Below are 288,358 nucleotides of genomic sequence, written 5' to 3' on the forward strand. Positions count from 1 at the left end.
CAAGAGATTTCAATACATTTTTAGGAAAGTCCTTGATTTGATGGTTGGACTAGATAATTTTAGTGGTCTTTTCCAATCTTAATGATTCTAAAATTCTATGAAATCCCAGCTCCAGATGAGGCAGAAAAAGGACATTTCAGTCACATCCTCCAGCTAAAGCCTAGCAAGCAGCCCCTCTTGCGTGGTTGGTGCTAAGAGGTTGGATGACCTTTCAATACCTGCACTGGTTCCCTCTACTACTGGAGAGAATTCATCAGTACATTGTCTGGGCACCCCTCTGCTGGCAAAGATAAGATAATCTAATACCTAAATCCAATAGAGGTGGAGAATTACAGGTATGAAAGAGTTATGCTGGCAGGAACAGATGTCTTGGTCAATGTACTCCAGCATCACAAGTTTCTCTGATGGGCACAGACCATTACCAGGACCGTGGCTAACTGCATTGAGTAATCTCCTACTGCTAGGCAACGTCATTGTGCAGTAACATGGCCATGCTTGATTTTCTGCCTGGCTTCCAACAACCAAACTCTCTCAACCATCATAGGCAGAGACATCTCTGCACAGTATTTCACACAGTATTTCACTGCTCTCTGGAGAGGTGCCTTGAATTCCACTTAAGTCTCAGCTGCAGATACCTGACTGATATATCATGGAGTTGACCTTGTATCTTTAGATAGTCCCTAGATACTAGGGCAGACAGAAAGTAATGATTTAATAACCTTTTTCCTACATTAATAAGAATGCCTTCAAAGACTGCTTAGTTTTGTTGTTTTGTTGAGATTAAACTAAATTTGCTGCTCCAGAATAAGGTTTGTTTAAACTAAAGAGCTGTGGTTTTTCATGTTTGTGATTATTTGCTTCTCAAATGCAACTCACTTGAGTATTAAATGGGACCAGTGTGGGAAGAACAGGAAAAAAGAAGGCAAATATAATTTCTTTAAAGAGTGAATGCTTCACATAAGGTTCATAAAAGCAAAGCATATTATGAGAAGTGAATTAAAACCCAATTACTTCCAGGTTCAATTAGTCTTATGAGCTAATTAAGCAATGCTTTCTCAAATCCAATTCCTGAGGTCTTTGGAGATGATCAGAGAGCCAAGGGATACACTTTCAGAATAACTGCTCTCTATTTCATTCTCCCTCACAGCTTAGCTCTGTGCACCACACAGGAGCAATAGCACCCACCTTCACCAAATCCCACTGAGCTCCCCTCAAGGGCAGGTAGGTGGTCTCGCACCACCTGCAGTGTCTCACAGTAATCTGTTGTGTGCCATTGCTGTCTGCAAGATGAGGTCAGAACTGCTCAGCTTTGCATCATAGGCATTCCCATTCCCCTTCGTGGTTTGAGGGGGCACCATTGCAGAAGGAGGATGTGGGATTGATTTTTGTCACTCCTGGCGACCGGGCAATACATTGGTCAGGGAGATCAGATAACTAGGGAGTGGTTGCAACATTACGACAGAGCAAGCACTTAGCTGCAGCAGATCAAATAACTTTCAGTGTCTTATGTACAATCTGTAAATTTCTGCTGAATAATATTTGGTGTCTACTTACTGAAAACATTGCTCAAAATTCCTGCTGATTTCCAGCAATGCTACTATGAGGGCAAGGTCCTCTGGCAGCACAAGTTGGTTTAATTTCCAGACAAACATGATACTAGAACCTGGAAGGGACAAGTTTTGGACACTATGTTATCTGAGACTGCCCCTATCCGTAGCCAGTACTGTAAATTTCTTGTTAATATGTCTACATCCAGCCTCATGTTTTTCCTAATCCACATGTCAGGTCCTGAGCTACTTAAATTTCTTTGCTTAAGTCTCACACTCCATCAATCGCAACCACGTGGCATGAAATGCTCTGGGTTTACCAAAATAGTACCTTCAATTTAGTCCTCCTTCACCTTTTTTTTCCCCAAGTACTTTATTATAACCTTTCCATTTTGGTGGTTAAAATAACCGAGATACTAACTTCATAATTTCTTTCAAATATTGGTCTGGTTTCATAAGTTCTTTCCATGAATGAATGCACTGTATTTCTGTATTTTTGGCAAAATCAAACCTAAGTTCCAAACTCCACAGAAATAAATAAATAAATAATTTAAAACATAAATGATAAGAAAACACTGTGTTTATCGAAGATAAGGGCTGAATTGGATGGATAGAAGATTTCAGAACTTGGTCCATTTTTAAGTGGTCTTCGGCAATACTTCAGGAAATGATTACACATAAATTGCGGTTGTTTTTATCTTTTATAGAAAAGTAATTTTGAGACTTCTAATGTACAAAACAGAGTCATAATCATTATACAATACCACGCAGACATAGCTTTACTCTGCAAGCACTGGAAGACCATGGTTTGCTCTTGAGCAGAGTATCCACCAGTCAGACAGGAGTTTGTGAACTGACAGCATCTTCTGAATCAAAACTAAGCACACTGGCTCCATCACAATCAGAAATGCTTATAAAGGTCAAGAGACTCTGACCTTTGTCGCTGCGCCTTCCTAAGGCTACTGTCAAGGCTAGTTAAATTGTTGTTTCAAAGCTCCATAATTCTTATTTGTACTTTAAAATCAAGAAACACTCCTTAAACATTAGGGGCAATATAACAGTAATTTTCAAAGCTCATATAACACACGGCAACTTATTGGTATTTTTATGAATCATGGGCCAAGCATGCTTCCAAACAGAATAATTTTCTGTTCCAACGGGTACACTATTCATTCCGCAACATGTCAAAAGTAATTGCTCTCTGAGCCCCGAAGAACTCTAACGTACTCTCTCAAACCACATGCAAAATGGAATCTCAAAAATGTTTGTGAGATTAACTGTTTTGAGAAAAATTAGTCTCCAGGTACCCAAGCTCTTTGTACGGCAAAATCCAGCCTCTTCTAATACAATTAAATTGATTTCCTCTCACTCAGATTTCTAGGGAAGTAGTTGGTATGTTGGTGGTTGAATATATTCAATTCAATAAATGTAAACAAGAGAAGAATTCTTTCACACAGCTTGTTTTGGCTTCCTGCACCCACTGGTGGATTGAAAATTGGCAGTTGTGAACATTTCCTCTTTCATAAACTGAGATATTCTTTCAACATAGATGTGATTTTACAATGGTGTAAAACTTTGGAAAGTAAAAGGAAATACTGCATCATTTTCTATCATGACATGAAACTCTGAAAAGCAATTTCTCCTGCCTATATGTGGGCATTAAAAAATAAAATAGGAAGATAACTAGGCTGAGTTTAAACATGAAAAAGAAAAAAAATTGCAAATCTCCTAAACCCTTCTAGCTTTATTCATTTTCAGTGCTATCTCAGAGGCCTTACCAATAGCTTGTCCCATGAACTTACTTGTAATTTGTGCTCTTATTTTGACTGAAAATACAGGAGACAAAAACCTGTTCTAACTCATCGTACAAAACTGAACTTCAAGTCTGTCTTTATATTATGCCACAGTGAAAAAAAAATAAGGAGGGGAGGAAGCCTTTTTTATCTAACAGCACTCAGGAAATGAACAGAAATGTGGAAATTAAAGCCCACCTCCTTACTTCTCATGGAGAACTTATCTGTCCTCTGAGTTTTGAGAGATAATTTGAATGTTTTTAATTATCTCTGTTATATAGAATCTAGGGGATGTGCATTAGAAAAGTTTCAACTTTCTTCAAAGGAAAACACAGACAGTTTTTACCTTTTCAATGGTTGAGGAATTGTGGAAACATAAGCCTGGAACATAACAGATAAATCTTGCCCGACAGAGTTCTGTTACCTCTTACTGTCTCTTAATGACAAGGGAGAGATCCAGAAACATCCAGTGGAGATTCAGAGCTTCCCACTCTTGGGCTCCTAGGCTGATTTTGGTGTCTCTGTGAGTTCTGGTCTGGAATAGTTCCCATTCACACTGTTTGGGATTATTTCCCTCTCAACTGACCTTCCTCTATCTACATCCCACAGCACTCGCAGGGAGCACTAAACAGGTCTGCATCTCAGCAACAGGAAACATTGCCTCCATCTATACCTTCTACAGGTAAGCTTGCTCAGTGGAAAAGGAGAACAATAGATGTTGTTTTTCTTGATTTAAGCAAGGTATTCAGTGCTGTCTCCTATAATATGCTTTTCTACAAGTGGATACATTATGAACAACACAAATGGACTGTGAAATAGATTGAAATCTGGCTGGACTCCTGGACTCAAATAAGCAGCATGAAGTCCATCTGGAGGCCAAAAAGTAGCAGTTTTCCCCAGGGACTGATATGAGGGCCAACATCTACATTGCTTGTCTTTGTTAATGACCTGGATGATGTTGAGGGTGCACCCTTAGCAAGTCTGCAGATTATACGAAACTGAGAGAAGAGTTTCATATACCAGATGTGCATGCTACAATTCAGAGGGACCTTGATGGGCTGGAGAAATGGACAAGCAGGGATCTCATGATGTTCAACAAACAGGTGCAAAGTTCTTCACCATAGAGCAGTAACTCCAGCTCCAGTAACTCCACTGAAGGTGTTCACATAGACCAACTTACACTCCTACTTTTCCCCTGTCAGTCTCAAGTGACTGCTGGCTGCACAGTTACTAAATGCTAAATTCTCTATTTATCTGCAGACAGAGATTCTCTCCTCAACTGTCAAATAAATGTGTTTTTCAGATGGCAGAAAACAGCATTTTGGTATCTGAGAGATAAGAGAAAGAGAGCATTTCATCCAAAGCATTCCTTTCCAATATATGCTTTAAGATGTTGTGATGCATTAAACACTTGCTCTGGTTAATGAAATCAATGTCATGAGACATATTTGCATGTACTGCAAATACATATTTTAAATGTATGTTACCTTACTTAAATGCTGGATAAATACCATAGTAAATCACAAACTAAAGCTAAATTTTACTCTACTGTTTTGTTTTTGTTTTATAAAACACTACATTTTAGAATGATTTTCCTGGTAGCAGATAATAAAGTATCTCTAGATTCCATAATAAAGCAGTTCAGTAATCTGTATCTATATTTTATTTCTGATCTGGTCTGAAGAACCTCCTCAGATCCTCCTTTCTCATTTCATGGTACAACCAGCATCTGCACCCTGGACAACACAGAAGACATCATCTAGAATGTCCCCTCCTGAGGAAGTTTGGTTATTTTTCATGTACTCAGAGTTGAAGATTACATGCTAAGATGCAGAGTTTTCCCAACAGCCACAATCTTTGAAATATCTCCATTCGGCAACACTTCTGCTTGGCTTTGCATTTTTGAGGAGAGACTGCATGAAATCACATTTCATACTGAGACTGGCAAATGACAGTCCCTCCCATATTCCTGTCAACAAGGAATAAATTGGATTAGTCTCAGACAACGTATGGGGTTCTGAAGATGTATACTCATGCCAATAAGAAGTAATATAACTCTCCAACTTAAACAAAGTAATGCACGAAGGAAGCCAGTGAGAGCCATACCAAACTGGAGTTAGTCATAATAGGCAGCTGCAGAACATGGGATGCCAGGGGACTTACCACATCCCTGAAGACCATTAGAAATGTTATAAATCAGAAGGGAAAACTTGTTTTGCTGAAATTATAGGTGTTGTGTAAGACCAAGTGCTAGATGTTGGGAGGAAAATACTGGGGAGGAAAGCACGGTTTCCAGTCACCACTCTGAATCTGACCTGCCACAACTGCAACCCACTGTGATGCAAAACCAGGTAGCAATACATTATAAATGTCATGGCTTGGCTTTGTTTTTCAGCTGCTACCATTGTGCAGCAGAGAAGCTGCCATCCTGGTCACTGGCAGCTGTTACTGTGAACTGGGAAAAGAGGAAGAAACTGGAAAAAGAGTGGGAAAACTGAGCCATGCTCTCACATATCACAGACATTAAAACTGGGTTACATAGAGTAGGAGGGGAGGAATGAGGTAACCTATTCCTGCTGCTCAAGGTGAACTAAGGATCCTGTATTTCAAGTTTCACATCCAGTGTTAGACACACCATTCTTTTTGCCATCCCCAAATAGGAGTTAGGATAAAATAGATGCTATGGAAGTCAACAATTTCTTCAGTTCACACTAGTGTAACTGAGGTTACTAGCTAGCAACTGCTTCTATGATACGCTACAGAGGTTTTTTTTTAGATTTTGCTGTCTACTGCTGTGTCTTTTACAGTCAGGTTTTTCAATCCTGTATGGGTGAACATTATGACAAATAGCCTCTGAAGAGATCAAATGATCCCTGGGAACAGTGCTATAAGATACAACAGCTGGGAGGTGTTACCTGCTGCAGGCTCGGACCATCTGCTGAGCAGTACGTGAACAAACGCATGGCCACCGTCACAACAGCAGCTGGGAAGAAACTGAGTTGTATAGAAATGAATCAAGCCTTCATAAAACTGCACTAAATCCACATTATTCGTGTGCCTACGTGACATACAAAGGGGAATTATTATGTACAAAGGGAAGTAAACCTGCAGAGGATAAATGCCCAGAACAGGAAATTTCAATTCCACTCTCACTTGTTGCAAACAGAATTCTGACCAAAGACTGTCTGCAATGATAATGCAGGAGTATCTAACACATTTGAGTGTAATCTCCATTACCTATTAAGCTTTCAAGATCATTTCAGCGGTAGTGCTATGCCTGTGTGAGCCAGCATGACAGCTATTATGAGCTCTGGAATAGCGTGTACCCAACCTTTTACATTAGAGAAATTTCCTTTGAGGCAGAGAAAATGCTGCCCAGGACATCAACAGCATCCTTAGGCCTTGTGAACACAAAGCTCAGTGGATTTCAGATGAAAGCTGCTAAATAAAAGAGCCTCTGTTTTCGTTTAACAAACACTAAGCTGAAAAATACATTTAGTGAGACAGCAGTATCACCAGGTAGGAGTCTGTCTACAGCACTGCAGTCAATACCCCAGGCTTGCTTTTCTATTTCCTAGCCTTTCTTCTCCATCTGTCCTAGTGTGTATTTTGAACTAAGAAGCTTAGCATAAAATGGCTGTAGATTGATGGCTTCTGCAGATCTCAGTCAGATGTTGCAATTCACTCTTCTTTTGCAAACATGCTCTTTGTGAGCTGGCATTCCCATGTCAGTCCAGCTGTATCTTAGAATGCTGGATGCCATTCTGCTAGGGGTGGCAAGCAGTAATCCAATCAATTTGAGCACCTGGGAATTATAGCATACATGTAGACACCTTCTTGTAGATTCCAACGTTCAGTGATCTTGAGCTGTGACAGAATGTAAGAATGACATTGTTTCCTATGTGTGAACCCAAATCTGTACTTGCTGGTAGCCTGAGGAGCTGAGCAAGCATGTTAGTGCAGTAAGAACATCAACCATGTCTACGTGCCTAAGGCCTTGAGGGTTAATGATGGTAGATGCTCGAGGCTCACTTGTGGTGAGTGTCTTCAGGAGCTGTCTCATACCCCAATTCCATGGCTTTGCTGTACTGAGATGAAATGGTCACATATAGAATCCTGCAGATGGACAGGTAAATAATATTACTCCACAACAAAAAAGGCAACAACAAAAAAAGTAAAACAAGAGCCTTCTTATTCTTACTTTACTAGGTATTCTCCAGCCCATGTTTCTACATATCTACCTTCAAGCATTCTACGGAGTTTTAATGTTAAGAGTCCCATTAGAAAGCACCTCTCTTAAAGCCTTATGTTTCACACACAGAAGAGATAAATAACCAACAAGGCATTTTTACTTCTGCTTTACATGTAGTTACATTTATATGGTAAATAGGAAAATGCAAATGTACTTTCATGTAAATGTAACCTTTCTACTTGCTGAATGAAAAAGGTGTCAGAATCAGCTGGCTTTATAACACATTTTATGGCATCTAGAAGTTGTGTAGCTGGAAAGATGAAGAGGGTTGTTCCAAAATCACCAAAAAAGCAGAAAAATACAAGATCAGTTTCTAACATCATGCAAGTTCACAATAAATGCTGCAAGGCTTCATAGTGGTGGTGCAGATACATTTTTTGGGAGCACATCTGTAAGTAATGGACCTCAGAAAGATAATATTTCTTCTGTTCCACTCAGATAAGAAAAAGATGGGCAATTAGCACCTTCTTAATGTTGTTTAGAAAGCCAATAGTTAAATAATAGCCTATATTCCTTCAAAAACCTTATTTTCAAAGCTCCCTGGAACCAGACCAAGAACATAAATGTGCCAAAATGAGTAGGCGAGATAGGAGGCTGAATTGAAATTCAGCATGATTAAAGCATTGCAATCTCAACTGCAACTAAAAATAAATAGTATTTATGCAGTGCTTTACACACAATGGACTGTCCTCACTGTCCTCTGAGAATCTTTTCTGTCAGATTTCACATACGCAGAATCCCATGTTTTTTTCAGAGTAAGAACCTAGCTTTGGCCAGGCTGTAGCTGGGAGGAGACAGCACTAGGCTCATAGCATCTGGTAAACTTAAGGGAGGAACAATGAAGAGAGAGACAAACATGCAAGCAGAAGAAAAAAAAAGTAGCCTTCATGTGGCGAGATCATGCAGACCCTTGAGTTGGTAAGTCCTGTGCAATCCTATGAGGTGCTTAGCTCATGAAAAATATGTATGCATATTCACTTGAGTGTCTTGGCTGATTTGGTGCCCCATTACATGGTATGAGTGAAGATGTCTGAGAGAGAGCCACAGGAATTCAATTTTAAGACTACATTTGTTAGGAGAATCCAAAATAATTCAGTGGTGCAACTGTTACAACAACTGAAGGAGAGGAAAGGTCAGCAGTACCCAATGAAAGGATGAGATCCCAGCTACACACATGAGATACTTCACTGATTTTCAGGCCAGGAATAAATTTTTCAAAAGAATTTCAGCAAGCAACTCCTTCAGCAAACAGTTATTTACAGAAAATGCATAGAATTCAATTTATGTAGCTATAGAAGGGCTGTTGTGCATCACCAAAACAGAGATAATAACTCAGTCTGTGTGTGTAAATTAGGTAATCTGAGCATACATTGAATGTAGAAAAGAATAGGCTGAAGGTGCAGACCAGAGGGGATTGACAAAAAGCATAAATAAATTTTAAAATAATTTAGCAACCTCTTAATCATGGATCCATTTTAGCTGAAATTGTAACAAAGACAGAGTTGATAGCATTTCTGCTTATATACTTTTGCAGAAAAATACCCTTTCATCTAAATACAGAAAGAAACACACAATGAATAGCAATTGATTTTATTTACTAGGGAGCCCTAAAGAGATAATGCATTGTTTTTCAAATTACAAGCTTTCATGGAAATTGCTGTGCCAAAAAAAAGACCAGGGGTTCATCTGCTTCAGCTGCCAGCTTCTGCCATTCAGTGGAGTCATAAGCACACCATGTAATGCACCTGGACTGCTGTGCAGAGCTGCATCGCAGGGAGAAAATCCCAGCCCATCCCCAGCTGGCAGACGTGCTCTGCCTTTGAGCAGGAGTCCCATTCGATTTCTCCAGCTCTCTTTATTCCACTTGATGCCTTACATTTTACTGAAGTCCAGATTGGAATCTTTTCAAATAGCTCTTCTTATTTAATTTCTGTGCCAGTCTGGCATGGGCTTGAATTTTCCTCAGGGACAGAGCAGAACAAAGAAGATGGATTTCAGGTGCACGTGTCAGGAAGTGGGTCTGAGCACAAAATCCTTGTAACCAGACCCTGGCTCCTCGCAGGGCCCCAGGGGAGGTGCGGGCTCCTTGGGGATGGCTGCAGCCTGGACCTGCCCCACCCCACCAACCAAGGATCCCAGCAGGCTGAGGAGCATCTGAGGCAGCCTCCACACCAAGCATTGGCACTACTGAGGACAGGGATGTGCCAAGGCTGTGCCCAAAGCCCATAACAGTGGGCATGAATGAGGGCTGCAACATTATATCACTGGCCTGCCTCTCATTATCATTGTGTGAGCATGACCTGCTGGAATCACCAGCATATCCCTGTATGCACACAGGATTTGCAGACATCATGATGAGAAAACTACCTGTTTGAGTATGAACTCATTCTTTACCACTGTGCACCGTGCTTTGTTGGTATTTCATTGACTGACTCAAGAAGACCATCTCCTATATCAGGACTTGACAAAGTCATCACTGTTAGAACGTTGTTTGTGGTCTCTTATCTCTGCACAAGGCTTGACCTTTTCAGTGAGGGGAGTACCTCTCTTCTAACCTAGGATGCTACTGCACGTGTCAATGAGTTCTAACATTTCATACAGAGCTGCTCAGAACATTCCTAATTGCTTTTAGATTGCTTTCTGCTGAAAGCTACACCTGGAATTGGGGCATTCCAATGAAGTATGTCCACCCCCATGAAGACTTACCAGAAAAGTAGCTGTAGTTTTTATTTAGGCAAAAGCAAGAGCTCCTCTGTGACCATATGTCAGAATTCTTTCTTCCAAGTTGCTTTGATGCATTTCAGTTTGCTTATTTACTGTAATAAAACAATGACCTAATAATGGGTTATACTGTACATAGCGTGTAACGATAAATAAGCTGCACAGTGTTTAATATTGAATGGCAATATTAAAGGCAAACTAAAATGAATCAAAGTGATACTACTGAAATAAAATATTTTTATAGTCCCTGATCAGAAATTCTGGCAAAATTTTGTTTCAGAGGAGGTGATATATGAGATGATATTGCAAGTAACAGCAGCCAAAATAGTAATCATTACTTCATTCTATGGCCTTGGAACACTATTTATGTAGTGCACTGGGCTCTGTTGAAAACAACATACAAAGACAAATAGACATGTAGAAAAGCCGAAAATATTAGAATTCAAGTAGAAGAAATACAAACATTAAAAAAAATGGTATACAAAAATAATTAGGTAGACTCATTCAGCATGATGGGAGAGTTGCTTTTTGCTCACTATCAACCTAACAGTTGTCATAGCTATTCTTCGGAATGCACTGGGTTTGCATTATTTTTTGTACCAAAGTTACAGCATAGATTTCCATCACATCTTAAGTATTCAGGATAAATAATTTTCAAAGAACAAAAATACTTCACTGAAAAGTATGCACATTTCTCTTTCCCATAACACTGCCTGGTCTGGCTTATGTTCCTACCACAAGACACAATGGCAAAGCACAGCTGCTGAGCACTCTCAAATGAGACATAACTGTGCCCACCTTCAAGTATTACTTATAGAGATGAGAAATATCTAGGTGTTGAGTTTGAAGTAAGGGCTAAATCAGCCAGAGAATTAAGGGTCTTTGTCAGCCAGATCTATAGTCTCCCTCTGGACACTACACTGAACTGCAGCCAGGTTTTGAGCTCCAATTCCAAAATGCTTTCTGCTACTAATCATCGAATCATAAGAACACGGAATCATTACGGTTGAAAAGGACCACAAAATCATCTAGTCCCACTGTCAACCTATCCCAACCATGTTCACTACCTACATCCCTCAGCACCACATCTCCACTTTCTGTGACAATTCCAGGGACGGCGATTCCAACACGTCCCTGGGCAGCCTGTTCCAATGCCTCACCACTGTTCCTGAGAAGAACTCTCTCCTAATGTCTAATCTGAACCTCCCCTGGTGCAGCTGAAAGTCATTGCCTCTTATCCTATATGCGCAGCTTCTTCTTCCTTTAGCCCTGTGAGCATGCTGATTTCAGGCTGTAGCATTACTGATCCTTGGCAGAAAACTAGACTTTGAAAAACTATTTGCCAATCCTCCACTGCTCCTCTCTCGCAGATACCTGTATATATATACTGTTAAGGCACGTATTAGTCAAGATGTGAGAAAAGTGGTGTTTCATATTTTTAAAAAATTCAGAAAAAGACATTGATGAGCTTTTCCAGAAAGTGAATTTCAAGCTCCCGTGTTTCTTCACATTTTACCAAAAAAAAGTGTATATGTTCCTTGCAGAGTGAAAACCTTAAAGGTCAAATCTCCTTCCTTAGGCTTCCTACAGACATGAATACAGGAAGTGATGACAAAGAGGAAAATTGCTTTCCCAGCCAAAGGGTGGTCAGATGGGAAGGTTAATGAAGGAAGCAGTTAGACAAGTGCACAAGAGCATTGCCCTGGCTGCATGTCCCTTGACAATCTGCAGAACAAGAGTAGCTACAGGCAGCCACAGTTAGGATGTGTTCATGAATTCGTCACAGCAGATTTTCATGATTGCTCTTCATCTGGGTCATGTCTCAGTGCTTCCCTAATGTGATGGTCAGCATATTTAGAAATGCAGGATCAGCGTTACTTCATATGAAAAGTTTGACTTCCTCTCACTAACCATGATGTAAACCAGGAATAAACCTCAACAGGTCACTGCATCTTTGCAGGGGAAGAGCTGAGATGTTTACAGAGAATCAGGCCTCCAGGCAATAAACAATGCTTAAGTCCATACAATACCTCAAACACATGTTTTTTTTTCTTGCTGAAAACAGTGGCTTTAGTCACTTACTTAAAGTTAGAGATGATCTCAAAATCTTCTTAGCTAAGAACGCTCTTTTCTCTCTAAGTCTGAGCAGAAGAACAGCTGCCCCTAATGACATCTGGTCTTACTCCATGTTGCTTCCATTATGATTCCAGTTGGGAACTTGTCTTTTACAGGAAGATACCTTCAGTGCACACTGACCATAGTCCCTGAAGTCCCACACAAACCTCCTGAATCTCAGGCAGTTGTCCTGCTCCAGTGTGGGCAGACTGCATATGGCATGGTAACATCTCATAGAGATGGGCTGAATGCACCCTCTCCTCATACGGAAGGTGCTGCAGCCTCCATCATCTCAGAGGCCTACTCTGAACTTTACTCTGAACTCTTCTTATCCCACAGACAGGACCTGGCTTTTTTTTTTTTTTTTTCTGAATTTCATGATGTTTCTGTCCATCCATTCCTTCAGCTTGGCTAGGTTCCTCTGAATTACATCTATAGCTTCCAGCATATCAACAGGTCCCCCAGGTTGCTGTCATTTGATCACTGGACAAAAGCACACGACACCAGCACCTGAGTCCAACCATGTGAGCAATACATCTCATTGCCTACTCACAGGACAGCAGTAAGGTCCATTTGGCTCTGGGGATGAGTCTTTCTTGGACTCAGCCTCCATAGCAGTGGTTGTCTGCCTTCTCAGTCTACGCGTCAGGTATGTTTTCTATTTGGGTGCCTCTTTTTCACTACTTCCAAAATCTTCTTTCACACTGTAGTATGGCTGTACTCCCACATTTCTTTCCTGTCTGTTTTGTCCCAAGTGTGGTTATTTTAATGTTCTTGACACATGATATTCTCTTCCATATCATGCAGCAATATGAGAGCTGTGCTTCCTCTGTGTGGGTGCCAGTGGGTACCAGGGCACAGCTCCATGTTCTACTCAAGGAGAAGCTCACATGCTAAATGTATCAGAGGCAGCTGCCCATAAAAAAACATAGGATGCTCCTGAAACCTATACTGCTGGAAGCACAATGCAGGCTGAAACCCACTCCACTATTTCCTTCTCTTGCCATTGTGAGTGCAGTAGCAGAACTCAGAGCACATGGCCAGCCAGTGAGCAGAGTCTCAGTGGTACACATGGGGAGTGATGGGATGAGAGATCTTCTGGTGTTTCCCAGCAGGCTCTCTTCCAACATCTGTTTTGGAGGAGTAGAATTGTTTCAAGCACATGTGGCAGCAGCAACCATGTTTGTGCCCTCTTTAGGAAGCAAACCTCTACACCTGTGCAGGGCTGTTGAATCACAGCCATCCCCACCATGTTCAAGGCTAAAATAAATCTTTTACAGAACAGGACTCCTCCCAGTTTTTATATTACTCCTTATTGTGTGCCAAGTAGGTTAAATTCCAGAAGCTTGGGCCTGTTTTGTTGCTACATCTTCTAGAGGAACAGGAGGACTGCTCATGGGGCTTCAGGGTAGGACTAGGCTCCTCCAACTCCAGCCATGCAAATGTGTGGGCCTGCAGCAGGATCCTGCTGTGATAATGCAATAAGAAGCACCAGGCTGACCAGAGAATGATCCTGATCTCATCCTTCCTCCTAAAACAGTTTGGGATAAGATGACACATCCTCTGGAAATGCCCATCTCTCTCTGATAGAGGAAGAAACCAAACAACATGCTTACGTTGACCTTGAAGCTGAATCCTTAAAAACTAGTCAAACATTTGGAAAAGGTCTGCTGTCACCCTGGCAATTCTGGAGAGGCACAGATCACTGATGGGGCCTGGCCCATGTCTACCAAGCCCTGTCTTTTGCCTGTGACAGGTCTTGTAGTTCAACCAGAGTACACGCCAGTGCCAGTATTCATCATCTCTATATAGAAAACAACAACAAAAAAAACCTCTGTGAATGTCCACTCACATAGCATGGTTAGAAACTCCTATTAAGAAGAATAGGGTGAGAACCAAGCTGGGTCATCACAGGAATGGCTGGAGGAAGACACAGAACTCATAAAGGAGACAATATCCCTCCAACCCTCAGGCATGGGTGAGCTGAGAAATATGTGAAAAGACTTCGGCCTCCATCCAGGTGAGTACATCATCACCTGGCTGTTCCAATGCAGAATGGAAAATGTTCCAATGGAGAATAGGGTCAGCAGCCCCATTCTCTGTGGTCAGTGAAGATAGGCATCTGGGACCCCTTTCTAGGGAAGGGGCCATTGTCAAAGCAATTGGCAAAGGGATATGAGCCTTTACCTTACAGGTAAAGGCTCATATCCCTTTGCCAATTGCTTTGCTCATGTCTCTTGTCAGCCATGAAGGAAATGTATCCATTTAAGGGAGACCTGTATTTGGATAAGGATACTTCAGGCATTTTTTAGTCTGTGTACAGACAGTATATTCAATGACATTTTTCACTATCACTGCAAAAATCAGAGATTGGATGGGTTCACAGGAAGCTCTGTATAAACAGCACTGCTGTTTTTCATCCCCCTTTATCCCCTTTGGTCTTCTGAATTTGCAGACTTCTTGGAACCTGGATCTGGCTCCTCTCTGCTGGCAAAGCATCTGGCACACCGTTAGCCCTTTGCAAACAAGCAGCAGTAATGCTTTCTAAAGCAGATGTTTGGAACCTGTTCTCCACTGAAAATAGTTCAGTCTAATTTAATGAAATACAAATAATGCGTTACACACAATTATCTCCATATGAATGTTGGACTCCTCATTAATTAAAATGAGACTTAGGGAATTAATAACACATCACATCAGTCTGGCCTCACAGGTAGATGTTTTCTGTGCAAATGAGTGCTAATCCTGATGTTACTGACATCTGTGGCTGAAGTAAAGCCACCGAATGTGTTTGGAGGCAGATTTGGTTCTCTTCTCAAAGCAATGGCTGTGCATATTCCCTTCTCCCTCTAATAGGAACATAACTACAGGAGTATTATTAGGTCAGTGAGGAGACCTCTGGAGAAAGATGATTTTATTTGCAATCTACAATTGCTTAGTATTATGCATTAGTATTTGAACTAATTCTAATCTAATGATGCTAATTCTCTCACTTTTCAGGTGGTTTACACAGCTCCTGAACTACTGCACTGGGTAGGTATCTTGCAGACAGTAGAAAGCAGAGATGAGAGATAGGTGGTATTCATTCTGTTCAGCACACATTCCATCTTGGATTATAAAATGCTGACTAATATGTTAGCTGCTGAACTGGAAATTATTCTCCCTTCGATCACCCATCTGGATTAAACAGGTTTTATTGCAGGCAGGCAATGAAGGGACAGTCTTAGCAAAATATTTAACCTACTGCTATTTACTATAAGGGGATGAACTGTCCTCTTTCATTATGACGTAAGATATCTGAAAAGAGAAAATCATGCATTTATATACACATTCTAGAATATATAAACTATAGGAATTAAGTGTATTGGGATTTTCAGTTCAGGTGGGGTGACTCTTGCACACTTCTATCACCTCCAGCAACCTTCAGATGATATCAGAGCTGTGTCCTTTGTCACTCCAAGCCACCATCTGCCTTTTTCACTAATTCATTACTCAGAACATTATGGCATACTTGAAGTGAATTTTGATTCCAGTGTTAGGGACCCAGACCTCCATTCAGCACAATTGTAACTGCACTGATTTCAGTGAAGCTGTCTCTAATCGGCAGCAGTGTAAGTCAGAGGGGAGTTGGAACTATCACACAGTTGTGTGCTCTGATTAGCTACAGATTGAGAGCTGCAGATAGTAAACCATGATTCTGAAGTGCCTTTAGATTGGCTATTTGAGATGAAGAATTCTGGACAGCATTTAACTAGCTGACCAGCTTTATTTGCTTTGCTTCTTGGAGAGATCTGAACCCTAACTCTGGTGAGGACAAGTCCTGATCAGAGCCTTCTCCCAGAAAACATTGTTCTGAAGAAACATGAAATTTCATTCATTTAGTAGTGTATCCCATGCTAGGATCATGTGCTTTCAATACAGAGGAAATGCTCCAAGGCTGTCACAGCAGTACTGAAACCAATCACACTCTTCAGTAGTATGCAGTGATTACACTTTGACACAGAGCATGACTGTGTTCATCAAAACATGAAGGGTAAGCCATCTGATGTTTAGATAAAAAATAAGGTGTTTCAGTACAACATACAATTAGTTTTATATTTCATTTTGTGTTAAATACAATGAGGCACGTTCAGAATCCCCACAGTTCCAAGCTCAGAACAAAGACAAATGCTGCAGCAAGAACAAGTTTCACAGATGGGTTTTCTGTGGTTTGACCAACTCTACTAATAGCCCCAACATTCTGAGTAAACTTGGGCTGTAACCTATAGAGTTATGAGTATCACCATTTCTATTTGGAAAGAAAAATGGAGCCTGAATATTAGCAAGTATTAACTAATTGGAAAGCTCATGACACTAGAATAGCATGTCAGGAAACTTACTGAAGATCTTCTTGAAGCACTGACTTTATGATTGGTCAAAGCAGTCAGAAGACCCTGTTGCAGGACAAGAAGACAATCGGTCAGATTAAATCTTCGTAGCAAAACATTTCTATTTCTGCTCTCTATCCTTCTGAGTGAAAATTAAATGCTGCTTTTTATCAAAAAGATTGAATTTGATCCAACAGCTGCAGAGCCCTCTGTTGTTTCATTATTTCAGTTTTCAGAACTTCTGAAGGTAATAACCTTCAGATACTGAATATTTCATTTCATCTGTCAGAAGGGACGAACCCAAGCACAGTGTGAGCAATGTTTTCAGCTCTGTGGTTTGAAACTCATTGAAGTAATTGGAGAGGTGAAGTCTTCGAAAAGAACTTAAATGTGCTGCTTGACACCACTCTGCAACATTTTCACATATGCTCTTCCAGAAGCTATGTCAAGCTCTTCAGCCCTACCATGCACTGCAAATGTGTATTTGTAAACAATAAATTTTACAAATAAATGTGTAAAATATCCATTGTACTGGGAAAGAATGGCAAGGCTGCAATTCTGGATTTGTGGTTTCTGCTAACACTTCTCTTAAGTAGTTGTTTACCTCTATCCAAGTAGCAAAGTTATTTGACACATGTGAAATATTACTGAGATGAAATATAAAAAAATTGTTCATTTCTTGTTCCATCCAGTCACATTTTTCTAGTTTCTATGGTGAAAACCATGTGATATCAATAGCAAATTCCTTGCTATAGTTAAATTATATTCCACTCCCAGTTTTCCAGAAACTCAATATGGTCATATAATGCTGTCAAAAATGAAAACTTGATTTCCTGAAAACAAGAAAACTCTAGAGGCCCCAAGCCACTTAAGTTACTGAGCTCAGTTAGAAGAATCCATTCTCACAAATTGTGTTCTGGCCACTGGCTTCAACAGCTTTGTTACCTCCTTCTAGGATTACAATATACTTTTGTAACAATATTAACAATGTTCTAGATGAGCTGTGTTAAATAAGCAATACTTTGGGCATGAGTCTTCCAGGACTCGGAAGGTACACAGTCCTCACATCTGAGCTATCCTCAGGCACACTAAGGCTAAGAAGAAAATCAAAACATCCTTACCCTCTTACACCTCCTCCTAGGCTTCCCCTGAGTAATAAATCTGAAATGAGATCCAAGATAGTTCCCTAAGGGACACTGCAGCCTGCACCTACTTCTAGATGAAGTCTCAGGCTGAGACTTCATTTCTATAGCCCAATAAACTTTACCAAAGTAAGAAGAAAAGCTTCTTTGCACAGGAAGAAATAACTTCCTCAGGAGATTATTAAGTACACTCACACTGTAATTCAAGCCCTCTCTGCCTGCAGCTTTGAGGGCAGAGAACATTTCTTTGGCCATCCCTCCTCCAAAAAGAGCCACAGCCATGTAAATCTACGTATCTTCTCAAATATCCAAAATTAAATCACTATCTGAAAGGACAGATAAACCATATTGTATATTGTTCAACAAGGAATTCACTCTTGATGCTACAGTACTCCTAAGAGCTATGTCTACCTTACCTAGTGAAGAGGAAGAGGAAGAGGAAGAGGAAGAGGAAGAGGAAGAGGAAGAGGAAGAGGAAGAGGAAGAGGAAGAGGAAGAGGAAGAGGAAGAGGAAGAGGAAGAGGAAGAGGAAGAGGAAGAGGAAGAGGAAGAGGAAGAGGAAGAGGAAGAGGGGAGGAGATCTGCCTGATTTCAAGCTCAAATCAGTGTAATATCCAGCTGCTTGCCTACAGATACCTGTAATATCCTTACTTTCACTTCCTGTCTTAAACTTTGGTGATTTTGTTCTATCCCAGAAATATGAAATAATTTATTTTCTTTCTATGCCTTACCTATGTCTGTAGCATTAGCATGAGTTGTAATGTTATTTTTCCGAAATACTGTCAAATTTTTGAAATCAGAGTACTGATAAAATACAAATACACCTGCATTAATCATAAGATCCTTGTTTATATGAAAAGAAGTTATCAATCTATTTGTCCAGCTGCATCGGTTTTGAATTGTATGAATATGAAGGCTTTCAGCTGTAACATTACCACAGTTATGGCTGCAGCTATTACCTTTGTTAAATGCCATTTTGTGCAGACCAGGTTAGTTTCATACCAGCTGAGATATTGTTTTAAACAACCATACTCTCAAAAAAATCACAGCACTAAAAATTTCTCTCTGTGTGGGCTGGTGTAAGAAGCCTGTTATCATAGACAGCTCTGTGGTGTTCCTTACATTTTTCGATAGCTGCTAAGAATAGGATTTCTAAAGCCATTTCCTTCAGTTCCCCTTTTGGGAAAGCAGGGAGGTGATGACAGTGATCCAGAAAGCCACAAGAAGTCACTTTCAACTCTGTTTTTATTGGACTCCAAAGCAGTACAGGAAATAATAAAGGTAGTAAAAATCTCAATACTTATGGTAATGCAAAAGAAAAGGTAAAAAGTCTACTCAGGTTGCCAAATAAATAAAGAATATGCACCATAAGGGAGCATAATGTGAGCAGGATGTTCGGCTGAGACCCCAGAGATGTGGGTTTCCTTATTGGGTGGCTCAGCAGAAGTCACTTCACTTCCCAGTGTCTTCGAAATATTTTTTCTGTGTAAATGGATTTAAGCGACCACTTCTGTAAGGAATTTCAGTGCACAGAAAAGCCGAAGAAGAGGTAGACCTTAGTAGGTTATTACTCCAAGGAGGAAGGAATGCATCCTTCACAGAAATTTGTGATTTAATCTTCATAGCTTTCTCGAGACAATACTAGCAGTTGCTGCCAAACTGACAATGGAAGCAGGCAAAGGCAACTTTTCTTCAGCAATAGAATGGCTAGATTGGCCACACAAGGCTGGTTTCAGGAACACCACAATTATTAATTTCTGTCCATCATGCATCTCTCTGCAGTACAACCCAGCTGGAAGGAGCAAGCAGAGATGAAGGCTTTGCTCTCCAGCTCCTCCTGCGTGATGTGGTGCCTCACTTTTCCTTAGGGTATACACTGAGCTGCCAAGGACAATGTTTACGTGCTGGGTCCAGCTTTACAAGGTAAGTGCTCACACACCACAGCTCTCCCAGGCCTATTAGCATTCAGGATGTTCCCACTCCTCTCCTTACATGGGGCACAATGAGGCAGTATCTGACTGATCATCCAGCCAAGGCTCTATCTTCAAAATTCAACTAACAGGTCAAGAAGCTGGAGAGAAGGAAACAGAAATAAGGAAACAATGATTAGCAGGGTATGAGGAACACAATGCACGGATCTAGACTGAGGGAAGTCAGCAGGGAATGGAAATGAGAAACATGGCAGAGGAGTGAGGAGAAATTTAGTCCAGAGGAGGCAAAATTTCTCAAATGCAAAGCCATCACACCCTGCCAAGGGAAGGAAATGTTCCTCCAGTCAACAGCCCTACTGATTTCAGTGGGACTGGAAAAGTGAGCATAGCTGTTTTACCCTGAGCACTCCTTGAATTATTTATTATCTCAAATGCTCCTTAAGGAACTGGCTGTGCCATCTCACAGTGCTGCTCCACAATGATCAAAGCCTTTAGAAAGAATACACCTACAGGACTGTGGATTTTGGAAGGCAAGCGTAACCCATTTACCACTCTGAATGCTACATATAAGTTCTCTTTGTCAATGTAGGTGAAAGGAACAAGGGTATTTCATTGTCTAATAGCTGTAGATATGGGAAACATAAATATAAATACTAATGGTAGTTTTGTTTTCTGTAACAATTAACAGCAGGGCATTTTCTCAGGAGTTGTGTGCCTTGAAGAGCAAAACACTGCAGATAATCACATAATGCATTGAAAAGCACCACGCACAAAAGGATTAGGGAAAGAAAATGCCCTTTGAGCAAAAAGAAAGCTGGAGTGACTCAGGAAGTAAAATCACAGCCTTGTGCCTCCAGACAGCAAATCTGAGCAGGAAAGCAATAAGTGTAATGGGAATGAAAACAACCTCAGTTTATAACTGCACCAAATGATGCTTTGTGTAATAGTACTATGCGCCTCTGTACAGAATTAGTGGATTTACTCAGATAAAGAGAAGAGAACCTCACTCAAAAGGTCTTAATAACAACAAGCTAAGATGCAGATTTTGGACTCAGATCAAACAGCACTGTACAAGCTGCTGACTATAAAGTCCTGGAAATTAGCTATGGCTTATCTGTTAGCCAGAATGAAGAGTAAGGGTTTAGGATTTGCCTCCATGATGGTAGATTGCCTTCATTAATTAACATCTTCTAAAGCAAAAGCTCACCTTACTAGCGTGATGACATAGCCTAAATATTTAGTAACTGATACTCCAAGACCAGGACATGATGAAGTTAGTGCTCACATAGCTACAGTAGGAAGATGCCTGGAATTTAACGTGTACCCAAGTACATGTGGTTCCACTAGGTTGTTAAGGTTAAAGCAGCACAAGTCTGTTCTGATATGACTCATCTATTGTGGCATAATTTACACAGTAGGCACTTGCCTACCATATACAAAAAAAACGGTCCATATGGGGAGGACCAAACTCTCCAAGCATGGAACAACAACCTGGATGAGATTCTGGGTGAGATTCCTTAGTGCCAGCTCAGCTGCATTTATAGGCACGGACCCTCTGACTCACTTCAGGTTTAGGATGAAAAGACTGACCTGAGTGTCCCTGTCTGCTACCTGCAAAGGGAGGCAAGGTAACCATCATTGGAGCAGATGCAGACATCTACAAGATCACTATTATATTTGGTCACATAAATTCCACTCTGTGTGCCAAAAAATGGCACTCGTTTTCCCTGTAGCTCTGTATCTTTCAATTAGAAATTCATATTCTTCTACAGAAAGTCATATGTAAGAGGACAGTAGTTGATATCTGCTACATACCAGCTCCAAAAATAGTATTGTAATTCATAGTGAGAATAAAAGTATTCAGATAGTGCCTCTGATTTGAGAGACATATGCTCAATTTTTTAAGCTACCAGTACTAAGCAATGCCTAAGGTTTCTAAAAATATGTGGTTCAGTTTCCTAACTCATGGAAAATATGGAAAAATTCTATATTAGGTTTTGTCTTGGCACAGAAAATAAAGCTGATTATAGAAAGGATTGCTCCAATTGGAGTGGCTGCTCCAGAAAATGTGCTTCTACATTGACTGCAAATCTTTCAGTCTTTACCACCAGACTTAGCATCTTGAAACACCTGGTTTCACAGAGACAAAGACTGTAACACACTAAGGTGGTTAAAAAAAGCAAATTATGTAGAAAGATGCTAATGAGAACTGAAAGGAGTTCAGAACACTTCCTTAAATGCCCAGCTGGCCACAGCACAGTAAGTAAGAGTGGGGTTTGGCTGGTGAGCACATCAGGCTAGCTTATAGAAATTAAACTGGGATAATAGTAGTGATGCAAATAAACATATTCACATTTTAAGCTAGGAATATAAGAAAATTAAAAAAGAAAGCAAATCCACAAAGACATTTCCTTGAATTTCAGACTTATGGATAATCTGCTGAGTTTTATGTATCTTAGGAAAAAGAGAAATTTTAAAAATAATTCCTATACTGATTATAAATGTTAATCCTGGGTAATTATAAAAATTAGGCAGAAGAGTTTGGTAAATATCCTTCTTCATTGGGAAAAACAAAATAACTATTGATATCAAATGATGACAATGCAATTTAATTTCAAGAGCAAAAGGGGACAATGTCAATCATCATTTCTATAAGTATATACCTGCATAAATGCCACATAAGAGTTTGAAGAAGCCAGCCTATGAGTTTCCTGGCTCATTCACACTGAAATATTTAATTCAGTTCTTAAGCAATGTGGGCGTTAAAAGGCCCAGGGCCTTCTTTTTATGACGTCTCAACATTCAGAGTAGAGTTGTGCCGATATAACCTGTGCACTGACAAGCTTATCAGCTTGGTGTTGATCCCCAGAAAAATATGAGAAGCACGTGACGTATACTCAGTCTATATAGAATGACAGAAGTTCATGCAATCTCTGAATATCAGTATTGATTCAAACAGATTTGGTGAAACAGCCAAAGGATTGTTTTTTTCACTGGATTATATATTTGGTTGATAAAATGAATAGCAATGTTGTAATAACAGCAGACTTATGTAAGCGAGTTGACTTGAGACTCTATGACAGTTTAAACAAAATAGAACCATACAATATCAACATGGCATGTATAAAGTCTGCCAAACAGATAGAAAGCATAATCTCTTGATTTATCAAAATGGACATCTTAGATTTGATTATCATTTTTTAATTCTACCAGAAATTTTGTAAAAGGATTCTTTGGCAGTTTCTTCTACTTTTTTTCATTATTCTGGAAAAAAAATCACATGTAGGGAGACCCAGAAAGTGGAAGCTAAAGTAAAATCCAAGAGCAATTAGCCATTGGAAGGGCTCTCTAGGCATTACAGCAGAGTCCTCTCTTGTATATACTTGAAAATTGGGATTGATTACTTTTCCAGAAACAGTTTTGTAGATTATTAGTACACAAAGTCAGCAAAATTCTATGACTAGCAGTATGAAAAGGTGAGAAAAGAAGATGGCCCCTTCGGGCTCTACAGTTTCTGAATTGCACTTGTCAGAGCATTTGCCTGGCTAAACCCAGGCAATCTGCATGGGTTCACAGGCTGAAACAAAGACAAAGGAAGAACTGCTGATATTAAAAGGAGTTTTGGTTCTGGCTTCAGTGGAGACAAGACGAAGCACGTGATAGTGCTAGTACTGTTACTACTACTACTATCTACTACAATTAGAAATGCATGCATCTAGTGCTGAATAAAATCCAGAATAAATAATTGTTTTGTTCAAAAAAAGGTCTCAGAAGTATTTCATCTTGCAGCTGGCTGCATTTTATTGTGAAAATGAGGATACATCATCACTTGGTGGCAAAGTGCACCTTGGGCTGCGTGCTGTATGACTAAAAGCCCCCATCACTGAAGGGAAATTACTTACAGGAAACAAAAGCACAGGTTTTTTTTTCTAAATAGGAATTATGCACTTACTGAAATTTAAGGGAATAACAGTTCCACAAACTTTGCTTGAAAGAGGGCTAATCTTTCCTTTTTCACAGATAGAGCAAAGTCAGAATGAATCCATACTATTAATACAGTTAATTATTCCAGTGCAAAATGGTGGAAGAAAGCAGTGAGACCCACACATGAGAAGATAGAATTACCCAATTTTAGTGAAATCATTATATACAAAGCAAGGGAGATATGAAATTGTTCATAGTAATTATTATCTCCAAGGCATGGTGTTAACACTGGCAACAGCTCTTACAGTTAGAGGTTATGTTTAATGGGTTTACACCGTAGCACCAGAAATCCATCTCTAATAGGGCTCTTCACAACCTGACTGTGAGCAGTTACTATTAACTACTAATAAATAATTAGACTTCATCTCTTCTGCATGTCCCATTTAGTTTGTTATTGAGCCTTAGCCTAGGATAAAATTTCCAAAACAACTTCTTTCAGTTCCTGAAGAGTACTGCTACGGTTGTTACCAAACAAAAAAGAAGGCTGGCAGATACATCAGGATTCTTATGCTTGGATTTAGTTAAAACACCCAGAGGTGAACATAACAACCATGTAATAATGCTTGAATATATTTTTTCTACAGTATTTATGGTGACTGTGTTGCTCATAATGGCAGAATCACAGAACAGCTGAGGCTGGAAGTGACCTCTGGAGATCATTAGGTCCAACCCCCTTCCTGCAGAGCCACCTACAGTAGGTTGCATAGAGCTCCAGTTGGGTTTTGAATAGCTTCAGGATGGTGACTCCACAGCCTCTCTGAGCAACCTCTTTCAATGCTTGAATACCTTCATGCTCATGGTTAAGGCTGCCCTGGGCCTCCTCTTCTCTAGGCTGAACCATCTCAGCTCCCTCAGCCTCTCCTCACATGAGGGCCACTCAATCACTCCTTAGTCCCTGTTTGGTAGACTCACCTCCAGTATGTCCTCTCAAGGGGAGAGATGTAGTGTGAGGAGCCCAGCACTGGGCACAGAAGTCCACACATGTCTCATCAGGGCTGAGCAGAAGGGAAGGGTGGGGAAAGTTCACCTCCCTCAATTTCCTGCCAGCACTGCATAACATAGTTGAGGTTGTTGGGGTCCAAGGGCACGCTGCTGGCTAATGGTCAGCTTGGTGTCCACCAGGACCCCAACATCCTTCTCTGCCAAGCTGCTTACCACGCAGTTTGACCACCAGGACAACTCTTAGAGTGCAGCTAATACATGCAGTTCCGCTTAATCTCACTCACACCTACTGACATATGTGGTGTTAGGGTTTTGTTGATGCTAAATCACCTCTTGTAATTGCCTCATAACTTGCATCACACTTGAAAGAATCTTAGCTCACTGAACAATAATCACTGCTAGGAAAGCAAGCCTCTAGCACTAAAGACTTATAGCATCATTAAGTAAATCATTAAAAATAGATTATTAATTGAATTACACTGAAAGTTTATTTAAATGAGTACTTGATTAGGGATGTGAAATGTGTTTATCAGCTCTGCATAATATATGACACAACATAACAGCAGACTGCCTTATAAGTGAATAGTATCACTGTTTTTTACTGTGATGGCACCCTACTCATGAGAGCACAGCAGACTGCAGAGTCACCAGACCCTGTATGACAACATGCAAAAAGTAAAAAGATCATGAAACACAGAATCACAGAATATCACTAGCTGGCCTAACTCTCAAAGCCACAAAGCTGAACTGAATCAACCCTGAATCTCAAATCCATTCAAGTCCATTCATAGCTCATTAAGAAGAGCCTGATGGAAACAACTTCCAGATTGTCAGTTTGCCAAGTAACAAAATGCAAATGCTATTTCCTTTCCCAGATCAGCTTAAATCAATGTCTACTACAAAGGCAATTCAGTCTTCACTAGAAACACCATATCCTCTCCACCATAACTTTGCTCCAAATGCAGCTTCTGATTTAGGCATCTCTTAGGAAACCAGACCACCCTGGATCCTCTGCAGCCATTTGTGTTTGATGTAGAACTCTCCAAGTCCGAAAAACCTTGCTGAAGTGCCATTGTCTTTTCTAGCAAACTAAAGTGAACATGGCTAGGTCAAATCAAACGCATCTTACAGTGGGATGTTTCATGTCTTGGAGATGTCTATCTCTCTCCAGAAGAGAGAATGAGAAAGCTTTGATTACTACCTTAGACCAGATCCATGTCTTTCAGACAGCTCAGTGACAGCTGAAATGAACCCAGCAGTGTATGTGCAATAGAGAGGTGTATTCTCCTCATAATAAATGCCAGCAATCTTTCTAATTAACAACTAGATTTGAGTGCATATATCAGTTGGAGAACAGCCTACAAAAAAACTTAATATGGCAGATCAAAAGCATAAGGAAGAGGAGGAACAGTCCTCATTGTTTTCTCATGTCCATTTAAAGCAATTAAAAGGAATGCTTTGATCTTTTCCTTTTCAAAATAACTGTCCTGCAGTTTGAGAGAGATCTTTTCCCAGATCAAGAAGGCAACAGAAAAATTACCCTGGGTGAATGCTTATAAACTTCACGGGAGCAGTTAAATAAAGCCTAGTTTTTCATTAAAGTTTAAGAAGTTACTGTAATTAGAAAAGTCTTTTTAACAGTACTTTGCTCATCTATGGCACAGCAGTCTGATAATGAAGAAGCAAATTAAATACCAGTTCCCAGAAAGCTGACCACTGCTGTAAGTCTAGTCATGTCCTAGTCTCTGGATATCATCAGGAGAACTCAAATCTTTCACCACAACATCATGATAAACTCCTTTCTAACATCTTATGACCTTGGGAATTTTTGCTCAGTGTTGGCAATTTGAATGAGTGTGTGATCTGTACAATCATGGAATCATGAAATCATAGAATGGTGCAATACAGTACATATGTTGAGTTTGGGATATATATGAATTCAAATCTTTTAGCACCTTATTTAACTGACCAATATTATTGCCTTCCTTGATTATCACAAGAGGACTTCAGTGCACTTCTTCATATTTGCTCAGAGGAGCTCTTGCTCAGGCTCTGCCATCCATCAGTTCTTAAAATAAGGACACAGCTAAGCACACATATATAGCTAACAGCAAGAGACCTGTCAGGTCATGGTCCCTTGTAGTTATGATGTGAACCATTTTCAGAAGGATCAAACAGACAAATGTCAAAGTCATAGACGTTTAGAGAACTAGACCTTTACTAACCTTGCAGAATACTGTTATATGCTTCTAAATCATCTTTGAAAATTCAAGCTCTTGGTGGTGGTGTTTTTTTAAGCCTTCTGTAATTCTATTTTTCATGGAAAAAACATTGATCTTATTCTATGGATTGCACATAGTGAATTTTTGACAACAGGAGGGAAAAGAATGCAGAGAAGAATCTGTCAGTATGCAGTTCCTCATTGAGACTAGCCACAATTTAGAGGATTTATGAATGAAAACATTTTGTTGTACCAGAAGCACTGTTGATCCTCTCACACCAAACCAGCGCGCTCTAAGAGGTAAAGTGATGCCAGGAGAAGGGGCATTACAGCTGGAACTTTTCCTCTGGCGGGAGAGGATATCCCTGAGAGGACAAAAGGGCATGGATCTGCATCTTCCCCTCACACTATTGGGTTAATTCAGCTTTCAGCCCAAGGAATACCTATGGTGAAAAGAGAAACTAATTGTGACTATCCTCAAAAACCAAAGTAATTGAAATCAGACTTCTTCATTGTTGTAAACAGAACAAAAGTAGCAATGCCCCTGTCAGTGGGCATGCAAAAAGATGTCATCAAGGATTTGGTGGGATAAGAGTTAGGACACGTATAAGAGTATGTTGGGTAGATGGGAAAAGCAGACTGCAAAATGTACAGGGTCAGACAGCACAGCCTGAGCCATGCTTTGCACATTCTAGCCACTGTTCTCTGAACGTCAAAATCCACTATGAGGAGTAGGAAACAGACAGTAATTCTGCCTTGTTAAGATATGTCATAAGAAAAGGTCAGAAACCCAAAGCTAGATTCACTGGCTGATCTGCAGCCTCTCTCCTGAGACACTGCACATCCCACGGTGACCTTAGCCATGGCACCAGAGCAGCAGGAAGGGCTGGGACACCAAGAGAACCTTGGGGCACTGGTAGTATGGTATTCAATGAGTGGAAAAAAAAAAAAAAAGGAAGGTGAAAACAATTTTTTTCAAATCCTCAAGTTGATTTTTAAATGCATGATTTGTGATGCACAATCTTTATCTGTCACATGAGCATTAAGTTTGATACAATGGAACAAATCAGTCCAATTAAATTAATTAGCTGATGCTTCAGAGGAAAATATGTTATGAAATTGTCATCTTAGCCCCTGTGACTGGCCTATGCATTGAAACATAAGGATAATAGTTGTGTGGTTTTTTTTAACTTCCAGTCTGTTTCCTTGTGGGTGCCCTCATTTTCCATATTATTCTTGCCCTAGTACCCTCTTGACTCAAAACAATTTTACAAAAATAAACAAAATTTACTCTATTAAAAAATGCAGTCTATACTTTGCCTTTCACTTCAGTGGAAAGACACTTCTTGCCACTAGTTTGCTCACTCTAGTGAGTAAGAAAATGAAGCAAAGAGTGTTAAGATATCAGCAAGGGTCGCCTGGCCTTACCTGAGATTTACAGATAATGACTTGATTTTTCTAGTGATTGCAACCCAAACTCAGGAAAAATCTCTCAATAATCTTCATACGACATATAAAAGGTTTCCAAATGTTGTGTCACTGTGTATGTTTGTCTAGATATTTTAAGTGATTAGTGAGTCTGAATGCCTCATTTTGGACATAGCTTGTTTAATGCCTCTTAAAGAAATCTCCCTTCCACATAATAATGAACTCTCCCTTCTGTATACAGGTTTATTTATGCATTTTTTAATAAATAAATAAACCAATTTGCTGGTAGTTAGAAATATATATAACTAGAAGTTACAGCTACAGTTCTTACGTGGTGAAGTAAAATTTCCCTTCTGTGAATATTTATAAGATGATTGTTTTCTGGGATTTGCTTGCAGCAGAGCTGAGGACCACTTCTGAGGGCCTTGAAGGCTCCATGTAAAAAATGTTTTTTCCATCTGTCTTTCAATAAACTACCTAGCAAGTCCACTTGCCATCAATTTCCAGTCTGGAATATCATAGAATCCTAGAATCATTTTAATTAGAAGAGATGCTTAAAGGCTGTCTAGTCCAACTCCCCTACAATGAGCTCCCCTTGTCCTATCACTACAGGCCTCACTAAAGAATCTGTCCCCTTCTTCCTTATAGCCCCTCTTTAAGAAATGCTTGAGATCAAGAGTTGTGTTGGATGCTTCAACACCAACCTGCTCCCACGTCCCTCTGACAGCGAACACTCCCAAGACCGCTTGCTGCTGGGTCTGGTTTTCTGCCACAGCTCATCTGTTTGCTGAGGACTGAAAGTTTAATTCATAGCCTATTTAAATAAACAATAATTACACTTATTCCTACAGGCTCTGTCTTGGGATACTTAGCAAACAGCTTTTAGCTATTAGCTTGGCTTGTAGCTAAATCACTTACCTACAGGATCACTGCATGCCAAATTCTTCCACCGTCTGCATCCCTTCCAGCAGACACTGGCCTTGCTGGGCATCATCTGCATGCCATAGGAATGGAAATAATGCCCAGAGTGCTTTGAATAAATTAACTTGTCATTGGAAATCTGGCACCCCTTTGCTCTTGTCAGACTTCCTGATACCATATTAAAAGATCAGTCGCTGATATCATTGACAGCTTTATTACTGCTAAGTGACAGCCTGTGTCAGCAAATCAAGAGGAAGCATAGCAAGAATGTGAAAAGGTTGAAAGCAATAAAGACAACACAACCGTTGCCATGGCAAAGAGCAGCAGCCAGCAACCAGCAGCCAGCAGGACCTTGGCATGACAGCCACTCTCAAGCACTTCCTTCTCTCCGGTCATACTTGTAAAGCACCAGGAGCAGGCAGAAAATGACCCACGCTGATATGACTGGATTTTCAGCTTCAAAGCCCACAAGGGAGCTGGCTCCCACTCCTCCAAAGCCATGTCATTTTCCTTTGTCTCCATGTTTCACTGCTCTCTCTGCTGCTTTCTAGTCAGCTATGTGGACAAAGAAAAACAAATCACTCTCTGCATGTTGTTCAGTTCCAAAGCTTTCCAAATCTCCTAATTTCAATTCTGAAAGTTTTGCCTACCTCAAAAAATGTGTTTGAAAACAAAAGAAATGTCTCATTTGACATAGGAGTGAAGTTAAAACTGGAAAAATGTCTCCCTAATTACCAATACTTAATATTAATTTTATCTTTTGTCTATTTTGGATAGAAGTATTTCTTTCTGTTGAAGGACATAGCACAGACATTCATCTGCAATGACCTCAATAGCTAAAAAGGAAAGAAGGATTACAGAAGAAGAAAAATCCTTTTTATGTGTATGACTGAGCCTGATCTTTAATATCTTTAATGATGATCTGGATAAGGGAACATAGTACAGCTTACCCTCAGTGAGTTTGCAGATGACACCAAGTTGGGAGGAAGTGGTCCATCTGGCAGTGTGCCCAGGTGGCCAAGAGGGCCAACAGCATCCTGGCTTGTACCAGCAGCAGTGCAGACAGAGGGAGTAGGGAGGGATCGCTCCTCTGTACTCAGCACTGGTGAGGCAGCACCTCAAGTACCGTGTTCAGTTTTGGGCCCCTCCCTCCAAGAAAGACACTGAAGCATGTCCAGAGAAGAGTTGTGAAGGGTCTGGAGCACAAGGCTTATGAGGAGTGGCTGAGAGAGCTGGGGTAGTTCAGTCTGGAGAAGAGGAGGCTCAGGGAAAATCTTATTGCTCTCTACAACAGTCTGAAAGGAGGCTGTGGTGAGGCAGGGGTCAGCCACTTCTCCCAGATAACAGCAACAGCTGATGGCCTTGAGTTGTGAATTTATTCTCTGAAAGAGTGGTAATTTATTGGAACAGGCTGCCCAGGGAGGTGGTTAAGTCATCATCCCTGGAGGTGTTCAAGTAATGTGGAGATGTGACACTTAGGGGCATGGTTTAGTGGGCAATATTGAGGCTAGTTGGTAGGACAACCAGACTAGATGATCTTAGAGGTCTTTTCCAGCCTCTATGATTCTGTGATTCTCCTCACACTCTGGCAGAATCCCTACCTTGCCACAAACAACACACTAATAGAGGTAATAGTGACATCTTAGCAGTACAGAGGGTGCTAGTTCGGTATACTTAGCTCCAAATTAACAACATTGTCTTTAAATGAATTCCTTTTTTGGTTAAGATATATCAGTGTTTTATGTATCCTAATTATAATTTTAAATAAAGCTTTTACCAGAACAAATATATCAGGTCATTGGCAGAAACTGCATTAGCAACTTCCCAATGTCTTATGAAGGCAAGGACAGCAAATCTGGACAATTTAACACAGGTTGACAACAGTTAGCCATTTATGCATCTCCTCTTACTCTCCTCCTAATATGACTAATATTGAGCCAAAAGATAATCTATCTTTCAAGTAATGTCCCTGCAATGCTAAATAAAATTACACATTGTAAAATAACAGAGAAAATTATAATTTGTGCACATAATCTGTTATAATTTGTCCCTATGTGAAAGTCTCTTTGAGTATTGAGTACCCACACTTGGAAGGGGTAGGCAAAATAAGAGCAAGCATGTCCAGCATTTTTAATGAAGGAACATTTTTGCCAATGAAGACAAGATAGGCAGCTCTAGTTTAATTGAAAATAGGGAAAGCAAAGCACTCCCAGAAGGCCTGCCACATCTTACAGCCCTTGAGCTTCACAGTCAATGGCTTCTGGCTCCCTAAAGAAACTTATCACAAGTACACGGTAAAGCAGAGGCTGAAATGTTATTTAACTGTCTTGCTCTGGTCCAGTAAAATTCAATGCATTGTCCTCTGCATGTTCTGCCATGGTGGTTCTGTGAACCCAAGGAATGCACAGTGCTATGTTGTACAAGAGCAGAGAAGTCATTAATCAGAAAGGCAGGACAGCTTATAAAAGTGAACTCTTCTCAACCCCATCCTCAAAATATCCCATGTAATATTTTAAGAGAGAATAATCAAGAACAAATTGCCCATTTAAAGGAAGGTTTTGATTATTTAAATGTTTTGCTATTACTTTTTCTGAAATCATATATTTATTGCTGTGAAGTCACTTGTACCTTCTTGTTTCACATTGCTGTGTAAAGGCTAAAAATCCTCCTAGCAAGTCTAAGTGAGGGCATGTCTTGCAAGTCATGAGTATGGTAACTTTGAAAATATCAAGGGTTCTGTTGGGACTTTGAGTGGAACACCATCACCAGATTCAGTCACCACACATGAGGAGTCATCATGGGGGATATGGAAGAGAGCAGATTGTAGGAAACTTGGTACAAATGGAGACAGATGTATACTGGAAGAATACAACAGAGATACTGTGGGATGTCCATAACTTCAGCTTTTAGAAAAATGTCAGACAATTCGCTAACATAATTATACAGGTCCTAGGAAGATAGATGAGCAAAATGGTCTCTCGGTGTTCTTTCCTATTGCTTTTCTGAAGCACTAGGGTTTTCTGATGGTTCTTGTACATATTAAGAGGAAGTTCTTCAGTTATTTAGTTGGATAGGCTGCACAGTGTAGGAAAGAAAAGTTGTTTAAATATGCTTAACTCTTCTGAGTAAACTAAGTAAGAAAATGACAGAATCCATCCAACATCACCAGAGTTCCCAAAGCAGCTTGTAACCTGCAGCTATAAGGAGCTATGTGAACATTGTCTGGGCTTCATAAGAACAGCCAGCCTCACTCAGCTCAGTCTCTAAAACAGATTCTCCTGCTGAGAATTAGGAGGAAAGAGGACATTTTCATCTTCAGATCTGACAGTCTCTTTGAAGCTTTTTACCATGTTAGCTGAAGCAGGGCTAACTCATACAGCTCAGCAGTGGGTCATCACTTGCTTCCAGCTTCCTTTATGTCTATGAATTCTAATGCTACACAAAGTTCACAGTTTAATTTCCTTTTCCCTCAGTAAATAAAAGCTATCTTTTCTGCCTTAAACTGTTTCATTAATAGATTGCTGGATATCAATATCTACTTCATTTCTATTAGCCATGCCATCACTACACCATCTGATTGCAATCCCAGGGAATTACAGGACTGCTGGGAGGAAACACAACTGGAGGTAACTGACTGGCCCAGGAGCAGACAGATTTCAAGCCACCAAGGAAATTAGAAATTGCTTAGAAATGCCATACACTCATCTGTCCTATTACAGACCAAGGACTAGGTTCCCAGACACTGTTCTTCTAGAAACTCTCTCAAAAATGCAGCCCAGAAATTAATGATGTTTGAGAGCAGGCAAGCAAGCAACACACAGATGAACCAGCTCTTATATTCAGTAATGACTCAACTCAAAACCATTAATGCCAAATACATATAACATTGGCATATCCTTGGGAAAACCAAAGCCCCATAAATCTGGGAAAAAAAAATTCCAGGCAGTTTTGTAATACAAGGTATTCACTAATACCAGAGGGCAAAAATAAACAAGCCTACTCAGAATATTGCTTTTATTACAGAGTCATAGAGATACTCTAGAACAGGTGGATTGCATTTGCAGTCTCAACCACTGATTTCACAGATTACAAAATTACACCTGCAAACAAAGTTCTTTTTGCTGGCCTGAAACCTTTCCTTCCTGATCCAGAAGACTGGGAGATCCAGGAAGGCTCTGAGGAGACCTGAAAGCAGCCTTCCAATATCTAAAAGGGGGTTGTAAGAAAGAAGGGACAGTCTCTTTGAATGAATCTGTTTGACAGGACAAGGGAAAGTGGTTTATAACTAAAAGAGGGGATATTTAGATTGGATTAGAAGGAAGTCTTCTACAATAAGGGTGGTGAGGCGCTAGCACAGGATGCCCTGTCTCTGGAGACTCAAGGTCAGGCTGGATGGGGCTGTGAGCAACCTGACTGAGCTGTTCATGGTGGGGGAGCTGGGCTAGATGATATTTAAGAGTTCCTTCCAACTCAAACGATTCTATGATTCTACAATCCTTTTCACTTCGGGAGGGGCCATCAGCTTTGGTTCTTTCTGCAAGAAGCTTCATCCCTCTTGGGGACATACATTGCAATGGTCTCTAAGCCCTCAAGGCCTTCCCAACACTTTCCTCTTGATGAAGAGTCCACTTAGCTGTAACTAATAATGACAGAATATTGTATCCTATCTCTTGAGCCACTCAACATACATGACTTCTGCATGGCAAAATGGTAACTTGGACTTGTAACCCTCTTAACCTTCTTAAACAGTACCTATTTACTATACATTTAGTTGTTGCTTAGCTGATTTAACTTCAGTATTGATTTGGTTTCCAGCAGACTGATGCCTTCTCTGACTTGGATCTGTGTCTTGTTATGGGGGCAATCATCAGCACACATTATCAGTTCTGATATGCTTGTAGCTCTTACCACAGATGTACATGTGGGACATCTTTTCGCACAGTGCACAACTCCATTTTGGACACCCAATGAATGTAATTCCAGTGCTGGCTGAGGAGCTCCTGGCAAAAATTTCTGCTGCAGGCTGGGTCCATCATACAGACATCAGGTCCTCTGATTCCTCTTGAAACCCTCCCTAGGTATCGCTTGGGCATCAGTCCCTCTTCTGCAATAGTTTTCAATCTGCCTATCCAAGGAAAGTGCCTTTTTCTCTCTACTCCCTAACTTGCCTCCAAGTACTTACACAGTGGTGTTTCAGGGCATACATGTTGGCATCACTTGTTGTCTTGCCAATAGAAGAAGTGAGGCTAACAGTTTAACCAAACCAGATTTTAAAACAGTATCTCTGCCTCTATTTGTGATGTGTTTTGTGTCTCTGCCCTTGCATTCATGCCTGAAAAAAAAACATCATTTTAACACGAAATTAGGAGAATGAAGCATACACTCAGGCTAGCTGTAGAGGACGGCCTTCTCCATGTTTCCATCTGAGGCATTTCCAACAGAACTGAGGGACACTTACAATACAGTTAAGCCATGCTTGCGTAACAGCAGATATAATAAATAGCAGGCGTGGTAGCAGAAGCAATAATATTTTATACTGCTGTCTGGAAAAGCTTATTAGTATATTTTCCATTTTGCAATTTTCCCCATAGCAGCATTAAAGAATGACACATACTCTACCTGTAGGTTTATTAGAAAGGCACCACATGCTTTCTACATGAGAAGATATTCACAACATTTTCACCACCGAATCAGCAGTTTCCTAACTCCATGCAGCATGTTTACCCAGCAAATATGTGTTCTGGACACAGCACTTGCCAAATGCCGGTCACTGAGCTGTTGGTGCCCATTGTTTCCTGCCAAACAAAACTGAAGCATGTGCTTTTTTAATGAAATTGCACAGAAAGATACATTCAAGCTTTCTATTAAAAAAACATGGAGACTGTATATGAAATCACAGCTCTTTATTCAAGCCGTATCACAATAAACTTGATAATATTTCAGCTTTTCTATTACTACCAGCTGTGGATGCAAAGCAAGTCCAAACTTCTTGTGATACAGCCTTATTTTGCCCAGTATTATATATATAAACTGTGACCGAAATGTTTTTACAGAAGTAAATACACAGCTACAGGAAAAAATAGTCTGAGAGAAACAAAACAAAACAAAACAAACAAAAAAAAACAACAGCAGGGTCTTGTAGATTAAAGATGCAGAGAACCACAGGTATTCATACAGGCAGATGCTGAAGAGGATCACAGCCAGAGGGATGCAGAGGGAAGAACCTCTGCACAAAGCCAGGGAAAGGTTTGTATCTGTTCAGCAGAACACCAAACCCATGACTGCACCTTCTGACACACCAAACTCTCCTTGCAAGGTATTTTCTGGGAATGAGGGCAGCTCTGGAGCATTCAGCAGACCGAGCTGAGTGGCCATACCTGAGGATGAGGTTCCAGATGAAACAGTAAAATTAAAAGGAATTTCCAAATAATTCATCTGACATAAAGAGGCAGACAAACCAGATGTACGTTTTTCTGCAGTAAATTAAATTAAGCATGCAGCTCTGAATCCAGAAGTGCCTTCTGAATCTACTGCTATCTGTGGATATTGTTCTCTGCCACATGCTTAAACAAATTAGATGAGATAGTGATGGAACATAACAGCCTAAATTCACTATGACTGTCCTATTAGACATGCATGACGAACTGCTAGTAAATAGGTATTTCAAAAACAGCAGAGCAGCACTAAATCAGATTTGTGCAATGTCACATTACATATTGTGTAAGCATAAAAGGAAAATTTCTGTTATCTGTATGATTTACAAGATACTGGTACATTAGGCAAAATACTGATAATCATTAATTGTTGCACATTTGCATAGAATTCATTCCTGAAACCCCATCTTCTTTTTCACATGGAAGAAATTGGAGAAATTTACCATAAACATTTAAATACACCTTTCTTTGTAACATAAAAGGTGGTAAAGAAAATGCCAAATTTAGAAGAAGGGACTGATACAAGTTATTTAAACAAGATGAAGAAACCTATTTTACTGCAAAGCAAATACTCCAGAAAGAGACTTCCCATAATTGTCCAGACCATGGGATAGGCATTGCAGTAACAACATAGATGCTATGGGGCTTTGGCCCTACATTTTTAGATTCCTGAATCTTAAAAAGAATACCTTTTGAGTAATCATGATTTAATTACTTAAGCCAGGCTACTTGATTAAAATAGCATGTTAATATAAGAATCTTGTCATTTTGATTTTGTTCTTATCTATCTTCCATTTTTCTCTGGGTCATCATCATTACACTGATGACGACAATAAAAGCCCAAAAGTTTCTTTGTCTTGTGTGCTGCTGATTAACAGAGTGTAGTGCAAGCTAATGCAAAATGAGCATCGGGACGATTTGCCCCAGATAAAGAGCCCACAGAGAATGATGTAAGAACAACTTCTGCTCGTGTAATATAAATTTAAATTCTAATGTTTAGCAGAAAATTCCTGTACAGGACTGGCATTTGTTGTGTGTTGTACACGTGTTATCCTGACACCTTAAAACACCTGCAGAAGTTATATCTCCTACACAGTACATCTCCTGCTAATACAAAAAATGACCCACATGGAAATACCCCTGTGTTCACATATCCATCACAGGACTGATTGGTTAAAGAAAGAACCAGCTACACTCCTACCTAGACCATCTAAATTGTTTCTGGCATTTCAGATACTTAAATTAGCTTCAATCTGCATATGGGAAAATCACTGGCATACAGTTTTCATAAACTTTACTCAGATTGGTGCTCGGTTTAAAGTTACTTGGATTTGCTTTTTTCAGAGAGGCTGAGCATTGTAGTTCCAGAATAACATAATCTGGTATATGGATGTTTCACCCTTTTTCAAACCAGCCCCATACTGGCAACTAAACATCTCTGTTTGCATCTGAATATGTGTTCTGTGATATGTGGCACATAATCACATTGTTTTTCTCCAGTGTTCAAAGAATGAAAGGTAAAAAGTGTCACTGGAGTTCAAAGCACTCGTGGGTTTGATTCCCATCACAGTTGTTGATCACACAGAGACTTTCTCTCCCAGAGAACCTTGGCCTCATTAATGTTGACATTAATACTTGACAGCAGACGGGAAAGACTGGCTCCTTAATTTAAAGCAGACCTATTGATTGCATTCATAAACAAGAATGAAGAGCTGGAATTCTTGTACGACCTTTATCCTCCCCGTTCATTTTAAAAAACCAAAATAAAATAAATCTTTTGACCCCATCTGGATGAGGTTTGTGGACTGGGGTACTGCAATGTAACCACCAGCCCATCTCCCTGCCTGAAAACCTACTATTGATGGATCACAGTCTTGATGGATTGACCTTGATTTTCTCTTTCCAAGTGAAACTGTATATGCTGCCTGGAAAAGTGTCCAACAGCTTGTTTAACTGTGCAAGGAATAGCTTTGGGGTGGAGGCTGCACTTCTTGCCAACACCAATTGCCTTGCAGAAAGCTTTCTGGCTTAGGAAGTACTGAAAGCTTCAACACCCATTGCAGCTTTTGCTCTTCTGTCTTCAAAGATATGTAATCTACACTTGGGCAGGTACTCAAAATGAGGTGGGAGATCTTCCTTGGGGACAGAAGAAGGCCTCCTTATGAAAATAGCCTGAAAGTCTCTTTCAAAGAATCTTTTCCAAAGGCTGCAGATGATAAACCTCTATTTCTGGCATGGCAGAAGGAAGTCAAGTCCACCGTCTGCACGGTTTGCTATTTCATATCACAGCTGACCCCTCACCATAGTATGTACTCAAAGTATATATTCAAAGCACATTTGTTGTTTCTGGAAGAATTAGATCTGACAGAATAAAAGTGTTGCCTACTGAAAATTCAGAGTAGCCATTTGTCAGAATAGTTTTCAAAAGCTTTAATCATAGCCACTCAACCAAAGCTGCTTTGCTGACCAAAATAAAAATAATAATAATAAATTAATGATGTAGATAAAGACAACATACTTGACTGATAATTGTTGTTCATGCATGCAGTTAGTATTTACCTTCGTTGACAAAATCATCCTGCATTTTCTACGCATCGTAATTAGGGAGTAATTAAGATTACAAGAATCAGAAGTTAATGGATTTTTTTATATCTCTTTACATGAAAAGGAATATAAACCATAGAAATATTTTGGAGTGAATTGGTGAAGAGTAAAAGAGGATTGGTATGGAGCCAGTCCTTCATTACTTTGTTGTTCTCTGAAGGGGAAACCTAGCTCAAGGTGGCATCATTTTATTCAACTTTGTTGCTCTATTCTTGCTCAGATTTACATAGAAAGGGTCAAGGATGCCTTAAGTCAGATCTGTAGTAAACCAAGACAGAAGACCACAGGGATGGTCAGATCTTCTCAGAAAAGTGCTTTAGTTTCCATGGCACCTCTTAGGCTGCCTATGCTTGGTGATTTCTCTGTAGAAAGAACTGATACGTATTGACATAAGCAGTGTTTTCACTGTCTTGATTTTATTTGTTTGTTTGTTGTTGTTGTTGTTTTGTTTGTTTTTGTTTTGAGCATAAGACTTCTATTTAAGGCAGAAAGTGACAGAACTCAATACTATATTCTGTAGAAATATGAAACTAGAAAAGACGTCCAAGATCACTGAGTCTTGCCTCACTGTACCTAAAATGTTTCATAAAGACTCCCATGAAGTAAAGAAGTTTTAACTCTAAATTTGTTAGGTATTTTGTCTTCACTGACATTGTTCCAAAGTCTCCTTTCTATGATGGCAAATAATGTTCTCTTCATTTCTCACTTAAATTTACTCTCACAGCATGGAACGGAGCAGTTAGGTGGCTGAAGAGAGAGGGGCAGGCCTGTGAATGCTTGTGAGTGAGATGGGCTAAGGTCTTCCTTTCTCCTGGAGAGCACAGACCAGTGAAAAACTCCCAACCAACGTGCAAAGCTTTCCAGGTCTTACAGAAATCAATTACTCCATCACCTTATCTACATCCAAAGTTCACTGTCAAGCCATAATTATCCTTCCTAGTCTCTTAACTTAATCAGTGCCCTATAGAGAACAGTAACATCCACTTGCTAAATTCAGCTCTCTAAGACAAATCAAGCTATTTTTATTTTCTCTCAGAAGATATCTCTTCTGATTCCTCCATCATGAAAGCCCTGCCTTCTGCCCACTCCTCTGTGACTGAATTCCTTCAACATTTGCGCAACACTCCAAGGGAGCACTTGTTGATGATATTATATCCAATGGAAACATCTTGCCTTGTTCATCATGGGAACATGTTTGTGTACTTCATTGCCATAACACAGTTGTGGCTCATAGTGAACCCATGATTGCAGCTAATTACATCCAGCTCTTAAAAACATGGGTTTTTTAGTCAGATCTCTTTTAGTGATGAATTCTTACGTTACTGCAGATGTTTTTCTATTACTTCTTAATTGCATTGTTGTCTTTTTTTTTTTTTTTTTTGCCTCATTTCTACTTCTGTGGTTCTGAAGATGATCCTGTTCTTCCAAGGAAATCCACGCCCCAGTTTGCTCTTCCATTGCCCCACTGCCTGCAGCCATCACACCTTGCCATTACTTGGGCACCCACATCTCACGCACTGTGGCTGTTGCAGACCTGGAGGTGAGGGAAATGAACAGATCTCTCCTGCACTTTCTTGCATAGCACTTTCCCATTTCAGATTGAACTTCTGTCATCTGTTCTCTTTTCCGTTAAGCGAGAAATGTGATTGCACAGTCCACCTGTGTACCCTAAGATGTAAGAAGAAAGACTTACTTCTTCTGTCATTAACAATAGTCCAGAGGAGATGTGTTTTAGGTATCAAAGTTACATTTAGTTTGGGACAGGAATGCATTTGGAGTTTCTGTTGTTTCACAAAAGTCTTCATCAGTTTTCTCTATTAACACTTTGCAGCTGCATTTTTTAAAAGGCTTTTAGAGTACTTATTTTAATCCTAACAATAAATATACTGAAAATGTTTTTTCAGCTTACAAATATCCCCTCTCTGAAATTACTGAAAGCCCTTTGCTGACATCAGCTCTGAGCAATTCCTGTTGCTGGTTACTTAGACTTACATCAGTCACTCACATGCAAGTTGGGGAATTGAGTTAGAATTACACCAGTGTAATGCCTCAAAAACTTGTAAGGGATTATTTGCAAACTCAGTGCCATATATTCAGCTCCAAGAACTGGCATTTACTGAATGTATTTATTTGCATTCCAATTGATCTTCTCATATTTACTTGAAGACTTCAGCTTTTTGAGGTGAATAAAAAAGAAAATACAATTGATATGAGCAATGTTTTATTTAAATGACCTGAAAAGTTTATTTTGAGAAAGATAATAGGATAAGATGACTATAGAAGTAGAATGATGACATTTAATGTGGTGTAGAGATAGAAGTGATTGAAAGATGGAATGAACAACAAGTGAGTACTGAGAGAGAAATAAAGAATATGATACAGATAGAGGTTGAAGAATCTGAGGAGAATCTGGAGAGCAGCTTCTGTACTCTTATTCCAGGAACTCCACTTCAGTGCTACAAAAACCCCAGTGCTCACCCTTTGCAGCAGATGAAACACCAGCACTGTTGGCATGGAAAGGGATTTGGGTGGGTACCAATAATAATATCTGCAGCACTTCTTATTATGAAAGGCACTTCTTATTATTATTTTCTAACACACCCATATAAAGCTTCCCTGCATGTAAGCTTTGTGAAGGGATAAGCTCTCTGATATAATGGCATAACTCCAAAGCAATCCATGTGCTCCTGTAAGTGCTGAACCTCACCTGCATACCTTTTAGAAGCAATCTGCTTGATTCTCCCAAAGTAATTCATTTTATTATTTAAACTCTGTGAAAGTAAATTAATTCAATACAAAGTGAATAAAAAACATGAAGGAGTGTAAAATACGTGCGCTATGACCATTACTAAGTTGGTTGGCTTCATAATGGTGAAGTCTAGAGGAATGAAGTAAAACTGCTTCCTGCAGCTCTTCAACAGTAGACATTGTGTTAAGTCCCTGTAGTACCTTCACACCAGCTGCTACTCACACCAGCACCACTACTCACTGGTAATTTGACTAAGTTTCTCTTCATATCCCCAAAACGTTAGCAGCACTTGGGTAAGGCTTCTCATACCGTAAATGGAGAGGTTGAGACATATTTTATGAGTGATTGTAGGCAGTAATGAGAGGCATTTCATTTTATCATTCATAAAATAATACATTCATAAAATAGTAGAATAACTGAGGGAAATATAAAATTAACAAAATGCAGAAGTGTTCACACTGGGATCATGGAGGAAGCTTATGTTTTCAAGCCCGAGAGAGAAGTCAGAAAGCTCTAGTCTATCACTGTCCAAACTCTCTAGTTGAACAGGCTGAACACCAAGCTCTCTTGACACCCTGTGTTTGGGTGCGTGCTCAGAGTTAGCATAGTCTAAGAGCTCGGTATTTTCCTAAAATCCATTGCAGTCCAGATATTGGGCACCTAATGCTCTGCTTTTACGTCAGTAGACAGAGTTGCAACTCTGCAAGGCATCAGATGTGGAACTTTGTCTCAGGCATACCACAGTTTCTTGCCCCGTATTCTAAGCAAGATCCTCAAAATGGACAAAGTCTTTTACACAGATGTAAAAACTGTACAGCATCTTGTTTAAACCAAAGCTAGAGAAGGCTCAGCAGAAAGCCCTATAAAGTTAATAAAAAGTCACTTGCTGATTTCTATGAAATTTAGATCAGGTTTTAACTGCATTACTTACAGTTCTAATATCCACAGGTGTAGAGAAGCTCTGCATACAAATCCTTAAAAATGGAAATAGAAAGGGAACATCCTGTGATTTCTCATTTTAGTATCAAATTTTGAAGTAAAGGCAAATAGTCAAAATAAATACATGTTTTCACAGCTGCTCATAATAGCTTAATATATATAAAGCTTGAGTTCTAAGTGATTTTTCTACTTTAAAACTGCATCATAACTTTTGCCCCCATACGCATTTGCTCAGAGAGCCTGATAAAATGATTTGCCAGGAAAGGAAGAGCTTTCCCATCTGTTAATGGTCAAATAGGATTGGAAATAGCTTTACCCATTTTTTTAAATAAAAATGTTGTCCCCATATTGCCATCAATTTCTTCTCATAGTCCATTTTGTTGTGACTTATTTTCAGTTTCTGAGCCAATGCTTACGTAATGAATAACAACTTAGGCAAGAATCGCTGAAGTCAGAGGGGAAGAACACTAAATGGACAAAAAATCTGCCTCCTTACAAATAAACAATTGTATTAATATGTATTTTTTACAGTTTCAGAATGTTTTATAGCATACCAGTTGTCAATGTTGCAGGTTTTCATGTTCCTCCTTGTTCTTAGAAGTGACTCTAATATAACGATGCTCATTACCACAAAGCACTTCTTTGTATCACAGGCATTTAGGGTGAGCACTGTTGTACGCATCCATCCCGGTTTTGGCTCCAGCTCTTCTCTCTTTGCCAATGGTGGTAAGATACTGTGGTTATTCAGTTACATCTCTGGCTTTTCTAAACAAGGTTCTGGTGTGGAGCTACAAGAAAAATGGAATGTCTTTTCTCCATAGCAAGAACCTACTAACCTGTCAGGAACAGTATCCCAACCATTCCTGAGCAATTATGATTTAAGCAGTTCTTCTCATTAGTGAGAAAATGTAATGGGACTTCTGCTGTGTAAAGAATAAGGCCACACCAACCTACACAGTTCCAGGTAACAAACAGATTCTTTTTGCAAAGGAGGTAATTCCATATTTGTTCAATAGATAACAGAAGTAGGAGAAGTCTCATTCACATTTTGGTGAAGAAGAAGCAAAGATGCAAAACTCTCAGGTACATAGCTGAGATAATGCATCTCCAAAACACACATGCAAAAAGGCAAAGATGCAGCCATTTCCTTGTGAAAAGAAATACATCATTTTCTGCATCTTTCACAGTTAGGTGGTTATGAAGAATTTAATGAAAAGCAGTATATCTTACAAGCAGATACAGCACTAGTACAATTATTTATGACAATCATCCCTACAAAATTGATGTTACATCATATTTTAATAAATTCATATTGTGAATATCCTCGGCTTATCTCTCATTTACACCTAATTCCTATAACATGCAGGCAGATTTTTTTCCATATTAGCTTAAAAATAAAATAATGGCTGGGATGGGGAAGATTTCTTTTGATTTCTCACTGTAGCTCAAATATCAATGCTCACTCATCATCACTGTCACTCATTCAAGACAATCTGGGAAACCAGTCTGTTCAAGAGCAGACTGCTTTCATTCTTAGTCAAAGAGAGAATTTTCCTCATTTTAACTCATTAGTTGTAAATTTTGCAAGTGATAAGTAAGATTTTGAGAAATTTCATAAATTCGATTTCTGAAGTCTGTTTATATTCACACAGCATATATTATCACTTCTTCCTCATTTAAATGGTTTCATCTGTGATCCAAAATAGATGGAATAGTGACTGAGATATGAAACGTGAGACAGAGAGCAAAAAGGTTTGATATCATGTACCTCAAATCCTTGAGTTCTGTTATTTTAAATGTAACGCAATTGCAAGGCTTGCAATAAAAGCATATAAGCGAAGGACAGGTGCCTCACACTTTCAAACTAGGTTAGCCAGATCACCATTATGTTCACAGACAAGCCATGAAAAATGAATGCCTGAAATGCTAGCACTGACTGAAGAAGAGAAGGCATGTTGCTTTCAGCAACACTACTCTCTTTCAGTATTCTTCTAGCTGAAAGCAAGAATTAGAAGTCTAAATTTTCAAGTGTTCCACATAATTTTCTATCTCACATTTTGGAAATCATCTGGACAGCCTTAGTGAAAAACAAGAACCTCAAAATCTAAAAATTACTAAGGGAATTTTTTTTTCCTAAAACTGTGTGTCTGGAAGAACAGACATGGCCAAAGTCCATTTAGGACAAGTGGGTATTTGGATCAGAGACTCTGCGAAGTGTGCATGGTCTCCCATCTTGGCTTCATGAGGCTCAAGTAAGCATTTGGGTATAAAACTTGAGAGACTCAAGACTTACACTATAGCCTTGAATACATGTTAGGCATTTATTATGCTCTGATAGGGATCAAAAAGCGCATTAAGCAGAGTTTTTATATATTTACATTATTTCTTTATCGCAAACTGATATAGGACTATGTCCTGGTGTTGCTAGGCCAACAGATGTTGGGTTTTCTGATTTAGAGTTCGCAGAATTGCTTTGTCAAGTTCTTCTCCTTCGGAAGTATTGCTAACTCCAGTGATCCTAATGTTCTTAGCTTGACATGTTATAAAGAAAAAAAGAATCAAACCTAGATATCTACAGATATCATTCAAGAACTGTTAGCTGCCAAACTTCATCAGAGTTCAGGTAAGCAGAGAGAAGAATACAAATATCTAGATCTGAAATGGGGTAGTGAATAAAAACATCATAAATTTTCAAACAGTGTAAGAGCAAGAAATAGATCAGAGACAAACAGAGATGATAGATGATGAAGCTACAACAGAAAGGCTCACAAAGAAAAAGGGTTTGAAGCAATAGCAAAAAAACTAAGTGTCTTTTCTAACTGCATTTGCTTTGGAAAAAAAAAGAGAGAGAGAGAGACATTGGTACCCACTCAAGACACTTGGTAAGAGCAAGATCTGTCTCAATTCAAAGTGGTTATAGATTTGGTTATGGGGTGAAATAAGAAAGAACAGGAACAACTGGACAAGAGGGTAGGATGTCATGATGGCATGTAGAAAGCTAAAATTACTAGTGGGAAAATATCAATACAGCCTTCAGAATGAGTCTCACAAATCTACTTGAATTTTCTGATTATCATTTCAATAAAGATACTGAAAAGGACATGTATTTGATGTAATCTATTTTGTACTCCAAAATGCTGTTAAAGAAATAAACTAACTGACAAAAGGAAAGATCCTCACATAGCTAATGACTTGAAAACAAAGAGTAAGAAAGTTTACTTAATTTAAATGTTGTGGGAAGTTGCCATAAATCTTTGTCTCAGGCCACACTGTTCCCCATGTCTATAAACAGGTAGACAATGTACATAAAGGTTGTCAATGTTTTTTAACAAAACCCAGAACACACAAGGTGGAAGATATGCCAGCTGACTGCAGAAATTCAGGCGGGCATTACCACTGAGAAACAGAGAGGAAATGGAAGATCAAGTTCAGAGCAGGTAAATCTTAAATGACACAGAGAAGGAAAACCTTTATTATAATTTTATGATGCCAGTCTCTGAGACAGTAGCTGCTACTCAGGAACAAGGCCATTAAGCAATTCCTTGAAGTAATTCAATAACCTCATAAAAATACTAACTACTGTTTTAAAAGTACTGAAAAACGAAGTATCACAGGTTACAGTACAGTCAACCACATCTTCATTACTGAAGGAAGTTCTTATGCCTCCGTATCAAAATAATAGAAAAAAAGCATAACTAAATGCTGCATTTTTCTTACTTCTTACCCAGTACTGGCCTTTCTTATGAGCTGGGTTTCATGGGCCTCCTATAATCTAATGAATGTAATTTTTATTATTTTATATCTCACAGTTTATCCATCTAAGAAAAATTGTTCTCTCTGTTACTGTAATATAATGCTTCAAATCCAGTGTGTAGTGTACCAGGAACACTTCCAGTCCTAGCAAGTGGTGAGGCAGTGATTTTAGTCTTACCACAAGTCCTTTTAATCTATCAAAACTTTATGTGCATGTAAGAGCTTGAAAAAACAAAATTGTAGAATTCAGAATGGAAGATTCATGACACTTTGTGCTTATGCCAGTTCACATTCATTTCTGTCTGTACGGTTTCTCAATGCTTTTCTCTATTTCCTAAGATAAGTTTTTCCAAGGCTGATATACTTGGTCATTTCCCAGAGTTTGTGCTACTGTAATTTCAGTCTCTGTACATGGTAAAGACATTTATGAGAATTTTAAACACCCACTCTGAAATTGCAATCTTAACTTAGGTAAAATTTCCTTCTGAATAAATGAGAATGGCAACTCCTGAAAAAAAGCCAGAGGCCTGTAGCTGTAAGCACAGGAAGAACTCAATTTGCTTCAGAAATAATGAACTAAGAGCAAGCGTTTTTCAGCACACTTTGTACTAGGACTGTGATCTGATCATTACATCCATCCAGACCTCTTCCAGAACAGAATATTCTATTATTTCACAAATAATCAGGTGCTCTCATTCTGAACAGCATGATTTCTCTTAAATAATGTTGGACTGTTTCAGAATGAATGGTATGATTTTTTCTTTTCTCCCTACAGCAAAGTAGCATCTAAATTTGATACTTAGGAATGGCTCAAGTAAAACTAAACCAAAAGATGTAAGGTGGTAAATAAATATATCTCCCCTTTATTACCAAATAAGCCCACAAAAATCTGACTCATATAGGTACACTGTACAGGCTTCTAGGACATTAACAACAACAGAAAAAAGATGCTCCCAATAGATGCTCCCAATACCATATCTCAGTGTTTCAAACAAGCATAGGGACAGATATGTAAGCACTGCAAGAGAAGCTGTAGAGGGCTTTCAGGTGAAGTTGACAGCAATTGACCTTCCTCAGGGAGAGCCTTCCAGCTTGAATTTCTCTGAACAATTCACAAAATGTATTAGTTCTCTTGTAAGAGACACCAAAGAACCAGCGAGTGCTACATACGTGTCAGGAGACATCTCTGAAAAATGCTGTAATCTGAAAGTAGCACTGGAGAACACACTGCTGTATCATACGCAACCTATTGTCCAGGAGGACACCCAGGTCCTTCTCCACAGAGCTCCTCTCTAGTAGGTCAGCCCCTAACCTGTGCTGATGCATGCAGTTATTCCTCCCCAGGTGCAATAATCTACATTTGCCCTTGTTGAACCTTACAAGGCTCCTCTCCACTCAACCCTCCAGCCTGTCCAGCTCTCAGTGAATGGTAGCGCTTCACATCATCAGCAAATTTGCTGAGCATGGACTCTATCCCATCATCCAGATCATTTATGAAGATGTTGAACAAGATTAAACCCAGTACCATTCCCTGGTAAATATTGCTAGTTGCAGGCTTCTGAGCAGACTCTGCATCATTCATCTCAACCTCCTCAGCTCTGCCAGTCAGCCAGTTCACCTCATCTATTCCACACTTCCTAAGCACTTTACCAGGGCACCCTCCTCATTCATCAGTGGACCCACATTTTTCCTAAGTTTTCCTTTTCCTAATAACATTCTTAAAGAAGCCTTTCTTGTTGTTGACCTCTCTTGTCAGATTTAATTCCAAGTGGGCTTTAGCCTTTCTCGTTTCATCCCTGCATGCCATGACAATGCTTCTACATTCTCCCCAGGAGGAGAGACCTTTTTTCCACATTCTGTAGGATTTCTTCTTCCTTTTGAGTTTTTCCATGAGCTCTGTGCATCCATGCAATCTCCTGCCATCTTTGTGCAATTTCTTACTCTTAGGGATGCATTGATCTCGAACTTGGAAGAAATGGTACTCTTGGGTCCCCTTACCTTCTGGGGTTTCACGTAAAATAGGTCAGGTATCACACATGCAGCCCAGTCTGCAATGTTGCCTGATCAGGAGGAGGAAGTTGATGAGTCTTTCTACAGACAGCTGAAAGGAGCCTCAGGATCACAGGCACTGGTTCCCCCATAGGTCCTTCGATCACCCTAATATTTGCTAGTAAAGCAACATTGCCAGGCATATACAGACCAGCAGGTTTCTCTGAGTAAAGGATAATCTGACACAAGTGGTGGAGGAGCTGACAGGGAGAAGCGTACTGTTGAACCTTGTTCTTACAAACAAACAAGGACTGGTTGGGAATATGAAGACCGGGGGTAGCCTTGGATTCAGTGACCATGAGATGTGGAATTCAAGATCTAATGTGAAACAGGGCCGTAAGTAGGATTGCAACCTTGAACTTCAGGGAAGCCAACTTTAACCTCATCATGGACCTATCTGTGGGTATCTTATGGGTTAGACATTAGCAAGATATCACTGCTGACTGCGCAGTGGTCAAACACTACACTGGATATGCAGTTGTGCTATTCAGAATGAGAGATGGAGGTAGGATGGATATCTTAAAAATGGTAAGAGAGGACAACAATGTGAAAAATACAGTAATGAGGAAATAATGAAGGAAATAATTTTCCTTGTACAGAGTTATTCTCTTCATTATTTAAAATGTTCAAAATACTGTGCTTGGAACACAGTATATATTCCTGTCTCTTTTTACTAACAGATGAAGAAGCAGTTTCTGAGGAGGATGCTAGAAGTGCATGAGGTTACATACATACCAGGGTTATAAATGCTTCAACAAACAGCTGCTATGTTAGGAAGAGATTTATTAACACATTTTTATAAATATTATGCTTTGCATTACTATTTCTCTGTTCATCGCTTTATATTGAATTGCAGATTTCAGTAACTACCTTATGAAAGAAAGTCATTTTTAGGTCAAAGATTGTGATATTATACCTGATAAAGAACAGGTGATGCTTAAATCTTGATATTATGGTACTATAAAGTATAATTTATCAGAACAATAGTTTCACACAGAACAGATTAGGCTCATTGTACAAGAGAAAGGAAGCAAGGAGAAGCTACTTCTTCCCACAGTTCTTGCTTTTCTGATTGTTAAAACTCAGTGACTGCAATGTGATATCTGTATCCTGTAGGTGAAGCAGTTCAATCAGAAAAGAATTAACTTGGTTGTTGTTACTTCCTCTCTTTATTTGTTCATTTGCCTCATCTGTGAATGACCATCTTCTCACTTGTTTTCTACATGTAGGGCAATTTCTTCAATTCTTCTACTGGTGGATAACATCAATAGAGAAATCACAATTGAACAGTAGCATATGGTATATCCACCTGCCATTTGTGATGTTCTTTAAATGATGTCGAGTAGAAGTGAAACTGTCCAAATATGTTCTAGGTCAATGCATTTATTCATAATACTTTTATTTTGAAATTTCTTGCAATAAATACTGTGTCTTGTAATTTCTGTTAGTTATGACATTTATGGTTCAGATATGCCCTGAATTAAAGAAAATAGTTATTCATGACAAATCATTATTATTCACTATACTCTGTGTTAGCTGTTAATTGATGTGTTAACAGCCTTTAGAATTGCATCTAGCTTTGCTTTAAAGATGGTAAATTATAGAAAAACCTCTCATATTTCTAAGCAAGTTGTTAAATTTGCTGTTAGCTCTTTCCACCTATTTTTAAGACAAAATATACGGTATCTACATGTTGAATCTCATAATGTCTCTCATCTGCTAACTTAAAGATACATATACTTTTTAGAAATTTCTCTGCTGTGTAGAAATCTACAGATCAACCAAGTTCTGTTCACCTTGCATTAGATAAACTGTGTAGTTCAAGCTTTTAATTCTTTGATATCAAAGCTCTTTCTGGATATGCTACCAATGTTTGAACTGTTTTCTAATCCTTTGTCAAAGTGATGTGTGGACTGAACAAAAGAACATGTACAGGATAGTTCCCACTTCACCACTATTTATCAATAGTGCCTGCTAATGAACTGCAGGGTTACATTTCAGCTCTCACCTAGAACTGAATCTCTCTCAGCTCCTGTTTAGTTCATTATGTTATCACACCCTTGTCATTTTTTCTACTTTCAGCAGTAGTTTCTCACTTGACAAATTATATAAATATATTTTAAATCAAGTTTGCAGACACATGAGTTATCAGTGGTATATGTATGTATTTATTTAATTATACCTTTGAAAATGAACTTAGAGGAAAATTTTCATTATGAGAGTATGAACATCATTATGAGATTATGCGATGCACGAGTGGAGATTTAAAAATTAAGTGCTCCTTTACTGTCCCTTCCTTTAGTACTAGAAGTTCTGGTTATAATGATTTGCCAGACAAATAAAGAGACAGATTATTTTAGGTTCATTAAGATGTTTTGCATATATGCATCAAAAAGAGATATGGTGGATTAGGGTAGTATTATCAATATAGCTCCTCTATTTGATCATGTGCCCTTATCTGTTTCATATTTTTCTGCCAAGCATTTTGACCAAAAAGGCTATGGTTTCTGGGGTGATGACTGTGCTGACGAACACACAACAATGTTTTTCGGTTTGATTATTTCTTTCCTGATTGCACTTACCAGTTCTCAACCATCTTTCTTCAAGTCTAGTTCAAATTTTCAGGATCACTTACAGTGGTACCAATCACCAGAGCAAATGTCACCTTTGCTTTAGATCTGAGAAAAGTCTCTGCTATTGTCATGACTAAAAAATGAGAGAGTGTCTGAATTCATTTTGTCCTAAAAGATAATCACGTTTACAGCTCTTACGATACATAAGATTTATTATGTAGGGAAATGTTTCTCACAGAAATTCAGAAATCATTATTGGGTCCAATCCTCTGCTGCATTCCTTTTCCTTTTTGTTTTGTTTTACAGTTTCATTAATGTAAGTGAATTCAAACTGATATAAAATTGGCGCAAGGGAATGGAACAGAAGATCCCCTCTGAGTGCCCTGACTATTTTGCAATAATGTGTTGCGACTGGAGTACCCTGTTCTGACATTTAGAGAAGATAATGTAGCTGTGAAAATGTCATGTTCATTATCAAGATCTGAATGTCAACATCCTTTGACCTCTGTAGGGATTGATAACTCCAAAAAAGTTGTTGTGTTTTCCTCCCCCATTTGTCTTCTAAACAGAGTTACTGCTGCTTCAGGAACCACTCTGACATTTATTTGAGAATATAGTGACAGCCACAAAATTGTATCCTGGAAACAAACATATAGAAACTTGGTGAAACATGCTGGCACTAGATGCTTCAACCTATTCTGCTGTTCTGAAGGTCTTCATAGTCAGATGTTTTGTAGAAAATAGGTATCTTGGAGGACATCTAAGCAAAACTGATAATATTGTCTTCTTGGTTCTTATGAAGTTCTTGACTTCTGATAGATCATGCTCTGAGCCTAGACCAAAGTGCATGTGTGTGAGATTATAGGCTCTTCATACAGTTGCTTTTCTGGCATGTGACTGATTAGCACAAGGGCTCGAAAAACTGCTGTACTGCAAATGCTAATGCAATCTGTGACCTTTGCATAATAAGAACATTGATCGTGGATTTTCCAATGGTGCATTCATTAATAAAGCATAAGGAACAGGAATGGTACAAAGAGTGTGAAGCAGATATAATTAGTCAGTACCCTTAATCATCTCTTCTGGATTACTGAACTGCTACACATATATTTATCTTGGAGGTATGGGCTGGAATAATGCATCAGAACTTCACAATGTCATTGATATCCAAGAAAATATATGTTTTTCAAGTATATTATGCTTTTCAAAATGATGCTAGACACTTTTCTACATGGTCTAATGACTGCGAGTCAACAGGTGCTGAAGACGAATGCAGATGGGATATGCTTAGTAGGTTACTGAGTTTTCTGTGAGAATGAAGGGTTATGCTACACTGAATGCCCTCTAGAGTTTTCTCCTATTAGAGCTGGGCCACCAAGAATGAATTTTCGTTGAAATATCTGGCTAATGATCTGCTAATTCGTACTGCATTTTACTGAAAGAGAATATGGACTCAGTCCTAACCTAGCAAGGAAGCCACTCTTCTTCTGGAAACAGTGCTTTCCAGAAAATGAAAGGTAAAATGTGGAAGTTTCCATAGGAATGTGGGAGACAACACATATTTCATGGACTTAGAAGAAATAGCAGTAGTACTGTATATATTGTACACAAAAGAATTCTCCTTGGGCTGCATCAAACATGCCATTGGGCCATGCAAGGTTTGAGAAGGATCCAAAATGTAAGGTAATAAACTAAGAAAACACACTCTGGCATAATCATACATAATTATCCTAGCATTAAAGGCATCATAAATACAATTGGTATAATACGAATAGGTGAATAAAGAAAATATTAATCTGTTAAGCACTGAATAGGAGGGCATTTATTCCAAATGTATGAACATGTGAGAAGGTTGAACTCAACCACACTGCCTTTGTTAAAAGACATTTGATATTATTTTTGAAATGGGAATCTGAGATTCTTGGTAGAGATTTCTCTGGTCTCATAGTCATTTAATCTCTTACTTCTCTACAGAGTTGTTTTGGTAGCTCTTTAGCAATACTCATAGTCACACAGACCTTTCCTGTAAGAGGTTAGTTTTAGGTAGAAATTAGGCTCAGGAGTAGACTGAGTAATTATTTCAGGCTGGAGATATTGCCAGTGATCTCTTTGTGAGTAGTGACATCAGTGTTCACAGTGTGGAAAGGTGTAATTATTATTTTTCAAATTAGTTTTGATACTCTGAATTTGTTGCTAGTGTGGCATGTGCATTATGTTTTAATTAAATAAATGTTGCTATGGACACACACTGAAAATATGAATTACTTGTCAACCCCCTATTGACAGAACTGCAGTCTCTAACGGAAAAAAAAATTCAAAGTAAAGAAAAAAGAACTACACAAACAATTTCAAATGATGTGGAATCTGCTCTGAATTTCCTCTAACAACTATTGCTGCAGCTTTATGTTTCAGTTATCTATTTTGAGAGGAGTAGGATTACTGAAGATACATTCTTTTTTTTTAATGAAACTGGCAAAGAGTAAAAAACCTAAAATGATGACAAAGAGGTCTGTTGTCTACTAACCATGTTGGTTATGTGCTTCCATGGCCTCGTTCCACAAGCATCCATATCGCCTTGCTTTAGGACTACACTTAACAACATCTAGATGTTTACTTGGAACATGAGATCCAAAATGCTCAATCTGACCCTTCAGTATGTATAAATATATATGTGGCATATGCTCCTGCTCTAGTATCACTAGCACAATATTTGGGATGGACCTGCTGGTCTAAATATGCCTAGTGACCAGCAAAGTCAGAGCCCAGAGGGATGCTATCACGTTTGAATAGTCTTTGCAAGTACTTTCAGTATTTAGATGAAGCAATTTGGTGTTTTGGCTTTTACTACACATAGTAACCAATGTGTGCTGAAGTCTTTTGCTGCTTTCTTATGAGCCAGAAGAAGTTATGCCAACCAGCTATCACTACACAAAGAGGCACCAACATCAGCCTCATCCCATGAAAACATGCAGATACAGGTAACATGCCAGGAAGAAGAGCCAGCACAGCTGAATTTCTCCGGACGCAAAGCATTCTCATGCTTCCTCATCACTGCTCATTGCCAACCAAGGGCTAAGCAGACAAAAGCAATCACTGAATATTAATTGTAGAAAACCTTTTTGGTGACAACCTTTCCCATCCTCCTCTTCTCCTGTCTTCTGCTTTCTTAAGAGCCAATCCACCTTCTCTTGTCACTGACAATGACAGAAAACTCAAAATGCCCTTTCCTGGATCTATTTGTTTTCACACTTGGGTTTTGATGCAGAAGGAAAAGTCCAGTGCAGATATTCTTCAGATCAGTACCTTAGGAAGATAGGAACTCACATTACTTGTGTAATTGTGTTCTCAAGGGGAAGAAAACCAGAGTAAGATTTTTTGGGCCAACTGGTCAGATGTACAGTTTGAAGAAAAAAATACCCCAAGCCAAAGACTCTCTACCTCCATTGTTGCAGTCCTGTGAGGGTTTTGGGACTAGCATCCTCAACTAGAGTCTTGTCAGTGGTGGTAGCCAGGAACAGTCCCAAGCTCCTCAGGGGAGATGTGAGAATGCTGTTTCAAGGTGGAATTTTGTATTTATAGGGTGCTGCTGGCCTTTGTTTTCCTTTCTCAGTTGGCTAAGTTGCTGGGGTTCCTCTGTCTAGATCTTCTATCTGATTTTGGTCGTAACAGTGAGTCATGAAGCAGAATTATTTATCAGAGGATCCTGTAGGGCCTGAAATGTAAGGCAAAAGCCCTTGATTGGAAACTGACAGAGAAAGATACAGTTTCATATAGAGCAAACAGGCCTGTTCCACTAAGGGCTGTGAGAGCTGTGGCTATAAAACTGTATCCAAGCTATAGGCCCAATGAGTAGCTTTAACTTCCACAGCCAGCCATGCACCTTACACATAATGAATGACTTATTCAGAATTCAAACTTTCCAGCATCACATCACTGTCTTGTTCCATTTCACACCTTTGTTTCTTACTTTTCTAAGAACTATATGAAATTTGAGCGGGAAAACAAAACATAATAGTACCTAGGAAATATTTTCCCAAAATGTTCTTTGAGAAATGATATAAGATTTGTGTATTTTAAGTAACCTAACACTATATTGCTCTGTTCTAGGGAAGAGAAAACAAGAAATTAAGTTCATAATAGTAACTCATTTCAGAAAACCATATGGATGACATCCAACATAACTCAAGTTAATCCTCAGCCAGGTTTTCTCTTTCACACGAAAGCAGTCTTTACTTCAGCTGGATCAGGTCCAGTCACAAAGCTTTGCTATTTTTTGTAATGATAAGAGTAACCATAGAAGTGAAAAAAAATAGCCTTTGTATTTTAAATGGTATTTCAACCATTTTTAAAAGCACATTATTTTCTACATTATTGAAAGTTTGTCATTCATTTTGTACAGTTTGCACTGCAAGTGCACAATGCCAGCTCATGTTGAGTCTTTCATCATCACCCCCAAATCCTTCTCCTCAGGGTTGCTCTCAAGACATTCTCCACTCAATCTGTAACTGTACTTGGGATTGCCCCAACTCAGGTGGACAACCTCACACTTGGCCTTATTGAGCTTCATAACATTGGCATGGGCTCACCTCTCACACCTGTCCAGGTCCCTCTGGATGGCATCTCATTCCTGTAGCATGTTAACTACACCACTCAGCTTGGTGTCATCTGCAAACTTACTGAGGGTGCACTCAATCCCACTGTCCATGTCACCTTCAAATATGTTAAGTAACACTGGTCAAAGCACTGATCCCTGAGGAATGCCACTCATCACCAGTCTCCACTTAGACAGTGAGCCACTGACCGCAATTCTCTGAATGTGACCATCCAACCAGTACCTTATACAGTGACAGGTCCATCCATAACATCCATTTTTCTCCAGTTTGGCAACCAGGATGTCATGCAGGACAGCATCAAACACTCTGCAAAAGTTTAGGTAGATGACTTAGGTAGATGTAGCTCTTCCTTTATCCACTGATGCTACAGCTCCATCATAAAAGCCACCATTTGTTAGGGATTATTTGCCTTTGATGAAGCCGTGTTGGTTACCTGTGGGAATACAAGAAAAGATACTCAGAGTAGAAGCTGTGGAGCAAGATAAACAGCAAGATAAAAGGAAAGTTAAGAAGCAATGACACTCAAAAAGAAAAGAAAAACAAATTGAAGTAAGCTGCATGAGGGCCAAGTAATGATGACTCTGATTGGAGGAAGAGCACATAGCTTGGAAGGACTCATGACCTTGACTGGATGTTGCCCCTTGCAACCATGAGACAATGCATCAAATTGATGCCTACCGCAGTAAACTGTCATAAATTCCCTTTTGTTGGAGTACCTGCTTTAAAGAACATAAAAGTCATCTGGAATCAAAGCTATCTAATCAGGAATGAACTGTGTTACTGGCTTAGGTAGGGTAGACACTCCAGTGAAAATATGAGGGCTTCTCTGAAAGTAATTCCTCCTATTTTATTATGTTGGCCCATGATGTTAGAGGCAGATGTTAGCAGTATGGCACTAAAAGTTGAATCTTTCTACCAATTTTTGATTACATTTTGTTGCCGTGTGACAGATGTCAGAGGAGGGAAAGTCTGACAAACTGGCATCTGACATGGAAGTGCATATGAAGCAAAGGTGTGTCATTGAATTTCTCCATACAGGAAAAAAATGGCACCCATTCACATGCATAATCACTTGCTGAATGCTTATGGAGACCAAAACAGTTCATGTGAGCACAGTGAAGCAGTGGGAGGTGTGTTTCAGCAGTGGCGACAGCAGCAGCAGGTCATTTCTAATGGTGCAGACTTTTATGAGCGACATGTAGGTTGTTGTTCAACAGTGGCAAAAATGCATTGCTCATGTTGGTGGCTATGTTGAAAAACAGTGTTTTGTAGATGAGAATTTTCTCAGTCAATCAGTGCTATTATGCTCTTTCTATCTGTTGCCATGTCCATGGAAATGGAGCCATTACTTTTGGAGCAACCAACATAACTGTATTAGGGCTTGAGAGTTGGATCATGAAGGAAAATGTTATAAATAATAATAAGAAGAAGAGAAAGAAGCCTTTCAAGAAAAGGAAAAGAAGGAGCATAGAGGCAAAAGTGAACAAAATACAATACAGTCTAAAGCAGACCAGTCTTTCTTAGTGAATTGCAAATGTAAACAATAGACACAGGACAAATGTATCATAAGCACTGAAGTGTTCAGTTAACATAGAAAGTCACATTCAGCCTCTGAACCCTGTGCAATCTTTCTACTGATATCAATGGCTAAGAGCCTTTTGCTTTGGGAAATTCTGTGTTATAATTTTAATTAATTAAACCTTACTGACTCCAGAAAATAGGACAAACCTGGAGAAGGAGCAATCTGTACCTGTACTATTTCTTTCTCCATCCACTGTTTATCACAGATTCCTTGAGGTTGAAACGAACCTCTGGAGATAATCTACTCTAACAGCTTTGCTCAAAGCAGGATCATCTGGTATAGGTTTTTCACAGCCATGTTCAGTCAGGTTTTGAATATCTTCAGGGAGAGAGATTCAACAACCTCTCTGGGTTAACTGTTCCAGTGTTTGACCACTTCTACAGTAAGAAAGATTTTTACTATGTTCAAAAGGAATTCCCTGTTACTCTAGTTGTGCCCATTGCCTCTTGTCATGCCACTGGATAACACTGAGAAGTCTCTGTTTCCATCTTCTTTACACACTCCTATCACACTGGAAAAAACCCATGAGTCTAATAGTTTTAACACAAAACCTTGTCACCCAACAGGTTCTGAAAAAGATTGCCACTACAAACAACAGGCAGACATTGAGTGAGGAAGTACTGTTTCTGTGCAGCAATGCATTTTTTCTTTCCCAGAAGTGTGTAACACAATTAAGTGTCCCACACCAAAGACTTCTTGCCCTTATTTGAAGTGAATTTAACTGTATCACCTTGCACAAAAATAGTGCAAGATAATAACCTATTTTCTTCAATGTTTTGTTGAAGACAACATCTATAGAAGAAATCCCTGTTAAATAAAATCTTTCTGTTTGTTTCAAATTACTGCAAACACTTTCTCATTATTGATAAGTTACTTCTTGCATGACTCTTTAGTAATGAGGCACAGGGATTCCTGAAGGACAAAATGTTTTCAGTGTCACTCTGCTTTCTCCATCTCAAACATTCTGTGATTCAGGCTAAGATCAACGTGAATCACAGATCTTGTATCACTTATTCAATTACATACAATGATCACATAGCTTCCCAAATGGGAGAAGCCAAAGGATTGTCTTTGAAGCAACAGCAAGTTTGTGCTAGAAAAAGATCCACACTTCTTATGTCAAAGTTTTCAAGCTCAGGAGCTGACAGAAACCAAGGCTGTAACAACTTATCTTGAACTTTGTTTCTAAAGTTCTTCAAGTTGGTTTGTTTGTTGAGTAGATCCAGCTTCCGAGATCACAGAGTAAGTTAAAAGCACTGAAACAAGTAAACTTCTGTATGACCTGTCAGAAGTTTATGTTCCCATGTATGTATGAGAGCTGCTTTGTGAAAGTGCTAGGGCCACTGTTTTCTGCCAGCCTTGTGGAAGCGTAGCACTTCTGAAAATCAGAAATGTCTAAGCCATTCTTAACATTGTTGATTAATCACATGAAATGAGGTCATGCTGAAGTTTAATGATTATTTTCACTTCCTTCTTTGATGCCACGTACAACTCAACCACTATTAGCACTGTAGCCAGAGCAAGGATAAAATAAAGAAATAAAGTGACAACAAAAGCTTCATCTGAATTTTGATGGGAATTACGTATATTACACAAAGACATCATATGATTGAAGCCTGGAACAAAGTTGCTCTCCTCCTCTTAGTGATTACGTAGGTGTCCAAGGTACCATGTTTACAAATACAGGTGATCTTGGAAATCCTTCTACTAAACTAGGAGCCCTATTCCCTCTAGATTACTCTTTCCAATAACATCTACTACGGATTGCCAAAGTCTTATTATTTATTATTAGCCATCTGCAGATTTCTCCATTGTGAAAAAAAAAAAGAAGAAGAAAACTTAATTTTAAAGTATTACCGTTGATAGTTTATCCTAGGGAAAAGACAGACAGCAATATCCATCAGTCTTTAAATCCTTCTGTTTACTGTACCACTAGACTTTACGTAATGTTGTTTTTCTTCCTGAAATACATCTGCCAGTGATACGAAATGATTGCACTGTAATACCCTAAATGTTTTCATCGTGTGTAATTATTTATTTTCTTGCCATTTTGAAATCCTAGGCAGATTGGTGACTTGATGATCATGTTTTCCTCTACAAAATACTTAATAGTCAAAGAAAAAAGCCTTAAAAGGATCAGAAACAGAAATGTTTATGTAACCTGCCACTTGAATAATCAGAAAAATACCAAGTCTTATTAGAAAAATACAAACAAGTTTTTCTTATCACCAGCTTTTTATTGCTATTGTTTGTCTGAAACCTTTATCGACTAATTGTAGCATTAATTACCAACTGAAAATGAAATGAAATAAAACAAAGCAAAACAAATAAAATCCCTTTTGTTTGTGGGGGGAAAAAGCCCAAATCAAAACAAAATAAAAAAGACTGCAATATGATGTGAACATTTCAGAAGAAGGTATTCAGTACATTTTCATACCAGACAACAATTCTGAAACCTGCCATCAGAGCAAGCAAAAACATATGCTTTCAGGAGCATGGGGATGATCAACACAGTAGCATGAAAAAGCACTCTTAGCCATTCTGCTGAAACACACTCTATCAAGCATGTTCCCTGTGGTCAGGCTTTTTTGTCACTTGCTTTGAATTAAATTGATTTTGAAAAGTCAGCTGCTGGTTGAACATAAAATGAAACCATTGTTTTTTCCTGAGGATGGAGATTTTGGGCATCACAGGCACCTCTGGACACTTGTTCAAACTTTCACTCATAGTGAATTATTACATTTCAGTCTTCTCTCAAGTCACGCTTACAAGCATTAGCAAGTCCCAAATCTAGTACATGACATGGCTGATATGAATGGGACAGAACTCCTGACAGTTTCTGCAGGCTGGACGTAAGAGAACAATTTTCCACACCCATTTGAGTGGTATTCTTCTCAGCTAAAGTTTGTAACATATCTCAGCCAGTCTCCAACTTCCTGTTACGGTTAGCAGAGAAGAATAGGCAGTGTCATTAATCAGTTTTGCTTTAAACATCTTGAGAATCATAGAATCACAAAGGTTGGAAAAGACCTACAAGATCATCCAGTCCTATCATCCTGTCCACCTATCACCAACAGGTCTCAATAAATCATGTTCCTCAACACAGCATCTAAACATTCCTTGATCACCTCCAGGGTCTGTGACTCCACCCTGGGCAGCCCATTCCAGCACATGACCACTCTTTCGGAGAAGAAGTATTTTCTAACTTCCAGTCTGAATCTCCTCTGGTGCAACCTGAAGCCATTCCCCTCTAGTCCTATCACTATACTTAGACGAGAGAAGAGGCTGACCCCCAGCTCACTACAAGCTCCCTTCAGGTAGTTATAGAGAGTAATAGTGTCACCCCTAGCCTCCTCTTCTACAGATTGAACAATCCCAGCTCCCTCAGCCAGTTGGGACCAGTGGTCTTTAACATCTTTATCAGTGACATCAATGACGGAATCAAGTGCACCCTTAGCAAGCTTGCTGATGATACCAAACTGAGTGGTGTGGTTGAAACAGTGGAAGGAAGGGATGCCATTCAGAGGGACCTCAACAGATTTGAAAGGTGGGCCTGGGTGAATCTAATGAGATTCAGCACAGCAAAGTGCAAAGTTTTGTACTTGAGCCGGAGGAATTTCAGACATCTATACAGACCGGAAGAAGCACTTCTTGAGAGCAGTCCTGCAGAGAAGGACCTGGGGGTCCTGTTGGATGAAAAACTAACATGAGCCAGCAGTGTGCTCTTGCAGCTTGAAAGGCAAATGGTATCCTGGGCTTCATCAGGAGAAGGGTGGCCAGCAGGGACAGGGAGGTGACTGTCCCTCTCTACTCTGCTCAGTGTCATCACTGCTAAAGTTAACCTCAGCCAAAATTTTAATTGGAATACTTTCACTCAAAATGCATTTTATTTATGTTACTAAATAAACAATGTTCAACTAGATTTCTAAATGGATTTAAAACATAAATGAAAAATTAATCACCTAAGTGAAATAAGTATGTGCATACAAATTTTATGGTATGTATCCTAAATAATCATGTGCCATACTTGAATTAATTTGCCAGAAAGACAGGAACTGTAGGTTGTTATAACTCTATAATATTAACTTATTTATTCAACCTTCTTTGAATTCTTGGGTTCAAAATATATATGAATGGAAATAAAAGCAAAAATACACTGTTCCATACCAAAAGACAACCTGAGAATGTGGTCTTATCTCTTACAGTGGCCACAAGTGGCTGTGTAGAGCGAATGCATAAAAATGGACAAGGGTGGCATGATGCTTCTTTTAGCAGACTTGATAGCTATCAGCAATTAGAGACTAAAAGAGCTATAGCAGAATCATTCACATCTGAATCATCCTAACAGTTCAACTCATGGACCATAAAATCAACTAATCAAATTTTAATTCATTTACACTTCTGTAGGAAGTAATTTTTATTGTTAAATTACAGATGGTTTTCAAAAGTGCTTCTTACTTAATTTAAGCCTACCACTTGATCATTTCATCAGATGCCTTCTGGTTCTTATACTAGAAGAAATGAATAAACATGCCTGCCTACAATCTTACAGAAAGATATATACTCTGTTCCTTCAGCTATACTCATCCTAAACTGCAGAGTTATAGTCTATGTAAACCTCTTCCTATGGAAATTTCTATGTTTCTAATCATTCACAGTGACCTTTATCTCTACCTTCAACTGCAAAAAGAACAAATGCTCCTGTAAGTGGTTTGGAGTCATATTTTCTTTTGTGTTCTATATTGCAATTATTAACCTCAATTTTATACTCTGCATCATATGAATGTACTAAATGACAGCTTTTTCACCAAGAAAAGTTATTAGCCATATATTGCAATCATTATTCTAGAAAATATCAAAATGACAGATAGGTACATGGAAGAGGAAGTGGCCAACAGTAACAGCCAAGGTAAACAAAAAGCCTTTCTGTTAATGATATTTTCTTGTATTTTGAAAGTGAAACTTAAAGAACAGTTCTTTTTTTTTATTTAATTTTTTGGATACAACAAAAGCACTCAGTACAATAATTCACATATGCTATACGCATAGTAACAACACTTTCAAACTGCAGATGTGCACTGAAAAGAGTGAGCAATACAGCAATCATTTCTGGGAACAGGAGGTAAAAGAGGCATACAATAATAGCTTTGCCTGGGACCAAAAATACAAAGTTCTTTGCATTTTTAATATAATATATATAATTGTATAGGGAATTGTGATTTAAAATTAAAATGCTCTCATTCTTGAGAATGTGCCCCACTTGATTAACAATCTCTTGAAATTTTGATTCTCCATTTGTCACTGATTACTCTTGTCTTCTTTATTTTACATATGAATAACATGAAAAAAATCTTAGGACATGGAGTATCTTTTAGTGAAACACTTGAATGTCTTTCCTAGGATAGCCAGAATTCTTAGTTATTACAATGCCAAGGATTGGAATGGGTGTGGAACAGGGCAGTAACCACTTATATCAGTAAAGCAACAGAATTCATCATGAACAGTATGTGATATTTCTCATGAGTAGTACTACACCTTTTAACTGACTAACTCCTTTATCTACAGTTTGGGACAAAATATCACACACACAAAAAAAATACACTAAGAGAACTGATGACTGAAAAGCTAAATAGCTCGAGGTCATACAAGGAGTAACTGGGAGATTATGATACTACACTCTGAGTTCACAAATTTCGTAGTCCAAGCTCAAAACCATCAGACCTAACCTTATTAATTATAGTAATAGCACATATTCTCCTTTAATTAATCTCCATTTTCAATCCATTTCAATGTGAAAGTATTTGTACAAATGAATACTCATTTCAGAATACAGGAGTACTTTAATTTCAAGGATTTTAATTTTCTGTTTGTTTCAAGATATGAAAACATTTAATATCATATTTGTTAGGACTGCTCATACAGATGTTCTTCATATTAAGAAAAGGTTCCTTTTATGCCCTATTAATTGCACATTGATTTTACACTGGTGACTTTTCCACAAATTATTACAAATCTGAGACTATTTATGTTTGAAATCTAGATCTGTAAGAGAGATCAGCTCCAGCACCACTGACAGTTGAAACAGAAACTACTAAAATCCAAAAGGGAAATAAGGCAAGAAGACAGATTTAGATGTAGAATGCAGTATCTGATAATTCTCACCCTCAGTAGATGGAGCTAAATGCACTGAGACTAACAGAATTTCGGCTTTCCCATGGCACATGATTTACTTTCCTATTTCATGGTCTTTTTTTGTCTGGCAGTTCATCTGATGTGCCCTCAACCTTTGCCACATGAAAATCAAAAGGCAGAAATGGTCAGAAAATGGTTTAAAACAAAAAGCAAAATTAGAAAGCCTGTAATTGTAGTCCAATATAAGGAATGTGCCTTTTCAAACGAAGTCAAACCAGTGAAATGAAAATCAGGTGCATCATAAAGAATCATAGCCTCCAGTTAAGCAAGATATTTGAACATGATTGCCTCATCTAGAGATATAATTGTTCCTTTTAGCTTCAAAGGAGCAAACTGATTTAAGAAAACTATTAATAGTCCTAACACTAGGCATATGATGACATAGCTTGCTGGTTGAAAGTCACAAGAAATCAGATGTGTCTTGAGGGTAATTCCACCTACTACAAGAGACTTAAACACAGTTTAGCTCCAGACTAACCTACTTCAGTATTTATGAAGATCCCAAATCTGAAACTACAACATCTACTTCATTGCATGAAAACAAGCTGTTACACCAAGATACAGGGATCCCCAAGAAGATTATTCAGATTCTGCATTCCTTATGCCATCATGAACATTATTTATTATAGAATCACTAAATCATTTAGGTTGGAAAAAATCCTTGAGATCACCAAATCCAACCATCACATAACAGTACAAATACACCACTAAATAACATCCCTAATTGCCAGATCTGCACATCTCTAAAAGAACTTGAAGGACGGCAACATACTCCATTTCTGGTCAGCACATTCCATTGCCTAATCACTTTCTCCATAAATAAATTCTTCCTGATATCTAATCTAAACCTCCCCTGGTGCAACTTGAGGCCTTTCACTTGTCACATGAAAAGAAGAGACTGACACCTACCTCACTACAACCTCACTACAACCTCATTTAAGGTTGTTGTAGAGAACAATGAGTTCTCCCCTCAAACTCCTCCTATCTAGACTAAACACCCCCAGTTTCTCCTTATAAATCTTTGTTTCCAGTCCTTTCACCACATTTGTTACTTTTCTTTGAATGCATTCCAGCTACTCAATTTCCTTCTTGTTGAGAAACTCAAAGCAGACCACAGTATTTGAGATGCAGGCTTACCAGTGCCAAGTACAGAGGTACAGTCACCCCCATAGTCTAATTGCCTGACCACCTCAGAGCTAACAAAATGTTAAGGAATATTGAGGGCATTTCCCAAATATCTCTTGAATATCTCTTGCATCAATCACCTCTCAAGGAAGTCAGATCTAGTGTTTAAATAGCAGCAAATTTTTTCCTAATACACTATCTGAACAACTCCTGGTCCAGCTTTCTAACCTCACATTCTTTCTATTTTGGCAAATATAATCAGTATTATTATCTTGGTCAGTGTTTTTTGAGAGTTATCTTATTCATAGGACCAAATCACCACATTCATCTCAGCATCCATCATGGTATACAGTGCATAGATGTTGACTCAGAAAGACATTGAAAGACAACAGAGAAGAAAAAATTTCTCTGCAGGTGAGATATTCTGGTTACCTTTGCACACAAAGTTGCAGTGAAGGTATAAGCTCATATTTTTTATACATAATCTCTGCAGACTCAAGAAGAGACCACATCTGTTTCTCAGAGTGCTTATGTTTTTCTTAAGCCTTTGGCTCCAAGACCACTGATTTTGACTAGCTAATAGTTTTCATCTTTGAAAAACAATCACACTGAATTGTGGCATGTGGTTGCAATATGTGCATAACTACCTTCGATCCAGTTAGTATGGACAGTAATATATGAAAAAACAACACTGCAAGCTTCATTGTGGACTGAAAAGGTGACCAGGGCACCTGGCTGCCCGGGTGACCATGTCCTCCCCGTTTTGCAAACAAGTTCTTTAAAACATAGCTGGAGCTGTTCCTCCATGCATGAGCAGAAAGATGGCAGTCAAAACTACATGCAGCCTTTACAGTATTGTGATTTATATTATTTTCTGCAATATTCTACTCTACAGACAATAAAATCTCTATTAATATTGTCTATCAACACACTTGATTTGTGAAAGCAGTTGCATGGTGTCATGCTCTAATTTTCTTCTTTTCTGGAGAGTTTATAGTCATTTTGAAATACACACACATGTAAGCAGTTGAAATATTTGTTTCCAAAAAGTGTTGTTTAGCATTTTTTCAGTGTTGGGTTCATGTTATTCATGATTATTCACATACTGCTATTCCTTAGGCTTTAGTAAAGTTTCAAAGACTCTTCGTAACTTTAGTATTTTAGAGCTATGTTTTAAAATGATCTGAGCAATAACAGAGCAGCTTAAACCTTATATGACTGAGTGAAAACAAATTACAACCCTACTCACCAATGTGTACCTCTCAGCTATGTGTTTAGAAAGAAAGAACATATGATTTTTTTTTTGTCTGTTGTACTAACTAAGCAGTAGTTTAGACTCCAAAGGTTTGGGGTAAAAGAAGAATATTTCATGAAGAAGAATCTCAGATGGAATTTTTACTGTGAAGCCAAGCTTTCTAAAGATCTTAAAGACCAAAGGGAAAGTTTGATTTGCCTAGGGATGCAATTTTATTTCCTGCGGCTGAGATACAACCTGAGTCTCAGAAGTATGTCAAGATCTTTTATACACATAAATATAATTGAAAGAACACTAGACAAACTTCAGTGACTACACAGAGCCTTCAGGTAGACTCCACAGGGCACTGCAGTCTCTCTGATATCTTTTGTATACTGTGGCCCAAATTTGTGTCTTGCTAAAGAAACAAGTTTTTGAAAATTGAAAGATGAAGACAGAAAAAGTTTAAGGAGACTTGTTTAAGGAGACTTTCTTTCCAGATGTCTTTCCCCCATTTATATGGTGGAGTCATAGTCTTTTGAATAGTAAATAAAATTGGAATCCACGCCCAGTCTTGCTAGTGGAGCAATTCAGAGACATGGAGCTCCAACAGCCTTATATCTGCTGGGCTCCCAGATCTGGCAGCTGAGCACAATGGACAAAGCTAACTCACAGTCCAACCTCTCTGGCTGCCATTTTCCTACACAGAAAAACAGCTGGAAGTTCAACAAAAAGTACTGTGCCACAGTCACAGTAAAAAGGAATGTAAAGAGAAATGTCAAGGGATGAAAGATTGATTCAAATGTGAAAGGTATTTTATAAAAATCACAGTAATATTTTTAATCAAAAGCTTTTATAACCATGAATTTTCGTGCCATAGTTTTTATTAATACATCTGGAGACAGATTTACCAAATTTCTTACACTTTTTTTAATCCAGGAAAAAAAAAATGCATGTAACGAAAGCAGTCCGATTAGCACTGAAGGACTGAACTGTCCTCCATTATACCTACAGATGGCTTGTTTTACCCATCAAGGCGGGTGAGAATGGGGTACCTGGCATACCATGCAATTAATTTCTTTAGTATAAAATTAGGTACATAATAGCTACTTGATATAAGCAATAAATAACGGTTAGTATGAGGTTAGTATTATTGCCCACTGAGAACAGCCACAGACTGTGCTATTAAATGCAAGGATATGTGCAAGAATTTTGGGGGGATCTAAATGGTTACACAACTGCAACATACGGATCCAGATCACTGCGTGATGCCAGAAACACTAGTAGTAACTCAAGGGAAGGGTAAATATACATCAGGGACCAGAAAAAGGCAAGACTTCTTTTGTCAGAAACAACACAAGTTCATATCAACCTTAACCAATCCCGGAAAGTCTGTTTGAGCGTGGTAGTGAAAGCAATATATTAGCTGAAGATTAGTACACATGAATTTGAATGGCAGTAGGCAGCTAATACTGTCATCAAAATCAGCTACTTATAATGCTAGAAACAGAAGATGCTACAGAAGAAATAAGGCAAAAGGGGTCATTTAGAAATGTACATACTGGCTAACAAAACAAAACAAAACAAAGAAACTGATGTTCTCTGCAAGTCTGATATCTTTTGTAGTATATAACCTAAATCTGGGATACTTCAGAAAGAAAATTAAAAATAGCGTGAACCAGAAACTATGGGTGATGAGTTCAGACTGAGTACAGCATGTTCCCTCAGGTATCAGTGTCTTTCTGCTAGGCACCATAATGTTCTGAGTGTATTTGTCTAGCTTGTGTAAGCCTCAGAAAGTGGACAATTCAAACGTTAATACTCTGGAATTATTGATAAGATTATTCTTCCAACAAACTTGCACATCTCATATGTACAAACATTTCTAAAACATTGCTTCCTTCTTCAAACACGTGTAGCCCTTCCCACAACATTCAGAGGAAAACTTTTTCTGCTCAGTGTAGTTGTGCATTCAGTGGTTAAATTTTGAAAGCAAGTTTTATTCGAAGAAAGGACAAGATGAAGAGGATGAGAAAAAAAGGATGCATTTGAAGAAATAAGCTACATGTTCCCGGATGGAAAGATGATCTACAGAATAGATTCGTGTTTTCAACTGAGATTTCACTGTGATTTTTAAATATAGCCATGCTGTTTATATCAAAGAAAATAGTCTGTCTTATCTTTGTACTACACTGTAATTACTACTGCAGACAAAGCTACAGAAATGGATGATATCACATTCGAGTCCGCCAGTGGTTAATCCATGCTGCCATCTTGTGGTTCCCAAATAGACTGACCTTTCATATCACATTTTAAGTACTAGAGTGTTAAATCAGGAAACCATGGTAATGTTCTCTCAACAGCTTATTTTGCAAATAGAAAATGTTCATTCTATTCTGTATAATTACTGTTGTCTGTTCTAAAATATTAAATCATGCTGCCACTTTTGTCTTCATATTTTCCCTAAGAGTAGGAAATCTGGCAAGGGAGGCTCTGTGGATGAGCAAAGAGCTCATGGATAAGATCAAAAGGAAGAAGAATGCCTATGAAATCTGGAAAAAGGGCCTGTCCTCTTGGGAGGAGTATAGGAGTGCTGTCAGGACCTGCAGGGAAGCAACGAGGAATGCTAAAGTTGATCTGGAGATGAAGCTAGCAAAAGACATAAAGGATAATAAGAAGGGTTTTTTTTAAATATGCTAATAGTAATAGGAAGACTAGGGATTATGTAAGTCCCCTGATGAACGAGGGGTTGTTCTGGTAATGGGGGATGCTGAGAAGGTGGAGATGCTGAATGCCTTTTGCTTAGGTTTTCACTTCAAAGACTCACCCTCGGGACTCCTGAACCCTGGACGATGAGAGTCTGGAAAATGGAAAATTCCCTCTGGGTGAGGAGGGGGTGGTCTGGGAGGATATGCGTAGGATCAATGTGCACAAATCCATGGGCCCTGATGGGATGCATCCACATGTGCTGAGGGAGCTGGCAGAGGTGTCTGCTAAACTACCCTCTATCAGCTTAGAGAGATCTTGGAGAACAGGACAGGTGCTTGAAGACTGAAGGACAAACGATGTCACTCTGGTTTTCATAAAGGGCAAGAAGGAGGATCTGGGAAACTACAGGACAGTCAGACTCACCTCCATCCCTGGAAAGGTGATGGAACATCTCCAAGTGATTGAAAGAGAGGAAGGTCATCAGGAATAGTCAGCATGGATTCACCAAGGGAAAACTGTGCTCAACCATAGCCTAGATATGCAATAGGTTGGTAGATGAAGGGAGTTTAGTAAGGCTTTTGATACTGTCTCCTACAGCATCTTGATAATGAACCTGAGGAAGTGTGGAATACATGAGTGGACAGTGAGGTGGGGTGAGAAATGGCTGGCTGGCCAAGCTCAGATTGTGGTGATCAGCAGTGTAGGAGCAGTGTGGTTGGAGACAATGGCCAACCTGTTTGCAGCAGCCTGCGGGGACAGGACAAGAGGAAACAGACATGAACTTCAGCATACAAAGTTCTGCACCAATATGCAAAGGAACTTTTTCACAGTAAGGGTGACAGAGCACTGACACAGGCTGCACAAGGAGGTTGTGGAGTCTCCTTCTCTATTCAAGACCTGTCTGGATGCATACCACTGCAGCCTTCTGTAGGGAGTTGCTTTGGCAGGGAGGTTGAACTTGATGATCTCTGGAGTTCTCCTCCAACCCCTACAATTCTGTAATCCTATGAAGAGATGAAGTACATGTTTATTAACTTATATATATGTAAATATACATACAAACAAGATATACATGATAGAATAACATATATATTCTATATATTCTATAATTCCTTCCAATTTGTGGGAGATGCATAAAGAACATCAAACATAGCTACATGTTTATGAATTTTAACTAACAATAGAAAAGTATAATGATTATATACTAAAAACAATTCACAATAATTTTGACTAATACGAACACTTGTTTCTATTGTTCATTCATTTGTTAAATGCAACTGAAATTAAAAGCAAAGCAAGGTTGAGCTATCATTGAACCAAAGAGCCAATGAGGCCAAATTAGACTTTTTGTCAAAGAGCTAGTTTGGCTACTTTCTAGACAATCTTAGGCACTCTTTGTTTTAAACTGCATTCAGACTTTTAACACAGAAAATCTTTTCCATCATTTCACTTTCTCAGGTATATTCAAAACAGATCTGACATCACCTACCCCACATTTCATTCTTCATACACTATTCACTATGTTCTTACATAACACTTACTAGAGGTACTTTTTTTTAACCAGGAATTAGCTCAGAGTATAGAAGAAAAGGTCAAACTTCCTGTTCACAATTCATTTCACAGGTTTGAAATAGAAGAAGTGATTTTCAAAGCTAAAGAGAAGGTGAGAAAACTCCGAGATGTTAATTTAATGGTGATAACTGGTTGGACAAGCTAAAGGAAAAGACAACTAGCATTTATAGTGAAAGAACGGGGATTAGCTCCTGTAAGAGGGGTCAAACATAAGTTAATAAAAAATGTGAAAATGATAATGTGCCATAGAACTTGTTTCTAAGTTGAGTTGGAATATTTATTGCAAACTGGAATATGATCTGTTTTTGGTGTCTATGTAGCTGGTGATAACTGAGACTCCTGTTAGCCTCAGTGATGTACTGTTTGCATTCAGGTTTGCTGTAGGAACTAGACTTACACGTCTTTTCAAAGTACCCTTCTCAAACTCCTAGAAGCCTTCAGTTTTACTAAATCTACAAGGAGTAAATTTTCTGTAGGCCAAATTACATTAAACAGAACCAGACTCAGGAGAGGTACCACTGTAATATTTGACAAATCTCCATGACAATTTTATGTAAAATTGAGTTTAATCAGGTCCTGGTTAACAAAGAGGGCTTCATGATAAATTACTGAATCAGCTAGAAGATAACTTACAGAAATTTCTGTTCTTCACAACCAAATGGTTCTGCAAAGCACATTCAGGTGTAACTGCAGCATTCAAGCTTGCCTGGTTTTATTTTACTAAAAGAAGGTGAAGACTTAGTACCATAGGATTGCTTGATATAGAGTTTTGCTGCTCTTTTTAAGGATTTTTTTTTCCACTGAAATACTCTACTCAAGGGATGGAATACCCCCACTATGAGGACAGGCTGAGAGAGCTGGAGATGTTCAGCCCAGAGAAGGCTCTAGGGAGACCTCAGAGTGGCCTTTCACTATCTAAAGGGGAGTATAAGGAGGGAGACAGACTCTTTATTGGGGTCTGTCGTGACAGGACAAGGGGAAATGGTTTCCAACTAAAAGAGGGGAGATTTAGATTGAATATAAGGAAAAAGCTTTTCACAATGGGTGTGGTCGGGTTCCCCATCTCTGTAGACAGACAGGGTCAGGCTGCATGGTGTTTTGAGCAACCTGGTGGAGCTGTAGGTGTCTGTTTATTGCAGGGGAGTTGGACTAGGTGGCCTTTAAGGATCCCTTCCTATTCAAATGATTCTGTGATTCTATTGTGAAAAAAGAAACCTAAGTAGACCTCATGTGATGTTTTGAATTCTGCTTTATTTTCTTCATCAAAACTCCAGTCTAGGAAATATTTGGTACACTTAAGATGAAGGGCTTTGGAAAAAAAATTCCTTTAACTGTGTGAACAGCGCAAAGGCAGAGATAACTGAGGGCTTGTTAAGAAACCTGCCTCTTGAAATCTGTCCTGGCTTACGATTTGGCAAGAAAAGCTTCTAAAATTGATGAGGTTATCAGTGGTGTTAACTGTGTTTTACTATTGGTGAATTAAACAGAAATGTGGAAATCAGCATAATTTAATTAATTTAATTATGCTGATTTGTTATGATAGCCAAAACAGGAATGGTAAAACATTAACAGTTGTGCCAGAGAAGGTTCAGGTTGGATTTAGTACAAATTTCTTCTTAGGAAGAGTGGCGTGGCAGTGGCACAGCCTGCCCAGGGAGGTGTGGGTCACCATCCCTGGAGGCGTTTAAGAGCCATGGAGATAATGGCACCGAGGGCCATGGTTAGTAGATGTGGTGGGGACGGGCTAGGTGATCTCAGTAGTCTGTTCCAAACTTAATGATCCTGTGATTCGTATTCAGAAAGTAATGATTCTCATTGCTGCATTCTGCACGTGGAAAACAGTAACCCCAAAGAGCGACTTGACGGCTCTTAGCCACGGCAACGCCTGCTTCTCATAGAAGCGCCCCAACCCCCGCAGCGAATGAGTAGGGGGAGGGGAAAGAGCGCGGGGAGGCCGGGCAGCACCCCATGGCGTCGCGGCTCACTCTGCCCGCGCGGCTCACGGCAACCACCACCCTCCCGCCTCGCTGGGATTGGCTGCGCCGGGAGCAAGGGAGGACGAGGCGCTCGCTGATTGGTGGAGAGGTGGCGGGCTTTTAGGTCATTGGGTACTCGTCTCAGCGACCGGAGCTGTGGTGGGGATCTGGGTGCGGGCTGGGAGCAGCCTGCGCCTGTCGCCTTTAGAAGGCTTCGTCTTCAAGAAGTATCTCAGAGCTCTGCCTTGCCGCGGGGTGTAACCAGCGGTTTTGGCTGAGAAGTGTCAGTGTTGGTGCAAGTTTGTCACTTCTTTTTGTTTTTCTCTTGAAAGGGTGACGACATGCTGAGTGGAAAGCAGGAGTGCCCTGTGGATGGCGGTGCTGAGGAGGAACAGAAGAGGAGGAAGCTAAATGCTATCAGGTGTGTGCTTGGGGGGGGAGGGGACTGGTGACGTCACTGTGATGAAGTTCTGTACCTCTGTATGTAACATCTGTAAAACTAGCAGTCATGTATACATGAACACATAGAATTTAGGAGGCTTGGGGGAAAATGCTGTGTCTTGGGATGTCTTGAAGGGCTGAGGTATTAAAATATGAGTATCTCACTTTGATCTGGGTGTATTTTACAAGTAAGTAGTCCTCTTGGTACGTTCAGTGTTTGTTAAATTGCTGTGCAGGGTGAATGTGACTTTTCTAGTGGTGGTTCTAATGATCTAGCTCCCTAAAACCTCCAGTACTGCCTTTGTGGGTGGGGAATCGTCATAGAGGTAACTTGATTCTTCAGTTAGAAGAGGTGTCTTTCTTTTTTGTTTTTAGTGTTGCCTGAACTGAACCTTCCTTCTGTGTGATGCCATTTGGTAAAATTGGGCAAGCTGAGTTGTAAGCTGGAAATCATCAGTATTTATGTTGTATTGATGTCACTAATAGCTTTAAATCTTTCTTTCTGAAGGCAATATCTTAAGGTGCTGGAAGAGGACTTAACAGGGCCAAGTTACAGAAGGACTGATTTGAGTCATGCGCATGGTATGAACAATAAATCATTTTGGCTCCCAGCAGTTTTGCACTATGCTGTATTCATTATTCATTTACCTGCCCTGTGGTCTCTCAGTAATAATACATAGGTTGCCAGATGTGATTAAGGTTTCTTTTCTATGCTTTGTTGTCTTCTTTTGAGAGTAGTAAATTCTGTTAAGTATGTGGTATGTGTGGATGCTTTATGAAATGTGTTTTTTTGGTAGTATAGCTGCATATTTTGAGTGTGTTTTTTTTTTCTTTTTTGCTTTAATTTTTATATATTTTGTATTATTTTTTCTAGTAGTAGTACTAAATAGCTAATCATACAGGTTATACCCTATTCATTAGGTGTAAGTAGGTTTTCTATCAATCCATACGATTTTTGTGCATGTATGTGTCTGGCCTTACAGTGTGAGTGTCCAACCTTTTGCCTTGGCTGGGCTGTGTTTGGTGGGGAGGAATTGTCTTGGGCTGTGTGTATAAGTTGCTCTGAAAGTAATGGTTCGTATTTATTTTCATGGAAACCAGAACACGTTGAGAAAGCACAATAATGCTGTTGTAGCTGAGAATTTGCTCTGTCCAAAACAGTATTTTACAATATAGTCACCACCGCGAGCTGCGTATTTCCATCAGCCATGAAGAGCCTGAATGCTGTGCTCATTACAGTCTGTGCCAGTGGAGATGACCTGTCACCACTGATGAAACCCCCTGCCTCTCTATGCTCACATTCACTTTGATCTGTGTAAACATTCAACATGTATCAAGGGATGTCAGTGGGTGCTATTTTTTCTGCATGGAGATGTTCAGTGGTGCCCCTTTTGCTTCATATGCACTTCCATGTCAGACACTATTTTGTCTTCCCCTCTGCTGCCATCTGTTGCACAGCAACAGCACCTAATAGAATATTCCCATTTTTTTCCACTGTTCAGAGCACTGTGTTTAGCCAGTGTCTTAGAATGTGTACAATTGTTTGTCATGTCTTGAGTCAGCACTGCCCTCCCCATGCACAGTGTTAGCACAGCATTAATGGTACGTTGTTGATTTGGTTGTTGTTGAGCAATGGGTGTGTGCCCAGTGCTGCTCTGTGGTGAAGAGCTGCTGCCATTACAGTGAGGGTTGGGCTGCATCATAAGCCATTCCATCCTGCATGTTGAACATGCCTGACTTAGAATTTTCAGAATATGCCATTATAATGGTCTGTGTTCAAATTCTTGTTGACTTCACGAAGTTCACATGTGAAATTATTGTAGTGATTATGTGTTCCCAATTGTCTGGTTGAGATACCTTTCAGTTTAAATGCTCGCTGTCAAGTGCTGTCTATGCTTGCTTTTGCAGAGTTGCACAATGTTGTGAGCAATGAAGAGACTCATTTTTGGGGTTCCTCTTCTGCAGAGGTAGGCTGATTTAAAGTTTTCTTGTCATTGTGATGCTCTAAATTGTGGTATACAAGATGTTCTAGGTTGTTATCAAGTGTGGTTGAAGTAAGTGTGGCTCCTCTCAGAGATAAGCAAGTGCTGTTTGTAGCCTCCAGCTCTGCAACCAAGTCTTTGCTAGCACATCTAGAAGTGCTGCATAGCTCTCCAGTTTCCTGCCTGGCTTTAAGAAAATACTCTTTAGAGTACCTTGATGTTGCCAGCTCCATTCCACCTTTTCGTCTGTGTTAATGTGCAAGAAAGGAACCAGTGCACATATATGTATTTTTTAAACATATACATATGCTTCCTCACCTGTCAGTCCCAAATAAAATGAGTTGCTGGAGTGGGACCGGAGGAGGTTCACAAAGATGATCAGAGGGCTGGAGCACCTCCCCTATGGGGACAGGCTGAGAGAGATGGGGCTTTTCAGCCTGGAGAAGGCTCTGGGGGGACTTTCATAGTGGCTTTCCAGTACTTGAAGGGGATCTACAGGAAAGCTGGGGAGGGACTTTTTAAAAGGGCATGCAGTGACAGGATGAGGGAATGTGGTTTTAAACTTGGAGAAAGTAGATTTAGCCTTGATATTAGGAAGAAATTATTTACTGTGAGGGTGGTGAGACACTGGAACAGGTTGCCCAGAGAGGTTGTGGATGTCCCTTCCCTGGAAGATTCAAGGCCAGGCTGTATGGGGCTGTGAGCAAGCTGCTCTAGAGGGAAGTGTCCTCGTCTATAGCAGGAAGGTTGGAACTAGGTTATCTTAAAGGTCCCTTCCAACCCTAACGATTCTCTGAATATATGGGGAAAAAAGTGATTTAATTACAAAAAACCCACTTTTGGAACAGTAGTACATGCAGTGTATCTCTTCTGGTGTTTTTAAGAACATGCTGTACTTGTGGATTCTTTCTGAACTTTGACACACTAATACCATTTTGGAAGAAATCCATATTTTGGACAGTGTTTCTTAGGTGTTTTTAATAGATGTGAATAGGATGTGGCCATTCTGGTACTTCCATTGTGAAACTCAGATTTGGCTGAATTGCAAAGTACAAATACATTAAGCCTTTAAGGGAATTGTGCTACATTGTTAAATTTTTTTGAAGTTATTTTAGGAAAGTTATTGAAAAACAAGTTTACTAATGCAGTATATTGGGAGCATTTATTAGTCTTGTGTACGGTGAGGAAAAGTACTAAGCAAACAGGAAATGGGCATTTTACTTTTACTAGGGACGTTATTTAGCACAAGGAACTGATGTCTGCAGAACTTCAGCTTGGGATCTGTTTCCTTGCACCACTGGTTGCTCCTATGAATTGCTGTGAAGGTCGGTCTCATAGAAAGATGTCTGTGGGGTGGTTTACTGAAGGTAGAAGCAGGCTTGTAAAATGTTTTTTACTGGTATTTATTTCCTCTTGTATTTGAACTTGTCTTGCTTTTTCCTCCTGACTTCAGACCAAAGCTGATGTTAAACATGGACTGTGTGATAGCACCCCAGAACGGGTAGTAAGGTAAATCTTTGTTTCATCTGGTTAGATGCCACAAAGGGGTGGAAGGAATGGATGAGCATTTTCAGCAGCTTCTTGTTGGCTGACTTTTTGAGTCTGTTATTTTAATTAAAGACTTAATTAAAGATTTAAACACATTTGTACTAATATGTTCCCAGTATGGCTCTTTTGTGCTGCTAAAACACAACTGACGTCATCAGGCGAGCACTCAGGGCTTCCTACATTTATTTAAATGCAGTCATATTCCATTAAAAGGCAGAAGGAAACAGGTCTGTCTCAAGAATACTAGAATGTGAAGTTTTTAAACCCTGTTTGTGGTAACTCCATGATAAGGAGTCTGAGGGAGAGTGGAGAGCTGCTGAAATGCCCCAAGCACTGTATCACTGAAGTGTGTCCTCCTGTCCTTCCTGGCACCACTGTGTATTCTGCTAGGTAACCAGTCCCACCCATGAAGGTTAGATGACAGCAAGGTTCTCTGGTCATGCTTAAATTACATTAATTCACATACTTAAGTAACCTGTATGTGAATTTCAGGGGAATCTTAGAGGATATGTTTCCCTTACTGCCCTTGCCATGGAGATTCATGTTGATAGAAATAATAATAGTCACTGAAAGTTCCTTAAAATATATCTAAGAGATAAGTGCATGTAAGGTACATTGCTAAACTTCAAAGTAAGATATAAACCCAAGATTTCAGGTATGGCTGTCATCCCATGCAATAAAGTTCTCCAAGTTCTTTTGTAGTCCATTAGAAACAAGTTTGGTGCAAGAAAAGCAACATGATCCTTTCTGCCTGCAGTTTGGTTGGTTTTTGTAGACTGCTTTTGTGAGAGTCTTGAAAGAGAGCTGGGATATGTGACCATACAACAGTATTTAAGAGAGTTTCTGCAATGTCAGTAGATAGTTTTGAGATAGTCTGTCATCTATGAGGAAGGTTTTAACAGCCTCATCAATATTTGAGAGGATATCTAAAAGAAGATAATTAGGTAGCAGATTAAAAATAAATGCTGGAATCTTAGTAACATGTTACTTTCATAAAGAGTGAAACATCATTAGTACCATGTAAGCTTTTTTTGTTCTACCTTGCCAGAATTGCCATGTAAAATAGATGCTGCAGATTAATTTTAAGATTAAGCTAGTAGGAACAAAACTTAAAAATAGATAAGTCTAGTATATCACCATGTAAGTTCAGCTGTGTGTACTTGTGTTTAATGAAAGGCTAGGAAAGATTTATTTGAGTATCAAAATTTAGGGGGAAGGATTATTATTTTATTTAAAATATGGAGGTTTTTCCTTAATGTTTTATTTTGCAGGCCCTTCAGTTCTAACACTGGAGAGAAAAACGTTCAGCACTCGATTTCCTCAAGCAGTGAGCAGAAGTCTAAACTAGTTCTCTCTCCATCAACAGACATGGTGTGTTGATATTGAATTTCCTGATGTTTGCACTTAATATTTTTGTATGTATGGTTAATACTGCACTACTTAAAAAACAAAGGTTTACAACTTCAGTAGTTCTGACTTGACATGGATTTCAAGTACAACTGTTACATTAATAAAAGAACAGAATGAGTTCTGCTCACATTTAACCAGAGCACAGCTGAAGAGGGCTGATGTGTTCAGCTGGCTGTGCTACTACGTATTTTGAATTTAATTTGGAGAAAAAATGATAATAACCTGCACAGGCTTGACGCTTCACAGTATTTGGTTGTCTGGGTTTTTTTTCTTCTCAAGTTCAAGACTGCTACAAGGTGCATGGAGCACATTCTTAAAGTAGTCTAGTAGTTTCTCATGGCAACAAGACTGTTAGGCAAAACAGCGTTTGGGTAAAACAGTGTTTTAAGAGAGATATAAGTTTTCTAAGCTGGTATTTCTGTATGAAATTTGCAAAGTTTTAGGCAAGGTGAAATAATTTTATGCATATTCTAAACTGACAATCAAATAGGAATTAAGACCTTTGCTGTTTCTACTTCATGCATAGAGGTTGTCCAATGTGAGGTTATCTTGGAAGCATGTTAAATAGCAAGTGTCTATCTTGGTTTCTTACATAGTTTTTGGAACCTTTAAAGTTTGAGAATTGCATTGTTGGTTTTTTTTATTAATGTTTCTGGAATCATAGAATCACCGAGGTTGGAAAAGACCTACAAGATCATCCAGACCAACCATCCACCTATCACCAGTCATTCTCACTAAACCATATTCCTCAAAACAGTAGTCTAAACATTCCTTAAATACCTCCAGGGATGGTGACTCCACCACCTCCCTGAGCAGCCTATTCCAGTGCCTGACCACTCCTTTGGAGAAGTATTTCCTAACATACAGTCTGAATCTCCTCTGGCACAACCCAAAGCCATTCCCTCTTGTCCTATCACTGGATACAGAAGAGGCCAACCCCCAGCTCACTACAATCTTCCTTCTGGTAGTTACAGAGAGCAATAAGGTCTCCCCTTATGAATCTGAACAAGTCTATTTGAAATAAACCTTAAACTTCACTATTTTGTTAAGAGCGATATATCAAAGTACATTGCCTTAGGTCATCTTTGGAGTACCTTCAGTCTGTGATCCTAAGTAACTGATATTTTTACCTATTGCATCTCCTTAAATATTCTCAAAATAGAGTAGCATTGGTTGGCATAGGAAAGTATGACTTGGAGATTAATTATATTAGGAATTATAGTTGGATGGTTTTCTGACAATTCTCTGCTCTTAAAAAGGAGACATAATTCGTTTGAAATGTTCATCTGGAGGTGAGTTATAAGCAAATGTCTTTAATTAGCTTCATGTCAGTGTGAACGTTTGTCCCTCTATGAGATCTTGCTGCAAAGACACTGCTTCCTTCCTTTTATCCTAGCATTTGATTAGAAACAGAACTATTTCCAGTTTTCAAACTCAGGTTTTAACTTCTGTCAACCTTGCATTTGTTCTTAGCTGGTAAGGAACTCTTCGGAGACCAAAGGTGTTTGTATGTTAAGTTGCATTTTGGCAGAATAAGTTCGTTTTCTAATAGTGACAGACATGACCAGTGCTTGACTCTTTTGAGGCATCCTGAGCAGTTTTAGTTGATGCTCAAATATTTGTTTCTCTTGCATCAGCATGGCACTGGGAACTTGTTCATTTTTTGCTGTTGTTTTTCTTTCTTCTGTTGAGAAATTTCTTTGCTTTCTGTAGTCATTTTTTTGTTTTCCTTCAAGTGCTGTATTTGATTCTTTATTTTTCTGTGTGCATGCATGCGAAGGAATTGTGTTTTGAGCGGAATATGATGTAGAAGCATATCCTTTAGAAGATCAGTGCCACCCACCTCAAGTGCTTGTCTGTCAGAATGGCAAATAAGTGTAGCTCATGTTGTCTTCCAGTCGTGCAAGCAACTCACTGTTCATCGGCCACTCTTTCCCTAGGAGAATGAAACTATAGAAGATATTGATAAAGCTTTGTGGACAGGTGTTTGTAATCTCAGCTGCTTACAAGATGCAGATGAGGTGGGTGAAAACAAACATTTCAGGATTTGCTTAATTTAATATTATCCTAGGTAAAATTTTGTTTTGAATAGTTGCACACATGTACTGTCCAGACCTGCTCTTAGTGGCTTTGTTTCAACACCTGTGCTTAGCTGTTAACACTATTTCTGAGGGTGTACAGCATTAAACTCCAGGTTCCATGGGGTATCTGTGCCTGTGTGTAACTCAAAGTTACTAGGTCAGTCTGCACGTTGAACAGAGTCATATATATAAGCCAGACTTTGAGTGTTATGCATGCTTTAACTCGGATCAGGCTGGAAATCAACATTCATTTACACTCTGGCAACTTGAATTAACTATTCTTTTGCTTCATTTTGGATATGAAGGTAGAAATTATCTGTGTGGATAACAGAAAGTGGTACTTCCCTGAAACAGCCATAATACAAAAATACATGCATTTTTTACTCAGAGTATAATAAAGAATTCTGAAATACTGAACAATGCTGTAAAGAGTTTTTAGTAGTTGTCCTATACATTTTGTTAATGATTACTATTTCCATTATACTTCTAATTCTTAGTATATGTGCCATGGAAAAGCTTGCATTTCTGTGTCTGCTATTTACTTGTATTTTACATCTATTCTAAGATAGGCATAGAAATGTTCAGTGATCCAAAAGCTTAAAGCTGGACTCATTCCAGTAATTGTGGCATTGAAGAGTCCTTAAAACCTGTCCAGGGCTACATCCAGGTGGCTTTGGGAGATCTCCAAGCAGAAGACTCCACAGCCCCTGGGCAGCTTGTGCCTGTGTTCTTTCACTCGCATGGCACAGAAGAGCTTCTGGTGTTCAGAGGAATCCGTGTGTGCCAGTTCCAATGTCTTTGTTGGATTTTATATATAAAGACTTAATTGAAAGAAAAGAGAAAACAAAAAGGGTTACTAAGCTGACTATTGCTGTATATTATTTATGTAATCATCTTCTGATATTTTTTTTCTTTATACAAATCACAGTATGTTTTAGTGTTATCTTTCTGCTGAGATGTTTTTTCCTGTCTTACTGTTTATTGGGTCTGCTGCTTTGTTCTGAATAAAAAATGGGAAAAAAAATAACATGAGAACAATGAACAAATACATGTTTATTCCTTGCTGAATGAAATAGATGCTTAAAATCCTGGAACTGAAAGTGAAGCAGGAAGGAGGCAAAACTGCAGAAACTATGGAGAAAAAGTGGGATGAACTTATTTCTTCTATCCTGTCAAGGTAGCATTTTCTTCTCTATGGGGTGTTCAGGTTGTTTAAAGTGCTTGTCAACATTCTTCAAAGCAGTATATCCTTAGACTCAGCTTTAACTTTTCTGTGGTATTTATGCCTCTTCATAATGGTATCTTAGATCTTGGAGCTAGTTTGTGTAGATGGAAAACACTAACATATGCAGCCTCTGCTTTTCATGAAAAGAGAGAAAAATCTTGTAGTATTAACGAGTTAATTTTTTTTCCTGAAATAGCTGGACTGTGTGTGTTTTCGAAAATGCTGCTGGGGGATGATCAGTTTAACAGCAAGAAAAGCTTTGAAAAAAAGTTGCTTTCTGTAAATGTTTAAATTGATAGAAACCCAGTAATTCTTATTTCTTCATCTTCAAGAATATTTCATTCCGATTTATATGTGGACAGTCAGAGTGCTGGGTGCCTTCGCTGCAAAGCTTAGTAGTCCAGAAGAACACCCGAAAGGCAGATGCTTAAAACTCCTGAGTTGTGAACTCCTCCAACAGTTACCTGCTGGATGCATATGGAATTTTCTGTAGGCTAGAGTGGAAATGTGTTTTTGAAATATTAAAAAAATAATAAATCATTTCTCCAGGGGAAATGGCTTTTCACTATAGAATATCCTAAAATTACTTGCTTTCTGTGACTCCTCTTTTGGGTTTCAATGCTGTCTGCTTTTTACTGTATGAAGAAAACTCTGAGGTGCATCCAGTTAGCATAACTAGTAATGTATTTCATAGTCCAGAGTTTGAAGCTGATGTGCTGAGTGCTTAATAAATTCTAAAAAGGAATGTTTTTAATACAGGAAGAGGAAGCTGCATGCAGAATTAGTGAAGAGCATTGATGACTACAGCGCTGGTGTTGCAACAGCTAAGCAATTCATTGAAGAGAAGAAAAAATTCTTGCTTGGTGTCGTTAGAATTGCAAAAGAATTAAAAATTACACCTTCTCTAAGAACCTATTGTGACCTGACTCAAGTAGGTAAAATTTGCTAACAGTACAAATCTGAATGTGAATGCTTTTGTAATCTGCTTTTTTGGTTTGCAAACTTAAATTTTGAGATTTTTGCAGTAGTATATTCTGTACTTTCCTGTACCTGCCCACCTCTGCATGCAACCTGCCAGTTTAAAGTTGATTTTAGTCATAAATTTGAGTCGTGTGATTGATACGAAGCAAAAAAGATGATCTGTGCCTCAGAGTTCTTCCTTTATCTGTAATGGCTGTTAGAGGAGAATGACAGGAAACTAAGGCAGGACTATTCAGTGAACAGTGTTGTTGAGATTGCAGTCTCATCTCAAGTCTTGACAATCCTGGAGATTTCTAGCCTTCTCACTAGAGTATTTCAAAATTCAGTATGCTCTCCAGATTCTCCTGATGGTAGCCCTTTATCTCCATGATTCCTCTACGTTATAACTAGTACTTACAGCGATATATGGTAGCTGCTGTACTGTATCAGACCAAAACTCCATCCAGTGAGGTTGCCTCTCTTTGCCAGCAGAGTGGAAAAGATGTTCATAGACAGTTCCTCCAAACTTGGGCATTTAAAGATAGAGAATTTCTGTTAGTGCATGTGCGTTTGTAGTTTGTACATGATGTGGATGCCTAGACGCCTACCTGTGCAACCTGGGCTAGGGAGCTGCTTTGGCAGGGGGTTGGATTCCATGATCTCTGGAGGTCCCTTCCAACCCCTACAATTCTGAGATTCTGTGAGAGTTTGTTCCACATGTTAATACTTAAAATGGAATGCATGTTGAAGAACTTCCTCTATTATTCTAAATTGATCACCTTATTCTTTAGTTTGGAGCCTTCTAATCCATGTGTTAAGCAAAATCATAGAATCATTATTCATTTTTCCATGCAGTTTGATTTTTAGATCATCATATTTCCTGCATCCAGTGTCACTTCCTGTGTGAACAATCACAGAATTGTAGGGGCTGGAAGGGACCTTGTAGATCCTCTAGTCCACCCCTCCCACCACAGAAGTTTGGTGTCCCTCATCTGACCCAGGAGGGAAGTCTTACCCTTACGCCTTTCTTTTTGGCATTTGTTCTTAACTTTGTTCTACCTGAACTCTGGACCTGGCACACACCATTTTCCTTCTATAGACTCACCTTTTTATTTTATAGACTCACCTTTTTATTTAGTAGTCAACTTCTAAGTGGCTGATAATGCAAAAGAATAATCCATCTCCTGCTTCTGGTTATGTGCTGTGGTTACAGATTCCCCAGCCAAGAGTGTTAGCATTGCAGGAAGACCTAACTAAGAATTGGCTCCAGCCTTTTAATGAGTACATTTTTGGGTATTTATTCTTTTCTGTAGAATTGAAGACATTTCATTTTGACTTTTCCAAGATGTAAATAAAGGTTCCTGTTAACCTGTTTTTTGTATAATAAGAACCAAGAGTATGCTTGCTAATTTCAGATTATTCGTGATTTGACAATGCCGGTTGATACTGAGCTCTCAAGATTGAATAGTTTGAAAGAAAAAACAGTTCCAAGGTAAATGATGGAAGCGGGTGGTATACTGAGTTGGTGGTATACTGGTTATTTTAATTGTAAAAACTTTTCTGTCAAAAGTAGAGCAGCAGAAACCAAGCTGATTCATTTGCACAGTTCTAAAAAATATTAGTTCTGATATATACAAATACATTGCTGAAGGGACACAGTCGCCTTCATCTGAGGCATCAGGAGAAAGCGTATAACATTTGTTAATGTGTAGAGAAATATATATGCGTTAGAAATAGTCCTTGACAGAAATCTGCCACTTCTAAACTTAGTCCCCTTCCCTTACAACTGGAAGTATGAAGGGAAATGGTGGTTGAATTCTTATTCTTGAAATCTGTTCTTACTTGCTGATTTAAATGCTTCTTGGTGACTAAGAAGAAATTTGTGATGGTAAAATAGATGCAAAAACTGAGTAAGTAAATGTTGGAGTGCTCTGTGCGTGAGATGAAAAGCAAGGGAAGGCAGGAGAATTTCTGTTATGCATGTACATGAAAATAAATGAGCATCAAAGTCCACAGGAGTGGACAAAAGGAACAGGAGTAATTAATCTCTTCTTTTGCCTGTACATGTCAGTTTGATGCCAAAAAGCATTACATGTTTTTAACTGTTAAGATATTTGTGATGATGTCTGTGCTGTTTCTTCTCTTGAGATTTTCCCTGAACATGGATGAGATTATGTCATTACTACAAAATATAGGAAAGATTGAATGGGAAACGTCAGTATAGTAAGTACTGTTTTAATGAAGAGCAACAAGTACAGTGATTGACCTACTCTTTTAATGGCTAAACGCATATTAGAGAGTAAATAAAAAAAGCTAATGCTTATTAGTTTGTAAACGTATAATGAACCAAACTGAAACTTGAGTTATTTGCTTTTCAGTCAGTTAATCCAATCAGCATTTCAGTTTCAACTCTTGTGTTGTACTTTTTTCACACAACTATTCTTTCCCAAAATCAATATAAGTTTTTAGTATTTTTTATGCTGTGCGCTTTTTGGGTTTGGTGTTTATGGATAACAACAGAAACATTTATCACTTCAGCATACGAAAATTGGCTCATGTTACTGTAAATAAATCTTTTAAATCAGTGGCAAATACTGAAATTTGTAGTATTTTGGCTTTGTAATCTAAATACTGGATTGTCACATATCCAAATAAATGACTTAAGATGAACAAGAAGGAAAATACCATAAAGATAACTGTTGCTTTATGTTATTTGCCTCTTGGATTTATTTTTTCTTGCAGCCTTACACAAGAACCAGAGAAAATGAAATGGACTTGCTGTGAGGGCTCTTCTGGTTAGCTCTGGTTATATTAAAAGGAGTTACTGCATAGTGTAACTATCAGCAGTAGGGCATCTAGCAGGCCTTTCAACTTCAACATGAACTGTCTGTCATGCTTCTAATGTTTTTTTTCAAGTATGTTGAGTGTACTCAGCTGTGCCCAAGAATGTGTACCCAATAGGTTCCAGTCCTTTTTATGTTCCAGAAACTGTGTTACTGTTCTGCTGTGTTGATATTCGGGCAATATATAATAAGTTTATTTCAACCAGCATTTATGAGTAGTTTTCAGAATACAGTGATGTTTTATTAAACAAACCTGCACTTTGTCTTGTGTATTTCTGTGGAAACTGGATTAACTTATCTCATTTTTCCAAATACAGTGAAGGTAATGGACAACGTACTCTTGCCTTTGATGACAGAGAAAAAAAAACAAGCTCTGATAATCAGTTACCTGTAGACAATACGTATAGAGTATGTAATAGAGAAAGTAAAACAAAGGCTAATAAACTTGATGTTGGTGAAGGAGTGAAAATGGTTCAAGAATCACTTCCTGTGGTATGTCGTCCGAATATTCCTGCTGTGCCCAAGTCTCTGTCCACCCCTGATGTAATAATAGAAGAAATATATGAAGATAATGTAGAAAGTAAGCTTCTTAATACCTGATGCTTTCAGTTTTCAGATGTCAAGCATTATATTATTAATCAGTTGTGCTTAAAGCTAGCTCAGAGCGAAGTCTTTAATGATTCCTATATTTTGTTGTCTTTGAATTATCTCAGTTCCCTTTTTTTGTCCTTCTTCAGCTTAGGTAAGTGAAAACTCACAGAAGTTCTCCTGAGAAGGAATTAAGATTGTTGTTCTGCTTGAATGGTTCCTTTTCTCATTCAGGCCCTCTCAAGAGTTTCTGTCACTGGTTCCTGGAGGGTGCTTTTCTGGCAGTTCCTTGGGCTTCTCAATCTAAGGCATTGTCATAACTAGCAAGAACATCTAAGTTTTTCAGTTTATTAGGTTTTTCTGGACTCTGTTATTAACAGTATGGCTGAAAGTCTGGGAAGTGATTCTTCCCCTCTGGTAGGCACTTTTGAGACTGAACTGAAAGTCTCTGGCATTCTGGAAGGAGTCTAGCAGAGCTTGGAGCCCAGAAAAGTACAGTAGGAGGGCTGATGGTACCGAGAACAACTTGGAACAAGAAAAATTCCATTTAGATAACAGGAAATAAAAATACCACAGAGGTGGTCAGTAACTAGCTCAGCTGACGATGAGAACTGTAATGTTCATTTAGATAAAAGGTAATTTCAGAAATTATGGGGAAGTTGAATGTTCTCACACTGCGTAAGCCACTGATGTTCCTGTGGTGGATGGAGTAATTATATCATCAGTGACTTTTTTGAGAGTAGTTGAGTGGATACAAAATTGGTGGAGTACCCAGGGAGTATTTCTGGATGATTTGCTGTTGAGGTGGGAAAGGCTTGGAATCCTGTGAATTTCACAGATTTGTTGCCTTCAGTAACAGACAAGCTAGTACTAGTTTAGTGACTGAGAGGCTGCAGGCTGTTAGGAGGAAGTTAGGATTAGGTTTTTAAATGGTCTTGGGGAATGCTTATGGAAAAACAGATTATTGTTTGATACCACTGAATCCAGTTAGAGTTAAGCAGATGTTACCTGCAATCAGAGCTGGAAAACGGCTGTTAAGAAAACGTATCTTCAGGAGACTGGATTAGAGTTGAGTAGTGAAGCATAGCCTGTGGTTGCCAGATGCCTTTTCATGGGCTAGCAAAGAACAGTAACGGTAGATTGCTTGCCATCTTGTGATAAGAGTGTTGCATTACTCTCAGATTTAAAAGAAAGTTTCTTAGAGCAGGGAAGGGTTCATTCCTAGAAGTCAGTCTAGCTAAACAGGTAAGTTTTATATTTGGGGTCAGGTGTGATCCTTTTCTAAAGCTTTCCATTCAGTGCTGTTTAGTACTGAATGATAGTTGTCTTTTTCACTGCACTTAGGTACTGTATTGTAAGTAGAAGTATTTGTGTTTTATAGATGTTGGTATTTTTCAGAGGTCTTGCATATGTGTGCTTCATTAGCAAATACTGTTGCCTTTCTACAGGGCCTAAATGTCTGTATCCGTAGTCTGGACTGATGGTAGTGTCTTTTTCCAAAGCTGAAAGAATATGACCAAAAAGTCTGATAGTGATGATATGTTTCTGTTCAGTGGTCTTGTTTCTTCCTATGTTCGTAAGAGAATATTAGTTTCTTCAGATCCCAGTCCCTAAGAGCAAAGAAGTTACTGCCTGCCTATGTTAGCAGATTGTGTTCTCTCTGGAACAGTAGAACTCAGAAAACTAAACTATTTTCTATTCACGGTGCATTGAACTTCAGGTAAAGGCAGGTTACCAGAAACTGCATCTACTCCTGTCACTGAACACTGGAGGCTTTAGGTACCAGTTGTCGCTCAGATGATGCCATTGCTAGGGCTCATGATGTGATAGATGAAAATTTATGCATCAGCTGCTGAATGCTATGCTGTATATTAAATGCACTCTTTCATGCTTCGGGACAGAGTTAAGTTCTGAAGTGTTTTCCAAAAGCATGCACTCCAGGAGTTCTCTTGCATTGCCTGTAGGAGTCACAAGCTTCTCCCAGAGCTGAATCTTAGGATCACTTCTACAGGCAATACAGACATGACAGAAGAAATTCTTCCTCTTTCCTTCAAGGAAATCTCCAGTTATTTATGGACCTGCTTGGAAGGCTGGGGTACAGAGTATGTGTGCTTAAAGGCCATGTAAATATCCAAAAGCTGTGAAATGTTAAGAAATAGAGAGAAAGCTGACGATAGAAATGTGAGATTTCAGAGGACAGAAGATGTTCGGTGACATTGGTGACCTTACTAGCTCCTTGTAGTCAGGGCTAACAGTGTACTTGGAGCTCTGTGCATCTGTGCAAGCACTGTATACCATTCTTGAAACTCAAAATGGAGTAACTTTCCAAGTAGTACAGTGGTTGAGAGGGTGTCTGGATGAAACTTTTTTTTTGGGGGGGAGGCTTTTTTGTAGAGTAATCTTGTATTGTCAGTGTACTGCAAAGGCAGAAGGCATGGTTTCTGATGGAAAAAGCAGATGCAGTGTAGTAGCATGGATATAACTGCTAATGAATTCTTCATAATTTTCTGGCTTATTACTGTAATATGCATCACTTTTCTTCATTGTGTTTGCTGCTTTACTACATATGTGTAAATACTAACATAATTCATTGAACTTTTTTCCTGGAATCATAAACAGAGTTTCCCACAGAAAATCATCATGACAAACAGAGGGAGGAACTTTTCAAGAAGGAAACACACTCTGGACACAAAGCTGGTTAGTTTTTTGTGATCTGGAAGCATTAGTATGCCTGTAGGTTAGATGTTCTAACTCATTGGGGCTTCAGCTTGGATATTGTACATCACCATTGGAGATGTCCAAGAGTAATCCTGGGTCTGTTCTGGACACTGCTGTTCCTGAGTTTCAGAAGTACAGTCCAGTGTACTTGCTCCGATAGTTTTGAATGTTGGATTTTTTTGTATTGCTTTAGGCCATGGTTGGTGGTGGCTCAGGAGCACAGGAGTTGCAGTTCTATGGATTTGTCAGTTTCCTGCACCCAAAGCCAACACTGCAGGTGACACTGTATAATAGTAGAGATGGCAGCTGCTTGTAGTAATGATGCTCTGCAGTCTTTGCAAGTATTGTGTTATAAAATATCCTTGCAAGAACTGAGATGGTGGGCTTCTAAGCCATTCAGACCTATCCACTCCCATTGGGTGACTAGCTTTAAAAGGATAACTTTGTATTTTGGATCTTGAATCCAAGGGAGCAGTATATGGAATTGGGGTGCTTAGTCAGAACTGTTCTACGGACAAGAATCTCATGACTAGCAGACCTGGTTGTACTAAAGCTAGAGTTCATAAAGCATTTGGACAACACTTTCAGACATACAGTTTCATTTATACAGAGTTAGGAGTTGGATGTCTCAATACTTACAGATCGCCTTCAACTTTGGATGTTCTTTGGGGATATTCTTGGATCTTCATACAGCAGCACAGTAGCTGTACAAAATTGCTTAGGATTTCTGCTCTTACAGATAGGTGTATTAGGCTCTCTAATCTACTTCCTAGAAGCCTCTTAGACTTCCCTTAAATGAGGGGAAAAAAGATCTGAAAAAGATTAAAGAACACAAGGCCACTTGTGTGAGAAGTGAGACAGCCTTTAGTTTTATGGAGTGATTCAAGGGAGAGAAACTTTAACGATCAAAAGAGCAAATTTAATCAGGTTGCAAAGGCATAGCTCATTAGAAACAAGTAGCAGCAAGCTGTTTGGAGTTAAAGGTGGTGGTGGTACAAGATGTCATGGTTGCAATGTAAACCTAGTCGTGTATAATAATATTCATTGGAATCACATAAACTGTTTTATGTGTTTTCTGTCTTGCTCAGGTTCAACAGAGCTAGTGTTTGTAAGTCATATTGTAAACCCATGCCACTTCTATATTCAGCGATACTCACAGAGGAAGGAAGGTGCTTTTTTGGGGATGAAATTGAATAATTTCTGTTGCACTAAGAGTTCATATTTCTTGCCTTCAGATATTTTGGAACCAGGTAAATTAAGCATTCTAAACATTTTTAAAGCCTGAATTAGCTTAAAATACTATCTTCTTTAGTAAAATATTTGCTCTTTATTTTTTCTTTCCATTGTCCATTCGTTTAACCTTGGAGAGCAGTCTAGTATGTTCTAAAATCCACAATTAATGTGATTGGAATGAAGCATTATTCTATGCTGTTCTGTAAATTAGATTTAAATGATACATAATTATGGAAGGATAAAAAAGCATCTAAAGTTCTTCAGTAATTTTGGTGCTTATAAAGTAGCTATAATTGACAGGTAGACATTTTCACTGCTTAAGTTTTCCAGCATTGGGTGATACCTTAGCTGCTAAGGTCTTTTTCAGTATAGAGATTTTAATGAATAGATCAGACTAGTTCTTTGATTACTGCATTAAATTTGCCTTGTCTTAATGCAGGCAGCCCTCCTTTCTGGCGGGGTACATGGTTTTGTTTGCAGTTCACTAACAGAATAGGAACTGTCCTGGAAGTAAAAATAAAAAACAGTAGAATATGCATTGCTAAATTGTTACAACAGTTCTCTGCCTCATGTTGGCATTGCTGGAAGGAGTTCAGAGAAGTGACTAAGTATGTTGGAATCCTGAATTGAGAGTATAACTGAAAAATACCTTAGAAAGTGTCAGTAATTTTATTGGAGCAATTTTATTTGTGAATTCTGGAGATGTCAGACCCAAACTCTGATTTTATGTGAGAACTTGTAGGAATATTTAAATGCTGGAACCTCTTGATGTTGGGAGGAAGTGATTTAGGCTTTCTTCATATGTTTGGGCTTTATGTGAGTTTTCACTGTATTATTTTACAAATGAGCTAGGCTTTAATTGGTTTTGGCATTTCAGTAAAGATGCAGACCACTTGCCAGAAATGATTTCGGAATACAAGTCAGCCACCTGTGAGCTGTGCTGACACTGTGTAAATGAATGTGGGGAGAACTTAACAGCAGATATCAAGGCAAAGTTATTAACATCTTTGTGACTTCATTTTGACAGCACCACCTGCATGGAAGATAGAAAGCAATGGAATGTTTGAAGAACTGTAATAATACTTAAAGTGCAAAATATCCATAAATCCTTAATTTACATTTTATTATTTGTTTCCATCTAGGTGTTAGAGCTTATGTTAGGCGGAAGGAAACTGGAATGTGGTGCCGTGGAACTATCACTAAAATAATTCCCATAAAAACTAGAAACAAGCAGAACAATTGTGGTCCAATAAAATGCAGAGTTTGTGATATCGCAGTGATGAAAATATTTCTGATTGATTTTGGGAGTTATGAAGTTCTTAATTGCTCAAGGTACTCTTACAGAGGGAGTTGTTCATCTGCAGTGCTTGTCCTTTGACTGTTGGTACTGGATGGTCTCTATGAAGAAACTAATCCTCAGCCAGCTAATACACTTGGCACAAGCTGATGATCAGATATGCACGACACTGGTATTCTGTACATAGTTATTTCCCACAGAAAAAAAACAGGAGGTTGTGTAAGTTGACAAGTGGACAAATGTTCACATGTTAACCTGCATAACTTGGATATCTATTGCAGAGGTAACATGAGTCCTGAACATTTAAAAGTTAAGAAATGTATTTAATTCAAACACCAAATTTTATAGGAGTTTCAATATGGTGTTACATCAATTAGTACAGTAATGACCTTTTCCTAAAGTTTATTATTTTGTTGGTGTTTTGTTTTTTTTTTTTTTGTGGGGGTTGTTTTTTGAGGTTTTTTTGTGGCATTACTTTTAAATTGGTGCTGTTTTATTTCTCCTGGCAATAGGTATGCTCCTGCTGAGCGGCCTGATCTTGCTGATCTGCAAACTATTGAAACAGATGACATATGTTTGCTTATGAGGAAACCTAATCAGCATATTGAGGCTGAACTTGCAACTATTCCTCCCTTAGCAGTACGGTGTTCTTTGAAAGATATTGTTCCAAAAAATGCAGTAAGTAAAAGAAATGTTTCTAGTGCTGGATATATATATTTTTAAAGATTTATATTGAGGAATTTTAGTAAATGATATGTAATTCATACTCCAGTATAAACAGAAGAAAACTCATAATAGTGTTTATGTACGTATATATGTGTATATATTTATAATATAGATAGATAGATCCTTTAAAACACCAGTTACGCTGCTTTACTTGGAAACAAACATATAGCAGTCTGTCTTTAAAAGCCTCTTGGTTTATGGATACATATGTTGGGTTTAAATCTCATTTCTCTGTCTCTTCAAATTGAAAATCAAATTATAGAACTTACTTCATGGCTGACTGACTGCTCTGTGAGTTGTAACATTGGAAAATCATCCAGAGAGAAATGGCTCAGGATTTTTAAGACAATTGGTTCAGAGATTTTCCTTTTGTTACTTGATATTTTCTGAAATACTTTCAAGTAGGACACATCAAGAACAATTTTCACAGGTCTGGGTAAAATGTTGTGTATGTGCTTAGGTCTTAAGACCAAGAAAAGAGAGATTTGATGTCTCAAATAAGAAATGCTTGAATTTGATTAAAAAAAAGTAAACTTAGGCTGCTTTGAGGTATAAAAAACATCAAAAAAGGATATTGTGGAGAGAAGGAATGTTCAAACTGACCAAATTAGGTTGTGCATTTGTATGATACTGAACTTTCAGACAAATCAGGAGAGTAGAAATGCAGGTCATGAAAAGAAGCAGCGTATGACTGTTCTAGTTTATCTACCAAAAAGATCAGAGGGAGTGAAATCTTGAGGGTTGAGTTTAAAAGAAGCATGGCAGGAATTATATCCCCATAGTTTGAGTTATTTTAACATTTAAAACTATTTAGAAGTCCTCATAACATATGGTTTCATGCCATCAGATCAGTGTTTTTATGAAATACTGAACAATCTTCTGTTCATATACTTCTGTGCTTGCTTACTTGCTTATTTTTTAATGCTTTCTTTTTTATATATAGTCTCAGACATACTCAGTAACTCTTCATTCTTTCTAACAGAGTGAAGGTTGGGGAGAAGAAGCAAAGAAAAGATTTTTAGGGATGGTAAATAATAAAGTTGTTTTAATGACTGTGTTTAGAGAAGAGGATGGCATTCTCATTGTGGATTTAAGCAAACCTCCGTGTAATAAAATATACAGTGGCATGCCTGTGTCTCTTAAGGATGCATTAGTTTTTTTGGACTTGGCAAGGTATGTGTTCTCTTCTGGTCTTTGCTGTTATGTCATAGATGAAAACAGCATAATACTTAGAAAGTACGTTTTACAAAGCAAGTTATTTTGGAGAGCTGGGAGAGAAGGGAAGGTGCTTTGGTGTTTGGGTATGGTAGCCTACAAATCTTCAGGAAATTCCACTGCAGACAGAAAAGTCGTTATATTTGAATGTAACTAGTTGTGTGATGACAGTGGGAGGTGTTTTTTACTGCTTCTGCACCAGGTGTGGGAAAGTAGGCTTAAAAATGGTTTTGTCAGTGTTGTGAAATTTAGTGAGTGTTGGTGTTTTTTAAGACCGTTTAAACGTACTGTACTACTTCCAAAATAATAATCTTTTTGGAGTCAGCTGACATGGATCATCATTACTGTCTTACATTTGTGGCAGGAAAAGCATTAGCCTTGATTGCACAGACCGAAGACAGAGTTGAAGCTATTCATGCAACTGTGGAGGAAGTTATTTTTGAGAACATACTGCATTTCTTCATAGTAGAATTGACATGTGAATCTACAGGTCTTCCTGCTCAGTTAAATTTCACATAACTTCTTTAAAATCTTTTTATGTACCTTAGGTTTAAATCACATCTTCCCAACCAATCAAAAAACAATACAGTGTTCCAGAATAGTGGGCCTAAGATGCAGCAGGAAAGAGAAGTGGTCTCTGTCACAGTTTGTCATATTAATAGTCCAAGTGGTTTTTATCTCCAATTGGTAAGCTTAGAAATAAGGTCTGTACAAATATTTTTATATTGAGCTGCTTCTGGTACATTTTAAATGAGATAGAAATTAATAACAAGGAAAAAAAAATAAATCGACCTTTGTGGAATTGCAGAAATTCTTAGTTTTACTAGGATTATTCAATGAATTAATCTGTTAATTCTAAATGTTTTAACAACAGTGAAAGAAACAGAAATTAACAAGAAACTTTATGTGGGTATGTAGTGTTTCATTCCTTACAGTGGTGATTGAGCAGGGGAATAGTCAGTAACTGTTAGGCTCTTTAGTTCACTTTATATGTCCATAATTACTTTTCCAGGGGAAGACATCTGAGTACGTTACCAGAAAGAAAGTGTCCCTTAAAAGAACAAAAATGTGGTGATAAAAAATTAAGAAATGTTTGGCATATTACAGAATGTTTTTCTTATTTTAGGCAGGTGGTCAGATGAATGTAGTGTTTCCAGAGAAGATTCAGGAAGTACATAAAGATAGCAAACACACGACAATTGCTTGCCTAGTTGAAGGCCAAGCTTGCTTTGCAAAACATGGAAGTGGGAATTGGTACAGAGCACAGATCATAGGTGAAGTATTGATTCTTTCACTGTAGTGCTAAGTTGCAGAATCAGGTGTGATAGATCAGAATCGTCCACAGGATGTGAGAAGGAGCAGGCACTGTTTTCCACTGGGTTGTCTTATACTACTAGTTGCTGTGTTTCTACATTCAGTAGTACTGATGAGTATTTATATCTTTTTTTTCTGTTAATGGGATGATTTATATAGTCTATTTAAAACCAAAAAAGTACAGTTCATTGGCAGCAGCTTATTGAAATTAAATTATATTATTAAATACTATTTCACTTAGTTTTTAAATTTCACCTTCAGATTCATCTGTTACATCCAGTCTCTGATTTTAATTGGTGTGGGTTGATAATTTCTCACAGTAATCTCCAGGGCATGGGAGGTGAAGGGAGAATAGTGCATTTACTTGTGGTAATCTCCAGGTTTTACATGCTTGTATGTACATTTGCATACGTATCTGCTTGACATATAGTTGACATATAGACCCACTTGGATGCCTATGTGTGTGACCTGGTGTAGGGAACCTGCTTTGGCAGGGGGGTTGGACTCGATGATCTCTGGAGGTCCCTTCCAACCCCTATGATTCTGTGATAGTTAATGTGCCAGCATCTTTCGAAATATGTTGGGTTCAGAATGCTTTATCTTATTGTTCAGGAATTTGAAGGAGTTGGCTATTAAAAAAACAGTTTTTGTGTTAGCATTTTCAAGTACTCCAAAAGCTATATTTTTATTAGGGTGCGAATGTGGGTTTTACTTTGAAATTCTAGTGCTTTAGCTTAGGCTTGGTACTCCTTGGTTTTAATAACTTGATTTAATCCATGGATTGTTTTTCTTCAAGGGTTGCCACATCATGAAGAAGTTGTGGTAAAGTACACTGACTTTGGCAGTGTTGCTAATGTACCTCTTGAAGACATACGCAGTATGAAAGATGAATTTCTGAGCTTTCCAGGAAAGGTAAAGCAGGGATTACCCAAATTAAATACTGTAAATAAGAAGAATCCAAAGGGATAGAAAGGGAATAACAGAGTTGTTAATGTTATGAAATAATAATAAAAAAAAGGCAAGTTCCTTTATAGATGGATTTCTGATACAACATTTTAAATGTGTTGGCATAGATTCATAATTTTTTATTTTGGTAATGAAAAAAATGAGATGACTTAGGTTTTAAATAGAATGTTATATTACCTTGGGATAGGTGTCATATGTATATATTTATTCAAATACCTTCTTTTATGTCATAGAATGTATAACTAATTTTTTACAATCTTCCATTTCCAAATAATAAGGTTATCTAATTGCATCTTTGTTTGGCTCAAGGCATTTGAGTTCTGCTGTTTTCTGAACTTATGCTTCTTGTAGGAGTTTCCCCTTCTTTGGCAGTAGGAAATCATAGTGGGAAAAGAAATGAGGAAGTATACATCAAATAAAAAATGTACATAAGCAGAAAAGCACTTCTCTTCCACTTCTCTGATTGTTGATATTTGTTATGCTGAACTTTAAAACTTCATGTGTTGATAGTGCTTTATAACCTGTTACAGGCAACAGAAGTAGTGATTGTTGCAGCAAAGGTTGGCCAGCATCTATTATCTAAAATAGGATTTAGTTGTTTACATGTTGAACAGAACGTTTCTGGGAGAAGTTGCAGTGAAAATAATTTGATTTTTTTGTGACAGTGTTGGAAAGGGAACTCTGAAAATAGCCAGATATTCTTGCAGTTGCAATGTCTTAATACTGCAGATCAGAGTGATTAATCCAAAAATTGATTTTGATAGACATTATCCCATCAGCCCGGTTGGTTACTTAGTATTGACCTCAGAAGCATCTGTAAGGGATGAAATAGAAATCCTTAGAAAAATCTGCAAGGTGTTTTTCAGCTGTTGAGTACCTGCTCCTGAGTCATGTCACTCTGACCATAAAGGAGAATGGGCCATGGAGGTACTCATACAGAAGGGAATATGGGCACTAGGGAAACAAATTACTCTCAGCATTCTTTGTGCCATCCATAGGTTACAGTCTGGCAAGATACATGGGCCTGAAGTTTGCATAAGAAATATCTTTCTATCACTATTACTTTCAATGCAAATAGCATAAAGATCTGCAGGCCTGCTTACATGTTGCTATGATTTCAAATCTTTCCAGCTTAAAAAAAGTAAGAATTGGAAGTTCTTTGGAACATGAATGAACGCAGCATCACAAAATCAGACATTGAGAAAGCAGGAGTACCAGCAGTGAGGTTGCTTGAGCAGGTCTGCTGCTGAGTGTTAGAAGAGATTTGAATTGGGCTGTTACAGGGAAAGCTGGGCTTCTTTCCATCCGTTAATGCAGTTTGCAGGCATTTTAATGAATTTTGCTGTTCCAGAAATGTTGCCAACGCTGAAATGAGCAGTGCTTAATGTAGTGTTGGGTTTGGCATCCACAGCCCTTTTCTTTTAATGGTTATGTAAAGTCTTCAGTTTTATTCCTCACTGCCTGTATCCTGAGAGTATCTTCACATGATATATTTATTTCCATTGTGTTGCTTTTCTCCTCCTTTCCTCTGCTTGTGTTACTTTTTTTCTTCTAGTGCAGTAAACAAGAAGGAAGAAATAACACTCACAGCTAACTTAAAATTGAAGCTTAGCGTGGCCACCAATGTTTGAAATAAGGATGCTAAGGAAACATTATTTTAATCAAAGTACTTCATCAGATTTCCTATTTTTGTGTTGTTTTGTTGTTTGGTATGCATTTGTTTGGTTTTGTCTTAATACCTTTCTGAAATCTGGCAGAAGTGTTCTAACATAGGTTCTTTGATGCTGTGATGTCTGTTTGCTGTCCATCAGTCATCCATGGTGGTACAGCTCTACATGGGGGAGAAAAACAGCTCTATTAAGCTTAAATGCATTAAGTATGTGTCACTACATTAAGTTTGAGCAAAACAGGGTGCAAGTTTTCCCTCTTCTCTGTAGTAGTCTTTCTGATGTCTGTAGTCAATTTTAGGCATAACCATAAAAGGAGACTTAATCTGTATCTGATTTTGAGGTTCATGTCCACCTGCAGGGGTGGAAGACCACACGGGTCTTAGGTCAAATACTAACAATGTGGAACCAGAAGCCTAATCACGTTGTCTTGCTGTCTTGCATGGCTGCAAAACAAAGGCCGTGATATTACTGTTCTAGGATGATACTGATATATGTGCTAGCAGATAGATAATTAGAGTTATTCTTCAGGAGGTCAAGTGCAGGCTGGCTTACATTCAACCTTGTGAAGCAGCAGGTGAGTGGAGCAGAGAAACCACAAGAAGATTCAAAGAAATGACTGAAGATAAATTAATGGAGTGCTCAGTTGTTGGTAAGTCATCAAGAGAGTATCCGTTTCTGCTCAAATATTATTCAATTTTCTCAGGTATAAGAACACAGCATTCACTTGAAATGCTTATGTTCATAAATGGGACAAGTAGCCCATATATATAATAGAAATGCTGTAGTATGTTTTTTTTTTTTTTTCTCAGTAGCATTTATTGTTAACAGGTGATTGTTTTTCAACATCCATACAGTGGTGTCACAGTGCTATCCGTGACAGGGACACAAGGGAAACAGATGAAACTACATGCAGCAGCTGATTTCCTGTAGTTATTGGTGTCTTTTAAGCTGATCTTACGGTTATGTGCAGAGCTAAGCCTCTTTATGTTGCCCATGCTCAGAATCATCAGTGAGGTGTAATTCTAGAAAATTTTCTTCATACTACTTGCCATGTCTCTGAACTTGTCTTTATTCTATCTTTGATTGCTAATATTATGTTATTAATTCACAGAGATTCTAGACAATATTTTATCTGTTGAACTTTTTGACTCCCGTGTTGCTTGTGGAAGAGGCTTGAGTATTAACTCCCAGTTGGTCAGAGAAGGCCTTGCATCCTATATACATGGGTAAATACACTGTGCATAACTTAAAAGTTTTTGAAAATACTGGATTTGTATAACAAAACATTTGGCTTCAGTGTGTCACCTTCAGTGATTGCACTTTGCAGCCCAGGAGGTCAACTGTATCCTGGCCTGCATTGAAAAAGGGGTGGCCAGCAGGGCAAGTGAGGTGATTGTCCCCCTCAGCTCTTGTGAGGCCCCATCTAGAGTACCACATCCAGGCCTGGGACCCCCAGCACAAGGAAGTTGCAGAGCTCTTGGAATGTGTCCAGAGAAGGGCCACTAAAATGATCAGAGGGTTGGAGCATTTTTCCCATGAAGAAAGTCTGGGGGAACTGGGCATGTGTAGGTTGGAGAAGAGAAGGCACTGGGGAGACCTCATTGTGGCCTTCCAGTACTTGAAGGGAGCATATAAACAGGAGGGAGAACAACTTTACGCAGGTGGATAAGTGATAGGACAAAGGTGAGTGGTTTTAAACTAGGATGGGAGATTTAGGTTAGTTACAAGTAAGGAAGGTTTTCACTCAGAGGATGGTGGTGATGCACTGGAACAGGTTGCCGAGAGGGGTTGTGGATGGCCCATCCCTGAAGGCATTCAAGGCAAGGCTGGATGTGGCTCTGGGCAGCCTGCTCTAGTGGTTGGTGACCCTGCCCATGACAAGGGGGTTGAAACTAGAGCATCGGTGAGGTCCTTTTCAACCCAGGCCATTCTGTGATTTACCACATCTGTAAAGCGTTCGCCACAGTCATCAACTGAAATAAGTTGCAGCTCTGCTGTTCTGCATAACTGAATTCTCAAACCAAATCTGGCTTAACAGATACTTTACTAGAGTGTGATTGATTCAGAAGTAGCAGATGTGTTTGTGTTGTACCTCTTATGTGCTTGTAACGTGACAGATCTTGCCAGACTGGTTATTGTGGTTCACATTCTCTTACACTAAGAAAAGAAATACCACCTTTCTTTGTTTAACCTGTGCCTAAAGTACCTCATCTCTTTGGAAGCTTTGTTATTAGAAAAGCAGCTCTGAGATAACAGGTTATGGCAGATACAGACAGAGAGGAATTCAGAAGTCTTGTGGGAGAGATGAGGCTGTTAAGAGTTTATACTGCCACATTTAATTTGTTTGTTTTTAGGAAAGACAATCCACGAGTTAAAATTATGAAAATAATAGTTCTTAGATTCATTTTCTTTTTTTTTTTTTTTACTTCTGACTTGATGAGAATGAAAAGATTCTTAAATAGGAGGTTTTGTTTAAAAAAAAAAAAAATTCCGAGTTTTGTTGTTTCGTTTCAGGAGACAGCAAGTAAATGGATTTTCCCCTTAGTTCAGAAATAAACTGAATGCTTGTCTTGAACTGGTGACAGTTTTTCATAAGCCCTGGTAAAGTCAGGTGGCTTTATTTAAATTTTAACAGCAGGATTGTTGTCAGTACTGTATTTTCTTGTGTTGCTGTTCAGCTATAATTGAAAGCCTTGCTTAGCCTTAATAGCCTTGATTAAATATTATTTACTGTGTAACTTCAGTAATTTTGTTTTTGTTTTCATTCTCTTCTCCTTATTTGTATTGTGGGTAAAACAGAAATAGGAGTAAGAGAACTCATGGAATCAAAGTGAAAGACAGTGCCTACCAAGTGCTGTTGCTAGCAAACAGACTCAGCTTCAGGAATTGAACTTGATTTCTTGCTGATGAGCATAAATACTGCATTACAGATGCAGGTGTTGGCAAACATAATGCTCGTCCTCCCCTGTTCAGCTTCACTCCCCGTGTTGCTCGATTTCAGACACCTACCCCCAATCTTTAAGTACTGAAACAGTAAGGAAAAGTCTGATAAAGCAGTTTGCTACTTGTGAAGGAAAAGATAGGGGCTGGTTCTCTGAAAATGGAAGAGACTTCTCGTGGAAGTCTAGAGATGCAGTTAAAGCTCATGCTTGCTGTTTCCTTGAGGCCTTTGTTACATACAGGTCAGTTCTGCATTTAGAGATGATTTTCCTGGCTCAGTTCTATGTGTGTCTAGTTGGTGCTGTTCAGACATGTACTAAACCAGGCTGTTGCTCAGATAAGTTGGTAAATACCAGGCAACTTCTGATGGCTTTATTCTGTTCAGTTCACACAATTAGAACAAGTTTCATTGAGGTATTCTTCACAAGTGAAGTGCTGAAATCAGTTCTCTAATTAGGAAAATTGTTGTTTTATTGTGTTCTCAGGGAATGCTAGGAAGATAAATGTTTCATAAGCTAAATATTCTTAGTTATTATTCCTATTCTTTTCAAAAGTAATAAAGACTACTTACTCATCTTAATAGTGGGATGTTGCAAACCTCCCATACTGGCAGCATTTCCAGACTCATAATTAATAGAAGCATGATTTTAATAATTTGATATTTTTAAGACCAGGTCATGAGCACTAGTGTCTAGCAGATTGTTTCGTATCAGACTTGTTTCTATTCTGGAAGCCTATATTGTGTGGTTCTGATAGTAAAATTTGCAGGGAACTTCCTGAAGATGAATAAAAATGAGTTGCCATCATGAATGTTGCAGAAAGAGCATTTAGAAATACTCTTACCTTTTGTTGGCATTATTTTATTGCTTTTTCATGTTATTCTTTGCTCTTGACTCTGAATGTTGAAGCATTCCTGTCATGTTGAATTGTGGCTGTTCAGCAATATTTGATTGTTGAAAATATGTTTGATACATGGGTCCTGATTATTTTTACCCTCCATTTAGGTACATAAAAGGTTCTCCCACAAGTTCCAGTGAAACATGGGACACTTCTCTAGAAGAAATGCCTAAAAAACTGAAAGCTTTAAATCCTGCAGATGTGAAAGACCTGGAGGGTCAGGATTTCAGATCACTTTCTAAGAAAGAGTTAGAAGTGATAATTAGTCATGTTGTGTCTCCTAGTAAAATTTTTATTCAGTGGCTGTCATCGGAAAGCAAACTGAAAAGGTACTTAACATAGATTTGCTGGGGTTCAAAAATAAGTCACACCCATGCTTTAAGTGTAAACTCTGCCATTGAATTAGTCATGGCATGAAATGAGTACCACGCCCTCTAATGTTGGTAAGATAAAATAGTGTGTTTTTCAAGTAATGGGATATGGAAGGTCCAGGATCTCACTGAATAATCCAGCTGTTGAAGAATTTTAATAGGATTGTGTCTATCTCACAGCTCCGTTTCATGTATTTCTAGCATGCCATGAAGAAAAACGACTATCTTACGCATCTGTTAAACAGTTCATAAAATTTTACACTATGCTGATTAAGCAGTAATTGACTGAATAAGCTCTGTACGCATTTGAGAAATTTCTACCACTAGAGAAATGTATTTCTGAAATCAGTTTGCAGGAGAAGATGGATGCCTTCTACAAAGAATCCCAGCCGCAGTCTGTGAAGTGGAAGAGTAATATGCGCTGTGCTGTTTATGTACATGATTTGAAACTGTGGCAAAGAGGTCAGATAAGCAGAATTGTCTCTGAAACAACTGTTGAGGTAATCTCTCGTTGCTTTTCTGAAGTTTTAAAAATTCATTGATTAAAATCTCCAATTCTCAAACAGTCTTCTGGTTTTTGTTGTGATGCTTTTAAGATTACTGCCCCATGATGCTCTTTGCAGGTAAACTGATAACTGAAAAAGGCTGATGAGGTTGATTTTTGTGTATGTTTACACTATGCTTTGCAACATGGCATAGGTTCTCAAGCTACAGCCTTGCAGATTAGCTCAGATTCCAAAGGGAATGTGAACCTGAGAGTCATATTAAGTCAAACTTAATGATCCTTGCTTTAAAAAAAATGCTGTACCACAGGAGCAAATGTAATCTTGTTCCTTGAACTCTAAGCTGGTTGATGATGTGCTGTGCCATGTGGGTGTAGCATCTAGCAAGTAACTTCTCTCACAATTCTGCTTTAAACTTGGATTTGGTTTCACTCTTCGTAAAGAACAAAGAGTGCTGAAGGGAGGCATATCATTAATAGGTAACAACTTGCATCAAAAGTAAGGTTTTACAATTGTGGGGTATCCACGTCTCATTTACATCTGGTTCTTTCAAGCTTCACATTATGTACCTGCAGCTTGCTAGTAGGAGCAAAAGTGTGACTCCATCTGTTTGTTTTGCGGTAGTTTATACCCTTTCTGAGGCTAAGAACCCTCAAAAAGCAATTCTAAAATAGCAGTTGGAAATGCTGGAATTACTTTGTTCTACAATTTTATAGTGCTAATTCAGTGGATGATAATTCTTGTTCTATGAAATGACAAAGGGGCGGTCACCCTGCATGTGAGGTAGCTGCTGGAGCACACAGAGCTTTGCCTAGAGATAAAGAATGAGCTGGCTTAAAGTTTATGGTTCAAGATCAGTGGCAAACCAGTGTGGACAATTTGGTGGTTGTCTGCTGCAGATTGACTAGGAGGAAGCAGAAGAGACCTATGGACATCTTCAGGGGCTTTATATGTTAGAAGGGCAACGCAGCAAAGCATAAGCAGTCCAGGAATTTATTTTAGAGTGTATTGTTAATTTTCTGACAAAGATGACTGACTGAGGAACTGATGTGGGGAGGTTCTTTAGAAACAGGACCTAAGCAGGTTACAGTCTTTGTGAAGTTTTTTAACCCTTCACAAAGACATTAGTGCGTTCTGTCATCTCAGTGCTATGACAGATGTCTGCACAAATAGCAGTGCTGATCTTCATGTGGTATCTGTTAGGAGTCCTGGTAATATTTGTCTCAGTCTTGCTTACCTGTTTCCTGTTCAGGAATGCTTCAGGCTACTAGTTGTTACAGTTAATGCAGTGTGTTTGTGTTTCGTTCTATTTCTTGTTTGTAACAGGTACTACTCTATGATTGTGGAGCAGAAAAAATAGTGGATATCAGTTGCCTGAGAGAACTCGAGGAAAACATGAAGAGAATTAGAACACTTGCAGTAGGATGTGCCTTAGCAGATATAAGGTAGCCTTCCTTACCTTTATGCTGAAATAACAACATCAGAAACGAAATAATGTTCCTTCATTAGTGCTGATGATCAATGATTTGAGTATGATGTTTTTCAGGGTTTTTTTTTTTGCCATTTTCTTTTTAATTTTTTAATTATAAAGACGAGACGGTGGGAGCTGTCATCATTACTGTGGTAAAGGGTTTATTTTTTTTTTTTTTAAGTGTTAATGTTAGATACCAGTTGAACAGGAACTATGATACAGGAAGGAAGAATGCTTTATAGGGTGAACTATGAAATGCTGAGAAGATGTCACAGGGTTTCATTATTTCTCTGAAGACTTCTTTTCCTTTACTTGTAATTTCAGATGAATTAGGTCTCGTGAAAGCGTATAGAGGTCTTTCTTTTATATAGACTACAGACAAGGAAGAGACCTGGAGCATTCTGCTCTCTGTTCTTTGGGTTTTTTTTCTTGTAATACAGGTATAGAAGGCTATTTGTAGGTGAAGTATACATTTTCCTTGATTCTTTTAATAACAGATACCACACTTCCAGATCACATGGTTCTCAGTCTAAGGTTTGGGGTGTGTATATTTGAGTCCTTTCTGTCCTATGGATCGAGGCACAAAGTAACTTCTTTAATGTTGACTGTAATAGTCTGAGGTGTGTGGGGGGTTTTTTTGCCCTGGCAGTACAGGCAGTATAAAAAAAAGAAAAAAATGAATACCTCAGTACAGGATCAGTTTTGTGGGTAAAGTTTGGGTGCTCTACGTTCTCTTTCAGTAAAGGAGATGATTTTCTTTAGACCAACAGGTGGAAGCATGCAGTGGCCAGCCACGGCGTGTGAGTTCATATCCGATCACCTAACCGGGGCAAAAGCAAAAGTAATAATACAGGTTTGTAATCAAGATCTGCACTATCTGTAGGATGTCAAGAAGTCAACTAGCTTCTAACTTTCTTTTTCCCTCAGTATTTTAACTCCTTGAGGAGTCCTGAGGGGAACATGCTTAGGTGGTTGTCTGCTCTAAGGTTTTTTTGTTGTTTATTTGTTTTACTTTTGTTTTTCACTGGAGCATTCCAGACTGAAGGGGGGGAAAAAAATCTTAGGCATGCTTAGTTACTGTTGAATAGTGTTTACATCTTCAGGGTCTTCAGATGCTGACAAATCCAGCTAACAGCTTTTAAGCATGGTTTTACCCCGTTACTTGTAGTGCCATGTTTGGAGCAGTGTGTAAAACAATGACAGCGATATGGGTTAAGTAAACTGTATCAGTTCTGATGGGAGCTCAGGTGTTGAGTCTCACTGGTAGTCTGCCCTGATGGAGCAAAAGAGTTTCCAGCAGTTCAGCAGGAATGTGTGTAACCATGTTTTATAGCTCTTGTAACTTCTTCCAGGAAGCCAATGTGGGGAGCATGTTGCCTGTGAAAATTCTTTGGAAGGACGAAGCAGGACAATTGATTGATTTTTCAGAACTCCTCATTGAGAAGGGTTTGGCTTTTAGAAACACAAGGTTTGGATATTTTTTTTATATCCTTTCAGACTCGTAGATCTTCATTGTGGTGAAATAATAAGAAACAGTTGAATTATCCTCTACGTTGTATGTAGCAACAAAACACCACCTTAAGTAACTTACTCCAGTAACTTAAATCAAAATGTGGAACATGTAAAATCAAGTTGGGAGATGTGAGATTGGGCAGTATGTAAACGAGGATTTGCCAACTTGGTGGGTTGTTTTTATTTGCTTTCCGAGTTCTTCATCAGTTAATACAGCGATGTGATTTGTTTGTGCTAGAACTGATAAAGGTGCTGTGGCTCATGCAGTCCCCAAGAAACGCTCTGAAGTACATTTAGAGCAAGAGAGCCCACAGCTGAGCAGTTGGAATTCAGAACCTGCACATGCAAGAGGCAGCGCTGATGAAGAGGAAGATGTTGGTGTTTCAAAGAGTGACCAGAACACATGTGAAACATCCAATTCGCTGCTGCCTTTGGAAATGAATAAAGCATATAAAGCCCCCATTATTCCTAAAGAGAGAACCTTCCGAGCTGTGGTGAGCTGTGTAGGAAAGGATGGAACTATTTATATAGTACCAAAATCATCTGGTAAGTTTACATGGAAGGAAGCACGTATATGTTTATGAATCTGATTGTATATCAGAATATGCCGGATGTTTTATTATATGTGTTCTGTATTGAAACGTAGAGGAATCTTCTGTAACTTAGGGAACGCTGTGCTTTGGGTATGGTAAGATTTTAGTCTTGAGGGCGTGGGCTGTTCCAACCGTTGCAGAAGGGTTACTGCTTCCAGACGAAAAAGCCCAAACCCCCACCAGGGGGCGCCGCGGCCCTGAGCAGCCCGGGATGAGCGGTATCCGTCACCCCGCATCTCGGGCAGCCCTCCATCGGGACGGGCCAGCTGCTCACCTTGCTTCTTACTCCGTATTAGCTAAAGCAGCACGTGTTTTATTTTTGTTTTTTAAATGTGTGATTCTCTCCTATTGCAGATTTTTTTTTTCTTCAGTTTGAGCCTGGTACACAGCAATTTTTGTTTTTAATAGTTTTAGTATGATCTGTCATACTGTCTGTCTCTTATCTCTCTCTGCTGGAACCCTTTGAAAGGTGCACCTTAATCTGGCAGGTGCAGCGTCATTCTTCAGTGCCATGGTAATCTTCCTTGTGTTGAGGAAGAGGAATTTTGCTAAGATAAGATTCCTTTTATCACTCTAAAAAAATATGTTAGACTGTATAAAAAGCACATTACAGTAACCCCTCTTGTCCAGCACTGTGTTCATGCAGTTGTTCCTGTAGACTGTATCCATTGCTAAGCAAGATTTTTCGGGTACTTGACCTGTGGTGGCTTTTGTCCTCTTGTCTCTGAGAATCTATTGTCTTGTTCATGCAGACACTCCTGTATTACTCTTGACAGGTGTCAGCTGTGAAGTTTGTAGACCTATGTTTTGAGATAAGAACCCAGAATTACTAATGAACTTATTAGAAAAGCACTTTATTTCTTGTTGAAGTGGTAACTGATTTGCTTGTAAGACAAATGGGACATATCTATTGTAACAGTCTTGGAAAACATCATTTTGGAGCAGCATATATATTTATATTTATATATATGTTATAATATATAATGTAATACGTATATAAATGCTTATACATGTCTTTGAACATGCTGTCTGTCTTTTAGATTTCTCTTTACTGATCAGAGTAATTTGTACAGACTTAAGAGTTTTCATACTGCACTTTTTTTTTTTCTTCCAGTCAGTGACCTAAACAAACTGATGGTTGAAATACAGAATAACTTTATGTGCCTTGGTCTTCTGGAGCCCTACTCTTGGGAAAGGGGAGAAGCTTGTGTTGTAAGAGGGTCTGATACCCTTTGGTATCGAGGTGAAGTTGTGGAACACGGTGGTGGAACTCTCCAGGTATGTTTGATTACATGCCTTATGTGAGTGTGTGTGAATAAGTACAGGTATATTTTATGTATTTGCAAATAACATATTTCAGTGCATCAAATTTCTAACCTTTTTGTTCAGGTGGCCTCGCTGTCCAGTTGCTCATTCTGCTTAAAACTGATGGGTGTTCTGATTTTGTTTGTCTTAAGATTAATTTTGTCTGCTTATTTCAGTTGTCAGAATTTTCCCATTTACTGTTTGATGATAAATGTTCTTAATGATAACGATAAATGTTCTTAAGTTAAAAGCTGTCTTCAGTGCCTTGATTAGCTGCAAGTAATCCCACCTGATTGTGTGTGTATTTTTGTTTTTGTTACTTTTTTTTTTGTTATGAGCATAAGCAGAATGCCTTGACAATATTTTTTGCTTTAGTTACCATCTACCCAGCCAGTAGTGGTTGTCTGTTTGAATTCTTTATATTGCTGTGGTGTAGAGCTCCTTTTTCTACTTAACAGCTAGTATTAACTAGTCTCTTGTGTCTGCACGTGCTTTTTCATTATAGCAAGTCTTGACACTTTCCTTGTTCACAGTGTATTTTTAGTTAAGCTGCTCTGTATTATCACACAAGGGGCAGATCTCACATCTAAGACTAGATTCTAATTCACCGTGGTGGTTCTTTATTCTTTTCCTTCATTTCCACTTAGTCACATTACACACATATCAGCAAATGATTGTTTTTCTTCCAGAAAAGTGGATGCTGTAAATGAACCCTTTCTTTTATTAAACTTGTCCTTGAAGACAAGGATGAATTTAGAAAAACTTCTTCATACAGGTACAGTACGTAGACAGCGGTTGCATAGAGAGGGTCCCGCAGTGTCATCTGTGTCCAACTACACTGTATACCCATGTTCCTCCATTTTGCATGCCGTGCCAGCTCTACAAGGCAGTACCAGTGAGTAATGCTGAATTTGAAGGCCTTTTAGTGGGTAGTTATTCAAACAGATAATACTGTTTATCATAGAAAGGTTGAGTACTTTGTTGTGTTGCTTGCCTCTGAGAATTCAAGCTGAAGAGGATCGTTTCATTAGGACAGTTTTCTGTCAGAAAGTTCTAGATTGCTTTAGGAAGTGACTGTGCTTCAAAAGCAGCTATCATTGGAACAGAATCCTTGTTAGACAGGACACTCCTGTCTGGTGGTACACTGCTCCAAAGTGACAGTTATTTCTACAGAAGCAGCAACAAGAAGCAAGTCCTGGGCTCCTTACTGCAGATGTTCAGCAAACTGTGTATTTCCAGTTCTTGCAAAAGTATTTCTGTGCTTTTGAATGTAGCTGCTTAGGAAACCATTTGTTTTGCTAAACTAATACAAATGAGTTATTGTAGGTTTATTTTTGTACATAACTCACGTAGTGCCATCTCTTTCTAAGCCACTTCAAGCTTGAAAAATTGCTGAGACGTCGTTGTCACACAGTAAGCTTTTGGTGTACCAAATAGCAGAAAATGTTAAATAATTCTAGACAAATATGGCTAATACTTCTGTGTTTTCAAAGAAGCTGTTCAAAGAATAACAGAGTACATCATTTGTCAGCATGTTTAATGTTCAAGAGTTTCCTCCTTCTAACCAAATAGATTGGAAATTCTTGGCAGGAAGATGCAGTGGAACTCCTTCAAAATCTGCTTAGAAATGAAGAGGTTGAAATACATGTTCAGGTAGCTTAATCTCATCATTGATATGGAATGGGGCTTATCTTTTTGTTTGTACTTCTAAGCCTGTGTTACAAACACAGCTGAATGAATGTAGCAGTGTTTCTTAGTCTTTTTTTCATCCTCAGTATTTTAGATATGAGAAGGAAGGAGAATCGAAAGCTAAAGTTTTTCCATCATTGTAAGCTTACTCATGGTGTTAGGGCCAATAAATACATCCCTTAGTGGTGTAAATGATTTAATGATGTTTGTCGTCTGTTGTCATTCTGACATGGTAAATTCTTCAAAATCCAGCTTCTGAGTGATGGAAATTTGGCATAGTTAAGCATGGGCATTTCTAAATTAATATATTTAGCATTATAAAGAAAAAAATATAAATACTGTCTGAAAAACCTGAAATTTCAGATAACCCCTGGAATGAATTGTGAAAGGAAGGAAATTACTACTGAATGAGGAGTATAAGGTTTCAGTGTTACACTGAAATCAGTGCTACCATTCCAGATGGAGATTCAGTCATATTCCAGTTTGAGTCATAATTGGTGTTAAGCTGTCCTTTCTGGGGTTGTCTTTGAATGAATGTGCATGGTGTCGTTAGGAGCAACAGGTTAGAATTTCCTGGCAGCTATTTCTAAACCCTGACCCCTGCTATTACTGCTGTAATCTTACCCTGCCTCTTGTAACTAGGAGCTCCCAGATAACCCCTGGGGAAAACTGTCCATCAGCCTGTATTTGGGTGGAATGTCACTTGCTTCCTTCATGGCAGACCAGAAGTACTGTGTTGTTGATGACTGCCAGGAGGTAACAAAGCAGGTGAGGTTTTTGTCTCTTGCTGTTAGTGGAAGGAATACAGTTACTTATTGTGAATGTTGATGATTTTGTTATTTTCATATACTTTTATACAGTTCTGCAGTCAGACCAAATACAGCAGCTCCTGAGCATAACAAATGGAGATGTGATATGCTGCTAAAATTGTATGGGATAGTGAATGGCCAAAAGTTTGTTCTTGAACCCAGTACTGAAAATGAATTTTTAGTCTATTTCTATTGCTATTCAGTTGTTATGTTCCTTTAAAACTTCAGAAAGGATAGGAATAGGATAATACTCCTGTCCCTTTGAAGGGATTAGTTAAATCCTAGAAAAGCATCTAAACACAAATTCCTGGAAAGGTTGTAGTCCCATGTAAGATATTGAGAGTTGGGTGTTCCAGGTCAGATTTTTCTTAACTTCACTTAGATCACTAACTTCACCTGGATAGGGCCTGTCTTCAGATGGGAGGAGATTGACATGGAAAGTGTTCTCCTCCATCCCCCAACTCCTTGTCGCTGTTGCTGTTCACTTCTTTCCATCTTACTGTCCCAAGGCAATGATGCTGGCTTTGGAGGAGGAGGGAAAATTGATCGGAGATTGAGTGCTCTCATTTTATTCTGGGAGCAAGAGTTTGCTATGTCACCAGTGAGGTAAATCAAGTGAAGGCTTTCCACATAAACCCAACAATCTTTAGAGCTAATTAGATTGTCCTTTTCAAGTCCTAATGATTTAATTCAGGTGATAACAACTTGCATGTAAATCACATCCTATTTATTTTCCATATATTCTTATGTGTCTACAATGAATTTTATGAACTGCTTAAGGAGGTAAAATGCAAAGAGTAGTTGAAGGATAACTATTTTTCTTTCCTAAGTGAGTGTCTGCTTCAGAAAATAATTCTGCAATGTAATGTATTCTGCTGTCAGTCTCTGCTTATGCAAGTCTCAGAATGCATGATGCACTTCGGAGGATGCCTGTTTCTGTGAGGGCTGAGAAGGCATGGAAAACATCAGTCTTAGTGTTTTCATGTTAGCACATGAGACACAACTGTCACTGAACTAAATATGGATCTTGAGATTGTACTTTTAAAATGAAAGTGGAAAACAAAATTTCAAAAGGAAGCTGTGAGCAAGAAACAGAATTGAGAGAGCCTGGAGTACTTTCTTCAAGCAGGTACTTTTCAGGAGTGAGTGGTTCAGAACAGCTCGTAGGAGAGTGAGTGTTGGAAGTGTGCCATCTCCTGAGGCAGAAAGGAGCAAGGCATCCAGAGCTCAGGCTGGTTCCAGAAGCTGTTTGGAGTAACAGGTGAATGAAGCTTGCAGCTCTGGGTTTGTCTGTAGAGGCTGAGCAGCCATCCTCACAAGGCTGGTGATAGACCACCGTGACTGAAGCATCCTGTTAGTACATAAAGCATACCCACTGTAAGCTGTACTATTTTGTAGTGTTTTGTTTTCGTTGTTTCTTATCTGTGGTCTTTGCTAAGTGCTGTGATAGGCACTGTGCTGTATTGCTGTGCTCTGATTCTGTTACTAATGGCAGTAAGCTGATTTCTGCAGAGTTCACTATGCCCGTGTCTTGGTGCAGTGTATTCTTTTCTCTAGACTTTTCTCTAAAGCTGCAGAGATTGACTTTAGGTAGGACTACAAACTTTGTTACCACAGGATGGTCCTGGCTTAGTCATTAGCCAGAAAATCTCCTTGTAAGCAGCAGAGGAGTGCACCCCAAGTGTGCTGGGAAAGCTCACAGCACATATATACATGTGCCACTGTGGGGGCTGCAGGTTTTGCTTGTGTATCACTGTAAGAACCATGCTGCTAGGTGCTGCCTTGTGCTCGTGTATTCAGACATGGGACTGTGATCTTGCTACATTCAACAGACAAGCTTGGTTTTTAATGTGTTTGTTCTGAGCTCATGCTTAGACTAGACTTTTAGAAGTGCTGGGTTGTTTTTTTTTAATTTAAGAAGCAAACTATACATAAACTAATCATCCATTTGAAACAAATCAGAGTTTGCTCGTTCTGTTCCATCTCAATCCGCTCCTGGCAATGACAGGTTGCTTTTTATCTTGTGGTTGGTTTGGGGGTTGGTTTGTTTTTGTTGTTTTTGGAGGCACAAGAGGGGGAAAGTCTGAGCCGTTTAGGTCAGAAGGAGAGATGAGCTCCAAACTGCAGTTGACGTGGTAGTTGCACTCAGTATACTGGTTGTAAGAAAAGACTTCTCATTTATAAACAGTGAATCTAGGTGTTCGAGGACATCCTGGTATGGCTGAGGTTGGCAGGGACCTCTGGGTCCATGTGGCCCATGCTCTGTTCCAGCAGGAAACAAGCTTAAATAGGTATAATCAGGTTGCCTGTCACAGTGTTCTTGATTTTTATATGTTTATTAACAGTGCATTGTTTACATTATTAGAATGTTATTATTACAGTAGTATTTGAACCAGGAGTGATATAGGTGCCAGTTTGCATTTTTGTTACGAGATACCATGCTTGACTGAAGTTTGTCTTGGTCTAGATGCTGGTTGAAGGACATACTCCTATTTTGCTTTCTTACAAATTGCCACCACTACCTGCTCAAGGAGATATCTTCCCTGTCAGAGTAAGCCATTTTGTGACCCCTAAGAAGGTACGTTTCATGAACACCTCACGTACATTGCAGACTGGAAACACTGCAGTCTCATTATGCTGGTGAAGAAGATATGAAAGCTTACGGTGTCAGAAAATGCCCAAAGAATGTTGCAAAATGCTTCTTTTTTTATTGATCCAGGTGGCCAACTAGTTCAGCTATCTGAATGAAGTCTTACTTGAAATACTCAGAGGAGGCCAGGCATACAGAGAAATAAATATTGCCTGTTGACCTGGGGGGGAGGGGAAAAAAAAGGTATTTTAGGAAATAGAAGGCTGTAGTGTGGTACATAGTAACCCTGTATAATAAGAAACTAGGTCATTGGATTTCAGTTTCAGCAAACACTAAGGATTTTTCACTGTGAACTCTTCCCTTGGTCAGTGATTTTCATGTGAGCCGTGCAGCTGCTGTCTCTATTCTCCATGGCAAAAGGCTGAATATTGGTTGATTAAGTAAAAGATGTCTGTGTGGGCTTCAGATGCTGGATGAAATACAAAACCAGGAAGCAGTGAGAAGCTGACTGTGCTACAAAATCTAATGTTTTCTGAGTGTGTTGATTTATGTACAAGGACTTGTGTACATCGTTTTGATAAACTAAAAGAGCAAGGTTTACATTCTTGAAGTGAATCAGCATTATGATTTGATGGGAATTCACCACACTCATTTACTTAAACGTATGCATCTTCACCAAAACCGAGTATTTGACGTAGACAGTTGGTTGGACTGAATGCAGGATGAAAGCATCTGGGGTTTTTCTTCAATTATCTGTTCTGCTTCCACCATTATGAGAGAAATACTGAGTATTTTTTTGTTCATTTTGTGCAAATTATTTGAACTCTTGCTTTTGTTCATGGTATATAATCATAAACACTGCACTGTGTTCCAGACTCATTTCTTTAAGTACCATTGCAGGATGGAGTTGTAGCTTGACTGTATATTTGACAAATTAGAAAATGAATTTTCTTCGTGGCTCAAAAATGCTAATGACTTATTATTAAGACTATCTGTGGAATATCATAATATTCTGAGATGCCTCATATATGTGAAGGTTAAAGGATGTGTGAAGGTTAGAAGGAGCCTGTGAAGTTTGAGAGCCTTTTCTCAAACAGGTCTACATCTGCCTTACTCCTTCTGAGACCCTTACCAAGCAGTCTGCCACAGAGCGAGCTGCCAGCTGTATCTCAGAGGTGAACAGCCTTGATGAAGCCCTGAAATGGTGCAATAAATACGTGGATACTCTTCCTCTTCTAACAGACTTCAGAACAGGTATCTCAGTGTGTTTATTTCCTGCTCCTTGTTCCACGTGGATGTACAGGAACCTGAAATGATTTTCAAATAATAGAAATAATTCTACTCAGAGTGTCTTTTATTTTTAAAATAAAAGTCTTTCAGAGTGTATAACTGCCTGATGATTATGTGATACACTAAATGGAGACTTCTGTGTCAGACTTCTCCAGTGGAAAATGATGGAAGGAACTCAAAGTTCTATTGCCCATTGAAGAGAGTTTGATTGAAGAGAGTTTAGATTTCATGTGACAGTAATAAAGCACTTCACCAAAGCTGTAACTGTGAAAGTCTGTCAAATACTCAAAAGAAATGAGATATTTATAAAAGATGATGTGGCCAAGAGTTGAATATTGAGTAGAGTCACTTCAATTCTGGACATCTCGGTTTAGGCAAAAGATGGACTTTGTGAAGAAACTAGTTAGTGCTAGCACTGGGTTTTTCCAACTAGTTAAATTCTGGTTGGGATTTTATGCTGTATCTGCCTTGTATGTTCCAGACTCTGATTCATGTTCCATCTTCAACAGAAAAGACAAAGTTGTAAAGCTCCAGTATTAAGCAGTTTGAATCTCTCTCCTTCTGGTAAAGAAACTGGACTATAATTGCATGCTGGTGATAGTGAATTAGAGTTCAGAGGGAACTGGAAGATGCACAGAAGAAAATAATCACATGAGAAGAAAATGGTAGTTCTTTGTGTTGTTTTTCCAGAAATGCCTTGCCTTGTAGAATATGAAGATGGATTATGGTATAGAGCAAAACTGCTCTCTGTTGAAGAAACAGACCCTGTTAAGATCCTGATACAGTTTGTTGACTACGGCAGTTTTTCAGTTGTCCCAACAAGCAAGTAAGTACACATGCATTTGTTGTTTTCTTACATAATGTACGTGTGTATGTACGCATACCCAAGTGCCCATTTTTACAGGTGCTCTTTAGATACGTAAGTAATGGTTTATTGCTAGATCCCTCTTCTGACTGCTGAGCCAGTCCAGGAACAGCTTCTCAAGCACCAGTGCCATGCACTGGTGACACTCAGCCGACACAAACAGTCATGACTATTTAGGTTCCTTTGTGGAAAAAAATATGGATTTGAACAGCTGTCTTGCTTCTTAGGCTAGCAAGATCTTGAGGAGAGACTTCCTGCTCAGCTTCCCCATTCCTTTCTTTCTGGGAGAAAGACTGAGATGAATGGGGAGATGATGGTAATATAAAACTCAAGTACTCTATCAGGTATTCTGACTAGGGCACTTGAGAGTGAAGCACAGAAATCCACATACCATGGAGGACACATCATGTCTCTTGGTTACCTCAGATGAGTTGTTCTTCCACTCCTTACTCAGGTCTGCATTGGGTGCCTCAGCCTCCCCTCAGCTGCAGTAACTGGAGCCAGTGTGCTCAGCTTCTGTGTTCAGAGGGCTGTGTATGGAACTGGCCCTGCTTCTTGGTAGTTGCCATGCTGACCTTTGAGGGCCTCCAGATGGAGGAGTGTGGTGTGACACCAGCAGGTTACTGTAAAGCAGAGCCCTGGTCCCAGCCCCCACACCTTAAATCCTTTGCGTGAACCACTGAGCTGTCTTTCTGTCCCTAATGGTTTTGATTGACAGGTAGGTTATAGCTAACATTTTTCTTTCTGTGTTGAAGATTGCGTCAAATACCTCCTCATGTGCTGAAGTACCCTGTTCAGGCAGTGCATGCCACGTTGGCTGGCTTTAAACCTTCGTTATGTGATACGAATGTAGAAAGAATTCCTTATTGTCCAGAGTGGAGCGTGGAAGCACTGTGGGCTATGATGGACTCCACGGAAGGAAAACAGCTCTCTGCTTCCATACTTGTGAGAAACATTTTTTGTTTTTCTCTTCATGCTTGCTCAGCCTGAAATTCTTCCTAGCAGTCTCAGTATAATTTAATTATTTAAAATTGTGCCCTCATTATTTAAAATTGTGAACCATTTACAATGGAGGAACTGGTGCTGATGAGAGAAAATAATGTGGCCCTTTCCTTTTCGTTGCAATCAAGAAGCTTTTGAGCATGCCTTTTCTTTAGAAAGCAGTTTCCTTTACTTAAAAACAGAAATACCTTGTTCAGTCTGTGCCCACGTGGGACTGTGAACAGAGTTGGTGAAGTTGTCATTACTGTTGGTTAGCTTGTGAATGTGAAGGCCTTGCTGTCACACCACTGAAACATGTCAACTTCTGATTTTTCAGTCTTTTTCACCAGAGATCACAATTTTCCTGTACAGCAATGAACAAAACCTAGTTCACATGAAACTGATAGAAATGGGACTTGCAGATCTGGATGAATGAAATGTAAGTACAGTGAATAAGAAGTACAAATTCACACCATCGTGATGGTCATTACTTCAAAAGCTTTAAGCCAAGGTCTAAATTGCTATCTGATGTTAATTGACCACAAGCAAATTATGTGTATTTAAAAAAAAAAGTTCTCCCCACTTAAATTTCTCTAACAAAATAAAAGCTGTTTAAAAGTGGGAATTATTTAGATATTACTGAAGCCCACATTATAGCTTTAAGAAACAATGAAAACATGAAACACGAAAGTGTTAGTCTCACTTAGGATGAGCACTTCTGCTGCTCTCTGGAGAAGGCAACCTGCAGATGAGCAGCAGTATACACTCCCAAGTGATTTTAATGAATTATTTTTCTTACTATTTTTCTTCATTTTCAGCATTTGTTCTCATGTCCCGTGGCAGGGACTCTCAGACTGAGATCTGTGATTATGTGATTGTCCATCCAGTCAAACATGAGACAATTGAAGGGAAGCTTTACAGTATGTGTTGCCTGCAGAGACTACTGAAGGACTGCCTCGTTTGGTTTTTGGGGAGTTGGTTGATTTTTTTTTTTTTCTGTTTTTAACCAACTCAACGTTAAGTAGTTCTTTTTCCTTCCATTTAACAAGCACTCATCTCTGTTTTCTCTACAGTTCTGAATCTTGAATTAAGTGAACTTAATGAAAATCGCTTTTGATTTTAAAGCCCTGGGTGGTGTTCTGTCAACTGTTTTCCTGAAGTTAGGTAGAATGAACGTGAAGCAGTAAAGAAATACAGAACTAATGTGGGCACAACTGTTCTCCTGATAATAGGTGAAGGGACAGTGATGCTGTGCTGTAACTCATTCATAGTGCAGGCATATTTGATGGCAGTGCTCCAGAACTGGAGTTTGGAATTGAGAATGAATAGGTGGGAGAGGGGGATGTTACTGCTGCTGTTGTGAAACATTTGCATTGTTGTGTTTTGGTTTCACTATGGGATGTTCTGTGTTGTTGCCTCTTCCTACCCCTTTATCTGCAGCATACAGTTGGAAGTGTTAGAATAAAGAGGAGTTTGCTCAGCATGCATCTGAAAGACTGTTTCTCCTCTTCTATATAGAAGCATTCAGATCTTATTAATATAGTATGCACACCTATATACCCATGATGTTCAGGGCTTAACTCAGAGTTTTGTTTATTAAATTACTGAGGAAAAACAGAAATCAGTGAAACAAAATAGGGATCTTGAAATCTTAGGCTCGCACCTTCTCCATGTTTTCTTTTAACAAAATGGAATTATTTTGCTTTCTCAGAACTCTCCCAAACCCACTCCCTCACAAATACCTGCATAGCAAAACACACTTTCCTCACATCCACACATGCATAAAACTTAATGGTAGAGATCACAGCCAAATCTTGCTCACTGGTACACAGGTGTGCTGTACATCTTATCTATTTTAATAGCAGGGAAAAGGTCGTTTCATGGTCATTGTATATATTCTGGTACTGAAATGCCCTACACGGTTTTGAAAATACCATACAAAGCTGTTTACACCTTCAGAATGTAACAGCCTTGTTTTAGGATGGCTGTTTATAATTAAGACTGCTACTTAAGCCTGCCAGAAAACACAGTGCTGCCTATGCAGGCAATCAGACAACTTCTAGTTAAGTGTAGGTCCTAGTCCAGGTTGACTTATCTCTAAAGTGCAGGCATAGTAACCATGCATTGCTTTCCCTGACGAAGAGAGAGAATGGGACAGGGGAAGCAGGCATCTGTCTATGTTCTATTGCACAGAAGGAAGTGAATTAAATGTCAGTATCTGCTACAGTAGGGGACTGCAAAAGCCACTACAGCAGTAACAGTGCTTTGCCAAGAGGTAGCAAGGGGGTTTTAAATACAAGATTGTGATGCTGTGGTAGCCAAAAGGGGAAGCTACACCCTGAGAGCAGTGCTGGGCCTGGTGTGCCCCAGGGCACAGATGGCCTTAAACTCAGGCAGTGAGCAAAACCGACACCCAGGCTGTTACCTTCTGCTATATTTAACCACAGCACAGCCTTTTATCTTAGCTTGAAAAAACCTTCTCTTGGATTTCAAAAATAAAGTCAGCTTGCAGCTGTTTGACACATTCTTCCTAGGAGCCAGGGATCTGAAAAATACCTATTAAACTGCACAACTGAATCAACGAAATCCTTCTGAGAAGTAGAAACAAGTAAATTAAAAGCAGCAGTTTTAATAACACCCAATGAAAAATTTATTTCAAAAAAACCCTATTAAATACATACGCAGCATATGTTTAAAGATAGTTCCTCTTATTTACAGGAATGTACATTATTTCTGTTGTGCTAACAGGGTCAGTGTTAACTACAACTTAGTGTCCATGAGAATATTTCCATCCTTATCCTTTACTCTTATTCTCCCAGAGATGTACTTGGTTTCTTGGTGTCCGTTTGAGTACACAGTCTTAACAGTGCCGTCCGGATACTCCCGTCTCTTGAACTGCGGTGTGTGTAGTTCTCTCTGGCCATTATTGAACTCTATAGTTTTGCTTCCATCTCTGTATTAAAGACACATACGTATAAGGGTTTTTATTAAAAAAAACGTTAAAGATTATAAACAGGCTTAAGTTAATTCTTAGAACAAACAGTAACAACAAGTCTAAAGGAAGAAGAAATCAAGAAAAAATGTTTTGTTAAATACCACCCTATCTTGTTCACACTCACATCAGAATATGCTTTTAACTTTGCACTTGAGAACATCCACCACCCATTCTCTGGTCTAAGCCTGTTGCTACAGCAGTTCAAAAGTTGAACATTTTGAGCACTGTGAGCTTTGATCTGAGACCTGGGTGAGGTACAGCTAGGTTCTCACATTCTCTAGTATTACACACAAGCCAGAAGAGTCATTCAGGTCGGTGTATTAGACAGGGGAGTTCAGTTCCCTCATCTCCTTCAAGCTACAAAAAATGTGTCAGACAGCACTTCTCCACAGTACAGTATAATCGAATATAATTTTTAACAACATATCACTGTATACTGCCTCTGTCAGTGAGCTCTTTACTACTTCCCTCCAATAGGTCAGAGTCCCTGAAAAGACAAAGCTTACCGCTGAATACGAACAATTGTGCCATCTGGAAAGATGCTTTCTTCTTGTCCATCCGTAAATAAACTTTTGATGGTTTGATCAGGGAAAGTAATTTCCTTCTTGCCATCAGGATAATGTTTTTCTAGAATGTATTTTGGGACAAGATACAACACACATGTGTGTGCATATACGCACACACAGCAGTAGTTTTTGGGGTTGGCTGGGTTGGATGATTTCTTTACCTATTTGTCCATTTGAGAATTGCAAGACCTCTAAGCCATCAGGGTACGTAGTATGTGTAGTCTTAGCATCAGCATAATAGTAAATCTGAAGGAAACAGTTCAAGTTAACACATCTAGCCAGAAATATTGTGTGTACACACACGTAACTATTCATAGAGGAATGCAGAAGAAGGAGGATACATACCACTGTTTGGTCAGGCATAATCTGCTTCACATCTCCATTAAAGAAGGTTACTGTTACAGTTTTCCCATCAGAACCCACTTTCTTCCATGTCCCATTTGGAAGAAAGATGAGGTGACAGCCATTTTTCAGAACCTTTTCGACCTAATGAACAGGTTACAGAGAGGTCAGTATTAAGCCATCATATTCAGGAACCCACTGATCTTTCACTTCAACTGTCTTGTGAAATCTTAAACTCTCATTTTACCCTTCCATCAGGATAAGCAATTTCTCTCTGTATCTCTTCACTGTCTGCATGTGCAGGTCCAGATGGTACCGACACGAGAGCTTCATCAGGAGAAGTGTCCTGAAACAACAGCAGCAATTTAAGCCTAAAAATCACATTTTGTCTTCATATGTATTTTATCTTGTGTTCCCTCCCCCCTCCCTTCAAAATCAAATCAGGATACAGGACTTAATACCATAAAAGTTTTAGAAGAATCTTCTAGTGTCTTCACCGTCTCAGACTTGCTGTTGTCCTTAGCAGGTGCTGATGCAGGTGCTCTAGGAACCTTCCCTACTCAGGTAAACGTAACTACATTAATTTGGGCAGTAATGTACAGATCAAATGTTAAAATCATATATGAGGTCAAGCTGTACAGGACACCTACATTTTTTAAATGAAGCAGAAACTGAAAGTAGTACATCTATGGAAAAAAAAAACCACATCACCAAATGTCATCTCTCTAGGGTAAGGCATTTGCCACCAACATGACCAGACGCATTTTCATTCAGAACAGTCTCATAACAGCTTTCTCCAGAATCTTGCTCTCAAGTTCATTACAGCTATTCCCTCTGTTTTGGATGGTCTTTCTTAAGCGCATGCAAAAAACCCACATTTAATTTCTATGTTGAAGAATTAATTGACTAGACAAACATATACCTTTTGCCTCTGAGTAATTTTTGCCATTTATCCTGCCACACTTCTGAGCTGGAAGAAGCAGTGATTCAGTTTCACTTTTCTGGCCTCTATTTTGCAGACACTGGAAGTAAGGAAGGAGTTAACTTATGGTTTATGTGACATTTACTCGTATCTCTTCATGCAGTTGCAGTAAAATTTGTACATCATTTGACAGGAAGTTTATTGCAAGCTTTCTTTAGAAGCTATACATTTTTGAGATTTAGTCATCAGAAGGGCTCGCGTGATGTAGCCCAAGCTGTATTTTGGAATTGTTTGTGGCCTCGGGACCAAAAACTACAGGACATTAATTTAGAGCAAGCAATCCAAAATAACAGTTGTTTTTCAAAATTAACTTCAAGCACTGGTGAACTGCCTGCTTTGCCCGGGTGATCCTTGAGGTGCAGAGGTTCTCAGATCTCACCTGTGTAATTTTTCTTCTTACAATTGCATGGTTTGAATTTTTAAGAAGCTGAATTCCTCAACAAAAGACGCTGCCCATAGTGATGCGTCCTTAGAGATCTGCAGAAACTGCTCGGACATGGTGCTGGGCACCCTGCTCTGAGTGTCCCTACCTGAGCAGGGGTTGGGACGTGTGCACCTGGAGGGCCCTTTCCACCTCAACTATTCTGTGATTCTGTGAACATTTACATTTGACAAGAAGGTGCCATTAAAAACACAGTATGTCTGGCACCATGTGTAGAACCCCAACATCAGAGAATTAAAAGTCTAGGCTGTGGCTATTAGACTGTAATTTCAACACACAGTGTTCACACAGACAAATTAAAGCACTGAGATGAGTAACTTACTACAGATTCTGTTCTTTGTAAAGTCATCCCAGAATTTTCTGCTTTCTTCTTGCTCCCGACAGCTTCTACTTTTTTCCAGGCATCTAGACGAAACCTCTCCATAACTCTAACTTCTTCTTTCAGCTCCATGTTCTCATTCACTAAAGCGTCTATTTGATCTTTCAGGCGTCGATGGGTGGTTGACCATTTTGCTTCTTTTCGTTTCAGATCTTCCTGTAACTCTGCAATCTGCTGTTTTAAAGCCTTAGAAAAATAGGGGTTTATACATATCAAAAGACAAATTATTTTCCTAGAACATTTAATAAGCAAGAAAAGATTGAAAGGGGGGAGGTTTTCTTTTGTGAGAAGAGTAGCATTAACTTCAGACTACGAGCTTGAAAATCTCAACTTCAGTCACAGGGGCTCCTGAGATCATCACATTTCCTTCTCAGCATCCTTTACTCTCCATAGATGGGCCAGCACAAACACATCTGAGGCAGAAACGTGCTATTTTTAAGACTACCCTCAAAAGGGCCCTTAACAAATCTCAGCATGGGAAAACAGGGAGGACACAGTCACACAAAATACTTGTGAATCCATCTAGCCCATTCAGCAAATGTTATTCAGTTTATTGAAGTAGCATCAAGAAATGGCATCCACATGTGAAGTGTGCTATGACTTGGCTGTATACCTGATGAATCCCAACAGCAAAGGAACAAACAAATCTTGTTTCTTTATTCCTAAGTCTTTAAATGCTGGAGATAATCACAAAACATAACTTTGAAAATCATAGATGATAACTGTGTTTACTGCAGAACAGATAAAAGCAAAATTTAAACATAGTTCTAGTTTACATTTTCATTTACCACACAAATGAAAACTTGCAATATTATATGAGCTACAGGAATTTTGTCTCAAAGTCATAGATCATTTTACCATAGTCTCACGCACTTTTTAAGCATAGAAATGTGACAAATATTTGTAAGGGTTTGTTGTTGTGGGTTTTTTTTGTTGTTTTTGGTTTTTTTTTGGTGGGGGGGGGGCTTAAGATCACCACACAACTTTGTGAAGCCTGCAACTGTTTTCTCAATTAAGCAAATCAATTGCAGTCATTCAGGCGATTGGCCTAAGTTAGAAATGTTGTGTTAGAATTAGTTCCCAATTGCCTTTAAATGAATTTCAGTTTTTCTGTGTAAATAATAATAGTAGCTGTTGTTTTCATACCTGAATTTCATCACGTTCTTTTTTATCTGGAATTGCTCTAGCTTCTGTGGTATACTTCTCAAAAACTTTACGCTCCCTTTGCAGCTTTTTCATCTCTTTTTTTCTATACTCTTCTATTTCAGCAAGTTCTTGGGCTTTCTGCTGTTGAAAGTCTGCAATTTCTTTCCTACAGGTATAAAACAAAGCTTTTGTTTTATCCTAAAACAACTACAAATCTGGAGTGAGAAAAACCAGTCTCTGTTACCCAGGAAGATTGAATTATAAGCAATATTTCATAGAATCAGTTAGGTTGGGAGACCTCAAAGATGTTCAACAGTTGTCACACAGCTAGCATTTGACGTCCAACTATTTCTAGATTTGAATCTTCAGTCACAAAAGTTATCCTAACCTAGCAAAGCTTCAGCTAAAGCCTTGTGTGGAATTGCAGCCCGGAAGGCCTCCCAGAAAGTATCTTGGGCTTCATCAAAAGAGGAGTGGCAGCAGGGAGAGGATTGTCCCCTCTGCTCTGCCCTCGTGATGCCCCATCGTATTCATCCAGGCCTGGGGCCCCCCAGCACAAGAAGGCTGTGAAGCTGTTGAAACAGGTCCAGAGGAAGGCCGTGAAGGTGATGAGAGAACTGGAGCACCTCTCCTATGAAGAAAGGCTGAGGGAGTTGGGCTTGTTCAACTTGGAGAATGCTCCAGGGAGACCTCACTGCAACCTTCCAGTATTTGAAGGGAGCCCAAGAGCAGGAAGGAGATCAACTTTACACAGTCTACTAGTGATAGGACAAGGGTGAATAGCTTTAAACTAAAAGAGCATAAATTTAGGCTAAATGTTAGGAAGAAATTGTTTACTCAGAGGTGGTGAGGCACTGAAACAGGCTGCCCAGAGAAGCTGTGGATGCCCCACCCCAGAGGTGTTCAAAGCCAGGTTGGAACTGGATGATCTTAGAGGTCCCTTCCAACCTAAGCCATTCTATGATTCTAGATTCTACAAAAGCTTGCCAATATTTCTCAAAGCAATGCAACACCATTCCCCTCAAAAGCAGCGTGTAAATAAAACACTGACCAATAGCAGATCACAAATTTAACATTGGAAACAGCATCATGTTGTTGGATAAACAAAACAAAATTGACTTTGGCAGAAAAAGGTATGCAACAGAATAATTCTCCGTAGAATTACTCTGCCGTATTTACTGCTTTTTCCCTAGATGAAATGAATAATAACACTCAATTTATACATCCATTCCAAATGGAGAGCATTTATCATGTTGGTATGAAATCTATCTTGTGAGACCAGCCTAGAACTGCGTTACTGCTAAAAAAAGTATGCATGAGAAAATTCTCCACCAGGAGTGCTTAATACTATTCCTAGATTGGCAATCTGTTCATGAGTCATGACAGTTTAATATTCACATACAGAAGCAACCAGTTGCTTGACTCGTGTCCACTGTTACTAAAAAAAACCATCAATTATTTACCTATAACCTATAAACCTTGGTTTAACAGTACCCAGGTAAGAACTGCACAGTGTGGTAGCCTGGAGCATACCATATTACTGAATGTACCAAATTGTTTTCAGTTAAAGATTACCTGATACTTGCCAAGGCATGCTCTCTTTCTTCACGAAGTTTAGTTAGAGCTGTGTTTTCAGCTCTGAATCGCTCAATTTCTGTTTCCAGTTCAATGAGTTTCTCTCTCAGTATCTGGGATGGAACAGTGGCCCCTGCCAAAGAACAACCAGATTCAAGTTGTCTAAGAGGCATCCATTAGACTGAAGTAAACAACTGTAACGCAGTAATTAAAAAAAAAAAAACTATACTATTTTATATATAGATAGGAGTAGCATTGCAAGAAGATTCTAGTACTGAAGCGACATTTTGAAGTACCCTGCACTATATACTCAAGTTCCTCATACACTGAGTATAGCTATAACATTTGTAGATCTAAACATATACCAGAAATTGGAGTGTGGAGGACCTGTAAAGAAATGAAATGAAGGTATGATAAGGGCAAAGCATCAAAGAAGAAAGTTAAGTTTTTCCATGTTTACTCACAATACATTCTGCCCAAGACCGTCACTGACCTGAAATACATTGTAGAGGCCCAAAGTATTTCTGGACCTCTCTGCCATTCCAGTTTCCTGTTCAGCCACTGCTTAACACTCCTAAGGCTTTCACAGTCTGCTTCTTGAGCAGGCAAAAGAGCAGCCTAAGTACTGATGCTGTGGTACAGTTAGTTGCTTCATTCACTCTTAAAAGCTGCTAGCCATTACTTCCAGCAACAAGACCTAGCAGATGTCTTTCAAGAACCCAACAAAACAGTTCTCCATAAAACACTAAAGCTACCACTTCTGCTTCATATGAACTTCTCAAAAAACAGAAAAAAACTCCTAAACGTTCATTGGTGCAGAGTTTAAAACTGATGCCTCACCGCCTTACAGAGAAGACTAGATTTGAGGAAACATTTTTTCTCTGAGAGAGTGGTCAGGCACTGGAATGGCCTGCCTAGGGAGGTGGTTGAGGCACCATCCCTAGCGCTGTTCAAGAAGCATTTAGATGAGGTGCTAAGGGATTTGATTTAGTAGTTCAGTGGGTAGGGATGGTAATAGGAGGATGGTTGGACTAGATGACCTTGTAGGTCCTTTCCAACCTAACAATCTAACCAAGGAGTGCATGGCATTACCCAAATGTGGGGTGGATGCACTGACTGGAAAGGGAGGCACTGCTTCATTTTCAGCATGCTTTTGCCTCTTTGCTTGAGATTTGTAAACAGTGGTCAAGCACCTTCAGATTAAGTTAGTTGAATGAAAAGATGAGACAGAAAACTAGCCTTCAGGGTGAAAATAAATAGAAGTTTTCACTGAACTTATTCATTCTGCAAGCTGTGTAGTGACTGGATCTGGGACCAGACTCAACCAGGAGAAGAGATGAAGGGTGTCATTCCCTACAGCAGAAGTCTGTACCTTTTGGTGTAACGTCAAGTTGCAGCTTAAGCCTTAAAGGAAAGACTTGTATTTTCTTCAGCATTCCCTACCAGTTGCTGTTCTCACCTCCTGCCTCCTGTTCCACTTTCGATTTGATTTCATGCTCTGGATGACAGCCTGTCTTCTGTTTTGGTTTTAGTGAGGGAAACAACTTCATCATCAGGTGTGATGGAGGTCCATTTGAATTGCTGTCTACTGCAGACTGTTTGGACAGTTCTTCTCCCCTCCTTGAGGCAACTTTTCTCTTTATTGCTTTATCTGGGAAAGGTCTATCATTCTTACTGAAACAGTCAGTCTGTAAGGGCATTTTAGTATACTCTTCAGGTAAATCATCATGAATGTAATTTTCATCAAGATCACTCCATGTTCTCTCATCATCAAACTCAAACTTATTCCTGCTTGCACAGGACATGCCTCTTTGGTGGTCTGAAGCTTTTCTAACCTTTTGGTTTGACTGTGCACTACTATCTTGGTCTGACAAGCCAAGGTTGGCACTTTCATTTTTGCTTTCTTTGCCAATATCTGCAGCAGAACTTCCATAATCCAACAATTCTGAATCACTATGGCTCATAAAGGATGTATTAACATCTTCATTTTCATATTTTAACATGGTCTCAAATTCTTCCTCAGAATCTGTAGTAGTATCACCATTTTCTCCATCTTTGTCTTCATTTACAAACCATTGAGTACTTCTTAAAGCAGGAGCTGCTGTCACAGAAGGAGCTGAAAACATTACACTATCTGCTGTATTCAGTGGATCCTTCAGTCTAGAAGCTGTTTCTGAATTTGAGACCATATGATTAACTGCTTTATCATTTTTATTTCCCACTGTTAAACATTCTGCCTTTTTCTTATTAATGAGTTTAACTGCAAGTTCCTCTACTTGCTGCTGTTTTGCCTTGATAGGGGTAGAGGACATTCTGCGTCCTTGTGAAATTTGCTGGTCTTGATCTAAGATCCTCTGCACAAATGAAGAATTACTTGAGAAAGATATTTCATCTGCAGCCTGTTCTAGAAACAAAAATTCATCTAATTCCAGATTCTCTTTTTCCTTTTCTTTTTCCCAATTTTCCAACTTACTCTGAAATGAGACTTCAAAAGACAGTTCTGAATACTTTACAGGGTGACTCACAGAACAGTTAGAATTAGAAAAGGCATTGGCTGTCTCACAAGAAAACTGAGGCTTTTCTGTGTCAGGTAATTTGTTTTTTATTTTGCTGCCAGCTTTAGACGTAGTAAATTCCACTACAGTCTCTTTATGTTCTATTTTATTGTTGATTTCTGATGAGAAAGAAACTTTACTCTGTCCATCAAGATTTTTTCCTGGCTGCATTCTTGTTTCTAGAGGCAAGGAATTTTTTCCATTGTGATTCCTGAGTACCAGAGTCTTCTGAATAGGACCACATTTTGCTCTGTCAGGCTGGTTTAATCTTTTACATGGTGTAAGAGTGCTCCCAGAAACCAGTTCTTGGCCAGAAAGCAAACTTTTCTTTTGCATTTGTGATCTGTCCACTCTAACATTTCTGTCATCCAAAGCCCCCTGTTGAGGTTTCAGAATGTTTTCCCCAGATTTTGTTATCTTCGATTTGGCGTTAGTGAACCTAGTTAAGCCTTCTCCTCTTTTTAGGAAGGGCCGTTTGATCACTCCTTTTGGAATGGTTGATCCATTTGTGTCCTGAAAGGGGATAAGGAAAAATTAACATACACACAACATTAAAATAATATCCCTCATGCAGTGTTAAGTTGTTGAGGTTTTGAGTATGGTTGTTTTGTTTGTTTTCAAAATAAACCCCACATATTAATAGGGATTTATGTAGTATATTTACTTCTACTGTATTTCTAAAAGTGTCTTAAATAAATGAAATGGCTGGGGCTTATTGTTTTATTTTGAAGATGAATTGTTAAGATGTGAAAATTGCAGCGTTAGCTTTTGATGCCAGAACCTGTCATGCGAGTTTTTAAAGTACCACATAACATCATGGTACTATATATAAACAAAAGTTTTAAAAGAATAAATAGAAAACCTGTAACTTCTGCTTTTGCTTCAGACGCTGCTCTTCTATCTGCATCTGTTCTTCCACAAACTCTTCAAATGTCTGTTTCTTCTCTTGAAGTGCAGCTTTAATAGGTCTAGTGCAATTTAAAAGAATTAACAATTACACTTCGGTAGAATTTAACTGTGTTTAGCATCGCTGCTATTTAAAGACCTAAGATACAATTCATAAATGATGACAAATTATGAAGTACTTTAGTCACGGAGTGGTAATAGTTGATTATCTTTTGATAAAGTTATCAAATCCTTGCTATAGAATCATAGGGGTTGGAAGGGACCTGTAGAGATCATCGAGTCCAACCCCCCTGCCAAAGCAGGTTCCCTACACCAGGTATATTTATATATATAATTCATACACAGCTAAAAAAAAAAAACAGCATATGCTAGTTTTGCTATTTCATCTTTCACTGCTTTTCTTGATGACCCATTCTTCTGCCCAAGCCATCAAACTCAGATTTTAGTCATACTTATCATTTCTGAGGTGTATCTCCTCCACACTGATTCAAGGAAACGCTACTGTGACCCAGTATGCATACTGGGTCTGGCTAGGATGGAGTAAACTTTCTTCATAGCAGTCCATACAGTGCTGCTTCAGATTTGTGACCACAACAGCATCATTAACATCCAGTGGTACTGCACTGTTGTTGAATACTGCTTGCAGAACATCAAAGTTTTCTGTTGTTTCTCATGCTGCCCGCTCCGTTCCCCTCAGCAAATAGGCTGGGAGTGGGCAAGGGAGAGAGGACAGAGCCAGAAGAGCTGACCCAAAGTGACCAAGAGGACATTCCATGCCATGCAGCATCGTGTTCACCACTGAGAACTGTGGACTTTGTTCTCTAAAACTTCCTGTTAATCAGGGACCAACTGCGCACCAGCGTGCTTGTGGGAAATGAAGAGTAGCTGCCTTCACAACGCTGGAGTCTCTTTCCCTTCTTTCTTCACTTGTTAAACTGTCTTTATCTCAACTCACAACTCTCATTTTTGCTCTTCTCATTCACCTCCATTGAATTCTGAGGCAGGGTGACCAAGCAGCTGCCTGGGGTCGACCCATTACCACCTGGAACAAGTATTCCTTGTTATGACCAGGCAGACAAGGCAGAGCTTCTAAACAAGGCCAACCACAACTTTTATTCCATCAACACCATTAAAAAAAAAAAAAAAAAAAAAACCAACAACTTCTAACGTGTGAGAAACCTTCTCCAACAAGCACTATCATTTCTTAGCCACACATTATCTTTAAACAAACATAACACCTGGTAAAAAACTAAAAAGTTGTGGCCTCACACTCCTCCACATCACTACTTTTGCTGTGTAACAGCAAAGAGGAGACTGTAATAAATCAGACTGAGTACAGTAATTCTAACTGCTAACATACTAAGCCTATAGCAAAGTGTGCTTCTACACTGTCATTACCCCACTTTGCATACACTTCTTCAGCCAGCACAGCACATCTGTCACCATCTCAAGCCACAGCCTCTCTTATTACTGGTCTCCACTGTACTAACAAAACGTAATTTTTGGCTGAGAAAGCTATACAAATAGGGAATATGAGAATCTTAATTGGGACTCAGAACTCAGACAAACTTGTTGTATATGTTACTTACACTTTTTATCAGGACACATTCTGAATTACCTTTCCTCTGCATTAGTCACCCATAGCTGTTTTCCTCTATTTTCAGAGAGATCCGCACAAAAAGGATCCATGTGTGGATCTTCAGACTCTCTTAAGTTTTCCATCTTCTGTTCTGGACACCACGTGCTTTTCCCTATGAAATAAAAATATAGGTTTGGGTTTTTTTTCCCCCAAAAGCATGCAAACAAACAATCAGCTTTCAGGTGGGACTGTTATTACCTGCTATAGAAGAAAGCACTCATCTCTGAGGGCTTTCTCCAGTCCAGGACTGCCCTCTCCCTTTGCACAAACTAAATTGGACAGGAACATTGATCCAGGTTACAAGTGTTTGTTTCTCAGAACAGACGAGCTCCCCAGTTTTGTTGAGTTCACCACATGAACACACATGCTGTGTGAGCATAAACAGGGAGGTACCACTTCATATGGATACAGTGATAAGCAATCAGAAGTATTGTGGGAAACAGGTAACCAGAGAGGAATGCAACTGCTTATTTTACACTTCTATATTTACAATATATTGTTCAAAACAAAGGCTCCCATCATTAACTTATGTTTAAACTTGTCATAAGGACAATATTCCTTCCACAGCAGCACTCAGTCATCGGTCATTAAAACAGTGCATTTATCTTTGATTAATGAAGTAGTCTTAAGATGAACACTGAATATGCTTTCTAACTTACACCAGAAAAATAGGTCACGTTCTTCTGTTTAATAAAGTATGTCCTATGCTTTATTTCTCAACTTACCCAGACCTGCTGTCTGACTAGATACCATGCTAAGTAGCTTCTGCTGTTCTTCCATTAACTTTTGAAGTTGCTCCACCTGTTGTTTCTTCATCTGTTCCTGTTTCTGTTGTTGCAATTCCTTCAGCTTTTCAAGCAAAAACAAAATAGGTAGGTATATGTAAAATGCACCAAAACATAAGCATCAAGACAACAAGTTTTAAAGATGCCCCATTACCTAACTGTAACATGAAGCGTTGCACACAAAGTGCTTTGATGAACGAAATCTCCAGTTCTTCTATGAATACACACGCTGTTTGTAGTACACCCCAATCCACTAGTTTTTAATTGACCAATCCACAAACTGCAGAAATCAGAACACTCATTTCTGCAGTTTCAGAAAAACACCGAAATTCTACTTTTTTTAAAAACATATACTACGTGGTGTTTTTACTAAAATGCAAAATAATCAGTACAGATTTAGAAAAGTTATTTATATGCAAGTTTATATAGCAGTGTTCTTTATATGTATGTATTAGTGCTCCTCATTGTAATTATCTGATATCTTGGAAATAAATATTATATATATATATATGATAATATAATAAACACATACCTATACATGCATATACATACATACACACACTACAGATATATTTCATTCTCAGTAACTTTCCAATAAAGGAGACTTAACAATTCCTCTTACATAAACTAGGTAACATCTGTTATTCAGCTGCTGTTGGGCACTACTGACATGCCCAAAAGATGTGAATAAAAGCACTCCTAACACGTAGCAGCTTAGCTGTGGAATTCTACTCAGTGGATTCACTCCTTCCTCACAGCTTTTACTTGCATGGATAGATAAATGCACTAAGTGTTCTCTGCTTCCTGCTTCTAGCAGAGTGAACAATGAGTTGAGTTCTTAATCCTCAAAAGGAGGATCTATTAAAGTCCCTCTTACCACTTTCAGCCAACAGTAAGGTCACATCTTTTGAGATGATTCTGAGAGGAAGTATGCTGGCACTCAATGTAATTTCACTTTGAACAGAAATGTGTGCCTGTGAAAACTAACTAGACTCTCAGTAACTGTATGTTACAAGGAGGACAGTTACCTTTATGTATACGTAACAGACTCAGGGCTTGCTCCTTAAGCCTGTGTTCTATATCTACTCTTTAAGCTTGAAGCCATTTTCCCTTGTTCTATCACCCTGCTAAAGAGTCTGCTCCCTTCTTTCCTGTAGCTTCCCTTTAAATACTGAAAGGCTGCTCTCAGGTCAGCCTTCTCTTCTCCAGGCTGAACAGCCCCAGCTCTCTCAGCCTGCCCTCGTAGCAGAGGTGTTCCATTCCACAGCTGCTAAAAATAAAATAAATCTTAACTTATGACTATCAAGGAATTTTAGAAATTTTTAAATGTATTTATTACCTGTTCAAGCTTCTGTAAGAGAGGATCGTTGCAATCAGACTTACTGTGACCATCCATTTCACTGTGGCCAAAGTCTGCTTTACAGCTTCCTACATTATATGCTGTTGCTGGAAAAGATGTTTCAGTGGCATCTTGCTGAAGTGCACAGGAGCTGCCACACTCAAGCAACTGCTCTTCACACAAGGAGTCCTCACTTACGGAGCGGCTGCCTGAGAGACGCTGCACTTCACCAGGGAAGGCTGCAATGCTTTCAGGTGCAGGTAACAGATTTTCTGCCTTGATTTTCAGTCCAGTAAAGCTAGGATCTAGTAAGACACCAGCACGGGAACTATTGGACATCCAACGTGCAATGAAGTTTTGTTCGTTACTCAGATCTTCAACAGTCGGCATCTCGTTAACCGTATTCCAGCGCAATCGCTGGTGTAGCATTAACATAACAACACAGCGTTAGGTAGCGCCAAAGTAGCAAGTATGGGTGCTTAGCACCTAGAAATCAAGCAGATAACTAAAAGAAAAATCTACAGTAAGAGACTCCCGGCCGCAGAAAGTTACTCTTGCAACCAGCCGGCCGCGTCCATAGAAATTAGTCACATCACAGATCCTCACAGCAACGCAACGCTGCGGAGATGCCCACGCATCCACAACTTCAGGGCCACGGTAACTCCACAAGCGCCGCACGTCCGCTTCTCCCTCCTCCTCCCACCGCCATCACGGCCCAGCAGCACTCCGAGCTCCCCACACAACTCCCGTTTCGGGCACACTCCCAGACGCTCAAAGCTTCCCCGGAACGCCGGATTCCCAAGTGCCGACACCGCCCGCCGCTCGCATTTCCAAACGCGCCGCCACGACGCAGCCTCCCGCCTCCACAGGCTGCGCGCCGCGGGGCATAACGGAACTTGTAGTCCCGAGCCGCCGCTCTCCCCGCGTGGCCGCGTGGCGATGGCTCAGCACCCGACTACAGCTCCCAAGAGGCTCAGCGGCGACAAGGCCGTTAATGCGCCGCTGCGTCGGCTCGGCCCGCCCCGCTGCGGGGGGAGGGGCCGCTGCCCGCCTTCCCGCCCTGGCGGGGCGGGTGTGAGGAGGTGACCGCGGGGCGAACCCGCAGTGTGTGTGGGGCGTGTCCCCATTGGACTGTAGGGCACTGTGCCCTTTTAATCTTTAAATAACTGCAGTAAGGGTGGAGCGGAAGGATGAGTGGGCAGAAAGCATACAGGGTCACAGAAACGCCTGGGATTCTTCATCAGCTGTGGCTCTTTCCAAACTTCCCATTGCCTTTCCTACACTTAGGCCAGTTATGAATATATATATCACCTGCAGAGTGTTCCTGAAGCTGGATTCTGCGTTAAAAATGGGAAACTACAGTGCTGGGGGAAAAAAAAAAAAAACCACACAAGGATTTCTACCCCTGCCTTTTCAGACACAACATCCCATTTAATGCATTAACACCCTCATTGTGAAATTTCAGTATTCCTGCATGCTGCAGACCCACGTTGAGTTCCAGGTTGTTTGCAGTCTATTCTTGGATGAGAAAAAAATTTCTCTTTGGCTCTCTTCTCCAGTTAAAAATGTAATCTATCACTAACGATGATCCCAAACTTGCAAACTGCTGATGTACTTGTGTGAAATTATTTTGAGGTCCACCAACATAAATTGAAATTGTGAGAAATAAACCAGCAATGCTTGTCAGCAACTCTCTGTCATATAACTTCTTATCTAGTGCTGCGTCAGCACCTTATTCCAGTTAGAAAGGTGTTTACCATTCTTCACACGCACATTAAATATAGTTGTTTTCCATTCTGATTTTGAATTTTGGAAACTTTGCAGTTCAAGAAGAGTAAAGACAAACGCTTTGCTAAAAATCATTGAGAAGTTTGATTCTCAGAGGAAACTGGCTAAAGAGAAGCTAACATTGGGCAGCAGCATTCAGCAGCAATGAGAGGGAATAAAGCCCTCTTTTGCTCATTGGAGAGAAAAGCTGCTGGCTACAGGCTGAATAGGTTTCTGCTTTACTTTCTGCTGGCTGGAGGGTGCTCCAGAGTTCACTTGCGCATTAACAGTGAGTTTCCTCCTCCCTCGAGTGCCGGAAGTGTTAGTGTTCCTTACTCTGCAGTAGACTGCCCGTCACTTGGTTTATTTATTCAACAGGGTCGCAACTGCTGCCACTGTCCTTTTGGGTGATGTACAGGTGGGTGTGAGCTGCCCTAACCCATCGTCCCTCCCTACACCCAGGCTCTTCAGTTTCACCGCACTCTGCTGGGGACGGAGAAGGTCCTTCAGGCAGGGAGCTGCCTGAGCGGGTGAGTGAAGCCATTTTTCACCCAAAATGTAAAGAGGGAAGTGGGATCAGGGGTCATCAGATAGCTCTCATGCTGGGAGAAGTTACAGGGTTTGTTTGCTGGTTGGGGGGAGCTTCACTTTGCAGGCAAACGTTGAGGAAGTGAATCTGCCCTTCCCTCAAGTTTATGCTTTCCGCATACCAGCTCACTGAAGGTTTATTTACAGATCACTTCTCTCAGTATTTTTTCTTAGTTCTTAGCAGTGTAACCTTCATAAGCAAATTTAATATAAAATACTTTTGTGGAGTTTTGCACTACAAGTAACTCAGTTGTTTCTTGTGTATCAGAGTGAGATACGCTGTACTGGCAGGGCTTGTGATAGCTTGTATGTATTTCAGTACCCCCCTAATAATCTTTTGGTTTAAGCTGTGCAAATAGAATCTATTATTTCCTGAGGATACAGCTTCTGATGAAACTTCAGGAGTGTCCAGAATCTGCTGTCTAGTGCATGCAGTGATCAGTGCCAAAGGAGGTAGTGCCCAGATCCATACTGTACTCTTCATATGGGAAGCTTTTGGCAACGGCACATTTTCTTTTCTGTATTACTCAAATTAATCTACTTGAGCTAAGTTATAAGTCTGCATCTTAAAAATCGTTACCATCTCAGATAACGTAGTATCTTGTGAAAAACTCTCCCTTTAAATATGGAAAGAAGAGTTACAGGCTTCTTTTTTTGTGTGGGGGGGGAGCACAGAGTACTTTATTGACACATGTACTGCTAATACCAGGCAATAAAACACTAGAGGCACAAAATATAAATATATAACAGTTTAATGTGCCCTTTGATCCTTGAGCTGCTGTATGCCTCACCTAAATGCATGTTGCTGGTTCTCTCCAATGTGTAGGGTAGTAGATGATTTGAACCCTTCCTATAGCTCAGATTATACAGGCATATATACAAATGCAATAGTGTTGATGTTCTAGGATTTCTTGAAACCCTATATTCAAATGAATTTTGTTGCTCTCTCTCCATAACTAACTACTTAGGTGGATAATAGGAATTAAAGATTTCTTAGCCAAAACAAAGAAACAAACCCTTTTCTGTTTTAACAGGAGAGATATGGCAATCTTTGCAAACTGTGTGTTCTTTATTAAAGTGAAGTACTTACCCATTCAGAAGAAGAACAGCCTGAAAGCATGCATAACAGAAAATGGCGGAGTAATAAATTTTGTGCTTAATCACAAGGTAAGTTCTCGATTTATTTCTGAGATCTCAGAAGGAAAATACCAAGTGTTGAAGTGGTATAGAGTTTTAATTGTGCCTCATTTAGAGAAATATTTCTCTGTTCAGTGTTTCACTGCAAATATTCTGCTTAGGTTCCTAATTCATCTATCTCTGTAGTACTGAAATGTTTCATTAAAAATAAATAAAAAAATAAGAGCCATATTCTTTCTACAAAAGAACCAGGAAGAGTTCTTTCCTGTGTAACTAGGAAATGAAGCATGTTATTGTGGCTGTTACCCAAATGTCCCTTGAACAAACAGCCATAGAGCATCAACTGTCTCTCTAGGAAGCTTGTTCCAGTATTTGTCCACCCTCATGGTACTGAAATGTCTCCTAATGCCCAGTCTGACCTTCCCCTGGCACAGCTTTCTGCTGCTCCCTGAAGCAGAGCCCAGCATCTCCCTCTGCTTCCCCTCCTAAGGGAGCTGCAGAGAGAAATGAGGTCACATCTTGGCCTCCTCCAGACCAGACAACCTAGGTGTCCTCTGCTTCTCCAACCAGGACATACCTCCAGCTCTTTTAACAGACGGTTGTGTACTGAAGGACCTTCATATTGTTTTAAAATTGTGGGACCCAGAACTGCATGCAGCATATGCCACTGCAGCACTAAGTACAGCAGGAGAATCACCTCTTCTGACCAGCTGGCCATTCTGTGCTTAATGCCCCCCAGATTGCATTTGGCTGCCAGGGCACACTGCTGTCACAACCAGCATCCCAGGTCCCTTCCTACTGAACTACTCTCCAGCCACTCAGCTCCAGTCTGTACTTGTGCCCTCATTATCCATCCCAGATGCAGCACCTGGCTTTTACCCTTGTTGAGTTTCATGCCATTCATTGTTGACTGCCCAACACTCCAATGTATCCCCCTGCAAGACCTCATCCCTCCAGCAAGTCAACAGTGCCTGCTAGTTTAGTATCATCAGTAGACTTGCTGAGGATGTATTTCACTCCTGCATCCAGATAGATCATTGACGAACAGCACTGACATAAATACAATGAGTACAATGAGGTGGTAGCTGGTGCATTTCAGTAGTGGTGACAGCAACAGTGGGCTGCCTCTGCTGGTGCAGATTTTAACAAGTGCAACATGTAGGCTCTTGTTCATTGCTGGCAAAAATGCATAGCTCATGGTGGTGACCATGTTGAAAAACAATGCTTCGTAGCTGAGAATTTGTTCTATCAAATAGTATTATTGTGCTCCTTGTATTTGCTTTCGTGGAAATAAATAGGAGGCATTACTTCTGAAGCAACTTACACATATTTTAGTTTATCTGAACTCTCATCTGAAAGAATCCTCTTTTTGCTGACTGTGGAGGAAATACTGTCCCTAAATTAAATGTTTCCATTCAAATATGGTCCAAAAAGCTTGTGTTTTTGAATGTTCCATTTAGACTCTAGGATTTTACCAGCATGAATTGCAAATAAACAATATTTGGATTAACACTGTAGTTTTATGTGCATAACAATTCCAATTGTAACTTGTCTTTCAGTGTACACATGTTCTTGTGGATAATGCCAATATCCTCAGTCATCACTATCTAAAAATTACTCAGAAATATCAGCTGCCTGTTTTACATGTAGATTTTGTCTGGAAATCAGTTGAAAATGGGAAGCTTTTAATAACTGATGCATATGAGATTAATAAATCACAAAGCAACATTTCTAACCAATGGTCAAGTGGACACGGTAGGTGTATTTTGCATGGTTTATGCATTTATCTGTTAGCTTGGGAAAGAATGTTTTAGAAACTCAATATTTCAAATACAATTTTAAGACATAAGCAGCCATGGATATTGAGGGTAAAGTTGACATAAACACATTTTTTTTCTGAAAATAAAAGTGGAAATATGTTGGAGGAATTAATCCTAAAAACCATTTCCAAATGCTTGAAGGATAAGAAAATCAAGGGTTACTTGAATGGATTCACCAAGGAGAAGTCGTGCCTAGATAACTTGATAAAGTTCTAAAATGAAATGATTGGCCTTGTAAATGAAAGTTGAGCAGTGGATGTTGTCTGTCTGGACATCAGTAAGGCCTTTGACACTGCTTCCTATAAGATTCTCAAAAGGAAGCTGTTGAGTTATCACCTGGATGGTGAGGTGAATTGAAAACCGGATGACCAGGCCTGAAGGAACTGTGATGCAAAGTCTTGATGGAGGCCTGTAAGGAGCAGAGTGCCCCAGAGGTCAGTACTGAGTCCAGTCCTCTTCAGCACCTTCATTATTGACCTAGATGATGGGGCAGAATGTATCCTCAACTAGTTTGCTGATTACACAAAACTAAGAGGAATGTCTGATAGACCAGAGGATCATACTGTCATCCAGGAAGACCTGAACAGATTGGAGAAACAGGCTGACAGGAACCTCAGGTTCAATAAGCCTGCACTTGAGGAGGAAGAACCTGGTGCACCAGTATGTGCTGTGAGTCACCCAGCTGGAAAACAGCTTTGCAGAAGAGAACCCAGGGTGCTGGTGCACAACAAGTTGAACAATAGCCAGCAATATGCCCTTGCTGCCAAGAAGGCTAACAGTATTCTTGGCTGCATCAGGCGAAGTATCACCAGCAGATCAAGGCAGGTGGTCTTAAGTTATGTTAAATTAGTGAAACACTTTATTGTATGAAGTAAATGTTTTGTTTGCAGGTTTGGAAGACCTGTCTTATTCTGAAAATAAAATTGCCACAAATCAAAATGAAAGCAATGACTCCAGTCTTACCGATATAGGAGAAAGTGGCCAGAGAACTGAATTCGAAGGGGGAACTCTCAGGTAAAATAATACAAATTAATAGATGCATATTGATACAGCTATGTAGATAATTATGTAAAAGAAAAAAAATAGACATTCCAATCTGTTTCAGTGTCAGAGATGATTCATCACCTTAAAAACAGTGCAGTAGAAGAAAAAGCTATCTTTTTTTTCATTTTCCATGTGTATGAATTTATAACTGCTTCTGTTTGTGTTGGTTTTTGTTTTGTTTTTTACCTTTGAATCCAATTGTGGAAAATGATTTTGCATTTTTTCCTCTCAGTAAAAATCTACATTTCAGCTTCAACCAATTCAGGATGTGTTTATCACCACATTTTTTTTCCCTTTCTTTGTTCACATGGATTTTTATTTGCAACCCAGTCCAGTTCATTTGTTTTGAGAAGTCATGAGAATCTCCCTCTCCCATGAAAACTTGGGGGAGTTGAAAGTCAAGATTCCAAACCCTGCAATTCTGTGATCATGAGATTGCTGTTAGTTCATAGGAAAAGAGTACTGTTACAGCTGTTTCTAATTATTGAACTAAAGGCTCAGACCCAGCTCCAACACTCCTGTTTTTAAATCTATTAATAAAATGCAGCTGTCACTTTCAGAGACTGCTATTCAGTGCTAGAGAAGGTACTTAGCTACTCTGGGAACATACTAGAATTTATACTTGATCTAAATGTTCTGATGATTAATTATATGATTACATGTACATATCCTAATGTGAAAGCCAAGAATGAGAGCTTAGCATTGAATACCACAGATAGCTGAAGTTGACCAAGCTGTTAAAAGAATTGACGTGCAATCGATCAGCGGAAGTGTACTCTGTTGCTTCTAAAGTGTTTCTAAAGAGTGAGGACTGAAATCTTGTTATCATCTTCAAGTTCACACTGGAAACATGGGCCTACTTGTGTGGGTCAGCAGCTCGTCAGTGCAGGATTTTGTCAAAACTTTCTGTTGTTATTTTGTGGCTTAAAAAATAATTTTATTTTCTTCTATAAATTCTTACTGTAGAGTGCGATGTTGCATTCTGCAGTAGCACAGTAGTTACTGGGTACATGTGGTTTTTATTGTTCTGGTTCCATTCCAGATTTTACAGTGAAGATGCTCCATTTTATCCTCAAGATTTTGAAGTTGCAAAATACAATGTCCTTGAAAAAGTAAGCTTTTCTCTTGCTGTGAAACAGTGTAGGAGAATCAGTAGATGCGTAGAAGTTTTGCAGTTTCACACATCAGCAGTAACTCTTTTATGTTATCATGTTCTGCAATGCAAAGAGCAGAACTGAAAAGAGCTTCAGTGCTTTCTCTCTTTCAGAGCAGCCTAATTCTACCAAAATAAAACTTACTCTGTTATCACTGTAGTATTCTCACCCAGTTATTGCAGTAGAATAACACATACATGCTTCTGGCTAGATATATTTTATTATGGCTGTTATGTACTAAATCTAATTTAAGCATTAATCATTTTTTATTAAAAATCTTTTGAAACACAACATTGCTGGAACTGTACTTCAGTCAGTACAGTGAAACCATGAAAGGAACTTCTGCTTATTACTATGACAGGAAAAAAAAACAGAATAATTTTGCTTATTTTCTTAGCCATCGTATGGTTCTAAGTGGGTTGAAAAATTAAGTAGGATGTGGGAAAGTAAGTGTTGCAATATCATGTGAATATCATTTGAATGAAACATGCCTATGTGTTAAATTGAGGGTTGGGGTCTTCATCTCTCCATTCAGATTAACTCCAAGGAAAGCAAAGATTTTGTGGTTATTGAATTACATTGTTCTCAAGAACAGCATGAGTTTCTGTTTCGATTATATGCACACTTCAGTGCTTCAAGTGGAACCAAGGTATGAGCAATTTATTGGCATTACCTGCTTGTTTCTTTGTAAACACTAAACAGTCCTGTCCTGGAGAGCTCTAGATGTTCTTCACTTTTACTTGCAGGCTGATTCTTACACATACATAGTAAGAGGATATTCTCTTAGCATTAAAATAAGAGGTTTGGTTCATACTTGGCACCTTTACTCTGTGTGTCTGCTTGCAATCCCTCAGAACAACTGTTTGGGTACTTGGCAGAAACACAGCAAGATCCCGGATGCACCTACCTCATATACTCATATACAGGCTCCTGCTAACATCTAAACTGTATGTTCAGTTGCTAAAACGCTACAAAGGATGATAGTCTGGACATGCTCTTGAGAGTCAAAGGAGGATGCATTTGGAGTTGCTCAATTAATTGAAAAAGTTTTTCCATCACACGTTTAGGTGAAACTATCTTGTCACTGTCAGGATTTGTATATGGAGCTCCATGCTTGACCCATGAGCCCTCACAGAAGTAGTGCCTTGCTGTCAGCCTGATAAATCACATCCCAAAAGCTGTGTGGATTTGTCAACTCTTAGTGTAGCATCTGGTAAATTATTTCTGCAAGACTGTACATAGTTTCTCCATCTAACTTAATTCTTTTGATTTTCAGAAAAATAAACAATTCATAATAAATAAAACTGCTGAAGAAATAAGAGAAAACTATGATATGCTTGTTGCAAACCTGAAGAGCCAGAATTTCCGGCTCAGAGAAACTTTTCCACCAGAAGCAGAATGTTTAGCTTCTACAAAATTACAAAAGGTCGGTACAGTTTGTGTGTTAATACTTTTCTGTCCTTAGTTATTTGATGTTTCTAGTTTTCTGAATGTGATAAACATTTTACTACAGTGATACAGTCATATGTTAAAGGAAATGATTCATATGCAAGTGTTCTGATTTTTTAGGAATATTGACTAAATGTTCCAAGTAGTTAAACACACTGAAAGCAAATACAATCATATTCATTATAGTTTTTATTCTCAGTAGGTCCATTACCTACTGAAAAAAAAAGTTATGTATTAATATAGCTACCAGATTTCTTGTCATGTATGACTTTGCCAAATCATTTTGCAAACTATATGGATATCATAAGCTCTGTGTAGATGTTGTTAAAATCAATAACAGAAGTCCAGAAATGGCAACAGCTGCTGAATTCTGCTCTCTAAAGTAGTTTTCAGTCAAAGTTTACTGCTGTTCAAAATGGTTGCAGTGTGACAGATTTTTTTTTCTGTTTACTTCCTCACTGTACTTCATCTACTTCTTTCTTCCGTCATGGCTAACTTATGTTTTAGAGCACAACTGGAAGATAGATTAGGCCCACATATATGTCATCTAGTGATCTCAGGGGCCATATGGTTTATGAACAAGTTATGTTGTGTATCTGAATGTGTGATGATTGTTTAACGACATCAAGTTTAATGGTAGTTGCTGGAGCTGAAGAATAGTGATGAAAAGATCAAGTAAATATTTTAACAGTGCTGCTCAGATCAGAAAATCTGTTTTCTTTCTGGATGTATGATTTGCAATGATATTCATGGCACTTCTATTCTCCTTTTGATTTACTGCTACAATTTTTTATCTCCAGTGTTTATATCTGTTCTTTTAAAATCTGTGTAAAAATACTAGGCCATTATACCTGATACTACAGTGTAATGATAAAGATATCAAACAAAGAAAATTCTGTCATCTGCAACATGTTATATCTGAAATTTCAGAAAGAAAAATCATGGCCACGTGCCTGCCATGTTCTCCACTTCAAAGAATTTATTAAGACAAACCTTCCCTTCAAGTTGATGGGACTGAAGCTATTAAATTAAGCATTAATGTGTATTGCAAACTGTATTGTTTATGACAACAGGGAAGTTCTCACATTACATCTTTGTCTTTCCACTGATTTGTGTTTGTTTTACTACAGTTACTTTTAGAAGAATCCATAAATTCAAGTGCTGTATGTCAGGAAGTTAGTGATTTTGTGGAGTTGATCTGGGCAGAAGCTATTGGCCACCTGGATAGTCTACTGCTTGAATCAGTGAACAACATAAGCCTAAATGATGTAAGTTAATTCTTGTTACTCCATGAGAACAGAATACATGAATGCTATTCTAAGAAACTTTTCCCCAGCAAAGAAGAATGTTGTGTTTCACATTGGAACTGGTAATTACAGTGAGTACTCCTCTACTTCAACACATTCATGCTTCAGAAATCTTTATGTCCAATTTTGCTTTAGAATTAAGACACTAAAAGCATACTATACTCCCTGGAGCAGATGGCTAACTTTTCCATTTTATAGTAATTTACACAGTTTTTATTGAAGGATCACTTACGTGCAATAAATCAAGTCCAGTAAGAAGATAGTTACAGAAAACAGTGCACAATAGCAGTTTATTGTCTCCTGCCAATATACTTAAACCGTATTTCAGTCAGCCACTCTTTAGCATGAGAAAAATCATTTTAATTGTAGTCCATACATGTACTATCAGACAACACATATTATTAACATATAATTAACTTTTGTTAAGTTTTTCAAGTAGTACAACTGTTATTGAGAGTAATTACTTATCCATCCCTTGTTGACTCAATGGTTCATTTAATCCTGTTTTCCCACATACCTCAGTGGTATTCCCTTCCCTCCTAGACATTTAGGAGTCTAGTGTTTATTCATTTAACTTAAATTCATATAATTTAAGTCATGGCTTCTTAAGACTGTAACTTTGTTAATTTCTGTTACTACTGAAGGTAAAACTATCTGGAAATTACGTTGATTTTAAACTGGAAAAATTTCGCCAGTAGAAGTTCTCTAATTCTAGAATGATTTTTTTCCGTAATACTAAGACATAAGACACTTGATTATCTTCAATTGATTTATGTAGGAGAATATTCCATTCATTTTTTGATATGGAAGTATACATTTATGTCGGTTCTGATGGGTAAGTAGAATATTAGCATTGTTTTATACATTTACTCAGAGACAGTAGTAAGTGCACTTCATAGAACAGTAAAGACAGAAAGGAAATTCTGCGTGGTGGATGCTTTGTATGAGGTGTGATTATCAAGATCCCTACTATATTTCAAATTGATGACATGTCATAAATATTTGACAATTTAATTAAAAAAACATTCAAGCATTGGTAGTTTTTTGAAAAAGCTGAATCACAGAAGTGCAGTCCAATGCATCGGTCTATAAGAATATACTAAAACAGTTTTCACTACCTTTTCCCCCTTATAATTAGTTGGCAAGATAAATAGCATTTGTGTAGAATGGAAAAAACCTCTGGATTTTTGTAACAAGGAAGTGTTTTGCTGATCAGTTAGACTGATCCTCCAATTTTTCTGAAGGCCTTTATGAGGCTGAGTCCAGCCTTAGGTCAGTATTGAACTGCAGTAAGACTACTGTGCATCCTCCAGTGACAGTATTTTACTAGGAGTTGCCAATAGTTCATGTAAATTAAAAAGCACTTTGCCTTTCCCCTCCAGCCCCAAGAAAATGAAAAAAAAGACAGTATTCTGTGAAAAATTCCTAATTGAGAATGAATATACAGAGACACAAGCAAGTCTATATCCTACCTGTCTAGACAAACAGTCTAAAATTATTCATTAGATTATTTTTTCATCACTAGTTTGCATTGTATAAATGGTACTTCTGCTCAGCTTTACCCAATTAGGATAAACCAGTGCACTTAGAAATTTATCAATAAATTTATTATCATCTAATTTCTCCACTTATTTCAACAATACATTAAAGCTAACAATGTGATTGACATAACGTCAAGGATAGTTATCTTACAACATAATCCCCTAAGAGTTAAAGTTCTACTTCACTATGGAATTCATTGACCCATCTTTAGTAATTATTGCTTTGTGCTTTTTCATTAATTTTGTAATGTTTTTCAGTGCAGTAATCTCTTCTTTTATAGGTGAGCAAAGCAGAAGGCATTTTGCTTCAGGTAAAGAATGCACTGAATGAGGGAGCTGATGAGGCAGCACTACGAGAGATGATGATGGAATTCTATCAGCTTATACGTCATAAAACCGAAATAGACTACTTAGTTTCCAAAAGGCTGTTATCTAGGAAACAAGATCTGTGCCAGGTAACTTTTCCAGACTGCTAGTAAGCCCCAGTCTGCAATGTTACGCCGTTACTGAACACATTCAGTTGACAAATTGGCAGGATATTTTGCATTGCACAACTAGCCAGTCAGTCAGTTAAAAATAAATAAATAAACAAATTATTGAAATCATAGAATTATTAAGGTTGGAAAAGACCACTAAGATCATCCAGTACAACCACCAACCCATCCCCACCACGGCTACTAACCATGTCCCTCTTATCTTGAAAATCTCCAACGGTGGTGATCCCACCACCTCCCTGGACTGCTTCACCATTTTTTCTGAGAATAAATTTTCTGTAATATCCAACCTGGACCTCCCCTCATGCAACTTGAGGCCATTCCCTCTTGTCCCATTGCTAGTTGCCTGGGAAAAGAGGCTGACCCCCATCTCCCCATAATCTCCTTTCCAGAGAGCAGTAAGGTCTCCCCTGAGCCTCCTCCAGATGAAACGATCCCAGTTCCTTCAGCTGCTCCCCGAAAGATTTGTGCTCCAGATTCTTTACCAGCTTCATTGTCCTTTGGGCATACTCCAGGACCTCAAATTCTTTTGCATAGTGAGGGGCCCAAAACTGAACACAGTACTTGAGGTGCAGCCTCACCCGTGCTGAGTACAGGAGTACTATCAACTCCCATGTGGAATCTTGCAAACAGAATAACATTCATGGAGGGAACTGAACTCACTATGTGGAAGAGGAAGGTCAATTTCCATCTGGATGGTGATAGCTTCCACTGCAATTGTGAATAGCCTCTTCAGCTGGATTAAATGAGACAAAGAACTGACATTTATCATCCTGTTGACACTGACAACCATCCAGCATATACACAATCAGTTTCTATTGTCTATTGTAAACTATATACAAATTGAACTTTCTTTGTTCCAGTTTGTGCCCGTTGTCCTGTTGCTGGGCACCGCCAAAAGGAGCACAGTCCCATTTTCTTGACACCTGCCCACTAGATATTTATAAGCATTGATATGATCCCCCTTCAATCTTCTCCAGACTAAACAGTCCCAGGCCTCTCAGCCTTTCATCCTAACTGAGATGCTCCAGGCCCCTGATCATCTTTGTAACCCTCCACTGGACTCTCTCCAGTAGTTCTGTCTGTTCAGAAACAGTTTCTAGAGATAATTTAAAGTTAATTATCCCTGTACACTTTGTTCTGTTCCTACATTTATAACACAAACAGCCTAGGGGAGTTCCCTGCACTGCACGCAGCATCTATCACTAGGTCTAAGCACAGCTGCTCTGCCTAGGGGCATCTCTAAGGATCTCTCCCACAGCTCCTGCTCCTGTGTTGATTTGTCACTTACTTCATTTTTAAGCTGCTTAGGAGTTCAGTCAATCGAGCACTCAGCTACTCTGCTGCAAATCAGTCCATTTGCAGAAAGTAGCTGAGAAATTCTCCTGCCCAGGGGACTGACAACAAGGTATACTGAGTGTGCACACAAATGCAGCCCTTGCACCCAGCAGCTATGAGGGCAGAGCCAGGGCTGGAGTGAAAGTGAGCAAGGCCAGGGCAGTCACTCCACTGACAGGGGCACAGTCCCACAGCTCCCAATTAGGGTGAGCAGAGCAGCTGATGGCGATTACTGGTGACATTAACCAGGGTCAGGCAGGCCTCACTGTCTGTCTGGTCCGAGGTCAGACAAGGAACTGAAGTCCACAGGGTCTGGATCTGAACATATCTGCAGTGGAGAAGGGCACTCAGGGCCCTGACGCTGATCTCACACTCAAAGCTATAGAGCACACTGGAATTTTCTTCCTTGTAATGCAGTTATAATGTAAATTCCATAGTTTATGCAGCAATATCTCTTGGTTTTGGCAAAGGATACCCAGAAGTTTATCTTCTCTAAGTTACAAAAAATTAAGTGGAAAGGAAGAAGAGAGGAGGCTCTTCAATGTTCTAAAAGAATAAATATTAATAGTGCTTTTAACATTAGAAACCTTTTGAGAATGAAAACCTTTTGATACTTTTGATATAAAAAAAATTGCTATGTCTCATTAAGCTTTGCTATGACTCAGTGAAGTATAGCATGATTTTGTTTTGTTTGTTTGATGTCTTTGTTTCTCCTGATCTGAGAAAATTATGCACAAACTGGACTGTGGTATCAGGGACAACATGACAAGTTTGCAGCCTAAATAAAAATTGCCTCAGAAGCAAAAGCAAAATGGTATCCAAGCACGAATACTGTTTTGCAGAGCTGTCATGAACAGTCTCCATCCAGACTTTGATTTGCAGTTGTACATAATTTATCACTGCTATCATACACTTTTTTATTCTGATTTGTTTTTGTGGGATTTTGTTCCACTTTTTTATCTAGTAAGTGGAAATGTCCTTTTGTGTGTTCTTTTCATTATTACTGCACCAACACTGTATATAATTCTAGTCTGTGTTGTGTGTTTTCTTAATTAAAATGTATCAAATATTCATAAATTTCTGTCTTCATTTCCTAGCTCATGCGAGACATGCTTAATATACGGGAAACAAGTATGTCATGCCCAAACCCATCATCTCATGCCAAATACCAGGCCCTGAGGTGCAAGATTGATGCTGTTGATCCAATGAGTGATGAATTTCTCAGTGTTGAAAGACAAGTGTTAAAAAACAATTACAAGTGAGTGTTTAATAGTTACACATGATTCTAGTAGCATGCAAGTTATAATGCACAAAATACTTCTAAGCAGAACTGAATTATCAGGTTCTGTTACTTTGTAGTGTTGATTAAGCTAATAGGATTGCAGAGCAAGCGTTTTTATCATAACCTATGCTAGCAACAAATGGAAGTTGAAAAAATGGAAAATGTTCATATTCTATTTTTCTTGTCTTTTTAATTATGAAAAGCTGTCTATTTATAGGAGCCATTTGAATAAGGTATTTTTCTTCTAGTTTTGTTCACTTTCCTTCTCAATATTTATTCCCAAGTGTTTTACAAAGTATCTGGAAAGTAAAAGTTATTAATAGTAATTCATGCTTAGAAAACCATACACTGGTTTTTCTGTGTATTATTAGAATATACTCGTCATGGGGCACCGAGTCATCTTTTGATTATCTGCATGATTTGCTGTCTCTTTTCAGTTAGTTTTCAGTTGTATGTAAAATGCATATTTCAGGAAAGTTATTCTGTTATTCTGTATTGTGCCTATAATTCTACCTAATGTTCTTGATGCTGGCTTCTGACAGGGTACCTGTCTTTTTTAGATGAACTAATGAAATTAATTAAATTTAAAAATGGATAAACATGGAGAAATAAAGAGAATGTGGTTCTAGAAATGGAATAATCTATGTTTAGGTCATTAATACATAGAGTAATGAATTCAGTTACACATTTTCTAAATCAGAGATCATTTCAACTTTCACAGTGGCTGTTCAGTGAAAATTTTACAAGTATATAGGATTGGCAGAGTAAGTGAAACAGCAGAATTTCTGGGCAGTCTTGGGAACGTTCGGTCTTTATTCCATGCATCGTCTGTTCGCAATTTCATGGGAATCCTTTCCAGGTAAAAATTTACATTGCCTTTTTTTTTGTGTGTGTGTGTGTGTGTGTGTGACATTGGATACTTTTTTATTATATTCAATTCAGCATATTTTTATTTTTTAAAATGCTTTTTATTAAGCTGTTTTGAATTATGTTTAACCTAATTTTTACTGTTAACATTTATATGAGTGCTTATGTACTTCTGCAGACCTGTGGAAGGAAAATCAATCTTTTGTAATTACCCTACAGCTTGATTAGCATTGAGATAGAGCTATTTGATTACACTGAGGAGTGGAGTTTAAATCCAGGTGAAAGATGACAAAATTGAGGGATTAGGAGAATAATGGCCATGTGGATAATTTATTCTATTTTAGGAAATAAATCCATTGATGGTGTCCTCCATCTATACATTATTTGTTAGAACACAACCAGAGGAGGGCCACAAAAATGACCCAAAGGATGGAACACCTCCCCTACAAGGACAGGACAGAGCGGGGGATGTTTAGCCTGTAGAAGAGAAGGCTTTTGGGAGACTTGAGAGTGACCTTTCATAATCTAAAGGGGAGCTACAGGAAAGAAGGGGACAGACTCTTTAGCAGGGTATGTTGTGATAGGACAAGGGGAAATGGTTTCCAACTAAAAGAGGGAAGACTTACAGTGCACATAAAGAAAAAGGTTTGACAAGGCATTGAACAGGTTGCTCACAGAGGTGGTGGATACCTGATCCCTGGAGGTATTCGAGGTCAGGCTGGATGTGGCTCTGAGCACCTGATGGAGCTGTAGGCATCCCTGTTCACTGCAGGGGAGTTGGACCAGATGGACTTTAAAGGTCCCTTCCAACTCAGATGATTCTATGATTCGCCTGTGACCACTTTAAATTATATATTTTTAGATTATGATAATTTCTTGCTATAATAGAATATCCAGTTGTATTACCAAATTCTAGGAATTCACTCAGGCTTGGTAATAATATTCATAGCTATAATACAATACAAGTTGCCTTCATCAGCATGTTATGCAAGGACTGCCAGCCAGTGAAAATTTAAGAATGCTGAAAAAAATGTGTGATACATAGTACTATCGAAGTTGAAATTACCTCAAAAGTCATATTAGCATTTTTTTTCCTTCTATTGCATGTTTTGTAAGTGACAAAACAGTGGAACTTAGTTAAATATTTTGTCTTTTTACATACTTGATATCTAAAAGGCTTTGTGTGAGGATCAATCAGCAGCAAATCATATATCTCTTGAACAATCTAAAGATGGAATTACTACACTGATAGATCTGAAGATCAAACAATGGAGAAGTTTCCAAGCATTCATTCCCCACGACCTTAAAAAAATCACTCTTTCTTTTACTTTGGTTTATAAATTTCATGCAGGTTATTTGAAATTAATACAGCATATTTACTAGGAATGTGGAACTTGTGTTCAAGAAACATATAGGTGTGGTACAAAGGGACATGGTTTAGTCAGGAAATACTGGTGATAGGTGGATGGTTGGACTAGATGATCTTGGAGGTCTTTTTCAACCTTAATGATTCTATGATGCTATGAACTACTCATCTAATAACTCATCTGAAAAACAATTTTGAGTATTTGAATGAATCTGGGAAACGTGTTGTTTTCTGTTAAATGAAAAAAGCAGTCTTCACTGCTGATATAATCAGTGTCTTGATGGTTCATATGGCTTTGGGATTTTTATGTTGATGAATATACTGTATTTTCTTTGAGTCACTATCGTTTCTGTAAGGTGTACTTTGATTTAACCCCCTGTGGTTCACAACTGCACAATGTGCGCCCACACACTTTATGCAAAAGCATTTTGAACTCCATTAATTGTGTGACTTTTTTCTCTTTAGAGGACTCCTGATGCCAAAAGTGGTTGTTGAAGATCATGGTGTGGAAAGAACTGACACTGGAAATCTGGGAAGCGGCATTTACTTCAGTGACTCTGTTAGGTCTGAATAATGACAATATATTTTTACTTTATCCTTTGTGTATTGCTTTTACAAAAAAGAATGAAGTAGGTATAATGTCTAATACTCTCAAAGTAGTTTAATTATATTTTTTCCTGTTCATCTGTTCAGAAGTACTTGTGTATCCCTAAACTCTGATGATGCTTACATCAATATCAACTGTAGTAACATACGCATGATCTTTCTTTGCATATAGTGCCAGTGTTAAGTATTCTTCACCCAGTGAAATGGATGGAACCCGACTCCTGGCAGTTTGTGATGTGGCACTTGGATCCTGCTTAGATCTGCATGAACGAGATTTTTCATTAAATGCTGCACCATCAGGTTACAGCAGTGTCCATGGAGTCCGTAAAACAGCAGACATCTCTTCAGACTTTGAGGTACTAACCCTACTGTGCTGTGTACTTGAAAAAAAATACAACTGTGATTTTTTATACCATTGATAGATATTAGAATTAGTATAACCTGTATATCTCAGTTCAGACACTAAATCACAAGATAGTAAAACATAAAATCATTTTTGTCTGGTTTACAACTAAGGCTGCGAGTTATTAGTCATAAAGAGATTTGAAGTTCCTGCTGGAAAGTAATACTTAACATATTATTATTCTTTATTTATTATCCTGTAAATATCTAATCTGTGATACTGAAATGATTATTTATCTTCTTATTTATAAAAGCGATGTCATTTAGGCTTGCCTCATAATAGATTGACGTTTTTTAAAATATTATCTTGAGCTTTGTTCTTGTCATAAAATACCTTTCTTTGTTTCTACCAGGATGATGAATTTGTTGTGTACAAAACCACACAGGTTAAAATTAGATATGTTGTTAAGTTTCGCCTTGCTGAAGATCAAATAAAACAATTTCAGCCTAGAACCGGGGTGGAAACTGAGCAAGATGATACCGAATCAGAGTCACAGTGTCATTCACAGAATGAGAGTAAGAAATTATTTTCTGTTTGTATATTAACTTGCTGCCAGCATTCCCTATATACTTATCATAAATCCTTCTAGACTTCTTGCATGCAGCTAACTTATTAAACAATAATCTGTAGTTTATTTGTGGATGTTACTAAATTAGTCAATACTACATGGCATCTGGGTAGCATCTGTTTAACAGATTTCCTTATAGGTCGATTTACCAGCAGTCGTTGCAACTCCTGTCATAGTGTGTTTCAAGAGAAGCACAGGAAGCACTTCTGCATAAATCATCAAATGGTCTTTTAATAATTCAAATGCAACTTTCTAAACAAAGACTGTGTAACACCTTAAAGACATATCACGAGCTCTTGATCCCTTAGACAGGATACAGATCAATAGTGCAATGCAAGTGTTCATGACAGAAAAGGAGTGTTACTTTCAATTTATGAGTTCTGAATTGCATAAACAAACGTGGGCCATTAATATAGGATTACTATCAAACTTGCTTCCCAAATGTGTACTTAAAAGAATAACGTTATAACATATTGTACACTCTTTAGGCTATGAATTACCCAGTGCAGATATTTCAAAAACAGTGAAAACTGGTCTTCAAGACAGACAGGGAAATCCTGTTCCTCTGAAAAGTGTTCATATCAAGGCAAGGATAATAGACTTTGTAGCCCAGGTAAAGTATGCTATTTATTGTCTTTTGTCAGCCCTGAAAAATTATTTCGGTTGTTAAATAGTGCTTTAATAATTAAAAAAAAAGAAAAAAGAAGAGGCAATTCAATCTTAAAAAAAAGGAGAGTCTTGAAACTGAGTGGAAACTGTTTTTATTCTTAGAGATGTATAGTAAAACAAGTGCCAAAAGCTCTTTGATCTGTGAAAGTCTTGGCTTTTTTCTATTTTTCTGTCTCCCACAACTGTAGAGAAACTTTCCACAGTAGCATATTCATTCTGTTCCCTTCTAAAGACCTTCTTGATGAACTATTTGTCACCTGCAACTGGTGAGAAATACCTAGCATGATTAAAGATTTCTGGAGATATACTTGTATGTTTTGGCTTTCCTGTGATTAGAAAACCTGAATTAGCTGTTGCAAGTAAAAGATCAAGTAAAACACAAAATAAATTGCAATTCTAGCTTTAAAATTAGCTAATAAGAGTTAACCAGGCTGGCTAAAATAAGAGCCCATGGTGTGGATTGGTTTTGTCTTTCTTTTTTTCTGGTAGATATGCCCTAAGGACACATTCCGTCATGTCACTTGCCTTTTTCTATCCTGAGGCATAATTCCACACTCTACCCCTGCAACTGAGTTCTGCCCGGAGCACTCTTCATCATGCTAAAGCTATAGTTCTACTGAGTTCTGTCATTTGTGTCTCTGCACAAGAATCTGTGTTCAGGGGTTTCCAGAGCTAAAGTAGACTCATAAGAACAAATCGTGTTTTCTTTTTTCCTGAAGCCTTAAAAAGGAAAGCAGAGGAAAAACAGGAGAGAAAAGAGTTTAAAGAATTATTGTCGCATGAGCCAGTGCTTAAATTTTTCTGACACTCACAACTGTTGTCTGATTCTGTTTTTCTGAAGGAGCATTATGTTTTTGTTTGTTTGTTTGTTTAGCTTCCTATGGAATTAATTACTTTAGAGTATCATCTGTTCTATGGCCCAGTCCACCAAAGCAAAAAAGCAACCTATAAAGCTGGGGTACAAAGCATAAACCAGAAATGATGAGATGACAAAGGGCAATAACGGCAGCAGACAGGAATGAGGAATTCCTGGTTTTGTTTAGGATACAGAGGAAGTAAATGGAAGAGCAGATGTGAGAAGAAAGTCAGATGCAATCTGTTACCTCAGAGACAGAAATTCTGTCACTAGAGGATAGACGCTACACTTGTAGAATTACTTATTTGCAGGCAATACCTTGGCAGCTCCAGCTCTGCTAGTACATCAGATAACTTTTATAAGGTCATGGTTTACACTTCTTTTGGAAAAGGTTTGATTAAAGATTTAGAGAGTAAAAATTCTGCAGCTCCTTGAATGTTTGAGTTATCTATCTGTCAAGCACTGGTGAATGTTAAACCTTAGTTTCACAGAATCACAGAATCATAGGGGTTGGAAGGGACCTCGTGAAATCATCGAGACCAACCCCCCTGCCAAAGCAGGTTCCCTACACCAGGTAACCTACACCAGCTTTCTAATGTATAAATAAGTCTTCAGATTGTGGCATACGTATTGGTATCTTGCAATACAGTTATTCTGTAAAACTGAAGGCATTGTTGTTTTTACATTATAGAATTGTGAAAAAAAATGTTCATTTCAGGTAGTGATGTTTCAGACCTACACCAATCAAAACAGTAGTCCAATTGAAGCTAAGTATGTTTTTCCTTTGGATGATAAAGCTGCTGTTTGTGGATTTGAAGCTTTTGTCAATGGAACACACATCATTGGGCAGGTAAAATGTTACTGTACAGTGCCTTTGAAGCAGTTGCAAGATTTGAAGGCACTTGTTTAGGGATGAAGATGTGCAATACTAATATTAATTTTGTTTTCTCTCAAGTTCTTTTTGTTATGACTTGATTGAATTTCAAGGTAGTCATGTCACGTAGGAGAGTATTGGCTAAGTTTCTGTATACAGTGATGAAAGCACTCATTTTGGAAGATCTTTCATAGGTTAAAGAAAAGAGCCAAGCACACAGAGAATATCGTGAAGCTATTAGTCACGGTGATGGAGCTTATCTAATGGACCAGGATGCACCGGTATGTTAGAAATCATGGTTTCCTACCAATCTGAAGACACAATGTCACATTACAGATAGATAATCTGAATCTTTTCTGTGTCACGTTTTTGTTGGGAAGCTACACGTTCAATCCTTTTAAAAAACTACTACTATTTCTTTAAATATGCAGCACACCTTATATAAAATAGGTATTTCTATCCAAGAGATAAGCTTTGTTACAAAATCATAACTTTTTGTTTTAATAACAGACTTTCAAATTCAGTTATTTTTTATCAAGTCTGCCCAGAAATCTTAAATAGATATTAAAGTTTAACATCCCTTAATATCATTTTACATTACCCTTCTGCAAAAACAAGTGGTAGGATTTGGATTCAATGTGCCTAACCACCAATTAAATTATTGTTTTGGACAACATGGGCTTTAATAATGTCATTAAAGATAATCTTTTCTTTCTTTTTTTAGGATATTTTTGTAATAACTGTTGGAAATATAAGTCCAAACTCTACAGTACTGATCAAAATCACCTATATCACTGAACTGCGTTGCCAGAATGGTTGTATCACCTTTCATATGCCTGCTTCTGTGTCACCATGGCAACAGGACAGAGCATTGAATGAAAACACACAGGTTTGTTAAAATTCAATCTTGAAATAGCATCTTCTTTTGAAGCAAAAAAATTGTGCCTAGGGGATTGCAGTTATGCAAGAGTAAGTTCATGATTGTTTGCCTTTTAATTTCTTCTCTTTTTACTAAAAGATAATCATTTGTCTCACTCTTGTCATAACAAGAGTGTTAAAAAGCAGTGTGAACACAAACTTGGGAATGATACAATTGATGAAAAGCCTGTAGTATCTCTAAGGATTTATTTATTCCTGCAATCCTTCAGAAGTTGGAACATTTTTAAGCTAGACTTTGTATTTTGAGTTATCTGCTGTATCTGTGCTTCTGTTCCTCCTTTAAAGGGCTTGAGTAAATTAGGCATTGTGAATCTCCATCATTAAGCAGCAGCTGAGCATCTGCTGAACATGCTCTTTTATCCTTCTTGTTTCACCGACGAGGTTTCCCCATCTGTTTCTTTGCATGTCCCTGATGGCTCAAGAACTGTACAGGTGGGAGGGGAGGTCATCTCTGTTTAAATGCTGGCAAGGAGCCAGAGGTGGCCCTGGAGGTCCTAGTCCCCATGGGATGATATAGCTGTGTCATATGTCTGACTGTTCTACAGTCATGCCTTCTGCTTCAGAGCTGTATTATTGTAAGTTCTGAAGTTCATTGTGTGTCCGAGAGAGAAGCATGTGCACATTCATCTGAATTTTAGCTGCAATGATACTCAGATGACATGGCAGTATGAATGATCAAAGTAAAGAAGGGTCCAGGCAATTCCAATTCAGTGATACAATAAGAGAAAGGAGCTCCAGCTGGACAGAACTATCAGGAATTAGGTACCAATATTTCATAACTGGTGCAATATAAGATTTTTTTCTTTTGTAGGATACAATAAAAAAGATTTGTGTTAAGCAAGTAGAAACACTGAAGAAGTAAGTTGCTCTAATTGATATTTTATTTATTATACCTTTCCTACATCATTCAGTTAAAATGTCTACATTTAACAGTGTTCTATTTATATTGAAATTTGCATTGAGAGACTAGTTTAATTTCATCTTTCATTCTAATCTGTTTTTATACTTAGATAGGTAATATCATAAATACTTCCCTTTGAATCATAAACATTTCTGCTATTAAGGATTATACGCAATTCTCAAGTCACAAAGCTTAACGAGCCTACATGGTCTTCATATTTTCGGTGTTGTTGCACTTAACGTTTTAGACTTTGCACTTGTGTTTTAAATTAAAAACTACAATTATCTGAAACTATGATCTGTTGTCAAAGTAAGATTTCTTGTAAACAAAATGTTGTAACTTTATCCCAGTAATGCTTCTGCATAAGGCCATCCTCCATCAAAACTACAAAGAATGCAGGTATTAATAAATTTTAAAACTTACAATATTCAGGGAATCGAATTTTCCTTACTGATAGCACATGAAAAGAACTTTTCAGGAGCATGTCCTTGTTTCTTCTCTGTTCTATCTGCAAAGCTGGCACAAAGCCACATCCGTTGCAATCTTCTCAAATTGTATTTAATCCTGAAATAGTGCTCCCTATTATTATTATGCTTTTATTCAGTACAATAACTGTTGGTTAGTGGAAATACTGTACTGACTGGCTAAAGATTTAGTGCTATTTCTGGCATAAATATATCAGGAATAAATTTACAAGTTCTTATAAGACACATCCTGTTGTAGAAAAGCTATTAAAAATAATGATTTAATTTAATTTTAATGTAAAAGGATAATTCACCTAGAAAATATAATTAAAGACTGGGAACACCTGAAAACAATTATTGTGTGAGGACTGAGATCAGGTGTCACTACCTCCCTCTTTCCACTATCGGGTCCTAGAATCAGTAGTACAAAGACATTTGAGTTAGCTGCAAACATTTATATAACCCTTAATAATATATGTTTTTCTGGCTTCAGTCTGGTTCTGCAGCTACTCTGGGACTGTGCATACTCACTGTACATTTGATCCACAAGCATCTTAAGGATAATGGAGATGTGACTATAAATAGAAAATGAGTACTCATACACTATGCAGAGGATACACAAATTCATCGTACATTCGATAATACCAAGGTTAGGACTCTTAAGTAGTCAAGAATATTTTTTAATAGGGACTCATTCAACAAAAGCTTTGTAAGACTGACTAATGCAAGACTATATACAGAGGAAATAGTTGCAGCCCTATATACCTACATCTTGGGAGATTATATTCTGGAATATAGTGACTATCTATAACCCAGGATTGTGGTGAGTAAGCAACCTGGAATGTACAACCTTTGTGATAATATGGCAGAAACAGCTAATGCAATCCCAGCATATACTAACAAAGTAATGAAGAGGGAAAACAAACTTACTTTATGAGGCCAGACTGGCTGCTATTGGCAAAATGCCAATCTGAAGACCTTAAAAAGTACAAAACAAACAAACAAACCACCACCACCAAAACCAGCCTGAAGTCCTTACGCATTTGGCTCCAGCTACAAACTGGGAGGTGATTCCATGACATTGTATGCCATCTTGTGATTTGCATGCATCTCATTTGTTGTTTTCTGTGATTCCACCTATCAAGTTGCTTTTTGACGTCATTACAGAAAGAAGGAAAGACTGAAAGTTCAAGTTGAATTAAAAATAAATATAGTCTTAGCAGTGAAGGGTTATTGGAGCAGTTAGACAGAGGAATATGATGAACTTGCCTTCTCTGAAAACTAGTTTGATGGCCTCTTAAGAGGTTTTGCTTTTAACCTATATTCACTATTGCCCATAGTGAATCAGCATGGTCACCCTTTGGGTATTCTTGGGACAGAAACTTGTCTAAGTGGTTCAGTATTCTTCATTCCATCCCGACAGTTAAATAGGACAGGAAACGTAGCTCATTCTCATAGAAATGTCCTGGCATGCAGATTAAACATCATCAGTTGGGTGGAGAGGAACCTTATGAGGTTCAACTGGGTGACCAGACAGGTAGATGAGGGAAAGGCTGTTGATGTAGTCTACCTGGACTTCAGCAAGGCCTTTGACAGAGTCTCCCACAGTATTCTCCTAAGGAAACTGGCAGCCCGTGGTGTGGACAGGTTCACTCTTCTCTGGGTGGAGAACTGGCTGGAGGGCCGTGCCCAGAGGGTAGTGGTTAATGGAGTTAAGTCCAGCTGGCGTCCTGTAACGAGTGGTGTCCCCCAAGGGTCAGTTTTGGGGCCCATCTTGTTTAATATCTTTATTGATGACCTAGACGAGGGAATTGAGTGTATGCTCAGTAAGTTTGCAGATGACACAAAGCTGGGAGGATGTGTCAAACTGCCTGAGGGTAGGGAGGCCCTTCAGAGGGATTTGGATAGGCTGAACAGCTGGGCTGAGCTCAATGGGATGAGGTTCAATAAGGCCAAGTGCCGGGTCCTGCACTTTGGCCACAATAACCCCATGCAATGCTATAGGCTTGGGGCAGAATGGCTTGAAGAATGTAGAGAGGAAAAGGACCTGGGGGTGTTGGTTGATGCTCGGCTCAACATGAGCCGGCAGTGTGCCCAGGTGGCTAAGAAGGCCAACAGCATCCTGGCCTGTATTAGAAATAGTGTAGCCAGCAGGAGCAGGGAGGTGATCATCCCCCTGTACTCAGCTCTGGTACGGCCGCACCTCGAGTACTGTGTTCAGTTTTGGGCCCCTCACTACAAGAAGGACATTGAGGCCCTGGAGCGTGTTCAGAGAAGGGCAACAAAACTGGTGAGGGGCCTGGAGCACAAGTCTTATGAGGAGTGGCTGAGGGAGCTGGGATTGTTTAGTCTGGAGAAGAGGAGGCTCAGAGGAGACCTTATTGCACTCTACCACTTCCTGAAGGGGGGTTGTGGTGAGGAGGGGGTAGGCCTCTTCTCCCTGATAAGTAATGACAGGACGAGAGGGAATGGCCACAAGTTGCGCCGGGGAAGATTTAGATTAGACCTGAGGAAGCATTTCTTTTCTGAAAGAGTGGTCAGGCACTGGAATGGCCTGCCTAGGGAGGTGGTTGAGGCACCATCCCTAGCGCTGTTCAAGAAGCGTTTAGATGAGGTGCTAAAGGACTTAATTTAGTAGTTGGGTAGAGATAGTGATAGGAGGATGGTTGGACTAGATGATCTTATAGGTCCTTTCCAACCTTATGAACTTATGAACTTATGAACTTATGAACTTATCAGTGTTAATTCCATAATAACACAAGAAAGATCTTATTTACTGTCGGAGTGGCAGAGCACTGGAACAGGCTGCTCAGTGAGGTTGTGGAGTTTCCATCTCTGGAGATCTTAAAAACCCACCTGGATGCTTTTATGTTACCTACTATAGGGAACCTGCTTTAGCAGAGGGTTGAATTGAGTGATCTTCAGAGGTTCCTTCCAACTCTGCAATTCTGTGATTCTGTAATTTCTTGGGCTGACATTCATTTTTATTCTTTATATTTAGTGGATTCTCCTTGGATATGTCTATTGAGATGCCATATAGCATTGAAAGCCTACACAGCTGGACACATAACCTTAAAATAAAGGTAAATTAATTTCCCTGTAGCTGTTATTCTGCCTTAGCAATTCTGCTGTGTGTTTAAAAAGGAACTTTAATCCTAGGAAATGTGTGTGCTAGATTTGTGTGACTTTGTACAGTGTTAATTCCTCAAACTGATAGATTCTCTGTTTTTCTAAGATGAAAATTTCTGCTGTGTTTGAATCCTTTTTGTTTTGTTTATCTTCATATCTTAAAATATGTTCAGGAAAGTGAATAATATTTGAAAGAATATAATATGTAAATAGCAACTGAACTTTTAAAAATCTTTATAATATTTTAGGAAAATATCTCTGTTGCTATCCCTGTTAAATGTTCTGTATTCGTTCCCTATCCTCATGGATCACAATTCTATTTTGTACAAGTAAGAAATAGTCACTGTACAATTATTAAACTGAGATTACATGCCTGTTTTTTTTCCCTTTTCTAGAAAACAGAATGCAAGGCTGTAATTAAGACTGTAGAAAACAGTTCTTTGGACAGTAGTGGCTTTGGTCTAGATATATGGATTTCTAATGCCTATCTACCCCGGATGTGGGTAGAGAAGCATCCCAACAAAAGCAGTGAGGTATGGCATACCTGTTACGTAGTTTATGAGGTAATGTGTTAAAACATAATAAACAGATGGTCACCAGAGTGTTTATCTGGTGATAAACATGATGGTTCAACAGAATCTTGGTGATTTTGTTTTATCCTTTGCCTTGTAATAGAGTAAAGGTTGAGGTGCATTTTCAACACAGTGTCCAGTCACATTTCAGCTGAAACACTTTTTTTCTAACTGTTGTGCTGCTGCTTGTATTTCACAGAGATGTGACTGTACTTTTTAAAAGGATGGTGGCAGTTATGACTGTAAAAGATAATACCTGTAATTTTTTTTTAAGTTGGAGAAGAGAATCGAGTACCGTTTGCCATAGAGTGAATTGGACTGTAACATTAAACAACAATTTTCCATTTTCAATTTTTCACCTGGAACTTGAGATATAGGTAAAGGTCAAAAATTAAAAGTAAATGAAATATATTTGCTAAAATTGTCAACTATTACTTCATTCTGCTCTCATTCCATAATTAGGAAAACGAAGATGCATGGGTACAGTTTTAATGAAAAAGTATTTGTTCACTGCACTGATTTTGTCTCTCTCTCTGTAGGCCTGCATGCTTGTATTCCAACCTGAGTTTGAAGCAGCATTTGATGGAGAGCAGCTGTCCAGTGAAATTATTATTTTACTAGATTGCTCAAATTCTATGGCAGGTTCAACTCTATTGCAAGCTAAGCAGATTGCTTTACATGTCTTAAAACTGCTTAGCTCCAGACAAAATGTAAATGTAATTAAATTTGGCACAAGTGAGTTTCTTTGTTTTCTTCTTAACTGTAAGCCACATTTAACTTGCCATGACTTAATTTTATGTGCATCATTACTATATTATATTATTATTATCGTATTACCTGCTAGAGAGGAGCTCTGAGGAGAGGGACCTGAGTGTCCTGGTGGATGACAGGTTGGCCGTGAGCCAGCAGTGTGCCTTAGTGGCCAAGAAGGCCAATGGGATCCTGGGGTGCATTAAAAAGAACATGGCCAGCAAGTCAAGGGAGGTGAACCTCCCCCTCTACTCTGCCATGGTGAGGCCTCACCTGGAGTACTGTGTCCAGCTCTGGGCTCCCTGGTACAGAAAACTCAGGGATCTCATGGAAAGAGTCCAGTGGAGGGCTACAAAAATTTATAAAAGGCGTGGAATACCTCTCTTAGGAGGAAAGACTGAGAGACCTGGGGCTGTTCAGCCTTGAGAAGAGAAGACTCAGAGGGGATCTGATCCACATCTATAAATATCTAAGGAGCAGGAGGCAAAGGGATGAGGCTGAACTCTTCTCAGCAGTGTGTGGTGACAGGACAAGGGGAAATGGCCACAAACTGAGGCATAGGAAGTTCTGCACAAATGTGCATGGGAACTTCTTCCCAGTGCAGTGACGGAGCAGTGGCACAGCTGCACAGAGAGGTGGTGGAGTCTCCTTCTCTGGAGACGTTCCAGACCCGCCTGGACGCCTACCTGTGCAACCTGGGCTAGGGAGCTGCTGTGGCAGGGGGTTGGACTCGACCTCTAGAGGTCCCTTCCAACCCTTACCATTCTGTGATTCTGTGATTATCAAACCAACTTAATAGACTGAACTGCAACTTGAAACGTAGCAGTATGATGCATTTCCACTCCGATTTTCTAGTCCTGAAACTTGAACTTGTGTTTCCACAGTGCTGATAGATGCATAATATTTTAATGCTCTTAATATCTATCTTTGCTTGCAGATTTCTCAGAATTTTCTTCATTTTCAAAGAACACCATCAAGGATTTGGCGTCAATAACTGAGTTCATTACAGTAAGTAAATCAGTACGGTTGTATTCTAAAGAACATTTCTTTGAAGGAATGCTTATCATTACAGAAATTACCAACTTTTTTTTTAGGCTAACTTCTAAGGTTTTTTTATAACTTAATCTATTTGATTTATATTTCCCTAGTAATAAGCACAGCCACATCTAAATATTAATTCCACTATTGTTTAAAGTAACTGCTTAATTTGTTATTTTGAAGCTAAGTAGGTATCTGTACTAGGAAATAATTCAGTGTTTCCCTCTAAAATAATTCTTTGGAATTCATGCTTCTCATTGCCTGCCCACAGCAGAATAGAGAAAATGATATCCTTCATATAATCACTGAATGGCTGAGGCTGGAAGAATCCTCTGTAAGTCACCTGCTCCAACCCCTGCTTGAGCAGGGACACCTCCATCAGGTTGCCCAAGACCATGTCTAGGTGGCTTTTGAAGTTCTCCAAGGAGGGAGAGTTTACAGTTTCTTCAGTCTGTTCCAGTACTTTGTTACCTAAATAGTAAAGAAGTGCTTCCTAATGTTAAGCTTCTTTTGGAAATCTATAGTTTGTAAAAGAAGGCAGCATTTAGATGGGCCAAAGGACATTTAGTGAGAAGAAAAATGCTTCTGTCATCAAAAGATCAGATGTGAACTATTTAGGATGACCAGGTTTGATTAGTTCAATATCTTAGTAGGCTCTTCATCTGTAAATAAAGCTTCTTGATGGTAGCATAATACTTAACATACTAATGTAATGGATGGTAAGATGCAAATGATTGATGCAAAGTAACACAGAGGGGAAAAAAAGTGCTAACTGTAGCTGTATGATGTTGGGCTTCCTGCAGTAAAGAGGCATGGAGCCATGTTAAATAGTCTTTTATAAGCCAGGACCCACTGTTCAGCAGCAGTCAAACAGGTAAACACTTAAGTAGCTGTATAAATCTGTGTTGCTCTGGTGTCTTGAATATGGTAGACACTTCTGGTTACTCCATCTCAAAGCAAAGAGCTGGAGGCAGAGAAAGCAAAGATGGCCAAGTGTATGAAAGACGTGTTGTGTGAGGAAAAGACTTTTCCTGACTTTTTTAGTTTCAGTTGCATCCTCATATAGTCATTTCTTTTCCAGGATAAACAGAGAGGAAGAGGAGAATAGGTTATTTGCTGTTTCTCACCTCTGAGGGGTCATAGTACACCCAGCAAATGTTCAGTCTGCAGATTTCAAAGAAAAACTAAACAGTGTAAGGAATAGTGGAACTTCTTGTCACACTTGCTATCGAGGGTAAACTATTCAGAAGTGGGATTGGCAGATACAATGATAGAGCTGTAAATAGATCCCAGATGCAGTAATCTGGATAAAAGCTCCAGTTCAGGAAATTCCCAAAGCACTGATTTACTGACATTTCTTATAATATTTTGGGAGAAGAATTTATAATTGCTGTTATATATTTTTCCTATGCATTCTTTTGTCTAAACCAGAGAAGATACAGAATGAGATTAACCTCAAACTCCATCTCTAGTTGTAACTGTGGACGAGCAGGAACAAAATAAAAATTAATCATAATAATAACAATAATTTATATTTTAAAAATGTATATCAAGTGATGAATCAATTATGTAGTAGATGTTATTTTAGAAAAGATAAACTAAGTTTAAACTAAAATTGTAACTTTACTTTTCAGTCTGCTACAGCAACATTAGGAAACACTGATCTATGGAAGACCTTGCGTTACTTAAGTTTACTATTTCCTTCTCAAGGACATCGTAACATTCTTCTTATATCTGATGGACACATTCAGAATGAGAGTGTGACCTTCCAGCTTGTGAAAGATAATGTTTACCATACAAGGTTATTTACATGTGGTGTTGGGTAAGTACCAAGGTAACTAGCAATTTGATTTTCTTTTAAAAGAAAGAACTTCTTCTTTTTTCTTCTTATTTGAAGTGAGAGATTAATAAGCTGGGAAGTGTCAGCTTGGGTGTACTATCTTGAAATGCAGAAATGTTTACATACATTTAATAACCAAAATGAAAAATATGTAGGGTAAGATACCTGTAATAAGGTTAATTCTATGTTCAGGTAGCCTTACCTGTTCATATCTTTCTTCATTATGAAAACATTACTTTTTAAGAGTAAAATCAGAAAATATGAGAGTTATTAGCTTTAGAGTTACACTCTAAAGCTTTGCATTTCATGTTTTGGTATAGTATAATTTTGATGGTGAAATTTCAGTGTAACATTAATAGTTGTATAATTTCATGATTTCATTTTCATTTGTTTTGTATAGACAGCATAAGCAGAGGCTGAGGAGGCATGGCTTTTAATAGTTCCTCAAGACCTGTAACACAAATGTGTGGTGCTAATGTGCAATAGCCTGCTTTCAGGAGGCAGGATCTGTGTTTAATGTATTACATTATTAAGAATTAATTGGGAAAGAGTAGTGAAAATAAAACTTGGCTCTGTGATTCGTACTTCTGTGTAGACAGAGTTGTTTAGACGGCTGTATTAATACAGAACAGTCATCATTATCACAGTTTTATCTGTGCCAATTCTCTTCAAGTGAAAGAAAAAAATCAAAGAATAGCCTGTGGTGGAAAGGATCTTAAAGACTATCCAGTTCCAACCCCCTGCCATGGGCAGGGATGCTTCCACTAGATGTTACGTGTTCTTGTTATAAAACTTAATTGTATTATTCAGTTCTTTCTCAAGGAGAAAAGGTTTCTCTAAGACAGTGCTATGGTCCTGTCAGTGACTGGATCTACCTGTCTGACATTGAATCAATACATAATATTCTGTTTCTCACCCACAATAATTTTCATCTGCTTAATTGTTCTCCTGTAATCCTCTCTGAAACTCTTTTGTCTTTATACCTCTGATAGCTTCGTAGTAGTCAGACTTGGGGAGCAGAGCCTGCAGTTCATCAGGCTGATAAGTGTTATCATTTCAGTTATGTTTTCCAGAAAGTAACATTCCCTAATTGACTCTGCATTTAGTTGTAAGATGATTGTGCCCATACTAAATAGTTCTGCTGAGATTGAGGTTAATTAGTTCAATCAATTAGATAACATCATTTTAATGATCCTTATTGGTGTTAGACGTAAGTTAGTTTCTCTTCACAGCTTTGCATTAGGACACAGAGATTCTCATATGCCACGTAACTTCCTCAATTATTATTGGGAAATCTGTAATTCAGCAGCACCTTCATTAGCTCAGTTGCTTTCAGTTGGTCCATACCCAGAAAAAAAGTGTGGAATTAAAAGAATTCCAATTCAAAAACCTTGCAGTACTAATTAAAACCAAGACATTTTGAAATGGTATGAGAAGTTGAAATGAGATCTTATGACTGAAATATTTGATTCAGTAACTAAATGAAGATTTGTTTTTTATGTTTTAAGTTCCACAGCAAATCGACACATGCTGAGATCTTTGTCCCAGTATGGTGCTGGAGCTTTTGAATACTTTGACTCGAAAGCAAAGTATAACTGGGATACAAAGGTACCCTTACAAATCCTGAATCTATTCAATATGTGATCATTGTCTGATATATCAATATCTGATACTGACTATTTTCAGTATCTCAAAATAGGTTACTGTTTTTCTTTTCATGGGTTAATGGGGCTTATTACAATAAGAAAAAGGAGAGACAATTGATAGAAGATGGAAGGAGAGATGCTTGGCTATCAAGCCTTCTTTTATTTTAAATATAAATGTGTAGTAATTGAGAAAGGGAAGTATTTGGTTTGGGTATGACAAGGGTTTCAGGTGTATGCCTCAAATCTGGTCCCTCCTGAAACAGTGAGAGTAGAGAAGGGGCTGCAGCATGGCTAGAATCTGGCATGTTTTCGTCAGGGGAAAGGAATGAAGGCATAGGAAGGCTCTTGCTAGTCTGGCTGTCATTTGAATGACAGATGCAAAATTATCCAAAGCAGACCATGGAGATGTGCAGAACTGCTGACACATTTCAGAGTTCCTACACAGGAGGTGTTGGGCGTAGTGGGCCATATTCTCTAACTTGTTTGCCAACCTGAATAAACTTAAGTCTCATATGTCAGCTTTCATTTAAAAGCCAATGCAGTAATGTCTGAGTGATTACCCTCACTACCACCAAGCGTTAGACTCACTTTTACTAGTATGTGGTAACAAGTTTACAACTGTGTGCCTTCAGCTGTACCAAACATAAAAATTAAAGGAAAAAGGGAGAATGTTATTTTTGTATGGAGAGATTATATTTTCTCTTAAAAGCCTTAGAAGCAAACAGAGCTGATTTGTTTTCTGTCTTTACACAGATACAGAGCCAAGTTTCTAGAATATTTTCTCCAGGATGCAGTTCTGTTTCTATTAAATGGCAACAGTTTGATATAAATGCACCAAAGCCATTGCAGGCTCCTGCCCAAATACAGTCTTTGTTTACCAACGAGAGGCTTCTTGTCTATGGATTTGTTCCTCACTGTACTCAGGTAAAGACTGGGAAACATACTACTGGATGGAAATTCACAACTAAAAAGATTGCAAGATATATTGTGTCATATTATGTCACTTTATGCAGCACACATTTATCTTCTTCTTCATTGCTAAATATAATTCAGTATTTAAATACCATTATTTGTCTTCCTAGTAAGATGCAGAAAGGAAAATGATACTTTATTTAATGTTCAAGTCACTGTACTTTAATAAATACAGGATTCCTTATGAACATGCAGAGAGGTAGAGATTTGAGTTACATTTGGGAAGCAGAATAGTGTTCATTTGTTCTGGTAGCACAGCGTAAGATAGAGAAGGAAACTTTTCTTTTCATTGTAGGCCACCTTAAGAGCGATAATAAATGACCAAGAACTCCAAACTGTGGTGTCAACTACTGAATTACAGAAGACAACAGGAACAGTGAGTTTGTCGAACATTATCTGCATATACCACAGTGAGCGAAGCTGCTTTAAGCAACAACATCCTGCACTGTGCTGAAAACAGGCCAAAACTCCTGTTTTCAGTAACTCTTGCTCCTTCACTTCTGATGTTTCAGCATAGACCAACAGTCTTCAGGCTTCTCAAGGGAAACTGTTTTACATTCAAGTGTCTTGTTTCTAACTCAAAACTTTAACTTCTCAGAACAAATAGGGGATGCTGCTTCTTATTCAGACAGCTTATTTGGGCTCTAACTTTATCCTTGCATTGGTTGTTCTTCAGGTGATTCATGCATGCTGCACCATTCTCATCATTATCTTTCAATCTCTAAATTGTTTCCATGTGGAGAATCTGCTCACTAGTTTTTAATCTTTAAAAAATGTCTAAACATTAAAGAGTTACTAACCTTTCAGCTGCTTCAGTAACAAGAGTATTTATATAGAGGAAAGCACAGCTCCAATCTTGAAAAGGTAAACAAGCTAAAAGGAACCATTTATTAAATCTAATGTGTATCTACACTTCAAAAACCATCAGAACACTCATCCTTCATATTGATTCTGATACAGCTAGCATTCTTTACCCACAGAGAAGCTGATTTCTTTTCAAACAGAAAAGATTTTGTTCCCTATTCAGTATAGTCCACTTTCAAAGATAATACTGTGGATTGCAGTATTAGCACAGTTAGTTTCCCAGGACGTGCTCTAATACAGGCAAGTGAAAATGACAAATAGAAACAACGTGTTCACTTAATAGGAAGATTTTTTTTTTAATCTGTAGTACAAATTCCACATGTCGTTAGAAAAATACAGCTTTGCAAGCTATCAGGTTTAATGACAACATGTTGAAAAACAGGACCAATATTAGAAGCCATTCTTAATTCTTGATGTTTTAGATGAACAGTGAGCATTCCTAGCTGTTTCATTTGAAAATTCACTTTGGCTCAAAAGTAACCACTTGCTTATGAGGTTATTTAAGAAATTGCTCTCTCTAGCATCTATCATATCCTTCCAAAAACAAGCCAGCAGGAGTGCTTGGGTAATTGGAACTGGAATACTGCAGTATTTTGCCACATCACCTCCACGGTGCTCCTTCTCTTTGTTACTTTTAATTTTACAAAGAAAACTTTAAAAATAAAGTTTTATAATAAAATAACTTTACAAAGCAAACAAAAAATGTTTTTCTTTCCTGTGAAAAACTGGTTCCATTTTAAAAAGCAATTTCTACTTTCAGTATTTCCCTTTTCTGTCTACAAACCCTCAGGTCAAAATTACTTGATTGTGGTAAGCCTAATGATTCTTTAATAGTCAAACACAAACTCAATTTACTTTTCCCCAGAATTCTGTATTTTTATGCACAGAACACATGTACTGCAGCAAATCTAGATATTCCTGTTTAAGTCTGAGGTAATTGTCCAGGCTCCACTTACATCTACTGGAGAGATTTTTTCTTCCAGAAAGGGAATTATCCCTCCTTGTTTTAAATAGCTGTTTCAAAATGAGATAAATCACCCAGTGGTCTTTCTCTTCATTCATTTCTTTGCTTTCTCTGATCCTTGACTCTAGTGAGAATATGTGAAGACCTGATTACCTTTTAGCTTGATAAAGTTAAGTGAAATAAAAACATACTGTAGGTGGAAGTTATGATTGCTTTTTAAAGAGAGGATTAGCTTGACCACTAGAAAACTGGATTCTGTGTATATATGGAAGCTATCTATATATTTTTTTTCTTATAATCACCTTTGTTTTCTTTCTAGGTGCTACACAAACTCACAGCAAGAGCTTTCATTAGGGACTATGAAGATGGTATTCTTCATGAGAATGAAACAGAACATGAGGTTTGATATTCTAAAAGCAAAGATGTATATTTAAAATGCCAAATAGCAAATGTTTTCATCAAAAAGAGAAGAATTTTTTTGCTGTGTTCAACATAACTTTAAAGTTGCAGTTCCAGTGTCACTTTATAGTTAAGGTTACCTTATAGTAATACATCTTCCCACTGAAGGAGATTTTGAAGAATTTTGAGACAGGTTTATGTTCTTCCTCATGAGAATGTCTTCTGTGAGCATAACGTGTATACATTTTTCCTAATCTATTCTTGCCATAGTAGACTGTTGGTGGTTCTTCTTTCCCTGTGGCATATAACATTTTTGTTTCCTGAAATTCAGAACATACTTGGTATAGGAAAAGTACTTAGGATAGGGTAGCATATAGTGACACTTCTCTGTGTCCAGCTCTGGGCTCCCCAGCTCAAGAAAGACAGAGAACTACTGAAGAGAGTCTGATGAAGAGCCACAAAGATGATGAGAGTCCTGAAGCACCTCCCTTAGGAGGAAAGGCTGAGAGACCTGAGGCTGTTCAGCCTTGAGAGTAAAAGACTGAGAAGGGATCTTATCAACACCTGTAAAAATCTAATGGGTGGGAGCCAAGTGGATGAGGCCAAGCTCTTTTCAGTGACCAGTGACATGGTAAAGGGCAATGGGCAAAGACAGAACACTAAAAGTGCCATCTTAACATGAGAAAAAACATCTCTACTTTGAGGGTGACAGAGCACTGGAAGAAGCTACCTGTAGTGGTTGTCTAACTAGAGAAAATACATGCCCCTGCCCAAAGGTAAGAGAGTAGAGAAAGTTAGAAGGCATAGATAGCAAGGCCGGCCAGTATATTCACATGATGAGCTCTTCCTTTTACCTATCTCTATTCTGAGTGCATCAGTGAATTCATGTATTCAGTTCGTACATCTCTTGATTTTATCTGATTGTTTTTTCTACGTTCTTCATTTAATACTTAACAATCTAGATGAAGAAGCAAACCTTGAAAAACATGATTATTCATCTCAGCTTGGAGAACTCAATTATAACCCAGTTTACAAGCTTCGTTGCAGTTGAGAAGAGGGTATGTTTTCTATAAAGTATCTTGTTCTCACTAACTTATCTGCCAGAAGACTAAATTCTTTCTTTAACTTATCAAAACCAATATTCCTTTATCTGAACAATGTTTATTACTTAAGAAATGTAGACAAAACTATGATTTTTGAGATTGTTCTGTTTGTCCTGCAATGCAGTGAGTTATTTTTGTTATGTTTCTCATATATTGCTTGACCTCACTTTATAATCAAACCTTGACAGACAGTGTGTTCCTGTTGGGAATTGCCACAAGGGTTTGCAATTTGAGCTAGAGCTGTGGAAACCAAATTGTTCAAAGAGCAAGACCATATGAAGTGCATTCACTAACCCTTCTTCATGCATAAGCCACAGAACAACTTCTTTTCATAAAAAAGTCACAATACCAAACAGTAGCAAACTGGCCACCCTGGTAGTGAGTTACTGAAGGAATGGGTTTTGTATGGCAAAAGTCCATTTGAGGAGAGTCTGTGCTGGGTGGTAATCACAGAAGGAAAACAAAACTTGGAAAAAAATACACTTCTAATACTGCAGTAAACTATGGAACTTTTCTTTGTTTTCAGCATTAGAACAGTGTTAGGCACAACAAAAGCTTTGCATCAAATGGGAAGAAATGCATACAAATGACAAACTTGAAATTCAAGGGTCCATAAAAAGAATTATCAAATGGGAAGCAGTATCACAATAAGCAACATGGTAACAGTTGGAGTGGGTAGTAGATGGGACACAAAGAATGGGAATTCATGCAACAAAATATGCATGAACGTTTAGAGCTAAGTCAGTCATTTCTAACTTCTCACGGTCAGTTGGTATTTCTAGAGCTTGACTCATCTCACCTTGAAGTTAAATATCTTAAGTTTAGATGAACCTCCTCATATCTTTTTTTCAGCACTGATTATAGAGGTGACCTGTAGTCAGTATTTGAGATTCGAGGATCTTTTCCTCCCTGCAGCCACTACAATAAGCTGGAAGTCAGGCAAAAATGTCAGGAAGCCTGCATGGCTGAAAATGGAGCTCCTGGCCAAGCTTGAATGTTAAAGGAGCATACTTAAGGTTAAAGCAAGGACAGGTAATCTAGAAGGAATATAGATCCATTCTCTGAGTATGCAGAGATGTAGTTAAGAAAGCCAAAGCCTGAACAGAGCTGAATCTAGCGGGGGATGTCAAAGGCAACAAGAAGGGATTCTGTAAGTATATAAGTGGCAAAAGGAAGACTACAAAAAATGTGCACCCCCTGAAAAAATGCAGAATAAGGCAGGGGTCTGAGCAATCCAGAACATGGAAAAGGCTGAGGCGCTGAATGCCTTCACTGGCAAGCTCTCAGAAATCCAAGGCCTCAGAAACCGAAGTCTAAAGCAAGGAAAATACAGTGCTGGTGGAAGAGGATCAAGTTAGGGAGTACTTAAGCAAACTAGAGGTAAATAAGTCCCTGGGCTCTGATCAGAGGCACACAACAGTGCTGAGGGACCTGGGTGATGTCATGGTAAGGCTACACTCAGTAATCTTCGAATGATCCAGAAATGCCCTCATCTTCTTCACATGGTTTTGCAGAAAGCAATGTGCTTTAAGCATAACTATAAGAATGCCTGTGTTTACTTTAGTTAAATTTATAGCAATAGGATGCTGACAAAAAGAACTCTGTGTATAAGATGGTTTTTCTTTCCCCAAGTATTGCTGACAAGGATTTGAAAACATAATGCATACAAAGATATGATGTCTAACTTCATATTTCACATGAATCTTTTTACTGAGAATACACTGTTTCTCAGCATAGTCAAAAGTTAGGAGTTAGATTTTGTACTTACTGGTGGTACACAGTGAGTATTTTTAATGTAATCTACTATATCTGCTTGTTCTGCTTTCAGTGTTTTGAATGCACAAATAAAAAATGCACCATCTCTATCATGACAGACTTTTCTGGTCTAACAGCCGTCATAAATAAGAATTAAACAAAGACTGAAGAGAATTTTCAAGTTAATAACTGTGATTAATTTTATTTTAGGATGCTAATGAAATTTGTTCTGCTGACATTCCAAACATCCTGGAAATTATAGCTCAAGAAGATGTTGATTTTTTACCTTACATGAACTGGGAACAAGGGCCAATAGAATCGGACATCTTTGTTTTTGGAGACTCTTCAGAGGTCCCTACATTTGATGTACGTTCTTGTTACTAACATTTCTGGTATATTATCCAGTTGAGGTGCTGTATTATATGTGATAATATACAGTCATTGCTTATGAAATTTCTTCAATTTTTGAATTATTTAGAAAATAATTAATTCCACACTGGTATTGTGTGAAATCTTAATATAAACGCTAAAATTGGAGGAATCTGCCCCCCAAATAAAGTACATTAAAAAAAATACAGAAGCAGTTTTGAGAGAAAACGAGATAATTTAGGCCTCTTCTCTCTTCCAGCAGAAACTAACAATTCTTGAATTTAAATTATACCTACAGCAACATATTCTTGTGAGAGAATGCTTCTGCAGTCCTGCTGAGCTGCCTGAGCTATTAAATGTCCAGAGTACAGACAGCACTCAGATTGTGGTTCCATCCTTGCTTACACTGCCTCAAACTGATTGGGATGCCAGCTGTCACACTGATCTCAGCTGATACATGTACCAGAATTGCTATGCATCATGTGAACTTCCCAGCTTGAGACAGCACAAGCAGGCTTCACATTTCAGTCTGTGCAGATGCATCTTCTGTATATGTAAAACGATATGGTGTGGTAGAACTTCCTTGGATCCAAACCATCATTATAGTCATTGTTTTTATCTTAATAATGTACAGCACTTCTCCATTCGTATTTTGTCAGGCAAACTTCACCACAGTAAGGTAGAATAAGGTAGGAATTTTAGTTTTACAGATGTACTACTTTCATCTTGAATATAAACCCTAATAATAATAATAAACCCTAATGATTCTATTCACAACATAAGAAGAAATACCGCACTCATTAAAAAGAGGAAAATGTCTTACCAATTCTGGTATAATTTTATTACCCTGTAATTTTATTAAACAGGAATTTCCGGGAAAATCTAATGCTTGGCCAGATTTTTTTGCAACTAAGAGACGTGAAACTGAAGGCTTCCAGTTTGGACTTGAAGAAAGTCCTGTTATTCAAGAAAGAACCTCACAAAAAGACACAGCACAGGGCTTTGGAATGTTTTCTGCAAATGAAAGTACTACGTGCAGTCTCAAATCAAATTTCAATTTTGATGATGACATCACAAAGGCCAAATGTCCAAAAACAATGTCATCTTCACCATGTAAAACTCGTGTGATGAGTTACTGCAAGACGACTGGTTCATTATTTGGCTCTGGACTACAAGCAGAAGGAGAAGCTTCTATGACTCAGAAAAATTCACTTCCACCTGCACTTCCAAACGTAGGTGCTTGTATGAGTGTTCATGCACCTCCTGCTCCTTGCTCTCTTCCAAGACTGTCAGGAGGCACGAAATATGATAATTCTTGTGCTGATCACATACCAAATTTAATAACGTTTAGTTCACCCACATGGACATACTCTTTTGGTAAGACTAACATTGAACAAGTTACTCACAATTCTCCTGTTGTCCGACATTGTAAAAAAGCGAAATCAAAGGCAAAGTGTATGAAGAAAATTGTAATAGGTCTTCACGGTGCTACAGCTTCTGAACAAGAGTTTCCTGAGAGACCTAAAGTTTTGGTAAGTCTTCTAGATTTCTATATACAGGATGCTACAAATGTCACATTGAAGTCCAAACCTGCCTTAAAACTGCAAAGTAAAACTTAAAGGTTCATTGCTGTACAGCAGAAAAACAACAAAAAAAAGAAGGGTGGTAATGAAATTTCTTTCAAGAAATCTGAACCTGAAAAGCAGAAAGCATTATTTTTATTTGTTTTTCCATTACTATTGTTTAAAGTAATAAGCCTTATAGTCTGAATTCTGTCACTTGTTCCTTATCACTCTCTAATAGGCAACTTTTAAATGGAGACAATATGTCTCACTAAATGTAGAATTGCAAATGCTTTCCTAAGTGGGAGAGATAAAACTTAAGATCTTCAGATTTCAACTTGGAAAAAAGAAGTTTCTTTTCAAAAGAAGCTTCTTTTATAACATTTTAATGCAATTACTTTTCACTGTGATGTAGTAGCTGCATGGGTAATGGTGGTAGAATAAGATTCTGAGTGAACATTATCCTCTTCAGGAACAATCAATGTGTTTTATGTCAATGGAGAAAGAAAGAAGCCAACAGAAACTTGAGCTTACTCCTGTAATCTGGGAAGAAATTTTTGATCTCCAAAATCAGGTACAGTACCAGTATTCCTTTTGTATATTACTTGAGGTAAAATACACGTAGAAGAAAAAAGTATTTTTACTTTTTGCCTGTCCTGAGATAAAGATTTTATAAATATATCTGTTTTGTTTCCCTTATAAGCTGATCTTAAGAAGTACATAATGACCTTAAGGTCATGTTTTGTTTTATTTCTCTCATGGGCAACTCATTAATAGGTGCTTAAGAAATAGTGTAAAATCAGAGCAAAGAGTAGTTGACATCAGTTTGCAGCTTGGAGACTTCCTACAATGTGTATGAAAACGTAGGGGAAGACAGGCAGAAGAAGTAGATGCAAATAATGCACATTAATCAAAAAACTTAAAACTAATTGAGGTTTAGAGTGAGTGTGGTAGGAACTTCTGCAGGATAGGCAAACCAGCTGAATGGCTGCTAAATGAAAGGCAAGCAGAACTGAACCAATACTGACCAAGTAGCCTGCAAGTAGGAGTCAAAGCAGGTAATGGTTTGCCTCGTGGTTGAGTATGCCCCCTGTGGTGGGGTAAGTCCCCATTCACCTTAACCATCACTAGTTTGCTGAGCTGACAGAACTAGAGAGTGAGGTGGTGATCAACAGCCAGAGTGTGGGCCACACATTTCATATCTGTACATAAGAAACAGAAAGAGGTCTGAGAGTATTATATGACCCAAGTGAAGAAATCACTGTGATGTTCTGTCAGTGGAAACTCCTGTTGTGTGCCCACAGAGACTGGCCACTCAGATTGCTGATTTGTTCCACTCCCTTTTGCTGTGTCCAGTATGTTGATTTGTATGCAGAAGTGGGAAAGTACTACCTTAAGCATCAAAAAGAGATACATATTTTCCTATATTTTTTGATGCGTTACTTTTATCAAATTATTTCTGAACATTGAACAATTACCATATGCCACGCGTGGGGATACAACGGGGAACAGACTTGTGATTGACTTAACTCACAAAGTGAGCTTCAAGATTCCTTTTCTTTCTAAGCAGAATTGACAGCTATTGAATTTTAGAAAGAAAAACAGTTTCTCACAGGTTTTTCACTGAACGAGTAACAGAATCTCACTTTTTACATAATTTGGATGTTTGATGTTTAAAGACCCGTTTAAAACAATGTATCACCCTTTAAATTATCTTAAATTAATCTGTAAATTGTTATCAATCTGTCTACAGTTAGAGTTATCTATGACATAATGCTGCAAAGACAGATAAGTTTTGAAAGTCAGAAACACTGAAGAAGTGGTTGAATATCCTCTTGAAAGCCTGTTTTCCATCTCATCTGAAAGTAGCAAACCGACAGCCAATTTTAATCAGTTCTCTATTTTTGGCAGGAATAGGCACATAAAATAGGATTGGTTTTGTTAATACTATATTTACAACAAAAATAGTAAACTGATTTTAAACTAGATACTGATAGTAAACTGAGACTTTGCAATCCCTCTAGAGGAGAAAGACGGCTTTATAGGGTAAGGAAAATGCTCATTTTTGAGCACTTTAGAAATAATTTGTTTGAAATAAATTTGATGGTTATGTTGTCATTGTGCATATTTTATATGCAAGTGAGTTGGAAATTAGTTAGTTCTTTTTGATTTTTTTTTTCATAGCTTAACTTTCCAGATCAAGTAGAAACATTGGGTGATTCAGCAAAGCTCTCTGAAGTTTAATATTTCAGTCACCTAACTGATCACATGAACTTCACTTTTGGTGTTTGTGAAAGCCTTAAAAAACATTTTTAAATACTTGTCCTTTGTTTCAGGTTGTTCCTGACAAATACATTTCCAGTGTTCTCAGACTCTGCTTACCCATATCTTTGTTTACTCCATAGGACGGCTCTTGGAATCTCAGTCCACAGCTGGGAAAAATCTTGAAATTTGATGTTGATTATTTAGTTAATCACTTCCTCATTAGAAAAGGCATTCAGTCACTTGGTAATTACTTCTTTCTGTTACTAAAAAAGCAGTGCACTGTATTACATTTCCTATCCTTATGTATTCTTACTTTGAATGTCTGGTGGAACTTTCAGTAAGATATGCTTAGGATTTCAGTGGATCTCTTACCTACGATTCCAAAAGCATCTGATTTTAATTATACATTTTCATCTCAACTTCTCTCACAATACAATGTCCTGATTGCTAGGGACATCTCCTAGAGAAATATGCGGAAGATGTGGAACAGCTGGAATGCCAATTACAGGTTCTTTTATTTCAATTACTGTTTCTCCTTTATTAATACCCACTTAAAAAAAAAAAAAAAAAAGATGGGAGGAAAGTCTCCTAGGAGAGAGACTCAGACCACTTCTTTTTTTCATGTTTAAAATAACATGAATAATATATTATTTTTCCCCACACACTGCCAGCAGCTCATTCAGTAGGCATTCTCCCTGTACACACTTTGTCTGCTGTTTGGTTCTGTCAGTTGGCGCTCTTTGCTGGCAGCAGACCAGAGAACTTGGAGATGAAAAGGCAATTCATTCTCTCTAAATTATTAGAGGGTGCAATTCTTTATCAAAGGACAAAAATCTCACATTTCCTATTCCTGCATGCATTAAAATCAATGTAGATTAGAAGCCAAGCAAACACAAACTGCAGACATCCTAGCGCAAGCATGACCAGGCTGAAGTCTGAAAGCCAGAACTACATTTTCTAGATCATTAATGTGAGTATTCTTGATAGTACTGACTGTATTGTGAAACTGAGAGCATCAGAAATTAAAAATGTTTAAAGCGATGTGGGGACACACTTTGCTGAAAGTATCTTTTCTGCTGTCCATAAATCATTTAAATGCTTTCCCATTTCTTCTTCCTTAGGCACAAATGGAAAAGAAAAGCTCCTAAAGCTGATTGCTACTCTTCTTGTGCTACAGTTCATACGCTGTGCAAAGGAACTGCAAGGGATAGTCTTCAAATCACTGATGAAGCTGGATAATGTAACAACTTCAAGGTGTGCTTTTAAAATAATCTTATCATTTAATATAGTAATTTCAATAACATATGATTAATCTCATTATAGAGTAAATGACTGTGCTACAGAATGTAGCTGCAGAAAAGGGAATGGGAAGTGTCGTTGATCCTGGTGGTACACAGCTTCTTTTTAGAGGTTGGGTGGAATAAAGAATACTTCACAAAATAGTGGATAAGAATTGAGAACTATATAAAGTAGGAAGAGATTTGTACCTCTTACCAGAATCATTGAATAATTCATGACCTCTACAGGTCATCTCCTTAAAGCAGAGCCAACTCAGATAAACCAATCAAAATCCTGCCCAGTTGATTTTTAAGGATGGAGATCCCATCACTTCAGCTTTTTCAAGACATCAGCCATTTCAGACTCATCCTTCATGGACCATGAGCCTCTTGGTCTTCATCCTTTTTTAGCACTTTATTGATTGTAGATCTTCACAGGCATACACCATAAAATCCATTACTTCTGAAGCTGTTAGGGCAGATGATTCATCACAGCATGATGATTTCCATGCACTCCACTACCCTGAGGAACACTGATGCTAGCTCATTCTAACAAGACCCACTTCTATATGTCCCCAGGCTCTGCTACCTTTTGAATATAGGGTTGCTGCATCTGGAAATTCCCTTTTATTTTGAGTGAAGCAAATAATTGTCAGGTGGGAGGTTTGCTTTTTATTTTTTATTTTGTTATAAAGGAAAGGCAAAGGTCTTTAAAAAAAGCCTGAAGGAATAGGCCTTCAGTGAGTCTGGATTGCCCCAGATACCAACTGATTGCAGTGCCAGAATGAGAAGCTAATACCCTTAATGGTTTACCAGGGAACATAAGAAGAGAATGAAGAAACCAGGAAAGCCCTGTGAAATCTTCCTCCCTCTCTAGAAACTCTCTGACAGAGGGAAAAATGGTTGTATAATTTGGGCTACTCTGGTCAGGAACACGAATAGAATCACATTGTCAGTCAGATGAAAACAGGCAGAGTAGTCCACAAAAAGGAAAGAATTCTGACACACAGTTGTACAAAGGAGTCAAGTTTGCCATTATGAAATGCACGGTACTTCACTGTGGGGTCTGAATAGTGCAAATGAATGCAAGTGATGACAATGTATATACGTACTTCCCATATTGAAGACTCTGAAAAATGGGGCAGAGGAAATGCTGTAGTTTTCTCTGGCAAATGATATTTTATGTAGTCTGTTTGCTGTCCTATAGGTAATTTTCTATTTCAGATGTTTATAAGAAATTATTTCATTGTATATAGAATCACAGAATGGTTTGGGTTGGAAGGGACCTTTAAAATCACCTAGTTCCAAGCCCCTGCTATAGGCAGGGACACCTTTCTCTAGAGCAGGTTGCTCACAGCCCCATGCAGCCTGGCCTTAAGTGCTTCCAGGGAAGGGGCATCCACAACCTCTCTGGGCAACCTGTTCCAGTGTCTCACCACCCTCAGTAAAGAATTTCTTCCCAATATCTGGTCTGAATCTACCCTCTTCCATTTTAAAACCGTTTCCCCTCATCCTGTTGCTACCTGTCCTTACATATCTTACAATATTATGTAATTTATTATAATAAATCTTCATTTTTTTCACACAGCAGTGATCACTGGGCTTTTGGGTCAATCATGAAAGCAACAGAGTGGGTAAAAAGAGTTGAAGGACAATTTCCAGGTATTTGCTATCGACTGGAACTTGGGAAGGACTGGGATTCTGCCACCAAGAAGATTCTGGGGATCAAGTGCAAGTAACAGCAGCTCTACTTAAAGCATTTCATAATTGTCATTGTTTAATATAACAGCAATGGTAGCTTTTCTTGCTGTTTTACACACTTAAATTGTATAAATTTCACCTTATATTGCTCTTGAATAATTTTCACAGTCACAGACAAATTAAAGGCATGGAAACAAAGGCTCTTCTAGTATTAATTCTTCACTTTACAAGCGTGCTATCTTCCTGTTAAAAGTACCAACTCCATTATTTGGCATAAACCGCTGCGTCACCGCATCCTGTCAGTCCTACAGCATCCTTCTTCGCGCCGTTTCTTCCCCCTTAGCGGCACCACGGGGTCAGAGTGCGCCAGGGCCACGAGCAAAGCACCTCACACGAACAGCGGCGGGAAGCTCCGCGCGCTGAGTGCAGCGAGGCCGGCAGGCCCCGCCCCTCCCGTGACGTCGCGGGCTTCGATTGGCTGCGGTGAGTGTCGCAGCCTCTTTTTCCCGTTGCTGTTTGAAACTCGGCCCAAAATGGCGGCGGCGAGCGGGGCTGAGGCGGTGGCGGCGAGGCTGGAGGGGGCGGGGGAAGAGGAGGGGACGGCGGCGGCGGCGGCCGGGGACGGGGAAAACGAGGTGGTGGACGGTGGCGGTGGCGGGGCCGCGGCCGCGACCGGCGGTGAGAGCGAAGAGGAGGAGGAGGACGTGTTCGAGGTGGAGAAGATCCTCGACGTGAAGACCGAGGAGGTGAGCGCCCAGGGTGCGGGACTCGGGGCGGGCGGCTGTGAGAGGGCCGCTACGGACCGCGCGCTTTCTGCCGCTGCAATAACGGCCGCGGAGGGCTGCGCCGGGCGGGACTGCAGCCTGTGTGCTTTCATGGCAGTCCTTCCCTGGAAGAGATCTCTAAGATCGTGCGGTCCCACCGCCGGCCCATCCCCTCCGTGCCCCGCGTCCCTCAGCGGCGCATCTCCTCGTGTCCGAACCCCTCTGGGGACAGTGACTGCAGCTCCTCCCCGCGCAGTTGAGCCACTGCCTCACTGCTCCCACTGGGAGGTGGTTCCTGACCCCCAGCCTGGATTACCCCTGCTGCATCAGGTGCAGAGGGTGGCCGTTCCCTCTGGTGCTGCCACTGTTAGGCAGTGGCCAATTGGCCGACCCCCACAGCCTCCTTTCAGGCGCTTGCAAAGGGCAGTAAGGCCTCCCCTGAGTCTCCTCCAGACTGAACAATCCCCGTTCCCTCAGCCACACCCCATAAGCCTTGTGCTCCAAACCTTTCACAGCTTTGTTGCCCTTCTCTGGACATGCTTCAGGGCCTCAGCATCTTTCAGAAATTGCCTAAATTTCACAAGCAACAAATAACACAGTTTTTTAAAAACAATTTTCGTTTTTCCTACTTATTTATTATAAGTAGCTTATAATTTGATAGTAGGTGTCAGCGAGAGTCATACAGGTGTGGATGTCCACCTGCTTCCTATGGAGTATCAGGGTACAAATCCCTGAGGTTGAGGAACCTTCAGGTGAAGAACTGCTTTATGTATTTATGATGTTACAGTGGTTTAGTTGTGTCATCTTGGCTAAAATATGTCCACGGCTTCAGAGTATTATGCTGTGGAGGTATGAGGTAGTAGCCACAATAGTGCTCTTGCTTTCAAGCCAAACTGACTCTTCTTAACAGTGAGGAGTCTGAAAATCATCCTCCTTGAGGACGATGGTGCTCTGCACACACTTCTGAAGAGTGCCAGAATACCTCAGGGAGGTGATCCTGCTTTTCTGCTCTGCGCTGGTAAAGCTTCACCTGGAGTACTGTGTCCAGATGTGGAGTCCTTTGTACAGGAGAGACATGGAGCTGTTGGAGTGTGTCCAGAGGAGTGTCACAAAACTGACCCAAGGGGTGGAACACCTCTCTAATGAGGACAGGTTGGTGACCTCAGAGTGGCCTTTAGGTTTCTAAAGGGAAGCTACGGGAAAGAAGGGGACAGGCTCTTTAGCAGGGTCTATGGTGATAGGTCAAGGGGAAGTGGCTTCAAACTAAAAGAGAGGAGATCTAGATTGGATATAAGAAGTTTTTTACAATGAGGGTGGTGAGGCACTGGCATAGGTTGCCTAGAGAGGTGGTGGATGCCCCATCCCTGGAGATGTTCAAGGTCAGACTGCATGGGGCTCTGAGCAACCTGATTCATTCAGGGGGGTTGGACTAGATGGCCTTCAAAGGCCTCCTCCAACTCAAACAATTCCGTGATTCTGTGTATACAATGAGTAACATCTCCTAAAACAATCTGCTGTGTACAGGCCAGTGGCAGACTGCTCTGTGCTGTGCACACTGGAGGTTTCCAGGCTGGGTTGGAGAATGTGGCCACACAGAACGTTTGCTTGCCTGATACATGTTGGTCCTGCGTGCTGTGGTTGCTCCAGACCCTTTCTGTGGCTCTCAAATGGGGGCTGTGCCTCTGTGCTACAGGTATGCAGGGCGTGGCAGGTAATCACTTGTACCTGAAATGCATGGAAAACGCTGTATGCTGCATTCAGTGGGCTGTGTAATGTACAGTCAGCTTTAGGCTGATGCTTTTCAGGTGTGTTTCAAAGCTGGGACAGGTGCACAGAGCCAATGAGGATGAGGCTGGCTCTGGGCTCCTGTGCCGTGTCTGCAGATGTGGGAACTGGAGGGTACTGCATAGAGAAGCTCTGCCACCTCCTGTGCTGGCACTGTGTGCCTGGTAGTGATGGGTGAGTGGAGCAGACAGTCCTCCAGGGATGAGAGTGGGCTGGGGAGCTGCCTGCTTGCAGGCAAAGGTGAGCTTGTCCTGCTCCAGGAAGGTAGCAGCAGGAATTCCAAGTGTTTGAAGAGCTTCTGTGCTGCGTTAAAATTCCACTGAAGTGACCAGCTGCAAGGTGACGTTCCCCTTGGATTTGTTGACTTTGTTCTCCAGTGAGACAGAGGCACTGCTGTCCTGCTTCTCCAGAGACAGCACACTTAACAACAATGATAGTTGCTTATCAGCAGCACAGAGTACTGCTTGCCTGGCTGCAGCAGGTTGTGCTCCTGCCAAGCCAAAAGCCTGGCCTCTCAGCAGGGAAAGGAGGCCGTGCTGAGAAATGTGAAGATTTGGGCTGCTGGATTTATTTTAGAGAAAGTCAAGGCATGCTTTAGTGGAAAGCTTACATTGTTACCACCACTTCGTTATTTTTTTCCCCTTTCTTCTCCCCTTAATGCTAGCAGACTTTTAATCTGGTGGCGTTACTTAGGCTGAAACCACAATGACAGCTTGGATACTGATGAAATAACAGATCTGGGGCTGCCATTGCAATCTTTTATCATTATCTTTGTATCTGACTCAGAGATATGCATACTCAGGTTTTGGCTAAATCCAGATTTGTCTTGTTCTCACTGGGAGGCTCTCATTTCTGATTGTTGGTATTGCAGTTTATCAGAAGTGGCATTGATTGTAAATCTAATGCATTATAAATTCCAATTTGGTGCTGAGTGAGCAGTGCTACTGTATTGCAAATCTTCAGGTTTAAAATTCTCTTCTTCACCAAAGAGAAGCGGTTCAAACTTGTGTAGAAGAAGCATTAAAACCTATTTTCATAACAGTCAGAAAATCAATCCCAATAAAACATCTGGGGGTATGCGTCGCGTTCAGAAGGAAAAAGTGCGTCACAAATATTTGGGATAAAACCACTCCGACTCCTGAGAAGTTTTATAGCAGCTCTATATTTCAGAATGTGATACTGATGGAAGTAAGTCTAGAAATGCTAATGTCAGCATTGGGTTGAACTTCTGTTATGCTTGTGTGCATATGTACAGAATGATGATCCGCTGAGAGCCACAGGGGTTGGGTGGGTGGAATAGTGCTGTGCTGTGACGTGTTTGCTGTTGTGGTTTTTCTCTTACAGGGTATCGTTCTGTACAAGGTCCGGTGGAAGGGCTATACCTCTGATGACGATACCTGGGAACCAGAGGTTCATTTGGAAGACTGCAAAGAAGTGCTGCTTGAATTCAGAAGAAAGCTTGTGGACACAAAGCCAAAGCCTGTGAGGAAGGACCTCCAGGTGCGTTCCTCCTCTTGCTCTCCTCAGTACAGGGTGTGCTGCCTGCATAGGCCCTTCTCATGGCGGGCACGGGAATGCCAGGCACTTGGGGTGTGGAAGTGATGACTAAAGGCTTTTTCTTCCAGCAGACATCAAATACTGTTGCTATTGTCTGGTTAAGGAGCCTTTTCAATTTGACAGTTTCGCTCACAGAGTCTGAATCCGTATGAAACTTCATATTTCATTAGAAACTGAGGAGATGGTGTGTGGTTATTTTCTGACAACAGAAGCAGCCCCTTTTCCCTGCTCACAGGCGTACTGGCACTGAAGATGGGCACTGCTCTTTTCACCCTCCTTCTTGTAACAGATTTATTTAATGGTTAAGAAGTAAAAGTTAGAGAACAGAAATAAAGAGAACTTCATTGAAGGGAGGCAGCTTTCTCTTGTTTGTTTCTGTTTAACTGCTCAGTTGTTTTCGGAATCCTACGTGAGATTTCATTTTTCAAAGCTGGTACATTGTGAGAAATCTGTAGATAAACTTCGTAAAATCAGAGTAATCATTTTGGTGTAAAACAAATGAAACTGAGATTGGTTCTGGAAGTGAGCTGCTGGGCATCCAGTTGGTTTGGTTTGCTTTGCTTCTTTATGTGCTAGTTCTCCTTCAGGCAGCCAGTAATACAATGCAGTGTAGGAAGAGCTAGAGTTGTGCTTATGAATTTTATGATTTGGCTGCAAGGGATGTTGTCTGCGGAGTATAAAAAGCAGCTTACTTTTCCCAAGCGTGACCACTGCCAGTTTTGTACGGCTTACATTAAGGTGATACAGTTTAATGGGGAAAGAAATATTTTCTTTTTTTTCCCCTATCTTTTAGAAACTTTCTCTAAACGATGATGTGTTTGAAGCAGAATCTGACAATGATGGGCGAAACGAAATGAAAGATGATGTTTCATCAAAGAAGAAAAAGAAAAAGTCAAAAGAGGGAGAGGATAGAAGTGCGGATGACCCGAAGAAGAAAAAGTCAAAGTCTGCAAAAGTCAAAGAAAAAGCCAGGACAGAATGTGAAAGTTCCTCAGATACTTTGGGTTTGGATTCAAAACCCAAAAAAAGAACTTCAGAAACCAAGGAAGATTCAAAGGATCCAAAGAAGCAAAAGAAAGAAGATAGTAAAGAAGTCAAGAAAAAAAAGGGAGAAGTTAAAGATGTAAAAATAAAAACTAAAGAAGATTCTAGAGAAAGTAAAAAGTCATGGAAGGAGAAGCAAGGGGATGTTCCAGCTGACTTGGAGCAGAGTGCTTTAGATGGTGCACTTTTTCAAGAAATTGATAATGAAAGTCCAGTCTTACACTCTGAAAATAAAGAGGAAGAACAGCAAGTAAAATGTGAAAAAGAGGGGGTGGAAGAAGAAATTGCTGAAAAAGATTCCATTGCCAACAGACAGCTTGATGGATCAGTGAGTAATGAAGATGGGAGTGCTGAGGTTAAGGTTAAAAGGAAGAAGAAAAAGAATCAGAAAATGGAAGATTACAAAGAGGAAGGTAGAAAAGTGGAAATCAAGGAAGGCTGTTTGGAGAAGAAAAGCACGCTCAAAAAGCAGAAAAGTCAAGAAAAAGTAAAAGTGGTGGCTGCAGAGCTGGAGAAGGTGGCAGCTGCTCCTGTGTCGATGCAGAAGGCTTTGAAGGTGAGCGCTGAGGAGAAGGGGTGCAAGTCCACAGACTCAGCTGAGGAGGTAAGTGGTGTTAGGAGGAGGGGAGTGCTTTGAAAGAGAAGAGTGTTTTTTAGGTATGAAAATGTGACTCTCTTTTGCTGTGTGAACGTACTTAAAATGAAAACTTCTGTTCTGCAGATGCGTGCTGTCCTCTGTAGCCGCTTGTTTCTCCCACCTTCAGCAGCTGCCTCAGTTTGGCTTTTGTCTACTTGCATAGTAAGGCATTCACTCTTAGAGCAGCTATCAAGCTGTGCAGTGGAGTATGCTTCTGAGATAAGATGAGCACTTGATTTCCCTCAGAAGCCATCCACTCTGTTATGCTTCATGTGTGAGCAGCTCCCAGAGAACTGGAATGCTGAAATTGCTTCTAAACCCAAATCTCCCAGATAATTGTCCAGCTTGTCTTGTCTTGTTGGAATTCCTGTGCTGCTTTCAGATGCTGAGTTGCACAACTTGGTGGCACATAATTACAGATGCTGTACCCCTTCTAACAAAGCAGCTAATCAAATGCTAACGGGCTGTTTAATTTCTCCTATTTAGTGCAATGATGTTTTAAGAAAAACAAGAAGATAAAATAGCATTTAAAAATGTAATTGTGTATGTGGGGAATAAAGGGATATTTCTAGAATGTTTACGAGGAAAATCTGCGTGTGGAGAATGTCTTTTTCAGCTTCTACAGACTGTTCTAATACAGTTTGCAGGTCTTAAAAAAGAAGCATTGGCTGCCCAGGGAAACTCCTTCCCGATTTGTAACTGGACTGCAGCCACAGCACCTTGGTGCTTGTTGGATTGTGTCCCGCTGCTTCTGAGGCCATAATTCTGTGGTGACAAGTGTCTTATTTCTGTAGGTTCAGCTGCGGGCTCTGTGTGAGGCTGCTGTCTGTGTGGGGTAGGCACCTTAATGTAAGCACGTTGATTTGTTTTGGACGGAGAATAGAAGTATTGCATGGAGTAACCTCAGAGCTGAGCTACACAAAGTACTCTTTCTGTGGGAGGTTAGTGGCCGAAGCTCTTGTAAACAAGGTTAAGCAATAGCTGTGGGGCTCAGCTGGTTTCACACAGCTATTTAACTCATTTTCTGTTCAGTAGTAACTAACTGAAATGGTACAGCCCTGCATTTATTCCAAGTATTTTCTCAGAGTTTGGGGCTATAGTATCTCTTCCTATGAGAGCAGCATCGGATAATCAGATACATCATTGGAATTCTTTGTTACTAACAGTGTACAAACCCCATCACCCCAAATACAAAGACATCAGTAGCCAGGCAAGGTCGGTTTTCTTACTGCTTTTCAGCTGGCACTGTCAGATGTATGTGTGACTTCTCAAGTTCTTGGAACATACCAGCAAAGCTGGGAAGGCATTCTGCTTTTTGCTGTCCATCTCCCGGGGGCTCAAATGCTGTTATCTGTATCTGGCCAGTTACTGTCAGAGCACCTGTGGACTCACCATGAGGGTGGGCTCACTGCTGAGCTTTGGGGTTCGCTGTGCTTCAGGAAGTTGTGGGCCTGAATGTATTGTTCTTGTGAAGGAAAAGTGTGGCCTTTGTTTCAGGTGCCTGACTCTTCTCAATTTCAGAACATTGTCATGTCAATCTGTGGTACAGTATTCTCTGTTTGGTGTCATTGTGCGTGATTCATCTTTTCTTCCTTTGATTTACCTCTTAAACATGATTGTGTAGTGTACATGGTGCATCTCATCCACATTGGGAAATCTGGAACAGAAAGAAACTTCTTTAACGGCCCGTGTGCTTAGCAGTGTCTGCTAATCCTTTCAGTTGTCTGCTCCTTCTGTGGGCACCTGCCTGGGATGACATTTGCCTGGTTCATCGTGTCTGTCAGCAAAACCTGCAGTTTTGAGGGCAGGGAAGGAAGGCTGCACAGTGTACTAAATTCATTTAGTTTATTACCTTCCCAAGAAATGGCAGCATTAATGATTCTGTGATCGCTTAAGGACTTGAATGTTTATTTGTGCCTCCTTGATTTGTAGTCTCCTTATTTGGTACTTTGGTATTTCAGCTGTCATATCTCAGTTTTACTGGAGAGATCACTTCTGAGGGAGAGTTCTGGTTTCTGTTTGCTGTGCAGTCACAAATGCTGCACCAGTGAATGTTTCAGACTCAGGCTGTTCAATGGAGTGGTTTCCTGGGATGTTTTCTCTTTGCTGAGAATTTTAGGAAATTGTAACACAGCCTCATTTCAAATGTGTGCTGGTTTTGGTTTGTGCAAGCAGCTCACGTGGCTGGGATGCTGTACAACTCCAAACTGGAGTTCCTTAATTGGGAAGTAAGATCTTTTCCTCTTACTGAAGAAACCTTCCCAGAGCAGCTCCCATCTCATTTAATTCTTTTCTTACGGGTGTCCATAAGACTGCTGTCTGCAAGTTTTCAGTAGGGTTAATCATGTCATATAACTGGAGCAGTGAAAAGAAGCAGTTTTCCACTTTCTCCCTACCACTCTTATGTGATCCTTTTTCTTAATAACAGGAGAAAGAAGTAAAGAAAACTGAAATGAAAGAAAAATCTCTAAAAAAAGAGTCTGAAAAAGAAGAAAAGAGCAGAAGAGAGCAGAAGGTCCTAAAAAGTAAGTGTTAATTGCTTAAAAGAGAAAGGGAACACCCTTTAAGGCTGTCTCCTCTTATCCCCTAAGGGCAGATGCAGTATGACACTCCTAATATGTGCCACAGAAGTAATTTCTGCTTTCCTTTTAAGAATGGAAGCCTGCTCTTTTATGGCTTTATGAGAATGCTGTGTGAGGAGTGACAGTTTATAAAGACTGTAATGTTTTTATAGACAAGTCAAGATTTTGTCCTTTTTCATTTAGTGTTAACTATGCTTCTTTATCACATCAGTGACAACCATCTTTTTGGATGAGCGGACTTAAGTTCTTAGTTGTGTGATGGGGTGTTAATGTTAATTCTGGGGCATTCTATCCAGTATGAGGTTCCTTGTTACTCTGATAAGGATGAACTGAGAGAACTTGTTAGCTCCAACTTTGGCATTCTGAATGGGTATAGGAGGAGCTGTGGTGCTTTAAAAGCTATTGGCAGAGAAACACCTTTCACTTAAAGGACAATAGATGCTTGACTGTGCTCAAGAGAAGTAGTACCTGTTGTGTTTACAGCACTGTGATCTTTGGCTGTCACAGGTACTGAAACACTTCTTCAAAGTAGTAATTTCTGCATAATTCTAAACTAAATTTCATAAGAAGTCAGTATTAAGTAGGAAGCAGTCAGAGCCCAGACTTAGCAGGGTCACTGAAGGTGAACTAGCTGTCCCTGATGTTGGCTTTTTTGTTAAGCATACTTCAGCAATGATTAACTTAGGAAGAGAGAATAGACCTTTACTAAATGGGCTACGGTCACTCATTTAAATTTTGTTATGTAAAAGCTCAAGAAGTCATTCTTGGTAACTGTCTTAATGTTCTAGGCTATAAGGACACCAAAAGTGCACTTGACACGTTTAATGTAGCTTCAGAAGAAAAAAAGGAATGCTGTGAGAATCTCTGCAAGAGAGAAGAACCCTCGCTAGAATATAAATTCATAGAAGAAGTAAAATTAAAAGACAGCAAGGTGCACAAGGAGAGGAGGAGCTTAAAAGATGAAACAGAAACATGGAATTACGCGGCTGCAGGAGGTGGTCGAGAAGTAGTGGATGTGTGTCAAGTGGAGAACTCTGGTGAGCTGTAGAACCACATCTAGGAGAAGGACGAGCGCTTGCATTTAATGCTGTCTCCATTTTTGCTTTCATCTTTTAATGCTGCAGTTCTTACTGCCCCCAGCAGGCTGAACCAGTGCTTTCTTTTGAGACTCACTGCTAATTTTTCAGCATATCAGTGTGTTCCTGGTATATTTCTGCTGTTATAGCAGTGAGTGTTCTCCATCTCACCGCTTCAGCCTAATGCCATGCAGCAAGCGTCTTCTTTCAAGCAAAAGCATTTTGTCTGCTTTGCAACATGGCTTTCATTGTTTGGAACCATTTCACATTGGCTTCCAGAGTATGTTTGAATAAAAAGTAGCAGGTTGTGCTGCTGATTACTGAGGTAATGTCAGGCAGCGAGTCACTTGATAATTCCTAAGTTATTTGTTACTTATTTTATTGCTTTCTTTTATAAATGATAGATGGTAAGCAGCAAGTCTTGAGTTTGGGTATGGACATGCAGTTAGAATGGCTAACACTAGAAGACTTTCAGAAGCATCTTGATGGAGAAGATGAGAATCACATCTCAACAGAACCAATATCCAATAGTAAGTAGTTGTTGGGAGGACTGGACCTTTCTTAGCCAGCATCTCAAAGTGAAATATGCTATACCTGCATTAAATTTATTTTCTAGCCCTCCTGAGGGATGCTGTCAAAAGTGGAGATTATATGACAGTAAAGATGGCACTTTCTTCAAGTGAGGAATATAATCTGGACCAAGAGGTAATTTTTCTGTAATACAGTTAGCGGATGGGGGAGTGTACAGATTTGGACTGTTTGAGGAGTTCTCTCTTGTTGGCTAATAGCAAATTCAAAGAAAAAGCACAGTGGGTGGAAGAGGAGCACAAAGTAAAAGGTGTCAGTATTTGTTCCCTGCTTCCTTGGAACAAGTGAATTTTCACAGAAGCATCCTAGTAGCTGCATCTGCAACAAATCTGCCCCTTCTGGAGAATTAAAATCCAACATTTTAAGGACTGCTCATAGTGCTAAAACTTCTGTTTCATGGTAGAACAGGATGCAAAATGAACTGTGGCAAGCATGTGCCTTTTGAATTGTAGTGTTTGGTGGAAAATGTAATGATGAGTGAAGAGAGACTGACTGCTCACAGAAATCTCTTCTTGTTTTTATTCAGATAAAATCCAAAAAACACTCGGGTGTTTTTCCAGCATTTGCCAATTTCTTTTTCCACTGTCTTGCTCTTCTGCTATCATATACCTCACTGCCTCTTTTTCTGGCTCATTCTGTTTTTCGTTCGCGTTCTGGAGCAAGAGAGAGGAGTGTGGTGAGAGTTTGTCAGTGTCTGGCAGTCATGTATGTGTGAATTCTGATGCTGGGGAGGAGAATCTTAGACCTGTTGCTGCATTTGCATTCTTTGTCTTGCAGCTGTGATTTATCTTCAAGTACTCGATTTTTATGGCAGTGATTGATGTTGCAGGATTCGAGTGGAATGACTCTAGTAATGCTTGCTGCTGCTGGTGGGCATGATGACCTCCTCAGGGTCCTTATCAGGAAGGGAGCCAAAGTTAATGGCAGACAGAAGAATGGAACAACTGCATTGATACATGCAGCTGAAAAGGTTGGCTCAGTCATTGTCATAGTTGTAGTTCTTGACTTGTAGTTCTTGACTCTTACTAGATGTAAAAGTAGTATCCTTTTTTTCTGCCTCCCTTGAGTGGTCCTTAAGTAATTAGCAGGATACAGCAGGATGACCTTCACTGCATAATATTGGTGGCTGTGGTTACTGTAAGCTAAGTAAATCCTGTGGGTGATAGTAGAACCTTCTATGCAGGGAATATAGGGCAACTTGGAAGGAAAGCTGATGCAAGCAGTACCTATAAATTTCTCTTTCTGAAGTTCTTGCAGTAGAATTGTTTTTTAATTTATTTAGATACACAGGATCTAAACTTGGGAAACTTGGAGAGCAAATCTCTGATGAAGCAGGGTTTGCTACTTGAGAGCAGGGGAATGGAGATAGTGGCAGGCTCTTCTCAATCTGAGGCCAGCTTGACTTGACTACTGAGGTAAAGGATGTTCGGTAATGTCCTCTGTTCATGTTGGTTCACTTACTTTCCCTGGTAGTGGAGGTATGAGGCCAAAAGGGAGCTTGATTCCTCTTTGGTGATTAATGCAAACATACTGTTTGGTTTGGGGTGTCCCCCTCCTTCCCTAGGCTGTTTGTTATTACAAGCTTTAGTAAAAAGTAAGAGCTGTAAACACTTCTGGCATTTGCCCCAGTCTAAATTGATGAGCGGTGGAAGAGAACAGCATTGTGATGTGCATCATGCTTGTATTTTGATATGAAGACTGAATGTTATTCCTACTTGTCTTGTGGCTTTTTTTTATTTTAAAGAATTTTCTAACAACAGTGGCTATTCTTCTGGAAGCTGGGGCATATGTCAACATGCAGCAGAGCAGTGGTGAGACTGCTCTAATGAAGGTAAACTCAATCTTTGTCCTGACATGGTTTAATTTGCCAATTGTTGTTGATTATTAATAGTGTATGGAAGACATAAGTGTGTTTTCAGAGTTGATTTAGCTGAGACTACCCTGAAGTACAAGTACTACTCTCAGTTACATGAGGCAATGTTTTAGTAGATTTTTAATTTACTGTTATATTTAAACAGCATCATCAACGTGAAGTGTGGTTCATCATCCTCTTCTGCTGCTTGGGTCAAAGAAATGCAGAAATGGTCCTGAAACTGAAATAATTTCTGTCAGCAGGAAAATGAAAACTGTGGAGAAAATGACCACTTGAATGCTGTGATGGCTGCTGTCTTTCCATCGTAGGGAAATGCTGTTTTGTTATTGCTGTTTGTTTGGCTCGTTGGTTTTTATTTTGTTGTAATGGGAAAATTCTGAGACCCTTAAAGCAGTCCGTGCCCCTCTTGATAGGTTATTTTTTGGCTTATATCTCATAATTCTGCTGAAGTTTGTGTTCCTGGTGAACTTGCTGTATTTTTATGAAGGCTGTTCAAGTCAGTTTGTTTACAGAGGAGATTACGAGAGCTTTTCTGTTCAGAGCAATGTTACTCTGTTAACCTGCCTGGAGCCTAGGGAATTCACATCTTCCATGAAGGAGAATAGTGACACTTGTGGTTTCCTCTGTCATCTGCCTGCCTCCTGTTTTTGACCTTCATCGTTTTTCAAGGGTATTTTCTTAATACCCTCTCACTGGCAGCCTATGGAGAGAGAATTACTCCATGTATTTGTTTTGCTGTGCAGATGAGTGAGTGAGTAGTGTCCTCACTTCCAGGAAGTTACTGGAACAAGCTTAGCTGTGTCTGCATCAACATACAAGTGCACTTATCACCTCACTGTTACTTCTCACTTAACTCTAGGAGCTGGTTCTGATCTCTAAAAAGAGGGGGAAAGTTCCAGTGCTTTCTCTTTTTTTCTTTTTTGTTTTATCTGTTAAGGGGGAATATTTGTTTTGGTTTTGTTTGTTGATGGAAGATCATGGATTGAGAAAGTTCATAGTCTCAAACAGATGTCAGCTGATGACTGCTGAAAGGCCTCATAGGGACGTTCATCAGTGAAGTATTTGGAAACAAGCTGCCTGGAGCATGTGTGCACTCCTCAAAGTAAAGCTTTCTTTAGATGTTCCAGTGCCTTTTTCAAGTCTTCACCTAAGGCTCCTGTGGACGTTTTGCTGTAGGTAATGCTGAGAGCTTTGGGCATGTCAGCAGTTAATACAGTGACTGTCTAACAGCAAGGTGACAATTTGGGGTAAATTCCTTTTCTGTATGTCTAAAATAACATTTATACTGACATTTCTAAAAACAGACACTTGGAAGTGTTCCTTCAGACATTCTGAATGCTCCTACAGAAATCCATTTACTCGGTACACTTTACAGTTGGTATACTTTTGCAGATTAGATCTTTCCAGAGAACTTTTCTCTTTTAATTTGTCCATTTGGTGACCCCGGTGTTCCTTCTGTGGGATCAGGTAGATTGATTTGTTAGCATTCATGGGGCAATAGTTTGAACTTGTTTTGAGCTGTAACTAACTTTGGATTGAAATGCCTCTTCAGTGTCGTGCTCTGATTTAATGGGGTTTGTTGTTGCCCATTGTCCCCTGTCGTTGCTTGGCCAGGCATGTAAAAGAGGAAATTCGGACATCGTGCGGCTTATGATTGAAAGTGGGGCGGACTGTAACATTCTGTCCAAGCATCAGAACAGTGCACTGCACTTTGCTAAGCAGTGTAACAATATCCTGGTGTACGAGCAGCTCAAGAGTCATTTGGAAACGTGAGTAAACTGTACTTGGAAGTTGGTTCTGGTGAAGTGAGCATGTAATCATCTTGGGTTAAGTTAGGGAAGTGGGAGAGGTTTGGGGAGCAAAGTATGGAGTATGCCAGCTCCTCCCCATCGTGGCTACGAGAAGGAAATCACGACGTTAGGTTTTGGAAGGCAGCAGGGAGTGAGCTGGTAAAGCTTGGCATGTGCTGTTCAGTGAAATGAATGTCTGTCATTCACTGTTGGATGCCTTCTGCTGTTTAGAGGCTGCCATCAAATGTGTTTATGAATCTTGAATGTGTATCTTCACCAGTGAAATGTCAGGTGAAACTAAATACTGATAAGTGCAGAGTGATGTATGGGGTATCACCAAAGCCACAAGCAAAACAGTTCCTGTCAGTTGAGAAAACCTCTATGCTCATCGTAAATAACCAGTGCTTCCTTTCAGTCAGGGAGGAAGCCAGTGCAGTAGTAGTGAAGCTGAAAGTAAAGTGTAAACCTGTTGCCTGAACATCTTAAGTAGCACGTCCCATTTTAGCTCCTCTGTTGTGGAAAAAAAAAAAAAAACAACAGATGAAGGGAAAAAAAGTGGAAGGAAAGTAGAGATCATCAGAGATAGAGGAGCTTCAGTGAGCACAGAGAGGTGAGCGTGCCCCCCTTCTGATGAATGGAAAAAAAAAAGGGGGGGGGGAGGGGCAGTGTGAAACATGAAGCGTGGTCTAGAGGACGTCCACTGAAATGGCCCATACATTAGAAACTGAGATATTTTTGCCTGAAAAGACTGAATTACAGATCTCATTATGTGGTGTTATGGTTGTAGTTGTATGAGAGTTAAGAAGGTATTAAGTAAATCTGCAGAGGTATAATTTGGCTGCAGTGTCTGATTCTGGATGCCTCTAAACCATATCTCTGGAAACTGGGATAGTGTACCACAAAAAGACAGATTCAGAGGTTCATAGATACATGAGGTTGGAAAGGACCTACAAGATCATCTAGTCCAGCCATCCTCCTATCACTATCCCTACCCACTGAACTACTAAATCAAATCCCTTAGCACCTCATCTAAACGCTTCTTGAACAGCTGTTGTTTCCCTTAGCTAGGAGGGAAGCTGAGCAAGGTGGCTTTGGGCTCGTGGCAGTTCTGGTGGTTTCCTCCCAGTGGAAGTCAGGGTTGGGTTCTGTGGGCAGTGGCCTCAAGCAGCATGGAGGGGAGCCATGCTGGCAGGATGACTCAGGAGGCCGCAAGGGGGTGTCAGGGCCCCTACCCTGCCCAGCCCTCAGGAACTCATTGTGTCAAAGGAGCTTTCTGAAGTGCAGTACTTGGCAAGTGGCTCACAAATTGCCAGCTGCTGCTGTTAGTGCAGTGTCTCTTCTGAAGGCCAGGCTGTGTGCTTACACAAGCAGCCTCTGCCCTTCCCAAATAGCCCCCACCTTCCAAACTGTCTGAATGATGGGATGGTTGCTGTTTTTAGGAGCGTGGCTGTTGGGCATGGTGATGATGGTTTGGCAGTTGGGCAAGGTGATCTTAGTGGTCTTTTCCAACCTTAATGATTCTCTAGTTTTAATAAAGCTTGCTTTGCAAATTGCATTGCAGCAATAGTGTGTCCAATGAAAGGAGTGATTTATTTGCTTTTACCCTGTACTTGCAGTCAGTCATCTTACTGGGGTGACCTGTACCTGCTCAGCCAGTGGCATCCACTGGTGTTTCAGCAACACCTTCCTACGTGAAGGAGTATGTGGCTACTGAGAATTGTGGTGTCTGTTATAGTGCACTTCTCCATGAAAGTGAAATGCTGGGACCTGACAGAGGGAATTTCACAAACAGGTCTATGATAAAATGGTTTATTAACAGAATGCTGGGACCTGGGGCTCATCTGTGCATAAATATTGGTGATGAGGTCCTGACAGCTGGGAATGCAAGGCAGAAATCTGGAATTGTTCTTTGCACAGTCTCTCTTCAAGACTGAAGAAGTAACTAAACGGTGTGAAGTACAGGCCTCACTTGTTTCCTCGTGCAGACTCTCAAGAGTGGCAGAAGATACCATCAGGGACTATTTTGAAGCTCGCCTTGTTTTGCTGGAGCCAGTCTTCCCAATTGCGTGTCACCGTCTCTGTGAAGGGCCAGACTTCTCTACAGACTTCAACTATAAACCCCCACAGAACGTGCCTGAAGGTATGGATTCCTTGTGTGTTGGCTTCTGGTGGTTTTCACTTCAAAAAAAAAAAAAAAAAAGGGGGGGGGAAAAAAGTGAAATAAGCACAGTTTCTGAATGCACTTTGTCTTAATTACCTGTTATATGTAATGGTTTTGCATGACATGTAAGAGTGTACGTGATATTATGGGTGCTCCTTATATTCAGGTTATGGAGTTACAGAGTGCAGGAGTGATGCTTTGATTCCACACTGTGGGTGGAATACTGCTGAAGCTGGGATTTTGTGCATGTTGGTCCAGTTCTTTTTGTTTAGGTTTGTAAATATCTTCTCATTTTTTTTATGACACGTTCTACGTAATTAGGAAGCATTATATAAATTTATATACAGGAATGTGATATTGGTATATATTGAATACTGTTGCTTATTGTATTTCAGTGCAGTTCATAAACACCCATACTTGACTGAGCTTAGCTCCCCTTACCAAGAGAGAAGGCAAGCCAAACTGTGCAGAAATCCCAGACCCTGTAGATCAGTCTGAAACTACAAAGTGAACTGTACCTGAGGATTACTGTATGTTTTCCTTTCCTTTCTGACACCTGTGTAAGGTTTACTTAGCTGCCAGAACCCCTCAGCCCTGTGAGCAGCCCCGCTGTGTTCTCTGCTCAGGTTGTCTGGCCTGGGAGATGGGATTTCTGCATATTGTTCTGGTGCTCCTTTGGAGTTTAATATTTGTACAGATGATAAAGGTACCTCGCTGTTTGCATTCAGAAGTTTGGTGTTTGCAGTTGTTCAGAGTCACGGATCCCGTTTCAGCTTTGTGTGACTGAATTGCTTTCCCTTCTAGGATCTGGGATTCTTCTCTTCATTTTCCATGCGAATTTCTTTGGTAAAGAAGTGGTTGCTCGGCTCTGTGGACCATGCAGTGTACAAGCTGTGGTTTTAAATGACAAATTCCAGCTCCCTGTATTTTTGGTAAATCTTTTTCATATGACTAATTGACTGTAAAACTATCAGCAGAACAGGCTGTTCCCAACCCCAGGCTTAATTTGGATTTTGAGTGTTACAGTGGTGCTGTTCGGTGCAGGTGGCTTTTCTTGTTTTTTATTTTTTTTTAATTTTGGAAGGAAACCTAATTATTTTTCTTTGTATATGGAGAGGACTGCACAGCCTGTAGGCCCTAGGTTCCATAGGGAGTAGGACTTACATAAAGGGCAGGGCTGTAGCTGTGGGCCCCCTGCTCTGCACGTCCCTGCTGGAGCCCAGGTTGGGCCGGGGGAGGCGGAGGGCCCTGCCAGCTCTGCCATCCTGTGACTGAGTGATGTCAGAGCTGAGGCTTTGAGCAGAGTGGTGAGAATTTGGCATCTGAAGGAGCATCCTCCTTCCTGCAGTTCACCTTGCTTCTCCACCTTTTAATGCAAGTTTAGTATAACCATTTTAATGACCTTCCTCATATTTACCAATCTTGTAAATTTGTTTTTTCTGTGAAATGTCACTGTGCATGCACTTATGTCCTCTTTGTTTACTCTGTGACTGCAGATTCCACTGAAGCTTCTCTGCAATATACACAACTTTAAAAAAAATCCTCTGAGGAACAACCATAGCTTGTCATGTTCTTTGACTCAGGTGGCACTTTGGATCCCATCCTGCTGTTAACTTTGTCACTTCTCTTTTCCTTTCAGGACAGTCACTTTATTTATTCCTTCAGCCCAACTGCAGGCCTTAACAAGCTTTTTATCCGGCTAGCAGAAGCTCCTACAGCCAAGGTATAGAGCGCACTCGGTTGTGCCTGCTGACGTGCTGTGCTGCAGCTGCTGCAGTCTGCATGCTTGCAGTTAAACACGCCATTTGTCTGCTGGATGCTCCCATGTCCAACCTGTGTCTGCTTTTACAGGTGAAGCTGCTCATAGGAGCATACAGAGTGCAGCTGCAGTGAGCTCGCGGTCGTGAGCCTGTGGAGCAGCCTGACACCTTTTGGAGGTACTTCTGATTCCTCTGTGTAGGGACTGACAAAGCAGTTTGGAACTCCTTAGCACCACTCACAGCCCCAGGCTCCCACCTCTGCTGTGCTGGCAGTTGTGTAGAAGCACCTGGTGGAGAGCAGCTGAGCGCGCTGTGCTGGCTGGGACAGTGCTGCCGGCTCCTCTTTGATTTGTGCACACCTAGATGTAAGTATTTGTGCCAGTACATACAGTGCTGTTTTTCTTGTTGAGTCCAGACTGCGTATTTCAGCTTTTCCACAATGTGGAACGGTGCATATAAGAGCTATTTAAGGTAACTAAGAGGAAATGTCTTTTTTTTTTTTAATAGAAGGATCTCTTCCATTTGTAAACTACAATTTTCTACTTATTGAAATAACTGTAACGTTTCAATGTAAGATGCAGAACTGTTGTATGCTCTGAGCCACGGGCAGGAATTAGACCTGAAAGTCACTGCATCGCTTAACCATGAGCTGCTGGGGGCCACGTCCTGGTCTGGAGCACTTCCTGCAGTTGCCTCCTGGAGGGAAAGCAGGAGTGCCTGGAGTGATTCCCTCTGGACAGTTCGTTCTGCAGGTGTGAGTGAAGACGTCCGAATGGGCTCAGAGTGTGGAGCACTGCAGTCGGGCTCCTAGTCACATCAGTGCTTTAAAACTCATCTTCTGTTAGAGAAGCAACTGTGAGAGTTTGTACAGGCATCTTAACTTGGGAGTTGTTAGTCAAGTGGCAGATGGGGAAACAAATAGAAACAGCTGGAACTAGCAAACCTGAAAACCTGTTAACAACTACCTTAAACGTGTGGGCAGTGCTTTCTTAGGCTAAAAGGTGCAGAGGAGATCAGATGTTGTCAGCCTGACTGATGAGAACAGGTATGCCCTCTTGTTCAGAAGCTCAGTTCCTGTGTGCAAAAAGCTGCTATCTCTTTTTCCTTTCTATAAGCGACAGGTTTTATCAGATGACAGTTCTGTAATGGTTCTGTGCTGTAATATACAAATGTAATACTTCTTCCTGAAGTACAGAGTATTTTTCTTTGTAAATTAAACACCTTCAAAAGTAAAGGAAAAAAAATAGATTGTGCCTCTGCTGTTCTGGTTGCCACAAGTAGTTTACATGACACTATGTGCCTACTGCTTATGAGACTATTGGGGATAAATAATGTATTTGCACCGTTTTGCTGGTGAGCACTCAGTTGTATCCTTTTTAAGAACTGTGACTTTACATTAAAACTTTCAGCTAACCACTTCTTAAGTTTTGGTTCTTGAAAGTTTAAAACTTTCATGCTAAGAGATGCCACATCTCAGTAACGAAGCACACTGCTGCAGTTCTGTACAGCGCTGCATTTTCTGTGTCAGACCAGAACAGCACCGTGTAGCAGTAGTTCTGGAAGGTTCCTGTGGATAGGATACATTCTGCAGTGTTTCCTTAGGGTGGAGTGACAGCTTCCACATGGTTAGCACTTCCTTAGCTAGCCCTGCGTTGTGTGCTTGAACAGATGAGGAGCCTTGGACCGTGCAGCACTGGCACGAGGCCGAGCTGCTCCCAGACTTGGGCCCTAAAAGGTGGCCCTAAAAGCACGTGGGCCCTAAAAGGTTTTGAACACGTGTCCATGGCATTACCTAGATACAGTTCAGAAGCTGCTGTACAGCCAAACCCAAAAGCTGCCCCCAGAGTTGATGTAGCAAGTAAGTTGGCAAAGGGGGTGTTGGGGGTGGTGGTGGTTTGTTAGAGCTGTTGGGTTTAATACTTCCTCCTGTCCTCAGAAACTTGAGGTGCAGGAAGGAGTCTTACAGGAAAGAGAGCCTGCATTCATTGTTACTGAGGGATGACTGCAGCAGCAATTAATGGCATGAACTCATTCGCTGCTGCACCCTCAGCACTTGTGTTCCTGGCTTCTCATGGGTGCTGGAGTGTGGCAGGTGACACCGTACCTTTCTCGGGGGGCAGCCAGGGATGGGCCTGGGCACCTCCATCCTCACCCTGGGGTAGCGATGACCCTCAGCTCAGTTTCTGTGATGTTGCTGCACTACTACATAAGTTATACTGTGCCCACAGAATTTTGCTCTTTTTCACAGTTTGTGAGGTTCCCAGCAGCTGCTCAGTTCATGATCACTGTTGTCTCTTTTGAGTTCAGGAAACAAAATTATACAGGTAACAGGAAGTTTATTTGAAACCATTTCATTACAAACAGAAACCCTGGAAAAAGGAATCACAGCAGTGATGTTACAATGCAATGTTAAATCCTCATGACATAAAAAATGTTTTCAGTTTTCTGTTCCATTCATTATTTTTCCTTCTTAATCTTTTTACTGGACTACATTAATACAGGTGTGTGTTGTTTCTTTTATCATCCAACTCAAATGCATTGATGGTGAAGTCTTAAAACAGCTTCAGCTCCTTCTGGTAACAGTTCCTCACTTCACGCTCTTGCAAAGCTCAAGGGTTCTGTGGGTAACTAATGCTTCTGCACTGTGTTAATGCTGCGACTTCAACACAAATTCACTTTTTCTTCAACTATGGGAATTGTGGTTACTTGTTGTGTCACATTTCAGTGTCTGGTGGTATCTTCAGCCCTATGGAGCTGGGTGGAATTGGTGTTTAAAGTCAAACTCAATCATGTAGTTGTTATTTTAATATATGATTGATTATGGTTCCTGTTCCAGCACATACACTGAGCAGAACAGGAGGGAGGAGCTCAGGTACACATCCCACTGTCAGCCATCATCTGTACTACTTAAAGTGTTCCAAAGGTGAACCCTGCAGACTGAACATCCCAGTACCTGCAGTCTGCACTTCCCTGTGCCAGGAGCTGCCACCCCCTGTGTTTCTGATGCATCTTCTCCCCTTTTCAGTGCTGGAGAAAGTGCTTCCTGTCACCTCCTGCTGAGTGAGAATTACAAATTTGTCCCTCTGCTTTTTAGCTGAGAATGATCTGTTTTGTCCATCTACTATTTAACTAAGAGCCGCTGCTCTAATTACTACTGGACAGCAGCACTGCTCTTGTGCCCAAGGGCACACAGAAGAAGCAGGGGGGGGGAACTGACTTCATCACAGCCCCACAACCACCACTGCTACTTGTTCCAATTACTGTGAAAATCGCTGTTTCCTCACCTTAAGAGGTCTTTTAAGCTTCAGCTTGAGGAGATGAACGGGCACAGTTACACTGCAGCAGAAAGCTGTCTTTGAGGGCGAGGCTGTATGGCCACCACGAGCTTTCCTTAACCCCTACTGCAGTAAGGAACACTATTAGTAAATAAATGTAGCTCAGCCTGGAAGAGAACTGAAATTATTGAAAACCAAAGTACAGCAACCAGCAAAGGGCAAGCAGCAAGGCGCAGAGCAATGCACTGGCAAATGCAGCTGCATAAAAGGCTTGGAAATGTCACCCCAGCTGCCACTCCTGAGGTTCTGCAAGTCAGGAGGAACACTGCCAGCATCCCGAGCAATCTGTGAATTAAATCACAGCCCAGCACCTCTCCCGGTACGGCAGAACTGTAGGAAATCTTTTACTGACCAGCCGTAAACTGTGGTTTTTTTTAGTGACTAAGATTTGGGTGACTCAGGGTCTCAGCAGCAGGTCTGAGTTTGTTGTTGCATGCTGTGCCTCAAATATAACACGATCACTCACATTTTCATCTAATCTTGTCTCAGTTCTTAATGCCATTTATTAATTGGGCTGTTACGCTTTGCCAGCTCAGTTCACACTGCAATCTGAAGGGCACCCGCACAACTGAATAGTGGGAGAGGGAGAAGGAAAGGGCTTTATCAATCCCCGAGACAAGGAGTCACTATTCAGCCAGTCAAAGGAATGTGTGTCTCTGGGGAACCCCGGCCCTCCTCTCTTCCCTTCGCAGGAAGGACACGTACGCTGAGGACAGAGATGCTGAAGCACCCGGGAAATGTGCCCAGCCCTGAGGCTCTCAAATAACCCTTCTGCTCAGGGTTGGTCTGATGTGTGAGGGAAAGGAGGAAGACTGAGTTCCCAACAGCTACTTCATCAAGACACGAAGGCAGCTGGACAGAAAAAAATAGGATTGAAACTTCACGTAAAGATATCAAGTGCTTGGGTTTTCTTCACCTTTACCTGTTTCTGATAGGAAGTTTTAACTGTATCCTTTATTGTTTAGATTTCCTAAGTAAGAGCTTTTCACTTTTTTTCCTTAGCTTGGGGTGCATTACACTGTGATTTTTGCAGCACCAAGAATAAAGAGCACAGCAAACCCACAGAACAAGGCTGAGGGAGAGGAGCAGTGCCACTGCAAGGCTGCTGCTAGGGAGGGATTCCTGAGGCCTGGGAGGAAACATCTCAGCAGTGTGTGGTGACAGGATGAGGGGAAATGGCCACAAACTGAGGCATAGGAAGTTCTGCACAAATGTGTGTGGGAACTCCTTCCCAGTGCAGTGACGGAGCAGTGGCACAGCTGCACAGAGAGGTGGTGGAGTCTCCTTCTCTGGAGACGTTCCAGACCCGCCTGGATGCCTACCTGTGCAACCTGGGCTAGGGAGCTGCTTTGGCGGGGGGTTGGACTCCATGGTCTCTGGAGGTCCCTTCCAACCCCTACAGTTCTGAGATTCTGTGACTTAGATATGATTACGCCCTGGGAAAATGGCTGACATGAACCTCATGATGCTCAGCAGGGAGAATTACCAAGCGCAGTGGCAACTCAGCAGCACTCAGTGATGAAAGAAACAGAAGCCCCTTCATACGAGGACAGACTGAGATAGCTCAGACAGGAGAGGGCTGCAGGCAATTCTATCAGTATTTATAAACGCCTGTTAAATGTGTAAGGACCATGGGGCCTTCCCATCTGTGCCCACAGTGAAGGGACAAGAGCCAAGGGTAGCATTAGGGTGATGGTCCAACTTCACCTTAGGGGCGTTTTCCAACATAAATGATCCTATGAACACCAGAAGCATTCCTGAGCCGCACAGGTGGCAGAGCACGAGCACAGGCTGCTCAGAGGCTGTGCAGTCTCTTCCTCAGAGACATTCCAGAGCCACCTGGGTACCTCCACCTTGCACCCTGACTTGAGCAAGAGGGTCAACTATACCATCCTCTTGGCACCTGCCCAACCCTGGATACTCCAGAATTACTTGAAGTCCTCACCCCAGCTTCAGCCACAAGAGTAGGAGATATGAGCACAGAGCTCAGCAGAAGAGAAACCGCTTCCAGCAGCAGTAAGTGCCAGCTCTCCAGCATTACTTGGGTGACTCAAACACGAGGGAGCACAGCTCCAACTCTTCACCTGAAAATTGTTTAAGGGGAAATTTTTTCTTTGGAAAAATCCTTTGTTAAGCAGTGCTAGCTGAATGAAAGATGTCATGTGTGAAAGGTAGAAAAAAGGAGACAGGCAGATTCCTATTATGTTCTTCATAGACACTTCCTTGGGTAGAAACTTTGAACATGTGTGGTCTTTGCAAAGAATACACATACAACTTTGCAGCATTATTTATAAATCATAGTACTGTTTAAGATTTATTACCGTAAAAAGGATTCTTTTTCACATGTTGCCCTCCTATAATTTTAAGGTGAAAATACTAAAAGTGCCCATCGTGTTTATGTCCCATGCAGCACGGACATTTATTGCTTACTTTCCACACAATTACTCACGGAAATCAGTAAACGTGTCCATCTGATAAGCAATAAACCCCCATAAGATAATCAGTATCTTATGGATACATGGAGCCAGCTCCTAATTAAGCCCAGAATTTTACAATACGTACCTCATGCTAAAGCTTGGTTTAGGATTCCCTTTTGTATTCATAATGCAGAAGGATTCTACAGAAGCCCATCTTCATCTGCACTTTAACATTTTAACAGTAACCTAAAAAATAAAGAGACAGCAGTGACACAAACTAGAAAAAAACAGTAGCTTCTCTTTTCCCATACAGAGGAAATAACATTAATAATAGTTCACGCTCACAGAAAAAGTCACTTATACTGAACCCCTTCTTACACTTAGTAGTTGTTGCTACACTGACTTCTTTGGCTTTAAGATGTTGAATTTTACTACCTGGCAGTTAAAAACCAGGAAGGAGCAAGCCAGAATGCAGCTTTATTCCTGTTAATTGATTATTACAGCTTACTGGAAACGTATCAGAGAAGGACTGCCAAAGAAACCCAACATGTTAATGAGGATATCCACCTTGAACTCTGCATTGCTTCTTCTGGAGTCTGCATGCAAAAGCTCTTTGAGTAATTAAAATACAACAGTTCCCTGTGCTGCTCATTCAGGCTTTAAAACAACTTGCAAACACACATTCTTCTACCTCCCAAACACCTCTGATCTAAGATAAAATGCAAGGACAGCTGTGCTGGATGAGTTCAACGGGGCATCCAGAGGAAGGCTGATGGGAAAGACCCTGCTAACAGCAGCACAACAGGATACAGATCTCTGTATCCTCTCAGATAAAGACTCCTCAGTGCAATTTAACAACATCTGGAGGTCTTGTTCAACAATCAGAAAACTTAGCACACGCGTGGAATACTTTAGAGAAAGAAGGAACTCTGGATAGCCACACACCAGTTGCACCTATTAGGCTGGCTTGGCTTACAGGACAGCCTCCAAGAGCAACTCAGAAGTGATTTCTGAGTGACACTGTTGCAGTGCAAACTGCAACACAACCATGAGCATTATAGCGGAGGTAACATTACTGTATCACATGCAGCTGAAGGATGGCAGATGCTAGCACCTCACATTAAGCACAGCTGGCAAAATGTAATACCTCAGATCTATTTAAAGTGCTGACAACCTCATCAATTCTCCCATCTCCTTTCCACCTGCCCCCCTCCCCCTCTCCCCCCATATTTACAGTGCAGCTTCCTACATGCCCAATTTTAAAAGTTGTTACCTCTTCCGTAACAGACAGATGAGTTCCTTCTTAATAAAGTAGCTGGTGCAGAGCAGAGCCTTGTACTATTAACCCTTGGTAACTACAGCTGCCATTCTGCAAGCTCTAATACTAAAATCCTTAACAGGTCAAAGACAAGCAATTGCCACAGCTATGGCTGTCAAACCCAGCAGCCAGGCTAGAACTGCCATGTGGAGAAATAATGGGAACAGCACAGCGTCCAGTGACACTGCCTTCACACGGTGAAGCTAATTCAGCTACTCAAAGAATAAATACATGCCCATCTTAAAGGGAAGGAAACTGCAACTACAAATTGCCACTATTCAGATTTTAATATCGTGAAAAAAGCACTGACAATGAGGCTTTTTTTTCTCTCTACAAGCAGCACTGCTAAAACTCCAAAGGTCTATTCCGTCTCCAGATTGTGCAGCTGCCAGAGCATACATCTTCCTTTTGACCACTGAAGATTTTCTGAAAACTGCTAAGACTGACTCTGGGCAGCTACAGCACAGCTGTTAGTGACAAAGCTGCAGCCGAACTCCAGAGGAAATGCTGTACAGCTCTTGAAGACCATCCCTGAAGTCAGCCAGCAAGACCATATGGTAGCGTAAGCAGTCAGTCCTTATCACAGTGCATACTTGCAAGGAGGTTACGTAGTAGTTGGAGGGTTTTTTTTTTAATGCAAGTTACCTGTCTCTGCACTGCTGCTTCAGAAATGGAAACAAAGAGGAATCCAAGCTCTCTCTACACTGCCTGAGAGACTTCTACACTCATTACTGTTTGCCCTGAGCATATCCTGACAGCTAATGCTGAAAAAAGCTAACAGGAACACAGCAAATGGTTATTTTCAAGTTAACAGACTCAAATCATCTTCCACTGTATGATTTCTGTAAATTAAAGTTCAGTATGTGGGAATGGTGTCAAGCAAAATGAATCTAGAATGGCTAACTGTACAATGCAACAAGCACCAACTAGATCAATTCCACGCAGATACACGGTCACGGAGAACTGAGAAGCAGCTCCTCAGTACGATCTAACGTGAGCTACGCATGCACACACTTTAAGAGCACACTCTCCACTACTGTCCAATACAAACTTGCTCTGGGAGACAAGCTCCACACTGCCAGGCAGAAACAGCCATTACAACACTAAAGAAGTTTCATGTTTACCTTACGTACTGAAACCATTTTTCTCAAGGCATGTATTAGCTGTACAGCTTCCCTATCTTACCTAGCAGAACAAGTTTTTGTGGGTTTTTTTTGTTTGTTTGTTTTAAATGAACAGGATTTTTTACAGATTATAAAGAAACATTTCCCCTTTGTATCTCCCCATTTATTTTATGTCTACCGTAAAAATTACCTAGCAAAACACAGGTAAACTTTGACTTGCACTGGAGTGGGCCGCGTGACACTGCCCCAGCAGGCACAGGGATCCTTCTGAGAGCAGCACAGCCACCATCCATGGCACACAAAGGAAGAACTCCTGCTCCAAGCTCTCCTCAGGATAACATGCAATCCCTTGTGGTCATTTATGTGGGGCTACCAAAGGGACCCTGAGACAGGTGATCCGAAGAGCTGCATTCAGGTTTTCCTACCAAAAGGTAACAGATAACAATATTGGCTGAAGTACTGAAGGAACACAGTGCTAGACATTTTCAAATGCTCAAGAAATCATATCCTCCTCATTCTCTTAGATTTTACTCAAGTCTGGCTAAGCCTTGCTCACCTTAATCATAAGCAGCCACTGCTAAAACTGCCAGAGTAAACCAGTTGTTAACTGGACTTCATTGCACGGCTGCCAGCAATCACAGAAGATGAACCCAATGTCACCTTTTCCAATCTCATGTTTCCAGAATGCTCAGTAAGAGGATATCCTTCTGGACAGCTAGGAGCAAGGAGCTGACTACTACCAAATTCAGGTTCAGAAGGAAGATCTAGTTCCTAGAAAGAAAATACTACTTGAAGAAAGCCAGCAAGCCATTCATTTGCCTTGACCATTAAAAGTACTTCATATCTATTTCAGTATTTCTTAATTATAAACTACAGACTGTCTGAAGTTAAGATCTTAACACGAAATAAGGAATATAATAAGGAGTCTTCTTCTTTGGAATAAGATTTCCAAAAAGAAAATGTGGTGGTAGTTTATCAGAATAGTAACTACTAGTATTGAGCTGGCAAAAATAGCAGTATCAGTGACAGTACTATAATCAAGGGACATATATTTTCCTGCTTGGCCTAGGTAACAAAACTTCACTCACATGTAAGTTTGAAGTATTTCTTCTGTATCTGGAGAATTATAAATGTCCAAAAGTACTTAAAAAGGACAATGACTTCATTTGTGCAGCTTCAGCAAAGCTCAAATTTGAAAACAAAATAAGTTCACTGTAAGCTTCTTAAAAACAGTCATTACATCCCTAAATGTAAGACATTAACAAGAAAGGCAAATCCAGTTTTTGGTAAAACTTAAAAGATTCCTTACAATTTCAAAGAACTGTGTTTGATCAGCAGAAGAGAACTAAGTCTTCAAGTCCTTCACATCACAAACTCCTACTGCATGAAGGAATCACATTATACTTTGTTATGTTTTTACAAAATTCAGTGAACTGTGAGGCTGCAGTCATACATTCATTAAAGTACTCTCATATGAAACAGCAACTCCACCCCACACTTTGGCTTGCTGGCCCATCCCCTACACTGCTCACCAACACCCCTGCCTCAAGTTGAGGTATCTGAAGAACTAGAATAGCTGGCCCATCAGAAAATGGTTTTCACAATTATTCTCCTATGCACGCCATGATGAGTGCAGCCAAAGTCTTCAGATGTCCAGATTTCTACTGTTAATGACAGTGTTCATGAGGAGGAACTTGGAAGAGTCCAAGCAGCAGTACAGTTCTCTTCATTCAAAAGCTTGTGTGACTTTTAAAACAAATGCAAAGTTCCTGAACGCTTTACCATACTATACCTTGTCATGAACAGCTAAGAAGTATAAAACTACTGGAAGGAGCAAGGGAAAAACCCATTAAGTCTTATATCTTTCACCTAGTAAGTGATATAGATGTGATTTCACCAATTAACAAAGCCAAGTTAAGAAACCTGACAGATCAAAAGCATATAAACAGTTCTGTCAGCACTGAAGCCAATGTTAAAATGTCACACCATGTTAAAGTGTTACGCCAAGTTCTAGAAACTGAGCGGCTGCAGCCAATCACAGTAACATACAGCTCAGAGCAAATGATGTCTGCTGTAAACTACAGTTAGATCAGCACAACTAGCATGTATTTGAGTGCAGTATTACCCCACTAGTCCAACAAAGCCCGAAGTCAGAACAGTATTGTAGGATGCAATGCCCAAATAAGACTGCAATTATGCTGAGATGAAATGGCCACGTGGCAGAGCGTAGGACATGCATGGTTTTATCAGTGTTGACTAGGCCCCATTTACAAACCATTTTAAAAACGTGTGAAGTAACAAAGAATGCATATAGTCAAAGTCTACAAGCCATTTTTCTCAGATTTTACTGTTCAACACGACTGAACAACAGCATAAACTTTGCATATTTACATGTAGTTGGGATGCGATGATCTTAGCAGTTTGAGGATATTCTAGAGCTTCAGACAACTAGGGGGGAGAAAATCTGTTTTCAAGGGAAGCTTCCTGGATTTTGCATAATCCAACTTCAACGTTAAAACAAAAATAAATAAAAGATAACATTACTAAGGAATTATGAAACTGATACACAGAGCATGTGCTCCTGAAACGTTAGCAATGCTGCATTATATAACTTTACTCAATGTTCCCCCTTCCCTCCTGCAGGATTCCTTACCTGTCATTTTTGCAGCAGGTGCCAAGTTAGGCCCACGTCCTAACTTCCTCTTCCAAAATAGTGAGAGAAGAATTAGTAATCTTTGTGGGACTACAACTTCTGAAGCCATAAGACAGTGGTGGGGGCAAGGGAAGGGCAGGCTGCAGTTGTACAGTCCTTACAGAGCTGCAATTCAAGTTTCTCGATGCACTAAAAGAACTTTCATCTTTGAAGCGTTCCACTTCAGAACGTAATGCAGCAATACTAAGAGAGGCATACTTTGGTATTAAAAGGAAACCTAGTAAAAAAGTATTTAACATAAAAAGCCCGTTACATTGATTCACACAGACCAAGAAAAGCAAAGGTTCATTTACATCACAGACTTAAGGCTGGCAAGGACCTCTGGGTCCTTCTGCTCAACCCTGCTGTTGCAGGGACACCCAGAGCAGGGTGCCCAGGGCCACGTCCAGGAGCCCTTGGAAGATCCCCAAGAAGGAGACCCCACAGCCTGTGGGCAGCCTGTGCCAGTGCTTCATCACCTGCACAGCACAGCAGTGCTCCTGGTGTTCAGAGGGAACCTCCTGTGTACCACTTGGTGCCCACTGCCCGCTCATCTATCAAAAGACCTTGTGCCATTAAGAAAGTTCCTTCCTGTGCTTTTAAGTCTGCCAGGTGACAATTTTCATTTCCATTTGCTTCATCACGACAAAGAAAGAACAGCTACTTTATCTTCCATCGCAATATAGCCATACTTGTTAGAAAAAAATGGAATCTTACACTAGATTTGAACTACGCAGAAAATGGACTCTGTATTTCAAGATGAAGATGACAAAACGGCATTAACAAATTTCAGGGTATCCTGCAAATGTCCTATTAGCCCACTGAAGACTTACCTGCTTATAAAAACACAAACCAACGTTTAATAAAGGTAACGTTTTTCATGAAAAACTGTGTCTTTTGTGGAGAAGGTATTTACTTAGCTGTTCCAATACAATTCTACCAGACCTTGCCAGTACTTGTCCTGTAGGAACAGATCACTGTTCAGAGCTGGGCCGAAAGGTGTGCATGGTCAAAATAAGGAATCTGTGAAAAAATTTAATGCACAATATATGGTGAAGTCCACCATATAAAACCAAAGAGCAGAGATTTCAACTTGTGATTGCTGAGCAACCTTTACCAGGCCAGTTGGTCCTCACTCACACAATTGGATGTACGTTAGTGGATGCTATGCTAACATTTCTCAGCTTCCCACTTCTACCTTATTAGCCCTATTTTAATAGAGTGACTTCTATCTGTAGGATAAAGTTATTGCTCCTACCTAAACTGAAATAGATAAATAAATAAACAAACTAAGCATTATGTCACATATCTCACGTGAAGCTAGGAAGCATCTGTTAACACAAACTGAAGAGCACGATATTAACAGTAATTCTGAGTGACAGATGTAAGTACCCAAGACACTTCTTTCGGTATTTTTTAGGAATAGTATTTAAATTAACCCTTCCTCTCCCACCACCCCTTAAAATGACAATCCAGTCAGCTAAAACTCTCTACATCTGAGGGCAATTAAGTCTAAAAGCCTTAATAACAAAACTGAGTTTGATTAGGACTAAGCCAAGAACATTCAAGGTACAGGGCACATCCTTTTGTTACCGACTTACAAAGGTAGGTCAGATGGCATCGTATTCAAGGTGAAAATGTTTTGAATCCAAGACAGACTGACTGATTTTCACTGGAGTTGGTTCACAATTCAAGATGTAAGCTCATACTGTAATTTTCACGTTTAAAAGCAGTTATCAAAAGTATGTGAAGTGACAAGTTCAAACGTATCAACACATTAATAAAATGGTGTATGAACGTAGCCTAAAACACACAAGTTACTTCATTACCTGCTTTCCATTTTTGACACACACAATAAAAATCAGTCCATTTAATGCTGCAAATGTCACTTGCTGTTTTTAAAAGAACCTCCATGTAAGCAAAGAGCAGTTTCTCCACCAAAGTCCATAATTCAAACCAAAACTTGGTGTACCATCCGATGAGACAATTTCGTTAGGTCAACAGAGCATTAGATTCACCTATTTTTTTTTAAGCATGAGCATCAAAAAAGCTCATATTTAACTTTTCTCTTCTGCTCTACCTTGTTCTAGGCCTTTTCCAAACTTTGTTTCCACGTTATTGGAGATCTATTTTGGTTAACTTCAATGTCAAACTCTACAAAACCTTTAAACTGATCTGCACCTGAGTGCTGACTGCCTGATGGTAGTATGCATACTTATGCATACAACTTATGCATACAACTGAGTGATTCTAGTTTGCATGTAACTAGAATAAATGCACATATCCAAACAGTTTGAAGATGAAACAGCACCTGGACACAAAACAAGAACCAGAACTTCACATTTCTATGTATTCTATCATATAAATAGAGAACTGGACTACAGTAATCATCCAGGTTCATTTTCTCCAGCACATCCTAAGCTACCAAAGGGATTTATGTTCTTGATAGTACAAGTGTTAACAGCATTATATTACACCTCTTTGAGAATTCACACCTGTGATCCATAAAAAGTATTATTTGGAAGTGAACTGCAGTGATTGAGGGGACGTAAGCCAAATGGATTGCAGCTGGGGCAAAGTGCTTCACTACCACACCACCCTCAAACTGCAGCTGTTGCCATTGTGCAAATAAAATTAACTATGCCAAAGAGGCAAAAACTTGAAAAAGCATCCATGTGGCCATGAAGAAACTTCATTACCTGAGGTGGGCAAAGCAACTGCTGATGCAACTGAAAGCATTACCAAATGGGCAGAGTAACCACAGCAGCAGTGTACAGATCCAGACACCTGACAAACCACCTCAGGCACTGATCTTCAACTATCTATTCCTAAGATTTATCATGGTGGCAAGATAGTTGCATTAATCATAAATGAAAATCCTGATAATCCAATTCTTGTTGTTTGGTCACATCCTAGGCAAACCTGCAGAACCCAGGTCTTGCAACATTTGTTTTAAAGCAAGAACTCAAAAACTCCTGACAGAAGTTAACTAATAGAAAAAGCGTAAAGTTTTACCTATTTCAAGTTGTTTTTGTTTTTTTCCCTCCAGCATGGTTCTGGCTTTCACATGCAGTCTTCCCTTACAAGCCATTCATAAATTTCAATTTCTGCTTTTACATTATACAATACATTATATAATGTCATGGTTCAGCCCAAGAAACCGTAACATAGACCAAAAAAACCACACCAAAACTAAATGTGAGAAAATGTGACCAACTCCCCATTGATATTAACTCTTCATATCGTCATGAAACAAGTTTTAAAAAAGTCTTATTCGTCCATTAAAGCACATTTTATTTACATATTTACATTAAACTAGTTTAATTTATTGGAAAACTCTAAACAGTGCTCAAAAACTTAGATAAAGGTTATCAGGAATCGTATCTGATGGTTTTTCTTCTATGATGACTTCCAGAATTTTAGATGAAAGGAACTGGAAGATGACATCTGGCTTTTCCACACTGCCATCTCCCTACGTGTGTAAATCTAGACAGAAATCATCCCTTTTTTCCATATGAGAACATGCATGCACTTCAGGAGACAAGGAAGGGTAGCTATCTCTTTTGAATGTTCTCCTGCATTTTGTCACTTAACGCTTGTGTATTAATTTAGCCTTATTAATTTAGAGAAATTTCAAAAATGAATTTAAAAGAACTGTATTTTTTCCCCTCAGGAAGCATTGCTAATCTTCCTCTCAACCACATAGCAGGCCACGATATAGCAGTAAAACACAATGGGGTTTAATGACTTGCCAAGTGATATTAAGAATGCTTTTTACCCTAACCTGTTTCTATCAGATTTAGTACTGTAAGGCCCAAATAGTCTTACACAGCTCATATCACTGGGAAAAGCTCAGGTCTTCCACAATAAATAAAACCTGAGCAAGGAACAATGTCCTAAACATGATGGATAAGGACACCCAAAGGAAGCTGGTGACTGTTCCAAGATGCACAGTTCAGCCTGATGCTGAAGTCAGTATATCACGTTACTTTCTTACATCTCTTCTTCCAGTGCTTTGTGGATTGCAGCACAGGAGAAAAACCCACCAAATTCTCACAAAACCAACCAAAGGTTTGGGCTCCACAATGTCCTCAGTGTCACACCGGTGAAAGATTCAGAGCTCTAACGCTACACAGACATTTTCAATCTCTGTTTAATTAAAAAAAAATCTCACCTTCTTGAGAAAATAATAAACCATTAGCTTTCCTTGACACTGCAGTTTTGAAGATCACCAACTTCTTTTTTCTTACAGTAATACTAAAAATATTCTCCATTAGCAGTTTTCCCACTGGAAGGCCTCGATAATTAAGGAGCTTTAAGAATCCCTTACTCTCCCCTAAGAATGCCTACAATGAACACTTTTTAAACTCAATTACTTCTGTGACTACAGCAATAAAGGAGAAATGCAAATGCAGTACCACTGTTGTAAGCAGTTGTTTTAATCAGTGTTTATTTCCCAACAATATCAGACACCTACCAAATTCACTTTTATGATTAACTAGAAGATACATGGGTTTATTTCAAAGGTAGTAAGACTAATGCTTAAATCAATTTTTATCCTATTTTAACTGGATTCAAAAGTAAAACACAGCAGCACTCTTCTATTCCTGATATTCATATCACATGGCATCACCTACAGACCAATACGTGTGCCCAATCCAACCAATCTATTTCCCAGATGCCACCACAGCGAGCTGATCCTAATGACTGAGACAAAATAAAGTAAGACAAATGGTATTTTTGCTAGGTCTTTATAACAAACAGTTCTGTGCAACGGTTCCAATTTAAAGAGCAAAAAATGCAAAGCCAGTAACAAAATGCAACTCAAGGAAGATAATTTCTCCACAAGGCTGTACTATTTTTCCCCACGGTGGACAGCTGCACTCTTAAGTACAATTTTTTAATGTTTCAATTTAAAAGTGATATAAGTATTTTTGTTGCATTTAGTACAACTCCAGGAGTTACAGCACTGTTTGGATCAAACATCAAGTCATTTCTGACTACATTACTGCCTTGCACACATGCTTGTGGCTAAAAACAGATTTATGCACATTCAACCTTCTTATCTTTAACATTAATTCTGAAATAGTCCCTAAGCAGAAAAAATAAATCTACATGTAGACACACAGAAAACTCTTCCAAACAATTTTTATTCTAAGCTGTCATTTTAAAAACAGTAAGAAACACCCTCACAATATCAGTTCACTCTTCTAATAAAAACACTTAAAATGACTTGATACTTTTTCCCACATGCAACAGGAGGCGTATTTTGCAAACAACAAGCAAACACAAAAAGCAAGCTTAGCAAGAAAAAACACTTCTAAACAACAGTAGCATAAGAGTAAACAAATGCTCTAGTACCCACCTCCATGCACTTTTGCATTCAGCTGTGTGAATACAAGATGGGATGGTACACAAGTGTGATGCAAGAATTAACAAAGCTGAACATGCATTAAGTGGTATTGCAAAAAACTACAAAAAAGCATAACATGGAACAATCAACAGGCACATATACTAAACAGCTCTAATCTCAACTGCCAAGTTGACAGTTTTCACTTACAGACCAGCCATTAAAAGCATGACAATTATTTTAGAGATTTTATTTCAGAATTCTGAACTTCCATTTTCGAAATGTAATCATTGTATTTGTCACACACTGAGTCAGAAGTTTCTTCTGCATCATCTGGTACAGCTCTGGTTTTGAAAACTGCAGATGTGGACCTACTACCAGCTCAATGCTGTGAGTCCTAGAAGCCCAATGCTCCACGCAGAAACAGAACAGAAGATGAGCTACAATTTCTTTGTTACACTTCTCTTTCTGTGCTTTCTGGAAAAGGTTTGGATTCAGTGTTGCTTAAAACTGGAGATGCAGCTTACCTTTCATATGCTCTGCCCCTTAAAAGTGCTTACAAGACTATTTGAAACAATGCAGTGCTATTGCATCAAAGAATGAAGAATGTATCTAAAAGACAGTATTTCCCATCTTGGTAACTGCAATTCAACGTTTAAAAAAAATACATATGAATAGGTTTGCTTTGACAAAGCAACCACAAGTATCATCTTTCATGGAGAAAGAACTAACAACACTATTTTCCATCTTTTATTGATTTGCATACAGCCATAAAAACTGCAGAAAGTGGACAGATCATATAGAATTTGGCTCAGTATTTTAGAAGTAAACCAATTCCTCATTATTCTGAACAGACACCCCTCCTAGGTCAGGTACTTAGCAATGTAAAATGCAATCTTGCCGTTCAGTGATTTGAGGCCCGAAATAACATTTCTTATCTTTCTACTCAAGTTCTTTTTCAAAGTACTGAAAAGGTATGCAGTTTCACTTAAGGAGAACATACATAAAATCACATCCTCTTTGCAGTACACAGGTACAGCACAATCTAACCCAAGTCCACAGTCATATATATAGTCCCCTCTCACTGCACTCCCCTTGTTCTCCCTTCCTCCCCCATGAAACGAGCACCATCCATAACATCCATGAGCCTTCCCTTACTCTGCTCAGAGCAGTGAGCAAGGGCACGGAGTTGCAAGGGTGGCACAAAGCAGGCAAGTAGCAAACAATTCTTCCTATCTGCAGTAATGTATTTATTCTTTTCATATGTACATAAAGACTTCAAATTTGCTCAAGATTTCTCATCAGGATACAAACATTTAAAACATTTGTAAGTAGCTTAAAAGACCATTTCCAGCTGTCAGTTCAGAGATTGTGTTCTCCAGTATCACAGTAACTGGCTTACACACTCTTCTTTCTGCGATTTTATGCTAGATCAAGTGTTTTAAGCTTAGCAACAGCATTGCAGAATGAATCTTTTTACAGTAAATAATAAAAAAGCATCTATGATGGACCTTAAAAAAAAAGCATATTAGAACACCAATGACACCAAGAGCAATCAGCTGCAAAAAGAATGTAACATACGTCTGTGGTTTCTGCATCTTTCGAGATTAATTACTCTTCCTCTTTCCTCATTTAAGCATATATGGTCATCTGAAGAGGGAAAACCATTTGGTTTTCCTCTCGAGTATTCACTGAGAATAAAATTACTTTTCCCTTTCACATAAATAAATGATTGCAATGGAATAAAAGCAAAATGTCTAATGAAAATGTCCTCATCCTGATCCATAATTCATAGTGAATTCTATTTTACTTTCCACCATATTCTGTTCGCTGCTTATCTGGCTATGATACACATTAAATTTGGATTTTCAGTGACTGAAGAAGTTAATGATCTTAAAATCAGCTGTTTAATACTTAAGAGAAACTGAGGCTCATGCAATCTATCTAGCTGCTGTACCCAGCAACAATATTAAATGCCCTACAAAAGCTCTTTAGAAGAGCAGCACAGAAGAACCACATCCAATTGGGATGACCTTCCTACAATTCACAAATAATAAAAAGCAGCCAATTATCTGTTCATTCCAGTCCTTCTCATTTTTACTGGCAAAACACTTAACTCATAGTTAAAAAAAATCCAAGAGATTAATGTAACCAGCATTTCTATCCTCCCCATTAAAAATGAGTTTGTGGGTTTCAGATAAAATTTCAAGTTTCTTTTGTACGTCTCATGTAGACATAGAATTAAATCACAATTCTCCTGTTTTTAACGTTCCTTTATTTCCCCACCCCGTTTTCCATTTACATACAAGATATCACATTTATTCCTGTCCAAATTTCTGTGCAATCTTTTTTTTTACTGAGAAATCAATGGCAAGAACAACACCTTTATTCTGACTGCGCTTCTTCCAAGTCAAGCACTTAAAATCCCACATACATTTAGCATTTAAATTCAAATTATACAGCTATGTGTTACTCTAGAGAAATGAGACATAAAAGCACACCCGTAGAACCACAAAAAACAGAGCTCGAGACAAAATAGTTCCTAACAGAGTGAAAAATCATACTGACACTTGTATGCAATAACACAGCTAAGTTCCTTTAGAATCTCATCCTCTTACTAAAGCATTTTGCCTATTTGAGGCATTACATACAAATCAGCAAGTTTTTACTCACATTTGCAGAGCAGTTTTTCCATTAACGTGGTTTGTATACAAAAAACAATTGTGAAAAGCTTTCAAAATGATTTTACCTACATTTACCCTTTATTACCATTCATTGCTAAACTTAAAATTGTCCTGAATGCTTCCTTCAATGAGAAAAAAAGGCTGCTGCTTAACTACTTTTCTGAAGAAATCCACCTAGTACCAATTTTAGAAATCAGGCTGAAGTCATTCAAAAAATACCACCAAATTTCAATTCTATTAAACAGTTTAAGGAAGCTGAAGATGGAAAAGACCCATTAAATCTATCCCACTGAGAATGAACACACACTAGGCTGGTTTTCACATGCTTTAAAAAAAACAAAAGCATTGTTTTTACGAAAAAAATTCACAGTTTATTTTGTCTGTCCTACAGTTACATTTAAGATAACTTTGTTTTATTAACTTCAGCATTTTGCAGATGACTATGAAAATAAACCCTAAATGCCTTCAACTATGATTTTAAAGATATTCTATGGGGAAGTAAACAAACAAGATTTCTTCACAACACAACCAGAGGCCAAACTGGTAGACAACCTAAGTATATTTTATGACATATTCCAAAAGGCAACAAAATACCAATCCTACAGGAAAAGTTATATATGACTAAGCATTAGAAGTGCTTATTTTCTCCTTCTATTAAGTTCTCACATTTCATCATATTAATTTTAATGAAAACAAATGTTTTAGGGATGATCCACTCTCATATAAACCAGTAATTTAACAGAGCAATGTCTGACTCCTGTGTTTTCCAAAGGCCACACTCATTGCCTCCTCACTACTGATGGCTCTGGAAGTTGGGCCCAATACTCCAGCGTGCTAGCAGCCAATGCCCTAAGGAAAACCCCAAGCCCGTCTTTTTCTTTTGGCAGCAGAGTCCCCAATTTAATAAATTCAGAGCACCTAAGAACACTGTAAAATCAATGAAACAACTTGTATTTTAAATGCTGCCTCAAGTCCCACAGTCTCAGTCTGAAGCATGAGCTAACAAGACGCTGTGGACGCAGACTGTGAGACTACAAATGAACACGTACCATCCCAAACCTCAGAAATGGCACTCAGTCCACTCACACCTATGGCTCAATGTAAACGACCTCAGTCTTTACCACTTGGCCTTCCCTTCTATCTCAACACTTCACTTGATGTATATTAATACCTGTCTTCTTAACTGAGAAGGAATTATCATCCAACTTGTTAAAAATACATATTCATTAACATGTATGCCAATGAGTTACTTCTCACAATGCAAAAAAAAACAAAAAAAAAAAGCCACCTCAAAGCATGAGAGCATGCTATTTCTTTGCTGAGTATCTAAACCAAAAACATGTAAGGCTTTTGTTGTCACTGTGACTTTTTTTTTTAATAAGGTCAGCTATTTCAGCATTTTTGATCACTGTTATCTCTAGGCAGACTGTAACTGCTTACTTATCAGCACTGCACAGAAGTTTGTGTATTTTTAATGCGGTATCTTTATTAAAAGAATCTCTAATTACTATACTATTTTTAAAGTTCTAAAGAAAATACTGAAAGGGCAAAAATTAGCTCAGTAGAAATCTGAAAATTTGAGAATATACATTAGATCAGAATGCCATTCAATCTGTGCTAGAAACTTCTATTAGATAAAGGTTAAAATAAAGCCCATGCAATACTTAGTTTGCATTGTGTCCTTGCCATTTGTCACAATCCCTTTCCTAATGAAGGTCTTCACTCTACAGTGTCATTAGGTTCAACTAGATAAAATACAGAAGTGCACAATGAAGTACCAATAGTTAGACACTTCACAGTAATTTTAATGTTTTTCTTACGAAACCAATGCAATCCAAGTATCTGAATCACCACTGAGTTTCCTAAGGTATCCATGTGCTCCATCTAATGAGCACACTGGACAAAAAAAAATACTATGAACAAATCAACTCACTACCAATCCTAATATTTTTCTGAACAGTAATAATGTTTAGTGTTTCACCAAGATTTTAAATCAACTGCTCACATAATATTTAGAGAGGAAAAACACATTAACCCACTTTGTTCACTACAACTCAGTCTGTTCTGAACGTTTAGTTCTCAACATTTAATCAAGAATAAGTTTCTTCCCCCCAATCTGGGCAGCCACCTTCTGCTGTGACGCTGTGATCACCAGCAGCTCATGAATGACAAGTAAATAAATGAGCGTGGAGTGATTTTCACTACTCCAAAATGAGCTCTGTTTTGTTCCAATAAAAACAAAAAAGCCAATAGTGTTCTATGAGGTCTCTGTGTTGTTGGTTTTGTTTGGTTTTACTTACACAGATTAAAGCTTTACTGCCTGTGTGCACTGAAACCGTATCTCATTAATATCACACATTTTACAATGAATTTACGAATAACCTAAGAACACAATATATACAAATGAAAACTAATAATCTCATCATCAGTGTCATACTCCTTCCCAAGCTTGTTTGCTCTGCCACAGATCACAGCTGTCAGGACCTCACTCTTCTTTCCAGTCAAACACACCAATGAGTTCAAAACTTAAGCATATTTGTGCACAGAAAAACTTATTAACTTCTTTTAAAGTTGATGAGGAACAAGAAAAATGAATCACTTTGAGCACATGGGCATTATCTTCAAGCAAAAACACAGCTTAGGCACATCTAGCTAGCACTTTTAACAATTTACTGACATTCCTTTTCTAAGGAAATTATGTATTTATTGTACAGCTCCAGTCACTACCATACATGGCAAAATGAAAAGCACTGCCTTCACTGCTGAGCAATATACAATCATGTTGACTGAATGGCCAGATCACACTAAGGAAACTTTCCTTAAGAGCACAATTCGGCAGGCTGTCATTAGCTACAGATCAAATTCATTACATCTTTAAATGCATCCAAATTCAACATTTCTGTATTTCTTTCTTTCTGGACTTAAAGGCTTGGTTCACAGATTAGATGATTTTCTGGAACAAGGGCAGCAGTCAGACTCACTGCTAGCATGTAGCAGTCATCCAAGTACCACAGTTTTATATTGACAGCAGCTCCCAGCTATGGAATAAAAACCAATTGAAATCAACAGTACTCTTCAAACTATCTCAGTTTGCAAAGAAACAAAACAAAAAATGCAGCACAAGTACATCGAATTCAGAACAGTCTGTGGCTGGCCAAGAAATTATGAACTACTTCTGCAGATTTGGTATTCATACTGGGCTTCTGAAACATGTTCAGATACTACAGGGATGGTGGTTTATATATCTGATGTTTATAGGAGTCAGTCAAAAGGCCCAAATGACAGCTTTCTTCTTTGAAAAAAAAGCAACAAAACTCATATACATGGTACAGGTTACATTATTTAAACCAAGTTCCTTTTTATGGTTTTGCAGTTTACAATCACCAAATAATTCACACCAATAGTATTTTTCTCAAACCCTGTTAAAAACGTCATGTTCAAAATAATATAATGAGATAGGACAGAAGTAATCTAATATTTATGCACACTAGAAAACTGTATTTTCAATGATTGCAGAACATGAAAGTAGAATGTATGCTTAAGAATTTACTCTGAACACTAGTTCACATCTATTGAACAGTAGCAATTTTCCCAAACATTCAGATTGAGGAACAGTATACTCAATAAAACTGGTTATAAGGTTTTCCTTTTTTTTTGTAAGAACGAGCACTATAACATGATACGAGTAACAAGGAGGGAACAGAGTACTTCAGAATTTGAATCTACCTTGCTATTGCATTACAAACTATAAAGATGTTGCATGCATCTAAATTAGAGCAGAAAGAAAGACAACATTAGAGACAACCGAGAAGGAAATGCTTAGTAATGCCACAAGTGAGTACCTATGTACACAGTAATATTTAAATTCCATGAAAGCAATCTCTATCTTTGACCATACAACACTGACAAGTTAAACAATATGCTTCCAAGATGCCAGTAATTTTTCCTGTTACTGTTTAACTCACTGTTTACCATCACTGCTATATTAGAACGTGACACATGCATGCTCTCTGCCACCTGCATCCCATGCTTTGAGCTACGTACATATCATACATAAATAATTAGGCACAATGTTACCTCAAATTAGTTATGAATCAATTTAGTAGCACTATTCATGCAGATAATATTCATCTTTTCTACTCGTAAAAACATGAAGCAAATAGATATAAAACAGAACACTTTCACAGGAAAAAAAGCAATAGTAACCAAAAACATCCTAGCTTTCTTGCCATTACAGGAATAGAACCAACAGGCCTTTTCCATCACCCTCCATGACTGATGAAGTTGGAATACAGCTTCCTAGCAGCTTTACTGTAAGTTCCATCTTAAGACCTGATCAGCAAAGCTAGCTTAAAATGCTGAAAATGAGTATTTTTCACATTTATTATTCAGTAAAACCATGTCAAGAATACTAATGTGCAGTCCTTCTAGAAGCATATGCATCCTCTACCTATGAACCTACGATAGTTTTAGCAGAGATCGCTTGTCTTGAATTAAACAGTTAATTGTTATAACAGATTTCATTTCAACCATTGGGGGAAATATGTACTCATATATGCCTATAGTGATACATCATACATCAGAAGGCTTTAAACAAGCTTGCACAAATGCTTCCCTCCCTTGCAATGCCAGGATACTTTAACAATCATTAGAACACATCACAACAATTTTTCTTAGATAAATTCATTCATACCATCATGAACAAAATAAACACACAGGTTTCTTTTCCAGAGGTCATTTTCCTCTCAAAGTTATTTTTTTCCAGTGATTTAAAGGACAGACACTGTGGGACTAAATTTGCAGAGGAAGACAGAGATAAAAAGACACAGTATCCTTGAGAGGATGCTTTGTATAAAACTTTATGCTCTTCAAAAGTAGAAGCAAACTTAAGCAGTTGCAATGTAATGTTCATAGTACCTACTGCAACATGCAGTTCTAGCTGAACAGATTCACTAAGTATAGAATTTTCTTGACACACAGTAGAAACCATACTAAGAATGAAAATGATGCCACTTATAATCAAACACAAAATTATTCTCACCCAGTATTTGTAATAACATTCCCAAAATCCTTCGAGTGAATTTTATATTTTATTGTAATCAGATAACCGCATGTTTTACAGCATAGTCACACATTGTATTTTGCTAGTCACAAACACATTGCCTTACACGTAATGATCTGCATCATTTCTGCTCTATACTACAAAGCCTATGACTGAATACAAAAAAGTTTTACAAAAGAAACTGTTTTAAAGACTACAGTAACAATAAAACCGTTTCGAGATAACAGCTAAAATTATAAAGGCATATCACTGTATATGTTTACTGGAATTTCTTAACAGCAAGGAATGAAGTAAGTTTTAGTATCTGCGACGCTTGTTAGGTCCTTCAAAGTTGCCCCCTGGGTTTCCTCTACCAAAGCCACCAGGTCCACCACTCACGGTACCTACACCACTCATGGGCGGCTGAGGAGTTTCGGAGCCCGTCCTACTAACCAGAGGTGAGCCCATCTGTGATGGACCTCCTTGAGGGAATCTCTCATTATGCTAAGACAAGTCCATTTGGTACACGCCAAATGAAAGTTACAACAAAAACCACAAGTGATGTTGTCAGGAAGTTCAGCAGATAGTCCAGCAGAATCAGGATCACACATAAAGGGAAGAAAGGAGCAATTCAATTAGTTATTATCAAAAAGGATCTGAAAATTAGAGACTGCTAACATTATGCTCCAACTTTGTAAAGTAAATTCTTAATTTTTTAATTAAGACAAACTCCGGTGCTGAACACAAAGCAGTACATATATTCTACGTAACAGAAGAGCGTGAACAGTAATTTTATACCCTAGTCTTCTTGTGCCTTATATACTAGCTACAATACCTCTCTACTACAGAAGTTAGAAACGTTAAGCTAGAAAAAGTTAAAACTTTTATTTCTAGAGACTGCAGGTGTACTCTTTTAATAGCAAAACAGAATTTATATATCCACCTATGTGTGGCTAAAGAGTATTTCAGTCCATACGACCTGGAGTCAGCTTTTTGTAACATACTTTAGTAACCTTTAAGTAGACTTTTAAAGTCCAGATCAAGTATGCTAGTTGTAGAATGCACAAGTTTCGTTCAAAAATAAAGTTTAACCTGAAATATGAATAAAAGATGAAAATCCAGTTAATGTTCCACATGTTTCTTAGTTCAGTACCCAACATTAATAGAGATATATGTACTCAGACTTATTTGGCTATAGCAATAAAGACTTGAAAGAAGAAAAAACATGCATCTGAATATTTATAATTCAGCATTTAAGAGTTCAAAACAGAACCACACATGAAGTATAAAACATTACCTCAGCATAAGACAAACCATTAAATGCACAGATGTATGGTACAAGCTGATTTTGAAATACTCTTCAGCCACTAAGGAAAGTTACACTTTCAGAAGAAATTCCCCTGAACACAGAACAATACAACTGCTCAGGTACAGAGTTCAAAAAGAATGTCAATTAACTACCACTTTACTTATATGCCTGAAACAAAATAATTCCTCTGAAAGTCTAACTTCAGTAATAACAGTAGGGCTCAAGAGTTCTGAAGGCACATAAATGATAAATTTATACTGGTATATACAGATAGACATTGGTATCTATATTAAATATATAAAATTTAGGTCATGGTTGTGCATATATATATGCATTATTTAGAAGTTAATATTGTATAAGAAAAAAATTACTTCAACAGCTGCATAAAGACCTGCTAATCTTCCAGATTACCCTAAAATCTGCAGTGTTAGCTAGAAGTTGTTTAAAATAATATCTTAAATGAATACAGCTTGGTAGCCATGGATATGAACTTCAACACACCTTTACCACTTCATTATTGGACAAAGAAGCAACTCTTTCCGACAAGGACAACTCTGAGCAGTTAAAGAGAAAACTACACTAATTACCTACCTACAATAAACTATGGGGGAAAAGCTATTTTTAACCATTATGTTCAAAGATAATTTAAAAGATGGTAGTAGAACAACAACATAAAAAAAAGTCTACTTAACAAAATTCAGACAAAATCAAATTAAAAAATGAAAATTATATTTCCGGTTTATAAACCATATTCTCTGTTTCTCTCAACAGAAACAAAGTCATTGTCACAGTGCTTTAGGAGACAGACCTCAGACAATCTCTGAAGTGTCTTTCCAATAGCAACACAAGTGCAAGAAGGACATACCCTTCTGTATATGCCTGTCCCCCTGATTAAAAACCTTTAAAGTACAAAATGAAAGAAAGAGCATCAAATTCATCCTTCAGTAACACACAGAAGAAAACGAAAGTTAACTGTTTTATTTTTAAATATGTATTTTATGAAGTCTGTAAATTCCCTTCCCTACATTTTCGTAACTGGAATGACTTTGTAGAAAAACAACAACTTAGAACAGATAACATCATTTACAAGTCTATGTTTTTTTACCCTCTCACCTCTTCTCAGCGCCTATATAATCACAAAAGAATGTTCCAGATGTGACTGGTAAGTAAAACAGGAGTTTCCAGTGAAAGCACCTCTGCCAATAGCATTCTTTGAAGAGCGCAAGCAGTCCCTCATCCATGTGAGAAATTATGCAACTGTTAAAATGAGCTGGTCATATGATACAAAGCCCAATCAACTCCTCTCAATGGGAAAGAACAGACTCTTCTTACATTTTGCACTTGAAATCTCATTTCCCCTTGAGGAACAAAGGATTTTGTCACAACTTCATTATATGAGTACCTCAGTCACGGACTGATACTGTTTAGAAGGCATACATAAACTACTGCTACCAAGTGCTTCAGTGTTCCAATAAAATTATAATGGAATCACTGCTGTACTTCATACTTCTTTGTAACACCACCACTAGAACATCTCAAGTATCTCAAGACGTGTATATGTGAGATCTAAAATGATATAGTTGTTTCTCTACATAAGACATTACAGCTAGGAAGTGACTGGCTATGAGACTAGAGCAAAAATAGCTAGTGCTTTAATTGCAGTCCAATGGCGTATCTGCTCTTAATAAATTAAATTCAGACGTCAGTCCTACAGTCATAGTACCCTTAGCAAATGGGCAATACTACTTTCCTGCATTGACCTGACAGTTATGCCTAGCAGCTGTTGGCAGTCTTGTTTTCCAAGCTATTACTGTCAAATTCATGCCTTTAACACCACTATAAAGGAAATATAAAGTACTAAAGTCACTTTAAAAAAAAATTGAGCAGTTTACACAAAGATATCTTCACACTATGCATAGCTTCCAACATTTTGAAAACAAAGCTAGTACACAATCTAAACAGCAGAAGCCTAAGATCACAGATTACTCCGATACATGGCTCCTTCTACACTTCTAACTTCCTGTTGCCAGCATTTTTCAGGACATGGTAAGCAATCTAACCTCTATATTAAAAGTGTGGGTACTGATCAAAGAACTTCCTCCTCTCCTGAAGAAAGAGGAAATTTCCTAATTCTCTTCTAATACTAAAGATTTTCCTTCTGCATTGTAATTTGCTTAAGTGAATGAGTCTTATCAATTACTTTTAACAAACTTAAAGCATTTAACGTGGTCTTAGTGTGAAAATATCTTTGGTAACAAAAATGCGTCATGAGTCATGACAGCTATTCAAAGTAATTAAATTTGTGATACGTTACCACTGTTCCATTATCTGGCATCATTGGTGTTCCCATATTTGCAGCTCCTTCTGGTCCCATGGAAGGACCAGGACCCATTGCAGGGCCAGGCAAAGTTCCTCTGTTGTTCATATTCATACCCATCATTGGAGGAGGGCCTTGGTTACCAGCAGGTGCTGGGCTAAACGCATCTATGCAAAACAATCTATACTTAGAGCTGTCCTATCTGAATTTTACAAAAAATAAACAAACAATTCACAATATTTAAAAGTCAAATGTACAAGACTTCCAATATGTGAAATATAAAAAATACATTCTTTGGGACTGTACATTTATCTCAATCATCTGCTTTTAAACAGATTTTGTATTACATCATCTGCCTTCTGTGGCTGAAAGTCTGAACTTTGCAGCTAAATATATTTGTACTGTTTCCATGCAGAAAATGAAGCGTATACACAGTATGTATATGCACTCTACAATTAGAAAAAAATCTCAAATGATTTTGCAGTAACTGACAGCTGTAAGGCAACCTGGCTCTTTAAGAATTATTGTATTAAATACAGATTTGCAAAGACTGTTCTGTTAGCATTAATGCTAATTGTTTATGCTAATATACTGCAACAGCATATAAAACCAATATAAATGATGCTACCCAACTTCATAATGAGTTATCTGTAACATGATAAAAAGAAATACAGCATTTAAATGTATTTTAGTAGTAAAAATAGGGAAAAAAAAAGAAATTTTGTTGGTGTTTAAAAGTTTCAGATGAAAATTCCTCCAAACTGATTCACACAGCTAAGAACTTCTTTCAAAGATTATTTAGCTATAAATTGAGTTAGGAAACACCACTCTGCCAGAATCCACTTTTGTTGTGATAAAGTCTGATTATATAAATAATTTCTATCTGCTATTAAGACATCATCAACTCAGATTTGTGGTGATGCAACCCTTTTTTTCCCCCCACAATAAAGCACACTATTCAACCAAAAGCCTGCATCCAAAATTTCACTATAGAACAAAACACGTCTCTGGAATCTAGCATATATTTAAAGTCCTGGCAATACACAAGGGAAATGAACAAAAAAAAAGTCAAGATGTCAAGACATGTTTCCAGACTAAAATATGTCACTTTTACTTCAACAGATCAATTTCTTACCTCTGATAACTTCAGTAATTAATATACATGTCCATCATCATATGCAGATCATTTAATGCAAATATGGTACTCTGATTTTCTACATGTATGTAAAACTGCATACTTATTGTCAGTACTGAGCAACCATCCATCTCAGCAGTCAGTGACATCACTACATCAAGATACTACTGCTAAGACTTTAGAGTAAGGCAACTGCAAGCTGCTTAGGAAAAACAATCTCAGCAACACAGCAGTATATAGAAGGTTATTAGAAGCAACACTGAAAAATTGTTTAAAAAAGCAGTACTTTCCTGAGCTTCGTGCTGATACTTCAGAATTTCTACAACACGAAGTCAAAATAAAGACATGTATATTGTTGGACTAGATGATCATGTAGGTCCTTTCCAACCTAATATATCTATGAATCTATAACTTGGATACTTCTTAACAACCCACAGACTTATCAGTTCATTTAGCAAGTAAAAGACAGTGCCGTAATCCAAGAGGAATTATAGCTGAATATGTCATAACTGTTCTCCAATGTCAATCATTTGAGAATTAAACACGGAATGAAAAGGAGGAATCTAAAGTGACAAAGTAAGTGCAAACCTCTATTTTTAATAAAGGCTACCAATACCCTGTATGATTGTAATGATGGCAGAGCTTAGTGCTCATAGTACAACTAAAATCAATCACTGCGTAACAACCTGTTATAGTTTGCTCACCAGAATGCTCAGTAAGCTCAGGCAGCCTGCCACACATACATGTATTGCTCACTTATTCTTCAAATGCAACAAGTTCTTATCCTACACAGTCACTGTTCTCAGAGATTTTCACGAACCATGTGGTACTGAAGGTCATGGTTTAGTGGGCATGGGTGGCTGGTTGAGGGCTGGAATAGATGGGTCTTAGTGGTCTTTTCCAACCCTAACAATGCCATGGTTCTATACCACACAAACACAGGCATACTTCCTCCAAGGTAACTCATACTAGAAAGCCTCCCTCTACTATTAAGCCAGTTTCAGGCAGCTATGCTAGAAGGAAGGCACCTGGGGAACGCAACAGTATTAGCTCAGAAAAGCTCTCTAGCAGACCTTAAGAGCCAATCACTTAACTGCTAATTCTTTTCAGAGGTACATTAATGTTAGCAGTTTATTCATTGGACAAGCTATAGAAACAGACAAAAAGCAGTCTATCAAGTTCATGCCACAGCAGAGACTAATAAACACCTCTGAGCCATCCACAGGGCTGAAAAAAAAATATTCCTTGTGTCAAGTTCTGGCACAGCAGGCAATAAATCAATAAAACTTATCAATACAGATGATACAGAATGACAGTTTGCGTCAATTCTGAATCAATACAGAATGACGATTTTTCCCAGCTTAGGAGAAAATTTATTAGCTGCATCTAGCATTGCAGTTACAGTTAGGTGCTATGATATGGTATTACAGAGTCTTTCAGAATACAGAATTTTACTTAAGATTATACAGAAAATGAATGGTTCTGTAAATGTTAGTCTAACACCAGTTACAGCCATCTCAGAGGTGTCTAGCTTTCAAATACTGCTATCGTGTAGGTTTTCCATTACTGAAGGTACTTCAGTTCCCCATATCATGAAGTCACAAGTGGCACATGTAAAGGCAGTTAAAAAATTACAACTCCAGCAGAAATGTTGTGAGAAAATACACTAACATCAGTAATTAAAGGTCTAATGTTTAAATTTTTGTGGGTTTTTTGTTTTTTCTTTGTTCATTTTTTCCCTCTCTCATAAATTACTTTTGAGGTTTCTGTTTTTTAAGTGATGGTACTGTTTATGGCCTGGGGGAATAAGAAAAAAAAAATCTCTGCAAGGAGTTAATCTAAGATTCAGATACTATGGAGACAAACACTATTTTTATCTATTCAGAATATTTTTCCCATTATAAAATTGGGTTTAGCTGTTACAATAGCTTATTTCGAAACTACACATTTATTCCTAGAAGTTTGCTTTTTGTATTTTTTTTAATCAAATTTTAAATCTACAAACATAAAGCCTACAAAGGAAGACAATGATGGATATCAAAACCTGGAAAGCGAAAGGTTATGAACTGAGAGCTAAATATATATAAAAAGCTTATCCTGTGGACCTTGCTACCAGCACGAGCAGTTTCTACAATATCAATACTTACAAAGGCCCTTAACTGAAATTTTTGAGTACACTAAAATAATAAGCAGAATTTTAACTATGAAATTAAAAAATATCAATTATGCTTCAGATCACTATTTCAAAATAACTTGATCTTTACAATGTCTTCCTTTGGATTTATTTCTTAAGTTCATCTTCTGCAAATGATAAAGCCTGCTTCTATTTTGCAGTTATAAATGTTCCAGTGAATGCAAGTGGTGAATAATGTATTTTAAAAATGGAGACTGAGTACATTCATCTTTTAATCAATTCATACTACTCTTGAGTTAAGCCACAGTATTCAGTTTTGCATACACTTTCAAATTTGAAATAGAAATACATAAAAAAAATACTGATTAAGGCTATCATTTTAGGTTAATTTTAATCAGGAAGTTTCCTAAAGATATTTTAAAAGAAATATTCTATGTTTCAGTCTTGTTTAAAAGCAGATATTTGGTTAAGTAATACTTCAAACAGTTTCAAGTATGCATGTACAAGGCAAATACTAATTTTAAGACAGTACTCTTCTAAACTTCAAAGTTTTTAGTAGTGACAAGTTTAAGTCACAAAAGTAAACTGAGATTTCTAGCAAATACAGAACTGCAGTAAAATTACAGGATACTTATTAAACTTACATCAAGAACTGCTATCTTTAGTACTAAATCATTTTACTGCATACACTTACAGTTCCAATTTCTCTGATCAGGTACCTCCCAAAGAACACCAATCACTTTCAAGACAGAAAATTCCTGTCTCACAATACAAAATTTCTAACATCATTACCTTTCCTTGCCTCTTGATGTCTCTCATCTTGCACATAGCTTTTTTCTTCCACAGATATTTAATTGGAAATAAAAAAAACATCTGTTTGTAAGGAAACCATATTTTTTCCCCCTATTTCCCAATACTGTTTGCTCCATTTTACCAGTTGTTGCCACTAATGAATTATGCTTGAGTAACATGTACAGTCCCAAAGAAAAAGAAATTTTACATTACAGAAGCCTTTTTCCTTCAGATCCCTACCTCCCATGTTAATTGCTCCACGAGGACCCATATCACCCATTCTCATTTCCTGTTCTCTCTGTAAGTAAACATAATTTTCATGATCAACCTATCATTATTCAAATTTAAAACATTCCCATTTATTCAATGAAATGAAAAAATGTCAAGCTTTTAAAGTTTCTGTTAATTAAAAAAAATGTACATGGGATAGAGTTAAATATATTCCTCTACTTGTATAGAATCAAACTTAAAGTTCAACTTCACAATGCAGAACAATTGTTCCATAACACTAAAGGTTAAATATCACAAGTTTCACTCATCAGATATAATCTTCAATTCACAGAAAGTTAAATAATCACTGCAAATGACTCCATCTTCAGTCAAAGTTCTTCATTAATCAGCAGTATAAAATGCCAATGAAGGTCTTATTGCACTGTTGCCTAAAGGCCATTGCTCAATAATACAATTACATCTGTCTTCACAACTGAGACCAGTGTTTTTAGTGGAAACCAAGGTCTGATGTGCTACATTATGCTATACAAATTCAACCTGCCAATTCAACTTTGTTCAAATAGTTTTGACTTAACTAAGCTGTGGTACACCTTGTCTCAGTTCAGAAACTGACCATCTTTTTGAAACTAGCACGGAAACTTAGTATCAGTGCAAACCATATAGCATGCATTTAAACTGAACAGAGAAATAAATGAAACAGATTCAATCGATGCCCAGTCATCCGACATTTAAAAAGTTCTGACACTACAGATCATGGACCACATCCTGCTGTGAAACAACATGCAAAAATCATTACATCAGGGAAAATAAAGTTCACCTATGACAGTCTGCAAGAGATGCTGATATCACTGTTCCTATCAGAAAGATGAAGTAGGAATTTCACAGTTCACGAAAAACAATGCAACTTACACCAAAGAAATATATTCTCATGAAATTTCTAGAAAAATGTTAAAATATATTATTCCCACAAGTGAATACACATGCACTTTGAGAATAAATACATACAAAAAATTTACCTGATTCTAAAAATCATGCCTGTTCTGACTTACAAGTTCAGACACTTTGTAAATAGTTATATTATCCTAAACAATGGAGTCAGTCTTGCTAGAAGCCATTTTAGCCGAATATTTGCGATTTAATCATACCACTTTTACAATTTCACAAAATCATTTCACTTGCTTTGTATTTGGGATGCAAAAACATGAGGGTCTTCTATCACTGCACACTGAAAGTGGCAGTCATCAATATTTGAAAGTACAGGTAATAATACTGGACGTTGTCATACGATGCTGAAAAAAGGTTTTCAGGTCAGGAACTTCATCCCTGGGAACTCTTATTAACCTAGGAAAGGTACTTAACATTAGATTACTAGACAATTTTGAAAGGAATGAAGTTTAGTGCAGTGATGAAGAAAATAAGGCCTTATAACTAAAAGACAATGGGTTGGGTTTCCAGGTCCTGCTACAAAAGGCTGGCTGATGAACAACAAGAAGGATCTTTTCTTCTGATCCCAGAATCCACCTTACAATTCTGTTACAGAAGAACGTGCTACTACTTTGTCAGATATTTCACAGTAAATTATCCAGCATTTTCAAATAACATTACCTGCTCAATTCAGAACAGTCACATATGTAGCTGCAAAATGAGCATGCAATCTAGTTGCTAAGAGCCTGTTACTACACCTCAGCTGAGATAGAAGCAAAAAGCGTATTTCATCCCAGTGCCAATCCCTCACCCAGCATTTCAGAAAGACACCATGGCTATACGTTTCTGTGAATCAGACCTTGGATGCACAAATGCATACCTAGATGACGGACTGTGAACAAAAACTTTTTTCAGAAAAACTACTAACAGTTACAACTGAACACACAGGATTTTAATCTAATTTGGGAGGCTTCCAACTCTTGCAACATCAAATCAGGAGTGATGTCTCTGCAAGCCGTATGGGTTTTTTTTCTTATTTCCAATTTGAAACATGGCAATACAAGGCAGGGCCAAGTACAAAGGCAATCAGATAAGAACTTTCAAGTACAGAGCTACAAAATTACCACTTCTCAGAATTAAAAGTTTTTGGTTTTTTTTTCCCCTAAGATAGAAGCATTGTCAAGCTCCATAATACACACTACACTTCCTCTATCCAATAAGCTATTTCTTTTTCTTGAATGTGAAATCCTACAAGTCTTAGGTTACCAGTCAGTAAAACAGAAGAGGCATTAAGCAGTTAACACAAATTTAAAACATTTAAAGTAAATCCCCTATCAAGAAAAAACACTCAACATTAACTGACAGCATGTATCATGAAAGTGATTAAATGTTTGACATATTAAACATAAAAACTTATACTTACTTAATTTACCAAAGCTTTTTCTTGAGGGAAGCCAGTTAAATACAGTCCTACTCCACAAAATTTGTGAACTGACAAGATTTTTACTATTATTACTATTTTTAAGTATGAAAGGAGTACAGATAAATCAGGTTGACTATCCCGTTCCTATCATCTGACTGAAACTCCGCACAGAAATGAATACCAACAGGTAGTTCTGGCAGAGCAGCTGAACTGCTGCTGGCTAACATTGTTGAACATAAGGATAACGAGGTCACCTTCTAAGGGCTTCTTTTAATCACTATGTGAGGACCCATTCTCCTGTTGAGTAGCAGCTTGCTTAGGGCCCCCTGAAGCCACCCCTAACCACTCATTACAGGGTGGTAAAACTGAGCAGTGAGAACATTCAATTCTACCAGCAAAATACACAGGCAAGCTGTTAAGAACCTCTGAAGTCAGCTGGTACCTGAAAAACAACTTAAACTGCAAGAGAACAAGAAAAAACAATGATAGGCAGTTACAAGGGAGACAAAAAAAAAAAGCTCTAAGACAACAGATGAGTAGTAATGTGTAACAATTTTCGAGAAGCTCCTTTTTCAAAAAAACAACAGGAAGCAAGCAATGAATAAAGTCCTATTTTCAAATTATAATTCTTTCTACAAGTCAAAAGAAAGTTTTCCAGTCCTGTCGCATGATTTTCATAAGATATTTCACAACTCACTAATGCAAATAAATCTAAAAAGGATCTGATTGATTGGAGTACTTTGCTTTTAGAAAAACTTTAAATGACAACAATAGCACTATGCTTGCTAATTACTCCAGGTGCAAGCATTAAAAACTTTATTTCTTCATATTTCCAACTCCTAAGGTTAACTGTAGAAATCAGATCTAGAAAATAATAATGAATACTGTTCTCAAATTGCATATATAGGGTATTTAATATAGTAGAGATTCTCCCTGTTTCAAATATTACGATATTTCTTGAGCACTGCACCTCCATCACACACGATGTCCTTGCACCCTAATCAACAACTGACAAAAGTTGGATGTATACTGGAAGTTGCCAAGATAATTCTTCAGGTTTTTAAAATATATTTGTATATTCTTATGAAGTCTATGAAACCGTGAAGTTCCCATTAGTTTTCAAAAGACAGTTGAGATGAGATACAGGAGACCATACCAGATATAATTACTTTCTCACATTGAATACAATTAGTTATAAAACTTGGGTTTTGGTTTTTGGTTTTGTTTTGTTTTTATACTAACAAACTACTTTTTTTTTTCCTGGAAACACACCTTGCAATTGTGGTAATTAAAGAAACTACAGATTTCTGTCTTCAAGTGATCTTCATTGTACCAAAACAGCCAAAAACTTATGGAATGGAATGTATATGGTTGAGTATTTTACCAGAGCAAAAAGCAAGATTCCAACATAAATATCAAAACAGATCATACACTTTTTCTTCAAGTGTCAGTGGCCAGAAGCTTCACAATTCATACAGAACTACTCACCCTTCAGCTAAGGAATGGTCACCAAAACAATAAGGCACAGCAATGCCTTATAAAAAACAAAACACTTACCCCATCAATTCAGGTTTGAATAAAAAGAAACATACGCAGAACTTGGTTAACTGTTATAACAAAATATGATTCACACAAACCTTCATACTTTTATGTTTTCAATGAACTCAACTCCCTTACAGACCTCACAGTTGACTAATTGGGTAAGACATCTCTCAACCTTAGTGTAAATCGTATATATACACTATATATAAATACTTTCTTCTAAAGTTCCTTTTTTCTTCCACTAAATTCTGTCTAATTTAAAAGAAAAAAACCCTCTACAGCAAACTCAAGTAATTTTGGTGTCATCTTCCTTAATCCTCACACAAGATCATTTATGCAAAGCCATGTATATTTTAAATATGAACTAGTTAACATCACTGATTAGGCACACAAAAATAATTGGGATCTTCTGACCACACATTGTAAACCCATTCCTTATAATATTCGGCCATTTTCATCCAGTGTCTCCAATTTACAGCTCACTAAGTTTATGCTGCCAATGAAGAGCTGAAGAAAAGCCTTCTGCCTACCGACTTCTCACGCGCTTTCAAACATCTTATATTTTTCCATCAAAATCTATACATAAGATCCAGAAAATGTCAATATCACAAAATATTTCGCTTTATATATAAATACCAATCTTATTTCAAAATGCAAGATCTCCTTGTAATGCTGAGCAATGTTACTTAAGGCAAGGCTGAATGTGGCTCTGGGCAGTCTGCTCTAGAGGTTGCCAACCCGGCCCACTGCAAGGGGTTGAAACTAGATGATCTTTGAGGTCCTTTCCAACCCAGGCCATTCTATGATTCTGTGATTAAATCCAGAGCTACTCATTCCTCTGAGGATCTTGTTCAGCCCAATCAATAATTCTATGAATGACAGGTCACACACAGGAAAGTATTTTAAAAAAAAATTCCCTTCCATCATGTAGAATTAGTTATACAAATACATTAAACTAGATAAAGTAAACATAGCCTCAAAACATACATTATATAGAAATGGTTTCATAAAATCAGGTTTAGTAAGTTAAGTTTGACTTGGTCTTTGCAGAAAAACACCACAACAATGCTAGAGCAGACAATTTCTTCCTCAATGATTTAAGTAATGGAGTTGACAAATAACTCATTAAAATAAATGATTAAAAGAATCTATGCTACAAGAACCTTATCAGTAAAAAAAAACAGTAATAAATGTTGCATGAAGTATATGCAAATATATATTTCAGTAAATGCTACAGAAGTTGGAAAAGCATTCCTATTTAAAGAAAAAATTATGATTTTGCTGTTTACAAAAACAATTACCATTTCCCTGAAAAAAAAAAAGATGCATTATTAGTCCAGCACACTCAGCTCACTGAGGGTACGTTCTCAACACCTGAACACCACAGAATGAAAAAGTACTTAAAGCAAAAAGTATTTTCTAAGATGAAGCTGATCCCTAAGAAACAAGTTTTAAAATTGTTTCCCAGTTAAATATCAGACAGATTAATTCATCACCGAATTTATTACTAAACATGCAAGACAGCTAACATAGCATCATGTTATCAGCCTTAACATAAACATTTCATACAGAATTAACAAGTGAAGAGGACAGCACTTAATCACACAACTTCACTAAGTACTGTATCATCTAACACACACTGATAGACTGTAGACAAAAATGGCAGGAGGGAGAGATCACACACACCTGTTACAAACTCATAAGAAAGTGCATTAAAGAAGTCATATTATTGTAAAATTTCATTTTAATTAGTTATTTCTGATCTCTGCAAGATGGAAGAAATTTAATGTCTTCCTCTGTCAAAGTAGCATGATCTTTGTTAAGGTCTTCACTTTGCTTAGCTTCTACTTACCAAAGTATGCAATTTGGTTTTTGGCAGAACAAACAGCATTAAATAACTCTGACCCTCCCAGCGTGCTTTGTTTTGCAAAGTCATTCGCCTACAGCTAGATTCAAAGTAGAATCCAAGTCTAATTTCAATGTACTGTTGAGTGACATGAAGTCTACACTGACAGCTCCAGAAAAGAAAACAGTTCAATTGGACTGTCCTCCACTTCATCAAGGCATTTGGGGGTCAACTCACTCCTTAAATAATTACATTTAAGAATTCCCTAAAATAAACCACAATTCAGTAAAGAGGACACAGCCACTATTTTTTCCACCTAGTGAATAAGGGAAAGGCTCTGAATGTAACCTACCCAGACTTTAACAAAGCCTTTGATTCTGTCACCCACTGTATTCTGGAGAAGATCATGGCTTGGATAGATACACTCCCCACTAGGTAAAGAACCAGCTGGATGGCTGGGTCCAGATTGTGGAGGTGAACAGAGCTAAATCCTGCTGGTGACCACTCATGAACAGTATTCCCCAGGGGTCAGTCCTACGGCCAGTTCTTTCTTGTCTTTATTGAGGAACCTGACAAAAGGATTTATAGTATCATCAGTAAGTTTGGAGGGGAAACCAAGCTGGAAAGAATTTTTGATGTGCCCAAGGGTAGGAAAACTCTACAGATGGATCCAGATAGGCTGAAGCCAATTGTATGAGTTTCAACAAGACTAAGCACAGGGTTCTGCACTGTTATCACAACACCACCAGGCCTGGGGCAGCGTCTCCAAAGGCTGTGCAGACAAGCTAGTAGTGTTAGCTGACATGAGTTAGCAGTGTGCCCAGGTGGCAGAGAAGACCCAGGGCATTCTGGCTTGTATTCACAATACTGCAGCCAGCAGGAGCAGGGAGGGGATGGTACCTCTGTACGCAGCTCTAGTGACGCCACACCTCGAGTGCTGTGTTCAGTTTTGGGCCCCTCACTGCAAGACACTGAGGCCCTGGAGCGTGTTCAGAGAAGGGCAATGAAGCTGTGAAGGGTCTGGAGCACAAATCTGGTGGGGAGCAGCTGAGGGAACTGAGATTGTTCAGACTGGAGAAGCAGCAGAGAGAGACATTACTGCTCTCTACAACTCCACGAAAGGAGATCGTGGGGGCCAGCCCCTTCTCCCACATAACAGTGATAAGAGGAAATGACCTCAACTTGCACTAGAGGAGATTCAGGTTAAATATCAGGAAAAATTTATTCTCTGCAAGAGTAGTTAGGTATGAGAACACGCTGCCTAGGGAGGTGGTGGAGTCACCATCTTGACCAAGAATTTCAAGAAGAAGGTAGATGAGGCCCCGAAGGACATGGCTTAGTGGGCATGGTGCTAATGGGTTGACAGTTGGACCGGATGACCTCAGAGGTTTTTCCAACTTTAATAATTCAATAATTCTATGATTCTAGTGAATTGTTTTTAAATTAACAGTCTTTGAAAAGTTGCACAATTATTCTGTCAATTTATCTACTGAACATGTTCAACACTGGTGTAAAAGTGGAGGTGGTTAAGAGGGTATGGTTGGGTTGATGGTTGGACTATATGATCTTTTCCAACCTTAATGATTCATTTAAAAGTTCCCTCAAATTTGTAAGCACCAAGGAACACTTAAAGATCCTGTAAATGGACACATCCCTACTAAAAACTATTACAACAATCTCATTTTTCATGTTAACACTCAGAGACTGCCACCTATAGCAGCATCAGCCTTATTAATGCAATCTGTTAAGCATTGTGTTTTCTTGCATATTTTCACCACATTCTATCCAATCTCAAATTTATTTGCTTCAAGCAACTGTAAGACTAGCTTCAACATGACTTGCAAGATTGTTTACCTCAAAATCTAACCTAAAGCACACCCAAAAATATGTAATAACAGTAAGTATTAATATTAACCAATATTTTTCTCTTATTTTCCAAACATGTCTGCTATTTATAAGATGCAGCAGTTCACATGTTGTTCTTTTATTTTATTTATAATGCAGAAGAGACAATATTTTAATCTTCTAGTTTTTACTTACATTTCAGGTGTCTCTCATTTTCTCATGATTCTGTTTAAGTCCAAACTTTTCTAGTTAATTTCATCTCTAAGAGAGTAAACCTGTGTCATCTTACAGAACATAAGCGTATCCTTAATCAAAATTAAAACTAAAACATATATCTTTTATAAAATATGGATGAAAATACTGTGACAAAAATAGGAAAGGTTTCTGTTTTTCACAATAACCAGGAACCCCTGAACACTCCACTGCTCATCAACCTCCATTCTGCACACTAGGTGTGCTACACAACAAGTGTTATTCAGCTACTACTTCAGAATTAATGAAAGGAAAACTTGTACAAAAAATACTGATGGAAGAAGTCAACTTAAGAGCTGAGATTCTTTCAAGAAAGCATCAGCTGAAAACAGCAAATACCACAGAGTGGAACATGTATACAGTAGAGTAACTGCAGTAAATTAAAACTTTAGAAAATGTCAAAAAAAATGATTAAAACATAATCAGGAAAACAAACCAAAATATCTGCGACTCTGGAAAGGAAGTAGGAATTTTCTCACTGATGTTATGAGAAGCAGAAAATAATCACAGTGCTGAACTTCATGGAATATGGCAAATGAAGTAGAAATGAACTTCAAAGTAGAAAAAACATGAATAGTCATTATTGGTTTTTTTTAAACACATCATCTGATCCAGAAAAAAGTAATAAAAAGGTCTTTGTTTCTATTTAAAACATTTATGAATAAATAATTTTGAATTATTGTAAAGACTACTGATGATTCAGATTCCAATTCTGATCAAAGATTCACCCATCTTTAGTATTAAATAGTGGTCACTACTATTAAAGAAGTTGCCTGCATTTCTATTGAAGACATTTTTGAATGTCATTATCTAGTGACCTCCCATACTAAGCATGAGAATGTTGTCTTCTGAATCTTTTAATTTTTTTCTTGTAATTACTTGAATAATAAATACTAATAAATAAAAGCACTAATAAATAATGTTCATTTTAAAAATTGTGGGTTTATTTTTGTTTTGATGTTTTATCACCTGAGCTACTGCAACTTTGTTCATACCTTCAGACTACTGTATTATATGCTAAAAATTCAAAACGCTCCATACTGACATAGAGTCATTTCTGCTTGTTTTAGTTATTTGCTGCTTCTCTGCATGTGTTTGTTATATTTAAAAACACTGCAATGACATATAGTTATTTCCCACGTTCCCACCACACTCACCACCATTTGTTATACAACAAAATAATGCATATGCAACAACACAGAATAAAAAGGCATGGTAACTGTAGTTCCTCACTTTCTCAAAACCTGTAGAAAATGTAATTCAGCAGACAAAGTGATATAAACAAATGGCAAAACATGGCACCAAACAAACAACATATAATCCAAAATGACTAAGAACAAAATTCACTTAATTACATGCTTCAGTCAATCACCATCACCTCCACCTATTCAGCTAAAGGAAAAGCTTACCAAGCCCCTTTACTGTCTGTGGCTAAAGAGATAAAACACATAAGGCATAAATGCAAGATTTTCTCAGATGCCATCACTGGGAGCAATTTGAAAGCAAACAGGAATAGAAGTGTTCTGTCAGAACTGGTCCTTAATCCAAAAACACTCACAAAGAAGGTAAACTTGTGCTTCTCCAATATTTAAAGGTAAAATTCAGGAATACTTTACACAAGACAAAACATGCATGAAGAAGGTAATGGCTAACAGCTTTGGAAATTCTTTAAGGAGAAGGCATATATTCATATATTAACTCCTGATTGTTACTTCCTCACTACAACATTCTGTCAATTAACCTGGATGCAGACTAGTTATGTACCACCTGGGATCCACTGAACTAGTACCTAAACACACTTCCCCTATTTCCTTCATTTGTTAAATGACAACGAAAAACATGAAATATATTTCAACTTCTGAACGTTATACATTTTTTTCATTTGTAATTATTTTAAGGCACTTACTTGTTTACTTACCTGTAAAACTGTTTCTGAAAGTAATATTTAGCATATGTCCCAGTTCACAAATGCTATGTGTAATCACTTCGCAGTATAGTCAAAGCATATTAGCTAAGATATAGATTAGATATAAGTTGGCCTTATGTCTTCATTTTAGCCAAAATAACTGCACTACAGTAGGTAAATATCAAAATAGATTACGACACAGTCATGAAAATATGGAAGAAACTTAACTTTCTTTACAAGTTCCACTTAAGTATTCCACAATTCACCTCGGCAGGTGTAGAGTTAAAGGGCTGTCTAATCAGTAACCAAGTCTGGATTAACTGTATCATCATGGAGAAATAAACTAAACATTTAACTGAAAATTGTGTCTGAAAACAGTGTTACATTTTAGTTGTTATTGCAAATCTAACAAACCTACATGAATTATCATAGCAAATGGCTCAAAATGTTTTTGAATGTCTCAAAATTATGTTTCTCGCCAATGTTAAGATGAATTCAGAGATTAAGTGGAAGTGGTCAATTACTACTTAAAAAATAACCAGCCGAGAATAAAGCTGCATTGTTAAGCATGTTTATGCAAAAACAATTCTTTAAATTTCAGTGTCAAATATAACATTACAAAATCACCAAGAGTAACTTTTACAGCAACACTAGGTATAGCTACAGTGATTTTTCTAAGGAATATTGTTTTTTGGAGTTACACATTACAGGTTTTATTTTTCCCTTAATAAAAACGGTATTCATTGACTGAACTGTAACTGAAAGACCAATGGCAGATGCCATTCAGTAACTGGTTGGAACATGAGTATTTCCAAAATATAAGCTGAAAGTCAAAGTTTTAAACCAAAACCAAAGCATGTTCTCCTCAATGTAAAGACATCTTATATGAAAAGCTTCCAATAAACGTATGTACTTCCTTTGGAAATTATTTGCATGTTCTTAACAGTAAGGATAGTTCAGTATTTAAGAGTTCATCAACAAAGTTCTGGCCAGCCCACATACAGCACTTAAAGCATCCAAAACATTAAAAAAAGCATTAGTGAAGCTTTCTGATGTTATCAGGCTCCACATCTCTGCAGAGCTTCCCAGTGAACATTTTAATGCAGCCTGGAGGTCATTTACTGAGAAAAAGGAGGAAGATGAGGTACACTAATAATTTGATTAAACAGAGTTCTGAATGAAGAACTCCACACACATTGAGCCAGGCAACTCTATAACTTTCATAAGTTTATGAAACTGATCATTTGATTAAATCCAAATGGATGATTAAAAAAGCACTGCTTTGTAGTTAAGTCTGCTGACTCAAGTACATATACAGGAACTCTTGAGTTATAGCGTATGCCTTCATCAACAGATATTTAAACAATTATCATGTTTATATGTAACACAGAACATACAGTTGAAAATAATGTTAGAGATAATAGGAATCCCAGTATAACAGGGACAAAGAAGAAAACAGATGCTTTTTCTTGTAGAATACACAGGTTTCCATGAAGATAAGCAGATGCTTAGTAATTCAGAATATTGGTGTGGGGGAGATCACACAACAAGTGAAACCAAGTGAAAAAAAAAAAAAGACTATAAAAGCTCTTCAGAGCTTCTGTATATACATACAGAAGAGAACCAGTAATGTAATTTGTGACCTTATACTACCCTTGCCAGATCCTGTGCATGAATACATACAGAGGAGACAAGAGCTTACTTGCCACAAGCGTACCAAGAAAATTGCCTTCATCACCATTAGGAAAAGCAGCATACTTCCTGTCACCTACACAACAAAACTAATACAAATATTCTTTCACCTTACTCAACAGTAAAGCTAAGTTAGCAAGTCAGTTGCTGCCACAGAAATCATGGTTGAGAAAAACTTCTTTAATGAGAAATCTTAAACAAAATAATTGATCCCTTTAAAACTACCGAAGTTAGTTTCTATTAATCAAAACATTAAATTCAACAATTGAAGATGCATATGCCTTGTGTTTTCCAAAAAACACTAATTAAAAACATCGATGCATCTAACACCAGCAGATCACTGGAAAAATGAAGTGGAACCCTAAGAAAAGTATGACAGAAGGTAAAAATATTACACTTATCTTTCATACTCTTCATAGGACTTAATCACCCAAAACAAGCAATAAGTAACGAGGTGAACCTGCTTGATGCCTACATGGCAGCAAACAGTCTTGTCAGAGCCAGATGAAAAAAATCATTTAAAAATAAAAAGCAGTATTCAGACAGATATGAATGGAGAGGTAACCTCACTGAAACAAACTCCTTTCTAGGTTGCAGGTCGCTGCATTTTCACTGCAGAAGTGTTCTCTGCCAGTTACTGAAGCAGAACATTAAAGGCTAAGCAGAAGGTCAGGACTTACTGCTCCCACTAAGCAAAAAGCTACTAAAAATGGTACTGCATCCTGAGAGAGAGAAACCAGGAGTGTAAATAAGCTCTCCTCACATCCATCAAACAGTTCCTCTAGAATTCTATGGACTCGCTTATCGCTCTTAAGGTGTTTCATTCTTCCTTCAGTACAGACCCTCTGAATAAAGACAAACTTTTTGCAAGTTTCAATTCAAGCAGGATCTCAGGATTCACACAAATGGCTAAGTCCAAAATAGGTACTGAGTAGACAACTGAAACTGAATGTTATCTCTTCTTAGTCTGGATAAATACATGTACAAACTCCAAGTTAAACTTAAGTCCAGAAGCTGAAGAAAAGAAAATGAAAATTATTAAGGCAAATATTAACATTAGTTTCTTAAATATGAACAACATTTAACAAAACAAGTATATTAACGTGATTTTTTTCTGTTCTACAAAAGCCTCACATTTATGTCAGAAGACAGAAAACTAAAGACAAATCAGTATTTGTGGAACCCTGTTAGGTAGCTTTATCAAAACTTGTGAGCAGGAATCAGTTTCAGAAACTACATTGAATATATCGACTATAGTCATCATATTCACTTCTTAATTGAGCTTTTTAAATTGCACCTGCAAAAAATGAAGAAACTAAGCAAGCAAGATGAGTGTTTTTTAAACAAGCACTAGATGGCAGCTGAACTCTTTTCATTAATAATACAACAAAAAAGGCCATCTGCTTTCTCTAAGGCCTCATGAAAACACATGACTGACCAAGGCTGATGGCCATTTGCTGTAAGTACCTTCAGAAAAAAAGTTCATTTAAGTTTCTTGGTCCATCAGCCTTATTGAAAATTAATTAATTTATAAACAGAAAATCTGAAAAAAGAGGGACAAAAATCTGTACCAATTACTGTAGGTGAGAACAAGCTTAGGAATGTCTATGAATAAATTTGTACTGGAGATCTATGTATATTTGATAGTACATTAGTGAACAAAAATGAATTCAGAATGGTTACTTGTACTCTCTACAAGTTCAGGAGGTAAATATTAGTATGTTCTAAGCATTCTGTGCAACCATTAGCTGACTGCACCCCAGTAGTTCTTAATTTCAGTCTTAGATACTTGTAAGAAAGCTGAACAAGAGAAAAAAGTTACATTATCTAAAATATTCATAGTTCGTACATATTGAAATATGAAATTGATAATACAATCTAATATCGCAATGATTATTGCAATTATTGTTACTGAAAAATTAAAAATTACCTCGACGACATCCTTCATGCACATCAACTCAGAAAGTCAATCATGAATCATCTTAAAATGGCTAATTAAATCTCCAAAACACCAAAACTATTTATGGAATAAGATGCATCTCTGAAAATTTGTACTAATGAATTTAATTACTGGAAACCTGACTTAACTTTGTTTTGTTCTGAACAAATTAAGAAAATTCTGCATGCAGTGTGAATTCAAACTTCTTGTCTAACTGGTGTTTTGGTGGATCAGAAGATGGAAAAAAATCTATTCAGTTCTGTTTACTGAAGAGTCTAGATGTCCAAAAACCTACTGCTCAACAACAGAGGTGTGAGAAAATCCTATTAATACTCTTCTCTGAAAGAAATCTACTACTGAAGTTGTATGGAAATGTACAAGTGACCCATTCCTCTGACATACTACAGCAGGTTCAAAATAGTTGGTAGGTTTGGGGAGGAAGCTTCATTTAGAAACTGATCTAAAGGAAGACAGCTCTTAGAACAGTGACTGAAAACATACAGTACACTGACCAATTTTCTGGGATTCTTCAAATGAACTTTGCTGTTGTTCTGAATTTTATTTTATTTTTTTACCCTCATGCTCCCCACCATGTTACAGCTGTCAAGTCCACTATATCAGTACCATTGAAACAATCTCCACTGCTCCACTGCCTGACACTTCATTCTGCTATTTATACAACATACTTAGCAGTGGAGCTTTTGTTTAAGAAAATAAAAGGAAAATGAACTTTTGTGCACTAGCTCTAGAAGAGTAAAAAATTAAGTATAAATACAAAGTCTTCCTCAGAAGAAGCAGCAAGCTTTCAGAAGTTGAAACTGATTAATTCTCAAGAAACAATTCCTTATCTGTACAAGTTACACTTGAAAAGGGAGAAGGTTCCCTTGCAGGAGTGGGAAGAAGAGAGGCACCTAAAAATCAAAACACTACCTTTAAACGATCAGTAAGAAGAGCTGTAAACTCTGCTGAAGGACAGCACTGTAGCTTCTGCACAATATTCATCTTACAATATTTTGCAGTGTTATTATGGAAACAAATGGGTGTTCCACAAAAAAAAAAAAATAATATTTCTACAAATCTGGGGCTCTTTTGTAAACGTTTAAACTATTTTAATACACAAGATCTCTTTTCACTCTTCTGTATCAGTTAAAAATATTCCCTGGCATTCGATTCACAATTATCAACGAATATCTGAATAAGCCATACACAACTGGATACTAACCACTGCAAAGCAAATAATATTTAAAATTAAAAATATTCTAGGTGCTTTTCAAATATATTTGTGCCACTGGAAAACGTTGTTTACAATCACTGTCTACAGGCTATCCCTTCAAGAGAAGGGATGTATGCAAAATAAAAGTTATAGGAAGAAGTTTCCTGATTAAGATATCACAATTAATTAGAATGTATATATACTGAAGTATAAATTTCAACTAAACCACCTTTACGAAGCAGGATAAAAAACTCTACATGATACAGAAGGGTAAATCAGCAGCTTATCTACTATAGACTGCACAGCTAGTTTGATAAGTTGTCTGGGCATCACTAGGAAGCCCACTGAATAAGCAGTCAATGCAATCAGATTACTTTACATATATACAACATCACCATAAATGCCTCAGCAATAAAAACAGTCATACAGAAAACATTTATCAACTTGTAACTAAACCAAACAACTGCTAATTGCATGAAGTTTCATTACATTACATTTTTCAAAAGAGGTCATACTGAAAAATAAAAGTTCAGTAAGTTAGGAAAAAGATACAGAAAAAAGCTTTAATCAGGAAAGCCTGATACAGCAGCCTTATATGACGAGTTCCAATGCCGGTGGCCATCGCACTTACCATTTATGTCCTCCTTTTATACTGAACAGTAATAAGGAATAGGATATAAGTGAAGGAAGCTTACTTTTCAAAGCTTTTAAGAAACAAAAACAAGCATTAGAAAATTATCAGTTTCCTCTAAATGCACGGTTGGCAGAAGACTTCCATGTATTACATAATTTAAGCCAAAAGTTATATATTCCAGTATCATAAAACGATATGCAAACCAAGAAGCAACTTTTAAACTCTCAAAACTGAAATTAACTTTTTTCAACGTATGCACAGTAGTAATCTAGGACTAGATGAAACCACACATAGAGTCTGTTCACAGTAAACTGTGTAAGAATAAATAAAACAACTTCAGCTGTATAATTCTATTAAATAAAAAAAAAAGATGCATCATTTTGCAGTCTTCAAGTATGATTTTAAATTCTTGCCAGCTCCAAAACACAAAGGCTTTTTCAAACCTCCATTCATACATCACAACCTCAACACAGATCTAAAGACATGTTATAAGTGTTCGTAGAACAATAGGTCATGCTTAGTTAAAAGTTAACACGTGTTAATGTAAATGAATACATCACTCCTGATGTTCTTTAAACCTTAATATTGAATTAAAATTGGAACCAAAGCAGAAGTCATCACACGCCTAGAATACTCCTCTGAACTAGGAAAAACTTATTAATTACTATATATGCCACTTCAAGTTCACATGATATAAAAAAGCAAGACAGCTGTACTTCACATTCTTTCAGTCAACTTGCATCTCTTTTGGTAGGCTTCTCACTGCACAACTACATCTATCTATTTGTGCAGTCTAAACTATTCCAGATGAATAAAATTCCAATAAATGCAACTCAGTAGAACTACACATAATCTACAGCATTCTTCCAGTTCTTTCTCCCCAAAAATGCCATCGTATGAAGTCACATTACAGTGACTGAAGTACTTTCCATCTGAACTATTCCTCTTCCTTATGCTACGTTTTTGCTACATCCAGTACACAACTTAAAGAGCCTCAAAATAAACATAATCCAAATTTAAATACACAGAACAGCATGAGGACGGCATGCAATTCAAGCTTATAGACTAAGTAAGCTTATTTCAAATTGCTGCAAAAAGCAAATCAGTAGAGGCTGCTGTGGCTAGCGCTATCTTGCTCTCCTTCAACCTTGAGCTACAAGGAACAGGCTACTATCCAACAGCAAAAGGAACTGAAGGGAGCTGCTGTCATCTCATCCCTGCCATCTTCCCTTTCCTGCAGCTCTCAGCAGTGAGCAACAGGGATCGTGTAGCTCAGTCACAGGATTATTCTGACACATAACTTACACAGTCACAAAGTCAGACTGGCCCCAAAAGATGTTATGACATTAACATGAAATGGAATTTCATACTTGCTTTACAGAAGTCACAATCAGTTAAGTATTATTTCTAGATTACATCAGATGATCGTTGCATGCACTATTTTGCAAAACATGACAACAGCTCAATAAAGTAGCACATTCCAAAGTATTTTAAGTTCTAGATCATCATCCCCCCAAAAACGTATGCCTGAACACAGCTTTCTTTACAGTGTGAGCACACAGGGAAATAAATGATCAACTATTTCCAGCTGTGAGTTTCTCAAACACTTATCAGCAAAATCAACTGACAGCAGTTGGTAATATCACAAAGGAACTACTTTGCCTCCTCACTATCAAAAGAGATCAGAAAATTTAGAAGCTGATTCTACTGACATCCCCATTTAACTCTTCCCTCAGGATGAGACATCTAAGGTTGAATAGACCTAAATACATTATTGGTACATTATTTAACACTGAAATTATGACAAAGATTTTTTTCTACTTTTGATTATTTTGTTCATCTTTAGTAAAGATCTGCAGATTTCCCACATCTAGTCTTACAGCAGGGTCTTAAGAAAAGGGATTTTAGGCTTCATGTCAAGCTCCACTGCCTGTTTCTAAAGCATATTATTCTTAACAAATTGAGCATAATACAAGGAAAGTAATTCAAACAAGCTTTACAGACTGAATTGTTTAAAAAATTTAGGTTTTCAGCCCAACTAAGGCACTTCCCCATGTCCATAGTATCTAGTTTCATGACCTTCCACTTAAAAAACTAAATGATCTTCTCAAAAAAAAAAAAAATCCTGAATAAAAAAGGGAAATGATAACCTGAACACCTTCAATTAACTGAAATGTTGCATCACTTATTTTTCCTACATGACAGCGATGTCATAGTTCAAGAAATTTGCACTACTAAGTTTGCATAATTCCACTCATGAGAATAATGGAGTTCTGAAGGATAAACAGTACACAAGATGGCAGCTCAATAAGATGGCAAACATTTTACTGTAGGGTTTTTTTTTTTAATACACTTTTTCAGCTTTAGTCAGAGTTCTACTTACATTGTCCATGAAATTTGGCTTAAATCCTCCCTCCTGCTGTCGTCTCAGTTCCTCCTGCTCCCTCTGGCGTAGCATCTCCTCCTCACGTCGTCTATGTTCTTCTTCATGTCTAGGACATTTTTCAAAAATTACATAAACTGAGACTTGTGATCTGCTCAGGCTCATGATCAGCCTCGGGACTTAACAAGCATATAAGCATAACTACTTACTAGTTTTTAATACACTGTAAGGCACTAACCTACTCAAACAGACGGGCTTCAATATTATTTTTGTTTGTGTATTTTTTGTTTTTGTTTAACAAGTATACAGGTATTCACAATACTGATGTTCTTCTGGCTGAAGTTAACCAGTACAAACAAGTAAGCAGGTTTAAAAGCTTTTTTTTTTTTTAAGAAGAAAACCACTATGGTTTTCTTCTTAAAAAAAAAAGATTTGCTAAGTCTCATTCAAGCAAGTGAAGAGGAAATACTGCACCAGCTGCAGGTTATAGATGCCTGTGTAATTGAAGGATATTGGAGAGTTTTAGAATTTGACTATGAGATGAAACTCTTGAATCACGTGACTCAGCTGATAGACTCAGAGTCCTGGCCTTTGAATAAGGTTCCTTTACGTACATGTCTTGAGGAGCTTGGACCTTTAGAACCCACAGAGATGATAGAGCATATTCTTCTAAGCTATGGAAGGTTTGGCCAACTGAAATAACTGCCAGTAACAAGTGATCTCCATTGTCAGTCAAAACACTGCCCAACAGCATCTTCGAGTCACAGCTCATCGTGGGGAGTTTTTGCTACAATCATGAGTTTCGATAGTTCAAAACGGAACTTGCCTTCCCTGTGAGACACTGTTGTTTCAGTGATTTCAAATTCTTCCTGTTTCAAGGGGATGTCACTCTGTGCACCCACTGCAGCTTGAGAATAAGCCATGGCATATTCTATCTTGGCTCCTTTCAGTTCGGCTTTAAACTGGGTGAAGAAGAGGTAAGACTTCCCTTGGGGCCTCCAGACAGAGCAGGAGAAGAGCAGATTGTCTTCGCTGACACCAATATTTTGTACTTCGCTGACACCAACCATTTCAATGCTGCCTACAGCCAAACTTTGAACTCTACAGAGTATGTTGTTCTTGTGTGTCATCTGTGGTTCTTGAGATATTTAATACAAGTAGTGTGTATATTGCTTCAAAAGCAACGCTTCCTATTTATTTCCATGGAAACTACAACTGATACAAAAAGCACAATAACACCATTTGATAGAGAAAATCTTCAGCTACAAAACGCTACTTTTCAACAGTCACCATCATTAGCTCTGCATTCCATGTGTGTTCTACTACAGCTCCCTTACAGCTCTGCTTCCACCACACGAAACAGTCACGTTAAGACATTTCTAAGCTGGTTAGAAAACACATATTTACAAAGCAACTGAGCTGAAATAAATTAAAAAAAATACTAGAAATACGTTAACAGACATGCACCATGTTATGCTTTTGAAAAGCATGTAATGCTTATATTTGTATTAGGAGCTCTGCACACCAGCGTACACTCAGGCAGGCCGACAGCAGACGCATGCTTTAAATTACTGCCACAACTTCACACAGTACGAGACAAAATACCTCAGTTGTATCTGTTTGCGTTTCTGAAGTTCCTGGTTCCGAAGTTCCTCCAGCCGCCTCAGTTCCTCTTGACGCCGCATGAGATCTACCAGGATTAGCAATGCAATAAAGAGAAAAGCTCTCAATCAACAATATGGTAACAGAAAAAAAACAAATTATTATCAGACTACCAACCCAACAATAACCAGTTTTGAAACTAAAGCAATTTCTCAACACATGTAACCAACTCCTTTCCATCTAGCTAAGCTCGCCATATGAAAAACCACACAGACCCAAGGCTCACATGGAAAGTCACCACCCTGGATATGCCTCCAAAAATGATTACGGACACAGAAATTTGAAGGCTTCGAACAAAGAGAAGGGAGTTTTAAAAGAAAGTCTGAACCAATTAAACACACTTAAAAACCACGCCCTGGATTTACAGCTTTGGCAAGGCATCCATTTTCTCACCATGCTGTACATCAGCATGAAAACTAGTGCAATTCATATTCTCCATCATCTACTGCAGACGATCGCATAACACACCAGAAACTAGTGAAAGGAACTTGAGCTGCATGCAGTCTCAGTCTCTATAGAGGTTAATCATGACTGTGCTAACAGTCAATGATTTCTGCCTGGAAATACACACAGTCTTCAACAAATACTAATTCCACCTCTGGCCACAATAAAAGCAGCTGTTTTCATTGTCCATCTTCATAGGACGGACATTAGCCACATGTTCTTTACAGACACCTCGAGGAAAATCTCACCATGGCACCTAACTATCAGATAAATTTTATGCTCAAGTTCATCTACTCCACACATTTCTATATGGATTTCTTCACAACTTCAATCAAATCATTTTTATTAGCTCTGCAAAAAACGTTCAAACTTTCAGCAGCATGTATTATTATAACTTAAACTTATTCAACACAACATTCACCAAAACATCATATACTTGTTCCCCTTTATCAAAGATCACCTGAATATTACCACATAGCTGTTTTAACAAAGTTTACCAGAATTTTACTAGAGAACATCCTTATTGATAATACAAGTCTTTTCTCTCCAGCAAATTTTGCACGTCTGCTTTTTTCATCTTTGCAAAGTCAACACACTCCAAATGATTAAAATGAAGATTGATTCAAGTCAAAAAGTCTTGGGACCATTTCCTTACAACAGTGTGTACCACAGCAGACTTGGCCAACCTTATGTTCACATTCTGCCTCAGACTCCTTAAAATAACATTTAGATTGTTAGAGTATTAGTGTGATCAAGAATTAACCCTTTCTGCATTCAACATTGGTCACTGTGGGAAAAAGTGTCTACTGTCTTGATCTTATTTCCCACTTACCTATCATTCCCTTTTTTCCTTACATTAATACACTGCAACAGGATTTTCTACCTTCCTCCTACCACTACCTGTTACAAATTTATCATTTCCTCCCCTCTAAGTTCCACAGTCCTTACTTTCTAAATTTCTAAACATTTTCAAGGCCTAGTTCTGATTACTGCCCCTCCTGAATCCATTAGAACTTAAAAGCTCAGCATAACAGTTAGGTTAGCTACCACATGACTATGGCAGAATCGTGACACAAAGCTTTATCAGCTAGACAAGAATAAAGGTCTAGATGTTCGGGCTGTGCACAGAGCCTCTCATATTAGAGGATTTGTAATACTGCTAATTCTGGTTGGACATCTGTTAGACACAAGCCCTTTCCCTGAACAGAAAAAAACCTGAACCGAAGCAGATAGCTGTGAAAGAGACAAAGCATGATTAATTGCTGCTTCATCTTCCTAATGAAAAAAATAAAAGGTCTTCAATATTAAACTTCCTGCAGAGTTAAGGACTGAAGGTGGAACTGTCCTCTCATCTCAGGAGTTAATCCTACAAGTAGGAATACCAAGCCCGAAAAGCTTCACTGTTTTAGCTGCTGATTTTTCAGGTTCTAAAAATGCAAAGCAAACAGCCAGTTTCCATGTAGCTGATAACGAATGTTCTGGTTAAATGTAGTCAAATGTTCTATTACTTTGACGAACTATTTCACTATCATTATGAGGAAATATTTACACAAGTCTAAAGCATACCAGCAATATGTAGATCAGAAATATCATGCCAATTTACTTACACATGGAAACACGTATTCTGCTTTAGAAATTACTTCTGACTCAATCTGTCAAAACATGACACTTGAAAGTGAAAAATTACATAAATTGAAGAATGAAGTCTTTATTGCCAGTATTAATACCATGCCATGAAAACTCAAGTACTTCAACCAGCATGCTCTGGTGCAAGTCCCAGTACCCCTGATAAAGCAATTCCAATAAAACCTGTTCTCCTTTGTCTGCTGAAGTATATGGACTGCAGCAACTCATTCTTCTCATCTTTTTAGCTCCTGATAACTACTATGCTGTAGTTTTACATTCCATGCTTCAGAATAACTATTTACATAAACTTTGAAATCAGTGTTTGGATTTGTGCATCAGGTGTACAAAAATAGTCACTCCAGGTTCTGATGCCTCATGTTTCACTGCTTTTTTCTTATAAGCACACAATCCAATCTCATTAGGTTACTTCCATATATACTGAAGCTGAAGAGCTAATGAGAGAAGAAAAAAGGAACAAGAAATGTGCCTACAGCTTGGCTATTCTAATTCCTGTATGTGAATAAGCTTAAATCTGAGCGCCTGCACAAAATTCCAGGTTGTTCAGTAACAAAGAGAAGTGCTCCATTATAATCAAAGAGCAAAATTAGCTACAGTAATATTTTGGGTTGAATCAGAGGAGCAAAAACATCCATAACTATGAGCTATCATTTTGATTTTTTTTTTCCTGCACAGGGCACACAGACATTGCTATGCCCTAGCTAGTATCATAAGCAACACCAACAGAAAATGGTTTTACAGATGAATTTGAGGCTGCCATTCATACTCGTTATACGAACTACTAACACCACAGAAATATAAGTGAAAAATACAGCTAGGCAACTTCTCTTTTCTCAGCTTCTTAATCCATTAATACAAGCCCTCAAAGACTATGCAAATAGAGAAATACTACTTCCTTTGCCTCGGTTCAATACATTTAATTAAAGAGCATCGACCAGAAATCTCTGCATTTAACATACAGCTCAATATGCTACGGAAGAAAATTTGTGAAAAGAAAAGAATGAACACTAATACATTATCTGATTTTTTACCTTGCCTCATCAACATTAGCTGATGCTCATGTCTAGCTGCTTCCATTTCTGCCTCTAGTTTCTCTTTGGCTTCTCTAATGTTCCTGTCAACCTGTTCACGCTGTTGCTTTTCCATCTCATCAAGAGCCTTCCAACGTGAAGCATACTCAAACTCAAATGTTCCAGGTTGAGCAAAACGTGGAGGCTGTTCTCTTTCCCTAATAAAAATTTTGCAGTTAAAATGTACAGAAGGACATGTTAAGACCAACAGCTGTAACAGCCAAAGAATTTACAAACAATCAATTCAAATGTAGTAATCCGATTTAAAGTCAGATCTGTGTTGCAAACCAGTTTGTCAAAGTTTAATTCAGCTGTTAATACAAGTGATCTCACCAGAGAAATTTCCCAAATATCCTCTCAATTTATATAATTAGCATAAAAAATTGTAATTACCATGGTACAAAACATTAAGCTGTTACATTAGATTAACTGGGTTCACCCATCTAAAGTGGTCACTTCATGTAAGCAATTAAATGTACATTAAAGCTTACAAAACAGTTCAGACTGTTAGTAAGAATATTTAGATATTTCTAGGAGCCAACATTTTATTCACATTCTAACACTAACATCGTAAGGAACAATGTTTTAGGTTTTTTTTTTTAAGTATTACTTTACTCTGGGAAGCAGGTAAACCTGTAAGTATTCTAGTTTCAAGCAGCAAGATTTCTAAATAGCAATCAAATCTGAATATTAGAAGCAATATTCTCTAATGAGGTAAAGAAACACTCTTCCACCTCACACTAAAGACTCTTTTGCTCCGAATTTCATCCAAACAACAGAAGCTGCCAAGATTTACACCCCACTGACTCTTCAAACAAGGTGGTGCTAATCAGAGGACAAAATTCTGTGGGTGTACAAATCTCTGCAGGGTCAGACCAATCTCCAAGTTCAGCAAAGACTATCAGTGACTGGCAGTAGGCCCTAGCCATTTTCAGCAGAAACCAGGAATCTCTACTTCAGTAAAATCAGAGAATGCTAAACCAACAAGACTCCACTTTACTACAATTAGGGAAACTAAAAAAGTTGCTTGTTAATTTTTTTTTTTTTTTGACAAAAACCAGTTCACACTGCAATAGGTCAGTTGGAAGGAATCTAAAAAGATCTCAAGGTTCAACAGCTGGGCCTGGGGGTGCTGGTGACAGCAGCTCAGCACCAGCCAGCAGTGTGCTCTGGCAGACAAGCGGCAAACCACATTTCGAGCAGCACTGAACACAACATGGCCAGCCAGTTCCAAGAGGTGATTCTCCTGCTGTATTTAGTGCTGGTGCAGCTTAGTCTTGAGTACTGTGCGTAGTTCTTGGCTCCACAATATAGAAAGGATGTAAAGGTACTTGAATGCATTCAGAGGGAGGCAACAAAGCTGGCAGATGGACTGCAGGGTCTATCCTATGTGATGTGGAAGATGTGGTTTCTCAGTTTAGAGAAAAGGAGGGAATGGCAAACAGAAGTACCGGGCTCTTCTCTCTGGTAACCAATGACCAGTGGTCCAAACCTGCACTAGAAATTCAGACTGGATACATACTGGAAAAAATTCTTTACCATGAGGGCAGTTCATGCCCCATGCCTGTTGGTGGTCAAGAAGCAGTTGGATAATGCCATTAACTTTTGGTTAGCCTCAAGTGCTCAGGCAGTGCACTCAATGATCTTTGAAGGCCCCTTCCAACTGAACTATTCTAACACCAATTCTGAATATAAAAATGACACTTTGCTTTTCTGTGAGAGAAAGTTAACTGATCTAACACCTGGCTTCCCCTTGACTGTATAAAATAAACACACATCAACCTGAAATAAAAATGAGTAAGCATTTACTAGGCTAACAAAGTAACTTAAACCAATTTCATAAAGTTAGAAGTCGAACAGAACTTACTTGTGATACTGTTGAGTCTTTTGCATTAGCTTCTCTGGGAGCCCATCTTCATCATCAAATTGCTCCATTGGCTCTACAACAACAGGTCGAGGTGTTCTGGAAGAGAATTTCAATTGAATAATTGAAAAAGAAACAGTAAAATAAGTTATTTTTGTATTTTGAAGCAACACTCTTGGAAACTAGCGCATATATTATCTTACAGTCCTGTCTCACAAATTCTTCTTAAATAACAAAATTACGATTAACTCTGATTTTAAAAATCATCTTTGAAATTGACAATTGGCTCCATACCCAAAACCAGCTAGCTATTCTGCATAGAAAATACAACTTCATGTAGTTTTGTCTTCTGTGAAGTATAGGAATATTTGAAGTAAAAAATAATCTCAAAAATGTAACAAATTATTTAGACAATGTGGGGACCGTGATTATATCACAGTAAAGCACCAAAGCCAAAATGTGCTAATATTTCTTCTACTCGTATTTCCACAGAATATGAACAGATTCTAAGTAGTTACACTACAGATAAAAACAGCTTGATATTTTGGCACTGATTTTTCAAGGACAATTAAAGAATAACTTCTACATAATTTAGAGAGCGTTCTTTTGAGTTCATGGTATTTGAAGTGATCAGTGTCAAGTGTTAGCTAATGAAGGATAACAAAATCTTCGTTCTGAAAGCATCTAAACAACACCTTAAAATTACAAGAGCTAAAAAGCTACTACTGTCAAAATGCTAGCACTTTGGTTTTGTCCCATGCTTTGTTTTGAATTTTACAGATCATAAAAAGCTAAATGTTTGTATATTTTAAGAACATGAACAGCTGGAAAAACAAATCTTTGGGCACCAGGGCAGATTAGGGGGAAAAATAACCAACAGCCCAGAATCATACTGCACAACATAGCAAATACTTCTCCTAATTTTTCTCCTTTCTATTCAGAGATCTCACCTAAAATATCAATATTCAGATTCTGAAGCAAAAGAAAACTATCACAGCAAAAATCTATCATAGCAGGAGATTCATATTAATTACACTTGCTTAGCTCTCCATTGTGTTTCCTAAGGTGCAGTTGGAAGACAAAGGTCAAGTGCTTTGTACTGACTAGGATCATAGTTAGAAGATCACTTCCATCCAACAAAGCTAGCCAGCAGCTATTAAAACAAGAATACCCTCCTTAGTATTCGAGTTTCTTTTTCCCTGCCTCATCTCTCACACCAAGAATAGTACTCATGTAACACTATAACATTCACTGAACTAGATTAGTTGCCTGGTTTGGCTCACCATGCCTCCACTCTAACACTAATGCCAAGAAAATCCACAACAATTAAGAACTGCCAGGGCCTACTGATAACAGCAGAGACTTAAACTGAATTTTACTATGTATCCACTGGGTCAGAAAATCAGGATTCAGTTCAGTCACACACAGGATTATTGATATTATTATCAGCAAGAGGAGTTCCAAATCCTTTTTCCACTGGCCATCTCATCCCAGCAACACATTTTCCTCCCTTACCCTCAAGCTGGACCTGGTACTGGTAATACCCACACGAGCAAGTACCTTCACTTTCTAAAACATCTAAAAATGAACGTCACAAAAGCAGCCACATAATTTCCTTTTGTTTCAGTAAGAACAGGTGGCTATTGGAAGTATGGAAATCAGTTCCCAAGCAGGTAAAAGCAGCCTGAATCAGAGAACTGCAACTTCCCAACACTATGGCAGTAAGCCTTGATACTGTGAAATTGCAGCCTTATTTTCCCAAATTATAAGGGGTTAAAGAATGAAGAAACAAATATATTTCTGAACATTTGCCATTTCACTCAGCCTTTAAGAAAATACTTGCAAATGTCACTAGCTACTGTATGAAAAAGCACAGCAGTTAGCAACTCTTTGTCGTTGGGAACAGAAATAAGAGATGGCAGAGAAGTACTGTAATTCACAAGCTTGCTTGACCTTAAAATTTTTCCAGAACTTTCCACCATCAACTTGTGCAAAATCTAAGTTCACACTTAAAAAGAGAAATCCTACAGCTTTGCAAGCTATAAATAAAACTTTCTTGAAGAAAATAAAACACAATAACATTTTCTAGAGTTTAAAGAAATATCAGCAAAGTAATACACTCATTTGCCAATAAGAATATTCTTTCATGGCATCATTACAGGGATCAGGAAGACCGCAATCAGTGAAAGCAAAGCCTCATTAAGAAAAGCCCTATTAAAGAGACTGGAATCCAACTTGGTGGAAATTACAAGACTTGTAAGCAGAAGACTGCCTTTATTATTTTTTTCTCCAGTGCAGAGGCCGACATATTTTGGGCACTCACGTAAAGCACCGTTAATTTCTGCCCTCATGGCTTTAATCATTTGAAAATAAGACCAATGGAACGCCCCTGAATGCTGTTTTCTTTCACATGGGGAATGCATACACAACACAAATGCAAACATAAATCCCATGAACTTACGTTGTTAGCAAGAATGCACCATCACTGCATCTTTCTAGAGCTTTCCGTGCTGGAGGTTTTGCCGCAAACTCTACAAAACCTTTTCCTGTAGCTCTGCCACGATCATCTACTACAACAACAGCTCTCTCCACTGGTCCAAACTGAGAGAACGCTTGTTCCAGCAGCTCATTAGACACCACAGGTGAAAGATTCTTGACCGTTAGGGCAGCTCCGTGCGTAGCAAATCGAATTCGAAGGGGTCTGCTCTTCAAAATAGTACCATCAAGTTCTGCTTTTGCTATTTCAGCCAGCGTCCTAGATTCCTTTTTCAAGATACAAAGTATTTCATATGTTTTATTTGCAAAGACAACAGACATGGCTTTAGTGCCATTGTTCCTCCCCTCCAAACCCCAGAAAAGCAGCATTTTTTATTTCTTTAATATGAGCACTCCTTCATTAGGGCCATTTTTCCCCCCTGAAATTTCCTACCTATTGACTGAAATATGCTTTTTTTTTTTTAATCTCCTACGATTTAGTCTAAAAAAAAATTACTTAGATACAAATTTTTCTTATAAAAGAGAACGTAATGTTCCCATCATCACAGATACATTTGTGCTGCATGCGCTGCAAAGGCTTTCAGCAGAGCTGAGAATTTGACACCTTTTTATATTTACCTACTGAAATGCCCACATTCACACAATAGGAAATGATATTTTCAGAGATCACACTACGAGACCTAAGGTGTCGGGGCTTCTGTTTGTTTTCTGGGATTTTTTTTTTTTTACCGATGAAAATACCCTTCAAAAATAACTTGCTTGTTGCTACCAATGGATTAACTCTCCATGGATGTCTAATAGTCAAATTTCATCAAGAAATTGCAAAACTACATTGCTACTGCTGCATTAATTCCACTCACACTTATGGGTTTTCTGCAGGCACATCCATGAGACACGTCCATCTCGACAACTGCCTTTATCTCATTTCAGAAATTCTCAACTAGCTTTATTCCTGCAATCCCAAATATTTAAAGAAATAATTCTTTAGGTCGCAGACATTTCCTCCACACCTCAACCAACTGTGTAAAAAGTAAAAAAAAAAAAATATTGTTCTCTTAATAGAGTGGAAAAGGGCCATTCAGTTAAATGCTAATCCCTATTACACGCAAAGCTGAGTAATATATTCAAATATATTGCACTTCTTTCAGAAAAATGCTAATTCAGGTTGGTGGTATTCTGCCAGGGTAAAAAAACAGTTAGCAGAATATCATACTTATCTCTGACAACGAAAAAGATAAAAATATAGAAAAATATGCAGAAAAACCCTAAGCAGGGGCGGCACACAGGGCACTTCAAAGCTTTTCTCTGAACTCCGTAAATCAGAGCATCCCAGACACGGCAGTCATGAAAACGAATCCCGCATCGAGCTGATAAACAGTGCAGCACGACAAGCTTTGAGGATTTCTTTTTTTTTTTTTTTTGAACGCTCGGCTTGAAAGAACACTGATCAAACCTTGTAATTAACTAATCGGTAATGAGCCGCGAAGGATATTAACTAATCGGGGGGGAGCCGCGAAGGACAAAACGAACGCGATAGCAGCGGCGGTGCCCACAGCCGCCCCGCGGGGACGGCGGGGCGGGGCAGCGGCGGGCGGACCGCGCGAACCTCACCAGGCGGATGAAGCCGAAGCCGCGGTCCCGGTTGATGAAGACCTCGCTGGGTTCCCCGTAGCGCTCGAAGAGGCGTTTGAAGTCTTCCTCGGTGATGTCGGTGGGCAGATTGCCCACGAAGAGGCGGCAGCGCTGCGTGTAGCTCTTCTCGCCGGGTTTGAGAAAGCTCTTGATGTCGATGGTGAACCCGCCCTCCTGCTCCTCATCCCCACCCTCCTTGCCCGGCACCAGCGCCATGGCCGCCGCCTCGTTCTCCGTCTCCAGGCCCCGCAGTCCCTTCAGGCCGCCGCCTCCTCCCCCCACCATCCCCAGCGGCGCCGCCGGGGAGCTGTTCTCGATCCGCACTTGCTTCAAGTTCCGATTCGCCGCCATGTTCGGCCCTCGCTCCCTTCTCCCTGCTTTTCTCGGGGGACGCGGAGCCGCGCTCAGCAGCCACCGCCTCCGACCCGCGGCCAATTCAAAATGGCGCCCCGGCCGCCCTCGGCGAGTTGTAACGTCCCCGCGGAGAGCCCCGCCTACCGCCGGCCGCGCTCCCTCCGCGGCCGCTGCGCCTGCGCGCCGCGCTCCCCGCGGCTCCTCGCAGGGAGGGGGAGGCGGGCTGCGCACGCGCGGTGCCGCGCGGTACGGCGGGGCCGTGGAGCCGCCGAGGCCGCCCGCGGCGCGCCCCTCTCCTTCGGGCGCTGCTGTTCCCGTTCGGCTCTGGGAGCCGGGCGAGCCCGCGTCGGGCCGCGGGAGAACGGCCTCCGCATCTTCAGAGCCCTGCGGCTCAACCCAGCCGGGAGCTTCCCCGCCGCTTTCAGCCAGCGCGGCTCCCTCGGGCCTTACCCACCCGCCGCGAATCCGACCGTAGTTCGGCGGAGCGGTGCTCCGAGGCGCGTTTCGATCGTGCGCGCTCCGCTGCGGTCCGTAGCGATGCGGGGGAGCGCCCCGCCCGGGCCCTGCGCCGAAAAGAGAGCGGCGGGCGGCGGCCCGGCGGGAGCCGTGCTCGGCGCTGAGCCGACTGCGGGCAGCGCCGCGCGGAGAGGAAGAGCCGAGCGCTGTGGAGCGGCTCAGGAGGCAGAGGGAGGGCCCGCGGGCTGCAGGAACGCGCCCACTGTTGGGTGCGGGAGGCACGGCTGCGGGGGCAGGCCCTGCTGCGCGGGATGCCGGCCCTGCGCTGTCCTGCGCCGCAGCTGCCGCGTCGGGAGGGGGTGGCTTTGCTTCACACAAAGCTCTGTGCTCTGCGCGGGGCCTCGTAAGGATCCTGAGGAAAAAGCGTTGTGCCTGGTTCCAATTCCCATTGGCCTGAGCAAGACCTCGGGAGAAGATAACTGTTTTATTCATAGAGTTATAGCAATGTAAAAAAAAACAAAGCCCCAAACCTCTAGAGAATCTTCTGTGGTTAGTATTTACTTAGCTAATCTATCACATGGGCTGTTCTTTCTTAAAGCAACAATAAGCGTGACACTGAAGAAAGAATTAGCCCCACAACAGACATGAACTCTTCGCTGTGAGATTTCGTAGAATCAGAATGTCCTGTATTGGAAGGGACCTGTAAGTATCATTATTGAGTCCAGCTCCTGGCTCTGCGCAGCACCAGCCAAGAATCAGACTGTATGTCTGTGAGCATTGTCCATATGCTCCTTGAGCTCCAGCAGCTCAGGGCTGTGCCCACTGCTCTGAGGAGCTTCTTCCAGTGCCTAGATACCCTCTGGTGAAGAACTACTTTTTATATCCAGCCTGAGCCTTTGTTGCCATAACTTCATGCCATTTCTATGGCTGGTCACGAGAGATCAGTGCCTGTCCCTCTGCACGCCGTTGTGAGGAAGCCAGAGGCTGCAGTGAGGAGCCTCCTGTCTTCTCTAGGCTGAACAAACCAAGGGACTTCAGCTGCTCCCCTCTAGACCCTTCACCATCTTTGTAGCCCTCCTTCAGTAGTTGTAGTAGTTTTATGTCCTTTTTATACTGTGGCGCTCAAAACTGCACGCAGAACTTGAAGTGAGGCTGCACACTGCTGCAGCGCAGACTGGGACAATTATTTCCCCCAACTAGCTGGCAATGCTGTGCTCGATGCACCCCATGATGCTGTTGACCTTTCTGGCTGCTTGATCACACTGCTGACTCATATTCTACTTGCTGTTGAGCAATACCCCCAAATCCTTTTCAGCAGGGCTGCTCTCCAGTATTTCATCCACCAGTGTATGTATAATCAGGGTCGCCCCCTTCCCAGGTGCAGGATTCAGCACTTGTTCTTGTTACACTTATGAGGTTGCTCAGCTGTCTTATTTGTCTAGCTCTCTCTACAAGCCTCTACACCTTCAATAGAATCAACAATTTAGTGTCATTATCAAATTTGCTCAAAATACCTTCTAGTCCATACATCCAAGTCAATTACGAAAACATTTAAAGAGAACTGGCTCTAAAGTGAGGCCCTGGGTAGCCCTCTATTGACTGGCCATCAGCCTGGTATAACCCCATTTACTGTAACCCTTTGAGTCTGATCTGTTAGCCAATTGCTCACCCATCTCGTTATGATTTTGTTGAGCCATATGCTTGACATTTTGTCCAGAGATACTGCGAGAAACAGTTTCATAAGCTTTTCTGAAACCCAAAAAGATAACTGACTTCCCTTTGTCAACTAGATATGTGACCTCCCTTGTCATAAAATGTAATTAAGTAGTCAAACAGGTCCTTCCCCTCATGAATCCTTGTTGTCTGTGATCAATGACTGCATTGTCTTTCAGGCATTTTTCAGTAACTCTCAGCATAACTTTCTCCATCATTTTACCGTGTAATAAAGTGAGACTGACAGGTTTGTAATTACCAGGGTCTTTTTTCTTGCTGTTTTGAAAATGTGAACATTTGCCAGCTTCCAGTCAAGTGGGACCTCTCCAGATTCCCCAGACTGTTGAAAAAATTATTGAGAGGTTTCATGGTGACATTGGTCAGCTCTCTGAGTACCCTGGGACTCATCAGGCCCCATGGACCTCTATGCATCCATTTCCATGTTTAATGGTAATAAACTAAATTATTCTATTTTTCCATTTGAGGCACAAGGAGGAACTAAGGAAGATCTCATTCCTTTCATGGAGCTTCTGGAAAAAGAATCTGGAAAAAAAGGTGAGTTCTTATACAGCAGGAATCACTTCCTCAGCCTACCTGTTTCTGAAGCAGCCTCCTGAGTTTAGCACATTGAAATAAACATACACTTAAAGCTCTGAAAATCAGAAAATAGTGACTGGGGAAGGGTGTCTGCTGACAGCAAAGGCAGGAAGTTAGACAGCATAATAACATGGAAGGTAAAGAGTGGCAGTATTTGATCCAAAGAGGTTTGGTTTTTTGTATATTTAGCACTGAGTAATGAAAGCTGAGTCAAAGAAAAGTAACTACTCAGAGAAAACCAGTATATTTTTTGAAAAGTGGTGTGTAAAGGGAATGCAAGATGCATTAGAAATGATGAGATAGTACGAGTGAAAGCTGAGTAGACTGGAAAAGGGAGATATATCACTAGTCTGCTTGTTATTGCCAACTCTGTTTAATAAAATTGCCATGGTTTTCAGGCAGTTTTACAAATCACATAAAAAGGTATGATAGTCTAAATACACAGCCATTATTTCACTACCATGGAATCATAGATTCATAGAATGGCTTGGGTTGGAGAGGGCTTCAAAGATCATCTAGTTACAAGCCCTCTGCCATGGGCAGGGTTGCCATCCACTAAGTCAGGCTGTCCAGGAGCCCATCAAGCCTGGCCTTGACCACCTCCAAGGATGGGGCATCTATCCAGAACTTCTTTAGGCAGCCTGTTCCAGTGCCTCTCCACTCTCTGAGCGAAGAATTTCTTCCTAACATCTGAACTAAACCTCCCCTCTTTCAGTTTAAATCCATTTCCCCTTGTCCTATCACTTTCTGCCTCCATAAAACAACGGTCTCTCTCCTGCTTATAAGCTCCTTTCAAGTACTGGAAAATCACAGTGAGTTTTCTCCAGAGCCTTCTCTTCTCCAAGCTGAACAACCCCAACTCGCTCAACCTTTCATCATAGGAGGGGTTCTCCAGCCCTTTGATCATCTTCTGGACAGCCCCGGGCCTGGATACAGTACTCCAGATGGGGCCTTATGAGCCCAGAGTAGAGAAGGACATTCACCTCCCTTTCCCTGCTGCCATGTTGATGCAGCCCAGGATATTGTTGGCTTTCTGCGCCGCAAATGAACACTGCTGGCTCATGTCCATTGTACAAGCACTACAGTCCAACATTCTAGGTTGATATACAAAAGTAACCTAATTTCTCCTGTATTTTAACACTCTTTCACTTTCCTTTACACTGTATCATTTAAGGCTTGGCTCATCTGGTACCTAACTGCCCAGAGTCTTTGTGGCAAGGTGTAACAGCAGTTGGAAAAAACAAATAACATCCCCAAAGGGGACAGAATGGACCTCCTGAAGTTCTTGTTACAATGCTTTCCTTCTGTTATAAACATCCATAAGAATTTTTATGGTCCACTAGTTGCAACTTTTTCAATGTGTGAAGTACTGCCAAAACATTCTGCCCACCCCCCATAAGTTTGTTATTATATTTGATGCTTTGTATGCAGATGAACAACATGGAAATCATTTTGGAAGAATGGAGGAATGACAGCTAAAATCACACAGCAATTTGTTTTCCCTCTGTAATTCTTGAGAGTTTGTGTTTGGTTTTTATTATTATTACTTGTTTTGTTTTTGAAACCTAAGTGTATTCAACTTGACACTCAAAAGGCCAGAGCAGAAAACTTTTAATTGTCTACTAACAAAACTGGTTTGGGCATGGAATCTATTTTAAGACCAGAAAAAGGTTGCGACTTTTTACATTAGGAATATACCACACTTACATGTGCTACTAGACTCCATTTTCTGCAGGATATTTAGCTTTGATACGTGATCTAGCAAATGGTTCTGGATTTTATTTTTTTAACGTACAATATTCTATATATGCACTGCTGTCCATAGCACAATCACTGTTCACTGGAGAACAAGACCATTTTAATAGTACAAAACAGGTGTAGAATTGTGAAAATCACCAGTATTTTTCATTCTGTCTGCTTAGAGTATACTAAAATGTTAACACTAACCAGAGGTTTGGTTGCATGACAAGATACACACCATCCAGCTTTGTGCCATATGAGACAGTCAGAAGCAAGTGTTCTGGCTTTTCATTTGCTGTATCGCAGCATTAGTTCCCTACCAAATGTGAGAGTCCTGCTGGAAACCAAGGAGACACAGACATTGATCTGCAAATAAAAATCCCAAATTATATCTATTTACCCTTGAAACAACTTCAAAGTGATTGATTGCTCAGGTAACAGCACCTCAGTGATGATAGCTGTATTACTGCTGTAGTCAGCTTCTCATCAGTGGCAACTGCCCTTGATCAGGTGGTTGGTAGGTTATTGTTCAACGCAGTTCTTGTTCCCAAGTTTCTTTCTTTTTACTTCCTACAATCTGTCTTTGGATCAGATGGCCAAAGTCATGACGTACACCAATATGGTTAAATCATGCTTCCTTTATTACCTGAACAGCCTCATGTTTATAGCACTCAGACAGGGGCGTACAGAAAATATCACACAATCATTGGCAGAAAGCTTTTAGAAAAACTGCTCTAGGAACACCCCCTGTAGTTAACAGTTCTGTGCTTATCTAATTGGGGCATTGAGTCATAACAAGCCATGCACTCTTCCTCCAATTGGGGTCTCCCATCACACAGTGTACTTGAACTTGTTTTCCTTTTCTTCTGGAAGTGTCCTTGGTTCTCGTCCTTCCTTTCTCACACTGTTTATCCTGTTCCACAGCTTCTGCTCTAAATATAGTTTCTCATATTCCCACAATTCCCCCTTTTTTATTAGTGAACAATTAATATACTACAAAATAATAACACAAATTGTATTAATAATCACACCTTGTACACAGCATCCCGACCTCCTGATTTAGGGCTTTCTTCATTTTGTGTAACACTTTGTAACAGTACTGACGGGTGCATTTAGGTTATCACAACTTAGTCAAGGCATCAATGGTTAACACACTGAATGTAAGAAAAGAGACAAGGCAATCATATCACAATGACAAGAGATACTATTAGGCTTATTAACAACAGAACAAACATATGCTTCACCTATGGCTTAAGTTCCTGCAACCTGGAAAAGAATCCCTGAGGGTCCCATTTCATGTGTACCAGTAACTGGTTAGAAAGAATCTTCAATTTTTGTATACTCTGATATAGTGATTTTTTAATGTTCCTTAAGATTCACATAATGCATGCCCTTAAAATCCTCGCAATCATACCTTTGGTTAATAACAGAAGATCAATGGTGGCACAACTTTGTAAAGTTGCATGCCCAATAGAGTCAACATTAGTGGGTAAGCCTGCTAGAGCATCACTAGTGGTATTGCTCTCCTTTGCCAGCTAGCATCCTGACTTGGTGAGTGTGGCTAAAGCTTGAGCACTGCTGTTTCAGGGTATGTTGGATCTGAGAGACAGGATGTCTCAGGAATAAAGGCAAGCAAACAGTGCATTCAGAGCAACACATAGGATTAGATTTTATTCAACATACACACACTCACACACACGCAAACATCCATTTTAGTTAAGAGTAAGCACGAAGCAGAAACTCCCTAAGCAATCACATTATTAGCTATTGACCCTTGAGAAATGGCAAGTCGCCAGAGAGGAGAGACAGAAGGAACATGCCAGCAGTGGATGTGATAGGCAGTGCCAGCAGGGCGTCCCCAGCTTCAAGGCGCACTTTTCCTCTCTCACCCATCACAGACTCTCTCCTGCTTTTACTCTTCTCAGAGTCTGCAGAGTTTTTTCCATTCATACACTGCATCCGTGTGGCCAGTGTGTGACACAGAGCCCAAGTGGAACACCTACTTGCAAAACAGAATAAACTACAAAGGTCAGCTCTCTCTAAAAAATACTTATAGCCACAAATATCAGTTGCCTTAAAACTATCAATGATGCATAGTCATATTTTTTAAATTCTGATTAGCGGATGAAAGGGAGTGAATCATTCTATAGTACAGGGTCATCCCTTTGCCTGGGATTCCTTTCCAGGTTTTGTCTTGGCAAACTAAGAAAAGGCTAATTGATAGGCTGATAACATCATAACCGATAATGAAAAGGTAAAATTAAACTAAAAAAGTTATATTGTCCTAGTTCTGCAAACTCACTGTTGAAGGTCAGTTCAATAACACGATCACAGAATTTTCCCGTAGTCATCTTGGTAGCTCAGGTTGCTCAGCTGAAGCAAGTTATGTCCTCCTTGTTGCTGCAAGAATTCTTCAACTGCTCCGCCGCCTTCTTTTTGAGCAATCCAAGCCTGATTAATCAGCTTAGCAATCAGTTTCTTAACAGTGCTTATAACAACACAACACACAATAACTATTAACTATTAATAACTATAACTATTAATGAGAAGAATATGCAGACCCTCCTTGATTAAACCTTGCGACCAGTGGGGTATTGCCCCATACAAATCAGTGAGCCATTGATCAAAAGGACTACCATTGCGTTGAATTTTCCCCATATGTTCTTTCAGAAAAGTAATTGACTTATGAATTGATTCACTGTGGTCCGAGAGATTCATGAAGCACATACCATCAAAGTCACTACATTCGTGTCTTTGAGCTAAAAGCAGAAATAGCTGCTCTATCCTGCAGTAGTGCATAGCGCAAGCTGTTCTGATCCAATAGCACCCTCAAGTATTTCTGTAGTAGCATTTGCTTGCTTTTTGGCCCAACATGCAAACCTCTCTAAGTTTCTCAGTGCTCTTGCAGCAGCTGTTCCTGGTGTTTCCTGGTGTAGAAAGTGCTACTCTGGCTGCTACACTATGCAGTTCTACACTGTCGTTTCAGTCAGGTATAAATGATGCACGTTTGCGTCTAGATACAGTGAACAAAGTTATATTACACAATTGAGCAAAGCTAGGAGCAAACATAGTAAGTTTCCCTAAATAGCATGGACCTCCTATAACGTTAGCAGGGACCCTTTGCCAGGCCCTATCTCAGCAGATCAAAAAAACGTGAGGGGGCAATGCCTTAGCCGTGGGGTTGCACCATATGACACCACAACCTCTCCTTGTTTCAGCACCACAGGCTCCAAAAATTTGGTGTCTGTTTGTACCCCAAAAACCCTCTGGCATTCACCACATAGGATATGACCCTTCGACCATCACATTTGTCCATCTCGTGAAGTCCAAATTCCTGTAAGGATTCATGCGCTGTAGTGCATTCCCGAACACAAAACACGTTTGAGTCCAGTTACAAGATGTATTCCCTACCATTGGAGAACCTAGCAATTGCAGCTCTTGTGGATCCCAGGGCAATGTGACATTAAGGGAGTTCAGTAACTTTGCCGAGCAGTTGGCCACCGGCATGTTTCCACTGCAATTATCAGTGGAGAATCAACTAAAGTACTGTGGGTGATAGCTAGGAACCCCAGTGAGACACGTCCTAAAGGGGTCATTGGCTAAGGCCATTGAAAGACAAAATTCTGGCATGTCATTAAGATTTGCCCATGTGTATGGAACTGCTGAATCATGACCTGAACCACTGATTGGTCACCTGAGGTGAGCACTGAGTCAGCCATGGGCGCACAGGTGAAGGTGATATACCTGTGTGATTGGAAGGGGTGGAGCCTGGCCCCACCTCTCCCAAACCCCATTTAAAGGGCTGACCACCACCAGGAAAGGATCTCTTCTCGGAGATCCCTCCCACGTGGAGTCTCCTGTGAGCCTTGGACATATGGAATGCAGTTAAACACAGAACTGTACATGTCTACCATGTTTCTGGTCATCAACCCCTACAGTCACCAGGAAATGATGAAGCCGACGCGCTGGCCCGAGTTAGATGGGTTGAGAACTCGCCATCTGAGAATATCACTTACTGGCTACATCAAAAGCTGTGGCATGCTGGGCAGAAGACCATGTGGGCAGCCGCTAAAGCGTGGGGGCTGCCCGTACAACTATCGGACATCGCTCAAGCATGCCGAGACTGTGACGCCTGCTCTAAGAAAAGACTGAGGTCGTTGCCTGGAACTGCAGCCCATCTTGCTAGAAGACACAATCCTCTACAGAGGTGGCAGGTTGAATATATTGGGCCCCTCCCTCGGTCTGAGGGGGCAAGATATGCCCTAACCTGTGTCGACACCATGAGTGGGCTAATGCAGGCCTATCCAGTACCAAAAGCCAACCAGGCATACACTATAAAGGCACTCACAAGGTTGATGGCTGCCTACGGGACACCGCAAGTCATCGAGAGTGACCAAGGAAGTCATTTCACGGGTGCAGTGATACAACGCTGAGCAGAAGAAAATAATATTGAGTGGTGATTCCACCTGCCATATAATCCAACGGGGGCAGGCCTTATAGGTTCATAGGTTATTGAACGTTACAATGGTATTCTCAAGGCTGCCCTGAAGACAGACTCTCAGTCCTTGCAGGGGTGGACAAAGAGACTCCATGAGACCTTGCGGGACCTGAATGAAAGACCTAGAGACGGGAGACCCAGTGCCTTGAAAATGTTACAGGCAACATGGGCCTCCCCACTTAGGATTCAAATTATGGGCACCGGTAATGAGGTGAGACTTCAGATTGGCCGTGAGAACAATCTTCTGCTCCCTGCCCCTGAGGACCTAAAACCAGGTACCAATAAAATAAAATGGCCCTGGAAGGTGCAGGTAGGACCACGATGGTGCAGCCTACTTGCACCTTGGGGGAGATTATTGGAGGCGGGGGGTTTGGTAGCCCTTCCGGTAATTGGTACATGGCCTACTGAAATAATGGTTAACACTCCAGCCTTTATTGCTAAGGGGACCCCTATCATGTCTCTGTGGCAGATCAGGACACCCCCTTTGGTGCCTGATATAGTTGTACAGCCACAGACATTGGGTCAAAGGGTTTGGTACAGGTGGCTAGGGCATGCCCCTGTACAAGCTGAAGTGTTAACCCAAGACAGGAATACGGCCTGTATCTTACCCTGGAGAGCGGATCATTCCCTCTTGGTACCTCTAAAACACTTATATTACTCCCCATAAGTCTATGAGTCATCAGAAGGAACCAAACAATGCTGCAGTGTTCCAGAGTTGCCATAAGACCATGTGCAGCATCTGTTGATGGTCTAACTGGGACTGATGACACTTAAGATGGACCTGCACTGTGTGATTGCATGCTTCCAGTAGATACCACCGAGCACTGGCCCAAAGAAGAGTTCGACTGATATGCCAATCATTACTCATCTCGGATTACATCAACATGTGTCGTGATGGGCATGTGTCGCGATGGGCACTATCCATGAGGCCGAAGTCCTAGTGAAACACGCTGTATTCTGTAGACCCAAAACCACCCTCGCCCTCCCCTTGCATCCCTGCACATGGCTGATGGTTTTCTATCGCAACAATTTGAGCTATTCTGCTACCCTTTGAAAAAAACATTGGTGGATTAAGAGTGTAAGCCATAAACTTAATGTCCCATTTGTAGTCAGAGTTAATTACCCCCGGTATAATGATCAAACCTTTGAGACCCGCTGAAGATCTGCCCAACAACAACCCACCCAGTGGCCTATTAGACAGCAGCCCCATAACACCTGTGGGGATTGCAGTCACAGAATTGTTTGAGAGGGTTACACTTATTGCTGCCACCAGGTCCACACTGAGGCTTCCTCCTGTGGCTGGGGCATTCCTGTTGAGGAATCCGGCTGAGCTGCGGCTACTGCTGTTGTTGCACTGCCATCTGTGCTCTTCCTGGCTTTTCTCTGACTCCTACAGGCCACAGTAGCGTGTGTACTAGATTGACATTTGCCACACCACACAGTAGTCATACAGTGTTTTTTCACATGGCCAGGTTTACCACATCTAAAACACACCATTTTATCCTTGGATGGACCCTTTGGATTTGCGCTGTTCCTTTTTACCACTGCAGCAACTTGTGGTTCCTTAAGCGCCATCTTTATGGCTTGCGCAACCATGGCTTCTTGCCTGCTCTGATCGGCTCTTTCCACCCTCTCCAACATTTCTTCTACCGTTCTAGGCAGTGTGACCAAAATACCCTGTGTTTTAGTATTCGCATTGGCAAATGCGAGCATTTGAAATATACTATTTTTGGATTCTGCCGTCAAGTCAGGATGGGCAGAGATCGCCACCCATAACCGGTCAATAAATTTTGCAAATGGTTCCCCAGCTCCTTGCTTCACAGAAGCGAATGAAGGAGCTTTCTTTTCCCCTGGAAGACTAAGGAGAGCCCTCAGAGCAAGCTGAGCAGCAGTTTGATGGATAACTGCAGGGAATTGTAATTGAACCTGAGTACTGGCATATGGACCCGTCCCTGTTAGCATTTCTGCTGTTACCCCATACAAGGGATCCCCTCTCTGTCGAGGCTGTCCGGCCTCCACTTGCGCCAATCTAAGCCATTCCCTCTTGTACAATAGCATCTGAAACGGAGTTAACAACAATTGTGCCAAATTTTGACAGTCAACAGGACTCATTAAATTAGCCTGGAAAATCCAGGTTATTATCTGGCGGGCTGCCTCTGAGTTCAAACCATAATCTGAGACAGTTTTCTGGGCCTGCTGCAGAATCTTCCAATTGCATGGTTGCCAGGTCCCCGTACCCTGCGCAGGATCAGTGATGACTGGACAGGCTAATGATTCAGCATGCCATTGTCCATCCGTGGCATCCTCCGTGTCTTTAGTTTTTAAATTTTCTAACTTTTCCAACACCTCCTGGAACATCTTAGCCACAGATGGATGGCTCTCTGGTGGACAAGCCGCGCCCCTCTGCAGTGAAGTGTCTCTGGTGGAGCTCTGACTAACTAGAAGTGATGGCCCAGGCAGTGGTGCAGCCGGCTGTGCTGTAGTCTCCCCTAGGCTTTCCAGTGCAGGAGGTGGAGGAGGCAACGGCCATTCCTCCGAAGCTCGCTGCTGCTCCAGCCCTTTGGAGATCTCTGCTGCAGATTTCTTCACTGAGGAGGACATGCCCTGAATTGGGAGGGCAGAAGGCAGTGAAGAAAAGTACTGAACTCCACTGCCAGAGGCCTTAGGCCTCACACCAGGCTCATTAGAAGTCCCAGGTGCCACTGTTGGAGTTTGTGCCGCTGCCATAGCCACCTGCTGCTCTGCCTGCATGCTGCACAAAGCGTTAATCACATCGTGCAGTGTCCCACTTAAGTCCTTATCAAACTTTCCTCCTGAGATGGCCTTGTCCCACAAGCAGTCACCTACTGCTCTCCATTCCTCAGGGTTAAATAACAGAGGGATCTCTTTAATAAATCTCTCCTTTTGGGCCCAAGTTACCAGGTCCCACAGCTTCTTCAAGCTGCTAGATACACCTCTCTTAGAGAGTATGCTAAATAAAAGTTGGATTGCTGCTTCTGTGTCCATCTTTCAGCTGGTCAATCCTGATGAGTCGTAGGGTCGTGATCCCCACCCCACTACTGTGTGCCACTTGCCCCACAGCACTACTTGTCAGATGAGTTGTAGGGTCACAATCCCCACCCTGTAACTATGTGCCACTTGCCTCACAGTGCTTCTTGTCCCCTGTCTTCACCAAGTCCTCTGTCCCTCCGCAGAAGTTTTGAGGTCCGGCTCATTCACCGAGGTCCGTGTTTGGGAGCCAGATGTTGTCTGATCAGACGGCCGAAGTCATGACGTACACCAATATGGTTAAATCATGCTTCCTTTATTACCTGAACAGCCTCATGTTTATAGCACTCAGACAGGGGCGTACAGAAAATATCACACAATCATTGGCAGAAAGCTTTTAGAAAAACTGCTCTAGGAACACCCCCTGTAGTTAACAGTTCTGTGCTTATCAAATCGGGGCATTGAGTCATTCGAAGCCATGCACTATTCCTCCAATTAGGGTCTGCTATCACACAGCTTAATTGAACTTGTTTTCCTTTTCTTCTGGAAGCGTCCTTGGTTCTCGTCCTTCCTTTCTCACACTGTTTATCCTGTTCCACAGCTTCTGCTCAAAATATACTTTCTCATATTCCCACAGCAGTCTGCAACAAATTGTAGTTTGCATCTGTATTTATCCGTATGTATATATCAGAATGTAGTGGGAAACACTAGAGCTGAGAAGAGAACACATTAGGAAGAGAGAAACAAGGTGAAGCATGAAACTGTGCAGTGAAAAAGTGGGAAATGCTATAGGCTATGGCCAATGGCCAGAAACTGGGATCCTATTTAGAAGGGTGGGGTAAGGGAATTGAAGCACACCTCTTTCAGGTGTGTGCAAGACCAGTGCCAGCAACTCTGAAGGTGTAAGCACGACTGTGTTGAGAAATAAGTGCTTAATGCTGTGTGATAAAGTGACCAATGCAGTGTAATTGCCAGATGAACACCCGACTAACATTCGGGCTCAGGAGTGCTTACAAGATAATGTCACTGTATTGCCATCTGGCGACAAACTGTGGAATTATCAACTAGAATTTTAATGGAGTACTTCAAATGAAAATAAAGATGGAAAGCCTACAGTAAAATTATCTCTCTGGTCCCAGATGGACAGGATGACTGGGATTTTCTATTTTTAAACCAGGTGGGCAGGCCTCCTTTCTCTCTTCTCTTCAATATTAGCATAATTCAGCAAGATAAATTTATTGTGTTGACATGAAGAGAAAAATGTATGAATCACAGTTACAAAATAATCTGCACGACATAAAAGTTAGTAGCCACCTGCCTGCATACAGTTTATATATGTTTATATTTAAATGAATGACAATCCAATATTTCAGAACTATCTGAATATGATAAGTCAGTATTATTATTTAAAACAACACTGGTCTTGAGAAGACAAGGACTGAAAAGGTATGTAAACATATTTGTCTGTGAAAATGTTTGTCAGACCAACAGTTAGGCTTGACAAAATTTACCCAGACTTTCCAAAGCTGCTCTCCTCACTATTTATAACCAACGCATTCAACGCAATGAATTTTGAATATTTTTCATTATATAGTATTTACCCATTCCCTAGAAGAATGACAGTTAACTACTAAAAGAAGTGAGAAGTTAAAGCCTTAGGAAGCATTCCCCAAAAGCATTCAGCCTTAAAGTTCTCTAAGCAATAATTTGGTGTGCTGTCAGCACATCAGAGACAAAGATTCCTAACAGGCCCTGGGATCAGTCAGCAGGAGCAGTTTGTAGGTGACAGAGTTACTGTGAATTCTGAAAGAAAACCACACCACACCCATGCTTTATTCTGAGCAGCTTAAGGCAAATTCAGACAGTTGCAATTTGCCATAAATCTGGGCAATTGACCAAAATAGCCTGCAGGCCCCAGAGGCTTTCCCCTTTGTACTTCCTGCTGTGCAAATTTGCCTTCCTCTGGTCGGAAGACCCATCTCTTTCTCTTAAGTCCTCCTCAATCACATGACATGGGCAGACCTTATACAGACTGACTCTTTAACCCTGATATGAGCTGCTCCAAATCCCCAAACTCTCTTCTATTCCCTATTCTGTGTTTTGCACAGTATGAAAAGTACCCAGCATCGGTCCATCTGTAGTTATGACCTCTGCAGAACAGCTGCCATCAGAATAATCACACACTGCGGTGATGAAAGCCCAGTACAGTGACCTTTGAAGAGGAATAATTGTTCAAAATTGCTATTGGTACCACACTTACAAATACTAAGTCCCTCACCCTTTGGGTATTTCCTTCCTCAGTACTTGTGATGCTGTTTATGATGCGGGAAGAGTTTGTCACTGTGATCATTTAAGTAAAGAAAGAGCACTGGGTTGAATATGGAAGTTATGCTACCAGCCACTGAGGATGAGCCCTGTAAGTGCAGCACAGACCTTGATGCAGTTCACCTAGTAGGAGAGGGCTGTGGTGTTGCATTGAGAGACTGTGAGAAACAGCCTTTGGTCCAAAACATGATTAGGAGTATCACAGCAAATGTGTGAAACAACATAGCTGGGAACGGGGGAGGAAGGCTGGAGATGTTAGTAACAATTAATGCTCAAATGCTAGTTAAGCAGAAGACATAGCTGACAATTAGACTGTTGATGTTGAAGTAATGTAGTTCCAAGAATAGATTATTTCAGTCTGTTATTGTGGAGACTTACAGCGATAGAGTGCAATTCTTTTCAGTGCCACCTCTATTGCCTCTATTGCCCTAGTGATCCTAAGTAAGATTTCACTGCATTAGCTGCAAGAAGTAAGTTGGGCTTTGAAAGAGCTATCTGCGTACTGTTTCTTTCATTAAGAGGATGGATTACTAGTCTGCACAATATGTTGATCTAGTAACAATGCTCACACTATGTTTAAGATACATTTCCACAAACAGTGGAGCTGATCTAATAGTTCATTGTCATAGCAGTAAGCAAAGCAAAGGGTGAGTAAACATTCCTTTTCTTCCTCAACTGCTTCTCTTTTCCCTGCCTTCCTCTCATCCTTGGCTATACAGTGCTCGTGCTGGCTCACGTTCAGCAGATTCATCTACGAGCCAGTTAGCTCACTAACCAACAAAAATCTGAATGCTGTTTTCTGCCGTTAGTGAACTAAAACTAAAAGAGTGGTGATTAGGAGATGATCAGGGAGGTAATTCGGCCCCTTTACTCTGCTCTCATGAAACTCCACCCACCTGGAGTACTGTGTCGAGTTCTGAGTCCTGCAATGCAAGGACACGGAGATGCTGGAGTGGGTCTGGAGGAGGGCCAGGAAGATGGTCAGAGGGCTGGAGCATCTCCCATTTGGGATCAGGCTGAGAGTTGGGGCTCTTTAGCCTGGATGAAGGAAGCCTCCAGGGGGGACCTTGTAGCAACCTTCCAGTAATTGAAGGGGGCCTACAGGAAAGCTGGGGAGGGACTTCTAATAAGGGCAGGTAGAGACAGGATGAGGGATAATGGAAGAGGAAAGATTCAGACTAGATGTTAGGAAGAAATTCTTTACTGTGAGGGTGGTCAGACACAGGTTGCCCAGAGAGGCTGTGGATGTCCCCTCCCTGGTGGCATTCAAGGCCAGGATGGATGGGCATTAAGCAACCTGGTCTAGAGGGAGGTGTCCCTGCCTATGTTGGAACTAGATCTTAAAGGTCCCTTCCAACCCAAACCGTTCTATGTTTCTAGGTAATGATTAAAAAAAAATGCAAGAAGTTCCTTCCAAGCACCGGGAAGTGCTTCTTAATGTGGGTGATGGAGCACTGGCACAGGCTGTCCAGAGGCTGTAGGGTCTCTTGTAGATCCTTGGGGATCTTCCAGAGCTGCCTGGATGTGGTGCTATGTATCCTGCTGTGGATGTTCCTGTTGGAGCAGGTGTTGAGCCTGAGGCATCCAGAGGTTCCTGGCCACCTCCACCACCCTGTTGTTCTGTGAGAACTGTTTGGTTTTAAAGGCTTCCACATAAGTAAGGGACAACTCATTTGCTGTCTGGATGTGGTGATGACTCATGATGTCCTGCCTTTTTCTCCAATTTCTTTCTCTCACAATCTGTAGAAATGTATTTCTTGCATTTGATTACTTACATCTTCTCTAATCTCTGATTAAGATAATTATTGTGTAAATTTTCTTACATGATTCATCTTTGTACAGTAATACCTTTTCATCTTCCGTTCTAATTGGGAATATTTCTCTGTGAATTGACTTACTCTTACTTCAGCCTCTGGGGCCGAAAGTGTTCTGAATCTGAACAACCTAAAAACCTTTGCAATAGGCACTGACTGCAATTTGGAAAAGTATGAGATACTTCTCTGTATACATTTTGCTTATTTTCAAGTCAAGGATTGGGTTTTGTGTTTAGGAAGAAAAGTAACCCAGTTTGAAACGTGTGTTCATTTGTCAGCAGTTTATCTAATGCTTTTACCTAAGTCTCTTTTATTTCATTCATATACATAGATTACTGTTACAGCTAGACAAGAAATGGTATGTATAACCTCTGAGCATTTTCTACAGGCCAAAATATTTTACTAACCTAAACATTCAGTAACATAAACATTTTGCCTATTTGAAACTCTGAAATAGTGTGAAATTAGGTGAGCTGAAACATTGCTTTGATGATTATATCTAATAGTTAATTCCGATTTTGTTGAATTGTTTTTGAGGTAGGCTGTGCTTTGTAGTGTAGCACACAAGAATTCAGGTACTGCCGTAGCTGAGAGACTCCAAACTTTGTTTAGTTCACCACAGTATCTTCTGCCAAATGTTTGAGAGAAAAGTGCTGTTCTATGGGGGACAGATGCGGTTAGTAGATGTTCAGTTTTACTGAGGAGGAAAGAGAAAAGCAATATATGTAAGGTTACTAAACTAAAATGGATGTCAGAAAATTAAAGTTTTTTTCATATTGTGTAAGGTAGCATTCACAAGCTCTTTTCAACATGCTACAGTTGGTTGCTATTCAGAAGTTCTTAATTCAGGTGTATGTCTAAAATTGTACTGCATATAGATCAGATTTAAAACTTTTTCTTTTCATTTCATTTTCATGAAACCCTTGAGAATCTGTCTTGTGACTATTGCTAATGCCACTTACACTGTTTTAAAGAATGCCTGCTCCATTCTTTCCCCTGATATTTCTTACTGTTTTTTGTTTGTTTGTTTGTTTGTTTTTTGTACACATTTCTCAGCTTCTTATAAAGCCACAAATTAAAGGGACTGTGGAACTAACCCAGCTAAAGAAATAAAAGAGTGGGGGAGATAAGGAGAAAATGAATGGTTGTTCCAACAGATACTGATAAATAAATGTTGTACCACATTTTATGTGTGTCTGAAACAGTGTTTGTCAAAGAGGCTTTGCCTTCCCTGCAGGCAAGGAAGAAACACTCCCAAAAGTAAATGTGCCCTGGACGGAATGTTATCTTCTTTGAGATCAGGAATTCGGATGTATCCATCTGTCTGAGCACGACAAAAAGTCTGTCCCTGCAACAACTGCACCTGAGGAATTTGAGGAGGAAGCTTAGCACATCCTGCTGCAATTTAAAACCGAGAGTGAGAGCCATCTCTCTTCCAGTTCTTGCTTGCTTTCTGGTATACAGCTTATCAAAGTGGACATAAGCTAAATCAGTCAGCTGAACTGGAACAAATGAGACACATATTTCTTGCTACCTGCTCTTCTTGGAATTAAGGTAAAGTTACCTTGGCAAGGAAGTAGCTCAGCCATCAGCCAGGCTGCTGAGAAATCTAACACACTGAATTGCTGTAGTAAAATTAACCAAAAACTTTGAGACCAATGAAAACATTAAATGTAGACACACTTCTTTTTTTCCAGTGTCCATATAATATATTTCCATATTGTCTGTATAACATAGCCCATGTGATACAATTTTCTCTCTTTCCAGACCAGAACAAAAAAGATCACAGGTGTCCCAGTTAGTCTCTCAAGCAAGCTTTAATCACTAAATAAATGGAAGCACAGTCAACAAACACAATAAATCACCGCTCCACACGCCTCCAGGTCAGGCAATTTGCAGTGACAGCCTGATCTAGAGAAAAATATCTTTCACTTTAAGATGACCTGCTAGCCAATTCCTACTTCTGTTGGGTAAGATATTTAAGCCCTCTAGCAGGCAGTTGTTGCCTGGAGTGCTTCCCTGCCACCGCACTGCTTTCAGAGCTGCTCCCACATGTCCTCGTAGGGCTACCACACTGTACCACAGTTACTGTAAGTCACTGGTTTCATCAGCAGAAGAGCAAGACTGCTTGGCTGATCAGCAGTGAAGAAATCTGTTAGGAATTGTACTTAATGTCCCACATAGATATTAAGATGTAACATCGCTTCCAGATCAATGACATAAATGAGGTCTTATTTTATATATTTTTTTCTTTCTGGTATGTAAGCACAGTGAAGAATGTAAAGGGGGGGTTTCTGTTTGAATGTCAGATCAAGCGAAGGCAGACACTTCCTGCAGACACATTTACTTCATTACCCTGTCACCGAGGCAATTTACCGAAGTGAATTTTCAATAGCAGGTGACAAAAGCTAGAGGTTAATCTCAGTGGAAGCTGTAAGTATTCACTACCTTAAAAATAAGGCCATTTTTATAATGGTGTCTATAAGACACACAGTCTACAAAATCTTCATCTTCTTAACATCTCAGTTTCTGCACTGAGGGAAATGTTTAGTTGCTTCACAAGGGTAATGTAATGTAATATGAATTAGCTTCTAAGCACTCTGAATCCTCAAATGAAAGGAACTCTTCCAGTATAAATTCCCATGATTAATAGTATATTATCACACACAGAATCCCAGTAATTCTATAAAAGAAATGTGAGCAGGACAATCCCCAAAGCAAATCATGTTCATTAGGTGTTCCAATTCTGACAAAAACTGGGACACTGTGGTCATTTATTTATTTTTTTATCAGGCAAAGGACTGAATGTACTGTATGTATGAGAAGACAAAAGAATTAAAAAAATATATAGCCAGATTTCCCTATTGCAACTCTGCAAGTCAGCCCATGTGATCAAAACGCCTCACAATGAGGCATCCTTGGTGCAATTTACATTGCAATATGTGCAATGCAAGTGAGGTACAGAGCACCACATGTATGCAGAACCAACAGCCAATAGCATTTACACCACAGGATGCACAGGTGCCTGAGCCTATTTAAGGATTTGTACCTACGAGCTCAAATCAGTGCCTAGTTTATAGTGCATCTATAACTGTGTGCAATTTGAAAACATGTCATGATTCAGGAACACAAGGAATTTAGAGGTATTCCAGGAGCCAGCATCATATGACTTTCCATAAACATCATCAAACCAAACTGGAAGTACACACAAAGACTCAGTAGTTTAGCTTTATACAGATTGACTTTCTTGGTGGATATTCAAAGGAGAGCTGTGACCAGGATATTGGAAACACTTGTTCTTAAGCTAGCCCAATGTTCAAACAATATGCTGAATATGCTTGAATGTAGAGAGAAGTGAGGAGACTTTCCTTGGGCATATTTCAAAGACAATCTTAAGTCAGTTCCTAAAGGAGAAAACAGCTGAGTTGGGAAAATATACTGGCGGGAGTCCAGGTGCGAAGGAAGGCTGCTTTCTAAACCTGCAGAGGGACTAAAGATCTGGTGAATGTTGCTTTAGTTGGCTACTAATAACTTGATGACTCTTGTCTGAGTTCTCTGTGGTGAAAATGTTTTCTGTTTGAGTATTTAGCATGGCTCAGAAGAAAGTAAGAAACCATGTTCTTTATAAAATATTATTGTTTTTACTTCTGCTTTCTCGAATGATCAGGTGAAATCTTTATGTGACCTGGCCCTAGACTAGGTAACCCTCAGCCTGGCTGGTGACCTAAGGCAAAGCATGCTCTCCCTGTCCTTGCAGCAGACTTTAAAAGGATTTGCACTGAACATAATCAGAACATATCCAAAACTGGCCATAAATAAGTTGTAAGACAATATTGAAAACTAAGTGGAAAAATGGAGCATAGATTTGGTAGTTTCGAACCATTGGGATGCATCCTTTCAAGGACTTAAAATTTGTTGATCAGTAGGCTAAAGAAGTGATTTGCTTCTTTCAGGAAGAACAACCAAGGAACCATAAATAGTATGTTTGAATTAGAAAGATAAGGCAAAGAAGACTTTCTGCTATGATCAGAGACGAAGATCTGATGGTACTACACACTGTTGATCTTACGATGAGGCCAGCCATCACCTTGTTACATTAAAAAGTGGCATTCAGGAACTTTCCAAACTGCATTGTCATGTGAATTGTAAGAGGAAGCTACACAAGTCAATAATAATGACAAAATGGAAAATAACTGGTGGCATCCAGCCCACCTATCAAGACAGATAAGGGCCAAGTGTAGAACTGTGATGATAAAGAACCAAATGCACTATAATCTGCCCTGATTTGTAAAAATAGTAAACAGAATGTCCATGAACAATGCAGGGGACCTAGATGTACAGAAGCTGGATGGAAGCGTTGCATCCTACAGCAAGGGAATATCCCTCTCCCCTGTTTGTATGGCTGCTGAGACTGGGACTTGGGACACAAGATAAAATGCTTGAGGGACAAGGAGACGGTATGTCAAAATACCAAACTACAATGAAGGCATAAGCTATTTTGCCTGACACAGGTTGTATCACACTACACTCTACACTGGAAACAATTGAACACTTCCATTAAAGACAGAAGGTATAGTAATTTTCATTGTTAGTCAACAACCCCATTACCTTTTATGGCATTACACATCTCTTACTCTGATTTCTTACCATCTTTTTAGCAGATGTACTACCATAAGTTGCCTTTTGAAATACTTATTTTGCACTGATGGTCCAATTTATTTTTTAATTATTACTTTTCCCCCCTGTCGCTGCAGGCTTATCTGTAGCAGCTGCTGGCACAAAAGGTCTTGTAAGGATCCTCATGAATTATTGATCCCTTCCGCTATGCCAACGCCTCCATTCATCTCATCAGGCTGAGATCACAGGCTGACAGCTTTCTTTCCAGGACAGAAACCCGAGCCTTTGTTCCCCCCGGGATGAGGTCACCGCCTGCCCCTGCTCTCAACATGGCGGCCCGCGGGTGATGGTGGCTTCCCTCTTGCTGGGAGGGATGGGCACCAGCCACCATCTTAAAATGGGCATAGGTTGCAGATTTCAACAACATTGCAATCCGCATTATTTTCATAAAGGAGTAAAATTTAGGAGAGATACACAGTATAGAAAATGTAATACAATCAATTTTAACTACTAGGCTAAGATTTACACAATCTTACAATTGACTTTGCACTCAAGAAGAAAGCACTGAAATCTTCAGAAACGTATTCTCTGCTTTTGGGCAGTAAACCAGTGACTACGCCAGTACCCAAGGGAAGATTTGGGGCCAGGGGCCAGTTCCTGGCACAGAATCCTCTCAGCCCTCACCGCTGAGCTTCACCAAACTTGGTGGTGCCTTGTCCCCTTGTGTGCTCAGTCTTGCAAGATACTGCTGAGGATATCGGTTGCTTTTGCAACAGGGAATGAAAGATAATAAAGTTATTTTGCAGATTCCTTTTCCATTTAACATGTTTTTCTGGGGAACGTTTCCTCAAGGGAGGGGTGCAGATAGTCCAAGCCTACTCCCTGCTGCCTTGTGCCCAGCACAGACTGGCTCTGGGTACACTGAAGACATGGTGTTGGAAGTGGCTGCAATGCCACATTCCTAGCAAGCCAGTGTCCTGCCAGCATTGTCCCTGGAGGGGAAAGGGAGTGAGGCAGGAGCAACGAGCTCATTTTCATGGTGCTGCATGTTCAAGGCATCTTGTTCATCGGATGCAGAAGAATGAAACACTTGGGTTTTATTCATTTAACAACAGCTCTTGAGACACACTTTTCTTAAGTGCTACTCATCAAAATAACTTTTAAAGGAAAGCATATTATATCAAGTTTCATAAGGCAATTACAATCCAGACTTTCAACTGCTACAGGTTTTTGGTTACTGCTGATGGATGTCACTGAAGAGAAGGGCACATGAAGGTATGTATTGATACTCTTACCACTTCTCTACATACTTGTGTAAACTACAATGATTTTAAAGATAGAAGATAAGAAAAGCTACTCAAACATCTACATCTTCAAAGACCATATAAATTGTAATGTATATATGCTTACTGTTTGATTTTTTAGCTAATGAGACAGATTGGGGTGATGTTCTGAAATAAGGCAGAGATAAAAATAACTTTAACTCTCTTAGAAAAATTATATCACAAACTCATTTTTCAAGTCTGTCAAAAAACATCGATTTAAATATATCTTTATACCACTGGGTTTACCTTGTTACCAATACAAGTACTGAATACTGAATTGTAAGGTCTTATAATTTACAAAATAAAATTACATTAAGTGCAGAAGTATGAGCATACAGTTATACCCTCTTATTCTCTACACATAACATTGATTACTAATTGCTACTTTTTAGTGAGACAGCAGTTGCCAGGATGTAATCTGAAAAAAGATGGGTTTAATTTAAAACTTTCCTGCCAGATTTCACACTTTATACTTAGTAAGAACTGTTTCTTGCCAAATGAACTTTCAGAAGACCATACTGTGCAAAATGGGTGATGCCGCATTTGAAAAATAAGCATAAATCTGTGAACACAGACTGCAGTCCATCCAGACAGTGCGAATGTTTAACCTAGGGAAGAGCTGCCTGTGAGAAGCACTGTATTTATTGTTATAAAACACTCACTGTGTATTTCAGAATCAATTCAGGGAAGCCTGTTCCAATATTCCCAGACGCAGATTGTTTTGAGAGTGTGACAAAAGTTTTAGTTAATCAAGAATTACTTGGCACAACAGAAATGTTTAAGGATCAGAGGAACAAACATCACAAAAAAAGAAAACTGAATACATTGTAGAAGTTTGGAAAAGGCTCATGTTATACAGAGGAATGCCGTAACGCCTTTAAAAGCAGCATTCTTCTTCTGAAGTTGTGAAAAGATATTGAAACTCCTTCCAGTACCTGAAGGAAACCTAAAAACAGGAAAGGAGCCTGACTTTTACATGATGTGATAATAATGGGTCAAAGGAAGAATAGTTTTAAACTAAAAGAGGGGAGATATAAATTAGGTATTAGTAGGACATTTTTACTCAGAGAGCGGTGAGGCACTGGTACAGCTGCCCAGGGAACCTTCATCCCTCAAGATGCTCAAGACCAGGTTGGATGGGGCCCTGGGCAGCCTCAGCTGCTGGGCAGCTGAGCTGGTTGGAGCTCATTGGGCTTCAGGGTGCCTTCCAACTCAAACCATTCTGTGATGGTGTGATTTTATGATTATATTTTTCTGTGAACTGTAAAACTTACTCTCCAGGAAGTTTAAATAAGTGGATGAACAACACAGAGGGATTAAGATTCAGTGAAGTCTCAGTGAAGGAACAAATTAGAAGATTATATAGGTCTTCTTGATATGCAAAGTTGTTTTATGTAGAATGACAGAAATTACAGCAAAAATTGGTTCAGAGATCATCACTACACAGTCAGCTACTTGTGATACACAGTGAAATAATGAAGGGCATCCATCAGCCCACTTAGCTGCCATTCTTGGAGGCCAGAGCTGTTGCCAGTCTATGTTTTTTATTGGACTGTATGTTCTGACTTTCCGTTTTTCTCATTTCAGTGGATTTAATCATAGAATTGTTTGAGTTGGAATTGATTCCCAAAGGTCATCTAGTCCAATTTAAATATCACTACGGGTTTGTTTGGGAACTGGTCTCAAAGCTGTTCATCTACAAATACACACCTAGTATCCCACATATCAGATATTCTAGATGTGGTTTTCAAAGTTAAGCATTTATTCTTAGGTGGAAATACAAATCAATTTCTGTTCATCTCACAGGTAAAGCTGTCAGAGACTGGTGGTAACCATATAGTAAAAAGAAATTGTGGTTATTTAATTGATTGTTAGAAGGCAGAACTCTGTACCTCCATTTAATCATCTGAAGCTAGGATGGGTCTCCCATTTTTCTGGCTATTTCACTATAGTACATTGTTCTTTTACTGTTGAGAAATGTAAAACTACATTTTTAGAATTGTAGTCAGTACCATTAATGTTCTGTCTAAATTCTGTCTTTAGTCCTGCAGTGTTTTATTTTAGTATATGTTTGGTCAGGAAAGTTTGACTGAATAGTTCTGGTGCAGCACAGTATTGACTTGTGTGTAAAGTTGCTTTGATCCAAAATACTGAAGATATTAAAATGCAGTTTTATAGGAATATGCCATACAAGATTGGCTCTTAAGATTCCTTAATTTGAAAAGATCCATTTCTACCTTACCTTACCTTCCATCCCTAAAACTTAAAAAAAATAATGTATGGGCTGTTTTGCTTGAACAGAGGTTGTAATGAAGTAACACTATAAATAATCATGATTAATGTATTTCAAGAGCAGTTAAGTAGCCCAGTCACTTATGGAATACTGATCACTTACAAATATTAAGAGAAGTCTTAGGATGTGATATCAAATTTATACATACTGGATCACCCTACAGTACAAATTTACTGTAGGGCAATCATTAATACAGCAGGGCATTTCTATCACATTACAAGAGCACATTACAAGAGTACATTTTGTGGTATTTTCCTAGTAGCTATCTTTTTTCACGCTGCCTATAGCAGGACAGAATATGTTTGATTCAGCATGAAGTCAGAAGTAGCTTGGTGAGCTACCTGCTCCAGTATCAAATCCACTAGGAGAAAGCTAATCCTCACATATTTTATGTATACTTGAAGTTGCATGGTAAGTTCATATGAACTCAGGATTTCCATAATGTATCTGTGATGCTTTTAATCCTATACTACTAGGCTTCCTAAAATGAGATCGACTGCCTTATGAAACTGTGGCCTTATGGTCTGTTTCTGAGTCAATCAGAAGAATGCCTTCAGAAATCAGGTACACAATTTTTTTTTTTAATTAAAGCTCCTAAATAACAATTTCAGTAGAACTGTGTGAAGATTATTAAAAAAGAATGATTCTGAGCTTATGTGTTGTGAAAATAAATAGGGATATTTTCAAGTAAAGTTTCATTCTCATAAGAGGATGTGTCTCATGCAACGGCTGTTTTTTAATCTCAGGGTGTGGAAGTTCTTTGGCATGCCGGAAACAGATTATACAGTCATATTATAGATCCTTAAAAATATGACAGTTCTTTAATGGAAATCTGAAATTTGTACCTTATGTCCATATTTCAGTTTCTAAGTATATGATTTGATATATATAGTTTGAATCAACAGCTCCTATTAAGTCCATTAGAAACTATCCATTAGAAACTACATGTCACTTCTGAAAAAGCAGTGTCTATCTTACTATTTTATTGGGAACCTACCAAATAACATGATAAAAAATCTATCTAATTTGAACAATGCATTCTAATGTTTTTTAAGACACTGAGAGCTATATTTATCTGGAGTAGCATTCACTGTTTATATTAGATCCCAGTGCCCGCTGTCTACCTCTAGTAGCAGTGTACATCTTGTATTTAAAACTTAAAAAGCAAGTTTTCAGCCTTGTATTTGTGAAGCAAATATTAAAATCATAATTTAGGTATGACTGCTCAAGGATGTTTAATCTCCTAACATAAATATGAAGAGTGAACAGCAACCACCACTTAGAAAAAGAACTCTTTGAACAGACAAAAGAAGTCACAGATGGCTTCTTTCACACACAGAGACATGCATAGCATGGCTGCAAAGAAGTCCCGCACCTGCTTTTCTGTAGGGAAACGGATTCCTGCAGTTACTGTATTGTTCCAGAGAGGAGGCATCCTTTGGGGCTTATCTGGGAGGAGGTAACAGCATGTACCACTGTTCTTGCCAAGCTTGTGAACCAGTGAAGCAACTGGGAATCCATATCATGTTATACCTGAGGCCATAGGCTATTTCAAAGGCTCGGAGAAGATGTTCCCAAAACCATAGAATCATTTAGGTTTGAAAAGACCATTAAGCTCAAGCCCCACCATCATTTATCTCTACCCAGTACACCACTAAGGCACATTCCTCAGTGCCACAACCACACATCTCTTGAATACCTCCAGGCATCCCATTCCAATACCTAACCCACTTTTCTATGACAAAACTCTTTCTGATATCCAATCTAAACCTCCCCTAGTGCAACTTCAGATGGTTTACTCATGTCCTACCTCTCGTCACCTGAGAAAAGAAACAGACACCTTCATTGCAACCTCCTTTCAGATAGTTGCGGAGAGCAGTGGGGTCTCTCCTCAGCCTTCTTTTCTCAAAAATGTATGGATAGCACAACTGGGATTTGTCAGACAAGTCTTTTAGGCTGGGAACTCGCTGACCTCAATGTAGAAGAAGAAATGGAAGCTTCTGTGTTCTTGCAGCATAGGAACTTAGAGGATTATGTGGATATCTTAAAATAGCCCAAAGCCCCAATGAGTGTTCATGGTTAGTATGAGCAAGAATTAATCATCTGTCTTCAAGTGATGCTTAGAAGATGAACCTCTCCACTTGAATACAAACAATTTCTAAGTGACTATATGTAAAGACCTGGAAGACTTAATATATGATTCAAGTCATGACCAAATTGGCATGATAGATTGTACAGCTGTTCAGGAAACTATAATACTAATGTGGTAAAACCTGTTGCAGAAGGACAGATAAGGAAATAAGAGAAGATTTACCTTTGTCATGAGCTGCAGATGGCAGATGGGCACCTTCTGCTGAAGATCTCTGGACAAAGAATAAACAAAGTATGAGTGGGTTTTACCATGGAGGGAACCTATTACAGATTAGCAAGAAAAAAGTTGTGATTACCTGTGGGCAAGCAGTCAAGTGATTCAGAGCAACTATTTCATAGTAACAGGGTTTATTAATTAGGTTTATTATTTGTTGAGAAAAAACACAGTGGGACACAGACTATCCAGTAAGGTTCTACAGTACTGTAATGAAAACACTTTGATATAGAAGGGGAAAGCACCTTGAAGGAATCTTCTATGCATCTTTAACTAACTGTGAAGAACTGGTTGAAAGTTAGGAGAACACTTGGAAAAGAAAACCTAGAAAATAGGAGTTAAAGATCTTTAGGAGAAAGTAAAAAAAGATCAAGCAGAAATTTGAGACTAGCTGCCTGTTGCTAAAATCAGTATTTTACATAGTCAAATGCGGGCTGTTTCATTGTATAGGAGAGAGTGTACAAAGAGACAAAGCTGGTTAAACCATGACTTCCTCATTCTTCCCAAGCAAGAAAGAACCACAGAGAGAGTGCAGAAAAGATGAAATTATCAAGGATGAAATGAAAATATATAGCATACGTATATACATACAAAAATAAGAGAGGCCAAGACATACAACAAAAACAGACAATGAACTAAGAACATCAAGGTACAGTACATGTCTATTTAACTACACTAGTAGTAACACAAATATCAAGAAAAGCATTAACTCACTAAGCAATACAAAAGAAAATGATCAACAGATCTAACAGTTAATGCCTTTTTTTTTCCATCAGTTTCTACTACCAAGGTTGACTGAGTCAAATGGTGGCACAGTGCTATAGTTTACGGAGTAAGTACTCAGCCTAAAATTAGAAAGAATGGATCAGAAAATACTGTAAGTTGTGGATTCTCAAATTGTCTGTGCCTGAGAAATTTCAATCTAGGACACTTAAAGTTATCTTTGACAATTTGTGAAAAGTAATCAGAGACTGAAATGGAAGAACACTTTATTTACATTTGCAAAAAATGAGGAAAAAGATAAATCAGGGAATTCTAAACCAATCAGCCGAATGCATTTCTGTGTAAAGACACTGGAACAAACAACCCATAAAAACCAGAAGGAATAAAAGTAACAATGAAACCATACCAGTAAAGCAAATCATACCAAGATAATTTAATTTCTTTCTACGTCAGGTTAATTGTTCTTACAGACGAAGAAGCAGTCAATGTTTTCTGTGGTGACTTTAACATTTTTGATACTCCTGTAAGTGAAATTCTAATAAATAACCTACAGAAACATGGCCTAGATAAAACTACTGTAATACAAAACTGTACTAATAGGGTTGTCATTGATTGTGGAGAGTGCATTGACTGGAGTTCTGCAGGAGTTGAGCTGTCGTGGCTCACCATTTCAAAAAACACCTCAGTAGTTAAATAGAAAATACAACTTTGCAGGTAACACAAAAATTGAACGGATTTTTAACTATGTTTAGTCAAGATTATAGTTTTAAGAGAGTGCTGATCATAGAAGTATCCTGAGGGAAAAAAAGGGTTATAGTCCAACAGGGAAAGTGCAAGCTGCTACCTATGGGCAAAAGTCATCAAATGTAGTACGGGGAACAATGACATACTCAGAAGATTTATCTACAGAGAAGTACATGAGACTCCTGATTCATTACCTACAGGTAGTGGTGGTGCAAAACAAAACCCACCACCATCAAAAAACACCAACAAATGAAAAACAAAAAGACACACGATACTGAAATAGATGAGCAGGAATACAGTCTACAAGACACATGAAATAACTCCACTTTACATGGCACTAAAGATTCTTCAGCTGGATACTGTGGCACTCAGAGAAGTCACACATCAATTAACAAGTGTTCAGAGGGCACCAAAAGAAGTAGAGATGTAGAAAATGTGATCTGAAATAAATTAGGAATATAGTTTAGATATTTTTGTTTTGAGAAAGATATATTTCATAAGATTTCAAACAGATCAATGGGCAATACTTGGAGGAAGGCAGTGCTCCAAGTTTTGTTTCCATTTTTACAAGGTGAGAAATAAATGGTCTCGATCTTCAGCAAGAAAAATTCAATTTGGACATCGGGAAAAACTTTTGAAAGTTAGAGATATTGAAATAAAATTATAAGGTTGTAGAAGTTGTTTAAAATCAAGCTGATGAGATTTAAAGAGCAGTTCAGGAATGATAAAGATATAAATAATTTTGCACTGGGCTGGAGTGATGGGCCACATGACCCTGAGAACCCTTTCAGCCTGAGTGTTCCTTGTTTTCTCTGCAACTTAATTAGTGCTATGGGATTTCAGCCTACTAAAGCAAAGGGCCAGTCTCTGTTCTAATTACTCCAGTTTTTGAAATTGCTTTTTTTTTCTTTTTCATATGAAAACTGCTTGCTCAGATGTTTTTAGATGAGACAAGTCAGTCATAATATTTATTTTCAGTATCCTTCTGTAGATGAAGGATTAGGACATCCTGGTGAGGCCATAAATTAAGTCCTATAAGCAGTAGCTCTAGCATGTGTTCCTAGGGACGGGAGATGATTGTCTTGTAACTAGCTTGAGCTAGAAGCTTAATAGCACACAGGGATGGTGCACAGATTGCTTTCTCAAATGACTGAACGAATCATTTCACTAATCCATTCATTGCAGGAGGGTAAGAGGCTGATGTGTCACTTTGATACCGTTCCCTTGAAAAGCAGCTGGAACTCCTCATATTTGAACTGAGCCATTGTCACTTACAGTCTGCTCAGGGAATTCTTGTTCTTAGGCCTTATTACTTTCCCAATTTCTAGTTCACTGTCTGAATTTGCATAAAATACTTACAACCATTTTTGGCACCTTTTGCATATAAAGGTTCAGCACAGCAGCTGAAACTGAATCAATTGTTCATTCTCCAGTGAGTATCTGGAAAGTGCCAGGATATATGTTTGATGTTCTAAAAGGGGCCAGTATGGCATAGTGTCACACACTGACCCATTCTGATCCCTCACTGCGCACAGGCTGCTGCAGAGTAATCAGCTATTCCCAAAGGTGCAACACAACTTATTTTGCATGTCTTATGGCCATCATTCTCCTTGATCCTGTCATTTCTTCTTATTTGTGGAACATACTACACTGTGCTCGTAACAATGACTGCTATTTTTACCACTCCCAGTGGTAAATTTCCCAAGAATAAAGTAAGTTTTCCCAGGAATAACTGTTCTGGTTCTTCTTTGGCATATACTAAATAATTAATTTTATGCAAATTAAGTTTGATTCAGTTCTACTCATTTATGTTGCACCCTATTTCTTATTGTAATACCATAAATGTTAGCCAATTTTAGCACATTTGGTTTCATATTGCATTTCACTGTTCCCACAGTTTGTGCCACATTCAACAGATCATGATGAACTGCTTCCAGTTGTGTGTGTGCACTGATAGTCCAATGTGCTATCACTGATGGAAAATGTGGTAAGACCACATTACTCTGCTGGTTGTTACTTTTGATCTCTGTATCTTTATCAGTAAGTGTCCCAAAGCCATCACTTGTTTCTCTACCTGTTCATCTGCCACTCCAGGTACTCCTTCTTTGGATTACACATCAAGGTGGAAGGTCCAAGCCACATCCCTCCCAGCACTTCAGTGGCTGAGCTGCACTCTTCCCATCATGTGGCATATAAAAGAGGGGGCCTGGACATAGCTCCCATTCATCACAGGAGCTGTCTCTAGCCATGAAAACTAAAACTTGCAGATGTTACCTACAGATGCAGCAGGTTGCTTCCTGAATCAGTCTGAGTGACATTTTTCCAGTTCTCAGAATGTGCCAACACAAACTTGGCTGTTTTCTACAGAAGTTCAGAAGTAAAAGTATAAACATTTTCGGCATCATAAGAGATACAAGGGCTGCTCCAGAAGTAATGCCTCCTGTTTTATTATGTTGGTCCACATCAGACACAGATGTTAGTGGTAAGGAAATAGTGGCTGAACCTTCCCACCAATATCTCATTACATTTTGTTGCTGTGTGACAGATGGCAGCAGAGCAGCAGTGTAACACAGTGGTGTCTGACATGAAAGCGTGTAAGTAGCAAAGGTTTAAATTTCTCTATGCAGAAACACTGGCGCCCACTGACGCTCATCATTGCTTACTGAAGATTTATGAAGACCAAAGAGTGCCTGTAAGCACAGTGAGGTGGTGGGTGGTGCATTTCAGCAGTGGTGGCAGCGATTGTGAGTCACTTCTGGTGCAGAATTTTACAAGTGCTGCATGCAGGTGCAGGCGCACACACACTGCTGGCAAAAATGCACAATTAATGGTGGCAACTGGGTTGCAAAATGACATTTTGTAGCTGAGAATTTGCTCTAGCAAATAGAGTTATTGTGTTCTCTGCATCTGTTGTAGTTTCCACGGAAGTAAACAGGAGGCATTACTTTTGAAGAGACCTACATACAAAAACACTGCTTATCTTCTTTCCAGATGAGGATGACAGTGTATATGCAATTATTTAGTAAGATATGAAAAAATTATTTTGGATTAGAGAAATGTAACAATAACTCAAATCTTTGGTCTGCTGAGACCAACTAGATTTTTCTTGACTGTGTAATATTTCATTTGAATTTACCTACTCTGTCTCAGTGTTAAGTAATGGAACTGCTGCGATGACTGTAATTCCCAGAAATGAACTGAAACAAATCATATTGTACAGTCAGAATGAGTGAAGACAGCTCGTTCCTGGTGGAATTCATCAACGCTTTTCCCACAGTCCACAGTGGAACTTTTGCTTTGCTTAAAGCCTTTTGCTTTGTTTGCTGTAAGACCATCCTCAGAGTACTGCAAAACACATTATGGTGTTGAGAGGTGCTGTTTCTCACTTGTGCCACTGAGGAGTAAATGGTCTAAACAGCATCAGTAGTTAAGAATGACATCCTGTTGTGCCCTGCTGTCGGATTACTCTGGGACTCACTTGGTGGACTTAAAACCCTGTAGCTGATCACAGCAAGTCTCGACAAGCTGACAAGGTAGAAGCAGGTCCTGAAGCCTTGTCCCCTGCACATTTCAAGATCTCTCCCATACATTCCACGTGTCAGAGTTCTACTACCCGTTCTTTGTTGGTTTTTTTTTTTTGTGTATTTCAGCTGCAATCGGGCTCTGACTTCTGCTTTTGAGTCCTTACCAATTATATTCTTGAAATCCTCTTTCTGTCCTGTGTTCTTTCTCTTCCCACTCCAAGACCGGCACTTGCTTTTGACCAGATCATCCTGCTCCCTGCATATACTGCAGCTTTTTTTGCTTCTTTTTATCTGTGTCAGTGGACATACTCTTAACTGACTCCTTCATTTGGCAAACCCTTTGACAGTTTTGGCTTCCTGAGTTCAGCTTCTGCTTCTTCATTTACAGTGAACCCCTGTGGTTTTTGCTGTGGTCTACTTTACATGGTCTATTGCTTGCCGAGAAATAATATGCCCAGTTATTAACATATATATGGTTTTAATTTCAAAATGCTACTTTTATCCACTTGAGCTAGACTGAACTTAGAATAACACTTGTCAACAGCTAGTAAGTCAAATTTATGCAGCATTTTGGGCAAAGAGGGTTGATCTCAAGACAGTATTAGTTAACCTTGGATATAAATCAAAAATGCCACAAGAGATTAAATTTTATGTCTCATTCTCTATAACACAAAATGTACTGGTTTAGCTTTGTTCCATATTCAAGCAGTACTGCATTCCTGTGTTTAAAATTCCTGTGCCACGCAGAAGAAAATCATAGTGATCTTTTCTAGATGGTTAACTACTTCAGTACTGCTCTGGAGCCTTTTATTCTTTTGTGACTCTGGAGTGTGTTCAGGGTAGGGCCATAGAAATGATCCAAGAGATGGAACACTTCCCTGTGAGAACAGTCTGAGAGCTGGGGCTGTTCAGCCTGGAAAGAGAAGGCTTTGGGGAGACCAGAGAGCTCCTTTCAGTATGTAATGAGGGGCGATAAGAAAGGAGACAGACTCTTTAGTGGGTTCTGCTGTTATAGCATGAAGTGAAATGGTTTCAAACTAAAAAGAGAGGTCTCTCAGATTGGATATAAGGAAGAAGTTACAATAAGGGCAGTAGGCTCTGGCACAGGCTGCCCAGAGAGTTGGTGGGTGCCCCATCCCTGGAGACACTCAAGGGCAGGCTGCATGGGGCTCTGAGCACCTGATTGAGCTGTAGGTGTTTCTGGTCATGGCAGGGGGTTGGACTAGTTGGCCTTTACAGCTGGTTGGCTGGTTGGCCTGTTGCTGTTGCATTTACTGCAACTCTTTGAACCCAAACATCTGGCCATACTATTCAAGAAACTGTTCATATATCATGTTCTGTGTATGTCCAGCTGTATGCTGGATGTTTATTCAAGATTCCATGAGGGATTGTATGAGAGCTTTCCAAAAGGCTGAAAACCCAAAATCTGCTGTCCTTCCTTCTTTTAATAAGTGGGTAACCTTGTCATAAAATGATACTAAGTTAGTGAGGCATGACTTTCCATTCATGAACCCACACTGACTTTGACCAATGACTGCATTGTCTTTGAAGTGTTTTTAAATAACTTCCAAAATAATCTTCTGGAAAACAAAACTTGACAATTTTATGCACTATTCTTTATAAATAAAACACATTTTTCCTGATGTGCTTATTTTGGAATTTAATCATCCTTGAAGCAAGATCTGTCACCAAAATGAGTAATTCCTAGAAACTGGTCAACAAAAACCCATTGAGTGGAAAACACAGCATCATTATTAAGTTTCAGCAGTTACCCCAAGTTTGAGTCTTAATTTGCTCCCTCCAGAAGAAAAACTGCTAATAGAGTCTGTTACTTTTTGATGTCATTCCACGTTCTTCCAAAGAAATAAAAAAAATGTATATTCTGATGAACATAACAATAATTCTATCTTCCATAGGAAGAGAAAATGTTGGTAACTCTTTTCTACTAGTTTCTATATTCTAAATTCTTTGATCTGCAGTACTTTGATGTGATATACACATGCATAATCACATCTAAATTACGGAATCACAGAATTGTAGGGGTTGGAAGGGACCTCCAGAGACCATGGAGTCCAACCCCCTGCCAAAGCAGCTCCCTAGCCCAGGTTGCACAGGTAGGCGTCCAGGCGGGTCTGGAACGTCTCCAGAGAAGGAGACTCCACCACCTCTCTGTGCAGCTGTGCCACTGCTCCGTCACTGCGCTGGGAAGGAGTTCCCACACACATTTGTGTGGAACTTCCTATGCAGCAGTTTATGAATAGTAATAAGAAACTCGTATTCCTTTGACAAAGTGATTGGACTACATGTGTTTTAGGTGTCGCAGGACATTTTTTCTACTTTTCTCCCTAACTCTCAATTCTAGTTAAACTACCCGGGCCCAGTGCTAATGATGGAAGTATAATTCATTGTGTCTTGCTTGACCAGATGGCCAGAATGAACTGTTGCATCCCTCCTACTGATTGATTCCAGAATAGACACTTGGCTGCCTTATCAAAACAGACCAAAAGACTTCCTCAGAATTAACTCGTGTGAGCTATGTTAGAACAATTAGGGGAAAAAATATAACTGTGATAAAAACACAGATTTGTAGTGATTAGGAATCCATAATAAACCTTGATAAATAGTTCCAGTGCAACATATACCTTATTTTGCTCTAATAATTCTTTATTCGATGTCTAAGGAAAAAACAAGGAGCTCTAGTACTACTGAATATAAGTTTCCAACGGGAAACTTTTCAGTCTGTATGAAGCAAAAGCCAGCTGAGCTTCCCAGTACAATGGTGTATTCCACTACAGATTGTTTTTGCTACTTAAGATATTTAAAAGTTTGGTATTTAGAATAAGTGACTGTTACAACTACATCTAGAGTCAATGGTGAGAAAAAAGGAGTTGAGAAAATACTGTACTGTTTACAAGATAGTGCAGTTTTTTGAGATGAAAACCACATTGTAAGGGCAGATCTGCACTCCACAGTTTTCTCACTAATATCCTCTATTTTTTCCTCATGTTTTGGACCACATACTACAGTACAAACAGTACTCTGCACAGCACAATCATAATATAACTACACTACAACCTGTTAGCATTATTTTCTTAATATGTTTAAGGATTACAGTGGTTCTCTTGCCTACAAAAGCATGCTGAAGGATCACATTTCGCTGTGACCCAGTTAGCACTGGCCAGCACAGGGCCACCTGCCTTCTTAAAGATCATCCAATTGTCACCAGACTGGTAAGCTTGCAAATAATAGTATTAGAAAGTGTATTTCTTTCTTGTATTCCCTTACTAAAGGATCGTATCATTCCATATATGACGTCCTTACAGATTAACTGTATTAATCAACTGGCTTACAGTCAGAAAACAAAGACTCCCCATCACATTTTATAAATAGAGTAGTTCAGTTGTAATGAACCTACAAAGATACAATACTGATAGAAAATGTATTATTGGATCACATTGTTCTGCACTTCCTCTAAATTATGCCATCACTGTGGGTTTCACTATTATCAGTAACCTAACAGGTATAGAGTAAAAAAAATCTTCATTCCTTTTCCATTCACAGATTCCTTAAGTGATTTCCTCCT

At 39.1% G+C, this 288,358-nt stretch overlaps 5 protein-coding genes across 10 annotated transcripts; 3 read left to right on the forward strand and 2 right to left on the reverse strand.

Moving 5' to 3' along the window:
* Window positions 1-71,809: 71,809 nt before the first annotated feature.
* On the forward strand, window positions 71,810-114,360 carry RNF17 (ring finger protein 17). Its single transcript, XM_065730350.1, has 38 exons — window positions 71,810-71,889; window positions 72,418-72,491; window positions 73,794-73,876; window positions 75,345-75,400; window positions 76,711-76,810; window positions 78,790-78,870; window positions 80,007-80,107; window positions 80,915-81,086; window positions 82,531-82,607; window positions 83,264-83,338; window positions 84,276-84,538; window positions 87,166-87,243; window positions 88,353-88,514; window positions 89,640-89,829; window positions 90,307-90,472; window positions 91,503-91,693; window positions 92,284-92,422; window positions 92,862-93,009; window positions 93,846-93,961; window positions 96,214-96,334; window positions 96,797-96,911; window positions 99,630-99,851; window positions 100,243-100,393; window positions 101,723-101,841; window positions 102,630-102,720; window positions 103,220-103,335; window positions 103,618-103,925; window positions 105,087-105,250; window positions 106,053-106,172; window positions 106,850-106,930; window positions 107,609-107,734; window positions 107,835-107,876; window positions 110,243-110,353; window positions 111,463-111,619; window positions 112,346-112,481; window positions 113,276-113,465; window positions 113,839-113,940; window positions 114,320-114,360. Exons 1-37 carry the CDS (start codon window positions 71,810-71,812, stop codon window positions 113,935-113,937), a joined length of 4,821 nt encoding a protein of 1,606 aa, XP_065586422.1. The 3' UTR covers window positions 113,938-113,940; window positions 114,320-114,360.
* Window positions 114,361-116,171: 1,811 nt separating this feature from the next.
* CENPJ (centromere protein J) lies at window positions 116,172-129,592 on the reverse strand. The gene is made up of 15 exons (XM_065730082.1): window positions 129,153-129,592; window positions 127,754-127,877; window positions 127,008-127,140; window positions 125,346-125,451; window positions 123,388-124,996; window positions 121,929-122,061; window positions 120,354-120,519; window positions 119,151-119,393; window positions 118,327-118,426; window positions 117,866-117,960; window positions 117,652-117,750; window positions 117,408-117,548; window positions 117,224-117,308; window positions 117,003-117,123; window positions 116,172-116,454 (listed from the first exon to the last, which is right to left on the reverse strand). Exons 1-15 carry the CDS (start codon window positions 129,585-129,587, stop codon window positions 116,262-116,264), a joined length of 3,783 nt encoding a protein of 1,260 aa, XP_065586154.1. The 5' UTR covers window positions 129,588-129,592; the 3' UTR covers window positions 116,172-116,261.
* A 1,690-nt stretch (window positions 129,593-131,282) lies between these two features.
* Window positions 131,283-175,043, forward strand: PARP4 (poly(ADP-ribose) polymerase family member 4). Its single transcript, XM_065730083.1, has 35 exons — window positions 131,283-131,449; window positions 132,542-132,674; window positions 134,204-134,399; window positions 135,355-135,478; window positions 136,551-136,620; window positions 137,198-137,311; window positions 137,939-138,088; window positions 139,242-139,379; window positions 141,241-141,414; window positions 143,889-144,049; window positions 144,795-144,932; window positions 146,772-146,870; window positions 147,085-147,268; window positions 147,668-147,830; window positions 148,372-148,496; window positions 150,127-150,258; window positions 150,477-150,563; window positions 151,007-151,171; window positions 152,033-152,079; window positions 155,588-155,669; window positions 156,111-156,248; window positions 156,827-157,022; window positions 157,975-158,045; window positions 159,710-159,897; window positions 161,424-161,523; window positions 162,315-162,485; window positions 162,829-162,909; window positions 164,681-164,761; window positions 165,723-165,818; window positions 167,829-167,984; window positions 168,854-169,519; window positions 170,022-170,123; window positions 171,955-172,057; window positions 172,936-173,068; window positions 174,680-175,043. The coding sequence occupies exons 2-35, from the start codon at window positions 132,549-132,551 to the stop codon at window positions 174,828-174,830; spliced, it is 4,908 nt and encodes a 1,635-aa protein (XP_065586155.1). The 5' UTR covers window positions 131,283-131,449; window positions 132,542-132,548; the 3' UTR covers window positions 174,831-175,043.
* A 267-nt stretch (window positions 175,044-175,310) lies between these two features.
* MPHOSPH8 (M-phase phosphoprotein 8) lies at window positions 175,311-192,621 on the forward strand. 3 transcript variants are annotated; one of them, XM_065730096.1, is made up of 14 exons: window positions 175,311-175,538; window positions 178,686-178,841; window positions 179,692-180,546; window positions 183,008-183,104; window positions 183,950-184,198; window positions 184,642-184,767; window positions 184,854-184,942; window positions 185,655-185,795; window positions 186,570-186,656; window positions 188,313-188,467; window positions 190,474-190,628; window positions 191,454-191,581; window positions 192,289-192,372; window positions 192,501-192,620. In XM_065730096.1, exons 1-14 carry the CDS (start codon window positions 175,326-175,328, stop codon window positions 192,540-192,542), a joined length of 2,577 nt encoding a protein of 858 aa, XP_065586168.1. In that variant the 5' UTR covers window positions 175,311-175,325; the 3' UTR covers window positions 192,543-192,620. The 3 variants fall into 3 exon arrangements, with proteins under 3 accessions (XP_065586168.1, XP_065586170.1, XP_065586169.1); XM_065730098.1 differs by lacking the exon at window positions 183,950-184,198 and having other exon boundaries at window positions 192,501-192,621; XM_065730097.1 differs by lacking the exons at window positions 191,454-191,581; window positions 192,289-192,372; window positions 192,501-192,620 and adding an exon at window positions 191,045-191,237.
* Window positions 192,622-198,306: 5,685 nt separating this feature from the next.
* Window positions 198,307-253,614, reverse strand: PSPC1 (paraspeckle component 1). 4 transcript variants are annotated; one of them, XM_065730101.1, is made up of 9 exons: window positions 252,679-253,614; window positions 251,033-251,334; window positions 248,575-248,670; window positions 246,669-246,865; window positions 243,493-243,577; window positions 241,888-241,996; window positions 224,298-224,355; window positions 219,994-220,163; window positions 213,439-216,874 (listed from the first exon to the last, which is right to left on the reverse strand). In XM_065730101.1, the coding sequence occupies exons 1-9, from the start codon at window positions 253,048-253,050 to the stop codon at window positions 216,689-216,691; spliced, it is 1,575 nt and encodes a 524-aa protein (XP_065586173.1). In that variant the 5' UTR covers window positions 253,051-253,614; the 3' UTR covers window positions 213,439-216,688. The 4 variants fall into 4 exon arrangements, with proteins under 4 accessions (XP_065586177.1, XP_065586176.1, XP_065586173.1 ...); XM_065730105.1 differs by lacking the exons at window positions 213,439-216,874; window positions 219,994-220,163; window positions 224,298-224,355 and adding an exon at window positions 198,307-198,407 and having other exon boundaries at window positions 252,679-253,140; XM_065730104.1 differs by lacking the exons at window positions 213,439-216,874; window positions 219,994-220,163; window positions 224,298-224,355 and adding an exon at window positions 200,944-201,024 and having other exon boundaries at window positions 252,679-253,141.
* Window positions 253,615-288,358: the final 34,744 nt, after the last annotated feature.

Source organism: Cyrtonyx montezumae, unplaced genomic scaffold, assembly GCF_038088225.1.
Source record: "Cyrtonyx montezumae isolate F1298 unplaced genomic scaffold, pur_monq_1.0 scaffold_12, whole genome shotgun sequence".
NCBI classification, from domain to species: domain Eukaryota; kingdom Metazoa; phylum Chordata; class Aves; order Galliformes; family Odontophoridae; genus Cyrtonyx; species Cyrtonyx montezumae.

Bases quoted from the DNA above. Each gene is read 5' to 3' on its own strand.
- RNF17 (XM_065730350.1), top strand. From the start codon at position 71,810: ATGCTGAGTGGAAAGCAGGAGTGCCCTGTGGATGGCGGTGCTGAGGAG. The intron at 106,173-106,849 runs GTGAGTAATGCT...CTAACCAAATAG, and splicing joins AGCTCTACAAGGCAGTACCA to ATTGGAAATTCTTGGCAGGA. The intron at 106,931-107,608 runs GTAGCTTAATCT...TCTTGTAACTAG, and splicing joins AGGTTGAAATACATGTTCAG to GAGCTCCCAGATAACCCCTG.
- PSPC1 (XM_065730101.1), bottom strand. From the start codon at position 253,050: ATGGCGGCGAATCGGAACTTGAAGCAAGTGCGGATCGAGAACAGCTCC. The intron at 248,671-251,032 runs GTAAGTTCATGG...ATTCTCTTCCAG, and splicing joins GGTGCATTCTTGCTAACAAC to AACACCTCGACCTGTTGTTG. The intron at 224,356-241,887 runs GTAAGTAGAACT...GTTTACTTACAG, and splicing joins AGCCAAATTTCATGGACAAT to AGAGAACAGGAAATGAGAAT.
- CENPJ (XM_065730082.1), bottom strand. From the start codon at position 129,587: ATGTTAATGCTACACCAGCGATTGCGCTGGAATACGGTTAACGAGATG. The intron at 117,309-117,407 runs GTATGTATCCTC...TGTTTCCTTCAG, and splicing joins TTATGCCTGACCAAACAGTG to ATTTACTATTATGCTGATGC. The intron at 116,455-117,002 runs GTAAGCTTTGTC...TCTTTAATACAG, and splicing joins ACAATTGTTCGTATTCAGCG to AGATGGAAGCAAAACTATAG.
- PARP4 (XM_065730083.1), top strand. From the start codon at position 132,549: ATGGCAATCTTTGCAAACTGTGTGTTCTTTATTAAAGTGAAGTACTTA. The intron at 157,023-157,974 runs GTGAGTTTCTTT...CTTTGCTTGCAG, and splicing joins TGTAATTAAATTTGGCACAA to ATTTCTCAGAATTTTCTTCA. The intron at 158,046-159,709 runs GTAAGTAAATCA...TTTACTTTTCAG, and splicing joins CAATAACTGAGTTCATTACA to TCTGCTACAGCAACATTAGG.
- MPHOSPH8 (XM_065730096.1), top strand. From the start codon at position 175,326: ATGGCGGCGGCGAGCGGGGCTGAGGCGGTGGCGGCGAGGCTGGAGGGG. The intron at 180,547-183,007 runs GTAAGTGGTGTT...TCTTAATAACAG, and splicing joins CCACAGACTCAGCTGAGGAG to GAGAAAGAAGTAAAGAAAAC. The intron at 184,768-184,853 runs GTAAGTAGTTGT...TTTATTTTCTAG, and splicing joins AACAGAACCAATATCCAATA to CCCTCCTGAGGGATGCTGTC.